This window comes from Hemiscyllium ocellatum, chromosome 18 (genome assembly GCF_020745735.1).
Source record: "Hemiscyllium ocellatum isolate sHemOce1 chromosome 18, sHemOce1.pat.X.cur, whole genome shotgun sequence".
In the NCBI taxonomy this organism is placed as follows: domain Eukaryota; kingdom Metazoa; phylum Chordata; class Chondrichthyes; order Orectolobiformes; family Hemiscylliidae; genus Hemiscyllium; species Hemiscyllium ocellatum.
Window position 1 is genome coordinate 16,574,734 of NC_083418.1, and position 209,645 is coordinate 16,784,378.

At 43.0% G+C, this 209,645-nt stretch overlaps 1 protein-coding gene across 5 annotated transcripts; it reads left to right on the forward strand.

The window, feature by feature from the left end:
• The first annotated feature begins 6,407 nt into the window (after positions 1-6,407).
• On the forward strand, positions 6,408-192,938 carry LOC132824140 (tetraspanin-18-like). 5 transcript variants are annotated; one of them, XM_060838393.1, is made up of 10 exons: positions 6,408-6,651; positions 45,826-45,882; positions 165,892-165,964; positions 170,221-170,330; positions 175,919-176,113; positions 177,026-177,100; positions 179,598-179,696; positions 183,510-183,689; positions 190,363-190,446; positions 192,247-192,938. In XM_060838393.1, exons 4-10 carry the CDS (start codon positions 170,274-170,276, stop codon positions 192,289-192,291), a joined length of 735 nt encoding a protein of 244 aa, XP_060694376.1. In that variant the 5' UTR covers positions 6,408-6,651; positions 45,826-45,882; positions 165,892-165,964; positions 170,221-170,273; the 3' UTR covers positions 192,292-192,938. The 5 variants fall into 5 exon arrangements, with proteins under 5 accessions (XP_060694376.1, XP_060694377.1, XP_060694379.1 ...); XM_060838394.1 differs by having other exon boundaries at positions 170,224-170,330; XM_060838395.1 differs by lacking the exons at positions 6,408-6,651; positions 45,826-45,882 and adding exons at positions 67,415-67,440; positions 162,992-163,064.
• The last annotated feature ends 16,707 nt before the right edge of the window (positions 192,939-209,645 follow it).

Sequence of the window (209,645 nt, forward strand, 5' to 3'; positions counted from 1 at the left end):
ACTGACCGACTGCACACTCCTCCCAGTCTGTTTCTCAGTGATATTGACTCAGTGCACACTCCTCCCAGTCTGTTACACAGTGATCCTGACTCACTGCACACTCCTCCCTGTCTGCATCACAGGCATACTGAATCACTAGACACTCCTCCCAATCGGTTTCAGTGATACTGACTCAGTGCACACTCTTCTCAGTCTGCATCACAGTGATATTGACTAACTGCACATTCCTCCAAGTCTGCATCACAGTGATACTGACTCACTGCACCCTCCACCCAGTCTGTTTCACAGTGAGACTGACCAACTCAACACTCCTCCCAGTCTGCATCACGGTGATCCTGACTCACTGCACAATCCTCCCAGTCTGCATCACAGTGATACTGACTCAGTACACACCCCTCCCAGTCTGCATCACAGTGATACTGACTCGCTGCACACTCCTCCCGGTCTGGTTCACAGTTGTACTGACTCACTGCACACTCCTCCCAGTCTGCATCACAGTGATACTGACCCGCTGCACACTCCTCCCAGTCTTTTCAGTTATACTAACTCACTGCACACTCCTCCTGCTGTGTTTCACAGGGAGACTGACTCACTACACTCGCCTCCCAGTGTGTTTCTCAGTGATACTGACCGACTGCACACTTCTCCCAGTCTGTATCACATTGATACTGACCCACTGCACACTCCTCCCAGTCTGTTTCGCAATGATACTGACCAACTGCACACTCCTCCCAGTCTGTTTCGCAGTGATACTGACCGACTGCACACTTCTCCCAGTCCGTTTCACTGTGATATTGACTCACTGCATACTCCTCCCAGTTGTTTCAGTGATACTGACTCACAGCACACTCCCCGCTGTCTGCATCACAGTGATACTGACTCACTGCACACTCCTCCCGGTCTGGTTCACAGTTGTACTGACTCACTGCACACTCCTCTCAGTCTGTTTCAGTGATAATGACTCACTGCACACTCCTCCCGCTCTGTTTCTCAGGGAGACTGACTCACTACACTCTCCTGCCAGTGTATTTCACAGTGATACTGACTGACTGCACACTCCTCCCAGTCTGTATCACATTGATACTGACCGACTGCACACTCCTCCCAGTCTGTTTCTCAGTAATACTGACCGACTGCACACTCCTCCCAGTCTGTATCACATTGATGCTGACCGACTGCACACTCCTCCCAGTTTGTTTCGCAGTGATACTGACCGACTGCACACTCCTCCCAGTCAGTTTCACAATGATACTGACCAACTGCATACCCCTCCCAGTCTGATACACAGTGATATGGACTCATTGCACTCTCCTCCCAGTTTGTTTCACAGGGATACTGACTCACTGCACACTCCTCCCTGTCTCTTTTACATGATTCTGACCAAGTGCTCACTCGTCCCAGTTTCATGCTGATACTGACTCACTACATCCTCCTCCCAGTCTACTTTATAGCTATGCTGCCTGCTGAATGAATTTCCCAGTTCTTTCATCTGATACTCCTTATCTAAATCCACCATGTTCCTGAATTTACTCCTCTTTCGCTGTCCCCTGGGTAGCCCCTTCTTCTTTTTAAAGAATTATACCACTGCTCTGCTCGATATTTCAATTTCTGAATTTGGACCTTAATCATCCCCATTCCATCTTTTACAAATATTTTATGACTGATTTGCCTATTGAGGACTTCGGAATTCATTTACATTAGCTGTCAGTCTCCCTTTATACCCCTCACTGCTTCTGTTATTACGTTTCACCATCTCTTTGACTGTTGTATATTTAACCTGGTTCTCACTTGTACTTTCTGTCTCTCATAAGCACAATTCTTATTCTATACCTTTACTCGATTGTCTTTTCACATTTGGGGAGCACCTAACTGTTTTGCTTGGCTTTCCGCCTGCTGGGAATATATCCTGACTGTGCACAAACTCTCTGTTCTCCAAAGGCAGCCCTGTTGTTCATGACCAGCCTGCCTGACTTTGATTCCATTTCATATGGGCCAGATCCACTCTCTCCTGTCTCCCTCAGTCAAGTCATCTTCCTCTGGCCTGCTCCAAGTCCTTTCCCATGGCCACCCCAAACCTTATGACAATATACTTGCTATATTTAAATGTTCTTCCACTGACAGTCTAGCTACTTGGCTCACCTCATTCCCATGAAGCAGCTCCAAGACGGTCTTCTTTTCATTAGGTTGCAGTCATACCAGAGTAGAAATGTTTCCTGAAAACACTTTATCTGAAACTCTGCCCTTTATCCTATTATCCCTGGTGGTTAGCACTGCTGCCTCATAGCGCCAGGGACCTGGGTTCAATTCCATCCTCAGGTAATTGTCTCCGTAGAGTTTGCTCTGTGTCTGTGTGGATTTCCTTTGGGTGCTCTGGTCTTCTCCCACAGTCTGAAGATGTGCAGGTTGAGTGGATTGCCCATGGTGTCCAGGCATGGGCAGGTTAGATGGATTAGCCATGGGAATTACAGGGATAATGTAGGATTTGGGCGGGATGCTGTTTGGAGGGCCTGTGTGGATTCAATGGGCTGCTTCCACACTGTGGGGAATCTATATTTGGATCACTAAAGTCCTCCACTTAGTATTCTACAATTCGCTCATCAGTCTGCAATTTCCTTACAAATTTCTTCCTCTACATTTTTTTCCCATTAATTGGTGCCACTGGTCAAGTTAATTGCATTGTTTGTTTCTGAGCTCTGGCCAAATTGATTCTGTCCTTCATCCTCTGGGACGTCCTCTTCCTTCAGCAGTGCAGTGCTCCCCTTAAACAATACAACAACAATACCAGGACTCCCCTCAGCCCCCCTTCCCCACCCCCCCCCCAGCTCCCCCACCCTTTGTCTTTCCTGAGCACCTGGAACATTGTCCCTGTTCTTCCTGCAGCTGGCTGTCCATTGTAGAAATGTCATTCTCCCTCCATGTGGCAGTCTGCACCTGCAATTCACCCAATCATATTGAGCCCACTCCGTGATTCACAACACACGTTCAGTAAATGCAAAGTACAGTTTGTTCCATTTTTCAATTCCTCTGAATTTACCGAGTATTTTATGAGATCCTCTCGGATTACTCCTGGCCTTCTCTAAAAGTGCCTCATCAAACACCTTATTCTTCTTTGTGACTTCAATATGCTGGTTCTCACTCCCCAGCGAATTTGGTTCAATCCTCACCAATCTGCACCCAGTGAACCTTCTGAAAAGGATATTGGTCTCAAAACTGTTGAGTTGTGACCGGTACAAGGTACCTTTTACCCCAGCACTGGTCCCACTGTCCCAGTGAGCTGAAACCCTCCCTTCTGTACCATGACTCAATCCTTGCCATCCTCCTGCATCTACTCACTCACACACGGCACTGGGAGTAATTCAGATGTTATTATCTCATTGTTCCTACTTTTCAATTCCTTCTTTATCTCCTTAAAACCTGACCTGGGGATCTCAGTACCTCTCCTTTCTCTGCCATTGATACCAATGGGTACCATCATTCCCGGCTCATTCCCCAGACCCTGCAGTGTTCAGCTCCCTCTCTGTGAAATCCTTCCAACTCACCCCAGGGAAGGCAACACGCCAGGACAAATTCAGGGATAAAAACTGTCTTACTTTAGACAGTGCCACTCAGGCAGCTGGTAGGATCGGTAGGGGACCCAGGTCACAGATCAATGAGAGTAGTATCAGGGTTAGAGAGTGGGCCTTTTGGGTAAAGGAATGGCTGTCAGATGCTCTCCTCACTTCTGAGCACATATGCCTTGAGCAGGAAGACAAGGCACCCCTACAAGCTGTGTAGCAAATCTCGCAGTTTGTTTCTCTGGCTCCCTGTGGCAATATTCCAAACTGTTGGAATGTCAGCAGCTGCAGCAAGGCAGCCCCTAAGATGGGGCATGGGTTGCCTAGTGTCGGGCCATGCTTGGTGATGGGGAGGGAAGGTCACCCAGGAGCCTTCCTACCTTGTGGTTAATGAGGGTAGTGGAGGGAAGGCAGAATGTGCCCTCCCCCACCTCAGTGGTTAGCATTGCTGCCTCACAGTGCTAGTGACCAGGTTTGATTCCAACTTTGTGCGACTGGCTGTTGGAGTTTGCACGTTAGTATGGGTTTCTTCCAGGTGCTACAGTTTCCTCCTAAAGTCAAACGATGTCCAGGTTAAGTAGATTGGCCAGGAGAAATTCATAGGGTAATAGAATTCCCACAGTGGGGAAGCAAGTCATTCATGCCATTGAGCCTGCATCCCACCCTGACCCACCTACACTATCCCTGTAACCCTGCACTTCCCATGGTTAATCCAGCCAGCCTAATGATCCCTGAACACTATGGGCAATTTAGCATGGCTAATCCATCTAACCTGTACATCTTCGGACTGTGGGAGGAAACCGGATATAGTGCATTTGCCCATAGCTTCCGGGGTTGTGCAGGATAAGTGGATTAGCCATGGGAATTACAGGGTTACGGGGATATGGGAGTGGGGTTGGTCTGGGTGGTGTGCTCTTTGGAGGATTAGTGTTAACTCGATGGGCCAAATGGCCTGCTTCCACACTGTAGAGGTTCTATGAATGACCTAAATCTATTAAAACAAAGCACACCCCAGTTTTCATACTTATCTCATAGAGGCCACTTAATGCTCTGCTATTATTTGCATTGTTAATTTTTCCTGTCTGGTGATTTTGTCTTTTTTTGCTGCTTTTCTGTCTTGTCAAAGATGAACAGATGTCAGCTTCTACTCCAGCCTAAACCTTCGTCTAAAGGATTGGATATCCCAATCTTCTGGGATCCTTGTCTGTGTGCAGGCTGACAAAGAGAGAACTTGCTGGCTGGCATGGAGTTGATATTATTGCTGACTTTAACTTTGATGCTGAAAATGCGTTGCTGGAAAAGCGCAGCAGGTCAGGCAGCACCCAAGGAGCAGGAGAATTGACGTTTCGGGCATGAGCCCTTCTTCAGGAAAGAAGGGCTTTCCTGAAGAACAGCTCATGCCCGAATTGTCGACTCTCCTGCTCCTTGGATGCTGCCTGACCTGCTGCGCTTTTCCAGCAATGCATTTTCAGCTCTTATCTCCGCATCTGTAGTCCTCACTTTCTCCTTTAACTTTGATGCCCCTAGCTCTGTCCAAGGAGCAACAGGAGACACAGAAAAAAAAAAGCAACAACATTGAAGAGCCCAATTTAGCTTAATTCCCTCGAACATAGTCCATTATTGATGACACATATTGTTCATTCATCCCATTTCTGGGGAATCAGTAATTGTCAAAGAATGAGCTTAAAACAGAAGGGAGCCATTCATCGTACTCATACTGGCCCTGCATCAGAGAAAATGGGAAGTTGAATTGATGATGGACAGTAAGTTGAACGGTGTGGTCCTTGGCTGTGGTGGAATGATACTACATCTTTGGGATTGTTGGAGAGATGCCAGAATTGTATCCAATGTAACTCGGCCTTGCCGGAAGGTGTGGCTAGTTCTGGAGCCCACGTTTTCTCGAGTACAGCTATCTTCGCTGAACTCAGTGTCACATGGAGCAAGTGGAATTGACTGAAGACTAGGATCTGTGATAGTGGGACCTCAGGAAGATCCATCATCCACGGGACAATCCTATCTGAGCACACGGTTCAGAACGATAACCTGACCTATGGCCTGTAAGTTTGGTAGCTCGGTCTATAGCAGGCTGCTTCTGTTATTTTCACATACTTGCATGTGTCGTAGCTACCCCGCCTTACTCCCAGCTTTCCGACCCTCCCTACTGAGCCAGCGTTGGTTGGAGGTTTAATCGGGAGTGAAGGATAGGTCAGGATCTGAAGTTGTAGATTCCTGTGGCAGACAAGTTGAAGTATATTGGTCTTCTGCTATGCAAACCTATCTGCTTGGATGGATAAAGGACCATTGTTGGAACAAGAGAAATGAGAGAGAACTTATGCCTGTCCAGTTCTTTGCTTGTGTGAGCTCCGAACCACTTCTGTTGACAGCATTTTGCTCCATCACACACTTTCTGGTCCATGGACACAAACGATAGATGGGCCTGGCTGTGCTGCTGCCTTCCTTTATCCTTTACAACCCAGGGTGGCCTGGACTCCATGCGAAACTTTAAAGTACCATGATCACATTGAGCCCCAGGACATTTGAGAGCCATTTTCTCACTTGCTGGGATTAATAATGGCAGGGACTGGGCCAGCACTGCAGCACCACAGGATGCCTGTAATTAAATGATCTTCTGTCTCTCTTGCACACACACATACGATTGTTCTGACGAAGGATCTGTGTGGTTTTGGAAGTGCATTTAGGTTTTATGAGGTCTGGAGACATCCTCCTTTCTCCCTTCATGCCTTGCCTGTGCTCCAGTTCACTCACACTCTTCCTCTCTCAGGCAGTCATGTGAGATTAGTTCAAAATCGTGACATACAGCTTCCTGCCAAGAGGCAGAGCTACTGCTCAAGCTGCTAGATTCGGAGTATGTGAATGAGCTGAGAGCTGTCAGTGCACAAAGCAGCAGAATCCTGTGTGACTGTGAGGAAAGGACACAGACTTTGCTCACAAAGGGCTAGAACTGAGTGACTGCTTTCCTTCCACACCCTGCTTTCGCATCTCTGGGCTGCATCTTCATTGTAACTTGTTCTGCAAAGATTGAAATTTAACAAGCTGAGATCTGACTGTGGGTCCTCAGTGCTGAAGTATACTCCAGGTAAGTTCGAATGATTGTAGCTGCTGTTTTAATGTTCACACTGATGTCACTCGAGTGTGTTGGGCTGAAATGTTTATAATATCCAAAACCCAAGGCTGGTTAAGCCTGAATTGCCTGTTGAGGCTGTTTAGTCTTTCACTTGCTCCTTGAGAGAAGAACTCTGTTGCAGGCGTGAATTGGCAAATACATCCTCACTCTTAACAAGTGGAGCTGTGCCACAGCTCCACAAAGGCCATTTGCGGTGAAAGGGTTCAGATAAGGGACTGGTAGACTGAGCAGTGGCTCCTTAAGTTTAGCCTGAACTCCTTCATGTACACTCTGGGCTGTTTAGCAGGAGGGAGATGTTATCAGCTTGTTGAGTGAGGGAGAACACAAATTAAAGTATGTATTACTCGGCATGTTTTGTTGAATGAATTACGCTCAGAGACTGAAGCAGATCTGGTTTTGTTAACGTACAGTCGGAAATGTTGTAGCCAAGCAATTGTAAGAACTCAAATAGTAAGTGCCCCAGACCGAGAGGCTAATAGTCATGTGAGTCAGGGGTCTGTATGAACTGGAGTCAACAGTTTCTGTTTTTCTTTGACATTTTCTTTTTTATAGTCGGAGTGGGATTACTATCAGGAATTGTTTTCCAAAAGGCCAGTTTCAACAGCTGCATTGTCTCACACTTTAAACCAATTCTTTTAAATGGTCTTGCTGCTTGTTAGGAGCAGGTTAACTCTGTGAGCACCTTGCAGGAGGTGCTGTCCATTGCTATGCCATCTTGTACTTTCCTTCCTTGTGCTCAGACCATTCAGCTGAGAGTGAGTCAATGTTATTGGAGCCCACCCACCCTTACTGGCCTTTGCTGAGGCCTGCAATGGTCTGATGTGGGAAGCTTAACCAGTCTGGGCCTTGTACTTATTGGGGTCCAGCAGGATGAGAGGGTTCATACTGAAACATGTCTGCTACTTAATGGGCTTGTCAGAGTGGGTGCCCCCTGGGAGAATCTAGAATGGGGTGGGGGGGGGGGGGGGCACGAGGGGAAACCTTGACTATGGAGATGAGGAGAAATTTCTTCTCTCAGTGTTTGGAATTCACCTACTCAGAGAACATTAGTTACCAACTATATCCAACACCCAATTGGACAAGTTTTGGATTGACAAGAGCATCCAGAGTTAGAAAGAGACTCTCTATATGCTGCTCCTCAAAGCCTGTGCTCCACAGTGTCTGTTGCTCCTCTGCATATGCTGCTCTCCAGTACCAGTAGCATCTTTGTGCTCCTCAGTATTTGCTGTTCTATAGTTTCTGTACTCCCTCAGAATATGCTGCTCCACAGTTCCTGTTCCTCAGTATCTATTGCCCCTGAATATCTGCTGTTGCTTGGTATCTGCAGCACCTTAGTCTCTGTGCTGCTCGGTCTCTGTATTGATCAGAGTACATAATCAAACAGTGTGATGTGAGCACCCAAACCTTTTCAGGCTAAACTTGATACTAGAGCTCAAAAGGCAATCTATACCTCAAATGGTCTCCAGCCTCCCACAGTTACTAACTTTGTGAACTAAAATCCCTGTTAGCCATCGCAACAAGAAACTTTGTTTATGCCAAAAGTATGGGGGCTACACTGGAAAGGAATTATTAAAACTCTCGAAGTAAAGAAATGACCATGCAAAGTGCTTACAAATCATTAAATATTCTCCAGCCAGCAGTTACTCCCCATCACTTTCCATGTACTACTTCAGTGATTGCAGAATGAATTAGAGTCGAAAACATCATATCCAGAGTTTAATCGTTAATGAATATCTGTTAAATTGCCAACAATTGGTCTCAGTGTGACCAGGAGAAGACGAAGCTACCCTTTCCATTCAGACAACGTCGAAAATTGATTCCTAAGAAAGAAAAAAAACCAAACTGACATGCTGGTTTTAAACAGTGAATATGTTCTGGTACATTCTCTCCATCATTTTCTGCCAAACAACCTCTCTACCTCGCCTTAAAGAAACACCAAAGAAATTCAGTCCTCAGCACAGACTCTATACCAATCCTCTACCTGTAGAGAGTCTGTGTTGTCAGAACTGCCCCCATCTAGGCAAGTGGGGAGTATTCCATTACACTCCTGACTTGTGCCTTGTCGATGGTGGACAGGCTTTGGGGGAGTCAGGAGGTGAGTTACTCGCTGCAGGATTCCTAGCCTCTAACCTGCTCTTGTGGCTCAGGTGCACTGAATTTACAAAGGGACTGAAGTGTAGGCAGTCAAGTCTCTGCCCTGTTCTTCCCATTCTGTGTTGGAACACAATTATCTGATGAATTGTCTATGTTCTCAATGATGTTTGATTTGCAATATTCAGCGTGGAAATTGCAAGAAAGCAGCTTTGTGGATGCTTCATTGTGGAATTATGTGAAGTTTGAAAGTTGCAGTGTCAATATAGCGGTCAAATGCAGTCTGAAAGAATTTGGGATTGGGCTGAAAGTGCTGAAGTGACTGCAGCACAACATTGACCAGGTTGTGCTCACCAGTAATCTGTTTCCGAAGGAGCTGAGCAGCTTGCGTTCTTGCATAAGGATCTGACACCTTCCAAACTATCTGTGCAAGGATCCGACAGTGAGGGGCAGGCATGAACGGGTGGATTATCGTATTCTGTGCGTTTGCTCGTTGCTCCTTAGAACAATGAAGTGTTGTCTCAGCAGTAAAAGGGGTGCAAACAGCTGATTGCCAGAAAATGGGGAGCAGATGAGGGAATTGTTTCATGAATTATACAAAAATGCAGTGTCTAATTTTTAAAATCTACTCCACTCAAGATGTGAAAGGGTTCATTAGTATTGAGCCTCCTTAAGCTCTGTGCTTAAATTAGAAGAGGAAGCTTTGGCAGCATTGCTTCATTACAAAATCAAAATCAGCTGAATTCTTAAACAGAATTCAAAAGAATTGTACCAAAACCTGAAGGATTACTTCCAAATAGATGTTGTAATAATAAGACACATCTTCTTGAAGGTCTGGATTAAATCTGAAAATGTGTTGCTGGAAAAACGCAGCAAGTCAGGCAGCATCAAAGGAGCAGGAGAATCGACGTTTCGGGCATGAGGTCTGGATTAAATGCCCAGCTTTGATCCAAATTTGGTGATGACCATTATTGATACTTGCCTGGAGTTTCTAAATCAGACAGCTGCAGCTTGAACACTCAGACCGTGCAGTGCTCCGACCGGGACTCCAAAGGAGTAGTGCAGGATGTTATTATAAGGGTGCAAAGGTCTGAAAGGGTTAATCTTGAGGAGAGCCTGTAGCACCAGCTGCTGTGGTAATCTTATATGGACTCGGTGGGAGAACAGCTTAGGATCTCAAAGCAGTAAGACCTACCATCCAGGTCCAACTCATAGTCTCTGTAACAATCATATCAGTGTAGCTTGTGTCGAGGTGCTAATCCTTTCTCCAGGTGGATTCTATAAGGTGGATTCTATCCACTTTACCAACACCTTCCACCCCGACCTCAAATTTACCTAGACCATCTCAGACACCTCCCTCCCCTTCCTAGACCTTTTCATTTCTATCTCGGGCGACCAAATCAACACAGACATTTACTATAAACCGACTGACTCCCACAGCTACCTGGACTACACCTTCTCCCACCCTGCCCCCTGTAAAAACGCCATCCCATATTCCCAATTCCTTCGTCTCCGCCGCATCTGCTCCCAGGAGGACCAGTTCCAATACCGTACAGCGCAGATGGCCTCCTTCTTCAAGGACCGCAGATACCCCCCAGACGTGATCGACGATACCCTCCACCGCATCTCCTCCACTTCCCGCTCCTCCACCCTTGAGCCTCGCCCCTCCAACCGCCACCAGGACAGAACCCCACTGGTTCTCACCTACCACCCCACCAACCTCCGTATACAGCGTATCATCCGCCGTCATTTCCGCCAACTCCAAACGGACCCCACTACCTGAGATATATTTCCCTCCCCTCCCCTATCAGCGGTCCAAAAAGACCACTCCCTCTGTACCTCCCTAGTCAGGTCCACACCCCCCACCAACCCAACCTCCACTCCCGCCACCTTCCCCTGCAACCGCAAGAAATGCAAAACTTGTGCCCACACCTCCCCCCTTACTTCCCTCCAAGGCCCCAAGGGATCCTTCCATATCTGCCACAAATTCACCTGCACCTCCACACACATCATCTATTGCATCCTCTGCACCCGATGTGGCCTCCTCTATATTGGGGAGACAGGCCGCCTACTTGCGGAATGTTTCAGTGAACACCTCTGGGACGCCCGGACCAACCAACCCAACCACCCTGTGGCTCAACACTTTAACTCTCCCTCCCATTCCACCAAGGACAAGCAGGTCCTTGGACTCTTCCATCGCCAGAACATATCAACACGACGGTCGGAGGAAGAGCGCCTCATCTTCCACCTAGGAACCCTCTAACCACAAGGGATGAACCTAGATTTCTCCAGTTTCCTCATTTCCCCTCCCCCCACCTTGTCTCAGCCGGTTCCCTCGAACTCAGCACCGCCCTCCTAACCTGCAATCCTCTTCCTGACCTCTCCGCCCCCACCCCACTCCGGCCTATCACCCTCACCTTGACCTCCTTCCACCTATCCCACCTCCATCGCCCCTCCCCCTAGTCCTTCCTCCCTACCTTTTATCTTAGCCTGCTTGGCTCTCTCTCTCTTATTCCTGATGAAGGGCTTATGTTTGAAACGTCGAATTCTCTATTCCTGAGATGCTGCCTGGCCTGCTGTGCTTTGACCAGCAACACATTTGCAGCTGATGCCTGAAACGTCAATTCTCCTGCTCTTTGGATGCTGCCTGACCTGCTGCGCTTTTCCAGCAACACATTTTCAGCTCTGATCTCCAGCATCTGCAGTCCTCACTTTCTCCTAGAAGATTCTATAAGGTGCCCAAGAATGTAGAATAGCACACAATTGTTTTTTAGTTGATGGTTTTAAAGAATACAGGTAATTCTTGTGCAACTATGTGTTATAGAAAAACTGCACTTTAGAAACAGTGCTTAAAGTATTGGCGATGTAAATCGCGTTACAGCCAACACACGTTTTAAAAGTTGGCACTTTAGAAACAGTGTCCCCAGTTTGTTAATCGTTTTACAGTGAATTCACATTAATGGAACACACATTTTAACAGGACGACCTGGAATAATTATTGTTGCAAAACCTGTGAAATGTTGCCCAATCCTAAGGTCCTCTTCACAATCCCAGAAGCAACAAGCTATGAATCAAGGGAAAAGCTACCAAGTGATGCCTGATATTCACATCACTTCATGGCTGCAGTTAGAGACAGTGTTAGAATGAAACTGAAATTCTGAGCAGCTTCCTTCATGAGGCCTAGCAGGCATTTTAGATAATAATCAATCAATAATGAGCATCCAGGAAATTAATCCTCATATTGTTTTCAACATCTTTACCAGGTTAATAAAGTCCCATCTTCATCCACTTGCAGGATCTTTATTGCTTGAATGTACTAACAAAGATCACCCCATAATATTTTCACTGTGCATATGCAAATCAACCTCAGTTGTTTAAATGCATATTTAATTTTATGAATTAAGTCCTGTTATCAGTTATGTCCCATATTACATAAATAAAAGCACATAATAACTGAGATGGGAGGTTGCTCTAATTCTACTAATACTCGGGTTTTAAATAAAAAAAATCTGTCAGTTGAGTTTCTTTAATAAATCCAATTATTAGTTTGTTATTGGCACAAAAGTTATTCAAGGAAGATGCACTAATTGGATAGCATAAACATCTGGTAATATGGAAGTAAATGTTCATCTCTCTAAGTAACTCAAAAAAATACACAAACACACTTACTTCAGAGAAAGAGAAAGGAAATGGGTTTCACTCTGCAGAGGTTCACTTATAAAAAAATTGCTAGCTATCAGAGTTATTTTTGAAGGCAAAAGCAATAAAGAAAATATCTAGAAGGTTCTGAACCCTGGCAGTCTATATTCTAGTCTGTGCAGTCAAGTCACTAATCATGCACAATTGTCTCTGGCCTCTTGGCAGATACAACTTGCTGAAGAAATATAATATTGAGAAGCTCCATCAGTCACACTCCCAGAAGAACAAATAGGGGTTTCACCCTGAACTCAACAAGAGGGCTTTATTCAGAAATAGGAGAGATCAGCTGGGCAACCTGTCCCCATGGCTGCACTGTTCTCAAGTAATTCCAGCGACCAAAGCAGGAGAAATTGAGAACTGTAGATGCTGGAGGTCAGAGTCAAGAGTGTGCTCCTGGAAAAACACAGGACTTCAGGCAGCATCCTAGGAGCAAGAGAATCGATGTTTTGGGCATAAGCCCTTCATCAGGAAGGGCTTATGCCCAAAATGTTGATTCTCCTGCTCCTAGGATGTTGCCTGACCTGCTGTGCTTTACTAGCACACACTCTCAACAGAGACCAAAGTAGTCTCCAAGCAATCACAGTTAAAACAGCTCCATCAGGAGTCGACAGCAAAACAAATAGCACTGTGATTTTTAGAAAGCCTTGTTAAAAGTCTCCAAAGGCGCTGTGACCATACAACAACATCTTTTGAAGAAACCGTTGCTAATATTTCCATAAATATGAAATGAATTCCTATTTCTCCCACAATCCTTCAAAAACTAAACTCTTCAAGAAACATTAAATATGAAGCACCTTTGTTACTGTTAGCAAAGTGTGATTGAACCCTCTGGTGACCCTATAATGATGTCATGGAACTGTAAATGACTGGGTATAAATACTATCGTGTGGGTGGAATTAGACCATTTTGGAATGAACACTGGATGAAGCACCCTGGAATGTGTGACTCTCTGAAAGAGATTAAGAGAGCACATGGACATGCATGCTCAAAGAAGATAGATTAATTATTACTTAATGCACCGATAAGTCAGAGCCTGGCACAAGATTACCATGTATAATAGCATTTAGTACGAAGATCTAAAGTAATATTGCTTTATTTGAAGAATAAGATTGAAGACAAAGCTTGACTTTGCTTTTATTTCAACCGCTCTGTCTCAAACTCAAAACTTAATTGTCTGACATAAAATTAGGTTCCCCACAGTGTGGAAACAGGCCCTTTGGCCCAACAAGTCCACACTGACCCTCCGAAGAGTAACCCACCCAGACCCATTTCCCTCTGACTAACATACTAACACTATGAGCAATTTAGCATGGCCAATTCACCTGACCTGCACATCTTTGTGACTGTAGGAGGAAATCCACACAGACACATGGAGAATGTGCAAACTCCACATCGACAGTTGCCCAAGGCTACAATTGAATCAGGCACCCTGGCGCAACAGTGCTAATCTCTGAGCCACCATGCCGCCCCATAACAAAAGCATGTGACAAAAGACTAACTACATCAAAATGGAAAAATGGAACATCATTGTAACATGTGGACAAAACATAAAGCAGTTTTGAAAATTAAGTCGTGACATATGCATTTTCATTTGCCCTTTGTAGGTAAACTTCTCAGCACTTAGTAAATTCAAACAAAGTTACATTCTTGACATTAGAGGTTACATTCTGTTTGTTGTCAACATGAGAGCTTTTTTGAAATATGAGGCTGTAATAGCAAACTCCATCAAAATAGACTGAATTTGATGTTTTTCCACAAATACTTGGGATTTACAAACAGCATCTCCTAATGTCTCTCTGTAGTCATGGTTGACATATACTTTAAAGCATTTAAATGCTAATGGCAACCTGAGTGCTTCTTTTTCCTTTATTTGGTGTTAATTTAGTTTTTTCTACAAGAATCCTGCTATCTTCTGCATGCCTGACCAACCTTCTTGAAACAGACGCACACTCACTCCCAAATCACTGGCATCAATTGCTACCTTGAAGTGCTTTAGTGCAATTTGATGCAACCAACATTTGTTAATTGATCAAAATGGCTTTCGACTTCTCAAACGTTGCCTGGCACTCCCTTGACCATATTCTCTTGACTTCCATTTGGAACGATTCCAGCCTTTTGTTTCCTGTGTGTTATTAACACAATATATTCTTTCCTGCCTTTCTTCCCTCAGTCTACATCTGGTGTCAGACAAAGGATTTTTTTTTCTCAGCTATTTTTGTTTTCTGCAAGAGATTGCTAGGCTCTCGCCAGAGATTTAGCTTGAAGGATATATCAAACATGGCTGAACTGAATGCCCTTGCACTGTCATTGTCTGATATAGGTGTATTGGAAGATTGTAGAATGATAATCAACACGTTTGATTCCGTGAGCGCATCTTCCTTGACCATCAAGTCTTGGTTTAGTCCTCAAACACAAAGCTTCTAGCGCAGAAGTAGGTAGGCTACTCATTGCACTGCAAGAGTTTTTCCTGTACATCGATACTTTCAAACATGAAGCTGATTGCGAGGAGTTGGGGTGGGAGATATAGGATGGTGAACACAGTACAAGAAAAGAGGTGCCCTGGAAAGAGCGAAGTAGGATGATGGCAGGGTTGGGGCAGGGACTTGCCAGCAGCCATTAACCAGATACCTGGTGCGTCTTGTGCAGAGATTTAGGGTATAAAAGTGCAAGTGTTTAAATTCCCCAATTCTAACCTCCTCATGTTCCTGAATACTGTACTAAAATTGCAACAAAAGCAAGTGGATCTGATGTTTGTTCATTGCTCTTAGCTGACAAAAAAAACCCACCTCAAATGCATTATATTGTAGGTGGTCTCATGGGTAGTTTCCCTATGTCTGAGTTAAAGGCTTGAGATCCACTTCAGGACTTGATGGCCATGGAGTGCGGTGTCTTTGTAACATAGCTGACTGGGTTAATTCTCAGCCTGTGAGCCCAGACAGTCCATCAATGGTAGGCCAGGAAAAGCAGGACCAGCAATGTTTGATGCAGAGCGATCTCCCTCAAGTTATGACCCTCTGGAAAAGGCAACCAATTTTGGATGCTGGATATCTGAATCAAACAGACAATGTCTGGAGATACTCAGCAGGTATGGCAGCATCTGTGCAGACAGAGAAAAAATGCAGCTAATGTTTCAGGTCTGGTATGACACTTCTTCAGAATGGGAAAAGAAGAAACATTCTGGATTTGAAATGTTTACTCTGTTTCTCTCTTCACAGATTAGATTAGATTAGATTAGATTAGACTTACAGTGTGGAAACAGGCCCTTCGGCCCAACAAGTCCACACCGACCCGCCGAAGCGAAACCCACCCATACCCCTACATTTACCCCTTACCTAACACTACGGGCAATTTAACATGGCCAATTCACCTGACCCGCACATCTTTGGACTGTGGGAGGAAACCGGAGCACCCGGAGGAAACCCACGCAGACACGGGGAGAACGTGCAAACTCCACACAGTCAGTCACCTGAGTCGGGAACTGAACCCGGGTCTCAGGTGCTGTGAGGCAGCAGTGCTAACCACTGTGCCACCGTGCCGCCCCATGTTGCCAGATGTACTGAGTTTCTCCAGGATTCTCTATGTTTGTCATTACCTCTGGTGAGAGTCTGGCATTCCAAAAAAATCGAGCAATGAAACAGATGTAAGCACTTTGCCTGCCTCATACATGATCAGGTGTGGGCAGATAAAACTATAGGAGATAGAACAGGATTAATAAAATGTAGGCAGTAACAAATAAAAACTATTAACAAATAAGCCAATGCCTGATTGCACAGTGGATCTTTAAATTTCTGCCTTTTCTTTCTTTTTCTCCTTTTCCACTGTTGAAAGAGATTGATAATGTCTGCCTTGAGGCTTCTGATAGAGAGATGAAATGAGAAAACTGAATGGTAATGAGACCAGTAAAGAAATCAAAGATGGGTCTAGTGGAAGTGTGAATGACAGCATTACGAATAACTCCTAACTTCAAAGAAAAGAGGAGAAAAATACCAAAGCCAAGAAACACAAAGTGAACAAAACAAGGGCAAAGCTCATGATCTGAAATTGTTGCACTTAACATTGAGCTTGAAAGGTTGTAATGCAGCCAATCAGAAGAAGAGGTGCAGTTTGTAGAGTTGGGTCATGGTGGAGAATTAAAATGGCAGGCAACTGGGGGTCCATGCAAATTGAATGAAAAATGTTCAGCGAAACAGTCACCTAATGTGAGGTGTGTCTCATTAGGAGGAAGAACCATAGATGTGTACTGTGTTTTGTTTCTCCGGTTTATGTTAGAATGGGGAATTGTACATTAATTACAGACTGAATTATGACTTCAGCAATTACTTTAATGCCATACTGTAATTAAATCCTTGTATATCGATTAAAGCATAAACAGCTGCATAATTTATGTCTTCGTTTGATTGCAAAGTGCATGTTTCGCACATTCCTGCTCATCTATTCGATTAAAGGCATGTTCATCCCTTATAACAGTTGGGTATGAACAATTCCATGTTGACTTTGTTAACAGGTTTGTAAATGGCACTGTGGGCAGATGCTCACACTGTAAAACTATTCTGGCTCAGCATTCTGTCTGATTTCTCATTACTACCACTGTGGACTGTGTTTGTAATGACAACTACTTGCATTTATGTTGCACCTTCAGCGCCACATTCCAAGAAAATTCATGTTATCTAATAAATGTTGACACATAGAATCCTGACAAGGTGGAAGCAGGCTGTTCGTCCCATCGAGTCCGCACTAACCCCCTGAAGAGCACCCCACCCAGACCCAGCACCCCACCTTATCCCTGTAACCCTGCATTTCCTGTGACTAATTTACCCAGCCTTCACATCCCTGGACATTATGGGCAATTTAGCATGGCCAATCCACCTAAACGGCACATCTATGGGAGTGCAGTGGGAGGAAACTGGACAGTCACAGACAGTCGTCTGAGGCTGGAATCGAACCTGGGTCCTTGCCAACCAGCAGGAGACATTAGCATAAATCAAATAAATAGATTTTATGGAGCATTTAAATTAGAAAATAATGGTTTAGGGACAAAATTCTAATGCCTATCAGTGAAGATATGTTATACACATGATTTCAAACATGGACTGGGTTTTTATGGAAATTTCTGGAACTCCTTTTGTTTGAGAATGGACACTGGAAACGTGTGTGTGTGTGTGTGTGTGTGTGTGTGTGTGTGTGTGTGTGTGTGTGTGTGTGTGTGTGTGTGTGTGTGTGTGTGTGTGTGTGTGAGAGAGAGAGAAGGTGGGGTTTATCTGATTGTCAGACTATAGATTCCTGAAAATGCTTCAAAAGCATTTGGATAGGACAAAGAAACATTACAGAACAAAAAGGTGGAACAACTCATATCCTGGAACTATCTGAACTGCCTCCCAAACTTGTACTAAGACATTGATTGTCTCAAACCCTCCAGGTTTGGGTGGATTGGGGCTGGAGAAGGATGATGATGTCTCCAAACACAATGAACCAGGTGGATAGGACTTGGTATAAATTAAGATATGGTAGCAGAGTTTTGGATGAGCTCAAGGTAGGGAAAGGGTCTAGGTTGGAGGTTCGATTAGTTGAGTCTAGAAGTAACAGGCAATATGTAACTACACCATCCCTATTGGTATAGCATTTAAATGTGTTTTCAAATGGAAGAAGGTTTTATCTGGACAGTCAAATGTGTGCGAACCCTTGCATCATAGGATTTGATCTGGAAGCAGACCTAATTTGGACGAAGGATGGAGATTGCCTTACTATCCAATGGACGAAATGGCATGTTACATCAGTCATCGTATCAATTCTAAAATAAAGGCTCAAGTCAACAAAAAAAGATAAGATAAATAACACATCCCTGACTAAAGACTACACATACGTTCCCACACTGGCATTAGTCCTTTTATGCATGAATTCAAGTCAATGTCAGACAAAAGGGACTAAAGTCTCTGTTTTGAGTAATGTGCTTAGTGGCTGCCACTAACCTAAGATGAAAGCAACAGGTTACAAGACTACAGCAAGGTTGCCAGTACACCACATACAAATGTGTTTCTTTCCATTAAAAAAACTGCATGCATTACAATTTTTCAGCTGTAATTTACTGAACTTATATCTGTATAAGTTCAGTAAATTCCAATATCTGTGGTAAACAAAGAAAATGATTCATTAATTAAACTGTGTGTTAGTCATAATCTGTCCCACTTTTGTCAGTCTCTGCACTTGCCTTGTGAGGATCTTCTAACAGTGCAGGTCTGTGTTGTTGGCTAGCTGACTCATATTTGCTCATTCGCGGGGCGATATTCCTTCTCTGGAGAGTGCTGTTTCCATGCAGACTGCTGTTGCTACGGTAATTGCTGTTGCTGGCCTTGGGTAATTGAACAATGACTTAGCAATTTAATGGAAGTGAAAGTTGGCTTCCTGTGGTTCTACCTTCAACATTTTCACTCACAGCTGTTACTTCTTCTGGCTTCAATGCTTTTTCACAACTGGAAGAGTTGCTCAGGTACCACAAGATGTAAGCTTTTGGGCTTCATTATTAATCAGACCTTCAGTAGGTCAGTTCCTTCACTCAAGGATTGCCATGCACAAGACTGTGGTGGGTTTTCTCAATTTCGTTTTGATCTCTTTGGCAATTTGCACTGCTGCCTTAACCTTCCTGTTTGATGGGGACAGTGTGGAGCTGATGTGTGGTGTTGAACTTTTCAATCATTGATGAAGTGCCCAGATTCTTCACCAGTGAATTGAGGCCCATTGTCACTCATCATTATATATGGAATGCCTGTAATGATAAAAATGTACATTCAGAGATTCTACAATCTCATTGATAATCAGTAATGTCAACTCGTCTAACTCCCAATAGTCAGCATAGTAGTTAATTGTAACATGATAATCAGTTCCTATGAGAATAATGACATCTACTCTCAGTTTCATCCATGTCTATCTGAGATGCCATTTATCATAAGTGGCCATTTGGCTTGCTTGACCTTTTATTCACTACAGACAATGATGTCGTCCTTCATCTCACTGTTCTTAGTGCGCCAGTAGTGCATGTCCTTTGCTTTTCTTAGGCTAAAAAGTGAGGTCTGCAGATGCTGGAGATCAGAGCTGAAAATGTGTTGCTGGTTAAAGCACAGCAGGTCAGGCAGCATCCAAGGAACAGGAAATTCGACGTTTCGGGCACAAGCTCCTCATCAGGAATGAGGAAAGTGTGTCCAGCAGGCTAAGATAAAAGGTAGGGAGGAGGGACTTGGGGGAGGGGCGATGGAGATGTGATAGGTGGAAGGAGGTCAAGGTGAGGGTGATAGGCCGGAGTGGGGTGGGGGCGGAGAGGTCAGGAAGAAGATTGCAGGTTAGGAGGGCGGTGCTGAGTTCGAGGGAATCGACTGAGACAAGGTGGGGGGAGGGGAAATGAGGAAACTGGAGAAATCTGAGTTCATCCCTTGTGGCTGGAGGGTTCCCAGGCGGAAGATGAGGCGCTCTTCCTCCAACCGTCGTGTTGTTATGTTCTGGCGATGGAGGAGTCCAAGGACCTGCATGTCCTCGGTGGAGTGGGAGGGAGAGTTAAAGTGTTGAGCCACGGGGTGGTTGGGTTGGTTGGTCCGGGCGTCCCAGAGGTGTTCCCTGAAGCGTTCCGCAAGTAGGCGGCCTGTCTCCCCAATATAGAGGAGGCCACATCGGGTGCAGCGGATGCAATAGATGATGTGTGTGGAGGTGCAGGTGAACTTGTGGCGGATATGGAAGAACCCCTTGGGGCCTTGGAGGGAAGTAAGGGAGGAGGTGTGGGCGCAAGTTTTGCATTTCCTGCGGTTGCAGGGGAAGGTGGCGGGAGGGGAGGTTGGGTTGGTGGGGGGTGTGGACCTGATGAGGGAGTCACGAAGGGAGTGGTCTTTGCAGAACGCTGATGGGGAGGGGAGGGAAATATATCCCTGGTGGTGGGGTCCGTTTGGAGTTGGCGGAAATGACGGCGGATGATACGTTGTATACGGAGGTTGGTGGGGTGGTAGGTGAGAACCAGTGGGGTTCTGTCCTGGTGGCGGTTGGAGGGGTGGGGCTCAAGGGCGGAGGAGCGGGAAGTGGAGGAGATGCGGTGGAGGGCATCGTCGATCACGTCTGGGGGGAATCTGCGGTCTTTGAAGAAGGAGGCCATCTGGGCTGTACGGTATTGGAACTGGTCCTCCTGGGAGCAGATGCGGCGGAGACGAAGGAATTGGGAATATGGGATGGCGTTTTTACAGGGGGCAGGGTGGGAGGAGGTGTAGTCCAGATAGCTGTGGGAGTCAGTCGGTTTATAGTAAATGTCTGTGTTGATTTGGCCGCCCGAGATAGAAATGGAAAGGTCTAGGAAGGGGAGGGAGGAGTCTGAGACGGTCCAGGTGAATTTGAGGTCGGGATGGAAGGTGTTGGTAAAGTTGATGAACTGTTCAACCTCCTCGTGGCAGCACGAGGCAGCGCCGATACAGTCATCGAGGAAAAGGTGGGGGGTGGTGCCAGTGTAGTTGCGGAAGATGGACTGTTCCACATATCCTACGAAGAGACAGGCATAGCTGGGGCCCATGTGGGTGCCCATGGCAACTCCTTTAGTTTGGAGGAAGTGGGAGGATTGGAAAGAGTAGTGGAGGAAAAGGTGGGGGGTGGTGCCAGTGTAGTTGCGGAAGATTAGCGGAGGAATCTTAGGCTAGACTGAGTAGGCTCAATTTTTAGCATCATCACTTTTCTTTATAGGGAGTGCTGCTTTCAACAGCATGTACATCTGTTTCCTTCCTTGTGTGTCACATTCAGACAATATCTCTGCAAATGGAGTAATATTTTTTGTAGATGCCTGGAACAGATAGAAGCAGATGGGAAAGATGCTTTAAAGTGTTTTGTCAGTTTGTTTCTCCAATGTTGGTATGGATTGAAAGACTCATGAGGAAAGACAATAGACTGAATTCTGGAAGTTAGTGAGTAAGACAGCCTTTAGTTTTGTACAAATCTAAATTTTAATTAGCATTTAACTGAAATCTACAGTTTAAATTTGGAAGTTCCTGGTCTTGAGCAGTGTTTTAACAAGATACCCAATGGAAGAAAACCAGAGAATTCTGGAGAAACTCGACTTGTCTGGCAGCATTGAGAACCAAGTTAACATTTTAAGTCCAGTAAGATTCTTTTGCAGAGTCACTGAAAGAACAGTTGAGTTTAATTAGTCAAAGAAGCAGCTCACAGGGTGGGATGGACCTTTTGTGTTCGGAGCATTTAAACCAGTATGTTACATTAGATTCCCTATAGTGTGCAATATGCCCTTTGGCCCAACAAGTGCACACCAACCCTCCGAAGAGTAACCCACCTAGACCCATTTCCCTCTGATTCACCTAACCTACACATCTTTGGACTATGGGAGGAAACCAGAGCAAACACACCCAGACAATAGGTAAGCTCCACAGATAGTTACCCAAGGCTGGAATTGAACCTGGGTCCCTGGCACTGTGAAGTAGTAGTGTTAACCACTAAGCCATCATGCCGCCCTAGACTTAATGTGACTTAAATAGATGCTGGAATTGGGCAATTAATGGAGTATAGCTTACAACAGAGTATTGGAATTGTGTGATTTAGGGAATTCAAACTAAGAGGTCCTCCATTGCATTGGCCATGCCTAACTTTTTAAAATTCTCAGAACTTATTCTTAGTCTGCTACAGGAGAGGAAGAAGCTAATTATTTGGTTTGCATCTGGCAAGGTTTATTCTATTCCTAATATTCAACACAGTATAGCAATAGGGAGTAAGATTAACTAATTACGTGAATCATAAGTAAATATGTAGTTGACTAAAATAATGAAGTATTTCATGAGAACACATCAAGGAGGTGGACTTGTGATATGCCAAATGAGACCTATATGGATATCAGTTTGATGCAGGACAAACACAGGATGTCTTTGAACTTTCAATTCAGAGTTTATGAGCCAGAACCTGAACTAGAGAAACTGCTGCATCAGGGAGGGAGGAAGTGACCTGGATTCTTTGTTCCAGGGGACAGTGGCATCTTTAAGGTTTGTTTCATCTGATTTGGTTAGTGTTTGAGGACAGGAGAATGTGACTGTGAGTGAAGAGGCACCAGAGGGCAGGAACATAGGATCCTCAGCCCTCACAATTGTTGAGCATCTTTGAGGTGCTTTCAGCTTTGAAAGAAAATAAGGGTTCTGATGATGGCACTGTAGTGTGGGAGGCAATGCAAGCAGAGGGACAAAAGAAGAATGTAATACTCTTAGGAGACAGTGTAGTCAGTGGAAAGAGTGTGAGATCAAATACCTGCCCAGCACTAGGATTCGGGGGCATTAGCAAGTATTGCAGCCAGGAGATAGGACATTGGCCATACAGGCACAATTTAAACAGGTAGGAAACAAAAGAAGATTCTGCACAGTCAATATGATAAGTTGAGCACTGAATTCAGAATCAGAACTTCAATTATACCAGGTCTATACCTATTTAGGTAGGTATGTTCAAAATTTAGATAAGTTAAACGCATTGACAAATTTTGACAAATGGAGTAAAATGTGGAAAAATATGATTTCCTTCCTTTTTGGTAAGAGAAATATTATCTAAAAGATGAGAAGTTACAGATCTCTGAAATGTAAAAGGACCTGGATATCCTCATGCCTGAATCCCTCAAGATTAGTTTGCAGGTACAGCAAATAATTAGGAATGCTAATGAAATGTTATCAATAATGCAAGGGGACGTGAATCCAATAATAGCGAGTGATGTTTCAGTTGTACAGGGCTCTGGTGGGGCCACATCAGAGGACTGGGTAAAGTATTGATCACCTCATTCTGAGGAGAGAGGTAAATGAGTTGGGCATAAGGGTAGGTTGGACAGGTGGAGCTTATATCCACTAGAGATTAAAAGAATAAGATGCAACTTGATTGAAACATGTAATATCTTGATAGGTTGAGGCCATGATATGTTGGATGTGGAAAGGATGTTTCCACTAATGGGTGAATCAAGGTGTAGGGGTCACTGTTTAAAAATTAGCGGTCACCCATTTAAAACAGAGATGCAGTAAATGATTCCTTTCAGAGGGTCTTGATGAATATTTGGAACTCTCTTCCCCAAAAGGTAATGGTTACAGAGACCTTGAGCATTTTTAAGGCAGAAGTGATTAGATTTGTGTTGAGCAAGGAGGGGAAAGATTATCTGGAGTGGGTGGAAATATGGATTTGAGGTTATGATCAGATCAGTCATGATATTATTGAATAATGAAGCAGGCTGGAAGGCTTGAATAGCATCTTTCTGCCCTTGGTCTCTGTGTTTGTATGACTAGGCCTCATTTCTCAGTCAACCTCATTTCTCCATCCATTTCCCCACCAGCAGGGTGTGGGAAGTTCACGGACATTTTGCCCGGCAAATCAGAATTCCAGATAGGAGTTTAGTTCTTCCTTACAGGACTTTTTTAAACAGTAAGTAGACAGGCAGAAGGCTGGAAAAACACAGCCAAGCCAGGCAGTATCAGGAGGTGGAGGTGTTAATGTTTTGGGCATAACCTTTCTTCAGATCCTGAAGAAGGGTTACACCTGAAATGTTGACGTACCCACCTCCTGATGCTGCCGGACTTGCTGTGTTCTTCCAGCCTCCTGCTTGTCGACCTTGGATTCCAGCATCTGCAGTTGTTTTGGCTCTAACCTTTTTTTTAACAGTAGCAGGCTGACTTGCAGTTCTGAAAATCTGGCCAGTTTTGACACCGTGCTTCAAGTAATGCATTTAAAGGCTGGCACCAACAAAACTGAAAGCAGGTTACAGAAGAGATGGAGATTGCATGAATATGGATAGCCAGCTAGCACGCAAAGTACACGTGTAATTCTCCAAACCAATCTCCCCTGTCTAACAAGCTGTTGGGTAAGTTGATGGTTGGAGAACAGAGATATTCTGTCTTCATCTCTCACCTCACACCCAGGGATAATGCATACAAGAATGGCATTTTTTCATCTACAAATCTTGATTTCAAAATCATCGTGAGGTGTGTGAGAAGCTGGTTTCAATGACAGCAACTAAATATTGCAATGTGTCTCAACAGCTGTGATCTCAGCTTCTATCCTGACCCCATGTTCTCGTTTCCTATCCTTCTTGAGGTCTTGGTATGTTGACACTTCAGAGTTTGGTTATAAATGTGAACACAAAAATGATTTTGATTTGGGAAAATATTGTCTTTCTTTTTAAGTTCACACTTCAATGAGATCGAGTAACAGAGTCATACAGCACGGCAACAGACCCTTCGGTCCAACCAGTCCATGCCAAACATAATCCCGACCTAAACTAGTCTCATGTGCCTCTGCTGGCCCATATCCCTCCAAACATTTCTTATTCATGTACTTATCCAAATGTCTTTTAAATGGTGTAACTGTCCCCACATCTACCACTTCCTCTGGAAGTTCATTCCACACACAAACTACTCTCTGTGTCATACAAATTGCCCCATATGTCTTTTTAAAATCTTCCTCCTCTCACCTTAAAAATATGCCCCCTAGTCTTGAAATCCCCCTCCCTAGGGAAAAGACACCCGCCATTCACCTTATTTACATCCCTCATGATTTTATAAACCACCATAAGGTCACCTTTCAACCTCCTTCTCTCCAGTGAAAAAGTCCCAGCCTATCCAGCCACTCCTCATATCCTCTCCTCCTCCATTCCTGGCAACACCCTGCGAAATCTCTTCTGAACCCTTTCCAGCTGAACAATATCCTTCCTAGAACAAGACAAACAGGATTGCACACACTACTCTAGAGGTTGTGGAGGTGCCGACGTTGAAATGGGGTGGACAAAGTTAAAAGTCACAAAACCGGTTAACATCTTGTTAAAAGCTTGTACTTTCAATAAACCCGTTGGACTATAAACTGATTGTTAAACTTATTCTAGAAGAGGGTAAAAACAATGACTGCAGATGCTGGAAACCAGATTCTGGATCAGTGGTGCTGGAAAAGGACAGTAGTTCAGGCAGCATTCAACGAGCAGCGAAATTGATGTTTCGGGCAAAAGCCCTTCATCAGGAATCATCCTGATGAAGAGCTTTTGCCTGAAACGTCGATTTCACTGCTCGTTGGATGCTGCCTGAACTACTGTCCTTTTCCAGCACCACTGATCCAGAATCCTTATTCTAGAAGAGGCCTTACCAACATCTTGTACATCTTCAACATGAGTTCCAACTCCCATACACAAAAATCTGAGCAATGAAGGCAAGCATGCTAAATGCTTTCTTAAACACTGTGTCTACATGTGACGTATTAATTAATTCCAATATCAAAATGTCTGTCTCCAAATGGAGCTAAACACACAATATTTGGATCACTACCTGTCCCATGTATGGTTTTGACAATAGCAGCTATATTCAATATTTAAGTGCTGAATCTGGATGCAGTGCTGAGCGAATGGTACAGATTTCTAAGGCATTAGAACCAGTTTTGGGCCAAGGATGTAATGTTTCTTGAGACAGTATTTGAAACTGAACAAATTCACTGCAGAAAATTAATCAAGGTTCCTCAGGCAACACCTTCCAAACTCAAGACCGTTTCCATCTAGAAGGACAAGGGCAGCAGATACAAGGGAACACCACCCCAGAGCAAAACACCACCCTGACTTGGAAACATATGGTCGTTTCTTCACTGTTGCTGGGTCAAAACTCACCATCACTTTCTCAAGGCCATCTAGGGACAGGCAATAAATGCTAACCCAGCCAGCAATGACTACATTGCTGAAACAAAATTGATGGAAGTGAAAGAAATGTTTTCACTATTATCGTAAATTGATTAAGATGAAGCTTTGAAGCATTACAAGGCAAATTACAGGAAACACAGACACAGGCACAGACTAGATGTAATCATTTTATTGCATTAAATGTGGAGCTCTGCATCTGTTTGATCTGACACTGAGAATATTGGTCTCTATTATTGTCACAACATCATATTTGTACATGACCTACCCTCACTGCAACTCGCAAACTTTATTTACCTTACTCTGTACATTCAAGTACTGTTTAGATCCCATTGTGTTCCCTTTTATTCTGAATTGTTGGTTATGAGAGGACTTATAGAAGATGATGAAATCACTTACAGCTTGGACAGACTCAAAGTAATAAAGAATTATATTCTGACCAAACCTAAAATGCCGGTGTAAATCAATAGAGGGGTGTGCTGTCGGAGTACATGAACCTGAGTAGGTGCCTTTGCTTGGAATGAAAATAATGGCCTTGGTCCAGTCACAAACTTCACACTAATTTTTGTGAAATTGCATCCTCTGGTATAATTCTCTTTGTAGGTAGCCTTTGATCTCAAATGTTCAATGCTCCCCACAAATGATGTGAAAATTACCACAAATCAATGCTGTATACACAGTTGAGCTGCTCAGTGTCACAATTGCAAACATGTTAGGGTTGCATTCACAGCAGAACTGCTTAACAGTTTCACAATCAGTTGTGTCCATTTATGTACAGATTATACTTCAATTCTTAAAACAAGGGGATACATTTGAAAGCACAGAAACTGCTGACTAGTTATTCCCAAATCTCTGATTAAAGAGCAAATGTCCTCTGACATAGCATTTGTCCTGTTCAGCTGCCTCCATTTCTGCTGAGCTGTGAGCTGCGATCAGGAATCAATTAAAAGAGGAAAACAAAGTAACAATAACCATGCTTGGTATGTGGTGATTCTGCTGAGAATTATTTGCTGGGCAGGGGCATAATCAGCCACATTAAGCATATCGACTGGGAAGGTACTTATTTGAATGGAATTCAGTGCTGAGTTAGCTAATCCTCACGAGAGTAGAGGAAGTCAGATAACAATCAGCCTACATTACTGAATAAATAGGTAAACAATTGTTCTCCATGTTTAACTTGTCACCAGACAACAAACCCTGCTGTGATTGCATAGTTGAGTTCCTAGACTGAGTTATGATAACATCTGCACTTGTACAGCTAGGCATACATTGTAAAGATAGGCAACGGGTGGGGGGGGGGGGGGGGGGTCAGATTGGTGTTGTAGAAAGAACTAACAACACCCATTATCCAGAATGTGGAAATGAGCTGCTTGGAGGACTATTACAGACATGAACTGTAAATTGGAATGTACTACAGTACTGGGCTATACATGGGGCTGTAATATAAAAACAAACAGTAAATGGGGGTGGGGGCAAGGTGGCTCAGTGGTTAGCACTGCTGCCTCACAGCACTAGGGACCCAGGTTCGATTCCCTCCTTGGGTGATCATGTGGGGCTTGAACATTCTCCCCATGTCTGGATGGGTTTCCTCCGGGTGCTCCAGTTTCCTCCCACAGTCCAAAGATGTGCAGGTTAGGTGAGTTGGTCATGCTAATTGCCCATAGTGTTCAGGGATGTGTAAGTTGGGTGCATTAGTCAGAGGTAAATGTAGGGGAATGGGTCTGGGTGGGTTACTCTTTGGAGGGTCAGTGTAGATTTGTTGGGCCAAATGATGTGTTTCCACACTGTAAGGAATCTAATCTAAAATTAGAATATACTGTAGCAATAGGATGTATGTCAGACAGTAAATTTTAAAAAAACTATATTATGCTATAATGGAATTTTAACATTTGAATAAAGATGATGTAAATACTGATGCTACTCTGATATTAAAAGACCAACAGAGAACAGAGTAAAGAAAAATGTATAATAGAGCAGGAATGAAATACTACAATAGAGGGCTGTACCACAAACAAGTAATAGAGCAGGAGTGAAATGCTGTATTAGAGAGCTGTATTTACAAACTGGAATCAATGGGTATTGGGGGCAAGGAGTTATCATTGACTAGAAAGTCAACTAGATTCACTACATAAACACAGTAGCTACAAGAGCAGTTCAGAGGCTAGGAATACTGCTTAGACGAACTCATCTCCCAACTCCCCAAAACCTGTCCATTATCCACAAGGTGCAAGTCAGGAGTGTGATGGAATACTTTTCACTTGCCTCTTTCTGTGACTGTGGCGTGACAGGGCAAGGCAGGGGTAAGGCAGAGGTGCTGTGAACAAGCAGGTAGGTTCCAAGTGAGTAGACTGTAAGAGAGCAAGTGCCATTCCTGAGATCCAGCCTGGTCCAGGCTGAGAGCTGAGGCCCTGCCCCTATTCGCAAAGTGTCCATGCCGCAGCCTATCACTGGTGTTTCTGGTGTTTCCAGTAATATAGGAATGTCCTCCCAGAGCGCACTGCCAGTGTAGACAAGGTGTACCAGAATGATGGGCTGATTGGTCTCAGAGTGAGGAGAGGTACTTGGTCTGGCAGCTGGGGAGGTGCCCTGGGCTGGGGTTTAGCTGTAGGGAACATGGAGGTCATTCAGAGCAAGCATTGTGCTGATAGCCCTACCCCCAGGTGTTTGCTGTGGTTTCCTTGTTGAGGTTTCTCAATGTTGAGCTTGATTAGAGAGTTTGGAAAGGTGAGTCTGAATATTAATGAGGCAAGTCGTGTTATTAACAAGGCATTTGATAAGTGTTAATCCCATCAAGTGGTGTCTCATCATTGCTTAGTGAGAATCACACCACGCTGTTTGTGAAAAGCATCAAAATTGGACAGAGATGATCTTGGCATTCAGCTGGATCTTATTGCACTTATCTTTCAATTCTACCACAGCCCAAGTCAGCCACGCACCAGTAAGGGTGCCCACTGTACTGCAGAGCTGTGTTCACCACAGTGCAGTAGGTCAGAAGTGAAACACTGTACTTGCATTCACAATATAGGGGAGGAAATGTGAGCATGGCATTTTATTTTTATTTTCCTTTTTCGTAATGAAATGATAATAGATTCTATTTCATCCAACCTGTGCAGAATGTGTCATGATGACAGATAAGAACCACGCATATTGTTCACTTCTAATTCCAAAGTGTGACTTCGAAAAGAAGTCTTCTGCAGACAGGAAGAATGATCACAGATATAAAATCAGTTGCTGTCTGGAAGAAGTCCTTTTGGGACCAATCGACAGAGGTGGTGGCCCGAAGTCTTCACGCAGGACTTGTATGCTGTGAGAGTCACAGCTCTAACATTTGTTATTTAAGCACCCCTGCAGTATAGGGAAAAGCTCTCTCTTATTCTGAGTGCTGCCTGACCACGACGACTGAAAAGAATCAGGATAAAAATGTTCCAATCAACCCACAATTCAAGAATTTTAATCCACTGTTCAGCTTCTAATGGTAGGAGAGACTGATCTGTTTATGTTTTTAAAACATTTATCTTGTTGGATTTACCATGTATTTCTAACCTGGACGTATGTGTGCTTTGTTACTATCTCTTCTCACATTTAGCAATTAATAAAATCACCACTTTCGCTAATTTAAGACAGCCTATTTGAAATGGTGCCTTGAAAACATAAATTTCTTTGGATTGGGAGGAGGGCTTTCTAAAATAGGACCATCCAATTGGAGGGTTGCCTCATCAAGTGGGGACAATTCAACCATCTGCTCTTGGGATCTCAACAATTTGAATTGTCTTATTTGGAACTGTAGCAACATTGGGAATTTTGCCCAGGAACTGGTCATTGGACTTGGAAGTAGTGAGCGATGCATAAAACTATACCATTACAATGAGCTGTTGCCTCACAGCACCAGGGACCCAGGTTCGATTCCAGCCTTGTGCGACTGTCTGTGTGGAGTTTGTACGTTCCCCTCGTGTTTGCGTGGGTTTCCTCCAGGTGCTCCAGTTTCCTCTCCCAGTCCAAAGATGCTCAGGTTAGGTGAATTGGCCACGCTAAATCACCCATCGTGTTCAGGGATATGTAGATTAGGTGCATTAGTCAGGGTAAATGTAGAGTCATAGACCCTTCGGTCCAACCCGTCCATGCCGGGCTGATATTCCAACCCAATCTAGTCCCACCTGCCCGCACCCGGCCCATATCCCTCCAAACCCTTCCTATTCATATACCCATCCAAATGTCTCTTAAATGTTGCAATTGTACCAGCCTCCACCACTTCCTCTGGCAGCTCATTCCATACACGTACCACCCTCTGCGTGAAAAAGGTGCCCCTTAGGTCTCTTTTATATCTTTCCCCTCTCACCCTAAACATATGCCCTCGAGTGCTGGACTCCCTGACCCTAGGGAAAAGACTTCGCCTATGTATCCTATCCACGCCCCACATAATTTTGTAAACCTCTATAAGGTCATCTCTCAGCCTTCGACTTTCTAGGGAAATCAGCTCCGGCCTGTTCAGCCTCTCCCTATAGCTCAGATCCTCCAATGTCCTGTACACCTGCAACATGACCTGCCAACACCTGTACTCAGTACTCTGACCAATAAAATAAAGCATACCAAACACCGCCTTCACTATCCTATCTACCTGCGATTCCACTTTCAAGGAGCTATGAACCTGCACTCCAAGATCTCTTTGTTAAGCAACACTCCCTAGGACCTTACCATGAAGTGTATAAGTCCTGCTAAGAATTGCTTTCCTAAAATGCAGCACCTCGCATTTATCTGAATTAAACTCCATCTGCCACTTCTCTGCCCATTGGCCCATCTAGTCTACATCCTGTTGTAATCTGAGATAACCTTCTTCGCTGTCCACTACACCTCCAATTTTGGTGTCATCTGCAAATTTACTAACTGTACCTCTTATGCTCACATCCAAATTATTTATGTAAATGACAAAACGTAGAGGGCCCAGCACTGGTCCTTGTGGCACTCCACTGGTCACAGGCCTCCAGTCTGAAAAACAACCCTCCACCTTCACCCTCTGTCTTCTACCTTTGAGCCAGTTCTGTATTCAAATGGCTAGTTCTCCCTGTATTCCATGAGATCTAACCTTGCTAATCAGTCTCCCATGGGGAACCTTGTTGAACGCCTTACTGAAGTCCATATAGATCACATCTACTGCTCTGCCCTCATCAATCCTCTTTCTTACTTCTTCAAAAATCTCAATCAAGTTTGTGAGACATGATTTCCAAAGCACAAAGCCATGATGACTATCCCGAATCAGTCTGTGCCTTTCCAAATACATGTACATCCTGTCCCTCAGGATTCCCTCCAACAACTTGCCCACCACCGATGTCAGGCTCACCGGTCTATAGTTCCCTGGCTTGTCCTTACCACCCTTCTTAAACAGTGGCATCACGTTTGCCAACTTCCAATCTTCTGGCACCTCACCTGTGACTATCGATGATACAAATATCTCAGCAAGAGGCCCAGCAATCACTTCTCTAGCTTCCCACAGAGTTCTCGGGTACACCTGATCAGGTCCTGGGGATTTATCCACCTTTACCTGTTTCAAGACATCCGGCACTTCCTGAAGTAGGGCTTATGCCCGAAACGTCGATTCTCCTGCTCCTCGGATGCTGCCTGGCCTGCTGTGTTTTTCCAGCACCACACTTTTCAAATCCAGCACTTCCTCCTCTGTAATCTGGACATTTTGCAAGATGTCACCATCTATTTCCCTACGGTCTATATCTTCCATGTCCTTTTCCACAGTAAAGACTGATGCAAAATATTCATTTAATATATCCCCTATTTTCTGTGGCTCCACACAAAGGCCGCCTTGCTGATCTTTGAGGGGCCCTATTCTCTCCTTTTTTTCCTTAATGTATTCGTAAAAACCCTTTGGAATCTCCTTAACCCTATTTGCCAAAGCGATCTAATGTCCACTTTTTGCCCTCCTGATTTCCCTCTTAAGTATATTCTTCTAAGGATTCACTCAATCTATCCTGTCTGTACCTGACATACGCTTTCTTCTTTTTCTTAACCAAACCCTCAATTTCTTTAGTCATCCAGCATTCCCTAAACCTTTCCTTTCACCCTGATAGAAATATACTTTCCCTGGATTCTTGTTATCTCATTTCTGAAGGCTTCCCATTTTCCAGTTGTCCCTTTACCTGTGAACATCTGCCTCTAATCAGCTTTTGAAAGTTCTTGCCTAATACCGTCAAAATTGGCCTTTCTCCCATTTAGAACTTCAACTTTTAGATCTGGTCTATCCTTTTCCATCACTATTTTAAAACAGAATTATAAGGTAGGGGAATGGGTCTGAGTGAGATAGTCTTCGGAGGGTTGGTGTAGACTTGTTGGGCCAAATGGCCTGTTTCCACACTGTAGGGATATATGACTTGGTTGTGTGAGACTACCATTACAATGTGCTGCTTGTGGGACAATCCAGTAGCAATGAGCTGTATTCAGAATTGAACACATAATGAGCTGTATATCTGTGGGACTGTACCAGTGGGATTAAAGTAGATATAATGCAGCTTTGGCAGTACAAACATGATGGTGTGAAGGGCCACTGTATGATTCTGAGTGCAACGAGCTGTGGAGCCTGTTGACAGTATATGAAACTGTGCTATAACAGTAAGCCATGTGTTGAACTGTAAAGTTAACTTTGACTGTTGCAGAGTGCAGATCCTTTGATGGAGGAATATGTAGGTTTTCTAGGAAGGAGAATTCAGTGATTCAGGAGGTTATAGGGTGGTGTCGTCCTTTGGCAAGTATCTTTCGGTGGTAAGGGGCACTGGTGATAGTGAGAAGGAGCTTTACTGGCCACTGGCATCAGTTTGATTCAATTTTGGATAGTGAGTTTTCATTGATAATCTGTCATTGTATAGGAACTACTGGATTTGGCTTATTTTCTGATGAGTGTTTAGTTATAAGGTCCACCATGTCTGGACACACCAGAAGTAAATGTTTGCATGGGAGAGAGTTAAGGGACAAATTGTTTACGTACTGTACTGATCACCAAGGCTGTCTCAGTTTAGGTCAAAATGTTCAATTTTGGAGAAGTAGCAGACAAGTTCCAGGCTATATGACACTTTATGTGCATCAAATTACTGTTAATTCAAGTTTTGCTCGAATATAAACATGTTATATAACAATAATTGCATCAGACATTATGATAGACAGAAGCAGCCAGTGAGACTGTCAGTCAGCCCCAGCTGAAGACAAGCAACAAAAGTAGCTGGATTAAAGCAATTCTACCCTGAAGGAGCGAGTCAGATTTAAATGCTCACATCTTTATTGATTAATTTCTTTTCTCTCCACCCCAGCCCTTGACCTTCTCTTTATGTTGGAGTTCGGAACATTGATGTTTAAATGGGTTTAACCAGGACATTGAGAGCAGCTGCATTCAATTTGACAAAACAGCTAATCTTAGAGAAACCTGTCAGAAAAAACCTTACAAAGCTTATGTTACAAAAATTTCAGACAGCCTGCAGTAGCTGAGAGAAGTTGTAAAAATAATATAAATAAAGAAGCCGAGGGTTTTGCAATTGGTTTGTGTCGACATCACGCGATTGAGAATTCACCAGGCATCCTCACTCTAATAATAATCACTCCATACTTTCAGTAATAATCACTCCCCACTCCAGTAATAATCTCTCCTCACTCCAGTATCAATCTCGCCATACTCCAGTGTTAATCTCTCCACAGTCCAATATTAATCTCACCATACTCTAATATTAATCTCTCCACAATCCAGTATTAATCTCACCACACTCCAGTATTATTCATTCCTCACTCCAGAGTTAATCTCTCCACAATCCAGTATTAATCACTCCACACTCCAGTGATAATCTCCCACACTCCAGTACTAATTGCTCCTCACTCCAATATTAATCACTCCGCACTCCAATATTAATCTCTCCTCACTCCAATATTAATTTCTCCTCACACTTGTGTTAATCCCTCATCATTCCAGTGTTAATTTCTCCTCAATCCAGTATTAATCTCCCCCCACTCCAGTATAAATCACTCCACACTCCTGTACTAATCTCTCCACACTCTGGTATTAATCGCTCCACACTCCAGTACTAATCTCTCCTCACTCCAGTATTAATCACACCACATTCCTGTATTAATCACTCCTCATTCCAGTATTAACCTCTTCACACTCCAGTACTAATCTCTCCCCACAGTATTAATCACTCCACACTCAACTATTAATCACTCCTCACTCCAGCATTAATTTCTCCTTATTCCAATATTAATCTCTCCTCACTCCAGTATTAATCTCTCCTCATACTTGTGTTAATCCCTCATCATTCCAGTGTTAATTTCTCCTCACTCCAGTATTAATCTCCCCCCCACTCCAGTATTAATCACTCCACACACCAGTATTAATCTCTCCTCACTCCAGTGATAATCTCTCCACACTGCAGTATTAATCACTCTACACTACAGTATTAATCTCTTTCCACTCCAGTATTAATCTCTCCACACTCCAGTATTAATCTCTCCACACTCCAGTATTAATCTCTCCATACTCCAGTATTAATCATTCCTCACACCAGCATTAATTTCTCCTTACTCCAATATTAATCTCTCCTCACTCCAGTATTAATCTCTCCTCGCACTTGTGTTAATCCCTCATCATTCCAGTATTAATCTCTCCCCACTCCAGTATTAATCTCTCCCCACTCCAGTATTAATCACTCCACACTCCAGTGATAATCTCTCCCCACTCCAATGATAATCTCTCCACACTCCAGTATTAATCACTCCGCATTCTTATATTAATCACTCCACACTCCTGTATTAAACACTCCGCACTCCAGTACTAATCTCTCCTCACTCCAGTATTAATCACTCCACATTCCTGTATTAAACACTCCGCACTCCAGTACTAATCTCTCCTCACTCCAGTATTAATCACTCCACATTCCTGTATTAAACACTCCGCACTCCAGTACTAATCTCTCCACACTCCAATATTAATTACATCACACTCCAGTATTAATCTCTCCACACTCCAGTATTAATCGCTCCACACTCCAGCATTAACCACTCCACACTCCAATACTAATCTCTCTTCACTCCAGTATTAATCACTCCACACACTCCAGTGTTAATCACTCCGCATTCCAGTACTAATCTCTCCTCACTCCAGTATTGACCTCTTCACACTCCGGTGATAATCTCTCCACACTTCAGTATTAATCACTCCTCACTCCAGTATTAATCACTCCTCACTCCAGTGATAATCTCCCCACACTCCACAATTAATCACTTCCCACTCCAGATATAAACTCTCTCCACTACAGTAATAATCACTCCCCACTCCAGTACTAATTACTCCTCACTCCAGTACTAATCTCTCCTCACTCCAGTATCAATCTCGCCATACTCCATTGTCAATTTCTCCACAATCCAATATTAATCTCTCCACAATTCAGTATTAATCTCACCACACTCCAGTAATAATCTCTCATCACTCCAGTACTAATCTCACAACACTCCAGTGTTAATCACTCCACAATCCAGTATTAATCACTCCACAATCCAGTATTAATCACTCCTCACTCCAGTAATTATCACTCCACACTCCAGTATGAATCACTCATCATTCTAGTGATAATCTCTCCACAGTCCAGCATTAATCACTCCACACTCCAACATTAAAAACTCCACACTCCACTAATAATCTCTCCTCCCTCCAGTATTAATCACTCCACACTTCAGTATTAATCACTCCTTACTCCAGTGATAATCTCTCCACACTCCAGTGATAATGTCTCCATACTCCAGTGATAATCACTCCTGACTCCAGTATTAATCACTCCACACTCCAGTACTAATGTCTCCTCATTCAGTATTAATCACTCCACACTCCAGTATTAATCTCTCCTTAATCCAGTATTAATCACTCCACACTCCAGTACTAATCTCTCCTCACTCCAGTATTAACCTCTCCACATTCCAATGATAATGTCTCCACACTCCAGTGATAATCACTCCTCACTCCAGTATTAATCACTCCACAGTCCAGTACTAATGTCTCCTCATCCAGTATTAATCACACCACACTCCAGTATTAATCACTCATCACTCCAGTGATAATCTTTCCACACTCCAGTGATAATCTCTCCACAGTCCAGCATTAATCACTCCATACTCCAGTACTAATCTCACCCCACTCCAGTATTAATCACTCCACACTCCAGTAGTAATCACTCATCACTCCAGTGATAATCTCTCCCCACTCCAGTACTAATCTCTCCCCACTCCAGTGCTAATCTCTCCCCACTCCAGTATTAATCACTCCACACTCCAGTATTAATCACTCCTCACTCCAGTGATAATCTATCCACACTCCAGTACTAATCTGTCCACACTCCAGAATTAATCACTCCCCACTCCAGTACGAATCTCTCCTCACTCCAGTGTTAAACACTCCGCACTCCAGTATTAATCATTCCACACTCCAGCATTAATCACTCCTCACTCCAATGATAATCTCTCCACACTCCAGTGATAATCATTCCATACTCCAGTGATAATCATTCCATACTCCAGTGATAATCTCTCCACACTCCAGTGATAATCATTCCACACTCCAGTAGTAATCTCTCGAGACTCCAGCATTAATCTCTCCACATGCCAGTATTAATCACTCCTCACTCCAGTATTAATCTCTCCACACTCGAGGATTAATCACTCCTCATTCCAGTATTAATCTCTCCTCACTCCAGTATTAATCACTCCTCACTCCAATGTTAATCTCTCCTCACCCCAGTCGTAATCTCTTTCCACTCCAGTATTAATCTCTCCTCACTCCAGTATTAATCTCTCCACACTCCAGTATTAATCACTCCTCACTCCAATGTTAATCTCTCCACGTTCCAGTATTAATCTCTCCTCACTCAAGTGTTAATCTCTCCTCACCCCAGTCGTAATCTCTTTCCATTCCAGTATTAAATTCTCCTCACTCCAGTATTAATCTCTCCCTACTCCAGTATTACTCACTCTTCACTTCAATATTAATCTCGCCTCACTATGGTATGAATCACTCCTGACTTTAGTATTAATCAATCCTCACTTCAGTGTTAATCAGTCCATACTTCAATATTAATATCTTCTCACTCCAGTATTAATCTCTTCTCACTCCAGCATTAACCTCTCCCTACTCCAGTATTAATCACTCCTCGCTCCAATATTAATCTCCCCCTCTCCAGTATTAATCACTCCCCACTCCAGTCGTAATAGCTCCCCACTCCAAGATTAATCAATCCACATTGTAGTATTAATGAATCCTCACACCAGTGTTACTCAATCCTCACTCCAGTATTAACCAATCCACACCAAGTGTTAATCCCTCCCCTCTGCAGTGTTAATAAAATCTTAACTCCATTATTAATCAATCCACACTCTAGTATTAATCTCTCCTTACTCCAGTATTTATCACTGTCTATTCTAGTATTAATGAAATCTCACTCCGGTGTTAATCACTCTCCACTCTAATATTAATCAGTCCTCACTCAAATACTAATCAATCCTCACTCCAGTATTAATCACTCCATACTCTAGTATTAATCTCTGCTCATTCCATTGTTAAGCAATCCCCATTCCAGTATTAATCAATCTTCACTCCAATATTAATGCCTCCACTCTCTAGTATTAAACAATCCACACTCCAGCATTAATCATTCCTCACTCCAATATTAATCAATCTAGTAATGCTCAATTCACACTCCAGTATAAATTTATCCATAATCCAGTTTTAATCAATCCACACTTCAGTATTGATAAGCCCTCACTCCAGAATTAATCCCTTCCACTTTCCATGATTGATCAATCTTCCTTCCAGTATTAATCATTCGTCACTCCAGTATTAATTACCCCATACCCTGTATTAATCATTCCACAATCTAGCATGAATCACCCCACAGTCTGATCCTAATTACCCCACAGTCCAATCGTAATCCCTCCTGCACTCCATCTCTAATCCTCCTACAGTCCAGCCCTAACCACCCCACAGTCTGACCCTAATCCCACCACACACCCACTCCACCCTTCTGGAATGTTGTATGTGTCTCTCTGGAGTCTAACAGTAATGCCACTATGAGTTCAGTATTGATTACTCTCCAGTCTGGTGGGAATAATTTGCTAGGTTCCCCCTGTCCAATGTTGTAATGGGTGTGTTCCAGGCTCCTATTCCTGAACAACTTGCTGCCTGCCCGTCATGCCTCATGGGCCCTGTATGGTACAGCCTGTGCTTACAGGCAGCTGAGGGACCTGCAAAAGTGATGAAATATTAAATCTCTGTCTGATCAGTGCCACCTGAATAAATGTACGTGGTTTTATTGAGCTGTTTGTGATTGGCTTGCTTCCAGTGGAATCAATGCTGTGTCTGACCAGTCATGGAATGAGCATTGACAGAGCCATTCAAATGGATGGAGGTTCAATCTGTATCAGATTGTATTTCGCAACTGTCTGCTTGTATGATTCTTTGATTTTTTAAATCATTTAATTGTTCCTTTCATCAGATTTTCAGTTTTATAGAAGTAAACTCCCTCGAACATTATTTTGGCCTTTTTTTTGTCAGAGATCTTGCCAGTGGAATTATCTCAGTTTGGGGCGGGGACCTGGAAGCTACATTTGCCAACCACAGACATCCGTTATAAACCTTGCAAATAGCATGCTCTGTGGCTCTGACCTTAGCAAACCATCTAAAGTCATCCTTTTGAACTTGTCTGCAGCCAGTAACATGATTGGCTGCATTATCCTCTTCAAAAGACTCCCTCTGTTGTTGTCCAGCTGGGTGGATCAGTGTTTGCCTGGCTCCCCTTTATTGTACTCACTCATTACCAAGGAATGACCTGAAATGCTTTTCCTTCCTGCCTTTCTATCCATACCTCCAATATCTTTGAGCGTCTATCTTAGCTCCCTCATATCTCTCAAAAACATACTACTTCTTGTATCATGGACCAGATCAAACTCTTTCAGATATATTCAGAAGATAATCTAGGCCCTAACTATTTCTAACTTTAAATATAAGTGTAAGGCATCGTGTTTCAGGTGCAATTTGATTGGTCAAAATACCAGGTTTGAAACATAACAATTTTATTCGTAAAATATAAACAAAATAAAAGAACTATAACTCTATTCAAATGCACAACAAAATAATAGATATATTAACTTCTACAAATTAACTGTTCCAATGCAGTAATATCCCATAAATACGCACTTGAGAAAGGCAAACTCAGTAAAATTGATTGTCTCACATGCAATTCTAGCAGCAGAAAGAGAATCCCAGCTTTTAGCTATAATAGCGAGAAGAAGAAAAAGACCCCGGTGACTGCTAACAAAGGCTAAAACTAAAAATCCTGGTTCTGGGGGAGCTTGACTCCACCCTTTCAGGCTGCTTCTATTGTTCCAACCTGTTTCTCCACCTTCTCAACAGAGGCCTCCATAATGTAGAACATAGAACATAGAACATAGAACATAGAACATAGAACAATACAGCACAGAACAGGCCCTTCGGCCCACGATGTTGTGCCGAACATCTATCCTAGATTAAGCACCCATCCATGTACCTATCCAATTGCCGCTTAAAGGTCGCCAATGATTCTGACTCTACCACTCCCACGGGCAGCGCATTCCATGCCCCCACCACTCTCTGGGTAAAGAACCCACCCCTGACATCTCCCCTATATCTTCCACCTTTCACCTTAAATTTATGTCCCCTTGTAACACTCTGTTGTACCCGGGGAAAAAGTGTCTGACTGTCTACTCTATCTATTCCTCTGATCATCCTATAAACCTCTATCAAGTCACCCCTCATCCTTCGCCATTCCAATGAGAAAAGGCCGAGAACTCTCAACCTATCCTCGTACAACCTATTCTCCATTCCAGGCAACATCCTGGTAAATCTTCTCTGCACCCTCTCCAAAGCTTCCACATCTTTCCTAAAGTGAGGCGACCAGAATTGCACACAGTACTCCAAATGTGGCCTAACCAAAGTCCTGTACAGCTGCAACATCACTTCACGACTCTTGAGTTCAATCCCTCTGCTAATGAACGCTAATACACCATAGGCCTTCTTACAAGCTCTATCCACCTGAGTGGCAACTTTCAAAGATCTATGTACATAGACCCCAAGATCCCTCTGTTCCTCCACCTGACTAAGAACCCTACCGTTAACCCTGTATTCCGCATTCTTATTTGTTCTTCCAAAATGGACAACCTCACACTTGGCAGGGTTGAACTCCATCTGCCACTCCCCAGCCCAACTCTGCATCATATCTAAGTCCCTTTGTAGCCGACAACAGCCCTCCTCACTGTCCACAATTCCACCAATCTTCATATCATCTGCAAATTTACTGACCCACCCTTCGACTCACTCATCCAAGTCATTAATAAAAATTACAACAGCAGAGGACCCAAAACTGATCCCTGCGGAACTCCACTTGTAACTGGGCTCCAGGCTGAATATTTACCATCTACCACCACTCTCTGACTTCGACCGGTTAGCCAGTTTTCTATCCAATTGGCCAAATTTCCCTCTATCCCATGCGCCCTGACTTTCCGCATAAGCCTACCATGGGGAACCTTATCAAATGCCTTACTAAAATCCATGTACACTACATCCACTGTTCTACCCTCATCCACATGCTGGTCACCTCCTCAAAGAATTCAATAAGACTTGTAAGGCAAGACCTACCCTTCACAAATCCGTGCTGGCTGTCCCTAATCAAGCAGTGTCTTTCCAGATACTCATAAACCCTATCCCTCAGTACCCTTTCCATTACTTTGCCTACCACAGAAGTAAGACTAACTGGCCTGTAATTCCCGGGGTTATCCCTATTCCCTTTTTTGAACGGGGCACAACATTCACTACTCTCCAGTCCCCTGGTACCACCCCCATTGACAGTGAAGACGAAAAGATCATTGCCAACGGTACTGCAATTTCCTCTCTTGCTTCCCACATAATCCTAGGATATATCCCGTCAGGCCCGGGGGACTTGTCTATCCTCAAGTTGTTCAAAATGTCCAACACATCTTCCTTCCTAACAAGTATCTCTTCTAGCTTACCAGTCCGTTTCACACTCTCCTCTTCAACAATACGGTCCCTCTCGTTCGTAAATACTGAAGAAAAGTACTCATTCAAGACCTCTCCTATCTCTTCCGACTCAATACACAATCTCCCACTACTGTCCTTGATCGGACCTACCCTCGTTCTCGTCATTCTCATGTTTCTCACACACGCATAAAATGCCTTGGGGTTATCCTTGATCCTATCCGCCAAGGATTTTTCATGCCCTCTCTTAGCTCTCCGAATCCCTTTCTTCAGGTCCCTTCTGGCTATCCTGTATCCCTCCACTGCTCTGTCTGAACCCTGTTTCCTCAACCTTATGTAAGCCTCCTTCTTCCTCTTTACTAGACATTCAATCTCCCTCGCCAACCAAGGCTCCCTCACACGACCATTTCTTTCCTGCCTGATAGGTACATACATATCAAGGACACGTCGTATCTGCTCCTTGAAAAAGTTCCACATTTCCACCACATCCTTCCCTGACAGCCTACGCTCCCAGCTTATGCTCCTCAAATCCTGTCTTACAGCATCGTAATTTCCCTTCCCCCAATTGTAAAATCTACCCTGTTGTGCGCACCTATCTCTCTCCATAACCAAGGTGAAAGTCACAGAATTGTGGTCACCATCACCAAAATGTTCACCCACTAACAAGCCCATCACTTGTCCCGGTTCATTACCGAGTACCAAATCCAATATGGCCTCCCCTCTGGTCGGACAATCTACATACTGAGTTAGAAAAGCTTCCTGGACACACTGCACAAACACCGCCCCATCCAATCTACTTGATCTAAAGAGCTTCCAATCAATATTTAGGAAGTTGAAGTCGCCCATGACTATGACCCTGTGGCTTCTGCACCTTTCCAAAATCTGTTTCCCAATCTGTTTCTCCACATCTCTGCTGCTATTGGGGGGCCTATAGTAAACACCCAACAAGGTGACTGCACCTTTCCTATTTCTGACTTCAGCCCATACTACCTCCAAAGGCAGATCCCCCTCAAACTTCCTTTCTGCAGCCGTTATACCATTTCTAATTAGCAATGCCACCCCCCCCCTCCTTTTTTACCACCCTCCCTAATCTTACTGAAACATCTGTAACCAGGAACCTCCAACAACCATTCCTGTCCCTCATCTATCCACGTTTCTGTGATGGCCACAACATCGTAGTCCCAGGTACCGATCCACGCCTTAAGTTCACCCACCTTATTTCTGATACTCCTTGCGTTGAAGTATACGCACTTGAGCCCATCTCTGTGTCCGCAAGTATTCCCTGTCAGTGCTACCTTCTCCACAGCCTCCCTACATTCTTGGATATCCTAACAAACAGCTAGCTTACTTGCTGGACTACAAGTCTGGATCCCAAATGTGATAGCTGTTATTGGATGAATAGAATTTACATTCAATCAAACTGTTAAGGAAACTGCAGCTGTTCTCTCAGCTGCCTCCTCCAAATTTTTTTTTAAGATTAGATTCCCTACAGTGTGCAAACAGGCCCTTTGGCCCAACCAGTCCATACCGAACCTCCGAAGAGTAATCCACCTAGACCCATTTCTCTCTGACTAATGCAACTAACACTATGGGCAATTTCGCATGAACAATTTACCTGACCTGCACATCTTTGGACTGTGGGAGGAAACCCACACAGACATGGGGAGAAGGTGCAAACTCCACACAGACAGTCACCTGAGGCTGGAATTGATCCTGGGACCCTGGTGCTGTGAGGCAGCAGTGCTAACCACTGAGCCACCATGCTGCCCCTTGATTCCCTCATTGTGAAGACCATCCTTTTTGTTCTCGCTTTCTGAAATTGAGCTAGACCTTTCCTAATCTTTGTCCTATTTTTCACCCAGAGATTAGCCATTTTCTACCCTGTCATTAAGTAAAATGTGTTTTGCCCTCAAAGACACTGTCAGACTCTGCCCTTACCTCAGCTCAACTGCTGCTAATGGGTAGGGCCATGGTGGGTGCTGTCGAACAGAGAGACCTAGGCTGCAGGTACATAGTTCCCTGGAAGTGGCATCACAGGCCTCCATGGTGGTGAGGAAGGTGTTGGCAAGCTTGCCTTCATTGATCAGAGCATTGAGCATAGGGGTTGGAATTTCATGCTGTGGCTATACAAGATACTGTAAGGCTACATCTGGAGTACTACGTACAATTCTGGTCATCCTGTCATATGAAGGATGTTATTAAACTGGAAAGGGTCCAAAAAGATTTACAAGGATATTACTGGGATTGGACGATTTCAGTTGGAAGGAGAGGCTGGGATATTTTTCCCTGGAGTAGAGAGGCTGAGGGGTATAAGAGGTTACAGAGGTTTATAAAATCATGAGGGGTAGAGATAAGGTGAATAGTCAAAGTCTTTTCCCCAGGGTGGGGCAGTCCAAAACTAGGTTTACGGTGAGATGGGAAAGATTTGAAAGGGTCCTGAGGGACAACCTTTTCACAAAGAGGGTGATGGATATATGGAACGAGCTGCCAGAGGAAGCGGTGGAGTACAATTCCAACATTTAAATGACATTTGGACTGATAAATGGATAGGAAAGATTTAGAGGGATTTGGGCCAAATACAAGCAAATGGGACTAGTCCAGTTTGAGAAACGTAGTCAGTGTGGATGACTTAGACCGAAAGGTTTGTTTCCATGCTGTGTGACTCTATGACACTATGCTGTCATCTTCATCAATGCCTTTATGACCTCTAGCTTTTCTTGGCATTATTTTAATTAGCGCCTGCATGGCTGTCACCAGGTTTTCAATGTGGCCATAAATTTTGGGGGTGTGAGAGGGTGAGTTTTGTTTCTGTTGTGCCACTGGGAACAACACTACTGAGACTTGGCACCTCCTTCTTCTGGGGTACACTGCATCGCCATCTTGGCAAGGTCACCCGTGTGAGAGATACCTGAGCATGCCCGAAACAACAGGCTCGGCATTATCCTGGCACCGCATAACCCCAGCAGACACCAGAAATTGGAGCAAATGGACCACTGAACAAATTTGTATGTCATTTGCTTTAACTGGTCCCTCGTGGTGGGGGGTGAGGTGGGGGTGGGTGGGTGGGGGGGTGGTGAGTTGGGATGCAGGGAGGTAGGGTGTGGCCACAAATCTATTTCAATTCTAGAAACAGTACCTCCATTTTTTTGCAGAGGGATAAGTGGTTCCCTGTATTAATTCAACCCTGCTGTCAATTGGTCACACAAGACTAATTTCACAATGATCCCTTTCCTTGCAGATAGCTTTTCTCAATTCAAGTTAGCTAGGCTTCTTTCTATTAAAGAAAGTGTGGATTTATTAGCTGCTAAACATAATGAAAAGCAAAACACAGATTAGAAATGTGAATTGAGTGAAAGAAAGAAGTTAAATAAAGATATGTATATCTGGGTTCTGTGAAGAGAAGGCTATTAAGTTGGATGATAATGGTCATGCTGATGTAAGTAGTGAAATACTTCATTTTAAGTTTCTTGGCTCTGAAAGTTAGGTGAAAGGCTGATTTCCTTATTGGCAGTGACTTCACAGGCTTGCCTGACTTCCAGCATTAAGTGAGCAAGAGTCTTTCCTTACCTACAGTAGAAAGGCGCCTACTGACAGTCCCCAAGCTGGAGCCACAACAAGACATCAGCCCATTTACCAGCACAGACCAAAGGTTGCAAGTGGTTTTTAATCCATTTTTTTTGTATATTCTTGGGGCTAAAAAGGTAAAAAAAAAATGCCTGCCCATCTCGTCCCTCGCCTATGTGAAGGTGATCCTTACTTCATTGAAGGCTCCTAGCCTCTCTCGTCTTTCCCACAATAACCATTAATCCTTCCAGCTTTGCAACAGTCAACCTGGAACCTTCTCTTTGAATCAGCGTTCACTTTGCCGCATATTAAATATTATTCAATGCAGCTTCTCCAAAAAGGGAGACAGGTCACCTTTAAAGACAGAAAACTGACTGTGCACCATCGAATCGATCCTGCAGAGGTCAGAGGCTGTGAACTGAATTACAGAGACTTGACCGCATCCCATAAGGACAGTAATGAGGAGACAGCACAGAGCTCACATGTAGCCTATATTTGTCTCAGCCTGGTGTGGCCAGGTCTAAAGATCCTAACTCTGACATCTAGAACAGAAGGCAGACCCACATTTCAGCTCACTGGGTGTTAGGAGTTAAGAGATGTTGACTGCATACCTTATTTTAGGGGATTTTCAGCTCATCCCTTAGAAACAAAAGAGAAGGACCAAAGCATTCAGTTCCTTGAGGTACTGGAATTAAATCTGAGATATTTTGCTGGTATTGAATTGTGGTTTTCGATTACTTCAATCATGTCAAATAGACGTGCTGTAAGTTGGGAGATGAATCTGATTCGCTGCCAATAACCCAAACAGCTTGCACTTCATAACACAATTGGCCACACAGTTTCTTCAGCTGAACTTTAACCCCACATTGGCTAACATCAATGATCAAAATTGCATTATTCATCCTGGTCAACATTTAGCTCTAGAAAGGATATGTCTATCTTGCTGCCTAATCCCCCAAATAAGGTATCCATCTACTTGTTGCAGTTCAGCTCTTGAGAAATGTGGAGGTGTCTTTTCAAAGTAAAGAGAGTAAGAAACTAAGCTGCTTTTTGTTCTTGATCGCAGTTCAATCCACATCCGAGTGCCACCATGGGAAGTCTATCAGATTGCACATTGTAAAAAGTAAGTGCATTTTTTTCATTATTGACAGAAATGTTTCTTTTATTCTTTACTTGCCTTTCATTCATCATAAGATTTTGATATTTCTCATCAAGAGCCAAAACCTCATGTAATTCAATTGAATCAAGATGTCAAATATCGCACAAAGGAACATCAGACTGCTGTACTTAAGGGGGGAACTGCAATCAATATCTTATTCAGGTTGCTGGGCAACTCAGAATGCATGCAAACAGCCTGTATAAATATTCTTATCGTGCAATTTGCAGCACAGCATGTCACCAGCCTGGAAAAGCTGGGAAGCAGAGTAGCTCCCCATGCGATGGAATAAAAATGGGGGATAGAAACGGTTCCTTGGAGCTCAGAGCACTTAGCCATATTGCTACCTTAACAGAGGCCCTGAAGTACGTTTGCTGAGCGGTTATACAGTGTAGGAAGGCTGTGTGTTATCTGTTGTGAGGAAGGGTTAGCTGAGAGAACGTGATAAAGTTCCTAAACTGAGTAATGTTTGTGTGGGGAGCTGTTGATCAGAGATTGGGGACCTAATTTCCAGGACATTTGTTTGACCTCTTTAAGGATAGCAGATGCTGACATTCCAAGCCCATTTCTGGCAGATCACATTTTTTGTGGATGGGGGAAGGGTGCAGGATATGAAGGGAGGCTGGAAATGCAAATGCAATAGAACCGTTTGAAATGAGACTGAGTTTTGCTTCAATTAGGGTCCTAGCCAATAGCGTGGGAGTCATAAATTTACAGAGAACACATAAATGTTTGTGAAAGGTGAATAAGGCTAATGAAATATTGTTTTCTGAGTTGTTTACATTCTCTATTCTTTAAAGATACAAAATGGAAAATTCTCAGCTTTCAGTTTGGGTTACAGAGCAGGTTCTTGCTTCTGGAGTGTATTGACTTACAGGCCATCTGGTATAGCTTCAAAAAAAAAACTAACAACCCTCGGTTCTTGCAGTTTCTATTGACTACAACGTTGACATTTCCCGAAGGTTGTGAAAAAAATTGGATCCATTCTAAATGCTTGGCTGAAATTCAAAAGTTCTAAAATCCATTTATGGCAACAAAAAGTGTAAAGTTGACATTTTGCTTGAGAGTTTTAAGAGGCTTTTAAACGATAAACTGTCTTGGCTTAGAAGTCTATTCTTGCAAAAAATTGACCATGTAATGAAAATTTGACATTTTCAATATGTTTTGAAAATGAGAGTTCTTTTTTTCCCAGTAGACTGTGCATGAGTTATTCTAGATTTGTTAGATTTGTTTTTCAATTACACATGTCTCTTTATGTCTGTCCTTTCTGAAAGCTTTGGAGGTGACAACGAGACATTGAGTGCATGAAGGGATGAATGATATGCTGGGGCATTTGGGGTAGTGACAGAATGAATACTGATGGCTACAAGGCCATATTCCGTTTATAAAGTCATAATGAAACCTTGAAGAACCAAGATAGGTATTTTTTTAACCATCCCACCTCCGCACCCACCCCCTCAACAGCCATTTCTGGAGGTGGAGGACCTGACTCACTCATGACCTGACCCTTGGAGGTCATGATCACCATGGATGAAGGACAGGGGAGTGAGATTTTGGATAAATAGTTCACTTCTGGTTGGCAAACTGCAATTAGGTGGAGTACCATTGGGATCAGGACTGAAGCCTCAACTATTTAGGTTCTATATCAATGACTTGGATGTAGAGAACTACCGAATTGCAGCCAAAATGGCTGATGATATAGATAGGTCTGAAAGCAAACTGTGAGGAAGACACAAAGTGTGTTCAAAGGGATGTAGATAGTCAAAACCTTGGCAGGCATTGTATAATGCAGTAAGTCTGAAAGGACTTACCTGTGCCCACACCTCCTCCCTCACCTCTATCCAAGGCCCTAAAGGAGCTTTCCACATCCATCAAAGTTTTACCTGCACATCCACTAATATCATTTATTGTATCCGTTGCTCCCGAAGCGGTCTCCTCTACATTGGGGAGACTGGGCGCCTCCTAGCAGAGCGCTTTAGGGAACATCTCTGGGACAGCCGCACCAATCAACCACACCGCCCTGTGGCCCAACATTTCAACTCCCCCTCCCACTCTGCCGAGGACATGGAGGTCCTGGGCCTGCTTCATCGCCGCTCCTTCATCTTCCGCCTCGGAACACTTCAACCCCAGGGCATCAATGTGGACTTCAACAGTTTCCTCATTTCCCCTTCCCCCACCTTACCTCAGTCCCATCTTCCAGCTCAGCACTGTCCCCATTACTTGTCCGGACTTGTCCTACCTGCCTAGCTCCTTTTCCACCTATCCACTCTACCCTCTCATCCCTGACCTATCATCTTCATCCCAACCCCCACTCACCTATTGTAGTCTATGCTACTTTCTCCCCACCCCCACTCTCCTCTAGCTTATCTCTCCACGCTTCAGGCTCACTGCCTTTATTCCTGACGAAGGGCTTTTGCCCGAAACGTCGATTTTGCTGCTCGTTGGATGTTGCTGAGCTCTTCCAGCACCACTGATCCAGAATCTGGTTTCCAGCATCTGCAGTCATTGTTTTTACCCTGCTGGATTGCAAAGGCAGACTGCCCTAATGGAGCCACCTTACACCTCACACTTCCATCTCACTTGATATCACAGCAAACATGGATGTATTAAAGCTGATCTCTTCATCAAAGTTATTGTTATAGATTATAAATAGTTGAGGACCCAGTACTATTCTGGGCAGTACTACATTATTGATAGTCTGTTAATTTGAAAATGGTTCATTTAATCTTGTTGCTTATTCCTTTTGCTGTTCTAGATTAGTGCATTATTCCCTGGACCCATGAAACCTTATCTTGTGCGATCACTTGTTGTATGAAAGCACATCAAATCCTCCATTTACAGGTCCTTCTTTGTCTAAGCACCACAACAAATGCTCAAAAATCTTAGAGATTTGTCAGTCATGATCTCCATGTCACAAATCATATTTTCTGCCTAACCATATTATGATTTCTAAATCTTCGATTATTATTTCTTTATTTATTGATTCAGCTATGTTCCAGGCAAACTGATATTGAATTCAATGACATAAGTTTGCATCACATATCGACAAGGTGATTAAGAAGGCATTTAGTATGCTTGCCTCCATTGCTCAGAGCCTAGAGTATTGAAGCTGGGATGTCATCTTGAGGTTGTACAGAGTAATTCTGTGTCCTGTTCTAGTCACCCTATTACAACAAAGGTATTAATGCACTGGAGAGGGTGCAGAAGAGAATTAGCAGGATGTTACCAGGAATGGAGGGCTTGAAGTATAGTGGGAGGCTGGAGAGGCTGGGACCCTCTCAGTGGAGTGTGGGAGGTTATGGACCTTATAGAGGTTTATGAAACCATGGGGGGTATAGTTAAGGTGAATAGCAGGTACCTTTTCCCAAGGGTGGGGGATTTCAAAGCTAAAGAGTATATTTTTAAGGGGACACAGCAAGTGGCTTGTGTGTAGAATGAACTTCCAGTGGTGGATGCAGCTCCAGTCACAAGGTTTAAAAAAGTTCCAATAGGTTTAGGTTAGATTACTTACAGTGTGGAACCAGGCCCTTCGGCCCAACAAGTCCACACTGAGTCTCTGAACAGCAACCCACCCAGACCCATTCCCCTACATTTACCCCTACACCTAACACTATGGGTAATTTAGCATGGCCAATTCACCTGACCTGCACATCTTTGTGATTGCGGGAGGAAACCGGAGCACCCGGAGGAAACCCACGCAGACACGGGGAGAATGTGCAAACTCCACACAGACAGCTGCCCGAGGCAGGAATCAAACCCGGGTATCTGGTGCTGTGAGGCAGCAGTGTTAACCACTGTGCCACCGTGCCACCCCATAGCTTATGAATAAGAAATGTTTGGAGGGGTATGGGCTAAGTGCAGGCAGGTGGGAGTAGTTTAGTTTGGGATTATGGTCAGCACGGACTTGTTGGACCAAGGTACAAAACATTGGGTCCTTTAGATTGTTCAATTTCATTGTTCTTTCCAATATTAATTTCGTTCCCTTACTGTGCTGTGAAAATGTTTACAAATTCTCAGTGAACAATCTGCTTTTTTATTTATTTATTATAACCAGTCTAGCATCCTCCTTATCACTCCCTTTACCTTCACATATTTAGAAGAACCTTTTACTGTTGGCCTTGATTTACCTGACAACCTCGATCACATCCTCTTTTTTCTGCTCATTATCTTTTCTTCGATTCTCAATTGCTTTTAAAGCTCTCAGGCTGTTAGGGTTCCACTTTGGCTCACTTCAGTTTCTGCTGCTTTATGGCAAGTGGAACCATTGCCAATTTGGGATCTGCACTTCTGTTGTACTAAACCCAATTTTGTTTGGATTATGAGAAGCTGTCAACTATTTTGCTGTTCTATTGACTGAGCTGTTGTGTACTTTCGTTTGAGTTATTCGTGGGATTTTTTTTCATCCCTAACCCCCTTTAGATTCTGAACTGAAAGCCAATCTCAGTTCGAACCTTGTGTGTAAATAACCACATTTACTGCAATCATCTTGATGTGACACAAAACTCAGAGTAGTAAAATATCAAGATGCACTAAAATCAATGATGACACATAAAGAAATGTGGATATCGACCTGTAAAGAGCCTTTTCCTCTGTATTGACCCAACTTCTGCAAATTCATCAGGTCGTGAGGTGTGTGACCCATCCGCTTTGAATGAAAGATAAGTCAGAGCTCACGAGAAAACTAAATGGGACAGATGGTCAGTTCTGTCTGGTAGTCGTAACCCTAACTCTAATCCGAATCCTAATGCTAACATGAACCCTAAACGTAACCTAGACAGAACCCGAAACCCACCCATACCCTATAATAAGTCCCAACCCCAACCTTAACCCTTAAACAAACCCTAATCCTAACTAACCCCATCCCTAACCCTAAACCTAACGCTGATCCTAATTCTAACCCTAATCTTGACCCTAACCATAAGGCTTACCCTAACCCTTGCCCTAACCCTTACCCTAGCCGTTACCCTAACCTAACTCTATTTAACCCTAACCCGAACCCGAACTCTAAACCTTATTCTTACTCGCGTTAACAAAACCCTAGTCTAACATTAACCATATCTCTAACCATAACCATAAATCTATCTTATCCTAACCTTTTCCCTAACATAACCCTATCTAAGTCAAACCCTTACCCTAACTCTAACTGAAACCCTTACCCTATCTACTCCTAACCCTTACCATATCTAACCCAAACCCTAATCCTTACCCTAAACTTTACCCTCTCTAACCGTAACCCTTACACTAACCCTAACCCTAACCCAATCTAACTCTAATCCTAACCTTAATCCTAACTCTGACCCTATCTAACCCAAACTCTTACCCAAACCCTTACCCTAACCCTAACCCTGACCCTATCTAACCCAAACTCTTACCCAAACCCTTGCCCTAACCCTAACCCTTACCCTTACCCTCACCCTTACCCTCACCCTATTGCAGATGCAACTTTTGTTTCTGGGCATTTAGAAGATGGGAGGAATTGCGAGACATTAAATGTCTCTCTTCCCTGCAAAATTGGGATTCTATAAATCCCTGACTTGTATCCTAAACTGTTCCAGTATTTATCACAATGCCATATGATGCTGGTGGAACATCAACACCATGTGAAATTTTGGTGTGCGGTGCACTCAGGCACCTCCAGTGCTAAAGCCTGGTCAGGGCATGTTAAGAAGAAATTGTTGAGGAAATGTATTCCTGAATTAGCACTTTGGAAGTTGGGATGGGTGTATAGGATGTGGCATAGGGAAAATGGAATGAATGTGGGAACTGACTGGATTGGATGATGTTGCATCCTGAGACAATTGAAATTCTCCTATTCAACAGATTTTAGATGTAGGAAGCTCTAGACACCTAAGGCTGGGAACACTATAGAGTTCTAACTAGGGGGAAAGGAGTGTCTATGATGGAGTGAAATTTTTTGCTGCTGTTAGTCGCTCCACAATCTCTCCTCCGGAAACCCACAATGTGGGGTATGTCACAAATGCCAGACCATTTCTGCGCTGACAGACAGAATGCTGCTTTGTCTCGGCTGCTGTTTATCAAAGGAGACATTAAACTGATGTCTCGAAGGTGATTATAAAATATTCCATAACTGACGAACAGCAGGGCATTTTCGCTGGTATTCTGGCCCAACATTTCTCTCTCAGACAACAGGACTCCAACAGATTATCTGATCCTTTGTCTCATTGCTGTTTGTGGAACATAGTCACGCAAAAAAATCAGGTGTTACTGTTGCCCGTGTTGCAGCTGCAACCGTATTTCAAACATGATCAAGTGACACACTTTGCAATGTCCTGAGGTGCTGTAAAAATGCAAGTTATTTCTTCACTTAGTGATGTGTTTGAAGTGTTAACTGGAGACCCACACTGCATTCATTTCAGAGTGAGTGTGGGACGTTTCAGGCCTAATACCTTGTTTATCCTCTGTCTGCTGACTTTGCAAATCCTGCCAGCATTTTCTGAGACAAATAAACTTATAAACTCCAATTGGACTCTTGAAAAATGATCAGTTTGCCATCAAGACATTGAACATTGGATTATATTGATCAGTAATAATTCTTGTTGCGATATCTATGCTGTCCTTGAGGACAATTTTTCAAATGAGTTACAGGACCTGTAGCAGTGCCTCTGTAATTATGTTAGTTTCTCCATTGTGGTATTTTTCATGATTCTTCTGGCCAGTATCATGGTTATTTAATTTAGCTTTTAATCCTTTCTGTTTCCTTCAAGAAGGGAGGTCCATTTATATTAAAGCTGAAAGTTGTTAGTGGCAGAAGCTATATTTAGAATGCATCACATTTATTTTTCCAATAGTTCTGTTAAATTTCAGAAAAAGCGATATGAATAAGATCTGGAGGCTACGATAGTGTGGATCTTATATCTAATAGAGATACAGAATAACAGGGTGTTCTGGTATGATGCGATGTACATGAGGATGTGAGGCTTGTGATCTCTACCAGGGTCTGAGGTATAATGCCTCACACAATCTGGATGGTGTGATATCAGCCCGTTTGTTAGTGTAGCATGTAATATCAAATAGTGTGTGTGTTTGTAATGCCCTGGACTCTTGGCTTGGGTTTCATTGTAATTATTTAATCCTAATTAATAACCTCAATGGCCGGCTATTGCTGTTCAGTCTGTAAGGATTTGTTCATTTTACTATTGACGAGGAACTTCGATATTTCATGCTGTGCTTTAGTGTGTCATATAGCAAAACTAACTGTGAAGCACCAATTAATGGCCATGAGGTTGTTGCTTGCACAACTTTGGATGACAAAGCATCAAAGATATGGTATAACTTCTTGCTGGATCAGGCAAGCTGAAAATAAAGATCACGTACTGTTAATGCATTGAAAACAACCTCATGGTCTAGTGGACTGCAATGTGTGCCATGTCTGTGCTGTGCAGCGTCCATTATCAAATCACTATTGAGAATTGCTGTTGAGAATCACTACAGACCTTAGTTGGGAGGTGTGTTTTGCTGACGTAGTGTGCCCATTATCAATGCTGACATGACTGAGAATATCCCACTCAAATCATGTGCAGTGCAGCTATAACAAGCAGAGTGTCTAAAGGTGGCTGAACATTCAACATAGTAAACCTCAATGGATATCAGATTCCACAGCTTGAGCCATAGAGTTCTGGACTTGGTCAATCTCAAAGCTGTTAGCACTCTCTCTTGCTATTTTCCTAACATCGTATCTGGAACGTCGACAGCCTGACAAATCAGAAACGGTAACTTTCAGAGCATCTTGAAATGATTGGCAGTAATTGTACTGTTTGTAAAGTGTACTCACTATTGCTATGTTAAGAAAAACAACAGCCAATAGTTGCATAACTAAAATCTCTCAAACGACAAACAAGACCAGAGACCACTTAATGGTGATTGGGTGATACTACTTGAGGGATAAATATTAAGAGGGTTAGAAGAATAACTTACCCACTCTCCTTTGAATTTGTCCATTGTATCGTTTAAAGAGAAAATGACTATACTCTATCAGATCATTTGAAAACCAAAATCTCCAGTAACATAGTCCACTCATATGTCATAGTTGATTATGTGCTTCAGTCCTGGGGGGGTCCATGTTAAGACTATTGGCTGCAAAGATTGTCACCAAGTCAAACGGTACAGAAGAGGCCCTTTGGTCCATCAAGTCTGTACTGACAAAAAGAAACCAACACCAATTGGATGACAATGTGGATGATCTGATGAGTAAATTTGTAGATGACATGAAAATAGACAGTGAGGAAGATTATTAAAGGAAACAGCAGGATATTGACCATTTTGAAATTTGGGCGGATAAATGGCAAATGGAGTTCCACGGAAGTGTGAAATGGTGCATTTTGGGAGGTCAAATGCAAGAGGAAAGTATACAGTAAATGGCAGGGCTCTTAGGAATATTGATATACAGAAGCCCATATCGCCCTGAGAGTGGCAACATAAGTGGATAATTAGCTGTAAGGCATGCTTGCCTTCTTTGGTTGAGGCATTGAGTATAAAAGTTGGCAGGTCATGTTGTTGTACAGGCCCTTCGGCCCTTGATGTTGTGTCAACCTCTTATCCTACTCTAAGATCAAACTAACCTACATACCCTTCATTTTAGTATCTTCCATGTGTCTATCCAAGAGTTGCTTAAATGTCCCTAATGTATCTGACTCCGCTACCACGGATGGCAGCGCATTCCACACACCCACCACTCTCTGTGTAAAGAACCTATCTCTGATATCTCCCCTAAACCTTCCTCTATTCACCTTAAAATTATGCCCCGTCATGATAGCTATTTCTGCTCTGTGAAAATGTCTCTGACGATCCACTCTATTTATGCCTCTCATCATCTTGTACACCTCTATGAAGTCACCTCTCATCCTTCTTTGTTCCAATGAGAAAAGCCCTAACTCCCTCAGCCCTTTTCATAAGACATGCCCTCCAGTCCAGGCAACATCCTGGTAAATCTCATCTGCATCCTCTCTAAAACGTCCACATCCTTCCTATAATGACTGCAACTGAACACAATATTCCAAATGTGGTCTACCAGGATTCTGAAGTGCTGCAGCATAACTTCATGGCTTTTAAACTCAACCTCCTGCAAATGAAAACCAACACACCATGCACATTCTTAACAACACTATCAACTTGGGTGGCAACTTTGAGGGATCTATGGATGTGGACCCCAAGATCCCTCTGTTCCTCCACACTGTCAAGTATTCTATCTTTAATCGCGTATTCTACATTCAAATTCAAAATGAATTCAAAGTGAATCACTTCACACTTTTCCAGGTTGAACTCCACCTGCCACTTCTCAGCCCAGTTCTGCATCCTGTCAATGTCCCATCGCTACCTACAACAGCCCTCCACACAATCCATAACTCCACCAACCTTCGTGCTATTGGTAAACGTAGTAACCCCACCCTTCCACCTTCCTCATCCAATTCATTTATAAAAAAAACACAAAGGGCAGAGGTCCCAGAACAGATCCCTGTGGAACACCACTGGTTACTGAGTTCCAGGCTGAATACTTTCCATCTACTACCACCCTCAGTCTTCTATGGGCCAGACAAGTCTGTATCTAGACAGACAGATTTCCCTTTATCCCATACCTCTTTACTTGCTGAAAGAGCCTACTACAGAGAACCTTCTCAAATACCTTGTTCAATCCATATGCACGACATTCACTGCTCTATCTTCATCAATGGGTTTTGTCACATAGAATCATAGAGTCATAAGAAGCTATTAAGATTTGTGATGCATGACCTGCCCCTCATAAAGCCATGCTGACTGCCTCTAATCAAACTGTGTGGTTTTTCCATAAATCCTGTTTCTCAGAATCCTCTTCAATTTGCCCAACACAGACATAAGACTGACTGGTCTGTAATTCCCAGGATTATCCTGATTCCCTTTCTTGAACAAGGGAGTAATGTTTACCACCCTCCAATCATCTGGTACTACTCCAGCGGACAGTGAGAATGCAAAGATCATCACCAAAGATGCTGCAATCTATTCTCTTGCTTCCTGTATAAAGCCCAGGGGATTTAGCTATCCTTATGTTTTTTCAAAGTTTTCGCACATCCTTGTTCTTAACATCAAGCCTTTCAAGCATATTAACCTGTTTCACACTGTCCTCACAAACACCAAGGTCCCTCTCAGTGATGAATACTGAAGCAAAGTATTCATTAAGGATCTCCCCTCCCTCCTCTCTTTCCAGGCTCACGTTCCCTCCACTATCCCTGATTGGGCCAACCCTCACTCTGGCCATCCTCTTCTTCACATAAGTGTAGAATGCCTTAGGATTTTCCTTAATCCTAGCTGTAAAAGCTTTGTTATGCCCCTTGTGGCTCTATTAAGTCCATTCTTCAGTTCCTTTCTCGTTACCTTGTAACCCTCTAGAGCCCACTCTAATCCATGCCTCCTTAACCTTAAGTAAGATTCCTTCTTCCTCTTGACTAGATGTTCCACATCCCTTGTCACTCAAGGTTCTTTCAACCTACCATCCCTTCCTTGCCTCAGTGGGACAAACCTGCCCAGTATTATCAGCAAGTGCTTCCTAAACAACCTCCATAATTTTTGTCATGAATTTCCCTGAGAACATCTGTTCCCAATTTAGGCATCCCAGTTCCTGGCTAATAACATTGCAATTCCCCCTCCCTCAAATAAATACTTTCCCATGCTGTCTGCTCCTATCCCTCTCCATGACTGTAGTAAAGGTCAGGGTGTTGTGATCACTATCACCGAAATGTTCTCCCACTGAAAGATATGACACCTGGTCTGGTTTGTTGCCAAGCACCAAATCCAATATGGCCTCCCCTCTCGTTGGCTTATCTACATATTGAGTCAAGAATCCTTCCTGGACAGACATGACGAAAACTGCTCCATCGAAACTATTTGAACTAAGGAAGTTCCAATCAATATTAGTGAAGTTAAAGTCACCCATGACAACAACCTTGTTACCTCTGCACCTTTCTGAAATCTACCTCCCAATCTGCTCCTCCATGTCTCTGCTGCTATTGGGGGACCTGTAGAAAACTCCCAATAAAGTGACTGCTTCTTTCCTGTTTCTGACGTCCACCCGCACTGACTCAGTAGACAAATCCTCCTCAATGACCTCTCTTTCTGCAGCTGTGATACTATCCGTAATTAGCAATACCCCTCCCCCACCTCTTTTACTTCCCCCTTTATCCCTTTTGTAAAATCTAAACCCTGGAACATCCAGTAACCATTCCTGCCCCTGTGATATCCAAGTCTCTGTAAGGACCACAACATCATAGCTCCAAATACTGATCCATGCTCTAAGTTCATCACCCTTATTCCTGATACTTCTTGCGTTAGAATGGACACACTTCAAGCCATCGTACTGACTGCAATTTTGACCTATCAACTGTTTATCCTTCCTCACAGATTCTCTGCACGCTATATCTGCCTGTTCACCAGCTACCCCATCCTCTGATCCGTAGCTGCGGTTCCCATCTCTCTGCCAAACTAGTTTAAACCCTCCCAAAGAGCTTTCGCAAACCTCCCTCCCAGGATATTGTTACCCCTCCAGCTCAGGTGCAATCCATCCTCCATGTACAGGTCCCATCTCCCCCAGAAGGTATCCCAACAATGCACATACCTGAAACCCACTCTCCTACACCAGCTCTGCAGCCACATGTTCAGCTGCACTCGCTCTCTGTTCCTGGACTCACTAACCTGTGGCACCGGTAGCCATCATGAGGTTATACTCTGCTCGTCCTGCCTTTTAGCTTCCATCCTAACTCCTGATATTCACTTTTAAAGTCCTCATCCCTTTTCCTAGCAATGTCATTGGTACCAAAGTGTACCATGACTACAGAAACGTTGGACAGACTTGGAATGTTTTTGCTCGAGCCTTGGGGGCTTGCAAGTACACAAAATTATGAGAGGCTTGGATAGTTGGAGTCTTTCTCCCAGGGGGGAAATGTCAAATACTGAGGGGCACATGTTTAAAGTAAGAGTGGGGAAGTTTAAAGGAAATGTGTGAGAGACAGGTTAATTACACAGAGGGTGGTCGGTGCCTGGAACACACTGCCAGGGGAGGTGTAAAAAACACAGATAATAGCAACTTCTAAGAGATATTTAGACACACTCATGAACAGACTGTAAATGGAGGGATATGAACCATGTGCAGGCAGATGGGGCTTAGTTTAGAATGGCATCATAGTTGGCATTGACATGGTGGTCTGTATCTGTGCTGTACTGGTCAATGTTCTGTGCTCACTGATCCCACTTTCTCACATTAGGCCCATAGCATTGAATGTTATGACTGTTTCTTTCTGACTCCAATTAGGTCTCCTCTGAACTGCATGAAAGACTTTAAAAGACTTGAAGTCTCTGAAATTAAAATCAATCCTTGATTATCCTGAGCCAAAAACAAAGCACTGGCCTTCAATCGTCACCCCCACCTATCATAAGCCATCACATGATATACACGTATCCATTAACACTCCGAGGGACCATGTTCTCTGCACATGCTCAAAGTTCGGTTCCACACAATCGGGATAGCCCAGTAGCTCAGTGGTTAGCACTGCTGCCTACCTGCTCCAAAGTAGAGTTTGATTCCACCATTGAGTGATTTTCAGTGCGACATTTGCACATTCTCCCATTGCCTGCGTGGGTTTTGGTTTCTTCCCATAGTCCAAAGATGTACAGGTTAGGTGGATTGGCCAGAGTAATTGCCCATAGTGTCCAGGAGTGTGGATTAGCTATGGGAAATGCAGGGTTATGGGTTTAGTGTAGGGCGTACACCTTTGGAGGGTCGGTGTGGACTCAATGGGTTGAATAGCCTGCTTCCACACTGTAAAGAGTCTATGATCACCTTGGATAACTGAGAGAGTATGTAGCAAGGACGTTGGAAGAGGTGGGACGATAAATGATGTGATGTTTAGAGGAGTGTCAACCCATCAGCTTTTTTCCATATGCCACTACCTCCAAAGTCCTCCTATCAGGCCCCAACAGAAGAACACATTGGTTACCACATCCTGTGTTGCATGTTTCCAGCCTGACCACTCTTGCTTGGTGACTCACCATATGCAGATTTAACCTTAATGCAACTGTCTGAGGTGTAACCAGTGTAAGTATCTCAGCTGGTTGTTGTGAGTGTTGGATCAAGAAATGGGATTTTATTGTCATGAGACTCATTAAACTCTTCCTGTTCACCATCCCTTGTCAGGTGCCAGTTTTTGGGTATCTGAAAGGCGATGAACACAAAGGTAGGTTTGCAGTAAAGGAACCAATGTGACCACTGCCTAAGTCAAGACTACTCCAATGATGGTGAGTACCAGTGATGGTAAGGACATGCGGTTATCCACCAGTTGTGTGCTGCTGTCTTCAGTTCTTCGCCATCTTGTCCTGAAAGAGAGAGGCAAATGTCTTTGTCAGCCTAATGCTCCTTGTTCGGATGATGGTATCTGTTGCCTTCCAATAGCTGACAGTGAGTGTGAGATGTGAGATGTAGGTGTGAGGCTTGTGACAGTGTTAAATATATGATGGGATGAAATGAAGCTCCAAGTGTAAAGTATGAGTCATAATTGATGGAGATCTTTCAGAAACGTGAGATGCTGGTGTGTTGCAATGAGAAGACTGGGAGAGATGATGCCCCAGTGGCCTTACTACTAGAGTATAAATCCAGAAACACAGATAATTTTCTGGGGACCTGGGTTTGAATCCATCATGGTAGATGGTGGAATCTGAATTCAGTAAAAATGCTGAATTAAGGATCTAATGTTATTGTTGTAAAAACAAATCTGTCTCCTTAAGGGGAGGAAACTGATGTCCTTACCTGTTCGGGCAATAAATGCTGTCCTAGCCAGTGATCCCCACATCCCATAATCAATTTTTTTTTCAATTAGATTAAATTAAATTCCCTACAGTGTGGTAACAGGCCATTTGGCCCAACAAGTCCACACCAACCCTCTGAAGAGTAACCCACCCAGACCCATTCCCCTACCCTATATTTACCCCTCACTCATGCACCTATGTTTTAAGTGTTTTACTTAATGGATATAAAAATTGTGTCTAACCAAGTTATTAGAATTTCTTAGGGATGCAACTGGAATAAAGGATGCTGCTGAATGCAGTAGGTTTGGTTTCCAAAGGCAATCAGTTAAGTGCCACAAAAACGGTTAATGTGCAAGATGAGGACCCATGGAATTTGGGAATGGGGAATGGAGGATTAGTTAATAGACTGGAAAATGGCAGTAGGAAATAGGCACTTTCAAGCTTGTGAATGGTATCCATTGCAATGTTGCATGGATTAGTGCCGGGGTGTCACCCCATTACAATCTGTATTCATCCCTCAGGAGACGGGGCTGAGAGTAATGCATCCAAATTTGTTAACAATGCAAAGCAAGCTGGGAAGGTTAGCTATTAGGAGTAGCTTGGACTTTGTGATAGCCAGCTTGCTGCTTCTGCAGGGTGGATAGAAGGTATACTTAAGACCCTGCAGAACTCCCAAGGTAGCATACTCTACATTGGAATTACCCAGGAAATTGGACATTCCAAAGGGCAATCCATCTGTATTTGGAACGCTCAAAGTACAAATCATTGTAATCAGAGAATTTTGGAGGGCTCTATTGCAATTAAGCTAGTAGATATTAAAGAAATGTTCGACTATTAAATATCTAATCAATGTACTCTCCAACTACCACAGTAAATCCACCCCAGACCCTGATCTAACACATCCCATCTTTCCCTGCCACTGGACTCACCAGATATCCTCTGCTAACACTCAATTCTCCCCCCACTCTCAGGACCCAACACCAATATCACTCCCGGGACCCAGGACCATATTTACTCCCTTGGGACCCAGCATCTACTTCACCTTTCAGGATACTGCAACTCCCCACCCTATCCCAGTTTCCCGAGGCTTGAAATTCCACTCCCCCACCATCCGGCATCATGGATATCTCCCACCCAATTGGAACGATTGTAAACAGTCAATTACTTATCTGGCACCTTTCCCACTTTGTGTCCTGGTGCTCCACCCAGTTTGGCATCCAACCGGCCTAGCACCCTTTGCACTCTATCCACCTGCCACCTTAGGTACCTGGTTAGTTGGCACATGACCACATGACATTCTAATCTCATACATATACCTTGCCCTTTCACTGGAGTGGTGAAAGTAGTTGCAGGACATTTAACTCCCAAAGTAAAGCAGGTACTGCTGTGAAGAAGGGGTATCCCATCCTCCCTAGCTTCGCACTTCCCTCCACTACAGGGGCACAGTTGGATTTAAGGTATGCTACACATTTCTGCTGGAGCTGTCGTCAAATCTCCTGCAAGAAATGTGGAGCTGTTTCTTAACAACAAGATAAAACTATCAACAGAGTGGTGACCTGACCATGTTTACCACTCCCTTTAAAAGTCAAAGTGTTTGCAAAGAATTGAAGGTAGCTTCATAAAGTGGACAGCATTGCGACACTTGGTTGGAAAGTGTGGGGGAGTCTGAGGTTATTTGTTTTGTGAATTAGAATAGAAAAGCTGAATATTACTTTAAAACATTTTTTAAATGGTGATGTTCAGAGACACGTAGGTGCAAAGGAACACAGAATGTTAGCACGGAAATACATCAATGACTAAGAAACCAAATGGCACATTAGCCTTTATTGCAAAGGGAACACGCTACAAAAATATGGATGTCTGGCTAGAATTGGTGAGACAACATCAGGTGTGCTCTTATTTCTGTCATGGTGCTGAATTTCAATCTGTTTCTATCAGGTGGATTATTCAGTAGCACCTACCTCCCTCTCGATCAGAAGATTAGGGGTTAAACCTTACACCAAGACTCAGATATAAAAACCCAGCAGATGTTCCAGGACTGAGTGAATGTTGCATTGTCAGGTTGAGCAACCTCTTTTGCCTTTTGAGTTAATAGTTAAAAACCACCTGGTACAACCAGAGTGGAAATCCTCCCATTGACCCGACCAACATGACACACGGAGCAGAACTGATATACTTACTGTCTGTCGGATAATGTTGCGCAAAATGGCACCTATAATAAACTGTTGCTCTTCAGAAAGTTTAATGGAATGAATTATATGGCAAGTTAACATAGCACTATACAAATTCAAATATTATAATTTGTTAGTTGTGTGCAGTGAAATCTCAAAGTACAGGAATCCCAAAGTTTTCCGTTTTACATCAAACAGGGTTATATCCCAGCAGCCTGGTGAGAGACATATTGATTATACACGTTATTCAAAAGCCTCTGTTTGTTTGACTCATTTGCACATAATCTCTGGAAGTGAGAGGCCAATGTTCCAGCACATTTTGCCATGACAACATGGATTGGTGTGAAGGTAGTGTGACAGGAATTGAATTTCATTTCAGCGGTGGCTCTTGCCTCAGAAAAGTCACCATGAAATCAATATTTCGCAATGTTTAGTAAGAATATATTTGGAACTGTAATATTAATTCCTTTTTTATTCATACATGGAATTTGGACATTGCTAGCTGGGCCAGCATTTATTGCCTGTCCCTAGTTGACCTTGAGAAGCTGGTAGTGAGCTGCTGCCTTTTTGCTATAGGGAGGGCATTCCTGGATTTTAACCCAGCGACAGTGAAGTTATAGCAATGTATTTCCATGTCAGGGTAGTGTGTAGCCTGGGGGGGATCTTGCAAGGGGTGGTGTTGCCATGTGTCTTCTGCCTTTGTCCTTCCAGATGGAAGTGGTCATATGTTTGGAAGGCGCTGTCTCAGGATCTACAGTGTTCCTAGCACTGACCTGCTCTTGTAGCCGTTATCTTTAAATGGTTAGTCCTATTGAGTTTCTGGTCAACAATAACTGCAGGATGTTGATAGTGGGGAATTCAGTGGTGGGAACAGCATTGAATTTCAAGGGGCGGTGGTTAGATTGGCTCTTCCAGGCTTTGGGAGTCAGGGAATGAGTTACTTGCTTTAGGATTCTAAACCTCTGACCTGCTCTTATAGTCATTATGTTTATATATCCTGTCCCATTGAGCTTCTGGTCAATGGTAGCTCCCAGGATTGTTGATAACAGGGTATTCAATGTTTTTAATAACATTGAATATCAAGGGACAATGGTTAAGTTCTCTCCCATTGGAAATGGCCACTCTCTGGTCCGAGTGTGCTGCAAATGTTACTTGCCACTTGTCAAACCAAGCCTGGATATTGTCCAAATTTTGCAGCATTTGGACATGGATTGTTTCAGTATTTGAGGGGTCACTGAATGGTACTGAACATGCTGTACATTCAGGTGAGTGCCCAATAGCATATCTTATTGAAGTTGAGTATATCTGTATAAGGGATTGTAAGAGTTGAAAATGTGTTGCTGGAAAAGCGCAGCAGGTCAGGCAGTATCCAAGGAGCAGGAAATCAACGTTTCGGGCATGAGCCCTTCTTCAGGAAATCCCTTCTTTCCTGAAGAAGGGCTCATGCCCGAAATGCCGACTCTCCTGCTCCTTGAATGCTGCCTGACCTGCTGCGCTTTTCCAGCAACACATTTTCAGCTCTGATCTCCAGCATCTGCAGTCCTCACTTTCTCCTAAGGGATTGTAAGAGACAACATCTCTGGAACCTGACAGACTCAGGTCTCAGTTTGAGCTGATCTGGCATCACTGTGACCTAGCTCCTTACCCACATTAATGAGTAACTATTCTTTAAGCAAAGATAGAGTTAACCCTTCATCTATTTTTACAGTCTCTACATTCTCCCTATTATTCCCTCTCTCTGTGGCATTTCACTCAAAGGAGATAGCATTTATTCCTGAGCTTCCGGGGAAACATACACACATATGGACACATTTTATGCAGAGTTTTCTGAATATGTGAAGCAGATTTCATTTCCTTCAAATATAAAATGTGTGAAAGTACATTACAGAACAGTCAAATTTGACATTATAGAGTATAATACAAATATTTCAAAGGAGTGTGTAAGATGCCTCGATATCCTTGCCCCACAAGTCACCTTTAGAATGTAGATTTGTATGTCATGTCAAACATTCTCCAGTTCTGAAAGTCTGAGGAGTTTTCTATGATTTATAGTGCACTATAGCAGGAGGGACTTGAGAATTGACCTTTACCCATTGAACGTTTGCAGCAGCTGCTCTCATCAGTCCCTCAGCACATAGTCTTGAACATAAAATGTGCCAGTCTGCAATACTCAGTCATCCACAACTCTGTCCACTGGGATACTAGCTACATTTCAGGCAGACCAAAGAGTCTGTTTTCATTGAGTTGACAGTCCTCTGGCCATAGTTCATGTCCATTTCCTTGGGAACAGAATGTTGAGCATGGAATTCTGCATTTAGGTAGCTGCTCGGGATGAACATCAATAAAAATCACTGCATCTCTTTCTATTCATCAATGAGGTGGACAATAACCATTGCCATACAGGACATTTCTCTGGGCATGGAGGAACAATGTGACAGGTATACAATACAATATACATTGTGCTGATTATTGGAAATTTCCAGTAATAAGGTATTCTACTAAGCTCAGGGGACCATCTGATAAGTTTCACCACCTTCTTGGATCCTCAAAGACATTGCATGAGGACCACTTTCTGCTGGACTTGTCGTCAAAGGTGTTTTCCTGAGGAATAGGTGGAATGTTACAGTCCAGTTGAGCTGTGCAGGAGGTCAGAGCTGTGCTACCCAACACAGAGGAGATATAGAACATCAGCACATAGCGACACTCGGGAACAGATTACTCCATCCTTTCAGTAGGCAAACCCACTTTGGGGCAGGCAAAACTAGAGATATGTAGACCTTCAATTCAAAATTTCACATCAGTTTCTATCAGCTGCTGTTCAGAGGATAAACAAAGCTCAGTCAAAGTCATTTGGCCTTTTAACTGCCTGCTCAATTGTAAGCTTTCCAGTAATTGATACTTTCACTAAGGCAGGAAGATTTCTAAAGTACATGTGAGATGTGTCAGATTATCCAGTTTGTGAACCTTGGGGGAAGCCCATTGTGGAGTCAAAAGCTTTATAACAGGTGAGATTCAAAGAACTTGAAAAAATTCAGAAGTCATAATGTAATCGTCTATGATAATTTAAATTTGCTTTTCACAAAGTGATTAGGGCTCAGTCATTAGAAGGTGACTTTGAAATTGCCTTGCATTGTGTAAGTATTTGCTTGCATTAGAGTACTTTGTCCAGTGGATAAAGTGGTCTTCTATATTCAACAACATTGAGAATATGATTTGAATGTATTTTTTGAATGCTTTAAACTTTGATTAATACATTAATAAAAAGTTCAGACATTTGCATAGTCTAAAACTCAGAGGTGCTTGGAATGTTTTGAATAATTTTGAATAATCTCCTCATCTTTTGAAATATAAAAGTCTTCTGATCTTTTGAAATGTATGAACTGATGTCTGGTCATCTCCACCACCAGCTTCAAAGACTCTTGGGCTCTGGACGGTTTATTGATTCAGTTGTGCAATTCTCATTGTAAATTCTGGATTAAGTTTCGACTCCAACTGATGGATTTAGCTTAGTAGGAGCTCTCAATAACTATGACGGGAATAGCTAGTTTTGTGTGATTTACAGTTTGAGTGTCAATGGATTAAAAAGTTTTGAGGTGGTTTTTGAGTTGCTGTTTTCTTACATTACTAGAATTTATGGATAATTGAAGTGGTAGAATTTTTGTTAAGGGGTGTCGGATGAGCAATATGTGGTCAATTGACAGTTTTATGAACTTTTAGTAGGAGCATTTTCTCAAATAGACTTTGAATGGATTTTTTTTTTTATTTCCTGAATAGTTCAAAGCTTCCTATTGTTACTTTATGGCTGAAGAGTTCTAGACTTGGTGGATGCAGAGTGAATGGTTATGTGGGAATGGGGGAAATGAGAAAGTATGGGAGGGCATGGAGATATCAGAAGTAAGGAGGGATAGTGGTGAGGTGTAGGTGGGAGGTGAAGGGTTAATGGTGAGGGCTGGATTGTAAGAGTCATGCTCAGAATGGGACTGATAGCCCTATGAATGAAGGTGACCTTTCTGCCTCTGCATCCATTTAGCTGTGTCCTAACCTCAGGCCTGCATTGGGAGGCAATGGCACTGACTTCGTCCGTCTCTGCCTCCCTGGAGTGAAAATACCATGGTACCGTGAGTGCATTCAGAACTCCCCACCACAATATTGGGAAACGGAGCTCTAGTTTCTAAGCCAATGATAAAAAAAATCAGCTCTAATGCTTGTATCCTAAAGTCTGTGCAGAGGATGAGGGTGACATGGGGTATGCTGTCCTTCCCTTCCCAAAAGCTTTGTACATCATGTGCCTTGGAACATGATCCATTTCTGAAGATAGCACAGGAATAGGCCAGACTCGTGATAACCAAGTTCTTAGTTCTGTTGGAGGTGGAACATGTGGAACAGTAACACATTGAACATGTGAATTAAACATACTTTACACAGAGGTTCATGAACGTGTAAGGCAGGAGGTGTACATGAATCTGATCAGTAAAGTTCAAATCAGAGATGATCTTTATTTGGAAAAAAAGTGTATTTGAAGGATAGAGTGATGTTAACTTGGAAAATAGTCAGGGAAACTGCAATGCTCTATCCTGATTCTGTAAGTCCAGGTTTTCTAAAATGTTTGTTTGATAATATTCTAGAGATTTACAAACTCCATCCAGGTCATTGTATTGGCTTGTGTGAGGCCATGTTGTTTCCCTCGGCAGTTAACCTGCTCTTTTACCTGTTATAATGAGGTGCAGAACAAATCAGTGTGTCACCATAGAGAGAAATATAACTGTGTTACACGCAAGACCGCAAGAATCAAATATCTGCTGAAGCTAAACTTTATATCTATTGATGCAGCTTATCAGGGGTCTCTGGCAGTGAGTGTAGAATTATTGACCATTGATAGCTTACCCAATATGTCCCAATGGCCCCTTTCAGTTGGGCAGGCTACTTTGCTACTTCTGGTAACATTAATCTTTCATCCCCCTTTCATTGTAAAATGGTATTTCACCATTTTACAAGTTTGGGCTGAAGTCTGTTTTGATTGTTGTGTCTGAGGCAAACCCCTTTAGATGGAGTTGTCTCTGAATTAGTTGCTGTGGAGGCTCACTGTGTTTCTGTGAGGGGATACAGCTGCTGCCCCCTGTTTCACCATGTGTTCAGTATTAGTGGAGCAGAGGAAAGATTTGGAAGTTTGCAATGAATTGACTTCATGATTTCCCAATGGACCACTGTTCAGTCAGTAAGGCAGTCCATTAGGGTCAATCCAGCACTTTCAACCTGTCAGTTCTCATTTTCCTTTTGCTGGCGCCAAAGCTAACTCTGTTGATAGGTTCTCTGCAAAACTGTCTGATTTCTGCCAGAGCAATGTTTTGTGATTTCTCTCTGCCAGCGTTAGACGAACAATTTTTTCAAAAAGAGTGACATAACAGAGCTCCTGCCATGTACTGCTCCTTTCTCCTATCTAACGGATTAGCAATGGCTTAACCAAGCTGTAAATAAAATTTTGTTTCAAAAGTAATCCTGAATTGATGCTTCACAGACAGCACTGTGACCAGCTGGAAGAGAATGATTTGACCTCCTCCTTGCGTGTGAGGTAAGGACTGGGTACGGAGGTTATCAGTTGGCGGAGGCATGTGTTTGCTTAAATACAGTTAGTTCATGCTCGTTAGATGTGGATGGGTCTAAGACCAATATGTTTGCTGTGATTTGACTGCTGATGTGAAGTGTAAAGACATGAGGGAGCTCCTTTTCCTTGTGCTGGTGCTATCTGTGTGAAACAGTTGTTTCTCTGTTCAATTGTCAAAGATTGAGATGTTCATCCTCAGGTTATAATTCTGGAAGTTACAAGTGTAACTCATTCAGCACCGGTCTCATTCAATAAGAACATGGTGGCTGCTTACCGTAAATGCTCAAAAGGCTATCGAGCTCAGTTTTGAAATTTGGAAATGATGGTTAATGAACCGAAGACCTTTCCAGGCATGAGTTTCAGATTACCCCTGAAAGGCCTCTACTCTGGGCTGTCTGAGTAGTTTCCCTGTATCTACCCTGTCAAATCCTTTATTGGCGTTAAATGTCTCAAAGAGAACACCTACTAGTTTTCTAGTTAAGAGGGTAAATCTCTGAGCAAGCTCATTTCTGATGGGGGAGCTCCCTCTGTGGTGCTCTGCTTCCAGGAAAAGGTGTGTCTACCCCTTCAATCTTTCAGATGCTGTTCCCCTACATGTTGGCGAGGAGACAGTGGGGTAGTGATAATGCTATTGGACTGGCAATCCCCCAGGCCATTGTCCCGGAGAACTCCAGTTTGAATCCCACCATGGCAGCTAGTGGAACTCGAATTCAATTAAAATCTAGAATCAAGAGTTGGCTGAATGTTGATTGCTGTTCAAAATCCATCTGGTTCCATGATCTATTTTAGGGGAGGAAATTTGCCATCCTTCTGGTCTGACCTACATGTGACCCCAGACCCACCACAATGTGGCTGACTCTTAACTGTCCTCTAGGCAATTGGGGTTGGGTCATAAATGCTGACCTAGTCAGTGACACCCACATCCCATGGATGAATAAAAGTAAACTGCCCCACAGGTAGGGAGTGTGTCGATGGTATGGTACCTAAGGTTCAGAGCTATTGGACATTGGAAAAACAACAAAGTCTCTGAGGCAGATGGAATCCCTGGTGAAATTCAGAAACACAGCAGAGATAAAGTCCTGCATCTAAATCCCAGAGAATGCCAACCTCAGTCAGACAACACTCAAATCAGAGACCAGGTTCCAGGTCATTGCTGACTCTTTCTCCAAAGCATATGAGAAAATGGGCCTTTCCAGAAAACTGAGGTCCTCTTCCAACCAGTTTCCACACCATCCCCATTGAGTAAGACCCATAAACTCCTCTCAGCAAAGATAACCAAATTCATTGCTGCCTTCAGAGTGACCACTGAGCTTTCAGACAACTGGGGAGAAAAGAATTTGGGGTCTGGCAATCTCAAAGCTGAGATTAAGGTTGTGGTTGGTCATGCAGCAGTGATCCCGGTGTTCTGAAATGATCTAGAGACTGGAGAATTAAAACAGTATGCAACTCAAAGCACTGGGGAATATCTGGTCTCCCAGTTAGAGGAAGGATATTATTAAGCTGGAGAGGGTTCAGAAGTGACATGTCAGGATATTGCTGGGAATGGAGGGTTTGAGTTGAAAGGAGAGGCTGGATGGACTGGAGCATAGGAGATTGAGAGGTGACCTTATAGAGGTATATAAAATCATGAGGGGTATAAATAAGATGAATGGCAGGTATTTTTTCCCTTGGAAGGGGGATTTCAAGTCTGGGGACATATTTTTAAGGTGAGAGGAGAAAGATTTAAAAATATATGAGGGGCTATTTCTTTACACAGAGTTTGTGTGTGGAATAAATTTCCAAAGGAAGTGGTGGATGGGGGTACAATTAGAATGTTCAAAGGACATGTGGATGAGTACACGAATAAGAAAGGTTTGGAAGGATATAGACCAAGTGCAGGCAGGTGGGACTAGTTTAGTTTGAGATTATGGTCAGCATGGACTGCTGGACTGAGGGGTCTGTTTCCGTGCTGTATGACTCTATGGTAGCCTTTGCAAGATCCTCACAATCCAGTGACAAAGAGAGACTGTCCAACAGGACCATCCTCTGCCAGTCTAATTTGCCCTGCCCTGAGGAGCTAATCTCTGGAAAGACTGACACCAGACTCCTGCATCAGCTGTTTGACTGGAGACCTCAGTTACAGCAGGAGATACATGGTGGACAGTGCAAGCACTTCAGGCATGTCTTCAAAGCAAAGCCCTCCTTGTGATCAGCCAGGATTGCAGGGGAGTGGTTTGGCAAGGAGCCAAACACATTGGGAGACTTCATCAGGAACAGCCGAGGCTTCAGGGAGAATGCGCAGACCTTCAACCTATCCATCACGTTCTTCAAATCTGACTGCCAGCCTGGGTGACAGAGGTTACAGAGCATTGCATTGGATTCAGAGCTCACCATAATGGAGAGGAAATGGTCATCTGTAACCCCGAGGGACTCCGGAAAGGAGACACCCAAAGGGATTACAGACCTTGCCTGTGTAGCCTGGCTCCATAATACAATCTTTAAAATATCAATACTAGCCAGTTATTACCGCATCTGCACAATCTATTAACGTCCATTATTTTCACATATAAAATAAATTTGCCAGTTATTATACTGCTGACGTGACTGATGACCCCGTCCTTGAAATAACTGTAGTTGATCTACATTTGAAAGAGATGGGTGTGGAAAGATCTTCGATATGCTGTAGCTTATTGAGATCCATCTCAATGCTCTCCATACACTGACTAATCAAAAAAGCCACAGTATTAAAGAGCAGAGTGCCTTGTTAGAGAGAACGCCTCGGTCACAAGTCAGTGATGGAGTGAGTGTGGAAGTTTCAGTCCGATAACTCCATGTTCAGCCTCCACAATCTGCTCTTTAAAGAAGTTAGCTCCATATTTGAACCAATTATGATGATGACCTCATTGCTGTCTGTGGACAGACTTGAACCAAAGTAATTTGCTTATGGCAGGAGTAACAGGCAGAGAGAAATAGCGTCAATCTCAACGTTGCCCCCTTCATCTCTTTAATCTGAGAGGATTTAAGCTTCCAGTTGCAGTCAGAGTTTTCACTTCAGAGTACTTGAGTCGAGGTGAATGTGTTTGTGCTCAATGTGGCTCGCTTGGTCTCACTGAGACATTTCATTTCGGTGTCATAGAGAAGGCAGGTCCTACATTGTAACACCAAGTGAGTCTGACTTTCCTGCTAGTTTCACATATGGGGTCTGCTCTATAGGGTGCTTTGCCGGGAAGGGATGCTCACAGAGACTGCCATGTGCTTCCTAATTCCAGTCATTTGGAATTCATTTGTTAGCACCGGAGGAAATAACTTGGAAGTGTCACGCAGCCAAGTGATTTACTGAGTGTCAGAATTCACTGCTGGCAGCGTGAGTGTGCCACTCATGAAAGGTCATTATACTCGTGCTTCCAAATAAACCTGTTGGACTAAAACTTGGTGCTGTGTGATTTTTGATTATGTCCACCCCAGACCAACACCGGCTCCTCCAAATTATTATATTGGTGCAATTTTATAATTGAAAGTGAGACCATTGGCCGGTTAGATTGACTGGCTCCAGGAAGCAGCTGGACAGTGGGCTGTTACTGTGAAGAAATCACTGCAGTTTTAAACAGAGTGAAGTAAATTGTGAATCGCCAGCAGGAGCAATTGAGGCAGCGATGCACTTGAGAGAATAATAGATGTTGAGCTGTGAGGGCAAGACTGACAGAATAAGCTGATTGTGAAAGACCTTGACAGATGCAGAGCTGGGAGTTTGACTGATCGAGGGATAGAGTGATGTGTGAATGTGATAACGACTAATGGAGTAAGGATGAGACTGAGTGAGGGACACAGTTATTCTTTGTGCAGTCCGCGTGTGTCAGGTCTGTGTTCATGCGTCGAACTGAAGAAAGAAAATTTGCCCGTATGAGAAAGACTGTCGGAGAGTAGCAGACGAGCAGCCTCCAGTTCCTGTGTGGACTGAAGGATTAAATGAGTGAAGACAGAAAGCAATGAGGTCATCATTGTAACTGTATTAAAGAGAGAGTCTGGAATGAGATTTCTCTCGTGCAGTTCTGCCTGCTCCCTCCCTGTGTTGTGTTTCAGTGTCCCTCAGAGAGCAGGCTTCTGATGGTTTGTGAATGACCAGTATTCCTCTTTAGTTCCGATGTGAAACCATTCCCTTGGGATTATTCTGCGCTGGTAAATGGTGCAGGTTAGAGCAGGAGCAGAACGCCAACTCCTTGATTAGCTCTCTCTGTCAGATCCTGTTAAAAATAAGTTAAAATTCCCTAATTAAGCTAATTTACCCAGCTGCATATATATAAAAGGTCAATCTCTAGGGCTTTTTGACATCTGTGTTGGCAGACACCTCTTGGGTTATAGAGCAGAAACCCCTCCAGTGTTCCTGTACCAAACACTGTTTTGTAACCCTTGTTTTTGAATTCCTATGTTGCCTTAGGTTCATGGTGGAGAGGTGGGGGTGGGTTGTGAATCTGGGCTGTGACAATGTCAAAACTCACAGAGAAATGATGGGCAAGGTGGAAGTGGTCCCCAGCGACGAGTCACTGCATCCAGGAGTTAGGAAATGGGGAGTAAAAGACTTAAACAAGGGAAGACAACCTTGTGCTGGCTCGGTTGTAGCTTCATGTTGTGGTTTCATCCTGTGTCTTTAGCACTGAGATTGACCAGACAGCATCCCCAGGTCTCTGGCAGATTCTATCTCCAGTCGCTTAACTTAACTCAGGCATGGAAGGAATGGGCTATATTTGCCTGTCAAATATCTGACAATTTCCATCTCCACTTCCGTCTCTCTCCTGGACTGCTATGATGTAGTGAGGGATGCTCTCCTGGACTGCAGGAGATGGAAAGAGCAGCACATGTTGCAGGGAATGTGTCAGATGCTGGCACTGGCCGAAGCTCTTGTGCCTGTTGACCATTGAACATGCAAGGCTGGTGTTCACGTATGATTGACTGTGCCTGACCGTAGTGGGAGAGATGTAGCCTGCACTGAGAAGCAGCAATGTCACAGGAAGGAAGGGATTGAGGCTAACAGCAGCCATCTCCCATTCCCTGAGTTTCTAGTTCAGGGGAAGGTCATACAGCATGGGGACAACACACAGGAAAGAAGAGATCAGAACATAAAACAGCAATGTCTCTTCACAAAGAAAGCTAAATCTAGAATTCCTACATAGAATTCCTACAGTGTGGATCAGGCCCTTTGGCCCAACAAGTCCCACCGACCCTCCAAAGAGTAACCCACCCAGACCCATTTCTGTACCTTATTATCCTACATATACCGAAGGCACCTAACCTACACATCCCTGAACACTATGGGCAATTTAGCGTGGCCAATTCACCGACCCTGCACATCTTTGGAATGTGGGAGGAAACCGAAGCGTCCGGAGGAAGTTTTGTGGCAAAGCGTGGTTTATGGGCACTCCTATAAATGACTGATAATACAGAGGGAGCTGAAATTTTCCTGACCACTCTCAGCAATGGTTCAACTGGTTCCCAGGAACTGTTACCTTGCACTTTCCCATTTCCCAAGTGCCACAGTGCCAGTCTTCCAACTCATACGGTGATGGTTATTGTTGTGATGGTCAGCTTGGCATAAACGTCAGCGGGCACAGCTCAGATGCCCCACTACAAAATGATGGCCTTGCCATATCTGCTATTGTGGAAGTGAAATGAAATCAGCTACAACAAATTTTTAAAAAATGATCAGTAATTAACTATTGGGCAGAACGAGCAGAGCAACCCAAGCCATCTTTCTATCGATATGGGAGCATGTGTCTATACCGTGCCTGCAGTTGTATGGAGACAGACTCAGGAGGGATATTCAGATAAGAATGGATGACAAGCCAAAAGAGGGGAGACCAAAACCTTTGGTCACAGATGGGTTTTAAACAGGATGTTAAAGGGGGCAGAGGTGGAAATGTTCCAGGATGGAATTCTAGAACGTGGGACCCAGGTATCTAAAGGTATAGCGCCCAATCCTGAGATGAAGAATCACTCACTGTTAGCATGTGATGGGTAGGGGAGGGAAGGAAATCCGTTTCAAGCAGAGTCTCTTTTTTCCTTTCCTGCTATGTCACCTTTCTGCTTTGTGGCTAGATTAATAAAGGCCACGGCTCCCCTTTGACAGCTTATCTCTGTGCTTCTTGGCTCTTGCATTGTACTGGGTATAATAGCATGTATTCCTACTCAGGATCTGAGGCTCTCAAACAATATAGCTGTGAGCTGAACTCTTTGATGTTCAATCAGCACTCTCCAGTCAAGATATTTCATTGCTGGCAGCTTTCAATGGCTTAATCAGCATATGTGTTAAAGGACTTCTTTTATAAAGCTTAAGAAACCTCAATACATCTCTTCTCCTTTCAGATCTGTGGTAATGTCTGTAGATGTGATAATTCCATGGCCGCAATTCCACCCCACCCCCCCCACCGAGGTTCGATAATATTGTTTTTGAAACTCGACTGTAGGTGAGAAAGAAGACGGAAGCAAAGAAGTCAATCAGTATGAGCCACCATTTGAGGAGAAATTGAGGTCTGCAGATGCTGAAGATCAGAGCTGAAAATGTGTTGCTGGAAAAGTGCAGCAGGTCAGGCAGCATCCAAGGAACAGGAGATTCAACGTTTCGGGCATGAGCCCTTCTTCAGGAGCCACCATTTGACCCTTACATCGCAAGGATTGCTCCACTTGGATTGTAGTTTGTACAGATTGGTTTGTGTTGGATTTTTATTTGTTTTATGCTTTCCCACAATCCTGTGTAATATTGAGTATTGTTCACCAGTTGCTCAGGTGGAATTCTCCATTCTACAGCCTCGATAGATGCACCACAGGAAGTATTCTATTTGAGTGCTTCGCCACCTGATTTGGCAAACTGCTATACCCAGGACCGCAGAGAGGCGTCCAGTCTGTCACGCAAACCAGCCTTCCAGCCTCTCTCTTCCTCTATACTTCCTGCTGCCTCAGGAAAGCAATCTACATAATCCAACGCCTGTCCTGCCCAGTTATACTCTCTTCCGCCCTCTTCCATCCGGCAGAAGATAAAAAAGTTTGTGTACACGTACAAACAGATTCAAGAACAGCTTCATCCCCGTTGTTACTAGATTTCTGAATGGGCCTCTCAGATTTGAGATTTAATGGTGGATCTTGCTCTCTGTGCAACTTCTCTGCAGCTGCAACATTGTATTCCTCGCTCTGTTCTCTTACTGTGATGCACATTGTATGGTATGATCTGTTTGCGCTGTACGCAAAACAAAACTTTTCACTATACCGAGGTACGTGTGACAATAATAAATCAAATCAAATCAAAAAGGGCAGTAACGGTTATCCTTGCTCAGGGGTTGTACTGTGAGCAGGGGATATTGCCAGTGAGATCTAGACAGTCCGGGGAAGACCCCCACTGCGAGGCAATGCTGAGACAGAATAATTGCCGCACCAAACAGAAAGGCCGAGGGAATTGAAAGGGGTCAGAAGCATTTGGTTTATTTTTGCCGAGGGTTATGAGACCCGACTAACATCTAAACTTTTAACATCTAACAGATTGATTGAAATGGAATACATGGCGGGCACCATTTGTCCCTCCATCTGGAATTCATAGAATCCCTACAGTGTGAAAGCAGGCCATTCAGCCCATCAAGTCCACATTGACCATCGACAGAACATCCTACCCAGTCTGACCCCCTAACTAACCCTGTCACCCTCCATTTCACGTGGCCAATCCACCTAGCCAGGGTATCCCTGGACACTATGGGTAATTTAACACGGCCAATCCACCCGAACCTGCACATCTTTAAACTGTGGGAGGAAACTGGAGCACCCAGCGGAAACCTACGCAGACACAGGGACAATGTACAAACTCCACACAGTCACGTGAAAGTGGAATTGAACTCGGGTCCCTGGCGCTGTGAGGCAGCAGTGCTAACCACTGAGCCACCGTGCTGCCTGATTCAGCTATCTTTGGTCTCTACATGACCATCAATGATCTCCCGCCAGACCTGTGTCAGCATCAGAGGAATTGACAGATTCATAGGGAAGTAAGCCCCTGCTTCAGTTCCATGAGCTGGTCAGGGAAGGAGTAATGAACAGGAGAGGGTTGAGGATAAAAGAAAAATACAAGAAAGAGTTTGAAAGCACCCCCCATCCTCCCCACCATTTGCCCTGCTGTCCTGTTCGGATTAGCCTATCCAAATCTCTCAGTTCAAACTATATCATCTGTCAGTGTGGAGGCCACTGAATTCAGTCCGAGGTTCATCACTATCTCAACCCATCTGGAACCAAATGGATCGTTGGGAAACCAGGGGAGGGTTAAGTTGTTTGCAAGTCCCTGTGAGATCATTTGGATCATGTGAAAGGAAGAATCATGGTTTCTTTCCTGAATATAGCTGTGTTGAGCTAGACGCATGCAATTACTTCCAGCCTTTATCCCCTGCTTTTTAAGCGAGTGCAGTGATCTGAAGTGTTATGACAACTAGCCACTTGGGGATGCAGTTGCTATGGAAACCTCCCTTAAATGATAAACAGAAATCTTTGTAAGAGCTGGAGGAAGGAGATTGAGCAGATCCTCTATCTCAGCGAGATGGAAGAAAGGGTGTTGTCTTATCAGTGAATCCATTCCATTTTGTATTGAAATGACTGCCACCTTGGGCTCAGTCTTCTCCAGTTGTAAATTGGAAAATGGACCAGGAGCTGATTAAAACACCACCTGCTTGCTGGAGCCTTCAGCGTGTTCAATATCAAGGTGTGATCAAACTCAAGATTGCTGCTTGAAACTGTTGAGAAATAATTTAGTGGCTGATTACAGCACCCATACCGATTGAACTTTCCATTGATCAGGTTCCCAGTGGCCAGCTCACACACTCGAATGAGTGCTACAGACAATATTAAGAAAACAAGGATACGCACTCCCATTTGTATTTTATGCGCATCTTTAAAGATGCTACCTCATTTTGGATCAAAATCTTGAAACTCGGGAGCAAAATGTTTTTCTTTATTTTGGAAGTGTATCCTTACAGCAGTTCCAGTAACTTCTTCACTCAATTATCAATTCCCTCTCGAGAGGGGTTGATTCTCATACTATCAATACGTATACAGCCCCCACTGATACTGGTGGCTGTCTTCAATCCATAACCCGATCTGTGCGTGTTCCTTCCTCTATACTTACATATCTCTTTGCCTATCACTGTACTTGCTGGGTGTCAGTCCAGCAACGCTTTGATATTAAAATTCTCCATCCTTGATTTTAGATTCCTCCATGGTTTCTTCTCTAAACCCAGTTTGCAAGATTCAGTAATTTCTCCAAATCTGGTATCTTCTCTGCCTCCAATTGTAATGGCTTCACCATTGACGTTTTCAACACAGACTCCACAGAATGCAGAAAATCTTAGGGGACCAGCTCAAACATTGTTAAATAAATCTCTTTCTCATTACCACTGTCCTTCCAGTCTCTTAGCTGCTCTTGTAGGCACAGTATTTATGTGATGAGTCCAGTGAGTTTCTGGTCAATGGCATCCACACTGCCCCAAGATGTTGATAGTGGGTGAGGATTAATCGATGGTGAGGTTGTTGAGTATCCTGGGGCAACTGTAAGGATCTCTTCTGTTGGAGATGGTGTCGTTGCTTGGCACTTGAGTGACACAATGTTGTTTACCACTTATCTGTCCAAACCCAAATATTTTCCAGGCCTTGTCGATTAAGACCAATGTAGTATATGCCAAGTATATTATAATGTGATGGCATGGTGACTTGGCGTGGGTTTGATTCCAGCTTTGGGCATCTGTCTGTGTGGAGTTTGCACATTCTCCCCGTATCTGCATGGGTTTCCTGCGGTTGATCCGGTTTCCTCCCACAATCCAAAGATGTGCAGGTTAGGTGGATTGGCCATATTAAATTGTCCTGTAGTATCCAGGGATGTGCAGGTTAGATGGGTTAGCTATGGGAATAGGGTAGAGAGGTTGGTCTGGATGGGATGCTTTTTGGAGGGTTGGTGTAGACACAATGGTCTCTTTCTGTACTGTAGGGAAGATATGATTCTAAGTTGTGAATGGTGCTGAAATGACATGGAAGTAGCTGAGAATGGTTAGGCCTAGGACCCTATCCTGAGGAACTCCTGCAGAGATGTTGGATCAGTGAGGGAAGGGTTTGGGGAACAGTGACCATGGTATTTTAAGTTTGGATCAGTGAGGAGAGGATTGGAAAACAGTGACTGTCGTATTGTAAGGTTGGATCAGTGAGAGGAGGGTTTGTGGTTCAGTGACTGTGGTACTGTAAGGGTGGTTCAGTGAGGGGAGGGTTTGGAGGACTGTGACCATGGTATTGTAAGGTTGGATCAGTGAGGGGGGGATTTGGGAAACAGCGACTGTGGCATTGAAACTTTGGATCAGTGAGGGGAGGATTTGGGGAACAGAGACTGTGGTATTGTAAGGTTGGATCAGTGAGGGGATGGTTTGGGGGACAGTGACTGCGGTATTGTAAGTTTGGATCAGTGAGGAGAGGGTTTGTGGGACAGTGATGGGGTATTGTAAGGTTGGATCTGTGAGGGGAGGGTTAGGAGATTAGTGACTGTGGTCTTGTATGTTTGGATCAGAGAGGGGAGGGTTTGTGGAACAGTGACTGTAGTACTGTAAGGGTGGATCAGTGAGGGGTGGGTTTGGGGAAGAGTGACTGTCGTATTGTAAGTTGGATCAGTGCGTGGAGGGATTGGAGAACAGTGACCTTGGAATTGTCAGGTTGCATCAATGAGGGGAGAGTTTGGGGAACAGTGACTCTGGTATTGTAAGGTTGGATCAGTGATCGGATGGTTTTGGGGAAGAGTGATTGTTGTATTGTAAGATTGGATCAGTGAGGGGAGGGTTTTTGGGACAGTGATTATGATATAGTAAGGTTGTATCAGTGCGTGTTTGGTTTGCGGAACAGTGTCAGTGGTATAGTAAGGGTGGATCAGTGAGGGGAGGGTTTGGGGAACAGTGACTATGATATTGTAAGGGAGGATCAGTGAGGGGAGGGTTTGGGGGTCAGTGACCGTGCTATTGTTAGGTTGGATCAGTGAGGCGAGGTTTTTGGGAACAGTGACTGTGTATTGTAAGTTTGGATCATTGAGGGGAGATTAGGTGAACAGTGTCCATGGAATTGTAAGGTTGGATCATTGAGAGGAGGGTTTGGGGAACAGTGCCTGTGGTATTGTCAGGTTGGGTCAGTGAGGGGAGGGTTTGGGGAACAGTGACCGTGGTATTGTACGTTAGGATCAGTGAGGGGTGGGTTTGGGGAACATTGCCTGTGGTATTGTCAGGTTGGATGAACGAGGGGAGGGTTTGGGGAAGAGTGAATATAGTATTGTAAGGTTGGATCAGTGAGGGGAGGGTTTTGGGGAACAGTGACTGTGGTATTGCAAGGTTCGCTCTGTGTTGAGAGGTTTTAGGGGACAGTGACTGTGGTATTGTAAGGTTGGATCAGTGAGGGGCTGGGTTGGGGGACAGTGACTATGGTATAGTTAGGTTGGATCAGTGAGGGTACAGTTTGGGGAACAGTGACTGTGGTATTGTAAGGTTGGATCAATGAGGGGAGGGTTTGGGGGACAGTGAATGTGGTATTGTAAGGATCGGATCAGTGAGGGGAGGGTTTGGGGGACAGTGAATGTGGTATTGTAAGGTTGGTCAGTGTTGAGAGTTTTGGGGGGACAGTGCGTGTCGTATTTTCAGGTTGGATCAACAAGGGGTTGGTTTGGAGAACAGTGACTATAACATTGTAAGGGAGGATCAGTGAGGTTAGAATTTGGGGACAGTGACTGTGGTATTGTAAGGTTGGGTCAGTGAGGGGAGGGTTTGGGGAACAGTGACCGTGGTATTGTACGTTAGGATCAGTGAGGGGTGGGTTTGGGGAACATTGCCTGTGGTATTGTAAGGTTGGATCAACGAGGGGAGGGTTTGGGGAACAGTGACTACGATATTGTAAGGGAGGATCATGAGGGTAGAATTTGGGGGACAGTGACTGTGGTATTGTAAGGGTGGATCAGTGAGGTAGTGTTTGGTGAACAGTGACTGAGGTATTGTAAGGGTGGATCATGAGGGTAATGTTTGGGGAACAGTGTCTGTGGTATTGTTAGGTTGGATCAGAGAGGGGTTGGATCAGTGAGGGGAGGGTTTGGGGAACATGAACCGTGGTACTGGAAGGTTGGATCAGGGGGGGGAGGATTTGGGGAAGAGTGACTGTGGCATTGTAAGGGTGGATCAGTGAGGGGTGGGTTTGGGGAACAGTGACTGTCGTGTTGTAAGGTTGGATCAGTGAGTGGACGAGTTGAGGGATAGTGACTGTGGTATTGTAAGGGTGGATCAGTGAGGGGTGGTTTTGGGGAAGATTGATTGTCGTATTGCAAGCTTGGATCAGTGAGGGGAGGGTTTTTGGGACTGTGACTATGCTATAGTAAGGTTGGATCAGTGAGGGGAGGGTTTGTGGAACAGTGACTGTGGTATTTTAAGGGTGGATCAGTGAGTGTTTGGTTTGGGGAACAGTGTCTGTGGTATAGTAAGGTTGGATTAGTGAGTGGAGGGTTTGGGGGACAATAACTGTGGTATTGTATGGGTGGATCAGTGAGTGGAGGGTTTTGGGGAACAGTGACTGTGGTAGTGCAAGGTTCGATCAGTGAGGGGAGGGTTTTGGGGGACAGTGCCTGTTTTATTGTAAGTTAGGATCAGTGAGGGGAGGCTTTGGGGAACAGTGACCGTGGTATTGTAAGTTTGGATCAGTGAGGGAGGTTTGGGGAACGGTGACTGAGGTATTGTAAGGGTGGATCAGTGTTGAGACGTTTTGGGGGACAGTGCCTATTGTATTGTCAGATTGGATCAGTGATGGGAGGGTTTGGGGAACAGTGAATGTGGTATTGTAAGTTTGGATCAGTGAGGGGAGGGTTTGGTGAACATTGACCATGTTACTGGAAGGTTGGATCAGTGAGGGGAGGCTTTTGGGAAGAGTGACTGTGGTATTGTCAGGGTAAATCAGTGAGGTGAAGGTTTGGAGAACAGTGATTATGGTATTGTAAGGTTGTTCCAGTGAGGGTAGTGTTTGGGGAACAGTGACTGTGGTATTGTAACGTTGGATCATTGAGGTGAGGGTTTGGGGAACAATGAATGTGGTATTGCAAGGTTCGAACAGTGAGGGGAGGGTTTTTGGGGACAGTGCCTGTTTTATTGTAAGGTTGGATCAGTGAGGGGATGGATGGGGAACAGTGACTGTGGTATTTTAATGGTGTATCAGTGAGGGGAGGGTTTTGGGAGCAGTGTCCATAGTATTGTGAGTTAGGATCATTGAGGGGAGGCTTTTGGGAAGAGTGACTGTGGTATTGTAAGGGTGGATCAGTGAGGGGTGGGTTTGGGGAACAGTGACTGTCGTGTTGTAAGGTTGGATCAGTGAGTGGACGGGTTGAGGGATAGTGACTGTGGTATTGTAAGGGTGGATCAGTGAGGGGTGGTTTTGGGGAAGATTGATTGTCGTATTGCAAGCTTGGATCAGTGAGGGGAGGGTTTTTGGGACTGTGACTATGCTATAGTAAGGTTGGATCAGTGAGGGGAGGGTTTGTGGAACAGTGACTGTGGTATTTTAAGGGTGGATCAGTGAGTGTTTGGTTTGGGGAACAGTGTCTGTGGTATATTAAGGTTGGATTAGTGAGTGGAGGGTTTGGGGGACAATAACTGTGGTATTGTAAGGGTGGATCAATGAGGAGAGGATTTCGGGAATAGGGTGTGTGGTATTGTATGGGTGGATCAGTGAGTGGAGGTTTTGAGGATCAGTGACTATGGTATTGTAAGTTAGGATCAGTGAGGGGAGGGTTTGGTGAACATTGACCGTGGTATTGTCAGTTTGGATCAGTGTGGGAAGGGTTTGGGGACCAGTGAGTGTGGTATTGTAAGGTTGGATCAGTGATGGGAGGGTTTGGGGACCAGTGACTGTAGTATTGTAAGGTTGGATCAGCGAGGCGAGGTTTTGGGGAACAGTGACTGTGGTATTGTAAGTTTGGATCAGTGAGGGGAGGGTTTGTGGAACCGTGACTGTGGTATTTTAATTGTGGATCAGTGAGTTTTGGGTTTGGGGAACAATGTCTGTAGTATAGTAAGGTTGGATTAGTGATGGGAGGGTTTTGGGGGGCAGCGAATGTCGTATTGTAAGGGTGGATCAGTGAGGTGAAGGTTTGGGTAACAGTGACTGTGTTATTGTAAGGTTGGATCAGTGTTGAGAGGTTTTGGGGCGCAGTGCCTGTTGCATTGTAAGGTTGGATCAGTGTGGGGACGGTTTGGGAAACAGTGACCGTGGTATTGTAAGGTTGTAGCTAGCCATTGCAAAGGACAAGAAGCAAGACATTCAAGATGGTGGTGGAGAAGGACTCCTAAGATGTAGCACATCTGTTCCATCCATATTTTTTCTTTTTGTTTTTCTTTGTGTTTTTTTTAACGTTTTCTTTTAACCTCCCATCGTCGGGTTGCATTGGCGATGTCCAGGATGAAAGTCAACCCCAACATGGACTCAAACTCTCAGTCCCGGGTCTCAGCATGCACCTGAATACCCAGCCTCAGCATGGACTCGAACCCCCGGTCTCAGTGAGAATCCAAATACCCGGTCTTAGTTGGACCCACACTCCCGGTCTCAGTGAGGACCCACACTCCCGGCCTCAGTGAGAACCCACACTCCCGGCCTCAGTGTGGACCCACACTCCCGGCCTCAGTGTGGACCCACACTCCCGGCCTCAGTGTGGACCCACACTCCCGGCCTCAGTGTGGACCCACACTCCCGGCCTCAGTGAGAACCCACACTCCCGGCCTCAGTGTGGACCCACACTCCCGGTCTCAGTGAGGACCCACACTCCCGGCCTCAGTGAGAACCCACACTCCCGGCCTCAGTGTGGACCCACACTCCCGGCCTCAGTGAGGACCCACACTCCCGGCCTCAGTGAGAACCCACACTCCCGGCCTCAGTGTGGACCCACACTCCCGGCCTCAGTGTGGACCCACACTCCCGGCCTCAGTGTGGACCCACACTCCCGGCCTCAGTGTGGACCCACACTCCCGGCCTCAGTGAGAACCCACACTCCCGGCCTCAGTGTGGACCCACACTCCCGGTCTCAGTGAGGACCCACACTCCCGGTCTCAGTGAGGACCCACACTCCCGGCCTCAGTGAGAACCCACACTCCCGGCCTCAGTGTGGACCCACACTCCCGGCCTCAGTGTGGACCCACACTCCCGGCCTCAGTGTGGACTCACACTCCCGGCCTTAGCGTGGCCTCAAACAGCCGGCCTCAGTGTGGCCTCGGACTCCTGGCCTCGAGGTATAGCCTAGTGCAGTCTGGTTGGAAGGACTGTTTATCTGAACTCTTATATTTTTATTTTTCTAATTTTCTTCCCTAAGAATTTGTACTTAAGCACCTGTACCTCGCTGGGACCCAACATGGTCCTAGAAGTGGCAACTTGTAAACTTTTCATTGTGTTCATGCCAGTACATGTGACAATAAAGCTAATTCTCACGGCAAAGAAAATTCCTCTGGAGGAGAGTCAATGATGGGTGTCATAGATTTTACTACAGTAGAGTCATCAATTAAACACCTTCAATCTTAGGATCAATCTGACTCCTCAGGAAAATTGAAGGTGAGTATTGAGATCTGAGATCTTTTTTAGATTAGATTCTCTACAGTGTGGAAACAGGCCCTTCGGCCCAACAAGTCCACACCGACCCTCCGAAGAGTCACCCACCCAGACCCATTTCCCTCTGACTAATGTACATAACACGGCCAATTCACCTGACCTGCACATCTTTGGACTGTGGGAGGAAACTAGAGCACACTCAGACAGACACGGGGAGAATGTGCAAACTCCATACAGACAGTCACCTGAGGCGGGAATTGAACTGGGACCCTGGTGCTGTGAGGCAGCAGTGCTAACCACTGGGCCACCATGTCACCCCTAGATGAATATTTTGTGTCTATCTTTACTGAGAAAGGTGATGATGCAAAAGTTATATTGAAGGAAAAACAGCTGAGACTGTAAATGGGTTAAAATTTGATGAACCAGAGTGATTAGAAAAGTTGCTTGTGCTGAAAATAGGCAAGTCAATGGCTGGTCAGGACCAATCTGAGGAAATAAATATTGAAATTAAGGAAGTATTGGCATAGTCTCCCAAGCCTCCTGCGTTATGGGGTTGGTGCCAGATGACTGAAGAATTACAAATCACGCACTTGTTCAAATAAAATGTTTTAAGAATTAACCCAGAAACTACAGCCAGGCTCAAAGTGAGGTAAATGTCACCCAGACATGGACAATATATTTGAGAAACGCCAGTGCACATTTGTTAAGGGGAAATCACACTTTACCTGCTTTTATTTATGTGTTATTTGTTGAGAAACGAGTAATGCTCAGTGAGTGTAATGCTGTTAATATGCTATACATGGACTTAAAAAAAAAGGCATTTGCTACAGGGCCATATTGTCACATTAGTGGCGAAAATGGATTATCAATGTTTGATTCCTTTATCTGATTCTAAAAACTGGGATATTCATAATTTTTTTAATAAAAAAGAAACAACAGTTTAAGACAATCTCCATGATTATCTATGTAAGCTGAGCCAAGCTGTGAGCAAGACCCAGTCTCAACATGGCACCAAAATGACTGAAACCCCATGGTCACTATGCTCCCTTCTCATTCATTCCTTTCTGAAAGTCTCCTGCAGATTACCTAACTTGGGAAGGAGCAACACAGCTAGCAATGGGACGATAGAAAGGAATTTAGCCTTTGGACGAGCAGAGTGAAGAATGATGGAAGTATAATATCAGATCTGGAAACCTTGCACTCTTGCTATCCCTTTTTTTTCCTCTCTCAGCCTTTCAGGCTGTAACATCAGTGAAAAGCAAATCCGAGAGCTTGCAGTTATCATACATTGTGGTGCAGTGGAAGACATAAATTATCAATTGAAGGACAGAGCCTCAGGATAAATCTAATGCCTTAACAAAACTGAAGGACTGCATATTACTGATCTTTCATTTTGTAACCCTCACCATAACTCTCCCCATTTAAACTTTATATTGTGCTTGTATCTGTTGTGCTTGATGTGGAATTTTATTGTTTTCCTTGAGCACAGTGGGCAAGAAAAAAGCAACTGTCTTTACACAAGAAAACCTTGGAATTGCTTGAAGTAGCAAACGACGTTTCAATTAAAATGCGACATAGCTGTGTGCAACAAGCTTTGTCATGATCAAATAAGGGGGCTAAAAAAAACTTGTAGCTGGTTCATACTCTCTCTAAAGGTTGCCACAAGATAATAATGGAATCAAAAGGACAGTGGTAACACGGCGACAGTGTTTACAAAGTGTCAGGATGTGGGGTACTGGTGTTGGACTTGATAGGGTGGACAAAGTTAAAAATCACTCAGCACCAGGTTATAGTCCAATAGGTTTATTTGAAAGTACAAGCTTTTGGAGTGCTGTTTCTTTATCAGGTAGCTTACCTGACAAAGGAGCTGTGCTCTGAAAGCTTACAGAACATAGAACATAGAACATTACAACGCTGTACAGTTGTCCTGACCTGTGAAACCAATCTGAAGCCCATCTAACCTACACACTATTCCATTATCATCCACATTATTATCCAATGACCATTTAAATGCCCTTAAAGTTGGCGTGTCCACTACTGTTGCAGGCAGGGCATTCCACACCCTTACTACTCTCTGAGTAAAGAAACTACCTCTGGCATCTGTCCTATATCTGTCACCCCTCAATTTAACGCTATGTACCCTTCATGCTAGCCATCACCATCCGAGGAAAAAGGCTCTCACTGTCCACCCTATCTGATCATCTTGTATGCCTCATTAGGTCACCTCTTAACCTTCTTCTCTCCAATGGAGACAGCCTCAAGTCCCTCAGCCTTTCCTCATAAGACCTACCCTCCATACCAGGCAACATTCTGGTAAATCTCCTCTGCACTCTTTCCCATGCTTCTACGTCCTTCCTATAATGCGGCAACCAGAACTGTACACAACACTCCAAGTGTGGCTGCACCAGAGTTTAATACAGCAGCAACATGACCTCATGGGTCTGAAACTCAATCTCTCTATCAATAAAGCTAACACATCATCTGCCTTCTCAACACTCAATCAATTTGGGTGGCAACTTTCAGGGATCCCTGCACATGGACACTGAGATGTCTCTGCTCGTCCACACTACCAAGAATCTTACCATTAGCCCAGTACTCTGTATTCCTGTTACTCCTTCCACATAGAATCACCTCACACTTTTCCACATTAAACTCCATTAAACGCCACCTCTCCGCCCAGCCCTGCAGCTTATCTGTGTCCCTCTGTGACCTGCAACATCCTCTCATACTGTCCATAACTCCACCGACTAGTGCAAGTTTACTAACCCATCCTTCCATGCCTTCATCCAGCTCATTTATAAAATGGACAAACAGCAGTGGACCCAAAACATATCCTCGTGGTACCCAACTAGTAACTGAACTCCAGGATGAACATTTCCCATCAACCACCAATTGCTTTACCCTCATCCACCTATCTGGTCACCTTCTCAAAGAATTCACTAACATTTGTGAGTCACGACCCACCCTTCACAAAAGTGTGTAGACTATCCCTAATCAAATTATTCCCCTCTAGATGATTATAAATCCTACCTCTTATAATCCATTCCAAAACCTTGCCCACAACAGAAGTAAGGCTCACTGGTCCATAATTACCAGGGTTGTTTCTACTCCCCTTCTTGAACAAGGGGACAACATCTGCTCTCCTCCAGTTTTCTTGTAGACAATGACGACCTAAAAATCAAAGCCAAAGGCTCTGTAATCTCCTCCCTTATTTCCCAGAGGATCCTCGGATAAATCCCATCTGGTCGAGGGGACCTATCTATTTTCACACTTTCCAGGATTGCTAACACCACCTCTTGTGAATCTCAATCCCGTCTAGTCTAATAGCCTGTCTCTCAGCATTCTCTTCGACAACATTTTCTTTCTCCAGTATGAATACTGACGAAAAATATTCATTTAGTGCCTCTGCTATCTCTTCGAATTCCACGCACAACTTCCCACTACTGTCCTTGACTGGCCCTACTCTTACTCTTGTCATTCTTTTATTCCGTACATACTTATAGGAAGCTTTAGGGTTTTCCTTGACCCTACCTGCCAAAGACTTCTCATGTCCTCTCCTGGCTCTTCTTAGCTCTCTCTTTAGGTCCTTCCTGACTAACTTATAACCCTCAAGCACCCTAACTGAGCCTTCATGTCTCATCTTTATATAAGCTGCCTTCTTCCCCTTGACAAGAGATTCAACTTCTTTAGTAAACGACAGTTCCCTCGCTCAACCACTTCCTCCCTGCCTGACAGATATATACCTATCAAGGACAAGCAGGAGCTATTCCTTGAACAGGCTCCACATTTCAATTATGCCCACCCATTGAAGTTTCCTTCCCCATCTTGTGCATCCTAAATCTCACCTAATCGTATCATAATTCCCTTTACCCCAGCTATAACTCTTGCCCTGCGGTATATACCTCACCCGTTCAATAGCTAAACGTAACTGAATTGTGGTCACTATCACCAAAGAGCTCACCTCCCTCCAAATTTAACACCTGGCCTTGTTCATTATCCAGTCCCAAATCCAATGTGGCCTCGCCCCTTGTTGGCCTATCTATATACTGTGTCAGAAAACCGTCCTGCACACATTGGACAAAAACTGACCCATCTAAAATACTTGTGCTATAGAGTTTCCAGTAAATATTTGGAAAGTTAAAGTATCCCATAACAACTACCCTATTACCCTCGCTCCTAGCCAGAATCATCTTTGCTATCCTTTCCTCTACATCTCTGGAACTATTTGGAGGGCTATAGAAAACTCCCAACAGGGTGACCTCTCCTTTCTTGTTTCTAACCTCAGCCCATACTACCTCAGTAGGTGAGTCCTCAAACATTATTTCTTCCACCGTAATGTGGTCCTTGACTAACAATGCCACATCTTCCCCTCTTTTAGCATCTTCTCTGTTCTTACTGAAACATCTAAATCCCAGAATCTGCAACAACCCGTCCTGTCCCTGCTCTATCCATGTCTGTGAAATGGCTACAACAGTAAAGTCCCAGGTTCCAACCATGCTGAAAATTCACCGACCTTATTCCAGATGCTCCTGGTGTTGAAGTAGACGCACTTCAAACCACCTTCCTGCCCAAATAAACTTGTTGGACTGTAACCTGGTGTTGTGTGATTTTTAACTAAGTGACAGGTCATGGTGAACACCTGGTAAAACTAACAAGGGCAAGACTTACACACTTAAAAATCAGTCCTGAAGTAGTGTTGTAGAACAGAGAGACCTGGGGGTTCAGGTACATAACTCTTGGAAGTTTGCATCACATATAGATAGGTGGTTAAGAAGGTGTCTAGTGTGCTTGCCTTCATTGCTGAGACTGTTGAGTATAGGTGTTGGGATGTCATCTTGAGGGTGTACAGAGTGTTGGTGAGGGCACTTCTGGAGTACTGTGTCCAGTTCCGGTGACCCTTGTTAAAAGAAGGATATTATTAAGCTGAACAAGGTTCAGAGAAGGTTTACCAGGATGTTGCTGGGAATGGAGGGATTGAGTTATGGGGAGAGGCCGGATAGGATGGGACTTTTCTCACTGGAGTGAAGGAGGTCGAGGGGTGACCTTATAGAGGTTTATAAAATCATGAGGGCTATAGATAAGGTAATTGACAGGTGTTTTTCTTCCCCAGGATTCAGAATTTCTTGACTATATTTTCAAGATGAGAGGAGAAAGATTTAAAAAAGATATGGGAGCAATTTTTTTTACGCAGAGTGTGGTTCATGTATGGAATGGATTTCAGAGAAAGTGGTAGATGTGGGTACAGTTACAACATGTAAAAGACATTTAGATAAGTATATGAATAAGAAATGTTTGAAGGGATATGTAGCAAGCAGAGGCAGGTGTACTAGTTTGGGATTATGGTCAACATGGACTGGTTGGGCCGAAGGGCCTGCTTCTATGCTACATGACTCTCTGACTCGAGAACTGTTTTTTGTACAGGGAAAGATATAACTTTGGGGCATCCCAGGGTTGGTACATATGTGTATTTCTTAATAGCAATTATATAATATTGGGTGTGCAAGACACAATTACGAAATATGCCCATGATACAAAACATGGAAATGCTGTGAATACAAGGAGGCTAGCAATAAATTTCAAGAGGATCTCGACAGACTGATTAAAAGGCTGGACATGCAGCAGGAAATTTAATATATGAAGTGTGCAATGTTACATTTTGGTAGGAAAACATGACAATAAACAAGAAGACACAATTCCAAAGAAGATGGGAAACAGAGGAATCTGAGGATAAATGTGAAGGTGGTTAAAAAGGTAAACATAATGATGGGCTTTATGACTGAAAGCACAGAGTACCAAAGCAAGGATTTTGAGATGACCCTTTAGAAAACATTGGGTCACCTGTGTCTGTTTCTGTGCACCACACATTGGGAAGGATGTGAAAGCGCTAGAGAGGGTGTAGAGATTTATAAAAATGATTCTGAGAAGGGGGACTTCAGTTACAAAGATAAATAAGAGAAACTGGCTTGTTCTCTTCAGGGAAGAGAAAGTTGAGATATTTAGTGAAATCAGAACCATGAAGGGTCTAGAGAGCGTTAATAGATGAAAACTATTTCCATTGATGGGAGGGTTGAGAACTGAATGGCTGGCAGAAGAAGCAACTGCAAGTTTAGGAATACTATTTCTGTGCAATGAGTGGTTAGGACCTGGAGCGTACTACCTGAGAATCCAGTTGATCTTGAGGTAGGGAAGTCGATACCAACTGGAACACAAAGTAATTATCAAACTTGAGTGGTGCTAAACCAAAGACACTTTCTTTGTTGAAACTTTTCATCTTGTACTTGTCAGGACACTTCGCATGAATATCAATTCATGGGAACACCATCATTTATACCACACGAGAGGAAAATGGTAAACGAATGAAATCAATGATTGGTAAATGTGTTGCCAATGTGTAGGACCCAACCCTAAAGAAAAGGAAGACAGCAGCAAACTGGTCCCATGGTGAGCAATAGTGCAGACTGCCTCATACAGCACAAGGGGTAGGGATCAGGATTGTTTATACAACAGTGGTAATATTACTAGGCTAGTTATCTAGAGGCTCAGGCTGTTGGCCTGTGTATATGAACTCAAATTCCAACATGGCATTAGGTGGAATTTAAATTCAGTTAGTAACTCTGAAATTGAGTGTTTAGCTCAGTAGTGTTAATTGTTGCAAAAAATACATCTGGTCAACTCAGAGAGTCTTAGAGATGTACAGCACAGAAACAGACCCTTCGGTCCAACTCGCCCATGCTGACCAGATATCCCAACCTAATCTAGTCCCAGTTGCCAGCACTTGGTTCATATCCCTCTAAATCTTTCCTCTTCATGAAACTATCCAGATGCCTTTTAAATGTTGTAATTGTACCAGCCTCCAATACTTCCTCTGGTAGCTCATACCATATGCACACCACTCTCTGCATGAAAAAGTTACCCCTTAGGTCCCTTCAAATCTTTCCCCTCTCACTCTAAACATATGCCCTCTAATTCTGGACTTCCCACCCTAGGGAAAATTCCTTGTCTATTTATCCTATCCATGCCTCTCATGATTTTATAAATCTCTATAAGGTCAGCCCCCAGCCTCGGACGCTCCAGGCAAAACAGCCCCAGCCTGTTCAGCCTCTCCCTGTAGCTCAAATCCACAAATCCTGGCAACATCCTTGTAAATCTTTTATGAACCCTTTCAAGTTTCACAACATCTTTCCGATAGGAAGGAGACCAGAATTGCACACATTATTCCAACTGTGGCCTAACCAATGTCCTGTACAGCTGCAACATCCTATCCACCTGCAATTCTACATTCAAGGAGCTATGAACCTGCACTCCAAGGTCTCTTTGTTCAGCAACACTCTCCGGGACCTTTACCATTTTGGTTAAGAAAAAGAAGTAAGTATACTTAAGAGGGAAATCAGGAGGGCAAAAAGGGAACATGAGATAGCTTTGGCAAATAGAATTAAAGAGAATCCAAAGAGTTTTTACAAATATGTTAAGGACAAAAGGGTAACTAGGGAGAGAATAGGGCCCCTCAAAGATCAGCGAGGTGGCATTTGTGTGGAGCCACAGAAAATGGAGGAGATACTATTTGCATCAGTAATTGCACACATTATTCCAACTCTACTATTTGCATCAGTAATTGCACACATTATTCCAACTCTACTATTTGCATCAGTATTTACTGTGGAAAAGGATATGGAAGATATAGACTGTAGGGAAATAGATGGTGACATCTTGCAAAATGTCCATATTATAGACGAGGAAGTGCTGGATGTCTTGAAACGGTTAAAGGTGAATAAATCCCCAGAATCTGATCAGGTGTACCCGAGAACTCTGTGGGAAGCTAGAGAAGTGATTGCTCGGCCTCTTGCTGAGATATTTTTCTCATTGGTAGTTACAGGTGAGGTGCTGGAAGACTGGAGGTTGGAAAACATGGTGCTACTGTTTAAGAAGGGTGGTAAAGACAAGCCAGGGAACTATAGACCAGTGAGCCTGACCTTATTGGTGGGCAAGTTGTTGGAGGAAATCCTGAGGATGTACATGTATTTGGAAAGGCAAGGACTGATTAGGGATAGTCAACATGGATTTGTGCATGGGAAATCATGTCTCACAAACTTGATTGAGTTTTTTGAAGAAGTAACAAAGAAGATTGATGAGGGCAGTGTGGTAGATGTGATCTATATGGACTTCAGTAAAGCATTCCACAAGGTTCCCCATGGGAGACTGATTAGCAAGGTTAGATCTCATGTAATACAGGGAGAACTAGCCATAGAGTCCAAATCCAAATCATTTATGTAAATGACAAAAAGTAGAGGGCACAGCACCGATCCTTGTGGAGTTTCTCAATTTAGGACTTCAAATTTTAGGTTTGGTCTATCCTTTTCCATCATTATTTTAAAATGAATAGCCATTTGGATACAGAACTGGCTCGAAGGTAGAAGACAGAGGGTGGTGGTGGAGGGTTGTTTTTCAGACTGGAGGCCTGTAACCAGTGGAGTGTCACAAGGATCGGTGCTGGGCCCTCTACTTTTTGTCATCTACATAAATGATTTGGATGCGAGCATAAGAGGTACAGTTAGTAAGTTTGCAGATGACAGCAAAGAGAGTTACCTCAGATTACAACAGAATCTGGACCAAATGGGCCAATGGGCTGAGAAGTGGCAGATGGAGTTTAATTCAGATAAATGCAAGGTGCTGCATTTTGGGAAAGCAAATCTTAGCAGGACTTATACACTTAATGGTAAGGTCCTAGGGAATGTTGCTGAACAAAGAGACCTTGGAGTGCAGGTTCATAGCTCCTTGAAAGTGGAGTCACAGGTAGATAGGATAGTGAAGAAGGTGTTTGGTATGCTTTCCTTTATTGATCAGAGTATTGAGTTCATGAGTTGGGAGATTATGTTGTGGCTGTACAGGACATTGGTTAGGCCACTGTTGGAATATTGCATGCAATTCTAGTCTCCTTCCTATCGGAAAGATGTTGTGAAACTTGAAAGGGTTCAGAAAAGATTTACAAGGATGTTGCCAGGGTTGGAGGATTTAAGCTACAGGGACAGGCTGATAGGTGTTGAGGAGATCTAATGGAAGCTTGCAAAATCATGTGGGTCTGGACTGTGGGAACAAACTATTTCTGTTCGTAAAGAGATTCAGGAAGAAAGGTGGCTTTGAAGGGTTTTGCAAAGGAAGCAATTCCGAGTGGAAAGCTATTTATCACACAGCAAATGGTTAGTATTCACTTTTCACTGCCTAGAAACGCGGTTCAATTGAAGCATTCTGGTGAGCATTAGATAACAGAAACTATGTGTAAGGTTATGGGGAGAAATCAGGAAAGTGGGGCACCAGGTCAGAATGCTCAGAGAGCCGGCACTGACATGGGGGGGTCAAATAGTCTCTTGCTGCACTGTAATGATGATGTGATTCTATGAATACTGCTGCTTTCCACCCATGTCCACATGCCATGATCAAAATAAGCATGATACAGAGGGCAGGGAAACAGATCTCGTTGGACTCTTGTTAGTTAAAGGAACAGACTCTGAGCATAATGATGCCCAATTCTCATGGGGTGGGAAATGTCAGCTTCTTTTCGTTGTGTTACTTCAGTGCTCGAGAAATGGCAAATGATGAGAGTTTGTGAGGCATCAATTATGTACAGTACCTTCAGCAACAGCAGCTTTTATACATGAATTAAGCAAAGTGGTTAATGATTAGTTGTGGTCTTTCACGTGGATGCCGTTGAGTCTTGGAAAACGTAATCTAGTCAGATAGATGGAGAAACTTTGAGAGCTCAAGAGTTTATTTCTGTTTGTCAGTGTCTATATACTCTGTAACTAAGGGGTAGTCATCATGCTTTTAGTGTGCGGGGTCAGGGGTCACTCAAGTGGTTTGCTCAGTTCTCATTGTCCATGTAACACTTTCTGATTTGTTCATTGAATGGATAGGAATTGGCACAATGTGCCAGGCAATGAAGCAATTGTTTCAAGGCAAACACTTAAGGTATAGAAGAGATTTACCCCCATGAAATGTTGTTAGTTCGCAACAAGGGGTTTTGCTGTTTTTATGGCTGTATCTGTTGGCAGTGGACTAGAATAATCTCAAGAAAAAGTATTTGTAAGAACAGTTCACCTCTTTCCAGTGGGGGTAAATCTTTTTTTTTAATTCATTCAAAAGATGTGAGTTTTGCTGGTTAGGCCAACATTTATTGCCTGCCCCTCATCACTCAGACACACTTGAGAGTCAACTGTGGGACTAGAGTCACATGTAGGCCAGATCAGTTAAGGACGGCAGATTTCCTTCCCTAAGGGGAGGTCATTACTGAACCACATGGATTTTTCCTGACAATTGATAATGTTTTGTGGTCATCATTCGACTCTTAATTCCAGATTTTTGTGAATGCAAATTGCACCATCTGTCTTGGGTGGCACAGTGTTTAGCACAGCTGCCTCACATTGCCAGAGATCCGGGTTCAATCCCCGTCTCAGGCAACTATCTGTGTGGAGTTTGCACATTCTCCCCGTGTCTGCGTGGGTTTCCTCCAGGTGCTCTGGTTTCCTCCCACTGTCCAAAAATATGCAGGCCAGGTGAATTGGCCGTGCTAAATTGCCCGTAGTGTTAGGTGGAGGGATAAATGTAGGGGAATGGGTCTGGGTGGGTTGCGCTTCGGAGGGTCAGTGAGGACCTGTTGGGCGGAAGGGCTTGTTTCCACACTGTAAAGTAATCTAATCTAATCTAGTCAAACTCCGGTCTCCAGAACTTTACCTGACTCATTGTATCAATATGTCTGACAATAACACCAGACTTTCACCTCCCCTAGGTAATCAGAGAAACAACAAAGCATAGATCAAGAGATCCTTTAGTGAGTAGTTTATATCGGTATTCACCAAGGAGAAGGACATGACTGATGTTGAAGTCAGGGATGAGTGTGTGAATACTCTAGAGAATATCAATGTATGGAAGAAAGAGGTTTTGGGTATCCTAAATTGCATTAAGTTAGACAAGTCCCCAGGACCAGATGGGATCTATCCCAGGTTGCAGCAAGAGGCAAGGGGAGAAATAGCTAGGGTATTAGCAGATATCTTCACATCCTCTTTGACCACAGGTAAGATTCCAGAGGACTGGAAATTAGCCAATATTGTTCACTTGCTTAAGAAAGGAAGCAGGGATAATCCAGGAAATATAGGCCAGTGAGCCTGACTTCTATAGTTGGGAAGCTCCTCGAGAAAATACTGAGGGACAAGATACTTGGACATTTGAAAGAAAATGGTGGATTAGCCAGGCGGATAGATGCAAAACTGGCTGGGTCACAGAAGACAGAGGGTAGCAGTGGAAAGGCGTTTTTCAGAATGGAGACTGGTAACTAATGGTGTTCCACAAGGTGTTCTGTTGTTTGTCGTATATATAAACGATGTGGAAGAAAATGTGGGTAGGCTGTTAGTAAGTTTGGAGATGACACAAAGATTGTGGAGTTGCTAACAGTGCCAACGATTGTGAAAGGATACAACAGGATATAGATAGATTGACCACTCGGGCACTGAAACGATGGATCGAGTTTAATCCAGACAAATGCAAGGTGATGCATTTTGGAGGATCAAATTTAGGTGTGAATTATACTGTAACTGGCAGAACCCTTACAAACATTGGCATACAGATGGATCTGGACATGCAGGTGACAATACAGGGTGGCCAAGGTGATTAAGAAGGCATATGGCATACTTGCCTTCATCAGCTGGGCCAGGGAGTAAACGATTTGGCAAACCATGTTCCAGTGGAAAAAAAACCTTTGTTACGCCACAATTGGAATGATGTGTGCAGACTTTCTTAAGCTTCTAGAAGGACATGGAAGCTTTGGAGAGAATGCAGAGAAGGTTCAACAGGATGTTACCTGGTCTCGAGGGCATTGGCTATGAGGAAAGGTTAAGAATACTGAGATTGTTCTGTCTGGAAAGACAGTGGCTGAGAGGAGACCTGATAGAGGTCTACAAAATTATGAGAGCCATAGATAGGGTGGATAGTCAAAGGCTTTTTTCCCTGGGTTGAAGTCTCAATTACAAGGGGGCACAGGTTCCAAGAGAGAGGAGGAAAGTTTCAGAGAGATGTGCAAGGGACGTTTTGCACGCAGAGCTGTATGAACCTGGAACACACTGCCAGAAGAGGTGGTGGAAGCAGACATGTTGGCAACATTTAAGAAACATCTGGATGGTTACATGAGTAGGGAAGGAATGAAGGGATATTGACCAAATAAGGGTAGAAGATTTGTTTTAGTTAGGGAATGATTATCGGGACAGACTGAATGGGTCGAAGGGCCTGTTCCTGTGCTGTAATTCTCTCTCCTTTTTGTAATCACAAAGAGGAAATTAACGAGCAAACCCCTAATTGTTTGATGGCTCATTCTGGTTACAAGTCAGAATATAATTAACTTATGTAGAACACTGCTGGAAAAAGACAGATTTTGTCGAAATGTCTTGCCTTGCACTCACCAGGATAACTTAGAAGAATAGCAATGAGAAGGGAAAACAAGGTTAATATTCATGGAGCGGAGAATCACTTTGGAGCGGTGGTTGGAGAATGAATAAAGATTCTGGAGTGACCTTTTCAGATCTTCTTCGACATGGATCTATTCACCCAACCATGAAGGCACCTCGTTTCTTAACTGAAAAAAAATGGCACCTATGAGAGGGCAGCACTCTCTCCATACTTCACTGAAATGGTGGGTGCTGAATATGTGAAAGAAAAAAATCAATGAAAACCTTAAACAACTTATGTGCTTCCTCCATTTATTCTCACTAATATATTGTCGCTTCCTTTTCTACTCCTGGATCCACTTACTGAACGGCCAAAAATAGGTGGCTGAGATTTCTTGATCAGACATGTAGTGGCAAAATGCACAGCTCTACATCCTTTTCCTTCAAGACAGAAATTAATCGCTCAAATGCTTTCGCAAGACAAGCAATTGGAAGTAACTCAGAATAGCCGATCTGAAATTACGAGCACTGCAAGTGAGGAGAACATGAAACAGACGTGAAACAAGCCAAATAAAATTGAGAGGTTTGACAATTGCAATGAAAGCCAAAGGTGGTGAAGGGGTTAAAACAGTCTGAAATTTTATGACCATTTATGGTAAATCTAGCAAAGAGAGCCGTTGAAGTTGGTTTTGCAATATTGGATAGAAACCCTTTTCGAACTGTAGCCTACAGACCAAAATAGGTCTGAAGCTCAAACATGTAACAATCGTAATTGGTAGCAAGTTTTAAATGAAGGAAGGTAGATTTGCCATGTCACAGGAAGAATTGAGTTCCTCTAGTGTTATATTTTAAAAGTATTATTTGATGTTGAGAGGGCTGCTGTCTGATAAGTGTTAAAGCCAAAAAAAACTGCAGATGTTGCAATCCACGTTAGACAAGCAGGAGGCTGGGAGAACACAGTATCAGGAGGTGGGGAAGTTGACATTTCACGTATAAGTCTCCTTCAGGACTGGGGATGGGGAGAAGGGGGAGATTCAGCTAAAGAGGGAGGTGGGTGGGAGTTATGGGTGGGGAAAGGGGTGGAGCAGTGAGCTAGTGATAGCTGAATACAGTTGGTGGGTATGACCCAGTTGGTTGGTGGGAGGAATGAAGCTGGTTTGTAGCTGGAAGGGTCGGTAGAACCAATGGAAAGGAGGAGGCGGGGCTGGGAAGGGACTCAGGGGCAGTGTGGGAAGGTTATCTGAAATTGGAGAACTCAATGCTGAGTAGCTGCAGACTGCCCAAGCGGAAGATGAGGCGTTGTTCCTCCAACTTGCGGTCTGATTCATTGTGGCAATGGAGGAGGCCAAGGATGGACATGTCAGGAAGGGACTGAGAAAGGGAATTAAAATGGGTGGTGACTGGGAGGTCCGGTCAGCCCCCTAAGGGCCTGGCTGAGATGCTCGGCGAACCATTCCCTAAGTTTAACTTTGGTCTCCCCGACGTAGAGAAGACCACATCCGGGAGCACCTGATGAAGTAAACTTGGTTGGAACAGAGACCGGTGAGCCTCTATCTCACCTGGAAGGGCTGTTTTGGGGTCCTGGATGGAGGGGAGGGGGGTGGTGTGTCAGCAGATTTTGCATCTTTAACACCTCCTTCCCCTTTCTTGACCTCTCTATTTCCATCGCCAGTAACAGTTTAGGGATTGACATTTACTATAAACACATAGACTCCCATAACCACCTTGACTGCACCTCCTCCCACCCTGTATCCTGCAAAAACCTCTATCTGGTTTTGCCAATTCCTCCGTCTCAATCGCATCTGGTTTGATGAGGAGACATTCCACTCTCAAGCATCCCAGATGTCCACCTATTTGGACAACGTACTCTTCCACTCCCTCTCTCAGCCAGAGAGCCCTCCACCGCACCTCCTCCATTCTCTGCTCCCCTGCTGTAAACGCAGCCCTCCCTCCAATAAAGACAGGGTTCCCCTTGTCCTCACCTACCACCCCATCAATCTCCACATCCAACTAATCATCTTTAAACACTTCCACCAACACAAACTAGACCCCATCACCAAGAACATTTTCCCCTCACTACCCCAACTGCCTTCCACAAAGGCCTTCGACAATCCTCGCTTCACGCCACTCTTCCCACCGAACTACCCCACCCCCCCAAACACCCAGGTACCTTCCCCTGCAACCGGAAAAAATGCAAAACTTGCTGGTATACCACCTCCCTCACCTTCATCCAGGGCCCCAAACAGTCCTTTCAGGTGCCTCTCCAACAACCTAGGGTACTGCACCTGGTGCTCCCGATGTGGTCTTCTCTACATCAGGGAGACCAAACGTAAACTTATGGAACTGTTCGCCAAGCATCTCAGCCGGTCCCTCAGGGGCCAACCAGACCTCCCAGTCACTGCCCGTGTTAATTCCCCTTCCCATTCCCTTTCCAGCATGTTGATCCCGGCCTCCTCCATTGCCACAATGAACCACAAATTGGAGGAACAACACCTCATTTTCTGCCTGGCCAGCCTACAGCCCGGAGGACTCAACATTGAGATCTTCAGTTTCAAATAACCTCCCTTCCCATCCCCTGACCCACTTTCCAGCCCCTCCCCCTCCCTTCTACTCCTCCTATCGACCCTTCCTTCCAACTGGATTCATCCCTCCCATCCACCACCCAGGTGGTACCGACCACCTGTATTCACATATCACCATTCCGGCCCTCTCCGCACCCATAACCCTTCCCTCCTCCCCTTTATCTGCAGCTCCCCCAACCTCCCACACTTCTCCCCCCCACCTCCCCCCTCACCCACCCATTCTTAAAAGAAGGGTTATACCTAAAATATCAACTTCTCCACCTCCTGATGCTGCCTGGCTTGCTGTGTTTTCCCAGCCTCCTGCATGTTTCCACTGTCTAATAAGCAGCTATTTTCATAGACTGTGTCAGTAAATTAGTATCGATTTTGAATTGTTCTCGCAGTCAAGTGGCAACCAGCATGGCAGATACAATGCTGTGTTTTAATATTCATTCCCGAATGAATGACAAATTGGTTTCTGATTCCCTGGGACCTCTCCCTTTATTTCTGTAAAGTGCCCTGTGCTGCAAAGATTTTCAAACCCTCTTTTTGACCAGCCGAATAGATTAGATTAGATTAGACTTACAGAGTGGAAACAGGCCCTTCGGCCCAACAAGTCCACACCGACCCGCCGAAGCGCAACCCACCCATACCCCTACATTTACCCCTTACCTAACACTACGGGCAATTTAGCTTGGCCAATTCACCTGACCTGCACATCTTTGGACTGTGGGAGGAAACCGGAGCACCCGGAGGAAACCCACGCAGACACGGGGAGAACGTGCAAACTCCACACAGTCAGTCACCTGAGTCGGGAATTGAACCCGGGTCTACAGGTGCTGTGAGGCAGCAGTGCTAACCACTGTGCCACCGTGCCGCCCACTAGTTTCCGAATCCCTGAGATTTTTGTGCAGGAAGCCTTGTGATAGTGTGGGGTGTTGAAGAACAAAAGAAATATAGGTTCTGCATGAGTGAGTCCAAGGCCGCCTGGTCTCCAGCGATCAGTTACTCGTCCAAACTCTGCCGAAACACTTAACGCTCCCTTCGAAAGGGGCGTCTGTCTTGGAATATTGAGGAAACCAGACTCACTTTATACTGCTTGACTATTTTACAGTTTGCCTGTAAATCCGTCAATTTGGCATGGATCTGCTTTGTATTGAGTGTAAAATGGAGGCTGAAATTACTCCACAGAGGTCCGTATCCCGTCACCAATTCCCCCTTTTTTAATATGTGAGTAATACACGGCACTCACCCAGCTAGCACTAAGCCAGCTCTTAAACTGAGGAAAGCCCCTGACAGTCCTGTCTATATCTGTCAGCCAGGACTCTCTGATTAAAGCCCCAATCAAGGAACTCATATTCTGTGAGGTCTCTCTGGCTGACTAAGGTGTCAGTGGGGGAGCACTTTGGGGCCAGCGACCATAATTCTATTTGTTTTAAAATAGTGATGGAAAAGGATAGACCAGATCTAAAAGTTGAAGTTCTAAATTGGAGAAAGGCCAATTTTGACAGTATTAGGCATGAACTTTTGAAAGCTGATTGGAGGCAGATGTTTGCGGGTAAAGGGACGGCTGGAAAATGGGAAGCCTTCAAAAATGAGATAACGAGAATAATAGAGAAAGTATATTCCTGTCAGAGTGAAAGGGAAGGCTGGTAGGTATAGGGAATGCTGGATGACTAAAGAAATTGAGGGCTTGGTTAAGAAAAAAGAAGGAAGCATATGTCAGGTATAGACAGGATAGATCGAGTGAATCCTTAAAAGAGTATAAAGGAAGTAGGAGTATACTTAAGAGGGAAATCAGGAGGGCAAAAAGGGGACGTGAAATAGCTTTGGCAAATAGAATTAAGGAGAATCCAAAGGGTTTTTACAAATACATTAAGGACAAAAGGGTAACTAGGGAGAGAATAGGGCCCCTCAAAGATCAACAAGGCGGCCTTCGTGTGGAGCCGCAGAAAATGGGGGAGATACTAAATGAGTATTTTGCATCAGTATTTACTGTGGAAAAGGATATGGAAGGTATAGACTGTAGGGAAATAGATGGTGATATCTTGCAAAATGTCCAGATTACAGAGGAGGAAGTGCTGGATGTCCTGAAACGGGTAAAAGTGGATAAATCCCCAGGATCTGATCAGGTGTACCTGAGAACTCTGTGGGAAGCTAGAGAGGTGATTGCTGGGCCTCTTTCTGAGATATTTGTATCATCGATTGTCACAGGAGAGGTGCCAGAAGACTGGAGGTTGGCTAACGTGATGCCACTGTTTAAGATGGGCGGTAAAGACAAGCCAGGGAACAATAGACCAGTGAGCCTGACGTCGGTGGTGGACAAGTTGTTGAAGTGTTGGAGGGAATCCTGAGGGACAGGATGTACATGTATTTGGAAAGGCAAGGACTGATTAGGGATAGTCAACATGGCTTTGTGCGTGGGAAATCATGTCTCACAAACTTGATTGAGTTTTTTGAAGAAATAACAAAGAGGATTGATGAGGGCAGAGCAGTAGATGTGATCTATATGGACTTCAGTAAGGCGTTTGACAAGGTTCCCCATGGGAGACTGATTAGTAAGGTTAGATCTCATGGAATACAGGGAGAACTAGCCATTTGGATACAGAACTGGCTCAAAGGTAGAAGACAGAGGGTGGTGGTGGATCCTAGTGCCACAAGGATCGGTGCTGGGTCCTCTACTTTTTGTAATTTACGTAAATGATTTGGATGTGAGCATAAGAGGCACAGTTAGTAAGTTTGCAGATGACACCAAAATTGGAGGTGTAGTGTACAGTGAAGAGGGTTACCTCAGATTACAACAGGATCTGGACCAAATGGGCCAATGGGCTGAGAAGTGGCAGATGGAGTTTTATTCAGATAAATGCGAGGTGCTGCATTTTGGGAAAGCAAATCTTAGCAGGATTTATACACTTAATGGTAAGGTCCTAGGGAGTGTTGCTAAACAAAGAGACCTTGGAGTGCAGGTTCATAGCTCCTTGAAAGTGGAGTCGCAGGTAGATAGGATAGTGAAGAAGGCGTTTGGTATGCTTTCCTTTATTGGTCAGAGTATCGAGTACAGGAGTTTGGAGGTTATGTTGCGGCTGTACAGGACATTGGTTAGGCCACTGTTGGAATATTGTGTGCAATTCTTGTCTCCGTCCTTTCGGAAAGATGTTGTGAAACTTGAAAGGGTTCAGAAAAGATTTACAAGGATGTTGCCAGGGTTGGAGGATTTGAGCTACAGGGAGAAGCTGAACAGGCTGGGGCTGTTTTCCCTGGAGCGTCGGAGGCTGAGGGGTGACCTTATAGAGGTTTACAAAATTATGAGGGGCATGGATAGGATAAATAGACAAAGTCTTTTCCTTGAATCAGGGAGTCCAGAACTAGAGGGCATAGGTTTAGGGTAAGAGGAGAAAGATATAAAAGAGACCTAAGGGGCAACTTTTTCACGTAGAGGATGGTACGTGTATGGAATGAACTGCCAGAGGAAGTGGTGGAGGCTGGTACAATTGTAACATTTCAGAGGCATTTGGATGGGTTTATGAATAGGAAGGGGTTGGAGGGATATGGGCCTGGTGCTGGCAGGTGGGACTTGATTGGGTTGGGATATCTGATCGGTGTGGACAGGTTAGACTGAAGGGTCTGTTTCCATGCTGTACATCTCTATGACTCTCTGACTCTACGACCTTGTTCCAATCGCCACAGAGACCATAGCTTTTCCCTAGTAGATCTGTCATTAATGTGACAAACTGGGTGAAACTATATATACTTCCTTGGCTTCTGTGTGATCAGTCACCACTAAATGCAGCCAACATCCATGGGAACTCGTTCCCATTGCCCTGTCGCTAGATCTGGAGTCCAAGCACCCTCTAGTGATTGCAAGCGTCTACTCAAAATACTTGCAGGTCCACATTAACCTCTCTGAATGGGGTTGACATCTAGTGAGTTGAAACCAAAGTTCAAAATATTGCAAAGTATCATCGATATCCATGGAGAGAAGCAGTCAAGTTAAAAATTCAGAAGTGACCTCGAACCAGAACTTGCAAAAGGTCTCATATCAGCAGCATTGAACCATGGACAGAGCTGAGGTGCTACATACACGTTATCTTCATTATAGAGTTCCATGCAAATGTATGGTCCATTAGTTTCTACGTAGTAAAGAAACTTGGACGGCTGTACGTTATTGTCTTTGTGCAGGAAGTACAGGAATATATGGCTTCAGGAATATGTGAGACACTTGCCCTCCACTACAGTTCAGAAGGAGGCCAATTGGTCCATCATGTTTGTGATAGCTGTCCTCAAGAGTCACTGAGAAAATGTACCTCCATTACCTGTCCCCCTGCAATTTGGTTTCTCTTCAGCCAGTGATCCAATTCCCACTTGAAAGCCATTTGCTTCCACCACACTCTCAGGCAGTGCTTTCCAGAATCCAAGGAAATGTTATGGAAAAAAAGAAAAGCACTCAAGGTTTTACCATTCACCTTCGATCTGCACCCTTTGCATCTCAACCTTTCCACCAATGGAAACAATTGCCCCATGTATATTCTGTCCAACTCCCCGCTATTTTGGAAATTTTTACAAGTCTTTTGAAAGCTCCTCTAATCTAATGATGCAACTGTAGTTCGTCATCAGGTGAATCTTTCTTAAATCCTTTATGGTCGGCACAGTGGCTCAGTGCTTAGCAGTGCTGCCTCACGGCGCCAGAGACCTGAGTTTGATTCCAGCCTCGGATGACTGTCTGCGAGGAGTTTGCACATTCTCCCCCTGTCTGCGTGGGTTTCCTCCCACAATCCAAAATTATGCAGGTTAGGTGAATTGGTCATGCTATGGTTGTCCATAGTCTTCAGGGATGTGTAGATTAGGTGCGTTAGTCGGGGGTAATTGTAGGGTGGGGGTGGGTTACTCTTGGGAGGGTCAGTGTGGACTTGTTGGGCCTAATGGCCCTGTTTCCACACAGTAGGGATTCTATTATCCTAATGTCCAGCGTTGGTGATGATATTCGAGAATGAATCTACGTTTTATAAAGGTTTCTCACTCGCTTTTATATTCTATGCCTTTATTTATATTTTATTACCACACATTTTTAATTTTATTCCTGTATATTTTATTAAACAATTACAAAAGAGTCTACAAAAACAGTTAACATTTACAGCTGTATACAGAGAAACAGCAATTTTATGAGGGAGAGGAATGGCAAAGCCAGGTCCCAAACCCTAACGTTCAACCAGTTTACAGGGAAGTGAGGACAAACCTCAAACCCCAGTTTCACATTATGACAAAACAGCAACAATGACAATTGTATATAAAAAGCCAATCCAGTTACATAAACGGTGCATACAATACAGACCTGGCAAGCCCCCCGTCCCTCCCACCTTCCGGCCACTGTAAGGCAGCCAGCCCCTACGTACCCTCCGGCGCTCGGTCCACCCTGACACACCTTTCGACCACCTCTAGGACAGCCCGGCCTGGTACCCGCCCAGGAAGGTCATGACAGCCTACCCACCTTCCAGCTTCCACACCTGTTTTATTACTTTTTATGGCATTTGATTTTCCCCTGAAATGTCAATGCTAAAGGCAAACTAATCCAAGTTTCTACAGTTGGCTGAAATGCCTGCGTTCCTTCATCCTTGGTGCCATTCCGTTAAATTTTATCCACATTTCTTGAAGATCTGTCATTGTTAGAAACAGTGGTGACTATATTTTGTCATTGTACTCTAGCTGTACTCCATTGTAACCTGGACCATCAAACCTCACCTTGACTTTTTCTGAACAATGGGCTGAATCTTCTAAACAGAACAGAATTTGATGGGAAATCTCAGCAGGTCTGGCAGCATCTGTGGAGGGAAATCAGAGTTAATGTTTTGGGTCCAGTAACTGTTCCTCAGAACTGATGGGTGGAAGTAGAGACCAAAAACATTTGGACAGAGAAAGGAGTGGTCTCAGGGTTCTCCACTTCTTCCTGGAGCAGAGGCCTGAGCTGTCCTCCTTCACCGCCACCCTCCCCCATGTGGCCTAGCTCGTTCTCCCCCGAACAACTTCGCCTTTAAGTCCTCTCACATTCTACAGGTCAGACCAGTTATACCTGTCTCTTTGTTGGGTACGTGGAACGTTCCTTGTTCCAGTTCTATTTCAGCCCCCACCCATCACTCTTTCTCCGATATATCAATGACAATATCGACGTGGCTTCCCTCTCTCACAGAAATGTAGGAAGTGGGTCAATGATTAACCTCGCAGGTCAGGTAGCATCCAAGGAGCAGGAGAATCGACGAGACTCATGCCCGAAACATCGAATCTCCTGCTCCTTGGATGCTGCCTGACCTGTGGCGCTTTTCCAGCAACACATTTTCAGCTCTGATCTACAGCATCTGCAGTCCTCACTTTCTCCCAATGATCTACCTTACCTAGCAACAAAGTGGCACCATCTTCTCTTTGATAGCTCACACTCACTCTATCTCTGCTACTGTACCCACCTCCCACCGAGGCTAGTGCCCTCCCACTCTTATTATTGCTGTCAATATCTTCCCACCCTCACTGTTACCTCCTCGAACTACACTAACCCTACTGCCTCAACTGCCCTATTACTCATTTGGTCACCTCTCCACCTACACATACTGTAGTAGCTGCACTACCCACCTCCAACTCCTTCAATACCTGCCTCCCTCTCATTCCAAGAGAGAAACTCCTCTCATGAGTCAGGGCAGGTGGTAGTCCTGATACTCAGCTCCTCACCCCCCTATGGAAGAGCAGATCGTGCCTGTGAACCAGCCCTGGATTCCAGGATTCCCTTTCCTGATGCCCTCAGTGTTCATCAGTGTGGGAGCACAGTGTGGGCTGGTGTACGACACAGTGCATTCCTAACCTGACTGCTCCCATTACAGGGATTGAATCTTCCTTCTATCCCGTAACTTTCTGGAGTAGGGCCAGCATTTCAGGGCATTGTGGGGGGAGTTTGCTACCCCTTAGAGGTGTGGACCGTAGTCTGGGTGAGGGAAGCTTTCAAAGGATAAGTGCAAAGAGTCTCATTCATGTCTACTCACCAACCTATGACCTCCAGTGGCCCCTTATGTGCTCTATTCCAGACTATCAAACATTTTATTCTGCACAGTATATCAATCAATGCTATAGTAACAATTTTACATTTAGTGAATTTATTAAAAACCCATTTATAACTTGCTACTTCTTTAAAAATCTCCATTTAATGCCGCCCTATCCTGACCTTAAAATATCCGACAGCAGAAACTATGAACGCTAACATCTCTTTATATTGTGTCAATAACATTTTGCAGAATAGATTGCAAGAGGAAAAGACGCCAATCAAACAATGTTTTCATTTGGGCACAGTTGGTTCAACAGACTAATGGATGTTTGGGCTCTCAGTCAAGAATGCAGCAAGAGGTTGTTCCATCTGAAGGAGTCGGAAGAAACAGCCTGTTTCCAAGCTACTCCCAAGCTGACTGGGAGAAACCTCACAGTTCCAGCTGCAACCAAAGGGCACCCCACTGCACAACTTATTTCCTATTCTCTCTCACCATTCAGAAGGGGTCACCATTGTTAAATGCTGTCCCATTCCAGCTCTGTCTTTATTCAACAGACATCAATCACCCTCTGATTTAGAATTATTCAACTCGGGTATTTTTGTTTCTTACAGTTAAAAATTCAAATTTGCAAACTGAAAGTTATATTCCTAAAACATAGGAACACAGCATATTCGTAACACAAGGAGTTTTCTGGTCAGTCAATAGCCTATTTGTCCTTAAAATGGAGTTAATACATGATTTGTTCAGCAGACTGAGATATATTCAATGTAGAACATTTCACACCAAAATTCATACATACAGACACATATGCTTCCATTCCTGCCTACAGGCACTTACTATAAACAGTAATGTATACATGAATCAGTATAGTCACATGTGGACATTGAAATGTAAACACTTTCAGACATGCATTAGTCAGTGCACACTATACTGTTTGCTATTTACCTGCACTGCCTAAACTGACTGCATTTCTTTATAACATTTCTGTTGTGCGAAAATCAACTGACAGTCCCCAGCAGTTATAAAACTGCATTGTTTGCCATAGCAATTTAAACTCTTCATTTATTGCTCAATGAATGATAGCACTTGTGAAAATGAACATTTTCCCAAATTCCTCTAACTTCAAAAACAAGTAGAAATTTTTTTTAGTGCGAGACAGTGCATTGGCCAAGCATTGGTAAGAAGCTAAAGTCATCAGTAATGATGGTTCTCTTTTAATGTTAATATTTTCCAAACTGAGTAATGAGATATACAATTTGGGATCTGGTTTAAGGATGGGAACTAATTGAAGGCTCTGTGATTGTCAGCTTGGTCATTCTGACTTCACAAATTTAGAGGAATTGGCATTTTCCCTCTGTCTATCTGACAGACAAACTGGGTGAGAGAACTGCCCAAGTTGGAGCTGAACGGTTTGCAGTAGTTAGCTCGAAAAGTAACGTATGCTTGGAGTGTCAGTAAGGATGCACCTTTATGATCTTTCATGCAGTGCAGAGCTTACAATGCGAGGAAGGGGCTCTTGTGGTAGTGTCCCTGCCTTTAGGACCTGGGTTGGAGTTCCATCTGTTCCCGAGCTGGGTATTAACATCCCTGAATGGGTTAGTGAGGAAAGTATCTACACAGCGTGGACACATGTAACAAATGCTCGACCTGGGCAGTGAAAGTGGGTTTGGTTTTGTTACTTACTGTCTGACAGGTTGCTGCATTAGTGTCTAAGCCTCATTGCTTGTTTTGTGATGAAATGTTCTGTCTTGTGACAGGGGAAAGGGGGGTAATGTAAATGGAATGATCTGCCAGAGGATGTGGTGGAGGCTGGTCCAATTGCAACATTTAAAAGGCATTTGGATGGGTATACGAATAGGAAGGGTTTGGAGGGATATGGGCCGGGTGCTGGCAGGTGGGATTAGATTGGGTTGGGATATCTGGTCGGCATGGACGGGTTGGACCGAAAGGTCTGATTTCCACACTGTACATCTCTATGACTCTATAACACCAGGGTTTCAGCAGTGGCCATTGCAGTGACTGAAGCTAGTGCCTGAAGATGAAGGATTTACCCATGTTGGGCATCCAGTATGATGGCAGGCCCCATGGAGGAACGTGAAGGGTCTGAAAGGCCAGGAGTAAGACCCTTTTGAGGCTTTATGTCTCCAATGGACCACAAAAGGAGGAATTAAATCCTCACCCTGCCATTCCCCCAAACCCCTCTTGGCCCGATACCAGCCCACCCAATGAACGTTTCTGTTGGGGTCTCACCATATTGTGAGCAAATGTAATGGAGGTGAGTTAAGAAACTTAACGTGGCCATGAGTTAGCCACTTAAGGTTTTCAATAGGCCGAAAGGATGTGCAGGCTGCCCAATAGCTCACCACAGCCCAGGTAATGAGAGATAGCTCAGAGCAGACAGGTAGGCACTTGGTCAGCCACATGTTGTATTTATGATCCAATGCCTTCAAAGCCATGATTGGGAGAGGATAAAATATTGTGCTTAAACCAAGAAAAACCGCAAGCTCAGAAGCAACTCCAGGAAGCACCACTCCATACCTTCCTTCAACCACAGAAACAATCCTTCATCATCATTCTCTATGTCCGATATTCAGTCACCTTGGTGACCATTTTCCCTTTCTTCCCATGAGTTGCTTTATCAGATCCTTGAGACTTGCTTTTGAGGAGTCCTCAATTATAGAGTCATACAGCACAGAAACAGACCCTTCGGTTCAAGTAATCCATGTCGACCATGTTCCCATATTAAACCAGTCCCACCTACCTGAGTTTGGCCCATATTCCTCCAAACATTTATTATTCATATATTTATCCATATGTCATTCAAACATTGTACCTGTGCCCACAGCCACCACCTCTTTAGAAGCTCATTCCACACACGAACCACTCCCTGCAAAAAAAAATTAACCCCTCATGTCCTTTTTAATCTTTCTCCTCTCACCTTCAAAATATGACTCCTAATTGACCTCCTCCACCTTCGGGAAAACACCTTTGCTGTTCACCGTGCCTCTGTGATTTTATAAACCTCTGTAGTTCCTTCATTGTTGATGCATTTGTGTGCAGTTAAATGACGAAACTTATCATTTATTCAAGAAGATGTCACACTTTATTGCTTCAGGTTTGGGATGTGGTTGTTGTTGGCTATGTCACCGGTTACTGTTCTGGAGAAGTTGGTAATGAGCTGCCCTTGTAAACCACCACAGTCATTTGAGTGTACAGACCTCACAATGCTGTTAGGGAGGGAGTTCCAGCATTTTGACTGAGTGACCCTGAAGGAACAGGGATATAATTCCTAATGTCATACAACACAAGGTGTTTGTTTCATTCAATGTGTTAGTAACAATGTAGAAGCGAGCATCTGTCCCTACAAATGGTGCAATGTCCTGATTTGACCAAGCTCTTCCAAGTTAATGGCTGGAGAATTGTGTGTTGAAAATGTTCAGTTTGCACTCAGCACCCAGTATTGTCGAGATGGCCACAGCGGAATCTGTCACCAGCATCAATTCATTTGCTGAGGATACTGTTCTGAAACCCATCACTTCAGTAAAATATACTTAGGCGAAGTTAAGCTAATCTTTCATTTCATCCCTGGGTGTGAACTAATTTTGCTTTGTACAAAAATATGATTTGAACTATGATGTTTGCTGAAGCCCCATTTATAACTCCTCTGATACTGAAGTAGTCCATTATTCAAATATTGCAAGATCTGAACAATATCCAGACTTCGGTTGTTAGTGCCAGACAATGACCAGCTCAAATAAGAAAGAATTTAACTGTTGCCCCTTGAAATTCAATGGGATTATCATTGCTGAATCCTCTATTATCAACATTCTCTGGATTATTGACCAGAAACTCAGCAGGTTGGAATCTTAGAATCCTGTCTCCCCAAAGCCTGTTCACCATCTACAGAGTTTAAGTCTGTGGCATGTGATGGAATAATTCCCATTTCCTGGAACGAGTGTAGCTCCAACTGTACTCGGCACATTTTATTATAAGCAGCGCAGATACACGGGAACATGAGAACTTGAAAGTTCCCCTCCAAGCCACTCACCACCCTGATTTGGAAATATACTGCCTTCCTTTCAGTGTCCCTGGGTCAAAGTCCTGGAATTCTCTCCCAAATAGTATTGTAGGTCTAATTCTCATAGAAGTCACGTCATCACAATCTTCTCAAGGGCAACTAGGAACAGACAATAAATGTTAGTCGTGTGCAAAAAAAAATGGAATGAAGATCTTCAAATCCACCGAAAGCCTCACTCCATTATATAGAGTCATAGAGATGTTCAGCAGGGAAACAGGACCTTTGATCCAACCCGTCCATGCCAACCAGATATCCTAAATGAATCTAGTCCCACCTGCCAGCACTTGGTCCATATCCCTCTAAACCCTTCATATTCATATACCCATCCAAATGCCTTTTAAATGTTGCAAATGTACCACCACTTCCTCTGGCAGCTCATTCCATACACGTATCACCCTCTGTGTGAAAAAGCTGCCCCTTAGGTCCCTTTTATATCTTTCCCCTCTCACCCTAAACCTATGCCCTCTAGTGCTGGATTTCCCCACCCCAGGGAAAAAACTTTGTCTATTTATCCTATCCAAGCCCCTCATGGGGCTCTATAAGATTTTATAAACCTCAGCCTCCGATGCTCCAGGGAAAACAGACCCAGCCTGTTCAGCCTCTCCCTATAGCTCAAATCCTCCAACCCTGGCAACATCCTTGTAAATCTTTTCGGAACCCTTCCAAGTTTCACAACATCTTTCCGATAGGAGGGAGACCAGAATTGCATGCAATATTCCAACAGTGGCCTAACCAATGTCCTGTACAGCTGCAACACTCTCCTGGAGTGTCGGAGGCTGAGGAGTAACCTTATAGAGGATTATAAAATCATGAGGGGCATGGATAGGGTCAATAGACAAAGTATTTTCACTGGAGTCGGGGAGTCCAGAACTAGAGGGCATAGGTCTAGGGTGAGAGGAAAAAGATATAAAATAGACCTAAGGGGCAACTTTTTCACACAGAGGGGTGGCACAGTGGCTCAGTCGTTAGCACGGCACCAGGGACCCAGGTTGGATTCCAGCCTGGGGAGACTGCCAGTGTAGTGTTTGCACATTCTCCCTGTGTCTGCGTGGGTTTCCTCCGGGTGCTCTGGTTTCCTCCCACAATCCAAAGATGTGCAGGTCAGGTGAATTGACCATGCTAAATTGCCCACAGTGTTAGGTGCATGAGGTCAGAGGGAAATGGGACTGGGTGAATTGCTCTTTGGAGGGTCGGTGTGGACTTGTCGGGCCAATGGTCCTGTTTTTACACTGCAGAGATTCTAATCTAATCTAAACATGACCTCCCAACTCCTATACTCAATACTCTGACTAATAAAGGAAATTTACCAAGCGCCTTCTTCACTATCCTATCTACCTGCAATTCTACATTCGAGGAGTTATGAACCTGCACTCCAAGGTCTCTTTGTTCAGCAACACTCCCTAGGACCTTACCATTAAGTGTATAAGTCCTGATAAGGTTTGCTTTCCCAAAATGCAGCACCTCACATTTATTTAAATTAAACTCCATCTGCCACACCTCTGTCCATTTGATCAAAATCTTATTGTAATCTGAGGTAACCTTCTTCGCTATCCACTACACCTCCAATTTTGGTTTCATCTGTGAACTTACTAACTGTATCTCCTATTTTCACATCATCATATATAAATGACAAAATTAGTGGACCCAGCACCGATCCTTGTGGCACTCCACTGGTCACAGGCCTCCAGACTGAAAAAGAACCCTCCACCACCACCCTCTGTCTTCTACCTTTGAGCAGTTCAGGTTAGTTCTCTCTGTCTTCCATGAGATGATATCTTTGGAACTTCCTTCAAATTTTAATTTCTTTACATGCTTTTTTGATCATTTCTGTGTCCTCCCTTTAATTATTGGATCCCCTCCAGCCCTGCCATTCTTTCTCATTCTCTCTTTCACAGCAGCCCTGAAATCCTTTCTTAAAAACTATCACTTTTGCAAAGCTTTTATAGAACAAAGAAGAGCAAAGAACAGTACAGCACAGGAACAGGCCCTTCGGCCCTCCAAGCCTGTACCTTTTATATTAAGCCTGTCTTCACTTACAGGATCTGTATCCCTCTATTCCCTTCCTATTCCTGTATTTGTCCAGGTGCTTCCTGAATGCTGCTATTGGGTCTGCTTCCACCACCTCCTCTGGTAATGTGACCCAGGCACTCACCACCCTTTGTGTGGAAAACTTGCCTCACACATCTCTTTTAAACATCCCCCCTTGCACCTTGAACCTGTGTCCCCTAATAATTGACCCCTCCACCCTAGGAATAAGCCTCATAGTTTCCACTCAATCCATGCCATTCACAACCTTACAAACCTCAAGCAGGTCGCCTCTCACCTTCCTGAGTTCTGGTGAAAACAAACCCAATCTATCCAACCTGTCTTCATAGCTAAAATCCCCGTACCAGGCAACATCCAGGTGAAATGTTTCTGTACCCTCTCCAAAGCATCTGGTAATGTGTTGACCAGAACAGTATGCAATTTTCCAATATTTCACTGACCAATATTTCTGTACTTCAATTTTACACAAACATATATTATTAGATTTATATTGAACCTAGAAACAGACCATGCAGTCCAGATGGCTGCTGTTATAAACCCAGAGGAGCCACCTTTAAACTAACTTTATCCATATATTCTTCTATATCTTTCTCCTTCATATACTGATCCATCTTTTTCTGAAAGACATCACCTATACTTACTGGCATCGTTTGCCTCAGTGGAATCTTTACTGTATTTAAGACCAAAGATGAAGGAGTATGAAACATGGTAAGTTATGCTATAAGTAAAAGTATACGAGTATAAATAAAACCAATGTCCGGCTTGAAAACCAGCTTTAATTTGTGGGACATCCAAACTATTTGCTTTTGTATCTGTAAAATGACAGCCAGAGCCAAGGAATTGAGAGTGTGAATATCTCTCACCAAATAATCGACAAGCTGTCAGATATTCTGATTTGGTCTGTACCAAGTACCGGTCTCATCCAGCTGATGATCCTGAATTTCAGCAGGGGACCATCGCAGTCTCCTACAGTAAGTGCAGTAGGGCACCAGAAGGAATTGTAACGATGATCACATTCATTTGGGAATGATGTTGTCCCAGTGTGGTGGAGCTGGGGATAGAGGGCTGACGTAATTGCATTCCTGCTGTTTCCTACTTAAAGTTATGAAAGTTAAGAAACTAAGGGCCTGGGTTTGTCTGAAAATGGGAGCCACAGTTTCAAGTTATTGTTCTCTGTGTCTTGACATTCCAATGCCGTGCTTAGTCACAATGCTTGTCTTCATCGCCATTTAGTGAAGGAAAGCTCCGTTCAACAAAGGCTGAGGGGAAGCCTTGACATCTCTCAAGCCTTAAAATTTTCTAATGGGGAAAATAATCCCTGAATAGCCGCCGATAGCCATTACAATCTCCTTTGGAAGTTGCATGCAGGAAATATTGGGAGATAAGGAGCATGAAAAAGAAGCAGGTAGGAGAGGAGGGGAATGGAAAGTATCCGTAGGATGGAAAATGGATGTGAACATGATGACTTGATGGTTGGGCAGAGTGAAAGAAATGAAATATAGCAATCAAAATTATTATGCTAATCCAGTTCACTGTGGGGTAACTGTAACTTCGTAAATCCAAAGTGTGAGGCATCCTGAATATTTATGCCATCCTGAAGGGAATGTAAATGATTACAAATTAATCTTTTGGGAAGAATTGACACATTATTCCATGTTGTATATAGTTGTATTCATTCTGAGGATACCTGGAGCAGACCCCCTGCAAGTGTGAAACTCCTTAATGTAAAAAGCGATGAATGTTCACTTAATTCATAACTTTGAGGTGAACAGTTTTGCTCTGAAGAGGATTATTAAAGGAATATGGAGCTGAAGCAAGGGGATATGTTCATGATGTTTAGTGTCCTGTTTTTGATCATATGACCGTTGGAGTCTGAAATGAGCATTTGCAATCATTTTCCAGGATGATACTAGTAGGAAGACTGTGTTGCTTTTGCCCCTGACATAACCTCGTCTAGTGTTCATTCTTTCACACACTGCAAATTGTCTCTCTCTTTCCAAACATATGCCTATGATCTCCCTCACTGAGCAAATGCTGAACTGTTCTTTGGAATGAATTTGTGATTTGTATTTTCAAACAGCTGAAAAGCACTTATTTGAATAATGATCCATTCAGGCAATTTGTCATCCTGCCCCCTGTAATGCACAAACAAATTAAATCCTTTTGCATTTCATTCCTGCATTTTCAGCTGATTTTTCTTTTTAGTCAGATTCAGAGCATTAAGAATAAAGTTAGCTGATTCATCTCAAATCCTAGAGCACTCTCTTCAAAATGGAATTAGTACATTGCTGCAAATTAACTCTCTCGTAGTCAGTACCCAAACATGAATCGTTATAATAGTTGAAGGAGGTGATAGATCCACCCTCCTGCTGTCTGAACAGTAGCATCTAATTCATTGTGTTTTTTCTCTTCAAGATTTTGGTCAAGTTTGTCTTGGAAGTCTAAACTAATTGCCACATACAGTCACTTGATAAGCTATTCTTGTCAAATTTTCTCTCAGTTAAGCAATACGTTTGACATCCTGTCTAAATCTACCTTTACTTCCTTTGGATTCACTTCCTTATGTCTCTTCGTCTAATGCTGACACAAGTGGGTGAACTACATCATTTTTAAATCAATAATTTCCAGTTTGTTCCTCACTATCAAGAAGAATCCTCAGGAATGCTGAACAGCTTAATTTGCTGCCTCCCCTCATCATTCCAGGAGTTTTTTTGTCGAGGTCAGCGACATCCCTTTTGTGAAATGGGTTTAAGACCTATACATAATATTCCCTATAGGGAGTAATCTTTACTCTATTTCACGACAAGATTACTTATTTTTGATCTTTTCCATGTACCTCTTTTGGTCCACCTTAAATTTCGTGAGCTTTTGTAGCAGTACTTAAAAACCTATTCACCACAATTTCCAAATCCACTTCCTGAATCAACTTTGTCAGTCCTTCATTACTAATCCCTTTACCTGTCCCAGATCACCAACTGTGAAAATTTGCAAAAAAGGAAGCAAAGGCTGAAGGATTTAATATCATTTTGGATAAGGTGTCAGTCTTGATAGAGAGATGTCACTCCCACCATTGCACCAGTCACGGAGCCTTAGAGATGTACAGCACGGAAACAGATCCTTCAGTCCAACCTGTCCATGTTGACCAGATATCATCAATTAATTTAGTCCCGTTTGCCAGCACCTGGCCCATATCCCTCCAAACCCTTCCTATTCATGTACCCATCCAGATGCCTTTTAAATGCTGTAATTGTACCAGACTCCACCACTTCCTCTGGCAGCTCATTCCAAACGCGCACCAGCCTCTGTGTGAAAAGGTTGCCCCTTTGGGCCCTTGCTTACAGCAGGGAGACCAGAATTGCACACAGTATTCAAAATAGGCCTAACCAATGCCCTGTACAGCTGCAACTTGACCTCCCAACTGCTATACTCAATGCACTGACCAATGAAGTCAAGCAAAAGAAAAACCTTCTTCACTATTCCGCAATTCTACTTTCAAGGAACTAGGAATTAGTACATTGCTACAAATTAACTCTTTCTTAGTCAGTACCGAAACATGAATCGTTGTAATTTTTGAAAGGGGTAACAGTTCACCCTCCTGCTGTCACCTGCGATTCCACTTTCAAGGTCCCTTTGTTGAGCAATACTCCCCAGGTAGTTGTAGATTAGATTCCTCTCTTGAGCCCGTAGTCGTAAATACTTTTGTATCAGTTGTACTTAATTGTATATGCACGATCGACATGTACTTAAAATACATTTCAGCTCTGAAAGTGAGACTAACACTGTGATGGTTGGGTTGAGGAGGTAATGCATAAATGTCTCTGTGAGTGAATATAGAAATGAGTAGAGACTGGCTATCTTTCCTCATCTGGATTTCTGTAATGGAACAATCTCAGCTGATACTTTAATGCAAGTTCAAGAGAGTGGAATGTGATCAGAGTGTCAGCATTTGGATGAGATGTTTAAATCAAGTTATTAACGGTGTGATAGCTGTTATTGGTAGAGGAATTGAGTCTTGGAGCCATGAGGTCATGTTGCAGCTGTACAAAACTCTGGTGCGGCCACACTTGGAGTATTGCACACAGTTCTGGTCACTGCATTATAGGAAGGATGTGGAAGCATTGGAAAGCGTGCAGTGTAGATTTACCAGGATGTTGTCTGGTATGGAAGGAAGATTTTATGAGGAAAGGTTGAGGGACTTGAGACTGTTTTTGTTAGAAAGAAAAAGGTTGAGAGGTGACTTAATAGAGTCATACAAGATAATCAGAGAGTTAGATAGGGTGGACAGTGAGAGCCTTTTTCCTTGGATGGTGATGGCTAGCACAAGGGGACGTAAGTTTAAATTGAGGGGTGATAGATATAGGACAGAGGTCAGAGGTAGTTTCTTAACACAGAGAATAGTAAGGGCATGGAATGCGCTGCCTGCAACAGTAGTGGACACGCCAACTTAAGCGCACTTAAATGGTCACTGGATAAATGTATGGTCAATAATGGAACAGTGTAGGTTAGCTGGGCTTCAGATTGGTTTCACAGGTCGGCGCAACATCGAGGGCTGAAGGGCCTGTACTGCGTGTAATGTTCTATGTTCTATGTTAACAAACTGGCTGCCTTCCACAATCCCATAGCACAAAAGCCCCCTCACAGATAAAAACCCATTCAATACATTATCCCTCAAGTACCTAAGACCTTGGTTATTGCAGGGATCGAAGGGCAATGCAGTTGAGCCAAAATGGTGCCTGGGCCCTCAAGTTCTGTGCTGAGACCTGGCATATTCCTTTGAAATAGAGTAATGTAACATGGCTACAGTTTGCCCTTTCATGCTTCAGGGAGGCAACAGATGCAAAAATACAGCTACCTTCCAGCAGATGGTATTTTTCATTAGGGGGTCATTTAAACCATGACATATGGGCCCTAGATATTTCAGCAAAATGACTGTAGCTGCAGGTGATGAGTGAGCTTCAGAGGAAGTGCATATTATGTCATCAGTTGTCACAAATGGGTAAGGGGTGTGTGTGTGCGGGTATGGAGGGAGAGGGCCAAAGGCTTGTTTTTTTGATTTCCTTTGCTTTTCTACTCCTCATATAAAAACTCAATCATGTTAGTGAATCACAATTTGCCAATCCATCCTCACTTTCCTTAATTAACCTGTAAGAGCCCAAGTGACAGTTTCAATTTATCCTGGATCTACAGAGTCTTTGGTTTCATTTTGTCCAGAGAGCCGGGAAAGAGCCTGAAAACCTACCTTGGCCTATGACCCCCAAGCCTGCCTCTGGGTGCCTGAGTCCAGGCACTAAACTGCCCCAGTATGGTGGTAACTGGCGTCAGTGAAATGCAATAGTTGGGGTGTGGCTTCTTGTGACCAATACAATGCCCTCTCTTGTTCCATTTTTCCATCTCCTTCCTCCAAATCTTCTGATGCAAATTTAGTTTTAAATACCTTATTAGATTCATTGTAAAAATTCACTATACTACCGATATTTTGACTCACACCTGACCATTGGGTTGTGAACACCGTGTGGATTTTTGGGTTCCCTCTCTTATTGTAAATCATAAGTTCTGTTCACTTCTCAAAATGATCAATCACATTTCTGCCTTTTGAAAAGGTTTTCCTTTAATACAGTCGCCTACAAATTGCGTCTAGACATTCTCACCAAATTGTTAATGTTGCGTCCTCTATTTTCTGTCCTCCATTACCCACTCAGTGCTGTTAAGAACAAATGCTTTTGTTTAGTGTTTCTGACATTTGTTGGAGTGGTGTATGTTTACCCACAAATTTAACTCCTGTCAAAATTACAAGTCTGTCCATACTTGATACCTTGGCTTAGCTCAACCATCTAAATGCCAGCACAGATTGGGGAATTTCCAAATGGAATTTCTGCAGCCTTACATCCAAACTGCTGTATTTCCTTCTCTCCTCTTTCACTGCACAATTCTTAGTCTTTCCAAATATCTGAAAATCTGACCACGCCTTGTAATGGTCAATAAAACCATTTTTTTTGATGAATTTTCTTCATGAAAGTTGACCATTTGTCAAAACCTTCATCGATGTTCAAACTATAAAGCTTTGATTTTGAACAAACACATTAAGACCATACCTTGCTTTCCCTTTGGTAAAGCAGTAAACCAGGTCCACATTATAACTTTATTCTTCCACTGGCCATAGACTCATTATCAGAATCCATCAGTAGGTAATCATACTCAGACACTTTACATTTTGACTTGACCAACCCCAGCCTCCATAGAATCATACAGGGCAGAAGAGACTGTTCAGCCCATCAAGTCTGTGCTGCTTAACGATACTGCTGTCCATACTAATCCCAATTTCCCACACTAGGCCCATAGCCTCGAATGTTATGACATTTCAAGTGCTCATCCAAGTGATTTCTAAATGCTGTGAGGTTACCTGGCTCAACTACCCTCCCAGTGCATTCCGGATCCCATCAGCCTCTGGGTGAAAAAAGGTTTTTCCTCAACTTCCCTCAAAGTCTCCTGCCTTTCACTTTAAAATTACTCCCTCTCATTATTTACCCTTCAACTAAGGGGGACAGCTGTTTTCTGTCCCCCTGGCCATGTCCCACATAATCTTATACACCTCAATCAGGTCCTCCCTCAACATTCACTGCTCCAAAGAAAACAACCTGAGATTATCCAGCATCTCTTCATAGCTAAAATACTCCATTCCTCTTGAAGGGTTTATGCCCAAAACGACGATTCTCCTGCTCCTCAGATGCTGCCTGACCTGCTGTGCTTTTCCAGTATCACACTCTTGCCTCTGACCTCCAGCATCTGCAGTTCTCACTTTCTCCTAAAATATTCCATCCCAGGCAACATCCTGATGAAGCTCCTCTGCACCCCCTCCAGTGTAATCACACCCTTTCTGAAGAATGATGACCAGAACCGCACACAGTACTGCAGCTGTGGCCTAACCAAAATTCTGTACAGCTCTACCGTGATCACCCAGCTCTTATAATCTTTGTCATCATTGATAAGCTCAAACGTCCTGTATTGCTACTTAACTACGCTGTTATCCTGTTTGCCACATTCAGGAGTCTGTGGACAAGACGCTCAGATCCCTCAGTTCCTCTGAGTTCCCTAGCTTTCTGCCATTGATTCAATGACTTGTTGGCTGCATGCTTCTCTCCCACAGGCTCTGACGCCAAGGTAAGATTATACACGAGAAGATAAGTGTTTTTGAACAGAGTTCAAATCCACACTTTTATTCAGAGCTTTACTTCAATTAACCACACTTGATAAAACTGTGCAGTAATTATTAACTCACCATATTTATACATGCAATTCCCACCCAATTAATTCTTCATTAATACATTCCTCATATGCTGTCGTGTTTCATTCAGACCTTATTAGAGAATAACACTCCTCAGCTCCTGGTCCAGAAAGCAGTATGTGATACAATATTGAATCAAATCCAAACCCCACTCCCATTCATTCTCTTAAAACAGCAAAATAACACAAATATTCTCAGGAAATGCCCTTTCTAACTTCTGAAGGAAGGTCTATTCATGAAATGTGAGCATTGCTGCTTCTCTGTCTTATTTACCACACATTTCCAGCAGCAGCACAGTGGCTCAGTGGTTAGCACTGCTGCCTCACAGCACCAGGGTCCCCGATTTAATCCCAGCCTCGGGTGGCTGTCTGTGTGGAGTTTGCACATTCTCCCCGTGTCTGTGTGGGTTTGCTCCGGTTTCCTCCCATAGCCCAAAGATGTGCAGGTCAGGTGAACTGGCCATGCTAAATTGCCCATAGTGTTAGGTGCATTAGTCAGAGGGAAATGGGACTGGGTGGGTTACTCTTCGGAGGGTCAGTGTGGACTTGTTGGGCCAAAGGTCCTTTTTCAACACTGTAGGGAATCTAATCTAAATTCCTGGTGTTCTGAAGTACTCATATTGACATTGAAGCATTAATTATTTCCCTCTCCTCAGCTGCTGCTGACCTGCTGAGTATCTTCAGCACTTGCTGTTTTTATTTCAATATTTTTGGCTTTGTTTCAGATTTCTAGCACCTGCAAATTGTTGCTTTTTGTTCACCTGTTGCATAATATTTAAGATTTACAGATTCTTAGTGTGGTCTATGTCTCTATGAGATACTTTGGGATTCCCAAGTGCTATTTAAAAATTGAAAATGCAACCTTTCAAAGGAACAGTTCAAATGATAATCATTGCTTTCTTCTCCCTTTGACAAACCTTGTCCCTCATTAATGACCAGTGCTTCAAAGTGTTCTTCATTTATAACAGTAAAAGGTGGCTCTTATCTGAAATATTTGGAACATAGGGTATGTTACAGCCAATGTAATTGTTAATTATCACGGTTTCATTCAGCACAGCTTGCCTTGTGCAAAGAAAATACAAGCTCAATCTTCACTCTGGAATAGTGTAGCCATCACTGTCAATCACATTTCTCAGTTCACTGTCTCCTCAGTATTTGTAAAGTCAGTGAGTCTTTCAGACATCACTTTTAATATCCAAACCTAACTGTCTTTTGGACTCTTATTCGTTGTGATTGCTTCAATGTTCCACTTGCTGGTCTGTTGCAGAGAGCCCTTGGAGAGAGACTGTGAGATTTGCCTTTCTAACTTTGCTACTTGTTTTCCTGCCCTCTGGTTATACTGTGTATAGCTATAAGGTAATTTCATTTTCTTCATTAATCTAATCTGTAACTCAGAATTGTACCGAGATACTTTGTACCTAAGATGGCTCCTTGTGTTGTCAACATTGTGACATTGTAACTAATCTGTAACTGAAGAAGTTATACCGAGATGGCATTGTAAGTTACAACTTATAAACTTTTCACTGTACTCATTTGAGTACATGTGACAATAAAGCTCATACAATTCAATTTAATTTAGCTTCTCACTTCGCTTTCCTCCCACTTGCTGGTCTGAACTGATACTCAGAGAGAAATACATCAACTGAGTTACCTGCAGTTGATGAATTGTGTGTTTTATGAAGAATGTTGATAAATCTGACAGTGAAAATCTCCAAAGCCTCACACAACCCAAAGGGTCCACATTATTAGCTGGTGGCAGCTTAACCTGTGAACCCTGAGTTTGCCATTGAAAGCCCTGGGGAGCGAATGGAATTTAACACAGCCACGTCGCCTGCAATATTGGCGAGCCCCTGTGCTGTGCGAGGGGATCTGGTGTAATGTGATTTGTTGAAGCCAGATGGTTGACACATGGCTCTCCCTCAGGGGTTGTCAGGAAGAAACGAACCTCAGTATCGACAGCACCAGCTGCTTTAACACTTCCATCGCACTCAGAGACTGGCTGGTGTGGCTCATCCTGAACTGCACTCGGCACCATTATGTCAGCTTGTTCCACTTAAAGGGACATTTATATATTGGGAGGGGCTCATTCTTAAATGTAACATACTTTTCGCTCCCTTTGAGTTAATCCACTAATTGAAACAGAATTCTAGTCACTAGGGGAAGTCTGCCACTTGATTGTCCACTGCCTTCTGTAAACCTGACACTTTGTAAATCTGTGAGCTCACTGTCAGATGTGAGCGGCTAGTGCAGAGAGATCAGTATAATCCTGGATAATGACCTCAAGACTTCAGTGGTTTTAGAATTCAGTGTAGGGTGGGTAATCTGGTCTCTGTTTTTAATTAATGGAAAATACTGAAAATACTGTTTACATATTTATAATGAGGTTTTTAAGTAATGAATATCCCAAGGTACTGTATGTATTATCACAAATAGCACCTAGGATTAATTGAATAGTTTGTGCTAACTGCTGGCTTTGTTCCTGAATGTACTGTTAATAAGTTTGGCTCTGATGTCATTGACCAGAAAGCGTGATTTGCCAACAGAGCACCCTCCTGAACCTTCTATAGTGAGTTATGTGTCCAATTATTAAAAAGACAACTGTAAATGCAATTAATATGAAACATATTCCACCAAACAGGAAGCTTGCTGCATGTAATGACATTTAATAAGCAAAACATTCTAAGGCACTTTGTGAGAGCATTATAAAAAAAAAGTAATGATTTGGAGATGCCAGTGTTGGACTGGGGTGTACAAAGTTAAAAATCACACAACACCAGGTTATAGTCCAACAGGTTTAATTGGAAGCACTAGCTTTCGGAGCGACGCTCCTTCATCAGGTGATAGTGGATGGCTCGATCGTAACACAGAATTTATCGCAAAAATTTACAGTGTGATGTAACTGAAATTATACATTGATAGTTTCACTTCTTTCATGTGTAAATCACAAAACTGTATTCTAACAGATGAAAGGCTTAACAGACAATCAATTTTTAAATGTATAATTTCAGTTACATCACACTGTAAATTTTTGCTATAAATTCTGTGTTAAGATCGAGCCCTCCACTATCACCTGATGAAGGAGCGTCGCTCTGAAAGCTAGTGTGCTTCCAATTACACCTGTTGGACTATAACCTGGTGTTGTGTGATTTTTAACAAAAATAAATAACATTGAGTACAAGAGTCAGGATGTCATGTTGCAGCTTTGGTTAGGTCTCACATAGAGGATTGTGTACAATCCTGGTCATCACATTACAGGAAGAATATATAGGTTTTGGAGAGGGTGCAGCAGAGTTTAACCAGGATGCTGCCTGGATTAGAGGGTATGAACTATAAGGAGTGGCTAGAAAAATTCAGGTTGTTTTCTCTGTGCTGATGGAGTCTGAGGAGAGACTTAATCGAAGTCTATCAAAGTATGAGATGCATAGTTAGTGTTGATGACCAGAATCTTTTTCCCTGAGTTGAAATGTCAAATACATTTAATTTGAGAGTGGGAAAGTTTAAAGGAGATGTGATTTTCAACTGAGAATAGTAGGCTTCTGGAATGCAGTGCTAGGGGTGTTGGTGGGGACAGATACAATAGGGGCATTTAAGGGGCTTTTAGATGAGGACAAGAGTGGAGGGATATGGACCATGGACAGGCAGAAGGGATTAGTTTAATTTAGCGTCATGTTCGGCACAACATTGTGGGCCGAAGGGCCTGTTTCTGTGATGTACTGTTCTTTGTTCAATGTCCGATGGAGCCGTAGGTATATTTTAATCAGATGACCGAAACTTTGGACAAAGGAGAAGGTTTTGGAAGTGTGTCTGAAGGAGTATCAGGAAGATTTAGGGAGGGAATTCCAGAGCTTTGGACTTAGCTTCTGAAACCACGATCTCTAATGGTGAATGTTTAAAATCCTGGGTTAGATCAACACCGATATGTTGGAGATTTGTTTGCTTGGAGGATTTTACAAAGATAGGGTGGAACAAGATTGTGGCTGGATTTAAAAACAGAGATGGGAAGTTTAAAATTGAGATATTGCTCGACCAGGTAAGTGAGTGAGCACAGGGTTGGTGGGGGAACAGGACTAGGTGCAAGTTAAAACATGGGCAGAAAAATTTGAATGACCACAATGGGAGGTGAGCTACGAGTGTGTTGGAACCGTCTCAAAGACATGAATGTTTTCCTGCAGCAGATTAGCAGATGCGAGGGTGAAATTACACAACAGGACAGCGATGGAATGGGCATTATTAGTGACAACCATCATTGTTTATGTAAAACTGTTTGTAAAGACTTTCTGAGGATGAAACATATTGATTTCACGTTCTCCACAACAACTTTCACCTCCTTGCTGTGGTCTAGTGTCTAGTCATATTACCAATGAGAGAAGAAATGACAGAATCTGTTCCAGTATTGACTGATGACTGCTCCATCCAAAGCAGCCACATACTCTGCAGCCTTAACAGTAAAGACAGTATGGGACCCTAATGACTGAACTTAGGTATTAATTACTGGGCAGTGAAAGGAAGTTTAGATTAGACTGGTGCTGGAAAAGCACAGCAGGTCAGGCAGCATCCAAGGAGCAGAAAAATTGACGTTTCGAGCAGGGCTTTTCCTGATGAGGGGCGTTTGCCCGAAACGAGGATTTTCCTGCTCCTCAGATACTGCTTTTCCAGCACCATTCTAATCTAGACTCTGATTTCCAGCATCTGCAGGCCTCACTTTTGCCGAGTGAAAGGGAGTTGTGAAGCAGCTAATCTTTTTGTTCTTAAACAATAGGTTGCTAACGAACAATTGCAAGCAGTGGAATGAAAGGGATTGGTCAATAATGAACGACAACAATTTGGCAATTAAATCTGCTGAATAAATTAGCTAACATCATTTATGCTCCACTCAAAATGTTAGCTCTGTTTTCCCTCCACAGATGCTTTCAGACCTGCTGAGTAACTCAATTTTAGTTTCAGATTTCCAGCATCTGCAGTTCTTTGTTATAATCACTTCAACTGCTTAACAAAGTGATCAAATGTTGAGTCAACCTGACACTTTTAGCCTGACATTAGTTGCTTTTTTTCAGTGGCATTTTATACCTTCGCAGTTGTCCTCCCCTCAGTCCCTTCTTTGATAAACTGTTACCTCTGAGCAACCTATTCCTGATCACCCACGATCAAAAGTCAGTAGGAATGTGATTTTTTTTTACCCTTTCTTCTGATATGCTTCTAAGAATCACATAAAATAAAGGACGTGATTGCATGATATTTCTCCACAGATGCTTTCTGAATACACTGTTGGGAGAGGGCACAGTCCCTGTGGGAATGTTTTGATGATGATTTTTACTGGTGTGCAATCTGCTGTGCGACCATTTATTATTCCCTATGAAATTCTTTCAAACAGACGAGACCTCATTAACCTCCTGCACAGTGAGATGTTCGGGGTCCATTTACAGAGTGCATTCTATTTCGCTGACATGAAAGGAAATGAATGGCTCCAATATTCAGGGTTGGGGAGACTCAGATTATGGAGCAATATTTCAAGATTCATTGACAATAAGCTATTTAAAGAATGGCAGCAATGCAATAATCTGTGAAAACGGGGTCTTAGCGAGACTAGAATAATGCTCCTTCTGTGGTCAGTTGCAAGGCTCCTCCTCAATCATTCTCACAATGTGCTCTGAAAAATAAGCATTACCAGGCTGTTTGATCATGGAGACAGTACAGTTACATTCAATCACATCCTCATGCTGTACACTGTCATTTTCCAGTAGAGGCCATTAGATTCAGAGATTGTTGACAGTTATCATTTCAGATTCATATTTCATATCTAGCTTTCGATTTATCTTGTACTTATTTAGGTATTAAAGTCAATTGTAAATTTCAGAATCAATCTAGCAACTTGTATCATTCTGGTGTCTACCTATCTGGGTGACCTAGTAATATTAGATAGTACAGAGGCTTTATTGAAAATGTTGGAACACTCTCGAATCCACAGCCATGAGGACACAATTGTGTGTAAAGTCATTCTTGTGTGTGAAGGAGTATATGTCCCAATCTCAGAAACAATTACAGATATCTGCCAAGGAGGTAGAGAGCAATCATTTGAGGTAATGACTGGGGCTATATTCCCTGGAGTGTTGGAGGCTTCGGTGGTGGTGGTGGTGGTGGGGGGGGGTGGCGGTGGGGGGGGGGGGGGGGAGGGGTGTGGCGGTGGAGGGGGTGGGGGTGGGAATGATCTTATACGAATTCCTCGAATCACGTGCGACATGGATAAGGTGAATAGCCAAGGTCTTTTTCCCAGGTCGGCAAGTCCAAAGCTGAAGGTTTAAGGTGAGAGGGAAAGAAACATAAAAAGGACATGAGGGGCAACTTTATCATATAGAGGGTGGTGCGTGTATGGAATGAGCTGCCAGAGGAAGTGGTGGAGGCTGGTACAATTGCAACATTTAAAACACATCTGGATGGGTATAAGAATAGGAAGGGTTTAGAGGACGATGGACCGAATATTGGCAAATGGGACTGTCTGGGTTGGCACGAGTGAGATGGACCAAAGGGTCTGTTTCCGTGCTGTACAGGTCTATGACTCTAATAGTTCACAGTGACTTGTGGAGTGATTGACACTTGTCAGGTAAGATGCTAAATCCATTGTTACTTGCCTGCTTAAGTGAATGTAAAAGCATAGGGTGGTTTCTTGATATTCAGGAGAAAAATCCTTCCTCACTGCAGCAACGAAAATATGCAAATCAGATGTTGTACTTGCCTGTATAATGACTGTTCCTGCACTTTGCAAGTAATCTGTTGTCTGGGAATGGCTTTGAGATATCTGGAGGACACCCTACGTGAATGCAGGTTTATTAATTGTTTGAGGATCTCATTCTCAGTACTCTACCTCTCACTGACATATATCCAGTTGTAGAATCAGTCCAGATATTTGTATCTTTATTCAAATGTGTTCTCCTTACTTGGATGTTTAGAAGACTTCCATTTGCAGGATTTAACTGAGTCATTTGAAATTCTTTTTTTCTCGTTCTGCTTCTATGATTGGTTTGTAATTCCAATTATTATTTTCCTAATGACCAAGTAGTGATTTTCTTACTGTTATTTTCATTCACCCCCCCAACACTATTTTGAATGAATTTTTTAAAAATGTTACTGCCCATGACAACAGTTAATCTCTGTTCAGCACACTTTAACTGAACCAATTCACTCTTTTATTCTTAAAAGTATCCAAAGTATGAAGAATAAAAATTATTCCCAAATATAAATCATAAATAGTTTAGGGAAACCACACTAGCAACCCTTCTGCTGACTCAATCCTGCACTTAATCACCCCAGGAATGGTCAGCTGGCCAGACTCAACAGTTCCTGTTTTGTCTTCAGCCCATCTCCTATTATGCTGCAGATCTCCAGTCAGGCTCTATTTGATATCTGATCCTCTTATTGTCTTCTTCCAATCAGGGGCATCCACATCATGTTGTTAAGCGCTGTATCCTCCAATCAAGTACCAGGACTGAATTCCCTTTCCTAATTTGGTCTGGGCAGCAGCCACTGTGTATGTGACTGTTACCAGGTTCACCTTTGAACACTGGTTCAACTTGAACAACTTGCAGTTACTGCATCCGAAATGTAACCACTTCCAGCTCTGGCCAATAATGTCCCAACTCCAACCATCTCCCAATTACATTTCTTCATACCTGACCTGACTCTCTCTGGTCAGTCACTGATAGCACAAATTGAAAATACAATCTGGTCACTATTAAGGAGCTGGTTATAGGATGATATGGATTGGACCCTGGATCTTAAAGGATGCAGGATACTTGCGAAGGCCAGGAATTTAGGAAAAGGTGAAGTGGTTACTGTGTTAATTAATGATGGTCTTAGCACAATAAAGAGAGGGATGACCGAAGTTCAGGAAACCATAGAACAGAAGGATAGAGTATGAAGGAAGAAATATCGAGTGCATATCTGTAAGGGAACAGTGATAACAATGGGGTTTTTAATTTTATATACAGACTGGTTAAAAAAAAATCAGATGGTTAAGAGTAGCCAGAAGAGTTCATAGAATGTTTTCAGGATAGTTTCTCAGAACAGCATATTTTGGAATTCACCAGAGAGCAGATTGCCAACACTATGTCTAAAGTAATGAGATAGGATTAGTGACTGACCTTATAGTGAAGGTGCTACATTGTAACAGCAATCAAATTATGATTAAACTTTACATTCAGTTTGAGGAAGAGAAGGTGGGCCCAGGACTAGTGTTTTAAACTTAAATAAAGAAAATTATGAGAGCTTGAAAGCAGGGGGAGTGACAAATTAGGATAAGAAATTAGGTAAGAAAATAAGGAGATATTTCAGAATACATACATTCCAATGAGAATGTATTGTTCCATGATTAACTAAAACATTAATGACTAGATTCTCTACAGTATGGAATTAGACCCTTCGGCCCAACAAGTCCACACTGCAATTTAGCATGGCCAATTCACCTGACCTGCACATCTTTGGATTGTGGGAGGAAACCGGAGCACCCAGAGGAAAACCACACCGACACAGGGAGAATGTGCAAACTCCACACAGACAGGCAGGAATCGAACCCAGGACCCTCACGCTGTGAGGCAGCAGTGCTAACCACTGAGCCATCGTGCTGCCCTTAATAAAACATGAAAATAAAAAAACCCAGAAAATTGTGCAGGTAAGAAAATTGGACAAATTTAAGAAGGAAGGAAATGGAGTATAGAGAAAGCTAGCTAGAAATGTAGAGGTACACTGTAAGATTTTCTATAGGAGTTTTAAAAAGAAAATAGTGTTAACAGCATGAGCGTCAGTCCCACAGAAAGTGAGTTTGAAGAATTAATAATGGGAACTAATGTGAACTGAATGAATATATTGCTTTTGTCTTTGCTACAGAGAATACAGAGTAGTGATACCCTAGAAATAGGTGTAAATCCGGAAATTATAATTAGAATTAAGTTTATTGACATGTGCATTCAAGTTAAAAATTTTCAATGTTGCCAATACATAGTGCCATCTTAGGTGCCAAGTACTAATCTTAGGTACGAAAGAAAGAGAAAATAAAGAAAAAAAAGTTAACCATGACAGATACACATCGTATAAGTTAGAAAAATAAGAAATAAAACTAAAAAGATAGACATTACATTCTTCCTATAAGGGCTGCCATGTGGTCTGCCCAGGCTCCACCATTCCTCCCAACCAGTAATCATCTTCACTCTGGGCTCACTGGCGGTGCCATCTTCACTCTGGGCTCACTGGCTGCCATCTTGCTCTGCTCTGGGCTGCGGGCCTTACCATCTTCACTCCGGGCCCGCTGGCAGAAAACGAAAAAGACAGAAGAAAGAAAAAATTAAGGAAATAAAGAGAAGGAATCGAGGCAGTGGTCAAGCTCCAGATGGAACGTCCAACTCCATTGCCACGTTGGAGCATGGAGGGAGAAATTAATAGACACTAGAGACACTTCTGGAATATTGTGTGGAATTCTGGTCTTCTTCCCACAGAAAGGATGTTGTGAATCTGATTTCAGAAAAGATTTACAAAGATGTTGCCAGGTTTGGATGGTTTAGTCTAAAGGGAGAGGCTGAATAGGCTGGGGCTGTTTCCCTGGAGCATCAGAGTCTGAGGGGTGATCTTATAGAGGTTTAAAAAAGCAAGAGGGGCATTGATAGGGTAAATAGACAAGGTCTTATCCCTGGGGTGGGGGAGTCCAGAACTAGAGGGCATAGGTTTAGGTGAGAGGGGAAAAATTTAAAAGAGACCTAAGGGGCAACGTTTTCATGCAGAGGGTGATGCATATATAGAAAGTGCTGCCAAAGGAAGTGGCGGAGGCTGGTCCAATTACAGCATTTAAAAGGCATCTGGATGGGTATATGAATAAGAAGGGTTTAGAGGGATATGAGCCAAGTGCTGGCAAATGGGACTATATTAGGTTAGGATGTCTGGTCGGCATGGATGAGTTGGACCGAAGGGTCCGGTTCTGTGCTGTACATCTCCGTGACTCAATGTCACTGAGTAAATCATTGGAGCCGTGGGCTGACAAGTCATAGAGTCATAGAGATGTACAGCATGGAAACAGACTCTTCAGTCCAACCCGTCCATGCCGACCAGATATCCCAACCCAATCTAGTCCCACCTGCCAGCACCCAGCCCATATCCCTCCAAACCCTTCCTATTCATATACCCATCCAAACGCCCCTTAAATGTTGCAATTGTACCAGCCTCCACCACATCCTCTAGCAGTTCATTCCATACACGTACCACCCTCTGTGTGGAAACGTTGCCCCTTAGGTATCTTTTATATCTTTCCCTTCTCATCCTAAACCTATGCCCCAAGTCCTGGGATCTTTGTGAATCATCCAAAAGTTTTTGAAAAAGTGGCTATGGAGTTGGTTGACATGTTGGTTTTAATTTTCAGTTCCAAAATTTAGTTCCATTGTCCTAGATTGAGGGAAAGTTCCACTCAGTTGGAAAATAACTAACATAACTCCTTTATTTGAAAAGGGATAGAGACAGAAACTCTGAGCCAGCTGGTTTCATGTGCATTACAGAGAAGAGATGAGCAGCTGTTAAGGATGCTGTTGTGGGACATTTGAGTAAATTCCAGGTAACCAATCATGTTTAACCAATCTAATGGAGCACCTGGGTGAAATAATGTTCTGTCGATAAAGGGGAGCCAATGGATGTATTGTACCCAATTGTGTAGAAGGAATTTAATAAAAGATGCTATATTAGTAATAGCTGTGGGATAAGTAAAAGCTCACATTGTGTGAGGGAGGGACAATTAAGATCGGGATGAATAGAAAATTGGCTAACTGAGCGTAAACTTTATTTTAAAGCATATTCATCCTTGTTTTCAAATTTCATCATGGCCTCACCCCGCTCCATCTCTCCAAACTGCTTCAGTCTGTAACTTTCACCCGTTGGCTGTGACCCCAGCTACATTTAAAACAACTATTGGTAGTGTGCTTTCTGTTACCCAGGTGTCAAACTCTGGAATATCCTTCCCAAACCTCTCTTCCTCACTTATTCCCCCCCTCAACTCCTTTTAAAACACTTCTACATAACGTGTTTTGTGCTAATTATTTTGGTTATATGGACCAATAGTACCTTGCTATTTGGCACATGACTTTGTCTTGTAACAGTCCTATGAAGTCCTTGGAAAATTTCATTGGGTTAAAGGCATTAGGTAAATATAATGAGAACATCATTCCTCAAAGAACATTTCCTACACACATCTCCAGATTCAGACACTTTCAATCAGGAGCATAATCAACCCTCATCTTTAAACTTAAATTCTCAATGATTACGTTATAAAACCTCTACAAAAATCCCAGCCTCCTCAAAACCTTAAATGTTTTACACCTATACGCATGTTAAATAGATTTCAAACATAAAAACATAAATTGAATATACGATCTTATTCCAATTTAACACGTAATTAATCTGTAATACAGTCTATTTAGAATTAACATGATAAAAGATTAGATTTTATTCCAAAATATTGGCACTTAATCTTCTCCTGATCAACCAAGGATTGATCCAACAGGGAATTGCATAGAGCTGTATAATTCATAAACTGCCCCACCAGTACCACTGCTCACAGATTGCAAGGTTAAAAAAGAATGAGAGGGTTGAACTAGGGACAAGATACAAAGGAATGTCGGCATAGTTAATCTGAAGTACAGACAGTAGGAGGCAAGTGCACAAGGAGACAGAAGGGTACACGTTTAGTGTTATAGTAATGGCAGAAAAGCAGAGGGGCTTTAGGGGGAGAGGCAGATATGCAGATAGCAGGAATGTGTGGATTTACTCTTCCTGGGTTTTGCTTTGACTGTTGCAAGTTAGTGATGAGAATTGAAGAGAACTGGCAGCTGAAAAGGAATTCATATTTTTCACTTATCAGGTTTCCTCAGTGAACAGCAAATAAAGAGAAAACTAAAGATATCAGCTTACAAATGACAGTCAGAACATTAGAGAGGCAGACGCATGGATTTAAGTGCAACGTGTGATAGTAACTTCAGTGTCAACATCGGAGAATTTTTATGAGCAACATTTTATGATCAAAGAAAGTGGCAGTTGGTGCAGATCAACTATCACTATGTTGTTGTTCAAGAGAGATATATTACTTTTAAGCTTTCAAAAAAGAAAACTTCAGAGAGATGATGGGTCTCTGGGTCAATTATCATGTAGCTGTGCTCGGAAATATGTGGGATGTTTCGGCAAAAGGGGATTGAAGGGAATACCTGAAGCAGACCAATTTTAACGAGCAAGGGGAAAGTACAAGAAAATTGGAGCTGGGGAAATAGCTGTGTTTTGAGGCTGGTAGAGCGATGATGGGCTGAAAAGCCTTATTGGTTGAAATTACTGTAATTTGCTAACCTCAGACGGAGTTGATTCCGTGAAGAATTTTCCCACCCTCGAATGAATGCAACAATTCAGTGAATCTAAACTGAGTTCGAACAGAAATAGATTTCAGGACATTAAATGCGCTGACCTCATGAAATAGAACAGGAACACTCTGCCCAGGCTGACAGCTGCTTTAAAATGCTGGGGTGAATTCTCTTTTTAATCTCAGTCTTCTCAATTTGCTTCTCCTTCAATTATTGTCTCCTAAAGGAATTGATTTGCACTCTTATCATCATTGCCCTTGTTGAGAGTTTGTTGCCAGGTAACGGGTGATCATAAGTATCACAACAATTGTGCTGCCCCCCCCACCCCCCACCTTGTCATTGAGTCTGATGATTGGTTTATTTTAAATTGACTAACCAAAACAAAACTACAAATCACCTCTGTTTCTGCCTTCCTTCCCCGTGTATCCCAGCAAGAAAAGAAAAGTTCTTTAAAGACAAAATGCTGGCCGGTCCCCATCCCCTGTCAGCCACACAATCAGCTTACACGAGGAATGGCAACTCTACACTCACCCTGTGATGGCCACATGTAACCCAGGATGCATTGCAGGTTGGTGATGTCGCTGTTATATTCGGGTCAGCAAGGTTAACCATTGACTGAATGCAGTAAGATAAAAACAATGACTGCAGATGCTGGAAACCAGATTCCTGGAGTAGTGGTGCTGGAAGAGCACAGCAGTTCAGGCAGCATCCGAGGAGCAGTAAAATCAACGTTTCGGGCAAAAGCCCTTCATCAGGAATAAAGGCAGAGAGCCTGAAGCATGGAGAGATAAGCTAGAGGAGGGTGGGGGTGGGGAGAAAGTAGCATAGAGTACAATGGGTGAGTGGGGGAGGGGATGAAGGTGATAGGTCAGGGAGGAGAGGGTGGAGTGGATAGGTGGAAAAGGAGCTAGGCAGGTAGGACGGTCATGGGGACAGAGCTGAGCTGGAAGTTTGGAACTGGGGTGAGGTGAGGGAAGGGGAAATGAGGAAACTGTTGAAGTCCACATTGAAGTCCCTGGGATTGAAATGTTCCGAGGCGGAAGATGAGGCGTTATTCCTCCAGGCATCTGGTGGTGAGGGAGCGGCGGTGAAGGAGGCCCAGGACCTCCATGTCCTCAGCACAGTGGGAGGGGGAGTTGAAATGTTGGGCCACAGGGCGGTGTGGTTGATTGGTGCGGGTGTTCCGGAGATGTTCCCTAAAGCGCTCTGCTAGGAGGCGTCCAGTCTCCCCAATGTAGAGGAGATCCCATCGGGAGCAATGGATACAATAAATGATATTGGTGGATGTGCAGGTAAAACTTTGATGAATGTGGAAGGCTCCTTTAGGGCCTTGGATGGAGGTGAGGGAGGAGGTGTGGGCGCAGGTTTTGCAATTCCTGCGGTGGAAGGGGAAGGTGCCAGGATGAGAGGGTGGGTTGTAGGGGGCGTGGACCTGACCAGGTAGTCACGGAGGGAACGGTCTTTGTGGAAGGCGGAAGGGGGTGGGGAGGGAAATATATCCCTGGTGGTGGGGTCCGTTTGGAGGTGGCGGAAATATTGGCGGATGATTTGGATTATGCGAAGTTTGGTAGGGTGGAAGGTGAGCACCAGGGGCGTTCTGTCCTTGTTACGGTTGGAGGGGTGGTGTCTGAGGGCGGAGGTGCGGGATGTGGACGAGGTGCATTGGTGAAGGGCTTATGCTCAAAACGTCGAATTCTCTATTCCTGAGATGCTGCCTGGCCTGCTGTGCTTTGACCAGCAACACATTTGCAGAGGTGCATTGGAGGGCATCTTTAACCACGTGGGAAGGGAAATTGCAGTCTCTAAAGAAGGAAGCCATCTGGTGTGTTCTGTGGTGGAACTGGTCCTCCTGGGAGCAGATACGGTGGAGATGGAGGAATTGGAAATACGGGTTGACATTCTTGCAGAAGATTGGGTGTAATCCAGGTAGTTGTGGGAGTCGGTGGGTTTGTAAAAAAAATGTCAGTGTCATGACGATCGTCATGAATGGAGAAGTCCAGGAAGGGAAGGGAGGTGTCAGAGATGGTCCAGATAAATTTAAGGTCAGGGTGGAATGTGTTGGTGAAGTTGATGAATTGCTCAACCTCCTCGTGGGAGCAAGAGGTGGCGCCAATGCAGTCATCAATATAGCGGGGCGTGGTGCCGGTGTAATTACGGAAGATGGACTGTTCTACTTCACCAACAAAGAGACAGGCATAGCTGGGGCCCATACGGGTGCCCATGGCTACCTCTTTGGTCTGGAGGAAGTGGGATGCAGTAAGCATCACCTAATGTGATGATGTCACAGAGACATGTGCAGAGTAAAGAAAGAGTTACTAGGAGACAGACTAGAGGCTAGAATGTGTCTCACAGTCTCAGTCATAAAATAATGTCTGTTATATTCCTATAATCTATTAATAGTTGCAGAAATCAAACTTCCCACCATGTACCCAATAAGACTCTTGTAGTTAGACCAGAAAGGTAGCTGTCCTTATCCATGCTGTACCAATCCAAGCCCATGTGGGCTCACCCTAACTCACAGTGCTCCCTCTAATTCAAGGCTTCAAAGGGTAAGGCCATGAAACATGCTGGGGACCCAGAAGACTTTTTTTAAAACGAGCGGATACTTCCGATTGCTGGTGACAATAAACTTTGTGGCAAATATCACATTCATACTTCAGAGAATGACATTAAAAAGCATTTCGGACCTGCTGTAGATGATTTCAGGAATGGAAGAGTTCTCCAGAGTTACTTACGTGCCGCCATGCGGCGACACGGTGGCTCAGTGGTTAGCACTTCTGCCTCACAGCGCCAGGGACCCGGGTTCAATTCCTGCCTCGGGCAACTGGCCATGCTAAATTGTCCATAGTACTAGGTGCATTTGTCAGGAGTAAACGTAGGGGAATGGGACTGGGTGGATTGCTCTTTGGAGGGTCGGTGTGGGCCTGTTGGGTTGAAGGGCCTGTTTCCACTAATCTAATCTACTTTGTGAGGCAGTGGTCTGTGGAAGCACAGTTAAATCAGCGATCACAGAGATGTCAAGGATGGAATGAGATAAAACCAAGCGTTTTCTGTATAAAAGTGGTACTGTAATCCTAACTGACTAAAAGGACAGTGACTGTAAACAGAGGTTGGCAGCATTGACTGGACATCAATGTAGTAGTGTTTGGATACCACAAGGCAGGCCAAAGAAACAAAATGGATGTCATGAAGCAGAATTCATGATAGGAAAAGAGACCTGGCTAACTTGCTAACTAGGTCACTTGAAGCAGATCAAAGTTTAAGATATATACAAATTTGGTCCAATGAAATATGTTGGAAGGACAGTAGATCTCTCAGCAGGAGTCTGATGGAGCCTCTGAAGCTAGTTAGAAAAGTTCAGTAGAGTCGTTGCACATGAAGGGAAAACCTATCCAGAACAGCAGTAAAGTCAGGAAAACTGCCATTACCACAGAACATTAATCTTTAAAGATAATAAAATGTCCAAAAATAATGCAAGTTATGGTATCAGAAGTAGTTTCAATGAAAATAACTTTCAAAATGGGCCAAAGAGAACACAAAATTAGAAATCCTGGTGAAGAGGACTCTTGAAGTATAGACTAGTATAAACTAAGTCAGATGCTGAACAAGTAAAGTTACTCCTGTAGACATACGGAAATATAGCAGATGATGTTTCATTTACTTCTTGACATACAGATTTTGAAAACCTTTGTCAATTATTTCAACCTCAGAACTAATAAAGTCCTTTAAAAGGCATGATGAAGCGAAACACACCAGACTTTTATATAAATTACTATTGAGCACTTTGTTTGATGTCTACAAAGAATATGCAGAAATATCGAATAGAGAAAGCCATTCTCAGGTGAGTGAATCAAAGATCTGAAAACAAAACAATCAGTCCTAAGAGGATGGGATAAAAATCGAACAAGAGATCTGCAATTCATTTCTTAAGGTGAAAAAAAAAGTTAAAAGATACACTAAGTTAATAAAGTGAGAAACAAAAAAAACTTGCAGATGCTGGAATCCAAGGTAGGGAAGCAGGAGGCTGGGAGAACACAGCAAGTCCGGCAGCATCAGGCGAAGTCAACTTTTTGAGTGTTACTCTTCATCAGGATGGGTTGAAGAGGGTTACACCTGAAACGTTGACTTCTCCACCTCCTGATGCTGCCTGGCTTGCTATGTTCTTCCAGCCTCCTCCTTGTCTAAGTCAATAAAGTGGGTAAGGCAAACACAAGACATTACTTCAGCTACAGGCTTAGGAGCAGTACTCTTTCAGGAGCTGGTGGATATTGCAAGCAAGTCTATTATGTGTCAAGTGCATTATGTTGCATAGAACTTTGATATGCACTGATAGAGCAGAAAGCTGTCTCACTTACAGAGGCTTGCAAGAGGTTTTCCGATTATTTCCTTGCCCTGGAAGTGACCAAAATGGATCACAAACCTTTAGTTACTCCACTGATTGAGAAGGAACTAACAAGATTTCAACTTCACTTCATGAGATTCATTGGAAACTGGTCCATGTACGGATTGGTGGTTGACTACCTTACCAGGATTTACTCAAGGAGTTGACTCAGATATCTATTCACAACAGCACAATAGCCAGCTGGTCATGATCAGCCTAGCGAGATTCAATAAGAACAACTGAGTGATCAGGAATGTCTCACCATCTACCAATATTATACTGAAGGTTGTTCACTGTAAAGGCCCTGTGTTATTGCCAAGAAAACATACCTCAAATACAGGACTCACATTCCCATTGTTGATGACTTACTATGAGTGTATGATGAACCATGGGTCATCCTGCCTTCACTTCCAGAGGGCATCTTGGTAAAGCTGCACCAAGGACACTTGGGAATCACCCAGTGCCAGCCGAGATCTCAGTTAGCGGTGAGGTGGCTTGGGATTCTCCAGGGACATGAAGAGAGTCAGTGGGAATTGTTAGACCTGCTGCATCCATAGGCCTGAACAACGAAACATCGATGCCCACCACTGGACTGCGAGAATGTGTGGGAGATAGTTTTGATGGTATGATAGAATGCCTTACCTCAATATCATTGATTATTTCCCAATAGATTGAAGCTAAGAAATTGCCCAATAGAATGACCAGGAACACAGTTAACCAAATCTTTCAAGAAATATCTGCAATGCATGAAATTGTCTGGTCAATTTGGACAATGGCTACAATCTGTGAATGAGTGCTACAGCCACTTCACAGCCTGTTGTAGACTTGAACATGTTACGAGCACACTGTGGGACACAATCTATTGGGGAAGCTGGGCTTGGGATCAGAAACATTGAACACGAACTCTGACATTGACACCACACTGTTGCTGAATTTAGGCCATTCTGTTCCAATATGGGCTAGGACCATCAGAGCTACCAAGCAGTAAATGAAGAGCAATCCTATTATACACACCGGGTATTAATATACACCAACATGTGAGAAACCTGCCAGAGCGGGACAATAGGCATGCATCAGAAAAGTAATGATTGTCCGCAGAAACATGAACCTATGGAGATTATACATTGTCCACACACTGCTAAAGTCGCTATTTGAAAGAACCGTAGGAGGCTTGTCCCATTATGGTTGAGTCATCCACAGAATTATTGGATGCACCAAATACAAAACTGAAAATAGAAGGGACTACAGATCTCCAGGAAGATTGTCCAAGTCAACTACCTTCTACCCAACAATCTAACTTTGTTCCAAGTCTGAAGAGAACACATTCTACATCATCTAAATCTTATACAGTCAAAGACTTGGGAATATGGAGTAGTGCTCAATGTAAATATATTCGTAAATGTACGATAATATAATGCAAAACAAATTGAGGGGGGAGTGAGGTGCAAATCTGAAAGGGTTCATTCTTAATTGAATGCCATCAGTACCATCCACTGTGATGATATAATGGGGACTTGGGCAGAGTTAACAGGGACCTGGGAGGAGACAGACCTGAGGCTAGTGTATTCCTGGTAGTCTCTAACATAAAGTCGGTCACATTCCTGTACTCTATAAATAACATCAGCAATACAGGAAATATCCTAGTGTTTACTTATCAAGAGTCTTCCAGTTAAACCAGAGCAGTGGGTATTTCTCTATATCTATACCACTTCAGGTTTGAAGGAACCTACAGGCACAATCATAACGAGTGTTGTCAGTGCAATGATAATTAAAGGGACAGTATCACCAAAGGGAGCACTTTATCCAAGACACTTTGCAACTTTGGAATTAATGCTGCTTGTAACTGTTTTGTACCACCAACTGCATTGGCGAAGCCATTGTTTTGCAAATTGACCCATCTTGTTGTGTATTCACAAACTGAACAAAGTATTGGGCAGATTTTCATAATGGGGACATACTGATCGTGTAGATATGCATTTCCTTTAACAATGCAATGTCAGTGATTAACTCACATGGTTCATAAAAAAAAATTGAGACGTTTGACTGTTTAACTTATGAAATACGTGAGTAAATGTTGTTAGATTGTTTCATTTCCCTTCTGATGTCCAAATCTGATGAATTTTGTTATTAAAGAGAGGTTTCCTTGCTGCAGGAAGTGTATTGGTTGCCGTAGCACTCTATTCTGTGGTTACAGAAACGAGGCTAGAAATTAGTGCTGGGTACCAGCTAGTTTGAGACCTGGCCTGGCTGGTGATGAAGAAACCTGAGTTTTTCAGTGGAAAACCAGTTAGAGTCAATAACTGTAGCCTTACTGGCACATTTTTATAATCCTGTTCTCACTGAGAGAGAAATTTGAATCATGAGGACCCATTCATGAGATTCTAATTTTCTCACAAAAATTCTCATGCAACCTTTAAGAATTTGTAGAAAATAAATTCCTGTGGGTCAAAATGGAGAGAAATGCTTGCAAGCACATACCCAGGAACATATCACAGGTGTTTGACCTTGTGACAGTGAAGGAACAACAACATATTTCCAAGTCAGGATGGTGAGTGGCTTGGAGGGGAACTTGTAGGGCTGGTGTTTTCTTTTATCTGCTGCCCTTGTCCTTCAAGGTGAAAGTGGTCATGGGCTTGGAAGATGCTGCCTAATGATCTTTGGTGAGTTTCTGCAGTGCATCTTCAGATAGTACACGTTGCTGCTACTGAGCATCCATGGTGGTGAGAGTGGATGTTTGTGGATGGAGTGCGAATCAAGTGGGCTGCTTTATCCTGGATGATGTCAAGCTTCTTGAGTGTTGTTGGAGCTGCACTCATCCAGAGAAGTGAGGGGTATTCCATCACACTCCTGACCTGTGTCTAGTAGATGGTGGACAGGCTTTGTGGGGTCTGTAGGATAGACAGAAATCCTCTTCATCTAAAATACTGAATGTTCATGGTAGAAGGAGTAGATGTTTGTGGATGTGGTGCCAATCAAGCAGGCTGCTTTGTCCTAGATGGTGTCGAGCTTCTCGAGTGTTGTTGGGGCTGGCCCCATCCAGGGAAGTGAAGAATAGTCCGTCACATTCCTGACTGCTGCTATTTGATAGCACAGAAATTTGAGCAAGGTGGGAAGTAAGTTTGTGCCAAAGAATTCTTAGCTCCTAACTTGTTCTTATAGTCAGTGTTTATATTGCTAATCCAGTTCAGTTTCTGTGCAAAAGTAATGCTTCAGCTGCTGATAATAGGGATTCAGTGATGGTCACTCTATTGAATATCAAGAAGGAAATGGTTAGATTCTCTCTAGTTGAAGGTGGTCATTGCCTGGCACTTCAGTGGGATGATCAATACTTGTTGCTTACTAGCTTAAACTTGAATATTGTCCATTTTACTGCACATGTATGGACACAGACTGCTTCAATATCTGATAAGATGCAAATCAAACTCAACATTGAGCAATCATTAAAAATCGAGTTTCTCAAAAAACCAGGACCTGATTAACACAGATCTCAGAGGGCTATACATTGTTGTCTTGCCTTATGTTACTGATAAATAACACAGACTGAGTCATGTGGATTTAGTTCACTCGCAAAGCTCTCACAGATTTATGAACAGCTCAGATTACAAATTACAGTATAGTTAAACAGGTATGCATGCTTTTAGCTCGATTACATGTGGAAGTATGCCATGTAGTTTACATTCTGAACTTCGCAGCATATTAAACTCTTAAAGTAACACAGTTCTTAAAACAATGGCACTAAGAAGGAAAGTGCAAAGATAGAGTGCTGAGCCATTGATGGATTTAAAATGAGGAGCAGGAGGCTTTAAAATGTAAGTATTGGATATGTACGTAGGAGTGTAAGTTTGCAAACATAGGCATCAAACACTAAGGAGAACTGATATGAGTTAGGATGCAAGCAACAGGGTCCTGGATGATTTCAGATGTAAGTTCAGCAAGTTGGAATCATCAGGTTAAGAGATGCCAACTAAAAACTGAAAGAACTGCAGATGCTGCAAATCAGAAACTAAAACAAATTGCTGGAAACGCTCAGCAGGTCTGACAGCATCTGTGAAGAGAAATCAGAGTTAACGTTTTGGGTCCAGTGACCCTTCCACAGAAAGGACAATGGATTTGAAACATTAGTTCTGATTCTCTTCACAGATTTTGCCAGACCTGCTGGGCATTTCTAGCAAATTCTGCTTTTGCAGGAGATACCAAAGCCAGGGATGAGCAATTAACTGACGGGGAATTATGGCAGGATCAATGACGATGATGAGTTTGAGCAACCTGCTGCAACACAATGTGGATAAGTCACCCATTACAACACATCACTTACTTCCATTCTGATACTCAGTCACCATGAGAGAAACTCAGTGAAAACGTATAAACATGCACAGTGTGGGTAACTTTTTAATCAAATATGAGAATGTACATCTGTGTGTGATCTGTGACTATCATATTTACGTCAGTCCTCTGTGTAATCTGCAACTTTAACAATTACATGAATCCTATCTGTTATCTGTGACTATAAAATTTACACTAGTCTTGTGTGGTACCTCTGTGAAAAATATTTACACCAATCCTGTGTACTGACTGTGACTATAACATTTACACCAATCCTTTGCGTTCACTGTGACTAATATATTTACACCAATCCTGTGTATTGTCTGTGTCTATAATATTCACACCATCCTGTGTAGTGTCTGTGTAAATAATATTTACAACAATCCTGTATACTGTCTGTGTCTATAATATTTAGAACAATCCTGTGTCCTGTCTGTGACTAATGTATATTTACACCAATCCTGAGTACTGTCTGTGATGACAATATTTACACCAATCCTGTGTACTGACTGTGACTATAACATTTACACCAATCCTTTGTGTTCACTGTGACTAATATATTTACACCAATCCTGTGTATTGTCTGTGTCTATAATATTCACACCATCCTGTGTAGTGTCTGTGTAAATAATATTTACAACAATCCTGTATACTGTCTGTGTCTATAATATTTAGAACAATCCTGTGTCCTGTCTGTGACTAATGTATATTTACACCAATCCTGAGTACTGTCTGTGATGACAATATTTACACCAATTCTGTGTACTGTCTGTGTCTGTAATATTACACCAATCCTGTGTAGTCTACGTCTATAATATTTACACCAATCCTCTGTACTGTCTGCATCTATAATATTTACATCAATCCTGTGTACTGTGTGTGACTATAATATTTACACCAATCCTGAGTCCTGGCTGTGTCTATAATATTTACACGAGTCATGTGTACTGTCCGTGACTATAATATTTACACCAATCCTATGTACTGTCTGTGTCTATAATATTTACACCAATCCTGTGTACTGTATGTGACAAAATATTTACACCAATCCTGAGTCCTGGCTGTGTCTATAATATTTACACGGGTCATGTGTACTGTCCGTGACTATAATATTTACACCAATCCTGTGTACTGGCTGTGACTATAATATTTACACCAATCCTGTGAACTGTCTGTGACAATAATATTTACACCAATTCTGAGTCCTGTCTGTGTCTACAATATTTATACCAATCCTATATACTGTCTGTGTCTATGATATTTACACGAATCCTGTGTACTGTCTGTGTCTATAATATTTACACCAATCTTGTGTACTGTCTGTGTCTACAATATTTACACCAATCTTGTGTAATGTCTGTGGAAATAATATTTAGACCAATCCTGTGTACTCTCTGTGTCTATAATGTTTACAACAATCCTGTGAACTGTTTGTGACTATAATATTTACACCAATCCTGTGTACTGTCTGTGAGAATAATATTTTAACCAATCCTGTGTCCTGTCTGTGTCTATAATACTTACAACAATCCTGTGTACTGTCTGTGTCTATAATATTTACACCAATCCTGAGTATTTTCTGTGTCTATAATATTTATAGCAATCCTGTGTACTGTCTGTGACAATAATATTTACACCAATCCTGTGTACTGTCTGTGACTATAATATTTACACCAATCCTGTGTACTGTGACTATAATATTTACAACAATACAGAGTCCTGTCTGTGACTATGATATTTACACCAATCCTGAGTCCTGGCTGTGTCTATAATATTTACACGGGTCATGTGTACTGTCCGTGACTATAATATTTACACCAATCCTGTGTACTGGCTGTGACTATAATATTTACACCAATCCTGTGAACTGTCTGTGACAATAATATTTACACCAATTCTGAGTCCTGTCTGTGTCTACAATATTTATACCAATCCTATATACTGTCTGTGTCTATGATATTTACACGAATCCTGTGTACTGTCTGTGTCTATAATATTTACACCAATCTTGTGTACTGTCTGTGTTTACAATATTTACACCAATCTTGTGTAATGTCTGTGGAAATAATATTTAGACCAATCCTGTGTACTCTCTGTGTCTATAATGTTTACAACAATCCTGTGAACTGTTTGTGACTATAATATTTACACCAATCCTGTGTACTGTCTGTGAGAATAATATTTTAACCAATCCTGTGTCCTGTCTGTGTCTATAATACTTACAACAATCCTGTGTACTGTCTGTGTCTATAATATTTACACCAATCCTGAGTATTTTCTGTGTCTATAATATTTATAGCAATCCTGTGTACTGTCTGTGACAATAATATTTACACCAATCCTGTGTACTGTCTGTGACTATAATATTTACACCAATCCTGTGTACTGTGACTATAATATTTACAACAATACAGAGTCCTGTCTGTGACTATGATATTTACACCAATTCTGAGTCCTGTCTGTGTCTATAATATTTACACCAATCCTGTATACTGTCTGTGACTATAATATTTACACAAATCCTGTGTACTGTCTGTGACTATAATATTTAAGCCAATCCTGTGTACTGTCTATCTCTATAATATTTACACCAATCCTGTGTGCTGTCTGTGTCTATAATGTTTACACCAATCCTGTGAACTGTTTGTGACTATAATATTTACACCAATCCTATGTGCTGTCTGAGGAAATAATATTTACACCAATCCTGTGTATTGTCTGTGCGAATAATATTTACACCAATCCTGTGTACTGTCAGTGTCTATAATATTTACACCATTCTTTTGTATTGTCTGTGTCTCTAATATTTACACCAATCCTGAGTATTTTCTGTATCAATAATATTTACACCCATCCTGTGAACTGTCTGTGTCTATAATATGTACACCAATACTGTGTACTGTCTATGGAAATAATATTTACACCAATCTTTTGTACTGTCTGTGACAATAATATTTACACCAATCTTTTGTACTGTCTGTGACTATAATATTTACACCAATCCTGTGTACTGTCTGTGACAATAATATTTACACCAATCTTTTGTACTGTCTGTGACTATAATATTTACACCAATCCTGTATACTGTATGTGACTATAATATTTACACCAATCCTGTGTCCTGGCTGTGACTATAATATTTACACCAATCCTGTGTACTGTCTGTGTAAATAATATTTACACCAATCCTGTATACTGTCTGTGTCAATAATATTTACGCCAATCCTATGAACTCTCTGTGGCTATAATATTTACACTAATCCTGAGTACTGTCTGTGTCTATGATATTCACACAAATCCTGTGTAATGTCTGTCTATAATATTCACACCAATCTTGTGAACTGCCTGTGACTATAATATTTACATCAATCCTGTGTACTGTCTGTGTCTAAATATTTACACCAATCCTGTGTACTGTCTGTGACTATAATATTTACACCAATACTGTGTAATGTCTGTGGAAATAATATTTACACCAATTCTGCGCACTCTCTGTGTCTATAATTTTACACCAATCCTGTGTAATGTCTGTCACTATAATATTTACACCTATCATGTGTACTGTCTGTGACTACAATATTTACGCCAATTTTGTGTATTATGTGTGTCCATAATATTTACACCAGTCCTGTGTACTGTCTTTGGAAATAATATTTACACCAATTGTGTGTCCTGTCTGTGCTTATAATATTCAGACCAGCCCTGTGTACTGTTTGTGTCTATAATATTTACACGTATCCTGTGTACTGTCTGTGTAAATAATATTTACACCAATCCTTTGAACTATTTGTGACTATAATATTTACACCAATCCTGTGTACTGTCAGTGTCTGTAATATTTACATCAATCCTGTGTACTGTCTGTGTCTAAATATTTACACCAATCCTGTGTACTGACTGTGTCTATAATATTTACACCAATCCTGTGTAATGTCTGTGACTATAATATTTACACCAATCCTGTGTACTGTCTGTGTCTAAATATTTACACCAATCCTGTGTACTGACTGTGTCTATAATATTTACACCAACCCTGTGTAATGTCTGTGACTATAATATTTACACCAATCCTGTGAACTGTTTGTGTCTAAATATTTACACCAATCCTGTGAACTGTTTGTGACTATAATATTTACACCAATCCTGCATACTGTGTGTCTATAATATTTACACCAGTCATGTGAAATGTCTGTAACTATAATATTTACAACAACCCTGTGAACTGTTTGTGACTATAATATGTACACCAATCATATGTACGGTCTGTGGAAATAATATTTACACCAATCCTTTGAACTATTTGTGACGATAATATTTACTCCAATCCTGCGTACTGTCTGTGACTATAATATTTACACCCGTCCTGTGTACTGTCTGTGGAAATAATATTTACACCAATCCTGTGTACTGTCTGTGACTATAATACTTACACCAATCCTGCGTGCTGCCTGTGTCTATAATATTTACACCAGTCATGTGTACTGTCTGTGGAAATAATATTTACACCAATCCTGTGTACTGTCTGTGACTATAATACTTACACCAATCCTGCGTGCTGCCTGTGTCTATAATATTTACACCAGTCATGTGTACTGTCTGTGGAAATAATGTTTACACCAATCCTGTGTACTGTCTGTGTAAATAATATTTAGACCAATCCTGTGTACTGTCTGTGTCTATAATATTTACACCAATCCTTTGAACTATTTGTGACTATAATATGTACACCAAACCTGTGTACTGTCTGTGGAAATAATATTTACACCAATCCAGTGTAATGTCTGTGGAAATAATATTTACACCAATCCTTTGAACTATTTGTGACTATAATATTTACACCAATCTTGTGTACTGTCTGTTTCTATAATATTTACACCGATCCTGTGTACTGTCTGTGGAAACAATATTTACACCAATCCTGTGTCCTGTCTGTGTCTATAATATTTACACCAATCCTGTGTAATGTCGGTGGAAATAATATTTACACCAATCCTGTGTACTGTCTGTGACTATAACATTTACACCAATCCTGTATACTGTCTGTGACTATAATATTTACACCAATCCTGTGTACTGTCTGTGACTATAACATTTACACCGATCCAATGTACTGTCTATACCGATAATATTTACACCAATCCAGGTAACTGTCTGTGTAAATAATATTTACACCATTCCTGTGTACTGTCTGTGACTATAATATTTATGCCAATCCAGAGTACTTTCTGTGTCTATAACATTTACACCCATCCTGTGTACTGTCTGTGTCTATAATATTTACACCAATAATGTGTACTGTCTGTGACTATAATATTTATGCCAATCCAGAGTACTGTCTGTGTCTATAATATTTACACCAATCCTGTGTACTGTCTGTGGAAATAATATTTACACCAATCTTGTATACTGTCTGTGACTATAATATTTACACCAATCCTGTGTACTGTCTGTGACTATAATATTCACATCCATCCTGTGAACTGTATGTGACTATAATATTTATACCAATCCTGTGTATTTTCTGTGTCTGTAATATTTACACCAATCCTGCTTACTGTCTATGTCTATAATATTTACACCAGTCATGTGTATTGTCTATGACTAGAATATTTACACCAATCCTGTGTAATGTCTATGGAAATAATATTTACACCAAACCTGTGTAGTCTCTGTGTAAATAATATTTACACCCATCCTGTGTACTGTCTGTGACTATAATATTTAAACCAATCCTGTGTACTGTCAGTGACTATAATATTTACACCAATCCAGGTAACTGTCTGTGTAAATAATATTTACACCCATCCTGTGCACTGTCTGTGACACAATTTACACAAATCCAGTGAAACTGTCTGTGACTATAATATTTACACAAATCCAGTGAACTGTCTGTGACTATAATATTTACGCCAATCCAGTGTACTTTCTGTGTCTATAACATTTACACCCATCCTGTGTACTGTCTATGTCTATAATATTTACACCAATCCTGTGTAGTGTCTGTGTCTAAATATTTACACCAATCCTGTGTACTGTCTGTGACTATAATATTTACACTAATCCTGCGTACTGTGTGTGTCTATAATATTTACACCAATCCTGCGAATTGTTTGTGACTATAATATTTACACAAATCCTGTGTAGTGTCTGTGTCTATAACATTTACACCAATCCTGTGTACTGTCTGTGTCTAAATATTTACACCAATCCTGTGAACTGTTTGTGACTATAATATTTATAGTGACCCTGCTGGACACACTTTCCTCATTCCTGATGAAGGGCTTATGCCCGAAACGTCGAATTTCCTGCTCCTTGGATGCTGCCTGACCTGCTGCGCTTTAACCAGCAACACATTTTCAGCTCTGATCTCCAGCATCTGCAGACCTCACTTTTTACTATAATATTTACAACAATCCAGTGTACTGTCTGTGGAAATAATAATTACACCAATCATGTGAACTGACGGTGACTATAATATTTACACCATTCCTGTGTAATGTCTGTGTAAATAATATTTACACCAATCTTGTGTACTGTCTGTGTCTATAACATTGACTGTCTGATTGTTCCTGTCAGTACACCGATCCTGTGTACTGTCTGTTTAAATAATATTTACACCAATCCTGTGACCTGTCTGTATCTATAATATTTACACCAATCCTGTGTATTGTCTGTGACAATAATATTTACACCAATCCTGTGTACTGTCTATGTCTATAATATTTTCACCAATCCTCTGTACTGTCTGTGCCTATAATATTTACACCAATCTTGTGTACTGTCTGTGACAATAATATTTACTCCAATCCTGTGTCCTGTCTGTATCTATAATATTTACACCAATCCTGTGTACTGTCTGTTTAAATAATATTTACACCAATCCTGTGACCTCTCTGTATCTATAATATTTACACCAATCCTGTGTACTGTCTGTGACAATAATATTTACACCAATCCTGTGTACTGTCTATGTCTATAATATTTTCACCAATCCTCTGTACTGTCTGTGCCTATAATATTTACACCAATCTTGTGTACTGTCTGTGACAATAATATTTACTCCAATCCTGTGTCCTGTCTGTATCTATAATATTTACACCAATCCTGTGTACTGTCTGTGTAAATAATATTTACACCAATCCTCTGTACTGAACATAGAACATAGAATATAGAACATAGAAAAATACAGCGCAGTACAGGCCCTTCGGCCCTCGATGTTGCGCCGACCAAAGTCTACCTAACCTACACTAGCCCAATAACCTCCATATGCTTATCCAATGCCCGCTTAAATGACCATAAAGAGGGAGAGTTCACCACTGCTACTGGCAGGGCATTCCATGAACTCACAACCCGCTGTGTAAAGAATCTACCCCTAACATCTGTCCTATACCTACCACCCCTTAATTTAAAGCTGTGTCCCCTAGTAACAGCTGACTCCATTAACAGAAAAAGGTTCTCAGTGTCTACCCTATCTAAACCCCTAATCATCTTGTACACCTCGATCAAATCTCCCCTAAACCTTCTTTTCTCCAATGAGAACAGCCCCAAGTGCCTCAGCCTTTCCTCATACGATCTTCCTACCATGCCAGGCAACATTCTGGTAAACCTCCTCTGCATTCGTTCCAATGCCTCCACATCCTTCCTATAGTATGGCGACCAAAACTGCACACAATACTCCAGATGAGGCCGCACCAGAGTTTTATACAACTGCAACATGACCTCAGGACTCTGGAACTCAATTCCTCTACCAATAAAGCCCAGTACACCGTATGCCTTCTTCACAGCACTATTTACCTGGGTGGCAACTTTCAGAGATCTGTGTACATGGACACCAAGATCCTTCAGCTCATCCACACTACCAAGTAGCCTACCATTAGCCCAGTAATCCATCTTCTTGTTACTCCTACCAAAGTGAATGACTTCACACTTAGCTACATTGAACTCCATTTGCCACCTTTCTGCCCAGTTCTGCAACTTATCTATATCCCGCTGTAACCTGCCACATCCTTCTTCGCTGTCCACAACTCCACCGACTTTCGTGTCATCCGCAAACTTGCTCACCCAGCTTTCAAGGCCCTCCTCTAGATCATTTATAAAGATGACAAACAGCAATGGTCCCAAAACAGACCCTTGTGGAACACCGCTAGTAACTGCACTCCAAGATGAACCTATTCCATCAACTACTACCCTCTGTCTCCTTCCAGCCAGCCAATTCCTAATCCAAACCTCTAATGCACCCTCAATGCCATACCTCCGTAGTTTTTGCATTAGCCTACCATGGGGTACTTTATCGAACGCCTTGCTAAAATCCATATACACCACATCTACTGCTTTACCCTCGTCCACCTCCTTAGTCACCTTCTCAAAGAACTCAGTAAGGTTTGTGAGGCACAACCTGCCCTTCACAAAACCATGCTGACTATCCTTGATCACGTTATTCCTATCCAGATGTTCATAAATCCTATCCCTTACAATTTTCTCTACTGTCTGCATCTATAATATTTTCACCAATCCTCTGTACTGTCTGTGTCTATAATATTTTCACAAATCCTATGTACTGTCTGTGTCTATAATATTTACACCAATCCTGTGTACTGTCTGTGACTATATTTACACCAATCCTGTGTACTGTCTGTGTCTATAGTATTTCCACGAATCCTGTGTAATGCTGTGTACAGTCTGTGAAAATAATATTGACACCTATCCTGTATACTGACTGTCTATAATATTTTCACCAATGCAGTGTACTGTCTGTGGAAATAATATTTACACCAATTCGGTGTACTGTCTGTGTCTATGACATTTACACCCATGCTGTGTACTGTCTGTGACTATAATATTTACACCAATCCTGTGTACTGTCTGTGACTATAATATTTACACCATTCCTGTGAATTATCTGTGATTATAATATTTATACCAATTGTGTGTACTGTCTGTGTCTATAATATTTACATGAATCCTGTGTACCGTCTGTGTCTGTAATATTTACACCAATCCTGTGTACTGTCTGTGACTGTAATAATTATACCAATCCTGTGTAATCTCTGTGACTATATTTTCACCAATCCTATCTACTGTCTGTGTAAATAATATTTACACTAATCATATGCACTGTCTGTGCAAATAATTATTATACTAATCATGTGCACTGTCTGTGTATAATATTTACAGCAATACTGTGTACAGTCTGTGATAATAATATTAACACCAATCCTGTGTACAGTCTGTATCTATAATATTTACACCTATCCTATGTACTGTCTGTGTAAATAATATTTACACCAATCTTGTGTACTGTCTGTGTCTATAATACTTTCAACAATCCTGTGTACTGTTTGTGTCTATAATATTTACACCAATCCTGTATACAATCTGTGACTATAATATTTACACCAATTCTGTGTCTATACTATTTCCACGAATCCTGTGTAATGCTGTGTACAGTCTGTGAAAATAATATTAACACCTATTCTGTATACTGTCTATCTATAATATTTTAACCAATGCAGTGTACTGTCTGTGGAAATAATATTTACACTAATCCTGTGTACTGTCTGTGTCTATAATATTTACAACAATCCTGTGTACTGTCTGTGACTATAATATTTACACCAATCCAGTGTACTGTCTGTGTCAATAATATTTACACCAATCCTGTGTACTGTCAGTGTCTATAATATTTGCTCCAATCCAGTGTACTGTCTGTGTCTATAATATTTACACCAATCCTGTGCACTGTCTGTGTAAATAATATTTACACCAATCCTATGTACTGTCTGTGTAAATAATATTTACACCAATCCTGTGTACTGCTTGTGTCTATAATATTTACACCAAGGTTGCATATGTCTGTGACTATAATATTTCCACCAAAACTGTGTTCTGTCTGTGTCCATTCCATTTACACCGATACAGTGTACCGTCTGTGTCGATAATATTTGCACCCATCCTGTATACAGCCTGTGACTGTAATATTTACACAAGTCCTGTGTACAGTCTGTCACTATAATATTTACACTAATTCTGTGTACTGTCTGTGACTATATTTACACCAATCCTATGTACTGTATGTGTCTAAAATATTTACACCGATCCTGTGTACTGTCTGTGTAAATAATAATTACACCAATCCTGTGTATTTTCTGTGTCCGTAATATTTACACCGATCCTTTGTACCTTCTGTGGAAATACCATTTTCACCAATCCTGTGTACTGTTTCTGTCTATAACATTGACACAAATCCTGTGTACTGTCTGTGACAATAATATTTACACCAGTTCTGTACACTGTCTGTGTTTATAACATTGACATCAATCCTGTGAACTGTCTGTGTCTATAATATTTTCACCAATCCTGTGTACCATATGAGACTATAATATTTACACCAATCCTGTGTACATTCTTTGTAAATAATATTTACACCAATCCTGTGTCCTGTCTGTATCTATAATATTTACACCAATCCTGTGTACTGTCTGTGTAAATAATATTTACACCAAACCTGTGTACTGTCTGTGACTATAATATTTACACCAATCCTGTGTATTGTCTGTGACTATAGTATTTACACCAATCCTGTGTAATGTCTGTGTCTATAATAATTACACCAATCCTGTGTACTGTCTGTGTCTATAACATTGACATCAATCCTGTGTACTGTCTGTGTCCATAATATTTACTCCAATCCTGTGACCTGTCTGTGACAATAATATTTACACCAATCCTGTGTACTGTCTGTGTAAATAATATTTACACCAATCCTGTGTATTGTCTGTATCCATAATGTTTACACAAATCTTGTGTACTGTCTGTGTCTATAACATTTACACCAATGCTGAGTACAGTCTGTGTAAATAATATTTACACCAATCCTATGTACTGTCTGTGTCTAAAACATTGGCATCAATCCTGTGTACTGTCTGTGTCTGCACTATTTACACCAATCCTGTGTACCGTCTGTGTCGATAATATTTACACCCATCCTGTATACAGTCTGTGATTATAATATTTACACCAATACTGTGTACTGTCTGTGTCTATACTATTTCCACGAATCCTGTGTAATGCTGTGTACAGTCTGTGACAATAATATTTACACCAATCCTGTGTAGTGTCTGTGTCTACACTATTTACACCAATCCTGTGTACTGTCTGTGACAATAATATTTACACCAAACCTGTATAGTGTCTGTGTCTATAACGAGGAGAAAGTGAGGTCTGCAGATGCTGGACATCAGAGCTGAAAATTTGTTGCTGGAAATGCCCAGCAGGTCAGGCAGCATCCAAGGAACAGGAGATTCGACGTTTCGGGCATAAGCCCTTCTTCAGGGATTGTCGAATATCCTGTTCCTTGGATGCTGCCTGACCTGCTGCGCTTTTCCAGCAACACATTTTCACCTCTGTGTCTATAACATTGTCACCAATCCTGTGTACTGTCTGTGTAACTAATATTTACACCAATCAAGTGCACTATCTGTGTAAATAATATTTACACCAATCCTGTGTACTGTCTGTGACTATAATATTCACACCAATCCTGTGTACTGTCTGTGTCTATAATATTTACACCAATCCTGTGTACTGTCTGTACCTATAATATTTACAGCAGTCCTGTGTACTGTCTGTGTAAATAATATTTACACCAATCCAGTGTACTGTCTGTTTACATAATATTTACATCAATCAAGTGCACTGTCTATGTAAATAATATTTACACCAATCCTGTGTACTGTCTGTGACTAAAATATTTGCACCAATCCTGTGTACTCTCTGTTACTATAATATTTACAGCAATCCTGTATAAAGTCTGTGTCTATAATATTTACACCAATCCTGTGTACTGTCTGTGTCTATAATATTTACAGCAGTCCTGTGTACTGTCTGTGTAAATTATATTTACACCAATCCTGTGTACTGTCTGTGTCTATAACATCTACCCCAATTCTGTCCACAGTCTGTGTCTATAACATTGACACCAATCCTGTGTAACATATGTGTCTAAGATATTTACACCAATCCTGTGTACTGTATGTGACTATAATATTTACCCCAATCCTATGTACTCTCTGTGTCTATACTATTTCCACGAATCCTGTATAAAGTCTGTGTCTATAATATTTACACCAATCCTGTGTACTGTCTGTGTCTATAATATTTACAGCAGTCCTGTGTACTGTCTATGTAAATAATATTTACACCGATCCTGTTCCTGTCTGTGGAAATAATATTTACACCAATCCTGTGTACTGTTTCTGTCTATAACATCTACACCAATCCTGTATCCTGTCTGAATCATATAATATTTACACCAAACCTGTGTCCTTTCTGTGACTATAATATTTACACCAATCCTGTGTACTGTATGTGTCTAAAATAATTTCACCAATTCTGTGTACTGTCTGTGTAAATAATATTTACACCAATCCTGTGTACTGCCTGTGACTATAATATTTACACTGATCCTGTATACAGTCTGTGACTATAATATTTACACCAATTCTGTATACTTTCTGTATCTATAATATTTACACCAATTCTGTATACTGTCTGTGACTACAATATTTTCATCAATGCTGTGTACAGTCTGTGAAAATAATATAAACACCTATCCTGTATACTGCCTGTCTACAATATTTACACCAATGCTCTGTACAGTCTGTGTAAATAATATTTACACAAATCCTGTGTACTGTCTGTGTCTATAACATTTACACCAATCCTGTATATTGATAGTGACGATTATATTTACACCAATCCTGGGTATTTTCTGTGTCTATAATACTTACACCAATCCTGTGTACTGTCTGTGACAATAATATTTACACCAATCCTGTATACTGTCTGTGTCTATAATATATACACCAATCCTGTGTACTGTCTGTGTCCATAACATTTACACCAATCCTATATACTCAGTGACGATTATATTTACACCATTCCTGTGTATTTTCTGTGTCTATAATATGTTTCTACTAATCCTGTGCACTGTCTGTGTAAATAATATTAACACCAATCCTGTGTACTGTCTGTGTAAATAATATTTACACCAACCCCGTGTACTGTCTGTGATTACAATATTGACATCAATCCTGAGTACTGTCAGTGTCTAAAATATTTTCACCAATCCTGTGTACTGTCTGTGTCTATATTTATATCAATGCTGAGTACAGTCTGTGTAAATAATATTAACACCAATCCTGTGTACTTCTGTGTATATAATATTTACACCAATCCTGTGTACTGCCTGTGTCTATACTATTTCCACCAATCCTGTGTACTGTCTGTGACTATAATATTCACACCAATCCTGTGTAATGTCTATGACAATAATATTTACACCATTTCTGTATACTGTCTGTGACTATAATATTTTCATCAATCCTGTGTTCTGTCTGTGTCTATAATATTTACTCCAATCCTGTGACCTGTGTGGTACAATAATATTTACACCAAACCTGCATAGTGTCTGTGTCTGTAACATTGACACCAATCCTGTGTACTGTATGTGTCTAAAATATTTACACCAATCCCATGTACTGTCTGCGTAAATAATATTTACACCAATCCTGTGTAGTGTCTGTGTCCATAATATTTACACCAAACCTGTATAGTGTCTGTGACTTTAATATTTACACCAGTCCTGTGTACTGTCTGTGGAAATAATATTTACACCAATTCTGTGTACTGTCTGTGACTATATTGACACCAATCCTGTGTACTGTATGTGACTATAACATTTACACCAATCCTGTGTACTGTCTGTCTATAATATTTACACCAATGCTGTGTACAGTCTGTGTAAATAATATTTACACCAATCCAGAGTACGGTCTGTACTATAATATTTACACCAGTCCTGTGCACTGTCTGTGTCTATAACATTGACATTAATCCTGTGTACTATCTGTGTCTATAACATTGACATCAATCCTGTGTACTGACTGTGTCTATAATATTTACACCAATCCTGAGTCAAGTCTGGGACAATAATATTTACTCCAAACCTGTATAGTGTCTGTGACTTTAATATTTACACCAATCCTGTGTACTGTCTGTGCCTATAACATTTACACAGTCCTGTATACTGATAGTGACGATTATATTTACACCTGTGTATTTTCTGTGTCTATAATATTTATACCAATCATGTGTACTGTCTGTGCCTATAATATTTGCCCCAATGCTGTATACTGTCTGTATCTATAATATTTACACCAATTCTGTGTACTGTCCGTGTCTATAATATTTATACATATCCTGTGTACTGTCTGTGCAAATAATATTTACACCAATCCTGTGCACTGTCAGTGTCTATTATATATTTATACCAATCCTGAGTACTGTCTGTGTATATGATATTTACACCAATTCTGTGTACTGACTGAGTCTATCATATTTACACCTGTGTACTGTCGGTGATTATAATATTAACAACAATCCTGTATAAAATCCGTGTCTATAGTATTTACACCAATCCTGTGTACTGTCTGTGTCTATAGTATTTACACCAATCCTGTGCATTTTCTGTGTATATAATATTTACACCAATCCTGTGTACTGTCTGTGTCTATAGTATTTACACCAATCCTGTGCATTTTCTGTGTATATAATATTTACACCAATCCTGTGTACTGTCTCTATAATATTTGCACCAATCCTGTGTATTTTCTGTGTCTATAATATTTACATCAATCTTGTGTACTGTCTGTGTAAATAATATTTACACCAATCCTGTGTACTGTCTGAGTCTATAATATTTACACCAATCCTCTGTACTGTCTGTGTAAATAATATTTACACTAATCCTGTGTTCTGTCTGTGTAAATAATATTTACACCAATCCTGTGTACTGTCTGTGGAAATACTATTTACAGTGATCCTGTGTACTGTTTGTGTCTATAACATCAACAGCAATCCTGCGTACAGTCTGTGTCCATAATATTTACACTAGGCCTGTGTACTGTCTGTGTAAATAATATTTACACGAATTCTGTGTACTGTCTGTGACTATATTGACACCAATCCTGTGTACTGTATGTGACTATAACATTTACACCAATCCTGTGTACTGTCTGTCTATAATATTTACACCAATGCTGTGTACAGTCTGTGTAAATAATATTTACACCAATCCAGAGCACGGTCTGTGACTATAATATTTACACCAGTCCTGTGCACTGTCTGTGTCTATAACATTGACATTAATCCTGTGTACTATCTGTGTCTATAACATTGACATCAATCCTGTGTACTGACTGTGTCTATAATATTTACACCAATCCTGAGTCAAGTCTGGGACAATAATATTTACTCCAAACCTGTATAGTGTCTGTGACTTTAATATTTACACCAATCCTGTGTACTGTCTGTGCCTATAACATTTACACAATCCTGTATACTGATAGTGACGATTATATTTACACCTGTGTATTTTCTGTGTCTATAATATTTATACCAATCCTGTGTACTGTCTGTGCCTATAATATTTGCCCCAATGCTGTATACTGTCTGTATCTATAATATTTACACCAATCCTGTGTACTGTCTGTGTCTATAACATTTACACCAATCCTATATACTCAGTGACGATTATATTTACACTGATTCTGTGTATTTTCTGTGTCTATAATATTTATACCAATCCTGTGTACTGTCTGTGCCTATAATATTTACACCAGTCCTGTGTACTGTCTATGTAAATTATATTTACACTAATCCTGTGTCCTGTGTACTGTTTGTGTCTATAACATCTACACCAATTCTGTGTACAGTCTGTGTCTAGACAATTTACATCAGTCCTGTGTACTGTCTGTGGAAATAATATTTACACCAATCGTGTGTAGTGTCTATGTCCATAATATTTACACCAATCCTTTGTATTTTCTGTGTCTAAAATATTTATACCAATCCTGTGTACTGTCTGTGGAAATAATACTTCCACTAATCCTGTGTCCTGTTTATGTCTATAACATCCACACCAATTCTGTGTATAGTCTGTGTCTATAATATTTACATCATTCCTGTGTACTGTCAGTGTCTATAATATATTTATACCAATCCTGTGTACAGTCTGTGTAAATAATATTTACACCAATCCTGTGTACTGACTGTGACTATAATATTTACACCAATCCCGTATACTGTCTGTGTCTATAACATTTACACGTATCCTATGTTCTGTCTGTGTACTGTCTGTATATATGATATTTACACCAATTCTGTGTACTGTGACTATAATATTTACAACAATACAGAGTCCTGTCTGTGACTATGATATTTACACCAATTCTGAGTCCTGTCTGTGTCTATAATATTTACACCAATCCTGTATACTGTCTGTGACTATAATATTTACACGAATCCTGTGTACTGTCTGTGACTATAATATTTAGACCAATCCTGTGTACTGTCTGTGTCTATAATGTTTACAACAATCCTGTGAACTGTTTGTGACTATAATATTTACACCAATCCTGTGTACTGTCTATGTACATACTATTTACACCAATTCTGTGTACTGTCTGTGATTATAGTATTTATACCATTCATGTATACTGTCTGTGGGAATAATATTTACACCAATCCTGTGTCCTTTCTGTGACTATAATATTTATACCAATCCTGTGAATTATCTGAGATTATAATATTTACACCAATCCTGTGTCCTGTCTGTGTAAATAATATTTACACCAATCTTGTGTACTGTCTGTGACTATAATATTTATACCAATCTTGTGTACTGTGTGTGTAAATACTATTTACACCAATCCTGTGTATTGACTGTCTGAAATATTTACACTGATCATGGGTACTGTCTGCGACTATATTATTTACATCAATCGTGTGTACTGACTGTGTCTGAAATATTTACACTAATCCTGTGTACTGTCTGTGACAATAATATTTACTCCAAACCTGTGTACTGTTTGTGTCTATAACATCTACACCAATCCTGTGTACAGTCTGTGTCTATAATATTTACACCAATCCTGTGTACTGTCTGTGTATGTGATATTTACACCAATTCTGTGTACTGTCTGTGTCTATAATATTTATACATATCCTGTGTACTGTCTATGTAAATAATATTTACACCAATCCTGTGCCCTGTCAGTGTCTATTATATATTTATACCAATCCTGTGTACTGTCTGTATATATGATATTTACACCAATTCTGTGTACTGACTGAGTCTATCATATTTACACAAATCTTGCGTACTGTCTGTGACTATAATATTTATACCAATCCTGTGTACTGTCTGTGTCTATAGTATTTACACCAATCCTGTGCATTTTCTGTGTATATAATATTTACACCAATCCTGTGTACTGTCTGTCTCTATAATATTTGCACCAATCCTGTGTATTTTCTGTGTATATAATATATACACCAATCTTGTGTACTGTCTGTGTAAATAATATTTACACCAATCCTGTGTACTGTCTGTGTCTATAGTATTTACACCAATCCTGTGCATTTTCTGTGTATATAATATTTACACCAATCCTGTGTTCTGTCTGTGTAAATAATATTTACACCAATCCTGTGTACTGTCTGTGTCTATAATATTTACACCAAAGCTGTTTACAGTCTGTGTAAATAATACTTATACCAATCGTGTGGACTGTCTGTGTCTATAATATTTACACCAATCCTCTGTACAGTCTGTGACTGTAATATTTACACTAATCCTGTGTACTGCCTGTGATTATAATATTAACAACAATCCTGTATAAAATCTGTGTCTATAATATTTACACCAATCCTGTGTACTGTCTGTGACTATAATATTTACATCAATCCTGTGTACTGTCTGTGTCTATAATACTTGCACTCTGTAGAAACATGTTGTCATGGTCTTTTCTGATCTACTCCATTTGGACCATGCAGTCCAGGTTTTATGTTAATTTGAACAAATGGCTCCAGCTGATGTTTTCATATTGAATGGGGCTTGCACTGTCAGTCCAGAGCAGTCCTGCACAGCTCCTGACATTTGCCTGGACGTAGCAGATAAGGAATATGTGTACCTCCCCAACCCCCTCTTTATATGGAACTGTCTGAAGAACCAGCTGGATTGGGTACTGCTTATTCTTTACCAGCACCCTGACTCTGAGCTTCCCAACTGGATGAGCTCACATTGGGATTCTCAATCCCTAAGAGTTGTGGTTGCCCAGTCATTGAGCATAATTGATGTTGAGATGGATACGTTGACTTTTGAATGAGCCAGTGGATATGAAAGATCGAGCAGTGAAGTGAAGATGAAGTGGAAGATTGACCATGATTGAACAGAATGGCAGAACAGGTTTGAGTACCTGAATAATCTCTATCTGCTACGGTTTCTCATGTTCTTCTGGCTAAATTCTGCTCTGCCTCCTAGCCATGGTGAAGACTCATGTGACCACTAGAAGACCATTGTGAAACCCAGCGATCCATTAGAGTGAGTAAAGAAGACTCCACAAGGTTGGAGTGTCCTAGTGTCTACTTTGGCCTGCAGGCTTTTTTCACATTTTCAAACATCTGAGTCTCGAGAGTTATGATGGTGTGCTGTGTGCAGCTCAGTTCTCATCAGCCGTAGTCCTGGAGAATGAAGAGACCACAGCTGAAGGGTATGGCTATCAACAAGAGGAACAACCATCGTAACAACCTGAGAACTGGAACTGGTGGCAACATGACACTTTTATATTAATCTGATCACCACCATTTTCTTAATCATGGTGTCACATGATAGCAAGAAACACTTGGACAGGATACTGAAAAAGCTTTGGACCTTGACAACATTCTGGCAACCGTACTGAAGACTTGAGCTGTCGAACTTGCTGCTCACCCAGCCAAGCTGTTCCAGTAGAATACTGGCATCTACCCGACAATTGTCCAGATGTGTCAAATGGCAAGACAAATCCAACCTGGCCAATAACCACGCAATCAGTCTATTCTCCATCATCTGTAACGTGATGGAAGGTGTCACCAACAGAGCTATCAAACAGCACCAGTTCAACAATAACTTGCTCAGTGACACCCAGTTTCGGTTCCACCAGGGCCACCCAGCTCCTGACCTCATTACAGCCTTGGTTCAAACGTGGACAAAAGAGCTGAATTCCAGAATGTAAGCTGAGAGTGACAGCCCTTGACATCAAAGCTGCATTCAACTGAGTGTGGGATCAAGGAGCCCTAATAAAACTGGAATCAATTAATCAGGGGGCAAACTCTTCTGCTGGTTGGAGTCATAAGTGGAAAATAGGAAGATGGTTGTGGTTTTTGGAGGTCAGTCATCTCAGCTTCAGAATATCTCTGCAGAGTTCCTTAGGATAGTGTCCTAAGCCTGACTATCTTCAGCTGCTTCATCATCCCTTCATCATAAAGTCAGAAGTAGGGATGTTCACTGTGTAACCATCAATGTTTAGTACCATTTGCAGCTCATCAGATCTTGAAACATTCCGTGTTCAAATGCAACAAGATCTGGACAATACCAAGATTTGGGTTGACAAGTGACAAGTAACTATTACACCTCACAAATGCCATGTGACAAATGACAAAGGCTATGATCATCTCTAGCAAGAGAGAGTCAAGCTTTTGTCTTTTGGCATTACCATCATGGAATTCCTTACGATAAATACCCTGGGGTTACTATTAACCACAAACTCAACTGGACTCGCCACATAAGCACAATGGCTACAACAGCAGGTTGGAGGTTTGGAATATTGTGATGCGTAATTCACCTCCTGACTCCTCAAAGGCTGTCTGCCATCTCCAGGGCACAAGTCAGGAGTGTGATAGGTTACTCTCCATTTGTCTGGATGAGTGTAGTCCAGCAACACTCGAAGTTTGACACCATCCAGGACAAAACAGCCCACTTGACTGGCACCACATCCACAAACATCCACTCCCTCCACCACCGACGCTCAGTAGCAGCAGTGTGTAATATTTACAAGGTGTACTGCAGAACATCATTAAAGATCCTGAGGCAGCACCTTCTAAACCCATGACCACTTCCATTTGGATGGGCAAGTGCAGCACATACATGAGAACACCAACCCTGCAAGTTCCCCTCCAGGCCACTCACCATCCTGACTTGGAAATATATTGCCATACCTTCACTGTCACTGGGTCAAAATCTTGAATTCCCTCCCTAAGGGCATTGTGAGTCAACCCACAGCACATGGACTGCAGCAATTCAAGAACGCAGCTCACCACCACCTTCTCAAGGGCAAATAGGAACAAGCAATAAGTACTGGCCTAGCCAGGGATGCTCTTCTCCCACAAGTGAATCAATAAAAATTTGCACTGACCACTTTCATTTAAATGAATATTTGAACCCCAGTTTTATTGAAAAGTGGTGTCCCCAGTTTTAAATATTCACTTAATGCTCACACATTCATATACAGTGAGACTGCAAGAGTTGGAACATTTTGTACTTTTATATTCATCTCCTGTTGAAGATACAAAACAAAGCCACATTAAGTTAATTATGGAGTTCTGAAATGGTGATTGTGTTATTTGAAGGCTTTGATTGAAATATCAAGCTTCAATATTTTAATCTTGCAATCTATGCTTCATGCTAAAATTTCACAGAAAAGTTCAAGCGTTTAGTTTTCTGGTTGTAAATCACAAATATTAATTAATGGTTACAAGGCAAGAGTTAGAATCAGTAATATGATGTAACTTCATCTCTCCATTGACTAGACACAGAGTGCAACCATTGCAAAAGAATGTAACACATTGCAATTATAGAGAATGACTAACATCATCGAACATCCTAAAGCACCTAAGTTTTCAGGTGATCTGATAGTCTTTTGGGAGTCTCACTTACAGACATCCTTATTCAGTGTTTGCCCCACAAAGGTGCTATATATTGTAAGCTGCTGGGAAACAGACTGATTAATTCTTCTTTATTTGAAATCTTGCTCAGAGGACGTTCCTAGGTTTTGACTGGCCGTAATCTTATTTGAAGCTTTATTTTCCTCACGGCTGACTGCTGCTGCTGTTCCTTTGAGATAAAAGGGAGAGTCCCTGATGGGAATGCATTCACTGGCTTTTGATTTGAGTCTTCCTGTCCCTGATCTGACAGAACCGCTAGAGCCTGGGAATGAAGTATCCAGGGACAAATCCTACAGTATCCATAAAGTGTCAATAACCACCAGGAATGGGATGAGTGACATTAAGAGTATATATCCATATCTTAAAAACTGGATGAGAGGCAATGAGTTACAACTAATTACTCAAAATGCAGCCTGTTTCCAAACATCATATATTTCTGCACTGAGTTTTAAGAACTGGATTTCTTTATATTGCTCAAATTAGCGACATACAGTTAAAACACCAGCTCACCGAATGTTACAGAGGTGAAAATCTATCAATATTGAAAGCTCTAGAATATAGAAGTTGTTCAGTTAACTCAGATAGTTAGTGTGATGCTAATAATGCCAAGGTCATGGGCTTAATCCAAACACTGACCAGGTATGGCATTGGGGTTCACAAGTGGCAGGTTCGAACTTGAAGGGTTTGTGTTTGTCGTTGCTTTATTCGGGGCGGCATGGTGGCTCAATGGGTAGCACTGCAGCCTCAGACCGCCAAGAACACCGCTTCATTTATAGCCTCGGGCTGTGTCAAGTTTGCACATTCTCCCCGTGTCCACGAGGGTTTCCTGTCACAATCCAAAAAATGTGCAGGTTAGGTAGACTGACCATGCTAAGTTGCCCATAATGATTGGTGCATTAGTGAGGGGATATGTAGAGAAATAAGGGAATGGGTCTGGGTGGGTTACTCTTCGGAGGGTCGGTGTGGACTTGCTGGGCCGAAGGGCCTGTTTCCACACTATAGGGATTCTAAGTTCTAAAGCAGCAAGTTAGCTACGACAGGCATCCCAAAGTGTAAAATATGTAAAAGCATATAATAGGATGTCAAACGTGGTAACTGAGCTACATTTCTGCAGGCTAAACATTACAAAATAAATACTCAATTGTTTCGAAGGATTGGTTCAGATATTTACTGTTGATAACATCCTTTCCCTGCGATCTAACTCTCCTGAATTTTACCAGTTGCACTCTGACACTAACTCACTGCACTACTCTGGCTATTCATCAATGCTCTTCATTAAAAGCCAGTGCTTAGTTCCCTGAGCTGTAGTCTCGCTCATTTGCACAAAGCAAATACTGCTTTTGGGTTTCCTTCATCAACGATCACAAACTGAATTGAACTATCAGTGACATAAGTTTTCTCATGAGCCCTCACAGCTCCGAGGAGTTTGCTGAAGTCCTGACTCCAATACTTTGCTGCCTGCTACATCCTGACCTTCTTCCTGAGTTTGAACCCCCAAATACAGCAACTCAGTATTGTGCCATTGCTTTTTCAGAAGTACAGCTTAACAGTTAGTTTCTGAATGGAGCTTGCTTCTCTCTTTTCCTGTCTCCTTTTCTAACTAACTGAGTTCACAAAAGCCCTTTTGTGAATTTGGAACTGTTCTACTACTCAGTTGAAAACTTTGCAACCAGTCCAACCTTTTGCCTAGGCAGTTTCGCAAGTAACTAATATTTCGGAACAGTCACATGTAATAATCAGCACTGGAATATAAATGTAACAATTGGAACTATCTGGGTTACAATGTTCACCACAACGTGGAGGAGCTGGGGTGGACAAAGTTAAAAATCACGCAACACCAGGTTATAGGCCAACAGGTTTATTTGGAAGTACGAGCTTTCGGAGCGACGCTCCTTCATCAGGTAGCTGTGATGATGAAGGAGCACTCACCACGTGCTGCCTTCATTCGCGAACAAAGGAAAGCATTAATCTTGCATTAAAATTAAAGGCTTCCAAAGGCAAAACTCTGGAAAACATAGCAATTTATTACACATCCAGTTTTTCTGGATTATTCTTCAGGGTCTTTTACATTCCTGTATATGGAAATTCGCAAAAATAAAGACCAGCAGAAAGAAATGAGAACGATTATTAAGTATGCCTGCAAAATTAAAGCATCCAGGAGCACTTGTACCTTTTAAATCAGCTACTCCTGCAGCTAATTGGCTATACATATCCTTTCTCGTTTACAACATGAGGGAATACATTTTTGGTAGAAGAAACTTGGAGGTACAATACAGGCTCAATTCTCCAACTTTGAGGGCAGGCTAGGAGCAGAGGGACCTCAGGGTTCAAGTGCACAGTTGTCTGAGGATGGACAAACAGATTGTAGCAGTTATCAAGAAGACTTATAGGATCTTTGGCTTTATGAATAGGGACATATAGTCCAACAGAAAGGAAGTGATGCTACCTCTACAAACAATCGGTCAGACCACATTTGGAGTCAGTATAGGTATGATGGGTGAAATTACCTCAATCTGTACTGTAACATTTATGATTCTATACTGCCTCGATGCCTGAACTATTGGTTATAAATGTACCTCTTCCTACAGGATACACACTCACCTATCTCTGTTCTCTATTTGTCAGTGTCGTATGGTTGTCATGTGAGGAGAAGTTAAGGACTGTACGTCTGTACTCGATGGAGTTTAGGAGGATGAGGGTGAGTCTGACAGAGTATTGAGAGGCCTGGATAGAGAGGATGTGCAGAAGGTGTTTCCACTTGTAGGGGAGACTCAGACCTGAGGGCACAGCCTCAGTTGGAGGGAGTGACCATTTAGAACTGAGATGAAGCAGTATTTCTTCAAGCAGAGGTTGGTGACTGTGGAACTCATTGCCACAGGGAACTGTTGAGGCAAAGTCATTGAGTGCATTTAAGACAGAGACAGATAGGTTCTTGATTGGTAAGGGGATCAAAGGTTACAGGGAGAAGGCAGGGGAATGAGTTTGAGAAACATGATCGAATGGTGGAGCAGACTCAATGGGCCGAATGGCCTAATTCTGCTCCTATGTCTTGTGATCTTATGGTGTGATGTAAAATGGAGATTGTTCTGGAAAATGAAAGAAAGAAATTCATTTGTAGAACATATCCACAATCTTGGGGCATCCCAATGTGTTTGCCAACCAAGTGAACAATGAAGTGCATTCACTCTTGGGGGAAATGTGGCCACCAAATTGTGTCCATCAGTCTCTCCAAAATACCAATGAGGTAATGATCAATGTGGGTACGTTGCAATGATATTTGTTGAGGGATAAGTATTGTCCCAGACATAAGGGAGAATAGCGTTGTTACTTTCACAAATAGAGCCGTGCATCTTCCACACCCACCCATGGATGAACTAGGAGATCCACTCCCTACTGAAGTCCCGAGTCTGAGGCGTCCAAGTTGGGCAGCCCTGCCCTATGCAAACTTCGTAAGGACATCAGAGACACCAAGAGGCAATACCAAACTAAGCTTGAGATCCTGACCAACCACACGGACACCTGGCATGTGTGGCAAGGCTTACACGACATAACAGGCTACAAAGTGAAGTCGATCAGAATTGCGGACAACAACACAGCCCTCCGCCATAGGCTCAATACATTCTACACCCGCTTTGAACGGATGGCCAATGAAAGGATGACACCTATCCCAAAAGCCTCGGGTGCACCCGTACCCACAGTCACTGCCACAGACGCTAGATTGGAGTTCTTGAAAGCAAACCCATGGAAAGGACTGGCCCAAATGGAGTTCCCGACCATGCACTCACATCCTGTGTGGACCAGCTGGTGGGACTGTTTGCAGGCATCTGTAACCTCTCCTTACTAAGATCTGAAGTCCTCATCTGATTCAAGAAGACCACCATCATCCCGGTGTCAAAGAAAATTCATACGGCATGCTGCAATGGCCATTGCCCAATGGTTCTGACCTCCATCATTATGAAGTGCTTTGAGAGGTTAGTCATGGCTCGCATCAACTCCAGCCTCCCAGCTGGTCTGGATCCACTACAATTCACCTGTTGGCAGAACAGGTCCACAGCAGACGTCCTATCCCTAGCCTGACAGTCATCCCCAAATAACAAGGATACCTACCTCAGACTCTTACTAATGGACACAGCTCTGTCTTCAACACTATAATTCCAAAGAAACTCATCTCGAAACTCCAAGATGTAGGACTCTGGTCCACTCTCTGTAACTGGATCCTCGGCTTCCTGATCCATAAACCGGAATCAGTAAGAATAGGTGAGAACTAGTCCTCCATCATAATCCTCAACACCGATACCCTGCGAAGCTGCTTCCTCAGCCCCTTACTGTACTCCTTATATACTCAGGACCATGTGACCAAATTCCTCGCCAACTCCATTTACAAGTTGGCTGATGACACCACTCAACAAGGCAGCGTAGAGGAAAGAATTTGAGCACTTAGTGGCTCTCCAACAATGTCAGCAAAGTGAAGGAGCTGGTCAGTGACTTCAGGAAACGGAGTGGAGGACAGGCCCCTATCTGCATCAATGGTGCTGAGGTGGAGATGGTCAAGAGGGTTATGTTGCTGGGAGTGATGATCACCAACAATCTCTCCTGGTCCATCCACATTGACACAATGGTCATGAAAGCACAACAACATTTCAACTTCCTCATGAGGCTAGGAAAGTTCTGCACGTCCATAATGACTCTTACCTTGTTCTAGATGTACCATAGGCAGCGTCCTACCTGGTTTGGCAACTGTCCTTCCCAAGACCAGAAGCAGCCACAGAAAGTCATGAACACAGCCCAGTCCATCACACAAACCAGCCTTCCATCCACTGACTCCATCGATACTTCCCACTGACTCAGGAAAGCAACCAACTTTATCAAAGACCCCTCCCAATCCATTAGATCCTCTTTCACCTACTTCCATCAGCCAGAAGATACAAAAGTTTGAAAAGTGTACAAACAGCTTCAAAACTAGCTTCTTCCCTCCTGTTATGAGGCTTTTGTTAATTCTGATCTCTCTCTCTGCACCTTCTCTGTGACTGTAACACTGTGTTCTGCACTCTGATTGGCTACCCTGATGTACTTTGTATGGTCCCATCTGCCTGGAAAGCACGCAAAACAACACTTTTCATGATATCACGGTACATGTGACAACAATAAATCAAACTCAAACACCTGAAACATCTTATCAGAAAAGCAGCTTTTTTAACAGCGCCTGGCTACTGCAGTGGGACTGTCTGCCTGAATTTGTTGCAGAGGTCTGTGGAGTGTGTAGTTTTCCACCATCCATTTGCTCTGCTGCTGCACTGAAGTATCTCAGTGAGCGTTAATAGGAGTAGGATATTGAACACCAATACAGCTTACCTTCAGATTGTCTAATTTCTTATTTCCATGTTCGGTAAAGCCGTATAGCATTCTGGGTGCTTTTTAAACTGTGAGCATGTCTATTGGTGCCATCTTTGTCTAGTTTGCTAAGATGCTATGTACAGTCCTAATAGATAGCCTACCACTAATTGACAATTGCTTTAACCCTATAGGAAACAAGACTTGAGGAGTATTTGATGTGATCATTGCTCTGAAACCTCTCAAACATCAGATTGTAACCCTCAGGTAGGACCTTACAGTGTCTAGAGATACAAAAATAATTGTTTTCTCTACTCTTTCAGTTGTGGTCTCGAGCTCTCAAAGCATTTATTGAGACAAAAGTCTGAATCAATCTAAAAGCAATCTAAGTTCCTAAAGTTTTGGTATAAGTGATAACTCCGAGTGTAATGGTGTGGAGTAACTAATATTAGTGCTATTTACATTTCATTATCAAATCTGTGAATGTAGAAAATAAGGCCAGCTTATAGACAGATGAAGCAAGTAAATTGAATTCCATACTAAAAGCTGATTGTGAGCATTTGTTGTGATACTGTAGGTGTTAATGGTTCTACAAATCCTTAGACATTCCAAACCTGTAATCTCACTCATCTATAAGGACATGGGCAGCAGAAACAGGGAACCACCATCACCTGCAAGTTCCCTTCTAAGCCATTTACTGCTGACTTGGAAGTACCTTGCAGTTCCTTCAGTGTTTCTGTGTCAAAGCCCTGGAATTGCCTCCCTAACAGCACTGTTTACCTACAGCTCATGGTTCAAGAAGGCAGCTCACCACCACTTTCTCAAGGAGCAACTGGGGACAGGCAATAAATGCTGGCCCAGTCACATCCCAGAACTAAATTAAAAATGGTCCCCCTAGTTTGTAATTTCTTGGGTAGATCAATTGCCATTGTGGTGCATCCGCATCGGACATTTTCTGTGGTGCGTCTCTAAAAATTGGTAAGAGTCATTGCGGACAGACCGAAATTCCTTTGCCTCCTGAGGAACTTGCCTGCGCCGATCTCTCGAACTATGCTGCAAATGCCATGAAAGTGGATGATGAGTGTGCTGCCGCTTTGAAGGATGAGATTAAGTGCCGGGACATGTTCAGTGGTGTTGCCCAGCTCAGTGTCCGAGTGCAATGAGCTGGCTGGTAAAGGACAGAGAGAAGGAGGACGTGCACAGGTGCCAGGATGAGCAGTAGAGCTGACGGTAGGGCGAATCTTGCTGTGTGAGTGAGAGAGCTAAATTCGAAAAAGAGTGAATGAAAAAAGAACAATGCACAATGCCGCCTTCAATTCCTGACTCAGGCGACTGACTGTGTGGAGTTTGCACATTCTCCCCGTGTCTGCGTGGGTTTCCTCCAGGTGCTCAGGTTTCCTCCCACAGTCCAAAGATGTGCAGGTCAGGTGAATTGGCCATGCTAAATTGCCCGTAGCGTTAGGTGAAGGGGTAAAGGTAGGGGTATGGGTGGGTTGCGCTTCGGCGGGTCGGTGTGGTCTTGTTGGGCCGAAGGGCCTGTTTCCACACTGTAAGTAATCTAATCTAATCTAAATGCTCGCTTCCTTGCCTCCAACTCAACTATGTTTGATGTTGCACGCCCTTTTTCTGGATGAATTATGACAATTATGACAATATTCTTTCCTGCTGTCAGTTTGCGGGAGCCCCCCTCCTGTTACAATACCTCTCTCCTGTTGTATTTCTGATCTCCAGGGACGAATGCAATTACTTACAGTTCATAGACAGAAACAGGCCATTCAGCCCAACCAGATGGAGTCAGATTTTATACTCCTCTCGAACCCCCCGGCCCCTTTTTGTATCATATCCAGCTGTTCCCTTCTCGTGTTTATCCAACTTTCCCCTCAAGGCCACTCTCCAACGTGTCTCAATTGCTCCTCCTTGAGTTCCCTTTTAGAAAGATAATCAGTGCTTTGTGAACAGCATCTCAAGATGCCCCTCCCCCCACCAAGTGGGTTCATATCCAGAGCTCCAGGACAGGTCTGAGCAGCAAGGAGTGGAGCACCATGTGAGGGTAGCAGCAGCTCCAGGCAGGACAGAGGCTCAGGGTAATAAATCCTCCTGACTCGAGAGAGGGAGACGGAGTGAGCCTGGCTGTATCGATGGTGCTCTGGATAGTGAGAGATCCAGCGGGGCTGTGTGGTCGATCAGAGAGATGGGTGGTCTTGGTTAGTCTCGGACAGGGAGAGATCTTGCAGGGCTGTGTGGTTGATCAGAGAGATGGGTGGACTTGGTTAGTCCTGGACAGAGTGAGATCTTGCAGGCTTGCATTGTTGAATGAGAGATTGGCAGCTGGTCACAGATTGAAGGAGATGAATGCCCCATTCCTGTCTTTTCACTCAATTTGCGGGATCCCCCTGTGCTCTACCTGAGAGCCAGAGAACACTGGCCTATTGTTCCACAGTGTTGCCGACCATCCAAGTTCAGGGAGAAGATCGAAGGTCTGACTGTTTGCCTTTAAGTAGCAGCTATCTCATCAGATTTGACAACCTCCCAAACCCTGCGTTGCCTGTTTGATACCAATTGGACCCGCTACAAAGTTACTTGCTCCGTATGAGCACCCATTTTTGTTTATTCAATCATTAGATATGGGTGTTGCTGGCTGGGCAAGCATTAATTGCCGGCCCCTAGCAGCCCTAGAAAAGGTAGTGGTGAGCTGCCTCCTTGAACTGCTGCAGTTCATGTGTTGTAGGTGGACTCACAGTGCTGGTAGGGAGGGAATTCAGAGGTTTGACCCAGCAACAGTATAGGAATGCGATATGTTTCCAAGTCAGGATTGTGAGTGGTTTGGAGGGTTCAAGTGCAGGGCATGTAACTGTTGTCCTTGTCCTTCTCGATGGGAGTGATCGTAGGTTTGGAAGGTGCTGTCTGACGATCTTTGGTGAATTCCTGCAGTGCATCTTGTAGATAGTACACACTGCTGCTACTGAGCATTGGTGGTAGAGGAAGTGGATGTTTGTGGGTTTGGTGCCAGACAAGTGGGCTGCTTTGTCCTGGATGATGTCAAACTTCTTGAGTGTTATTGGAGCTGCCCTCATCCAGGCAAGTAGGGAGTATTCCTCTCACATTCCTGATTTGTGCCTTGTAAATTGTGGAAAGGCGTTGGAGAATCAGAAGTGAATTACTGCTGCAATATTCCTAACATCTGACCTACTCTTGTAAACACTATGTTTATGTGGTGAGACCATTTGAAGTTCTGGTCAACAGTAACCCCTCAGGATGTTTATGGTGGGGGATTCAGTGATGTTAGCACCATTGAATATCAAAGGGGCGGTCTGTGATTTGATTGACTCTCATTGGAGATAGAATCATAGAAGTGTACAGCATGGAAACAGACCCTTCGGTCCAACCCATCCATGCTGACCAGATATCCCAACCCAATCTAGTCCCACCTGCCAGCACCCGGCCCATATCCCTCCAAACCCTTCCTATTCATATACCCATCCAAATGCCTCTTAAATGTTGCAATTGTACCAGCCTCCACCACTTCCTCTGGTGGCTCATTCCATACACATACCACCCTCTATGTGAAAAAGTTGCCCCTTAGGTCTCTTTTATATCTTTCCCCTCTCACCCTAAACCTATGCCCTCTAGGTCTGGTCTCCTGACTCCAGGACAAAGACTTTGCCTATTTACCCTATCCATGCCCCACATAATTTTGTAAACCTCTATGAAGTCACCCCTCAGCCTCCAACGCTCCAGGGAAAACAGCCTCAGCCTGTTCACCCTCTCCCTATAGCTCAAATCCTCTAACCTGGCAACATCCTTGTAAATCTTTTCTGAACCTTTCAAGTTTCACAACATCTTTCCGATAGGAAGGAGACCAGAATTGCACACAATATTCCAACAGTGGCCTCACCAATGTCCTGTACAGCCACAACATGACCTCCCAACTCAATACTCTGACCAATAAAGGAAAGCATACCAAACGCTGCCTTCACAATCCTATCTACCTGCGACTCCACTTTCAAGGAGCTATGAACCTGCACTTCAAGGTCTCTTTGTTCAGCAACACTCCCTAGGACCTTACCATTAAGTGTATAAGTCCTGCTAAGATTTGCTTTCCCAAAATGCAGCACCTCACATTTATCTGAATTAAATTCCATCTGCCACTTCTCAGCCCACTGCCTGGCATTGGTGTGGCGTGGTTGTTACTTGCCACTTGTCAGCCCAAGCCTGGATATTGTCCAGATCCTGTTGCATTTGGACTGATGCATTGCTTCAATGTCTGAGGAGTCCTGGATGGTGCTGAACATTGGTGAACATCCCCACTTCTGATATTGTGGGAAGGTCACCAATGAACACAATGCAGGCACATGCAGATGTTACCCACTATCTGTGCCTGATCTATGCCACAGTTGTGAACCACCTTTGGTGTTATCTTTGAGTTAAGAAGTGACTTGTTGATTCTAAAATGAAACATCAGTCATTGATCCTTGAATTTGAAGGGATTATTTTATAAATCATTTCTTTGTTTTCTTTTCCAGCAGATTTTAGAAGCTCATTCACAGTAAGAAATCACTGTTGCCAATGACTTAAGATGGGCCGCTTTGAACGTGTCAAGTACGCGATGGTTGCCTTTAATATTCTGATCTGCGTAAGTGGGTTTGAGAGAATATGAGCAACATTGCGCTATCTCGGAGGGATGCCGTGATGGGAGCTGTGCAGCAGAAATGCAAACCCTGCTCTCACGAGTTGTCCCATTCTTCAGGTGTTGCTCTGGATTCTACTGAGTGCTCGTGTTGTTGAGATTAGGTTGGCCATGTTTGAGATGATCCAGACGCAGAAGGTAACTCTCTGCTCCACCTGAGAAGATGTTGGAGCTGTCAGTGCAGACTGTGCATTGGTGGACCCACCAGAAACTAGGAGGGGAGACATCCTGCCTTATTGAGTATAATTCCCCTGACATTAGTCAATGTAATTCACACCATCACCTTGCTACAGGGCAAGGTGAGGCTATTCAGCCCATCGTGCTTGAACTGATTTTATTACCCAGCGCCAATCTCCTTCCTTGTCCCCATGTGCCAGCACACCATTTCTATCCAAATAACCAACCAATGCCCCTCTTGACTGCCTCAATTGAACCTGCCTCCATCACATTTCCAGATAGTGCATTCCACATCCTTACTCTTCATCATCATCATCATCGTCATCATCATCAGTGATCCCTCGCAGACGAGGCTGATTCTCAGGGTGAGCCTATAGGTGGCTGTACAGACTGATGGGGCACCATAGGCTTGTTACACTTGGAGCAGAGGGTGGTCATGGGAAGGGGGTGGGTGGGGTAATGGTGTGGCAGTGCGCCAATGCATCTCCCCTGGGAATACCCTCACCACTTACTGTGTGCTAAAGGCGTTTTTTTCTCACATCATCCTTACTTCATTTGCATATCACTTTAAATCGATGCCTCTTTTGTTTTTTTTCTCTCTCTCTTGTTTTTTTCTCCTTCTTTTATGAGCAGGAGTTGTTCCTCTCAATCTACTTTGTCTAGCCCACTCATGATTTTGAAAATCTTTGCCTCATCTCTCCTTGTCTTTCTCCTGTTCAGGGATAATAGTCTGGACTTCTTCAATCTGTCCTCATGGCTGAAATTTCTCATACTTGGAACCATTCTTGGAATCCAGCAGAAGATCTAACAAGTGTCTTGTACAACTCTCTGTATTCCCCTATTAATAAAGCCATGAACACTGATGCTTTATAAACTGCTATCTCCACCTTCAATGATCTGTACCCCTATTCAACCAGATCCCTCTGCCCATGCCCCATGATTGAGTTATTCCCATGCAGCTCCACCCTGTTCCCTGACTGGTGTTCTGATTGCTATCTCCCATGCCTCTAAACTCTCAATTTACCTTTTCTGTTCAACCCACAAAATCCTCATCACTAACATTGAAGGGGGGGAGGGGGCATAATTTAGGGTTGTGCTGGTGTTGAAGTAGGGACAAACATCTCATAGCCCAGCCAAACCATGCCCTGCTGGTCATATTTGTGCAACGATATCTTTCAGCCAATGCTCCAACTCCCTTCATCAATCCCATGCTATACCTCAGGGCCTATAAGCTTATCTGCTCATTACACAAAGCTGGGAGATCCTCCTAATTCCTGTCAGGAGCAGAGGAAGGCAGGCAAAGGAAGCACTGAGGTATTCTGAAAACCAAGTGCTTAGCTGGTGAGGCTGAGATACAGAACTAGATGCATGTTAAATAGAGGATTCGCAGGTTAGGAGGGCGGTGCTGAGTTGAGGGAACCGACTGAGACAAGGGAGTTGAGGGAACCGACTGAGACCCCACTCCGGCCTATCACCCTCACCTTGACCTCCTTCCACCTATCACATCTCCATCGCCCCTCCCCCAAGTCCCTCCTCCCTACCTTTTATCTTAGCCTGCTGGACACACTTTCCTCATTCCTGATGAAGGGCTTATGCCCGAAATGTCGAATTTCCTATTCCTTGGATGCTGCCTAACCTGCTGTGCTTTAACCAGCGACACATTTTCAGCATGTTAAATAGAGCAAAGTGAGCCCACACTCAATGAATCAGATCAAAGCTCTGCAAGGCTGCCACTACAATATCCAGAAAGTCCTTATTAATAGGCATTTTCCAGATACTTTAACTGGAAAATAAGGTTCCTCTCAACATCAGGCGGCAGGAACCTGGGTTTGATCCAGCCTCGGGTGACTGCGTGGAGTTTGTACGTTCTCCCCATGTCTGTGTGGTTTCCTCTGGGTGCTTTGGTTTCCTGCCACAGTCTAAAGATGTGCAGAGTAGGTGAATTGGCCATGCCAAATTGCCCTTGGTATTCAGGGATGTGTAGATTAGGTGCATTAGTCAGGGGAAATGTAGAGTCATGAGTTTGGGAAGGTTACTCTTTGGGGGGATGGGGGGGGGGGGGTGGGGGGGGGGGTGGGGTCGGTGTGGACTTGTTGGGCCGAATTGCATCACCTTTTATGACCTCTTTACCAATTTCTAGCCCTCTCCAAAAGGGTCATCTACTTCTCTGAAAAATCTCAGCATTATTTAGATCATCTCATTGGTGTAGATTTCTCAAGCAAATTTTGGGCATCCCACATGGAAGTTGGATGAGCCTGAAAATACCTGCACTTTTACCATATTCAGTTCAGCCCTTGTAAAGTGTGGCTATGTTAAGTTCCACCCAATCCCTGCACACTACCCCCCCGATAGAACGATGGACTCAGGGCTGAGCCCTCCAGATTCTGGCCTTTGACATCATTTCAAGCAAACCCCAAAGTTACAAAACCCAACCTCGTTTACTGGAGGTAACATTCTATAACCATCTCATCTGCCGGTCGACCAAGTTTCCTGAAATCTGGGGACGAGATCTACCTGTTTCTTCACACTCCTCAGTGTTTCACCCTTTGTCCATTTATTTAGTATTCCTTGCTTTGCCAGCCTTGTCCAAAACCATTACTTCACACTTGTCCAGACTGAATTCCATTTGCTTCTGTTTTGGAATCGAACCAGTGCACTGATATAGTCATGGACCATACAGGACGGAAACAGACTCTTTGGCACAACCAGCTAGTGTCAACCATAATCCCAAAACAAACTAGTCCCACCTACCTGCATTTGGCCAATATCCCCCCCCTCCAACATTTCTTATTCATGTATTTATCTAAATGTCTTTTAAATGTTGTAACTGTACCTGCATCCATCACTTCCTCTGGAAGCTCATTCCACACACAAACCACTCTCTGTATAAAAAAGTTGTCCCTCATGTCCTTTTGAAGTCACTCTCCTCTCAATTTAAAAAAAAAGTCCCACCCTTGGGAAAACATACCTGCCATTCACCTTATCTATGCCCCTCATAATTTGATAAACTCCTGTAAGATCACCCCTCAAACACCTCTGCTCCAGTGCAAAAAGTCCCAGTTTTTAAAAGGCATCAGGGTGGGTGTATAAATAGGAAGGGTTTTGAGGGACATGGGCCAAGTGCTGGGAAATGGGACTAGATTAGGTTGGGATATCTGGTCGGCATGGGTGAGTTGGATCGAAGGGTCTGTTTCCGTGCTGTACATCTCTATGATTCTCCTTATAACTCAAAGCCTCCATTTCCAGCAACGCCCAGGTAAACGTTTACTGAACTCGCTCCAGTTTAATGTTCTGTATGGTCTTAGCATAACGCCCCAACCCCGACACTCCAAGGTCTGAGCAATGAAGGTGAGCATGCTAAACACCTTCTTAATCACCCTGTGACACAAATCTCAAAGAATATGTCCCTGAATCCTTAGGTCTATCTGTCCTACAACACTACCCAAGGCCCTACTTTTCATTGTACAAATCCTGTCCCTCTTGTTTCACCAAAACACAATATCCAAATTAAACTCCATTTACCACTCCTCAGCCCATTCACTCAATGAATATCTTCTTACAGTCGATTACTCTCTTCTTCAAAATCAAGTGCATTTTCATCCACAACTCCTGAATTGTACCCATCACATTCAGGTCCAATTTACTGAACCGTATCACAAATAGCAAGGGACCTAATACTGAGCCTCTAGGACCCCACCAAAAGCAGCCTTCCAGTCCACAAAACGTTACCCTGTATTCTGGTGGCTGAGCCAACTTTGAATCCAGTTTTACTACTTTTTAGATTAGGTTTGAATCCCTACAGCGTGGAAACAGGTTCTTCAGCCCCCACATGAGCACATCAGTCCTCTGAAGAGTAACCCACTCAGACACATTTTCCTCTTACTCATGCACCTAACACTACGGGCAACTCTACATGGCCAATTCACCTGGACTCCACATCTTTGGATCGTGGGAGGAAACCAGAGCACCCGGAGGAAACCCACGCAGACACGGGGAGAATGTGCAAACTCCACACAGACAGTCACCCGAGGCTAGAATCGAACCTGGGTCCCTGGCGCTGTGAGGCAGCAGTGCTAACCACTGAGCCACCATACTTTACCTTGGATCCCATAGTCTTTTACCTACACGGCCCATTTGCCCTGTAGAACCTTGTCAAAAGCCTTTGTAAAATCCATAACGAATATTTCACATGTACTGTGCTCATTGACCCACCCTGTTACTGCCTCCATATATTCAATTATGTTATTCAGACAGGACATTCCCTCAACAAGCTACTCACCTGTGAATTTCTAAATGAAGATATATTCTGCCCCTTAGAATAGTTTCCAAAAAAATTATTTCAGAATTTTTTGCCACAATTTTCCCATCACTGAGATGGACTGCGATGACTTTGGTCTATCCCTTCCTCCCTTTTTAAAATAATGACGCAATGTGAATTGTCTTTGTAGTCCTTTTGCACCATGCGTGTAGTCACAGGGGATTAGAAAGTGTGTTAGTTATTTCCTTCCTTCACAGTCTCGGATTCATTCTAACTGTACCTGGGAACCTATTCACTTCCAAAAGTGTTAAACTCCTTAACATTTCCCCTCTAGTTATGTTATGTTCAGCCAATATTTTGCTGATTGCCATCTCTGTACACTCCATCTCTTTTGTGAAAACAAATGTAAAGTCTTCATTGAGTCATTCCAAGAGTTCATGTACAGATTACCTTTAAATTCCCTGATAGATCAGCATTTTCTCTCGTCATATAGTTGTTCTTTAAGCATTGATTAAAGATGGTTGAATTTGCCTTGATTTTACTTGCCAATATGTTTTCATTCCTTCTCTTTGCAACCCAAATTTGCCTTTTTAATTTCAGCTATTACAACTTTAGGTTTTCAGCAACATTTGGGTCCTTAGTATTTATCAGAAACTTCTCTTTTTTTCTCTTCTGCTTTCCTTAGACTTCCTTGCCATCCAGCGGCCTCTGGATTGGTTAGTTCTACTCTATTATTAAGGAAACAGATATACTCTGAACCCTCAACATAATCTTTTTGTCTGTCTTCCTGTAAATTGACAAGGACTTAACTTTAAGCATCTGTTTTCAGTTCATTTAAGCTCAATCAAATCTCAGTTCCGTGTAATTAACTTATCACAACTTGAGAACTTTTATTCCTGGTCTGTCTTTGTTATTTTTTTCCCAAATAGCTACCACAAATATAATTGATTTTGGATCACTTTTGTCACGGTGCTCCCCACCCGATAGCCCTTGCACCTGGCCAGCCCCATTCCCAAAACCCTAAGCTCTGCTCATGTTGGATGATGTTTGTTTTATTGTATTATGCGATGAGCCTGATGCCTGTGTCCTTGCATTACAGCTAAGTGGACTTCTTCTCCTGGCAGCTGTGCTATTGCTGTTACTTTATCCCTCTGCGATCAGACACATCGTGTCAATCAATACGGTTGTCTTTGCTGGAACTGTTTACATCATTGTTTTATCTGTTGTGCTCCTCATTCTTGGAATTCTGGGAAGTGTCGCGGCCTACCGGGAGAGCAGGGGTCTGTTAATGCTTGTAAGTCTGCCTCATTTCCTTCCGTTCGTGTTTTTATGCTCTTTATAAACAAATCGCCTTTAAGTTGGTGTTAAGCATGACGTTGGTTGGTCTAAGTGTCAGAATGTTGCAGTGAATACCACCCTTACTGTGAATCACAGATCCCACAGTCTCAGTGGGATCGTTGGACATTCGGATTTGGGTTGATCTCCTGCCGATGGAGATCAGTTGGGTTTATAAAGTCCCACTCAGGGAAGAAAATACACCAACTAAAACTCAAGACGTTACTCCCGTAACCAATGCACCCCATTGTTCAGAACGATAATGCTCAAGGGCATGTCAGGGTGTCACAAGGCAGTAATTGTCGGGTAAGTGGCCTCAGTTGCCATTGACGCCAGAGTAGGGCCCGTTTACCAGTTTCCATTCAGGCCAGTTCCCTGCTCACGAGGTCACTGAGGAAAGCCGGTGATTTAAAAGCTGGCAGTGAGTAGTCCCTGGGGGAATAACTTCCCTCAAACACACTGCCAAAGATCAGATCAATGATCAGCCAGGCCAAGAGTATAACTTAAGAACCACTAACAAAACCCAACAAAGCCATTTGGCTAATTCTTCACTAGAACTGTGCCCTGCTCCAATCCCTGAGATTTCCAGTGTCCTCTTTAAGGAAGACCTGTTAATGAGTCTGATTGTGATCTGGTGAGCCTTTCAGCATTTGTTTTATGAGTATATTGGGTGTATGTTCAATTAGTTCCATTCAGTTACAACCAATATCGAGTGCCCAGTGCAGCCTGGAATCCACCTTGAGTTGTATGGATTATTTTCAGTCCGGTGAAAGAGGGAGGGTGAGAGAGCTGAGACAGAGATGTGGATATAGAAGGTATTTCTGTTGTTTGCCACCTTTACCTGAAATGAGGATGGTCTGTCTTCTTTCAGTTCTTCATGCTAATCTTGGTGGTCTTCATGGCCGAGCTGGGCGCTGCCATTAGTGCTTTACTCTTCAAATATCAAGTAAGTGCTCTTCAGAACAAACACAACAACCTCATGTACAACCTGGGAAATCTGAGACAGCGGAGCCTCTCAAGACTGGCTCACCCTTAAATATCACCATTGAATATGACTGATTTACAACATCAAATCAAAAACACTACTGATCTCAGCCTTCAATATAAGCTACACTCTGAGATAAAGAATTCCAAAGATTAGTCCTAAATATTCTCTTTTTATGAGTCTATTCTCCCGAGAATTATGCAGTCCCTAGAGTGGAAACAGACCATTCAGCTCATCAAATCTGCTCCAACCTTCTGAAGAGCATCCCACCCAGGCCAACTCCATCCCTGCACTTCTCATTAGCTTGTGCACCATGGGACAATTTAGCATGGCCAGTCCACTTAACCTGTGGGAAAAGTCCAGAGCACCATGCAGACACAGGGAGAATGTACAAACTACATACACACAGTTGTCCAAGGCTGGAATTGAACCCAGGCCCCTGGTGCTCTGAGGCAGCAGTGCTAACCACTCAGCCAATGTGCCAATTCTCAGCTTTTCACCCAACAATGGTGGCTGGACCTACAGCTGACTAGCCGCTAAGCCGTGGAATTCCTTCCTGAATCATCTCCATCTCTCTGCTTTTCCTCCTAAAGACACACACCTTAAAACACACATCTTTGTTCAAGCTTTTGGTTGAATATATTCCAATGTGGCAATGTGTCAAATTTTGTTTCATGACATTACAGTGGGACTGGGTACTCAGTTGGCTGGATGGCTGCAAGTGGTTCAGACTGAAGTCATCAATGTCAGTTAACTTCCTGTTCCGGCTGAGATAGACTGAAAACCGACTTTCCCTGCCAGCCCTGAACATTGATGGTGCAGCTTTACCTCCAGCAAGTTATCTGTCTGATGTGACAAGTGTTAACCCTCAAAACACAAGGAGCTGAATGTGTATACTGTGCTATTAACAACCCAACAGGCATTTATTATACCGAAATACTAAGTGCAGAAATTGCCTTCAAATGTAATAAGTGCCGCGGCTAGACTTATGTGATTAGATTACACAGGGCAGCATATTCCTAGCCATGTGTCATGCTTCAAGTGATCTCCAATAAGATGGAGTATGGGATTTTTATGCCCTCAGGTTACCTGATATAATCCAGTGACAATACAATGAAAGGTTGCCCATTCTGGATGTGGGCCTATCCATTCAGGCCCCGGGGCATCTGGCCATAGTTCTAAACAATAATCTTCAACAACTCTTGCTGTTGCTCATCTTCTAGCTGTTGCCAATTACAACAGACTCTGGCCAAACTGTAAGAGATTGAAGACAGTCTCAAGGTTAATGTTAATGTCTGGTGATTCCACATATAGATCCAGAGAACTATGTACCTGAACCCTAAGGTCTCTCTGTTCGACAACAGTACCCAGGGCGTTATCCTTAATTGTATAAGCCCTGTCCTTGTTTGTTTTGCCAAACTACAGCACCTCGTATTTATCCAAATTAAACTCCACCTGCCACTCCTCAGCCCATTGACCCAATTGATCAAGATCCTGTTGTAACCTTAGCTAACCGAATTTACTGTCCAATATACCACCACTTTCTGTGTCATCTGTGGCCAGCGACTCCTTTCAACGGCTTTAGTATCGGTTTATATCAGCGTCAGTATGTAACTTCCTACGGCTTTCCCTTCCGCCTTGTCAGGCTATAGTCCAGGATTCCAGTGAGGGATTGGCTCCCCCAGCCCAGGGTTCCAGCGAGGGTATTGGCTCCCCCAGCCCAGGGTTCCAGCGAGGGTATTGGCTCCCCCAGCCCAGGGTTCCAAGGAGGGTATTGGCTCCCCCAGCCCAGGGTTCCAGCGAGGGTATTGGCTCCCCCAGCCCAGGGTTCCAGGGAGGGTATTGGCTCTGCCAGCCCAGGGTTCCAGCGAGGGTATTGGCTCCCCCAGCCCAGGGTTCCAGCGAGGATATTGGCTCCCCCAGCCCAGGGTTCCAAGGAGGGTATTGGCTCCCCCAGCCCAGGGTTCCAGCGAGGGTATTGGCTCCCCCAGCCCAGGGTTCCAGCGAGGGTATTGGCTCCCCCAGCCCCGGATTTTCAGCTGGAAGTTCTGCTCTCCTTTCGGCCTCTTTTCAAGACCAATATATCATCCAGGGTGTAGGGATGTAATACTGGGCAGATGTGACCTGACCCACTGACCTGTACAGTTTCCAAATGTGGTCTGCGAATCTCTGCTGAATGATTCCATTCATGCAAGCCAGATTCCTGTCAACTTCAGCCTTCTGCACATCAGTCATGAACTTTCAGTGGTCTGAGCGCACAGGCATGTAGGTCCCTTCTTTTCCTTTCTCCAACCCTTTCAATGTTATTCCTTGTTAGAACCTATCAACATGTGCTGCGTTTCTCAGGATAAACACTGTGTGCTGCACATGTCCTGACACTGTTTTCAAGTTGATCACGTTGTTAAGAAAGTGAATTTGCTGTTATCGCCTCCATTGCTGCAGCTGCTTTGTTTTCCAGTTGACAAAGGAGTATTTTGAAGATGATCTGATAAACTATTACACAGGAGACAATCAGACCAGTACTTACACCGCCTCGACCAATTCCATCATGATTTCAGTAAGTTCACCTCACTGAATCTCTCCTCACCAACGCAGTGAGTATGTCTCTTTCTGAATTTAAACATTGTCTATGTACAGGAGGGAATTGAATGTCAGATCAGAGACATTTTTCAAAAGGTTTGATTTATTTTCTGTTTTGCATATTTTTTCCAAGTCCTAGCTCTACAAGTTGGCCAGGTGATCTTTTCCCATCTCTGCCCCAAACCTCTTTGCATCATTCCATTTGTCCCAGTTAAGGACATGCACTAATATGAATGAAAGGTTCCCTTAGAGTGAATTCAAGCCTTACTCCAAGGTAGGAGTTCAGGTTTTGCTCATTAGGGGCCTTGCATTTGTCTGAACATCCGGAATGAATGTCGATCCCTCAAGCCTGCTCCATCTTTCAATACGATTAAGGGCTGATGTGTTTGTGTTTTGAATTCCACATTTGCCTCCCGATGATCCTCGATTCCCTGTCTAACAAGACTCAATCCATCATGGTCTTGCAAACAATGAATGATCCTACTTCCACCAAAGAAATTCAAGTCAGCAAGTCTCCCATGCAAAATGAGATTGAAATCATTTGGCTCCGTCCCTGGGCCTGTTTGCTGTGTGAGAGTTTGACTCAGAAAGAAAAGAGTTCCAAATGCTCAGGGAGGAAAAGGAATTCTCCATATCTCTGTCGTAACTGGATGACCCCTGATTTTAAGAGTTCCCCTAATTCTGGCCTGGCACCTCTTTTCTTTCATTCACTTTGCCTTGACCATCTTAGATACTTCAATGAAGTCACCCTTTACTCCTGTAAACCCCAATGGAAACAACTCTAGCTTGTCCAAACCTATCTTCATCAGACAGTCTGGTCATTCAGATATTCCACCTTCAAATTACAGCCTATCCCTGTTTACTTTTTCTTTTTCTTTTTGCTTTTTCACTCTATCTCTCTCAACTCCACATTTTCCCACATTATCTTTCAGATTTTTGTCCTCTCTGTCAACCTCTATATATTCTGTTTGCAAACTCCATTTGTCTTGTTCACGACATGTTCCTACCTATGTTTGTGTCACCCGCAAACCTAGCTATCATACCTTCACTCCCTCCGTCTAAGTCATTGATATGAATTTTAAATATTTGAGTCCAAAGCACAGACCCCTGTGGGACTCAACTTGCCATTTCCTGCCAATCAAAGACATATCTTGGCATTTTGTTAACCACCCAACCAGTCGTCTTTCTGTTTTAAAATGTCACCCCCTACACAATGTGCAGATTGGATTAGATTCCCTACATTGTGGAAACAGGCCCTTCGGCCCAACAAGTCCACATCGACCCATTTCCCTCTGACTAATGCACCTAACATAATGGGCAATTTGGCATGGCCAATTCATCTGACCTGCACATTTGGACTGTGGGAGGAAACCCACGCAGACATGGGGAATGTGAAAACTCCACACAGACAGTCACTCGAGGCTGGAATCAAACTGGGGTTCCTGGCGCTGTGGGGGAGCAGTGCTAACTATTGAGCCACCGTGCCACCCCCAAGAAATGGGGCTGGTCCAGGATTTGAACCAGAGACCTAAAAGAGAATCATACCCCTAGACCAACGAGCCACTGCAATATGCTTTGATATGGCATCTTATGAAATACTTTTAGGAAATCAAAATACAATATGACTACAGGCTCTCCTGTAACCCCAACCCATATTCCTCCACCAAATAGCTACAATAAATTGGTTAGACTTTATATTCTTGTCATGAAAACATTTATTTATTTATTTATTGAATTGATTGCCACATGTACCGAGGCACAGTGAAAAGCTTTGTTTTGCTAGCAATGCAGGCAAATCATGCTGATCTTTCCTGGTTATCTTGAGTTTATCTAATTGACAAGCTATAAACTCTTTAGTGACATTATCATAGCCCACAAGTTTGCTCTAAAACTAACCCCTTAAATATTTCATAATCTGGCTGTTCAGAGATGTTATCCACGATGTGGAAGAACCGGTGTTGGACTGGGGTGGACAAGTTAAAAGTCACACAACACCAGGTTATAGTCCAACAGGTTTCATTAGAAGCTTTCAGAGCACTGCTCCTTCGCACGGTAGCCAATGGGGCAGGATCATAGGACACAGAATTTATAGTAAACATTTATTATAAGTTTACTATAAATTCTACGTACTGTATTGTATGGAGTTGTATTATACTTGGATTTCCATAAAGCATTTAATAAAATGCTATATCAAAGAATATTGCTTATTGTGAATTGACATTTTAACACAGGAAGAAGGCTGGCGGGATGGTTAATGAAACAAGAGTATGCCACACTACGTCTTAGATCGGCAGGATATGACAAGTTGAGTCCCACAGGGGTCTGTGCTCGGACTCAAATATTTCAAATTCATATCAATGACTTAGATGGAGGGAGTGAAGGTATGATAGCTAGATTTGCAGGTGACACAAACGTAGGTAGGAACATGTGTCGTTTTTACATACAAACATTCACAGGCCTACCAGGAAAGCACAGTTAACTGAAACTTAGTGGACAACACTTTCAGAGAATTTGCTTAGACATAATCGATCCTGATGAAGGGCTTTTGCCCAGAACGTCGATTTCGCTGCTCCTTGGATGCTGCCTGGACTGCTGTGCTCTTCCAGCACCACTAATCCAGAATCTGGTTTCCAGCATCTGCAGTCATTGTTTTTACAACATTGTTTTTACCATAATCGATCAACTCCCTTCTTTCAATGCAACAACACGGTTCCAGTTAACAGCAAATTGTGTGGAAATACTTGTAATTAGAACATAGAACACAGAACAGTACAGCACAGGAATAGGCCCTTCGGCCCACGATGTTGTGCGAATATCAAGCCAAATTAAACTAATCCCTTCTGCCTGCTCTTGGTCCATATCCTACCATTCCTTGTGAATTTATGTAATTATTGAAAAACCCCTTAAATGCCCCTATCGTATCTGCTCCACTGCTACTACCCCCACAGTCTGTTCCAGGCTTCTACTAACATGTGCAAAACAAAAACTTGCTCCTCATATCTCCTTTGAACTTCCCCCTCTCACCTTAAATGCATGCCCCCTGGTATTAGACATTTCAACTCTGGGACAATGATTCTGATTATCAACTCTACCTCTGTGTCTCATAATTTTATAAATGTCTATCAAGTCTCCCCTCAGCCTCTGCTGCTCCAGAGAAAACATCCTGAGTTTTTCTAGATGCTCCTTATAACTCATGCCCTCTAATCTAGGCAACATCCTGCTAAAAGTGTTCTCATAGACAGTGGGTGGTTCCTTATTAAATGTTTTTACCCATACATAGAACAAGCAGACTGGGCCTTGTTTTAACCCACCACAGTATAATTCTTCTTTAATCCTTCATTGAAATTCAAACTCACCAGGCAAGTAACCCACTGATTTAGACAGGAGAGTGTTACTGAGTCAAACTGTCACACAGCGAACAGGCCAAGGGACTGATTTCAGTCTCACTTTACATGAGAGGGCCTGCTGATTTGTATTTCCTTAGCCATAAAAGAAATATTTTTAGGTAAGAAAAATATTTCTAATCCTACTCCTGAAAGGAGGCTGCAATTGAAATGCTCTCTCCCAGACACTGCAATTTGGAAAGAATAATCCGGACATTTTAACAGACTTTCCTTCTGTCAATTCATTGAAGTTTATATAACAATATTGGAAATGGGATAAAAGCAGTCATCAGTTGGAAGCTGAGCCAAAAAAAAAAGCTTCAGAGAAACATTCGAGCTAAACGCCTCCAGCAAGTGGTCTATTTCAAGCAATAACCGCTGATTCAACTTGTTCCTTTGTCGTTTAGTTTGAGTGCTGTGGCGTAAATGGTCCAAAGGATTTCTTGCACACCTTAGAGTTTGTCATTCTAAACCCTTTCCATGAGGTACCAGAGGCTTGTTGCAAGAGGGACAAACTCACAGCCGACAGAGCAATCATCAATACGCACGAATGTTTCGCTGGAACTGTTGACTTCATCAACAATAAGGTACAGGAAAGTTGCTTCACATCCAGACCAACTCAGATGAGGACATGATAGAACTTAGAAGGTATTCTCTCATGTGCAGTGATATCCAGAAAAAGTGCCACCATGCAAATATCTAACAAAATGAAGGCAGCATACTCGTTGGAACCCACTTGTGATCCATGTATTTCAAATATCTTTCATTTCCAATTGGACTGAAATATTTAGTGAAACAAAATCAGCTACATAAACAGAAATTGCTGGAAAAGCTCAGTTCACTCGATCCGAAACGTTAACTCGGATTTCTCTCCACAGATGCTGCCAGACCTGCTGAACTTTTCTAGCAATTTCTGTTTTTGGTTCAGATTTATGACATCTGCAGCTCTTTCAGTTTTTAAGATCAGGTGCATATTGGTGCTTTCTTTTATACACTGCATGTGTATGTAGAAAATAACAAGCAAATCTTACTGTCATTCAGCTAACTGTGGGACAAGTTTCAAGGACATGACAATTATAAAAATATATCACGCTCTCTATTGGCGGTGGCTTAGTATTTGCTGAGCAGCTGCCTGTTTGCGAGCAGCTCAGGACTTAAGTGGAGTGGGTTTGGTCTCTCTGGATCGGGTTAACGATATGGCTGCACAGAAATCCCTTTGTTCATTTCTCTCAGTCTTCCCAGAAACTGGATGGGCAGCTTCGTAACTTTCTCCTCTATCAGTGATTCTCCAGTTGGTCCAATCAATAACATCAGACACCTCTCCTTCTTCCTTAGGATGTGGTTTGGAGAAACTGCCTTCTGCTCAGAAATGTACAGCAGACACTTTGGGTTAATGGGTCCGGGATGAGTTGATTGATTCACATTGTCTCAGTTGGAAATAGACAATGATATTGTTCAGTCCAGCCTGTCTGTCTCTAATGCACGGCTGACTCATTAAGAAAGAAACCCTCTGTCTCAATAGCTCCAGCCTGCGGCATTTTCTTAAAAGTTGCAGGAAACCTCTGTTGTTTCAAAATCACAACTTAAATATTCCGAAATCCTTTTGTTGAAGAAGAAAAGGGCAAAGTGTGCGGGTGGGTGGCAGGTTTGTGGGAAGGGGAGGTAAATGTTAACTGACAGCTTGTGAGATAGAATGGGAGCTCCACACTCGGGGCTCCGGGGAGAAAGTGAATAGAATACATTTGTGGAGTACATCTCTGATTTGTTACTGACTATGCTGGAATTGAATAGGCTGATTCAAACACAATGTCTTCTCTGTCTCTCTGTGAAGGAGATATACTGGGGTTGGGTGGGGATGGGCATGAAAAGTCTCCACATTCAGGTCAAAGGCAGAGAATGAGGGCAGGGACACAAATAGAAACTCTGCCGCTCTCAGGGATTCCTGCCACAATGAATGCACTGATACCAGCTTGTGAGGGGTTACTCAGTGAGCCCAAGTATGACAATAACATTACTGACATGAGGATGTAGGAACAGGAGAAGAAGAGAGGTCTGTTCTTCCACGATGTAAGATGTGAAAGTGATGGAGGGATGAAATAGCTACCTTCAGCAGAGAATTCACACGCTCCAGATCTCTTGGAGAGAACATCCTAGGACCATCTCAGCCCTGTGGAGCTGATGAGCACTGAAAGGAGTTAACAACTCAGGAAACATCCCACTCAGTGCAGAACATTCCAGAATCAGAGAGGCCGCAGGAGCCTTCTGTGACATAAAGGTTCCAGGATCAACTTCTGAGGAGGAGCTGTGGAAATTGAGACTGGGCCTCTGTGCAATTTCCTGGTGAAAATGTCGGTTAAGCCGACAATGGCTGATCACTTCTGGGAGCGCTATCATCATTTGACAACGGGAAGGGAAATGGAAACTTTAAACATTGAGCAGCTCGGCTAGATTGTTTCAGGTTATTGAGACTCTGTGTAAGGAAGATGGGAGAAGAGTGAGGTATGATGTGAATTTTGATGAGTCAATCTTTGTCCTTTGTCAATCACTGAGCTAACAGTTCCATTGGCAGTGTTCTGCCCTCTTCCATGTCCCCTCACCCCACCTCACGCTGAATCCTCCATCTTCCCCAACACCATTATCCTTCCAGAACAGCGATACCATCTTGGGACAATATTAAAAATTGCACCACTTGGTCTTTACTAGACATGTCCAGTATCCGATATAAATGTGAGATGATGCACTTGGGCAGGATAAAGAGGGCAAGGGAATACATGGGAAACATTGAGGATCAGAGGGTCCTTCATGTGCATGTCTACCAGTCTCTTCAGGTATCAGGACAGGTGGCTAAAGTGGCTAAGAAGTGGCTTATACTTGTCTTTATTAGCAGAGGCTTAGAGATTAAGAGCAGGGAGGTGATGCTGGGACAGTATAAAGTGTTGGTAAGGCCATAGCTAGAGTACACGGTTCTGGAATCCACATTCTAGGAGGGAATGTGACAACACTGGAGAGGATGCAAAGGTGAGTTACCAGTTGCCTGGGCTGGAGGATTTCAGCTGGGAGAGAGGTGTATAAACTGAAGAGGGACATGGATGGGGGAGTTAGGAAGGAACTTTACCCCTTGATGATAGGGGGGAATCAATGACCAGGCAGCATAGATTTAAGGTAAGGGGATGAAGGTTTTGACGAGATGTGAGGAAACTGTTTTCACACAGAGTGTGGTGAGAAGGTGGAACTCACTGCCTGTCAGGAGATAGAGGCAGAAATCCTCATAACATTGAAGAAATATTTAGGCGTGCACTTGCCCTGACAAAGCCGTGGGCTAAGTGCTGGAAAATGAGGTTAGAATAGTTAGTTTATACCCAGTGCAGACCTGATGAGCTGGAGGCCCTCTTTCTGGGCTGTAGAACTCGATGGCTCTATCACTCTCCAGGTATTTAAAACGGTCTGATGCTCATGGTTTCAACTGTGGGACAGGAATTGCTAATTGCGCTGTAATTTTGAGAAAGCAGCCAGGCTACTGGGGCTCACTAATTCCCTTTGCTCCTCCCGGTCCCTTGGTTACGCAGCATATGGTGGCAACATCTTGAAGACAGCATCTGGATGGATGTTACCTCGGCGATGGTAGCACAAGTCAATTGATGCTGCCTGGAATGGTCTCCGTGGAACAATTCAAAAGGCAGTGGTGACCACATTGGTGCAGGCAACATTTCTTTCCTGGTGAAACTGAGCTTCAGACATTCAAACAGCTGTAAAAACTTGCCACAATAGCTTTTGGGAAGAATTACAGCCCTCTGAGCTGCAGAAATGCAGAAAAGGCCTAAATACATCCAACTTGGCCGGTAAATCCCGTCCACTGAGTGGGAGAGATATCTTCGATATTGCCTGAATGTTAAGTGCCTCTGAACTAGTCACTTTGCACAAAATAGAAAGTAATGATATTAGAACATAGAACATAGAAGAGTACAGCACAGAACAGGCCCTTCAGCCCAAGATGTTGTGCCAATCATTGGTCCTCATGTAAGGTAAACCTAATGTACGCACCCTCAAATTTCTGTGACCATATGCATGTCCAGCAGTCTCTTAAATATCCCCAATGACCTTGCTTCCACAACTGCTGCTCCCACAACTCTCTGCGTAAAGAACCCACCTCTGACATCCCCTCTATACTTTCTGTCAAACAGCTTAAAACTATGACCCCTCGTGTTAACAATTTCTGCCCTGGGAAATAGTCTCTGGCTATCAACTCTATCTGTGCCTCTCATTATCTTGTAAACCTCAATTAGGTCCCCTCTCTTCCTTCTTTTTTCCAATGAAAAAAGTCCGAGCTCAGTCAACCTCTCTTCGTAAGGTAAGCCCTCCAGTCCAGGCAGCATCCTGGTAAACCTCCTCTGGATCCTCTCCAAAGCATCCACATCTTTCCTATAATAGGGTGACCAGAACTGGATACAGTATTCCAAGTGCGGTCTAACCAAAATTTTATAGAGCTGCAACAAGATCTCATGACTCTTAAACTCAATCCCCCTGTTAATGAAAGCCAAAACACCATGTGCTTTCTTCACAACCCTGTTCACTTGGGTGGCAATTTTAAGGGATCTATGTACCTGCACTCCAAGATCCCTCTGTTCCTCCACACTGCCAAGAATCCTGTCTTTAATCCTGTACTCAACTTTCAAGTTCGACCTTCCAAAATGCATCACTTCGCATGTGTCCAGGTTGAACTCCATCTGCCACCTCTCAGCCCATCTCTGCATCCTGTCAATGTCACACTGCAGGCTACAACAGCCCTCTATACTGTCAACGACACCTCCAACCTTTGTGTCGTCTGCAAACCTACTGACCCATTCTTCAATCCCCTCATCCGAGTCATGAATAAAAATTACCAGAGTAGAGGCCCAAGAACAGAGCCCTGTGGGAACCACACACCACTGACTTCCAGGCAGAATACTTTCGTTCCACTACCACTCGCTGTCTTCTGACGACCAGCCAATTCTGTATCCAGACAGCTAAATTTCCCTGTATCCCATTCCTCCTGACTCCTGACCTTTTGAACAAGCCTACCATGGGGAACCTTATCAAATGCCTTGCTGAAGTCCATATACACCACATCCACTGGTCGACCCTCATCAATTTGTCTAATAACATCCTCAAAGAACTCAATAAGATTTGTGAGGCATGACCTGCCCCTCACAAAGCCGTGCTGACTGCATTTAATCAAGCCATGCTCTTCCAGATGGTCATAAATCCTATCCCTCAGAATCCTTTCTAACACCTTGCAGACAACAGACGTGAGACTTACTGGTGTGTAATTGCCGTGGATTTCCCTATTTCCTTTCTTGAAGAGAGGAATTACATTTGCTTCTCTCCAGTCCTCAGGCACGACTGCAGTGGAGAGCAAGCTGTGAAGCAATCACATTTCTCGCTTCCCAAAGCAGCCGAGGACAAATCTGGTCCGGGCCTGGTGACTTGTCAATCTTAATGTTTGTCAAAATTTTCAGCACATCAGCTTCCTCTATCTCTATCCGTTCCAGCATGCTTACCTGCTCCTCAAAGGTTCCATTCACTACAAGGTCCTTTTCTTTAGGAAAGACAGAAGCAAAAAACTCACTTAGGGCTTCCCCTACCTCCTCAGACTCTATACACAAGTTCCCTATGCTATCCCTGATCGGCCCTACTCTTTCTTTGATCATTCTCTTATTCCTCACATACGTGTAAAATACCTTTGGATTCTCCTTAATCCGTTCTGCCAAGCCTTTCTCGTGCGCCCTCCTGGCTTTCCTCAGACCATTTTTGAGCTCCTTCCTTGCCTGCCTATAATCCTCTAGAGCTGAGCAAGATCCTTGCTTCCTGCACCTTACATAAGCTTCTTTCTTTTGACGAGAAGCTCCTCCTCTCTCGTCGTGCAAGGTTCCTTTATCTTACCCCTTCTTGCCTGTCTCAGAGGGACATATTTAATTGTCACTCGCAACAACTGTTCCTTAAACAGTCTCCACATGTCTATAGTGCCCTTTCCATGGAACAATTGCTCCCAGTCCATGCATCCCAACTCACGTCTGATAGCGTCATAGTTTCCTTTCCCAAATTAAATATCCTCCCATTGTGCCTGCTTCTGTCCTTCTCTATAGCTATGTAGAATGTGAGGCAGTTGTGGTCACTATCACCAAAATAGTCTCCCACCGTAAGATCTGACACCTGCCCCAGCTCATCGCCAAGCACCAAATCCAAAATGGCCTCTCCCTTCATCAGCCTGTCAACGTACTGAGTTAGGAAACCCTCCTGAACACACCTTACAAAAACAGCTCCTTCCAAACCATCTGCTCGACGGAGGTTCCAATCAATATTGGGAAAGTTAAAGTCACCCATTACAACAACCCTACTACATTCACACTTTTCCAAAATCTGCCGACCTATGCTTTCTTCCATCTCCCTGCTGCTATTGGGGGGCCTGTAGTAAACCCCTAACGAGGTGACTGCTCCCTTACTGTTCCTAATTTCCACCCATACTGACTCAGTAGGCAGACCCTCCTCAACAATGGAAGCTTCAATAGCTGCGATACCCTCTCTGATTAGTAGTGCTACACCCCCTCCTCTTTCTCCCCCCTTACTATTTTTTATAATTTTCTGAGCCCTGGAACATCCAGCAACCATTCCTGCCCCTGAGAAACCCACGTCTCTGTTATGGCCACAAGATCATAGCATATTCCTATAGGCTCTTCAACATCCACTACTCTGAACAGGTCGGAATGAAGATAGTAAATGACCTGATTAAAAATAGTTAATCATACCCCTCCAAACCCTTCCTATTCATATACCCATCCAAATGCCTCTTAAATGTTGCAATTGTACCAGCCTCCACCACATCCTCTGGCAGCTCATTCCATACACGTACCACCCTCTGCGTGAAAAGGTGGCCGCTTAGGCCTCTTTTATATCTTTCCCCTCTCACCCTAAATCTTTTATGAAAGGTGGGATACATAACTAGCAGGTTAAAGGGAACTGGCAGGTTTTTTTTTTAACAAGGCAGGATTAGTGAAGATTTCTTTTGGTAGATATGTGGTGCAAGTCTAACATATAAGCTCCAGTCCTTTTCACACACTGAACCTGTCCCAAAATAGCAGAGGAGTATCCAACTCTCTCCCTCTCTCTCTCGCCAACCTGCTAGGTGTTCAAATGAATAGAATTTAGCCAGAGATGAAATGAGTCCTCTTTTGGAATAGTTACAGACACACACATAAAAAAAAACACATTTTCTGTCTTCTACAGGGCTGCTTCGATCTCATTTCAGAGAAAGTGGAATATTATCTTTACGGGCTTGGAGCACTGAACATTTGGATCTTAATAATTGAGGTAATCCTTTAATTGACTTAATCGCGACGATATTCGCAAAACGTACGGAGATTGAAGGTGTGAGATTGCATCAAAAATGACTGACCACTCAGTATTTTCCCTTCTCCTTGCTGCCTGTAAACAACATGGGAAAAATTTACTGGGAGAAAGTGGGGACTGCAGATGCTGGAGATTAGAGTCAAAACGTGTGGTGCTGGAACAGCACAGCCGGTCAGGCAGCATCCGAGGAGCAGGTGAGTCGACGTTTTGATCATGGTGAAGAGCTGATGCTCGAAACGTTGACTCTCCTGCTCCTCGGATGCTGCCTGACTGGTTGTGCTTTTCCAGCACTTTTTAACCGCAAACAATTTCTTCCCAAACCGAGGAATTGGAGAGGGTTTCCTGGTGATAGTGACCTTATCCAGTCTGACTTCCTTAGCTTTGTAGTGACCTGAGGCTTCCCTTCTCCTGTGTGTTTTTGCCAGGTCCTACATTACAAACAGAAGTCCTGTATTTTCCTTAGTTCTGTAGTAAGTGTGACTCCCCTCAACATATGATCAACTTGTTCTTATGGTTGTACCGTATCCAGCGCCATTCACAACTCTTCAGATACTGAAACGTCACATGCCCACAATCAGCATGATTGATAATTCAGTTATTGCAGTGTACCTTGTAGATGGTACACACTGCTGTCACTGTGTCGGTGGAGAAGGGTGTGCATAATGTAGGTGGTGGATGGTTGGCACCACTCAAGATGAATCCTACCGGTCTGAAAGGCACTCTGACACCATCTCTACTGGTTACGTCCTGCCCTGGTGCCAAGTGGGTGGGCAATGGTGTTCCTAGGGCATAGTTTGCGAGTTATGCTTGTGCAATAATATCACACTGTTTCTTGAAATGTCTGTGGGACAGCTCTCGCCATTTTGACACAAGCTGCATCAAATTAAGTAAAAGATGTTAGTAAGGAGCACATGATAAGGGGCTGGTGTAGTCATTGTCCTTCCTGGTGCAATGTCTGGATGCCGGATTTCCTTGAATGTTTTGTGGTGACTGTGGTTATTTCAGAAGGTAGGGGAAACTGAGGACCGCAGTTGCTGGAGATTAGAGTCGGGAGTGTGGTGCTGAAAAAGCACAGCAAGTCAGGCAGCATCCGAAGAGCAGGAGATTCAACGTTTCAGGCCTAAGCCCTTCATCAGGAATATTTCAGAGGGCAGTTAGGAGTTACTCAGATTGCTGTTGGTCTGGAGTTACATGTAGATCAGACAACGTAAGGATGACAGATATCCTTCCCTTAAGGAAACAAATTTCTTTTTAGAAAACAATAAAATGTCCATATAAACTGGCAATTCCTAGATCTTATTAATTAATTGAATCTAAGTCCCAGCAGCTGCTTTCATGGGAACTGAACCTGTGTCCCCAGTGCATGAGACTACCAATTGACATAACCACATCTACCCTAACACAATAAAAAGATTAATCTTATTACAGTTCCTTTCACAGACCCTGAGCCATCCAAAACACTTTACTTGCTGAAAATGTGTTGCTGGAAAAGCGCAGCAGGTCAGGCAGCATCCAAGGAGCAGGAGAATCGACGTTTCGGGCATGAGCCCTTCAATGGTTCATGCCCAAAACGTCGATTTTCCTGTTCCTTGGATGCTACCTGACCTGCTGCGCTTTTCCAGCAACACATTTTCAGCTCTGATCTCCAGCATCTACAGTCCTCACTTTCTCCTAAAACACTTTACATCACAGTTTCATAAACAGAAACATGATGGTGATCAGGTCATCTGCTTTCAGTGGTGTTCATCTTTCTCTTTTCAGATATTTGTGATGATCTTTGCAATCTGGCTCTACCAACGAGCTTAGAAGAGCTCTCTCCCTGGTTGTTAACGTTGTTTAATATTGACAGAAGCAGACAGTCACCTAGTGGCAACTGTAGGAACTGCATCACTTTGTGGAGCACCTCAATGTAATGGACACTTCAATCATTCTTACCATCAGACTCTGAGCTGAAAGTATGACTTGTGACAGAAGACTGGACTGGGAGTTTGACCAGAGGCTACAAACCCAGGTGGAAACAACACAGTGGGGAAGAAGGTGGAGAGCAGTGCGGATTTGTAAATGAATGAACATACACATAATATCTACACAATGTACAAGAAAGAAACAATAGATCTTACCTCCAGAATCAATGACTGACATTGTCAACTTTCTTTGTTGCTGTGAGATGCAATGTGTAATTCATATTGTGAATGATTTATTTTTCAAATAATGTTCTGGTTGATGGCGAGTGATGTCAGGGACCACGGAGTGCGGGTTTGTGGGGTGAGGGTTGATGCTGTTGGACAGGGGTGAGAATGGATGCTGTAGGATGGGTGATATAGGATGGATGCTGTAGGATGGGTGATATAGGATGGATGCTGTAAGATGGTGATAGAGGATGGGTGCTGTAGGGTGGGTACTATAGGGTGGGTGGTATAGGATGGGTGCTGTAGGGTGGGTGCTGTAAGATGGTGATATACGATGGGTGCTGTAAGGTGGGTAATAGAGGGTGGGTGCTGTAGGGCGGGTGTTGTAAGGTAGATGTTGTAGGGTGGGTGCTGTAGGGTGGGTGTTAGAGGGTGGGTTCTGTTGGGTGGGTAATATAGGATGGGTATTGTAGGGTGATACAGGCTAGGTGCTGTAAGATGGTGATATCAGTGGGTGTTAGAGGGTTGGTGATATAAGAAGGGTGATATAGGGTGAGTGCAGTGGGATGGATGATATATGGTGTGCACTGTTTGGTGACTGAGTAAGACACTCCCATCAGCTTGGTCACCATAAGCTGAAGCAGCCAACCAGATTCCAGTTCTGACAACCCCTGTTTTGTGGTGAGTGGGAGACATGTAGGGTGGGGAGAGGAGAGGGATAGGGTTGGGTGGGGGGAATGGGGTGTGAAATATAGAGGCATGGGGTGAGGGTGGGGGTGCTATCTGATATATTGATATACTTCCAATAAATTCTGACCTGAAGAGTTTAATTGTGGACGGTGTATCTCCTGGTTCTGGGTAAAATACAGCATCATCTGTCAAAAATCATGATTTGTCTTCTGGAGTAATGTCCATTCCGAATGATCTCCTATCCTCAAGGTGTTCTTTTCCAAATGTGAAGTGTGTATCTCAATCTGTAAACACAATGCTTTGTAGCTATAGGAATGCGGAGGTCAAATCTCCGAGACCTGCTCTTTGTATCGAAAAGTGAAAAAGTGGAGTTATTCTTAATTTTCATGTCGTTTGATTGCCTTGTGAAACGTTTACAATAAAATGATGTACAGCAGTGCAGTGTGTTCCGTTCACTGGGGACAGTCTGACCAGCTGCCATCTCAGAAAGGAAGGGGAGATTAGTTCCTCACCTCTGGGCCAATCACATGCCTGTTAATGTCCCACTGCCTGGTCCTTATCTTCTGACTGAACCACTGTTCTTTCCTGGGTAATTCAGCTTGGGAAAACTCGGGCAATGATCTGATCCAAAAGCGCTGTTTTGAAAAGCTGGACTGTGTTTTAACAACTCAACAACTCAACAATACCTATACAACTGGACAACGCCATTGGTGAACACCACTGTGTTGAACATCTCCCATTAACCCTACCTTTTTCAGATTATCTTATCAATGGTTTTCCCTGTATGCTAACAATTCTATCTAGGTCACTTCATAAATTAGCTTTGTATACGGCACTGGGTTCATAAATCCTAGCATACTGCCTTATTAATAATTCTCTTTCATTCAACCCTCTGGAACACAAATCAGACACCATCAATGACTGAACTGCTCTCTAAGTATTAAGTAGCTCTCTAAATGTTCATTAGTGTTGTTGGGGGAGTTAGGAACAGCTCCCCTTTAGAGGCAGAACTTCAGTAACCTCACTCTGTGACGGTATTGAAGGAAGAATTCACTCCAGCAATTTAACCTGCAGACCCCATTCTTTTTTTAATAGAATCCCCACAGTGTGGAAACAGGCCATTTGGCCCAACAAGTCCACACTAATCCCCCACCCAAACCTATCCCCCAACTCTAAACCTGTAACACTGCATTTCCCATGGCCAATGCACCTAATCTGCACATCCATGAGCACTGTTGGTAATTTAACATGGCCAGTTCACCTAACTTGCATATCTTTGGACTGTGGGAGGAAACCAGACCACCCGGTGGAAACCTGCACAGACACGGAGAGAATGTGCAAACTCCACACTGACAGTCGCCCGAAGCTGGAATCGAAACTGGGTCCCTGGCACTGAGAGTCAGTGGTGTTTATCGCTGAGCCACTGTATTCTGGCATGCCCCGAGGGAACACCATTCACATGTACCATTTCCACTGTTTTTCCCATTTCCTTTACTAATAATGTCTTTCTGAAGTCCACAGAGGTATTACCATTGCTTTACCATTCCACTCCCAACAATTTCATTTTACATGCCTTATGGCCAAGAAAACATATTGTTTTTGTGGACATCAGGTTTGTTCTGTGTGTTAGAATTTCTATTGACTGGGCCACCTTTCCTAAGACGTTGTCATCCACACTTCTCTTTAGCCAATTCATGTTTTCTGATGACTTTCTCTCTGAAGTTCTCTTTCTCTTTCCTTATCTCTCCCCCACCCACGTTATTAAGTCTCACTCTCAAAGTGTGGAGGTGCTGGTGTTAGACTGGGATGGACAAGGTCAGAAGTCATATGACACCAGGTTATCATCCAACAGATTTATTTTAAATCACAAGCTTTCTGAGTGCTGCATCTTTGTAAGTCCACTTCACCTAGTCATAGAGTCAGAGAGATGTAAAGCACAGAAACAGACCTTTTAGTCCAACTCATCAATGCTGACCAGAAACCACAATCTAATTTAGTCTCATTTGCCAGCACTTGACCCATATCCCTCTAAACCCTTCCTATTCATGTACCCATCCAGCCCATTCCATACAAGTACCATCCTCTGTGTGAAAAAGTTGCCCCTTAGGTCTCTTTTATATCTTTCCACTCTCACCCTAAACCTATGCCCTCTAGTTCTGGACTCCCCCACCCCAGGGAAAATAGCTTGTCTCTTTATTCTATTCATACTCCTTCATGATTTTAGAAACCTCTATAAAATTACCTGACAAAGGGGAAGCATGCCAAAAGCTTGTGATTTCCAATAAACCTATTGGACTATAACCTGGTGTTGTCTGACTTCTGATCTTTCTCTTGAGGTTTTAAGTTAAAACATCTTCCTTTCTCATTTAAGTTCAACCTGAGGTTAAAGTGTTCCTTCCAATTCCAGATCCTCTATAGCACTACTGTTCAGACTTGAAGAGGATTTCATCTGATTTCCTTACAGAACTCAAAATAATTATTTTATGATAACACAAGACCTATTCTTAAAACAAATAGTAAGCACTTGTCAACATTTAAATTATTATCGTATAACCCTTGAATCCCAAATAGACATAATCATTCAACACAAAAGACATCATTCTCTGCAGAAAGATCTATTTTTAAATTATCAAACCACCAAACAGCTTTATTGGCCAGCAGGCTGAAGATAATGGATGGATTTTGGTGACTTCTCATGAGTCAGAGTTCCTTGTCCAGAGTTTCACTGGGTGTCAAGGTGGTTCAGTAGTTAGCACTGTTACTTAACAGCGGTGGAAACTTGGGTTCAATGTCACCCTCAGGCAGATATCTGTGTGGGGTTCGCACGTTCTCCCCATTTCTGCGTGGGTTTCATCCCACAGTTCGAAGTTAGTGCAAGTTAGGTGGAATGGCAGTTGGAAGTGCAGGGTTATAGGGATGGGTAAGGGGGTGGGTCTGGGTGTGATTCTCCTTGGAGGATCGGTGTGGACTCAGTGAGCTGAATGGCCTGCTTTCACAATGTCCGATTCTATAGTCTGACAGCTGGAGATTGATGGAAGATCTTCAGCTCAGATTAAAACTAAGTTTGGCATAAATCGTTTGGAAGTGTCCACGGGTCAGCTTTTCAGGATTATATTAGATCAGCAGAATAGAGATACTTAGAAAAGGTTATCAGATTTCCAACATTGGTACTGAAAGGCTGAGAGACCCACAATGCTTGGTGTTGCTTCCTAACTGACCACCTAGATCTATGAAAACTAAAACTAAGTCCAAAAAGGGTTGTCATTACAGAATCTTCCTTCATTATTCAAAGTCAGGATTTCTAACAATTAAGGCCCATAAACCCCAGGTCTTATCTCCCTGAAAGTCTTGCTCAGCTTTTCTCCAAAGTCACTTTACTTTCTATCAACAGCAAAGAAATCTCAGCACATCTTAAACCTTTGTGCCAGGAAATTGTATTCCAACAGCTTCCTTCAGTGTACCTCCACTGTTGTTTTCCCTCCCAGTAAACTATACTGTAAAAGTCCCATCATTCATTTCCCCACATCTCTGCCCTTCAATAAACTCACTCTCTTGATTTCCTCCCATGAGTATACCCACACTCTTGATCTTCCCTCCGTACATATGCACTATCAGCGATGCAGTGGTGTAGTCCGGTTGTTACTGAATCAATAATCCAAAGACTTGGCTAATGTCTCCTGGACATGGATTTCAATCCTACCCCGGAAGTTGTGAGATTAAAGACAGTCTAATGGATTCATGTTATCATTTTTGATTGTTATAAAAACTTATGTAGTTCATTAATGCCCCAGAGCATGTAATCTATCACCTTCAGCTGGTCTGTCTGAAATGTAATCCATACCACGGTAATGTAGTTGACATTTAACTGCTCTCTGAAATGACCTAGAGAGCCAATCAGATGCGAAACAAATGCCAGACTTATAAATGCCAACTACAACCCAAAGAAGAATAAATAAAACATCTATTAACTGGCCTATCTCCATCACTGAATATTTACATCTTATTGCTTTTTCCTCAATACACCCGCCCAATCAATCCTCTCCCTCAGTACCTCAAACTCTATTAATCTCCTCCCTCAGTATACCCTTCCAAACAATCCCCTCCATTCAGTGCACCCTCCCTATCAATCCTCTCCCTCAGTAAACCCTCCTGATCAATCCCCTGCCTCAGTACACACACCCTATCAAACCCCTCCCTCAGTACACACTCCTTATCAATCCCCTCCCTCAGTACAAACACCCTATCAATCCCCTCCCTCAGTACACACTCCATATCAATCCCCTCCCTCGGTACACACTCCCTACCAATCACCTCCCTCAGTACACACTCCCTACCAATCACCTCCCTCAGTACAAACTCCCTACCAATCCCCTCCCTCAGTACACACTCCCTATCAATCCCCTCCCTCGGTACACACTCCCTACCAATCACCTCCCTCATTATACACTCCCTATCAATCCTCTCCCTCAGTACAAACTCCCTATCAATCCCCTCCCTCGGTACACACTCCCTATCAATCCCCTCCCTCAGTACACACTCCCTACCAATTCCCTCCCTCAGTACACACTCCTTATCAATCCCCTACCTCAGTACACACTCCATATCAATTCTCTCCCTCAGTACACACTCCCTACCAATCGCCTCCCTCAGTACACACTCCATATCAATCCCCTCCCTCAGTACACACTCCCTACCAATCCCCTCCCTCAGTACACACTCTATATCAATCCCCTCCCATAATACACACTCCCTACCAATCCCCTCCGTCAGTACACGGTGGGAGGCACGGTGGCACGGTGGTTAGCACTGCTGTCTCACAGCACCTGAGACCCGGGTTCAATTCCCGACTCAGGCGACTGACTGAGTTGAGTTTGCACGTTCTCCCCGTGTCTGCGTGGGTTTCCTCCGGGTGCTCCGGTTTCCTCCCACAGTCCAAAGATGTGCGGGTCAGGTGAATTGGCCATGCTAAATTGCCCATAGTGTTAGGTAAGGGGTAAATGTAAGGGTATGGGTGGGTTGCGATTCGGCGGGTCAGTGTGGACTTGTTGGGCTGAAGGGCCTGTTTCCACACTGTAAGTAATCTAATCTAATCTACACACTCCCTACCAATCCCCTCCCTCAGTACACCCTCCCTATCATTCTCTTCCTTGGGTGAACCCATGGTATGCACTTCCCTTCAGTACATCCACATTATTAATCACCACCCTTCAGAACATAGAGTCATAGAGTCATCGAGATGTACAGCATGGAAACAGACCCTTCGGTCCAACCCGTCCATGCCGACCAGATATCCCAACCCAATCTAATTCCACCTGCCAGCACCCGGCCCATATCCCTCCAAACCCTTCTATTCATATACCCATCAAATGCCTCTTAAATGCTGCAATTGTACCAGCCTCCACCACTTCCTCTGGCAGCTTATTCCATACATGTACCACCCTCTGTGTGGAAAAGTTGCCCCTTAGGTCTCTTTTATATCTTTCCCCTCTCACCCTAAACCTATACCCTCTAGTTCTGGACTCCCCAATCCCAGGGAAAAGACTTTGTCCAGTTATCCTATCCATGCCCCTCATAATTTTATAAACCTCTATAAGGTCACCCCTCAGCCTCCGATGCTCCAGGGGAAACAGCCTCAGCCTGTTCAGCCTCTCCCTGTAGCTCAGATCCTCCAACCCTGGCATCATCCTTGTAAATCTTTTCTGAACCCTTTCAAGTTTCACAACATCTTTCCCATAGGAAGGAAACCAGAATTGCAAGCAATATTCCAACAGTAGCCTAACCAATGTCCTGTACAGCCACAACATGACCTCCCAACTCCTGTACTCAATACTCTGACCAATAAAATAAAGCATACCAAACGCCTTCTTCACTATCCTATTTACCTGCAACTCCACTTTCAAGGAGCTATGAACCTGCACTCCAAGGTCTCTTTGTTCAGCAACACTCCCTAGGACCTTTCCATTAAGTGTATAAGTCCTGCTAAGATTTGCTTTCCCAAAATGCAGCACCTCGCATTTATCTGAATTAAACTCCATCTGCCACTTCTCAACCCATTGGCCCATCTGGTCAAGATCCTGTTGTAATCTGAGGTAACCCTCTTCGCTGTCCACTACACCTCCAATTTTGGTATCATCTGCAAACTTACTAACTGTACCTCTTATGCTTGCATCCAAATCATTTATGTAAATGCTAAAAAGTAGAGAACTCAGCACCAATCCTTGTGACACTCCACTGGTTACAGGCCTCCAGTCTGAAAAACAACCCTCCACCACCACCCTCTGTCTTCTACCTTTGAGCCAGTTCTGTAAACAAATTGCTAGTTCTCCCTGTATTCCATGAGATCTAACCTTGCTAATCAGTCTCCCATGGGGAACCTTGTCAAACGCCTTACTGAAGTCTATATAGATGACATCTACTGTTCTGCCCTCATCAATCTTCTTTGTTACTTCATCAAAAAACTCAATCAAGTTTGTGAGACATGATTTCCCACGCACAAAGCCATGTTGACTATCCCGAATCAGTCCTTGCCTTTCCAAATACATGTACAGCCTGTCCCTCAGGATTCCCTCCAACAACTTGCCCACCACCGAGGTCAGGCTCACTGGTCTATAGTTCCCTGTCTATAATACAATTCCAATAAGGTGATCATCCCTTTCTTATTTCTCAGTTCCACACAAATAACTTCCCTGGATGTATTTCCAGGAACATCCTCCCTCAGCACAGCTGTAATGCTATCCCTTATCAAAAATGCCACTCCCCCTCCTCTTTTGCCTCCCTTTCTATCCTTCCTGTAGCATTTGTATCCTGGAATATCAAGCTGCCAGTCCTGCCCATCCCTGAACCATATTTCTGTAATTGCTATGATATCCCAGTCCCATGTTCCTAACCATGCCCTGAGTTCATCTGCCTTCCCTGTTAGGCCCCTTGCATTGAAATAAATGCAGTTTAATTTATTTGTCCTACCTTGTCCCTGCCTGCCCTGACTGTTTGACTCGCTTCTGTTCTCAGCTGTACCAGTCTCAGATTGATCTCTTTCCTCACTGTCTCCCTTGGTCCCAACACCCCCCCCCCACCCCCACCTTACTATTTAAATGCTCCCAAGCAGTTCTAGCAAATTTCCCTGCCAGTGTATTAGTCCCCTTCTAATTTAGGTGCAATCTGTCCTTCTTGTACAGGTCACTTCTACCCCAAAATAGATTCCAATGATTCAAAAATGTGAATCCTTCTCCTATACACCAGCTCCTCAGCCATGCATTCATCTGCTCTATCCTCCTATTCCTGCCCTCACTAGCTCGTAGCATCGGGAGTAATCCAGATATTACTACCCTTGAGGACCTCCTTTTTAAATTTCTGCCTAACTCTCTGTAATCTCCCTTCAGAGTCTCAACCTTTTCCCTTCCTGTGTCATTGGTTCCAATGTGGACAATGACCTCTTGCTGGCCCCTCTCCCCCGTGAGAACATTCTGCACCCTCTCTGAGACATCCTTGATCATGGCACCAGGGAAACAACACACCATTCTGCTTTTTCTCTGCTGGCCACAGAAACGTCTGTCTGTACCTCCGACTACAGAATCCCCAAACACAATTGATCTCTTGGAAGCCGACATACCCCTCGTTGCATTAGAGCCAGTCTCAATACCAGAAACTTGGCTGTTCGTGCTACGTTCCCCTGAGAATCCATCACCCCCTACATTTTCCAAATCAGCTTTCCTGTTTGAAATGGGTATATTCACAAAAGACTCCTGCCCTAGCTGCCTACCTCTCTTACCCTTCCTGGAGTTAACCCATCTATGTGACTGTATCTGAGACTTTCCCCCCTTCCTATAACTGCCATCCATCACATACTGTTGCTGTTGCAAATTCCTCATCACTTCTATCTGTCTCTCCAACCGATCCACTTGATCTGATAAGATTTGCATCCAACAGCATTTACGGCAGATATAATCCACAGTAACCTTTAAACTCTCTTTAAACTCCCACATCTGATAAGAAGTACATATCACTGCAAAGGCCATTTTTGCTCCTTCACAATCTACAGACCCACAAAATAACACCGTCTTATTCCTCTACAAACACTGCCCCAGGTTAAATAAATAGCTATGGCTTATATTTTAAGTTTAATCAAGAAACTTATCTCCAAACACACAAAATCAAGAAAGAATCCACTATACCCACTACTGCAGCCTTTCTCTTGGACAGACTTAAAACAACAATTAACTTATCTGATTCTGTGCTTTGAACTTCGCCCAACAGTTCCTCCAAGATTAGTTGTGAATTTCACTATTTGTTAATTTTCCCACATGCACTCTGATGTCCAGCGATACACAAATTCAAACAGCAAAGGTGGTAACTGTGCAGGTTTTTTTCTCTCTCTCTCTCTCTCTCTCCTGCACTGTCCTCACCATGTGCTTCCTGTGTCTGTTCTTCTCCCTTTTAAAACTGCTGTTTTGACTTTTTTTTCCCAAAGTTCCAAAACAATGCAACAGCATATAAAACAGTAATTGCTGCTCCTGGAATTTGAGGAAATCACCTAAAATACCTCAAAAAAAGGAGCAGTTCTTCCAGCCAGAATTTTTTTCCGTCCTCCATCTTGGATTGCCCAGAATCCCTGCACAGAATTGATCACCCCCGCACCCCATCTGAGTTTTTCCACACTATTGGACTCCCTTCAGTTTCCTGATACTATGGATCTATCCCTCAGTACTGTAACACCATTGATCTCTCCTCAGTTTCCCACACTCTTGTTCACCTATCCTCAATATACATATACTATTGATCTCCACCCTCAGCGTATCCACACTATCGACACCTCTTCTCGATACGTCAACACTGTCGATATGCTCCTCTTGCTTTGATCTCCTCTTGGCATACCCACAATATGGATCTTCCTTCCTCAATATACACTCACAATCAATCTTACCTTCATTAACCTGGGATTTATCCAAATTTGCAGAGGTAGTTATGAGAAACATCTCAGAGAGTGTATCTGGAACAGTGCCCGAGAATGATATGTTTTGGATCCAACTGGGAGGCCATTTTGGATCTGGTGATATGTAATGGGGTAGATTTCCTAAGCAAGTTCAGATTAACAGACCCTCTTGAAACAATGACCATGACATGATAGAATTTAGCTTTCAGTTTGAGAGTGAGAAGCTCGGTTTGGAAATGACTGCGCTCAACTTAAATAAGGGGAATTCTGGGAGAATGAGTGAAGACATAGCTGGAGTGAACTGGAAAAGGAGTTTAGCAGAAAATACAGTTGAACAATTTTTCCAAGAAAAGTCCCTGACTTACAAGAAAAATATATTCCAGTGAAAAAGAAGTGTTCTAGAAAGGGGATAAACCAATATTGTTAACTCCGGAAGTTAAGGATAGCATCAAATTCATGGCCACACTGTGGTGACACACTGGAAATTAAATCCTGCTATTCGTGCTGTCATTACAAAAGTTAAAGATTTTCTAAACATGCACAAAATTCCCCAGCTTACCCATCTTTTAGACCCAGATTGATAGAAAAGACAGGAGTTATCATCTACAAAAAATACAAAGTATAACTACAGGTAAATAATCCTGAATTGGTGATATGGAACTCTATTAGTTAAAATGCTAACTCTGTTGTAAACTCCCCCTCTGCACACACATTCAGATATTGTCAGAAAAAAATAGGTGTCATGGGTGGGGAGAAAGACTGGGAAGGCAGTTCAGTGGTCCCTTTTCACAGAGTTTACTGAGATGATCCTTTATCTAATTGGAGCATTGCTCCTCAGTCTTCCTTCTCCAGATCCTACCACATATTGGCAGAAAGATTAAAACACCGAATCAGTTTGGGTGGAGATAAGGAGCAACCAAGGAAAGAAGAGACTTGTGTTAGCAACTCATAGGCACCTAATGGTAATTACGCTGATTTGTAAGAAATTTGCCACAATAACCGTTGGAGATTTAAATCATTTTATAGATTGGACCAAGAAAAAGTGGGTTGGATGACAAGCCCATGGTATACATTTGAGAATAAGATATTCTGGATCAATCAGAGAATTGTTTATTTCAGATCCTGGGTGTATAATCAGACTGGATAAAGCAAAGACCTCAAATGTAATGATATTCAAGATGAGGGTGGTTTACATGTGGCATGAACTTCCTGAGGAAGTGGTGGACGTCGGCACAATTACAATATTTAGAAGACATTTGGGTACATACATGAATTGGAAAGATTTGGAGGGATATGAGCCAGGAGCAGCAGGTGGGACAAGTTTAGTTTGGGATTATGTTCGGCATGGACTGGTTGGACTGAAGGATCTGTTTCCGTGATGTATGAGGATTTTAATGAAATAATTTCTCATCAGGTTTGAAGGTGAGAAATTTGAACTTGGGTCTCAAAATGAAATCTTAAACTAAAATAAGATGGTTAGAGAAGTATAACGGCATAATGACTGAAGGATCAAAGTAAAAGCTGCACTTTGCTGTAAAGATTAACCAGAAGATTGGGAAAATGATAGAAACCAGCAAAACATGACTTAAAAATAAAGATAAACTTGAGAATGAGAGAAAACCAATGGAAACATAAAATGATAGTTGAAGCTTTTTACACATATATAGCAAAAAAGAGTGGCTAAGTTAGTCTCTTCGAGATGATGATAAGGAAAAATTAAGGGTCCTATAATGATATTATGGTTTAAGAGACATATTTGGTCCTGGCTTTTTGTTTTGAGAAGAAAGGTTGAGTCAGAGATGATGAATGATCTGTTCCAAAGTAAAAAGCTTGTGAGGCCTAGGGTTCTTTTTAAAGTTGGAACAGTAGAAGCAGCCTGAATGGGTGGGGTCAAGCTCTCACAGAACCAGGATTTTAGCTTTAGTTTTTCAATAGCAGTCGCTGACGTCTTGAAGCTGGGTTTGGAAGCTGCAGTACATCTCTCCCTGCTACTCTCTCTCTCTCTCAGAGTTTTCTCTTGATGTCTTTTTTTCTCCTGAACTGGAGGAGTGCCTGAGACACAATCAATTTCACTGAATTTGCCTTTGCCAAGGGTGTGTTTATGGAACGGGGCAGAAGTGGGTACTGCAGATGCTGGAGATTAGAGTGGTGCTGGAAAAGCACAGCAGGTCAGGCAGTATTTGAGGAGCAGGAATATTGACAGTTCAGGCAAAAGCCCTTCATCAATAATGTGTTTATGGGATGCTATTCTTTTGGAACAGTCACTGCTTCGTAGTTAAATAATCTATCATTCTGTTAGGTTTTCCAATGGAGCAAAGTTATTCCAATTCTTTCTTTTGCTTTATTTTATCTATGGTCTATGAAAAAAGTGTGTTTTACTTCAAATCTGGCAGTTTGACCAATCAAATTGCATCTGGAAGTCATACCTGGCAGTTGCCTTTAAAATAAGAAAAGGTTCGGGTCTTGGCTATCTTGAGGGGATTTGGTCTGGTCCATAACACTGCAGAGTAAATGGCAGAGGTTTTAAAAGTCTTTTTTAATCTTATTTGTTATCACAATGGGAGGCACAGAATTAATTCTGAGATTAACAGAAAATCCAGGGGCGAAAGGAAATCTAATGGGACTAAAGTTTGACGGATCTCCTGACAGGTCTCAGGTGGCGACATCCTAGACCACAGAGAAGAAATGACGGAAATTTGCGAAATGCCCGAGGTTTAGGTAATGTCCCAGTGGATTGCAAAACTGCAAATTCAAAAAGGTTTAGGGGCACTTAACTTACAGACAGAAGAAAGAGAGAGGGAGAGAAGTCCAGCAGCTGCAGTTTTGGAGGGGAAAGTGCAGTGATGTCAGGGCAGGTTATGAGCCGATTGGTTGGAGAGGAACTCCTTTTAGCGATTTGTGAAACAATTTCATTCATTAGATTTGGGTGTCACTGGCTGGACCAGCACTTCATATCTGCTCCGAGTTGCTCCTTGAAAAGGTGGTGGTGAGCTACCTTCTTGAACCGTTGCAATCCATGTCAGTGTGGGTAGACCCACAATGTTGTTCGGAGGGAATTCCAGGATTTTGACCCTGTGGCACTGAAGGAACGGCAATATATTTTTCAGGACTGTGATTGACTTGGAGGGAAACTTGCAGGGGATGGTGTTCCCTTGTATCTGCTGCCCTTGGGTCCTTCTAGACAGACGTGGCCTTGGGTTTGGATGATGCTGTGGGAGGAGTCTTGGTTAGATACTGCAGTAAGGCTTGTAGATGTTGGCATTTTGTTGTTACTGAGCGTCAGTGGTGGAGGGAATGGATACTTGTGGATGTGGTACCAATCTAGCAGGCTCCTGGATGATGCCAAGCTTCTTGAATGTTGTTGGAGCAGCAACCATCCAGGCCAATGGGCAATATTCCCTCACGTTCCCCTGACTTGTGTCTGGTAGATGGTGGACAGGCTTTGGGGAATCAGGAGATGAGTTACTTGCTATAGGATTGCTAGCTGCTAACCTGCTCTTGTAGCCACAGTACTGATATGACTATTACAGTTGAGTTTCTGGCCAATGGTAACCTCCAGAATGTTGATTGTGAGGTATCCTAGGAATGATCTTGGAATTGGATTCAATGTTAATAATGGTCAAATCTCTCTTGCTGGTGATGGTCATAGCCTGGCATTTGTGTGGCATGAATGTTACTTGTCAGCCCAAGTCTGGATATTGTCCAGATCTTATTGGTTTTAAACGTGGACTGCTTCAGTATCTGAGAAGCCTTGAGTGGAGCTGAACAATGTGCAATCATCGGCAAACGTCCCCATTTCTGACCTTATGATGGAGGGAAGGTGAAGCAGCTAAAGCTGGAGGAACCTCCTACACACATGTCCAGGAGCTGAGATGACTGACCTCCGAAAACCACAACCACCTTCCATCGTGTCAGCAGACAGTTTGCCCCCTGATACTCACTGATTCCACTTTTGCTCGGGCTCCTGGATTCCACACTCGCTTGAATGTGGCCTTGATGTCAAGGGCTGTCACTGTCACCTCCCCTCTGGAATTCTGGTCTTTTGTCCATATTTGGACCAAGGCTGTAAAGAGGACTGTGCGTATAATTTCTAATGTTTGAAAATATCATATTTTTAAGCTCTTACTTCCTATAATTAGAGTCATAGAAAAATACAGCATGGAAACTCGTCCATGCTGACCAGATATCCCAACCCAATCTAGTCCCACCTGCCAGCACTTGGCCCTTATCCCTCTAAACCCATCCTATTCATATACCCATCCAGATGCCTTTTAAATGTTGCAATTGTACCAGCCTCCACCACTTCCTCTGGCAGCTCATTCCATACACGTACCATCCTCTGCATGAAAGTTGCCCCTTAGGCCTCTTTTATATCTTTCCCCTCTCACTCTAAACCTATGCCCTCTAAATCTAGACTTTAGCAATGTACGTCTTCTATTGAAAGCATGGAAGTAGACTACAACTTGTTGCAACATTTCCTACACTTAATCCCAATCAAGATCAGTTGGCCCCTTCATACATCTAGATTTAGCCTTTAAAATGCTAAAGCTCTACATGATGTTGGAAAATCCCAACTGCAAGGCCCACTCCAGGCTGAGAGCTGACTGCAAATAAATAACCGGCTCCGTCCATGGAAATTGCATGGAATCACCATTGAAACTTGCAAATGCTGTACTCCCTACCATGAGATTATGTGACTTCAGTGCCAGATCCAGGAGATTCTCCTCAGCCTGAAACTGTCAAAACCCCCACATCAACCTCAAACTCACTGTGACCTGATTCAACACTGTGCATTATGTCTTGCAAGGTGTAATATCTAACCTGTTGCTAGTAATTGCAAATTCTTATTTATGTTGGTAAAGATTATTGGCAGTATTAAGTATTTTTGCGTGGTATACGGTTAAATACAAAAATAAATGGATTCACACTTAATAAAGATGTCGGGGTGGGTGATTTGCTATGACTGCTGTGACAGTGGATCTTCTGCGCTCAGGCACACAGATCCGCAGTAAGTGTTTGTAGGTGCAGGAACATTGGTTCAGGATCGGTGAACTGTTGGGTTGGGCTGTAGCTTCGAAGGAACAGGAAAATCGACATTTCGGGTAAAAGCCCTTCATTAGCCTCTATTCCCGATGAAGGGCTTTTTGCCCAAAACGTCGATCTTCCTGCTCCTCTGATGCTGCCTGACCTGCTGCGCTTTTCCAGCACCACACTCTCAACAATGTAAAAAGAGGCCATTCGGCCCATCGATCTGCACCAACCATCCAAACACCATCCCACTACCTAGACCCCCAACCCCTCCCATCCCATCGCCATAACCCTGCATGGGTGTTTTATTTAACCATGGCTAACTCACCCAGCCTTCACACTGTGGCCAATCCACCCTGACCTGCACGTCTTCAGACTATGGGAGGAAACCGGAGCACCTAGAGGAAACCCACGCTGACGCGGGGAGCATGTATGAACTCCACACAGTCAACGGAGGGCAGAATCGAACCTGGGTCCCTGGACCTGTGAGGGAGAAGTGCTGACCACTGAGCCACCGTGCCACCATAAAGTACCAGTGATATAGGCAGGACGTGCAGATTGAGCATTCAGCACAGTCAATATGAATAGCTAGGCACCAGATGGAGACGCAGAACTTAAGTGTAAGTTTGGGTTGGTAGCTGAGTCACATTAGTAAGTGAGGTTAACATTTGAGAACTGAGTGCATGGTTCAAAGGCTGGTGTGATAGAGATAGATCCAGGGACATTGGCACACTGGAGGAAAATGGCACCCTTCTGTTGGAATAGGCTACAGCTTAACCAGGCTGGGGTCAGTGCTCTTGTGAGTCTCTTAACCAGCCAATCAGAGAGTGTTTTTAAAAAAAATCGCAAGAGCAAAGGATCAAATTTGGGAAGATGTGATCAATTGAAGACAAGGCAAGAAAGTAAGTTATTAATATGGGCAATGATACACAGACTGTGACGAGAGGGGTCAAGAGGACAAATCGAAGAGTGAATTAGCAGGTCAGGCTCGATCGTACCGAAGCAATAAAATGGCACAATTCTGTATTTGAACGCACAAAGCTGAACTGACACCACAAAATCAAAAGTCATTTCAATTTTCGTAGTCATGGATCCAGAATGATACATTGTGACCTGAATAGTGAAGGATGCTTGACATTGTGGGAATGATCAGAATTTCAGAACGAGGTGGGGGAATGGCTCTGCTAATTAATGATGATGATGGAGAAGACGACCTCATTTCCGGGCTCCAGGATGTAGAGATTGCTTGGGCAGAGATGAGAAATGATAAAGTCACTTGTGCGAGATGTGTACAGGGCCCTAAATGTAACCACGTGGTAAGGGGAAGAATAAAGAAAGAAATAGTGGCAGCTTAGTGTCAGAAAGATATGATAATAATCATGAGGGGTTTTCACCAAACGTATGGACGGGAACAAAGTCAGATGGCCAAGTGAGCACAGATGAAATGTTTGAGATTCTCCCACTTTTCGACACTTACTCTATCGAGCCCACTCAGAATCTTGCATGTTTTAGTAAGGTCAAAAAGGAACCAAGAAATGTTGTTCAATCACCTATCCAATAGCTCAATACTCGACCATTAGCTGAAGGCGTGCCCATTAGCCCAGTGCCTGTTCATTGGCTTAACATCTGTCCATTAGCTCAATGCCTGTAGCTTTACATCAGTCTATTAGCTCAATGCTTGACCATTAGCTCATTGCCTGACCATTAGCTCAATACATGCCAAGTAGCCTAATATCTGTCAGTTAGGTTAATGCATGTCAATATCTGTCAGCTTAACACCTGACAATTAAGCTAATGCCTATTTGCGTAACATGTGTCAATTAGCCTAACATCTGTCAATTAAATAAACATCTGGTGGTTAGCTCAACGTCTGTCCATTAGCTTAATGCCTGTCCATTAGCTCAATATCTGTCTGTTAGTTCAACGCCTCTCAGTTAGATTAATATGTCAGTTAGCTCAACGTCTACTAACATCTGTCCAGGGAGACGTTTATCGGTAAAGACTTTATGACGGGATACTTAAAAGAATGAAGATGATCAAAGATATCATTGTTTTATGAAAGGGAAAGCAATCAGTGGACGCACTGTATTTATATTTCCAGAAACCATTTGCTAAGCTGCCAGATCAACATGGAAAATAAAAGCTCACGGTTTGGAGGTAACTCTTTGGCATGGACAGAAAACTGGTGAACTAACAGGATACAGAGTTTAAGAAGAGGACATGAGTAATTTGGAATGAGTTGGAATGAGCACTTTGGCATAGGGATCAATGTTGGGACCTCAACTTTTTTCAATTTATATCAATAACATGAATGAAGGGACCAAATGTATGTAGCTAAACTTTCTGGTGACACAAACTCGGCGGGAACAATATTAAAAGCAGAT

Coding starts and splice junctions, on each gene's coding strand:
- LOC132824140 (XM_060838393.1), top strand. CDS start 170,274: ATGGGCCGCTTTGAACGTGTCAAGTACGCGATGGTTGCCTTTAATATT. Junction 179,697..183,509: donor CCAATTCCATCATGATTTCA/GTAAGTTCACCT, acceptor TTTGTCGTTTAG/TTTGAGTGCTGTGGCGTAAA. Junction 190,447..192,246: donor TTTGGATCTTAATAATTGAG/GTAATCCTTTAA, acceptor TTCTCTTTTCAG/ATATTTGTGATGATCTTTGC.